Here is a 288,358-nt window from a genome sequence, read left to right as displayed (position 1 = left end):
TACTTGATATCTGGGGCCTTCAACAGAGGCATTTTACACAACCATAGTACAATCAGCGACATCTTTTTTAGGGACAGGCCATTCACGACAGAAAAGTAGGTGGAAGAAACAGGGCCAGGTACAGTGGAAGTAACTACCAGGCCAACAGAGGTTAGTCACCAGGAGCATGTCCAGAGACCCAGACATGAGCACATGCAACAACATAGCCTCATTATGAACCTAACTGAGAAAGCTCTCACAGCTCCCCAAGTGAGTGTTCTGCAGAAAGGGTAAGGGTGTGTTCCCACACCTACCCTTGATAAATTTAAATTTCACTGTGAGCTAATGGAGTTCTTGCGGAATATTAAACTTAGGGCATTCTTTGAGGGCAAACCTCGAAGGGATGATGGGCAATGTGGCACTGGCTTGAATTTGAAGTCTACCTTCACCCTTCCCATCACGACAGTCCCAGTGGGGGTATTAACTTTTGAACAGACAATCATGAAGAGGTGGGGAACACTGACCCCCAACTCTTCAAAACCTTTCATAATGTCACTAAGGAAGACACCAAAGCCATAATGGAACTATGTTTGGATAGTGAGATCACTATAAAACTCAATGACAAGAGCGGTGGGATTATGTTTCAGACCACCAACAACTATCAGAAAGAGTGTCTCTGAATACTAGATGACCCCAGAAATTATGAACGGAACTCAGGGGACCCCAATGAGACACTCATGAGAGAGATTGAGATAATGACAGACGTGCCTTAGTTTACGATTGGATATCTAAGAAAGAAGCTGATTACCTTAGGAACAGCAAACCGGTATAATCTTAGTGCTACACCCTGCCTAAGGTGCCCAAAAACATTTCTAATCCACCATGTCGACTCATTGTTTCTGGAATTGGCTCTGTTCTCAAGCTCTATCCAAATTCTGTAACGCCTTTTTGAGACCAATAATACAAAAGACTAGCACCTACCCGAAGGACACTAAGGATGTCCTCTGCTTACTAGGTGACGTGGACTATGACTCCTCACAAAACCTACTGATGGATCTCAACATCGAAAGCCTCTACACTAGCCTCCCTCAGATGATAAGTTTGGATGTAACGGAGGAGGTTCCGCTCGAGACCGATTGGGAGTTCAAGACCCCTAAACATTTTGTACTTGAGTCTGCTTTGCGTTAGAGGAGTCTGTTCCTTCAAAAACATGGCACTAGGGTGAAAAGCACATTTGCTCCCAATATAGCAGGCCTGTATGTCCATCAACTAGAAACTCACAAAATCTTAGCACAGACCAATTCATTTATGTCTAATACCAAACTTTGGAAATGTTGCATTGAAGACGTTTTACCCTTCTTAAGCAACAGTCACAATCCTTGACAGGGTGAACCACAAAAGTTACTAAATTAACTTGTGCTTAACCATCTGAAGTTTGGCACAAAACCAGTCAGGCTTAACATAGAGGCAATGTGTAAAGTATTTAGGCAGCACTCAAACAGTAATAAAGTGCAAATGCAACACAAGAAAAATCCCAAACCAATTTAGAAAAATAGAGTACATTTTTATAAATAAAATGACACTGAAACAAATTAAATTCAATCAGTTGAACCAGAGTTATGAATTTGTAACATTTTAGGTGAAACTAGTAATGAGCAAACCACAAACCACAGGTATCTGGTAACACGAGAATGGGGCAAAGTAAAAAGTTAAGGCCAACCATGATGGAGCATAGTTCGATTACAAGAGGTGGACCGGGCCTGGTCTCAGCTTTCCTTCGAACTTAGGAGAATTTCTGTAGAAAAGATCATGAGAATGCAAAGTTCAGCGGGACATAAATATCGGTGGTATCCGACAAGAAGGCATTGTCATCAGGGAGTAGCTGCCAGAGTAACAGTGAATACATCTATCTTTGGATTTTGTCATTTTTTTAGACTTTGAAAACTTCTAGCATGACAAGGCTGCAGGATGTACCCAACAAGGACTCTAAGAGGCTTGATACCTTCAGTGAGAGGTTCTGCTTAACAGGATTTTCTGATGTGGAGAAGAACGTAGTGAAGCTATAGCGAAGTCAGGCAGACCAGCGATACATTAGGTGGATCGGATGGTAGTTAGGTCCCTGTCTTATCTTGGTTCTTCTGGAACTTTTTGCTGGATTTTCTACCATGTTTTATGGTTAGGCAGGAACAGCACCTCTAACACCATTTCCAAGGGTCCAGGACCTGGGAGCACCACTTGGGGGGTTGGATTCACCTCAGGCAGAGGCCAGGTGCAGGGTTCAAGTACTCTGAAGCTTGTTGTGTCTCTCTAGCTCAAATAGGTAGCCAGCCAACAAGCCCTTTGCGTCACTCTGGAGCTTCTAGGTTCAAGAAGCAGGTCCAGTCCACTTTCAGTCAGCAGTGCAGCAAGGTAGTTCTTAAAGCATCACGACAGTCCTTTTGGCAGCAGAACAACAGGCATACCTTCTGAATCTTACACAGGTCCAGGAATGTACTGAAGAGGTGGTTCAGGAGGGCCAATGTTTATACCTGGTGATAGCCTTTGAAGTGGGGGTGATATCCTGGCTACCCCATACATCTGGTTCATTAAAGTTCATCCCTTCCTCTGACAAGGCTCCAAGTAGTCTGAGGTGACAACATTCTGGTGTCAAGTTCCTTTCTGAGTGCGCTGGAGGCAACCCTTTGAAATGTTAGGGGCCAGGGAACAGCTCCACACCCCAGCCTGGCAGCATGGCCCATCCTACCAACATCTAGTCCCTTCTGTCTCACTGTCTGCGAGGAATACACAAAGACCAACTGCCAACCAATTCACAGACATGTGACCCAGAAAGCAGGCTACAGGCACCAAATGGTTGGGACAAGAACATTCCAACTTTCTAAAAGTGACACTTTTCAGAATTGTGACTTAATATCCGACTTTATCATTAAGGAGGGTTTTAGATGACAATTCATTTGAACCCAAACTTGACATTCCTCTCTGTTCCCAACCAAGAATCAGCACTTATTAAAATGTAACAAGGTAACCTAATGTTATCCAAAGGGAGAGATATGCCTTCAGAAGCAAAAAACAAATTTAGGAGTTTTTCACTACCAGGACATTTTAAATACAAAGCATCCTGTCCTGTGAATGGTTTGGACCTACTCTAGGGTTGACTAATATGTATTGGAAGCATTGACAGGTCTGAGACATGATTTAAAATGCTACTTTAGTCTGTGGCACAAGGAGTGCGGCAGGCCCTCTAGTAGCATTTAATTTGCAGGGCTTTGGTACATGTAGTACCATTTTATTAAGCACTTACAAGTACATTAAACGTGCCAAGCAGGTATAGACCAACTTTACCATTTTTAAGGGAGAGAGCACAAGCACTTAACACTGGTTAGAAGTGGTAAAGTCCAAATGCCAACAAAAATTAAATTAGATCAAAAAGAACTGTGAAGGCAAAAAGTTTAGGGTGACCCTGCAGGGAGGGCCAAGTCAAACAGCAATGTGTTCAGGGAGGGAGAGATCAGTGTCTATGGAGAATGCGAATGACTTGGAATTGGCTGATAGAGTTTGTTTCCTTCCAGATTCATGTCATTGAGCCAGGTTTGGACTGTTATTGCCTATTGTTCTTTGTGAATAGCAGGAACTTTGTTTTGGTTTCAACTTCAGGTTTTTGCTAGACATTCAGGTCTGGATGATGGGCAGAGAGTGTTTGACTGTTTGGCATCGGGTGTCTGGATCAGAGGGGAGTATCAAATACTGTGTTACTGGTGAATTTTGATTGTGTTGCACAAAGGCTCCATGTAGAGATTGAAGATGAGTGGGGCTCTTCTGAGACCCAGAGGTGCCCATGTAACTGAACTTATGTTGGTTGGATAGGTAGGTTGTGAATGATAGTTGAGGGGTAGACTGCGTCAAATGCACCTGAGAAGTCCAGTTATAGCAGGAGACAGGGTTCATCTTTATCTGTAGTTGGAAGAGTGTAAGGTAGGCCCGGCCATGAAATTCCACTTCGCTCACTGAGTTTGTGGAGTTTTCCCTACTCTGTGCTCGCGTAGTACCTGGAGTTACAAAAAACTCCACTCCACATAGCAGAGTAGAGTTTTTTCCTCACTCGCCAAAATTAATTTGGGGAGCGCGAGCAAGGAAAATCTTACTCCAGACCACCTCCCAGCGAGAATTCTCAATGCGGGCGGTCGGGGATGGTCACTACTGCTCGCGTTGAGAAACCTTCCGCTCGTATTGAGGACGCTGCTGCTCGAGTGGAACATCTACTCGAATGGCAGAGAGAAGCAGTGTCCTCTTGTGCTATGAGTGGTGCCATTTGCGCTAATTTTACAGCACATGACAAACACCTGGCGCTTACAATCAGCATGAACGCCATGAAGTAATGCACTGCGCTGCTTGCAGAACTCCACGTAGCACAGCAGAGTTTTTTGGTCACTTCATGGAGTTCTACCCCGGCCTAGTGTAAGGTAGCTGGCTCTCTGCTGCAGTGAGATTTTAAGTCATATTGAAAGTCATAGAGGAGATGGGTGGTACTGATGTGATCTTTAAGTTGTACATAGACTGTTTTTTTATGATCTTCAAGTTGAAAGGGAGATGAGTGATGGGTCGAGAGTTTGGGAGGTTGTCAGGGTCTAGTGCAGATGTAATCAAAAGTGGGAGGATCTGGCCTGTCTTGGGAGTTTCAAGGAAGGTGCTTTGACTGAGGGGACATTGATGATGCTGATTAGAAGTCAGACAGCCCCTCCAAAGAAGGCTTTAATATAGGATGAAGGCAAGACATATCTTCATGATCAGTGGCCTTGAGGGAGTTGAGGATGTCAACAAGGTCTTTCAGAGACAGAGGATTGAAGGATGGCTATTGTGGGCTGCAGTAGGGGAGGAGGTGTAGAGGAGAAGCATATTTGGTGTTGTTGGTGTGCTGTAGTATCTTCGGTTTCTTTCATTGCTGAAGCTGTGGATGGCAATGCACTTGAATGTGGTGGGTGTGATAAGAGGAGGAGGCATGGGGTTGATGCAGTGCTTGATGGTTTTGAAAAGATTTCTGCTTCTGTTGGCAGCTTAATTGATGCTGCTGCTATAGAACGTAGCTGTGGCTGATGTGATGAGTTCTCTGCATGTTGCGTGGAGTGTCAACAGTAGTGTAAGGTTGTCAGGGGTACTGATTTTCTTCCAATTATGAGGTTATTAAAACATTATTGAAACTACATAGCATAAACACAAGAAAGGACCAGTAGCAAAATGAATACTGCATTTTAAATTGCACTTCAAGGGGCTTATTTACAAGTCCCTTGCGCTGCTGTTACGCCACTTTTTCCCACATTAAAAATGACACACCGGTGGCTCACGCCCACACATTTATAGAAAATTAAATATATTAGTAAATGTGCATAGTTATTAACTGCATCCACCTTTGTACTGAAGCTTTTTACATTTCACTTAAGTCAGTCACAAGGCATTGCAAAAGATGGCATACGGTGTGATATATGGATTGTGTTTGGCAAAACTGATGTATTGTTTGCCTTGATGATTGGTGCACCTTCTTTCTTTTCAGCAGCCTGTAGAAGCGGTTTTGGCCATCAGCACATTCTTCCAGTGACACGAGGATACTCAGTTGAGACCAGTGGGAGTCAGTCTTGGAGATAAGAGGTCAGTGACCTAGAGTTTGTTTCTCTCTGCATGGCAGACAAGGGGGAAGACTACAGAAAGTTCATTGATCTCCAAAATTATTTTCTTACGCGGGGGGAGAGAGAAAATTCACAGGCTTGAGTTTTTGTCTCAGGGCCTGAAGACCACCGCCGCACTACAGTACCACAAGAAGTATTGCGAGTGTGGCGGTCGAATCGCCATGAGACCACCAGTTCTGCCGGGATCAAGGATTCCGCTGGGCTGGCGGTTGGACAACGGCACAAATATGCTTGCGGTGCTGTGCCGGCACCGCCAAGCATATTCTGAGTTGTCTTTTCACTGCCCTTTTTAGGGTGGTGAGTTTGCCATGAAAAGGGTGGCGGAGAGGCTGGATCTGGGCCTGGGTTTGCACCCTCCCTATAATTGCACCCCAATTCCTGCATGGTGTGGCATACATGCCACACCATGCAGGAAAGTGCTGCAGGAGCTGTCCCGGTGGTGTGCTGCATATAAGGCTCTCCTATGAACCTAACAGCCAACTGCTGTCAAGCCGCCACAGCACTGCCCGCCTGACCCGGATTTACACATGTACTCCGGCAGACAGGCACACCACAGCTTCGGCAGTACTCCAGCATAGAGTGTGGATGCAGCACCCGGGAGCACCACCGAAGTCATATTAAGGCCCTCAGACATAGAGGGATTGAGTAGATGTTCTAAACCTCAGGTTCCATTCTCAGATATAGGAGACTCATAGGAGGTCACTGTTATGAGTTCTACATTGCAGGGATTTGAATAGATCACTTCCAGTTCAAAGTCAAAACAGTGACTGGGCAAATTCAGAGCAGTGGTGGTCATATTTGCCACAAACACACAGATAGAATGTCTTTTCCTTTTTGGTTACATCTCTGTCCCATTCACAGCAGTTGAGCGGCTCCATCGGCATAAGGTGAATAAAAACCAAACAAACAAGCCGGGGTGTTACAATAATTAGAATAGCGCGAAAAGAAAACAACTCTAGATCCAGAAGAAGGCCAAAATTAACCATTCAGTGGTAGACCACATGCACATACCATTCAGATAGTTTTAAACGGGGAACATCCTTTACAACGCAACTTTTACCACGCAGTGCCTTTACCACGCAACTATTACAACACATGTCATTACAACGCATTGAGCTGGGGGGCGCTCTAGGATAGGGAATGGATTTAATTTACTATCCAACACCTTCCCTACTATCCACGGGGACTGGGGTTGGAACAGTAAATAAAACTATTCACTATCCAGCACCCCTTAACGCTATGCGTTGTAACAGCATGCGTTGTAAAAACTGCGATGTAAAGGCATGCGTGGTAAAAGCATGCGTTGTAATGTCATACATCCTCCAAACAGTTGTTATTGTGTGAAGTTTAATAAGTATTTCATTGGCCTCATCAATTTTAAGAGCCATGCCTACCCTTCATTTCTCCTATTTTTCCTGGCAACATCAAGCAATCCGCATAGCAGCATAGATTATGGGGCTTACTCTATAACACAAGTAGCCAACAAGGTCCAAAGGAGGGTCAGCATATTCACAAGTCAAGGACACACTTAGCCACATCAATATTAAAATCCATGAAAAAAATACAAAACGAATTGCAAAAGCAACAAAGGGAAAGTCTCCAATATATTACCTTTCAAACTAGTTGCTGCTTGCCTCTCTTCCATAATGATGTTGTATTATGTAAGTCCAGATGTTCTTTTTTTTTTGGCAAAGAGCAATTCATCAAGGGAATGGATACAGTAGACTTAGTAAGACTAACGAGTCAGGAAGGATTTAAAAGCAACTGCTGCAGAGTTCCTTGTGCATCCAGCTTTCAGGCAGCAATAAAAATGTCAAGATAACGCTTGTGATTAATGTTCCTGGTACAGAGAGAGAGAGAGAGAGAGATAGAAGTTTTGTCTAGTGGCAATTTTTACTCACCATAAAGTAGAGCAGAGGGTTAATATACCTGCTGCAAAGAACTGATCTGTATATTATCTAGCTAGTTGAGTGGATTAGTAAAGCCAACCTTCACCAGCTCTTTAAAAAAAATTAAATGTATCTGAGAGAGAGGCTATGGAGAGATGAGGGGCACTTTTGCCGGGTGGTATTGACGGAATCTGAGGAGGAGCTGATGAGGGGGGGTAACAAAAAAGATTGTCGCACTGGGTACCACCAGCAGTAAAGTCAGCCCTGTTAAGGCCTGTCTGAGTTGCTGCAAGGCAGGAGCTGAGAAGAACAGTACTGCCCTATCTCTGCCCACTTTCTGCCGCAGTTTGGATGGAGCAGACATACTTCCCCAGACAGGCACAAGCATACCCTGCACCCCTACTTCCACACTCCAGCCCACACGCCACCCGCGCTCCAACTGACACTTTCCATTTGCTCACACCAGGTGGAAAGTGACAGTGTGGTATTTTTACTGAAATAAGGAAAAAGTGCTTGGTAAAGCATCCTGTAATGCTTGATCCGAGTAGTTATTTCTTATTGTGGAGAATCAACTCATAATGGCTGTAATGTAGTGTGAAATACTGGGTTGTATGTCAATAGAACGCGGTTGTTACACCGCACTACCATTACAACGCGGGCTTTACAACACAAGTCGTTACCACGACTTGCGCTGTAGGGTGCTGGACTTAGGAATAGTAAAATTTACTATTCCAACACCAGCCTACGTACAGTAGGGAAGGTGTTGGAATAGTAAATCTACTATTCCTTAGCCTAGAGCGCCCTCCAGCGCAAGTCGGGGTAACGACTTGCGTTGTATTGCCCGCGTTGTAATGGTAGCGCGGTGTAACAACCGCGTCGAAAATGGATGTTCCCCGAAATACTGGGCAGTAAAGTAGATTCCGCCCTCCAGTATATCCACAACAAGCCCATAATGAGGGCCTTAGAGTGCAATATAACACATCCCCCAAAAAATATCAATTTTCATGCCTTATAGGAACTTTCAGAAACTAAATCTACAGACCAGAGTCCCTATCATGGACCTCCCACTTCGTCTTGGACAATCTTTCGAAAATCAAACTTGAGGCAAAAGAGTTGAGGGGATTCCACCCAAACTTTTTTTTCTTCGTGTCTAAACAACATCTTATATGCGGAGGCGGTATGCAACGTTTACAACGCACTACCATTACAACGCAGGTATTACCACGCATACCATTACAATGCATTGCGCTGGGGGGCGCTCTAGGATAGGGAATACGTTTAATTTTCTATCAAACACCTTCCCTAGTGTCCACGGGGACTGGAGTTGGAATAGAAAATTATACTTACCACTATCCAGCACCTCTAAGCGCTATGCGTTGTAATGGTATGTGTGGTAAAAACCGCGTTGTAAAGGTATGCATGGTAAAAGTATGCGTTGTAACGTCATACATCCTGCGGAGGCTGGTTTTACATGATAGGAGGCGTAAAGGTGTGGAAGCTGCTAAACTGTGTACTTGCATTGACATTTGTTTTTTTTGTTTGAAACGCAATTATTTTCTTTTCTATTACTCTACCAACAATCTCATGAATATAATGTAAAAATGTAAAGCTTTGCAAAACTAGACTTGGATACAGAATTAAACGTTTAATGGGCTACCAATTAAAACAAGCATTGGCAAAGTTAACTGATCTGTGTTGGCTGCTTACTTTTGGCTTTGACGATGTTTGTGAATGTTTTTGTGAAAATGTACAAGGGAAACCCCAGTGTTTAGTTTGTAAAAAAAAATATATATAAGTGCCAGGGCCCTTTCAGGAGGCCACTGGCACTTATATACCACCCATGGCCACCTCCAGCGCTGCCATCGACGGTGCCTACACGACTATTAATTATCACACTCCTACAAGTCTAACAATTCAAACTATTTCAGGCCCCTAAAGCTATAAGAATGGATTGGGCAGCGGGTATTAGTTTGTTTTGAATGTATATTGAATTAATAAACAACTGTTGTTCTGCTCATCTCTAATTTACACAAACAGTGCCACCATGTGGCAGGCTGTCATAAATGCCAGTGTCAAGAATTAAGTGCTGGTGCTGAGCACCGAAAACCACCGGCTCAAATTAACCACTGGAACAACCTCATGTGTGTAACTGCACGTTATCCAAGCACAGAATGCTAGCACTCAAAGAGAGGTCAGCCAATGGTTGAAGTGATCTGGCCCTTTGCCTCCTGCTGCAGTGGACTGAAGAAAAATGTTAAGGCACAACAGACCCGTGGATGAAGAGGGCTAGTTGAAAGCTCTGATAAGTTAGTATACTATGTATAGAATTTTACTAAAATCAAAAGATCTGGGCTAGCAGCAGGCCCGCAAAAATGTGGACATTTTGAAAGCTAATGTGAAACAAAGAAAATAGACGTAATTTCCTTGTAAAAGTCAAGTTGTTTGAGAAAACCCTGATTCCTATCAGGAAAGAGATGCAGAGTGTAGGCTAGCTAGGCGACAGCGAGGTAATATTTGCTGCATACAAAGCTTACAAGCCTTTGCAGCTTGTCAGCACTCTGGTGGCAACACTCCAGCATCATTCAACACTCCAGTATTACCTTGTGTGCTCAATATGCATCTAGTGCAAATGAGTAGCTCTGTTAATCAGACAGGCTTTGGAAAGGTCCACCTTTCACAGTAGCCCTTGGAAATCGCTGGGATCATGGTGATGTGATTAAACCTGCTACACTCACCAGCACTGTGCAGGAACCAGGGGCAGTCGCACTCACCCACTGATTCAGTTAGTAATCCATCAGCTTCTTACTGGTTTACATCGGTCTAAAAACTTTCAGTTCAAGGTTCGGGCTGGTCTATTGGGCAATCAGGCAGTTCCCGGGGGCTAGTCTGGCAGGCCAGTGTGCGGGTCATTTATTTGGCTGCTTCTGGGCCTGTTCATTTGCTGGGCCGGTGTTTAATGTTGCTTTTCCTGATATTAAAACAAACATTGCCTGCAGCCAGCTCCAATCCATGCAGTCTTCCATTCCTTGCAAAACTCTTACATAGCATGTTATTACATATTCACACTTCCCCAATTTGCAAACATGGGCCACTTTTTTAGCTTTCTAATTCACTTAATACTTTGGTGCCAGAGCCTATCTGTTGTCCCTGTTTAGCTGAAATTTCCTACGGCCACGTGGTACAGAGTGTTTTAAGTGCCTACTTATGCAAATCATTAATAGTAAATATGTCTCAAGTGCTCTGAATAATCTGTATGTCAAAATCATGATCAATATGTATTATTCCTTTAGACCAGTGTATTAAAGCTGTTAGGCTAAATGGCACTTAATTTTTGTATTTAGAGTTTTATACCATCTGGTTTGGACTGCTCATGTGGCACGCTCAAACTGCCTGCGCGAAGGGTACGGTTTGTAATCTACTGATGATGGAAGCGCTCACCACTGCTACCTACCCATCATGGACGGCTCTAGGCTCATGGCGGCCCTGGGCAGGGAGCGTAGGTAGGGGCCCCCCAGAACAACGCAGGCGCAGAGGTCAGTGAAGAGGGGGTGTCTGGGTGTTTGGAAGTGGAACAGAGACGGAGGCCACCAAAACCCTGCCTCGGGCTGCCACGCAAATATGTATCCATCCTCAGAGAATTATTATATTAAGGATATATATTGGCGTGGAAGCCCCTGGGGATTGGCGGCCCTGTGCAGGTGCACAGCTTGCACATGCCTAAGGCCGCCCCTGTACCCAAGAGGTATTTATACCCAGGAGGGAAGGGCCACCGTAGCCAATTCAGGAGGGCACCTGAAACTCAAAACTATACTTCAGTCCAATTGCAAACATGTCAGAACAGACTGATGGAGTGAGCACCCAAGGGTGCACAAGAGTAGAGCAGGATATCTTTCAAGAAGGCACACAGCAGCAGACTCCCAACCTGAAGAAATAGTATCTGAATAGATTCTATATGCTGGAGGTTTGTGATGTGAAGATAAAACATTTAAAAAAAGGCCTGCAGTTGGCAAGTGACGTCAGGAAGGGATGGTGAGGAGACTGGAAAGACTGATAAGTGGGTTTGGCATGACTCAGCAGAACGGGGGCCCAGGGCGGGCCTGGCAGCAGTCCCTATAAATCTCTGAGGGTCTCCCAGCCACCCAGCAGACGCAGCTTCCGGAAGCCGAATCTGACTCAGCCAGCCTCGAACGCCCAGCACCGGAAGCAAAGATGGTTCACTGGACAGCCGAAGAGAAGGCCGCCATCGCTTGCGTTTGGAAGGAGGTGGACGTGGAGGCTGATGGCCAGGAAACCCTAGCCAGGTACTAGGAGCAACCACTTGTCTTCTCTTCTCCACAAAACCTTTTCTTGCTACAAACAACAGGTTACATTTTTGCGCCTTCCCTCGGCACGCATGACCCAACTATGCTTTGTCTCCTCTCTTTTCACATTCCTAACCTTTTCTTTTGCTTCCACTTACACATTGTAATATTTTTTGAAACGGGTTAATATCTCTGCTTTTCCTTCCTGGGCCGTCCTGCCCCAGGCCTTCAATTGGCCGCAGCATCCCTGTTCACTCACCCTCGCAGATCCCACCAAATTCAATAATACGGGTTTAGCTTCTGCAAGTCTCGCGATAAGACCTTATGATGTTTCATTCCAGACCGTACCACCAGGGAACCATGCGGGGGATTAGTCTTTGTTCATTAAGGGCCCTTGCTCTTGCCAGACCAGTGGTTAATTTGAGGCAATGGTTGCAGGTGGGGCCCACGGACACTCTTATCTGGAAACCGGACTTAAAATTTAAAAAAAACTTAGCTTTTTATTATTCTTCCATCGTTTTCCATCATTAGACTTTAACCCAGAAGAAACTAGAGAGGCTTAAAAGGGGTAAAGGAAGAGAGTGTCAGAAAATCTGTGATAAAGGGAGACAGCCGGGATGAAAAAGAACCTGTAAGAATGAGCTAGAGGGTCAGTAAGTCTTTGGATGAAAAGAGGCATGAGGTGAAATAAGACTAGACATGATTGGTATTTGGAAACTTCAGTATTCTGCAGCGTCGACTCCAGGCCTCTGGGAAAAACCTTCTCCCTTCACTGCAGCACCTTAGAACCTAAGAAAGGAGCTGTTTATACTCGCAGTGTATCTCTTTTCTTTTATTTCTATACTTTTCTCTCTGACGACATATTATTTTTCATTTATTTTCCTTTTAGTCACTAGTAATCACTACATATTAAATCTTCTCAGAGACTAACCCCATCGGTTGGCCCTATTTTTTCCCCTCTGGCAGGGTGCTGATCGTCTTCCCCTGGACCCAGAGGTACTTCTCGACCTTCGGGGACCTTTCCAGCGCAGCCGCCATCCTTGCCAATCCCAAGGTCAAGGCCCACGGCAAGAAGGTCCTGTCTGCCCTCGGAGAGGCCGTCAAGCACATTGATGACATCAAGAAGACACTGGCCCACCTGAGCGAGGTGCACGCAGACGTACTCCACGTGGACCCCCAGAACTTCACGGTAAGGAGAGAAGGGCTCCGTAATATCACAGCTGTGAGGGAATAGACTGCTCGAGGACCTTGCCCTGCGGGAGGGAGAAATGTCCAACCTCGGCCCCCACTGTAGTCACTCTAAACTGATCTTCCAGGAAGGAACAGAGGGATGGAGGGAGGACCCCAACAACTCCAACCAGATATTAACTTCAACGAGGGAAGGGAGCAACTTCATGAGGATACCCTACATCCACATGAAGTTAGAGGACAACCTGACCCCACCCACACCCGCTAAAGGAATAAGCCCGGGAAGGATTGAATCCCTCCTCAAAGTAGTCTAAGGGTGGACCAATGCTCCCATTTATGGAGTGGGACCTAAGGGAGGGAGGTCACCACCCCTTGAGGACTGACTTCAAGGATGGAGAAAGCACCCCGCTAGAGTTTCGACTCATAGATGGTGAAGATACCTCCTTCACTGAAGCAAGGGGACTTTTCCTTACGCCTAAGCCTGTGGACAGAGTGAGCACCCCTGTGTGAACTACATCCTTTAGAGATCACAGTTCTGCACCCTATTTTGGGCTGAACTTATAGAGTAAAAAAATAGCCCTATGGGGATCTTAGGAGAGAGAATGGACCCCTGAAAACCACCCACAGGGAAATCAAGATTCAGAGCACACCCAGAATAAGATCCCCCCAAGTAGTGGGCGTGTCCTGAGGACTGACACTCGGTCTGAGAGAGAGAACCCCCAAGGAGATTGTCCACAGGTAAGGCAAAGTGACAAACCACACAAGGACACTGTGTAGCCACTGAAAATGACACCATGGAGAGAATTGATGTCCCCCGAGGTTTGACTGACCAAGCAAGATAGCCCCCCCTCCCACTGAGAATGCATCTAGAGAGAGAGTAAGCACCCGTCATGGGCATGTCTGAGGCAGGTGGCTCCATTTCATGAACATCATTGAGAAAGGCATACTTGCCGAACCACATCTGCTGTTTAATAAAGTATTTCCAGAAAACCCAGAAAGTGCTCCAAAGCTTAAATAGAAATGTTTTCCATGAATCCACCCTCAAGGTGTGGAGACACCCATCCGTGTGTTCAGCAGGACCTGGGTGGAATCGGGTGTATTGAAGAGCGATAATCAACAAAGATAGGAGTTATCCTGTACCCAGGCATTTTGAGAAAAACCATCAAAGCAATCCAACCCTGATGCAGTACAGTTGTATAGCAGAGATACCCAGAAAAAGGAGGGAGGGAAATAGAGAAAAAGAACTGTGATAATTAGACACATATTTTATCCTTGAGTTCGATAGTAAAGAGCTTAACGGATTAAATATTGATGAAGATTTGTTTACATGCCTGTATTGATAACTGCTTTATAGTTTGCACATTCAAGAAGAACCATTTTTTTACTAAAAGTTATTGACATTTTAGGAGGGGGACAAATGACACAAGCACTTTAACACTAAGCACTTTATAGTATAACTGGAATTGGCAGAAGACTAAGCACTAGCACTTTAAATAAAATAAAATAAAAAAGTATATGAGTTGGAATATACGGAAGAAAGAGAAATGACGTTAGCATCAGCACTTTAAAATAAGAAGGAATAGTATATGAATTGTAATATACGGAAAAAGAGAAATAAAGTTATGCACTAGCACTTTAACAAGGAAGATAGACATTGTGAACTTAACAACTCTAAGTGGAACAGGGGCAGCTAAGGAGCGTTAAGCATTGATGCACTTTATGTAAGAAAAAGGAATTTTCCATTTTTTATTTGATCTTCTCTCTTTAATTCATTGAGTAAATCAGGAATTATTGTATTCAATTAGAATTGAAGGAAGGTATTATGCATTGGCATATAAAAGTGATAACATGCAATGTAATATAACATGTTCCAAAATGGCGCCCGAATTCTCACGATGTACTGCCTCGATGTGCAATGGGGTTTGTCCTTTGTCATTGTCAATGTATCATAAAATGTATACAATGATTTTTAAAATGGCGCGCTGAATCGTGAACAAGGCTGCGTGTAGCAGCTGAAACGCATAGGTGCCATGACCATGAAATTAAAACAAAACAAGTGAGAAACCCCCGGAGTGCTGGTTTATTGCTGCTGGAAAGAAGGACCTTGTATTTTATATATTTTAGACTCTTGTGATTTTTGGAGATTGGTGAATGATGTCTGTCTTTAAAGCCCCTAAACCTATTTATTCTTAGAATAATCTCTATTGAGAAGTTCTTCTTTTCAAGCAAATGTTGACTGTGGTGCTTTCTCAGGCATTGACATGTTCACTAACTCTTTTTATTTCCCACCCAGCTCCTGGCAAACTGTCTGGTGATAGTCTTGGCGCGCAAGCTGGGAGCCCGCTGCACTGTTCAGTACCATGCGGCCTGGGAGAAGTTCCTGGCAGTGACCTGCGCTGCATTGTCCAAGCACTACCACTAGAGGCGCTGTGTGCAGAGGGCAGTGAGGTCTGTGGACATTGGGTTTTCAATGTGTTCTAACATTAATAAAATATGTTACACCTTTAAAACAAGCCGTTCCTTGTGTGGTTTACTCAACTGTGAACAGAGGAGAGAATTCACAGATACTCTAACTCGGAAATGTTCCAGCCCCCACCCTTAAAAATGTCATCTACCCCACATTTTAGTGCAACGCAGCTTGTGTTGGGCAAGAGAGGGAAAGCAGTGTAGACCCATATTTAATAAAAGTGGCTTGGTCCTGCAGTCATCCCTTGGGCTGCCGTGTGTTTGATGTCTACCATAGGATCATCAGTGGTGTAACAAAATGTCGAGTATTTGTAAAGCGCGAACAATTACCCGAAGGTGTCAAGGCGCTGAGGGCCGTCGGAAAGATCAAGCGAGCTATTGCCCAGAGTCGCATGGTGCTGGGCAGACCCCTGCCACCGGAGCCGGGGATCGAACCGTGATCCCCAGCGTCCAGCGTCAATCGCTCTGGCCGCTGCGCCACACCTCTTCCACAAAGGCCCCTGCAGTACAGGGGGGAGAGCTCCAGGGTCCCCTCAGCACAGTATGCTGGCCTGAGAGCTCCTAACTGAATCCGCAGGGGTAGCCCTCATGCAGAGACGTTTTAAGGCCTGGGCAAAGTGGGCTCTGGCCCAGGGCCCGAGCCTTTCAGGGGGGCCCTAGATAGAGCCTGCTCTGCTTTGCAGGGAGTCTTGTCTTGATGACTTTGACTAATTCTTAAACAGATTTTTTTTTACATACCAATTTCCTTCAATTTATTTCAAGTGTGAGTGAGTCTATTACTGACATTTTGCAGAGAAAAGTTTGTTTTTAAAAACCATGCTACATCTATGAAGAGCTTGTTTTAGATCAAAACATGACCTCACATTTGAGAGAAATGGGAGGGGGGTCACAAGATTATTTGCTAAAAATATTAGTTAGCTGTTGCTGCTTAATAATCCCGAAAAACACGTCACTATCCATGAATATTAGATGTAAACAGATTTATAATATGGACCAGTGTGCTTGTGCAGTGGGCAAGGAGGGCACGAAAGATCTGAAACTGGATCATAAATTCAAAGCTGGTTCGAACAGCGGCCCCCAAAATATGTTTGGCCCGGGGGCCCCTGAAAACCTTAAGATGTCCCTGCCTCCATGTACTTTGCAAGTTTTTGACGCAAAACCGGGCCTGGCTATTTTTGAAGATAGGGGCTTTTAGTAAAAAAACTATGGATGCTTGTGCAGATCTGCCCAAGTGTCACCGGGTAACACTACACAAAGGGGTGCAAAGTACTATGTGTGCTGAGAAATAGACAACTTTTCGGTGCAAAATACATTTTGCACGGGAAAGTAAATACCACTGCAAGACTTTGCATCGCTTGGCATTACTTTGTATGAATGTCCAGCCAGTGCTGCATCTTTAAACAAGAATGAGCTTTAATTTACATGTAAACAAAAGGATCAGTTAAAATTATGATAAACATTGAAAACCAGAAGATGCTATCCCGTTCAGGACCCCAGATAGTACACCAAAAGTTTTTATAACCCTAGCTGAGGGATTTTTGATAACATTGGCCTTTTGACTGATGCTATCAGCAGAGGTTGCACTTGGGCTGACACAGAAGATTTTGGGATAACTTGGTTTTAGTAAATTTTTATGAACTAGATCTCAGTCTAGTTCTAGTTCAATCTTTATTATGCTTTGGAACTCCTTGGAGGTCCACATAAAGAAAAAGTACAATACAAAAATCTCAGTCAATGGGACAGAGGTGCCAATCAGAAAGAATACAATGCAGCGACATTGATGTGACTCGTCTGGTCCTCTGTTACAGTAGTGAATGGCGCTGGTTTCAAAACGCGAGAGCCAAGTGGGCTGAAATCTCCTGAGCTTAGTTTCTAGTCAAAATTAGTAAACGTTCCTGGTTCCAAAAACCCACCATCCAATCAGCAATGGTTTCACCCAAGTCATGTCAATGGTAGAGTTTGAGTAAAACAAGTTGAAGGCCTTTATTAAGAGTAGCCCCGTGTTTGAGGCAATATTTTTCAGACCAGACAAAATCTGACTCTACTGGGTTGGAATTTATTGGGTTCAATAAATAACTTCCAATTAAATGTGTGTCCCCATGAAAGGGGGCAATCATGCCCATTTTGGTGCTTAACACACCAACATCTCCCTGTCTCCATAGTTATTGGGCCTTGTTCCCTCAATACATTTTGAAGGGTTTGCCCTGCCAATTTTTATAGGGAGAAAAATGCAGGAGTGCGGTGTTAGCCGCCAAATTCCTAATTGAGATATGTGTAGTAGCAGGTGTTACAGCAGTTATCACAATTAACCGCGCCTCTCGTAAAGAGTGCCTTGGTATCCAGATGAATGGTGACCAAAGGCGGTGCTTAAGTTGTAAAAAACATAAGATAAGTGCCAGGTCCCTCGTCATGAGGCCACTGCAGCTTGCACCACTCGTTGGTCCTGCAAGCGCTGCCAATGACAGTACCATGACAACTACTAACCATCACACTCCTACGATTGTGACAACACAGACTATCCCAGCCACCTAAAGCCATAATAATGGTTTGGGTGGCAGGAATTAGTAATTTTTAATATGTATTGAATTAATAAACAATTGTTCTTGTGCTCATCTATAAATTAGACGAACAGCACCACCATGTGGCAGACTGTCATGAGCTAACATTCCGAGCACCGGAAACCACTGGCTCAAATTAAGCCCTGACCAAAAGCCCAGCAACGGGTATGCAAGTGTGACACAGTTTACGTTTTTACAGAGCAGTGATGGTGCCAACTGACCTCAGTGTTTTCATTGGGGCAGACGTAGTAGTGGAAAAGCACAGGGGATACAAAATCTTGGAACTCATATCACAATATTAGCTTGTTGCAGGCTGGTATACCCGGTGGCAGGGGGGTCCATTTAAATGGGAGCATCCACTGAACTTGACAACTTGTCCAGTTCCTGGTAGGAAATTGGCTTTACGGTTAGCACCAACCACAGCTCTTGAAAGTTATAACCCCAGTACAGTAAATGCAAGAGAGATGACTCAAGCAGTTGCACAATCATGAAAGTTTTCTCCAGCCACTATCAGTCTCCAACTCTCCGGGATTATAAAGAGCAGATTCGTACACTCTAGGAGAGCAGACAGGCCCATGGGAATTGTAGGTCACTAGTGGTGATGCCAGAAATCATATCTACAGCTTCACAACCCAGGCAAAGTTTGTTTAGGACATTGTCTTGAATTTAGGTCTGAATGGATGCTGGGATCTCATGGATCTTGGGTGATCTCAGTTCCCTGAGACATTCTTCATGCAGGATCTTCAGGCAGATGGACCTTGTGCAGCTCTTGAAGTGGTGAGGACAGCTCCCATCCTTGCAATTCAGAACAACTTCTTTTTGACACAGATCACAGCACCAAGGTCTCCAGGAATGCAGACATGCCTCCAACCTGGGTGGGAGGATAGAAACCTAGCCTAGGTTGTGCCTCTGACAAAATGCTTGTTTTGGGCTGCTGCTTGATGAAGTTCAGAGGGTTTACAAGTTAGTGGTGTGAGTGCCAGCATTAATACTAGTAACAAGGGAGGAAGCCTGAGCCAATCAAAGTTCTGCATTGCTTGAAATCCAAAGTTTTCTCCCAACCAGGGAGACATACATCTTCTCTCTTTGTGGCCAGTGTGAAGTAATCTTGTGATTTGTAGGTCTAGGGCAGACAAAGGTGAAAACCATGCTACCATTACCAGGCGGATGTATGACGGTCGACGCGTACCGTCACAACGCGTTCCTTTACAACACGTCCCTTACAACGCAAGTCGTTACAGCGACTTGCGTTGGGGGCGCGGATTTAGAATAGTATAATTTACTATTCTAACACCAGTCCCCGTGAACACCAGGGAAGGTGTTGGGATAGTAAATATGCTATTCTTAATCCTGTAGCGCCCTCCAGCGCAAGTCGTGGTTACGACTTGCGTTGTAACGGACGCGTTCTAAAAGCCACGTGGAGTAAAATCCGCGTGGTACAGGATGTTTCCCTTACCAGGCAGCAGGAAGCACCACACGCTGAGGGTGAATGTTAACTCAGGCAGGGGGATTCTATATTTAATCTAGGAAGGGGATTCAGGGCCACCCCTACCAGACAAAAAAGGGCAGGCTTTCTGTAAAGAATCCTTAGCCAAGGGTGTGTGGGCTGTCATGCCCACCATGGACAAAGAACAGACTTTAGGGAGACCACCATACTGTACACCAAAGGACAGTGGAATTTTGACGTTGTGATCCTTAACAGTGCTACTACACCGAATTTAGGGGCATATTACCAAGGGTGGCGATAGGCAATTATCGCCGGTTTAGCGGCCGCTAAGCTGCGATAATTCTATCGCTCTATTAGCAAGCTGTTGCTAACTGATGTTAGCGACAGCTTTTAGGCGATAGCGATCGGTTTGGGGCCCGCTTTGCATGTCAGCGATATTTATCGCTAATGACATGCAAAGTGGGCGTACCCAACCTGTTAGCGACTGAAAGCAGTCGCTAACGTCGCTATCGCCTATTAGCAAGGCAGGCGTAGCGATGGAAATATTCCCGCTATCGCCAAAAACCAACGCCTGCTCAGACCAGTTCTTAGCCATGTTATCCAATGGGAGGTGGATAACATGGCCTAAGCATTTAGTCGCTAATGCGTGAATATCACTGTATTCTCAGTGATATTCACGCATTTCGCCTGATTTTTATCACTTTTGAGATAAACCTTGCTAATAGCAAGTTATCTCAGCGATGAAAAACGGTGATGGGCGGCGATAAAAATATTGCCGCTAACCCTACTTAGCGATAAATATCGCTATTTGTTGGTAATATGCCCCTAAGACATTGTCATGCAACATTTCCTTAGTGCCAAAAAGCTATGCATCTGTGTGTTTACAAATAAATTATTCTAGCTTAACGATATGCAGGGGCATAACACAAGTTCCTGCAGCGCCTGACGTGCGGGGGGGCACAGACCTTCAAGGCCCCCCCCAATCCGTTAAGTGGCCCCCATTCATCTTAAGGTAAATATATATTTGTGAGATATAGGAGACTTAAAGGGCCCTCATCACACTCTTCCAGGGGGGCCCATCATTTTCCGTTATGCCGTTGATTGTTTGTTAGCTGAACAGGACCTACTCTCTCATCCGTCTGTGTGCGTTAAGTGCATCATGACTCTGCCCTCAATCTGCCCAGCACTGTCCCCGCTATTACTTTGATATGGAACTACAAGAGACAGTCCCCTAATGTGTCCTTGTAGGATGTGTCATGTTTAGAGAATGTTTGAGTCAGACTCTAGTGCACAGGCCCAGGACTGTCAAATGCACTCCATGTGCAGTGGAAGGCGACTTTAACTGCGCTCAGTACCCCATAGTGGTATGCCAAGCCATGTTGTACCTGCTTGATCGCATGTGGTGCTGAGCACCAACATGGTGAGAGCCCTGCTGTCAGCCATCTTGGAAGACAACTCTTCTCTTTTGAAGAGCCAGCCTTCTTCTACATTGTCCAGGTTCCTTTCACTTTATGAGAAAGAATCTTGCCATTATTACCTGAGAGATTGGTTATCTTAAGGCTGAAGCTATACCAAGATGGCATCCTTTACAATCAAATCTAGAAAATTCTAAATTCAACCTTTGTCGGAAAAATGTATCTCCCCAAACCTGCTGCAACCACACACAACTAGGCCAATGAAAGCATTTCTCAATCATGGCATGCAATAACCTGTCAGGAGATCAGTCTTCAGGGGATTCAGTGTCAGTGCTGGAGCTCTTTTGCTTAAATTGTAAGAAAATAAAAGCGTAGTGGGCAAGAGTTTTTCTTAGAGGTGCGTTGCCAGCACCGCCGAGCATTGGAAATGTCAAATCCCTAGTGTGCCTAACCTTGATTCAACCTCATGCCTTTTTCACCACCCTACACTCAGGGTTGGACTGGGAGCCAAAAGCAGCCCCGGCAAATTTTGTTAGATCAACCTTTATACTGCACGTAGTGAGCGGGCGTAGTGAGCGAGATCAGCAAGTAAGCCTGACCACCACAAGGGGAGTATAGGGGTTCTCCCCCTCAAAGACATTTTCGGGGAAAAAAATGCAAATATTGTATGTTTTACAACACATTTTTCTTGATAGATCCTTGTCCAGTTATTGAATGGATGGATAGAGGATGGAGACATGGCCAATGAATGAACGAATGATTGGATGGATGAGGAATGGAGGGATGAATTAACAGGGGACTGCTCCTCCATAATGGCGAAGGAGCGTCACCCCACTGGTCAGTCAGCAAAAAATAAAATGATAGTAAAACAATATATTCATTTTATTTTCCACTGACTTATTCAGCCATGGAATCTAGGGTGGGGCAAGGTGGGCCGGGCAATGGTAGGGAGGAAAAGGGTTGTGCACTATAAGAGCACATGTCGTTTTGGACAACCGTCTTATGACGGCCAACCCGACATGCACACTTACATTTCTCCAACCCATCTGTGTTGTACAGCCGAGTGGAGAAATGACACAGGTGCCTGAGGTAGCATCATTCCAGCCTCCTCAGGCCAATCCCGGTACTGCTCTCATGCTTGCTATAGCATGAGAGCATTTTCTAGTTTAGGTTGGGAGTCTGTGCTTTGTGCCCCAGTGACTGTCGAGAGGAGAGGAGCACTGAGGCGGCCAGCAGCCTCAGCTTCGGCGGCAGGATAGGTACGTTTTTTCTCATTATTACTCCCCTAGCACACCCTCCTCCACCCGGTCCACCACTTTGGATTTGTGGCAGCCGCCACTGTGAATTAATTCAAGAATGGATGGCACTGAATATAGACTTTTTTGCTATGTGACACAAATGGTCTCAATGCCCCGACCAAAGGTGGGTTCTTTGGTTTTCATTATGGCTTCTGCAATAAAACATAACCCTCCCCAAGCCCTATCCCCACCAGTCCTTATAAAACATGCATAGCTCAGATGTATTTAACACAGTGCTCTGATTAGCACCTCAAAGAATTAAACGCAAAGACTTAACCTTTGATCTAAAACTGGAGAGAGAAAAAGCTAACCATGTAGTGGCTGAACAACACAGTGAGGAAACAGGAAACCTGTCTAAATCCCCCTTCCACTTAATCACATTGTGTTTTCTTAGGCAATTTTTTTTTCACACCGCTTCTTTTTCCTTCATCACCAAGGAGAGCACTTTGAAATCACTTCAGGGATATGCTGCACAAAAGCAAAATACTATTATGTTACTCCAGCCATAGAACTCCCTAGGCCACGTATGGGGGAAAAATACAACTGACTTTCCTCTTAATTTGCAAATAGAATTGTTGTTAGGGCATATGTATGTTTAAATTTATGATTAGAATTTTTAACTTCTAATAATTGTTACTCAATGCAGTGGTATAATTTAATATACTGAAATGTGTTGCAACGGTTGCATTATATATAAATACACTCTTTTGAATTGTGAATAGTCTTCATCATATATGTTCTGGCCGTTCTAAGTAAAGCAGACCACCCATCCCCTACCGCCTAAAGCTCTTATGTTTAGTTCCCCTTGTCACTGTTTTCTGACCCTTCTCTTCTTCTTTCACACTTTTCTGCCTTGCTCTCTCTTACCTTGAGTCACAATCTGACGATGAAAAATATGACCCAGTCCCTAAAATAGAATGGTGCTGCCCTCAGGGACAGCCTTAGGCATGTGCAAGCTGTGCACCTGCACAGGGCCGCCAAACCCCAGAGGCCACCACGCCAATATATATCCTTAATATAATAATCCTCTGAGGATGGATACATATTTGCGTGGCGGCCCCTGGCAGGGATTTGGCGGCCTCCGGCTCTGTTCCACTTCCAAACACCCCGACCCCCCCCTCTTCACTGGCCTCCACGCCTGCGTTCCTCCGGGGGCCCCCTACCTACGCTCCCTGCCCAGGGCTGCCATGAGCCTAGAGCCGCCCCTGCTGCCCTGCAGCTACAACCGTCACCCCACTGAGTCAGTCCGCGGAAAATGAAACGATATAAAAATATTATCTTTTTTTTTCCCGCTGACTGGCTGAGCCAGGGAGTCTTGGGTAGGGGCAGGGATTTGCCGGACATGGCAGGGAGGAGGGGGTAGTGTGCACTATAAAGTGCACATGTCGGTTTGGACAGCCGTGGTAGGCCGACCAAACAGACATACCCAGCTAGGTTTCTCCAACCCCGCTGGGTTGCACAGCCGGGTTGGAGAAATGCCACAGCCACTGTCTGAGCGGGAAACAAGGCTGCTCAGAGAAATCCTGGCACTGCTCTCTTGCTATGAGAGCAGCATCTGGATTGGTGGGAAGCCTGTGCTGGTGTCCCAGGGCAGCCACGCCCGTGGAGGGAGTTGCGGTGGGGCAGAGAGGCGGGGGAGGGCAGGGTGGGGGGTGCTGAAACCCGGCACATGGATAATTGGAGGTAAGTAAAAAATTTAATTAATAAAACGAATTTCGTAGAGTGCCCTGCATCGCAAAATGCGATCTAACAAAATTTGCCGGGGCTGCTTTTGGCTCCCAGTCCAACCCTGAGTGTAGGGTGGTGAAAAATCATCGCAAAATGTGATGCAGCGCGTGCTACGAAATTCGTTTCATTGATTAGTTTAATTACCTCCAATTATCCATATTCCGGTTTTTAGCACCCCCCACCCTGCCCCTCCCCCGCCTCTCTGCCGCACCGCAACTCCCTCCATGGGCCGCGGCTGTTCCTGGGACTCCTGGGACCCCATGGGAGTGATGAGGCTGAGGAGCACCAACGCGTCAGCGGCAGGACATCACATTTTGGGGGTGACGCAATAGCAAGGTTGTTTCAGAGCCTTACGTGGCTAGGCAAAACCTAGGGCAGCGATGGAATGGGTGGGACACAGGAATCTGTCTTTGTGACATGGATAATAGTGTTCGATGAGCCAGAGAGCTCTAAGGTGGTGGGATGCGCAGGAGGGGCCGATCCTATCGGAAATGGAAAACGTAAGTCTCATAAGCTTGTGGTGGAGTTGAGAGGCCTTCTGTGTTTGTGATGACACACTGCCCCCTAGCGGCATTAGTGTTGTATAAAAAGTGTTTTTCCAGCCCTCTCTCGAAGGGACAGGAACAGAAAATCCTGTCTCGGATTTCGCTTCCATCTTTCCGTCCAGAGGGCACCTCGCACCTATTGCTGAATACCTTATTGTTGATTCTGTTTTCTATGCGGTATACGGAAAAAGGGCCAAAGTAACAAAGAATTAAGTTGGCGGTCTGAAACGTATGAATTATAAACTTACTTGGACCACTTGCAAAGATTCCAAGACGTCAGGGGATTCACAGGAGCAAGCATTGAAATCTTTGAAAAACTGCTGAAATTTCCACTGGTGCAAAAGGTTGTATGACAGAGGCATGGCTGTCAAGGTTTCAGATTGATTGCTTGCTGCTATGTGTGACCTTTTCATAATTTCAGTGTAATAATGAGTGGAATTTCAGCAACTACTAGTGACACTTTCTCGCGAGCAAAATAAAGCAATGAAGACGAGGGAAACATGTAAATATCACAAATTGCACCCATTTAAGCAACGAGAAGCTCTATTTTATTTATTTTATTTATTTAAGCTTGTACCGCGCACAGCTACCCACAATGGGTTTCCCGGCGCCAGGGATAGACTGTAGAAGAAAAGAGAATGTCACCTTGACTTAAGGCCTCTGCCGACTATTGGTCACGCTTAGTAAAGAGCAGGGTCTTCAAAGCCTTACGGAAGCGGAGTAAGTTGGTCTCAGATTTTAATGCCAATGGGAGGGAGTTCCAGTATTTAGGACCAAGAGTGGAAAAGGAGCGGCCTCCCATTTTTGCCAGCTTCCATCTTGGTACTGTGAAATTGCCAATGTCCGATGACCTTAATGAGCGCAGGGGTCTATAGGGTTTTACCAGCCCCTGAACATATACTGGGGCGCTACCCTGCTTAGCCTTGAACATATAGCAGAGTGCCTTGAATTTAACGCGTTCTGGGATGCTCAACCAATGGAGGTCACGCAAAGCGGCAGTGGCTGAGGTGCGTCTGGGGACATTCTTTAGCAGGCGCGCGGCCGCATTTTGCACCACCTGCAGCACATGTATAGTGGCTTTATCTGCGCCCAAATAGAGAATGTTGCCATAGTCCAGGCGTGATGTTACAAGTGCCTGGACTACAGTTCTGCGAGAGGAGAGGGGGAGCATCCACAAAATCTTGTGAAGCCATCGCAAGGTTGAAAAGCAGATGGCTGAGACCTTAGTAGCCTGTTGTCTCATAGTTAGCCTGTCGTCAATAATGACGCCCAGGTTGCGAACTGCAGTAGATGGTGTAGGCGCATTTCCCAGTTCGATGGGCCAATGGCGAGGACCCCAAAGATGTTTGTTCTGTCCCAGAATGACCACCTCGGTCTTCTCCCCATTCAGCTTGAGACAATTTCTCCGCATCCAGTCGGCCACAAGAGTGAGGCCCGACTTGAGTGCGGAGATGTTGTTTACGTCTCTCCCTGACAAGGAGAAGACAATCTGGGTGTCATCTGCGTAGGAAAACAGGGTTAGCCCAGCTTGTTCGACTATGGTTGCCAAGGGTTTAACATAAATATTAAATAATAAAGGGCTAAGAATTGAGCCCTGGGGGACGCCGCGGGTGGAAGGACAAATGGCGGAGGCAGCTTTAGAAGAAAACACTTGGAAGCTTCGGTCACTAAGGAAAGACGCCAGCCAGGCCAAGGCCTGGCCTGCCACACCTAGAGATTTCAGAGAGTCAATGAGGATGGAATGTGACACGGTGTCGAAAGCTGCGCTCAAATCCAGCAGGATGAGCGCCATGGTGTTTCCCTGATCGACACCGTGCCTAAGACTCTCTGTCACCCCCAGGAGGGCTGTCTCGGTTGAGTGCCTAGGCCGAAAGCCCGACTGAGAAGGATGGAGAAATCCAGTGTTTTCAACCAGTTTGGAGAGCTGAGAATTTATATGTCTCTCCAATATCTTTGAGAAAATTGGCAACAAGGATATAGGGCGAAAGTTAGCAGGATTTGAAGGATCTGCACCCTGTTTTTTTAATAACGGTACAACCATGGCGTGTTTCCAAGGTTGTGGGACATGGGCCTCGCTCAGAGAAGCGTTGAGTAATTTAATGATGGGGGGATGAGTGAGGGGGTCTAATTGTTTTAATATTTTGGCCGAGAGAGCGTCCTGTGGGGAGCCCGATCTCACACTATTTAAACAGGAGAGGAAAGAAATGGCGTCTAAGGGCTGCCAAGTAGTGACTACTGCATCAGTGTCATTGTTTTCCAATTTTTGGACTATGTCAAGGGCAGTGTACATAGTACCTGGAGGTGTAGTGAAATTTTCATAGATAAGATCAACTTTATCTATGAAGTAATCCGCTAAGGACTGACACTGAGTGCCATCAAGTGCCGGGGGAGGAGGGATCGAGTTAGCACCAGTCAATTTTTTGACAACAGAGAATAGCACCTTTGGGCAGTTTTGTGCATCAGTCACAGTTTTCCTTGTGTAGTCTGCTTTAGCAGTTTTACAACTGTAGTGGTATTTTTTTAAGGCTTCTTTATATGTGGCTTTACGTGAAGGAGAATAGCCTTGTCTCCATTTACGCTCCAAGGTCTTACAATGTGAGCGGAGGCTTTTAAGTTGTTCCGAATACCATGGAGCAGGAGGGTGGTGTGAAAATGCGGGCTTTGATGTCATTGGAAGCGCTGTATTGACTGCAGTGGTTAGCCAGAGTTCAGTGGCGCAATTGAGAGCGGCAGTTGGTAGTTCAACACATGGAAGTGTTTTGATCAGTAGTTTATTGAGTTCTGGCAAGTTAATCTTCCCCCAATTCCGAACTGGCCGCGTAGTTTCCACCTCAGGTCTTACTACTGTATCAGCCATGTCATAAGAGAAGGGGACAGCTAAGTGGTCGGACCAGGTGATTTGTAGGGCTTCATGTGAACAATCTAGGGACAGGTTAGATAGGATCGGGTCCAGTAAGTGACCGGCACAATGAGTGGGACCTGTGTTTAGAAGTTGAAGGTTAAAAGCTTCCAGAATAGAGAGAAGCTGATTCCTATTAGGGCACTCATGGTCGTCTAAATGTATGTTTAGGTCCCCTAAGATTGTGAAATTAGGCGCTTTAAGCAGTACTGGGGCTAGGAAGTCCGGTAACGATGTTATCCAAGGGCTCGCTGTCCCAGGGGGACGGTATACCAGTAGCCCTGACAGCGTAAATTGGGGGGTAATGGATAATTTAAAAAGGGCTGATTCACAATCTTTTTGAGTGGTGTCTACCAATTTACAAGTGTATACATTTTTGTAAATAATTGCAATTCCTCCACCCCTACCGGAAACTCTATCCTGACGAAGAATGGCGTAGTTAGAGGGAATGGCGTCTGCCACATCCGGGCCCGAGCAGTCTCTGAGCCACGTCTCGGTCAGGAATATAGCATCAGGTTGATTTTGATCTAGAAAATCGTGGATATTGTATCTGTGTTGTGGTAAGGATCGGCAATTTATGCTCCAAAATCTTAAAAGGGGGCGAGTGGAAGTTGTCCTAGAGCATACCTGTCTCTTTCGTCTGCCTTGATGTTGGAGGGATCTGCATGTGGTAGGGGTTTTTAGTGAAAAGTTGCAGCGAGGACAGCTGAACTTGTGAGGCGGAAAAGGGTAGGTGGAGCAGTTATTATTGGGAGCACCACGTAGCGCAAATAACTCTTCGGAGGAGTATGTAAGAGTCATGATGGATATAGTGGCTTTACTCACCAATAAAGGGTATGCCAGAGCCCAGAGCCCAGCCTAGCGCGGACGAGCGCAGACGGGCAGGACTCTGGCTGGACTCCGGCGCGACTATGGCGCGCCCGCTGTGCGCGTTCGCTGTGCGAAGCAATGGGCGTCTAAGAAGTTAACTACTGCAAAGCACCAGAAATGGAAGGGCCCACTAGCCTAGTGCCTCTGTACCCTGATACTGTTAGGGGCAAGCCTCATGAGAGGCACACGTTAACCTAGGTCACTGCCTGGCTGTGGAGGGCCCCTCCGGCTGTACATAATTTCAAAAAGACACCAAGAGCTGCAGTATAAAAATCAATAGCTGAGCGGCTGATCGCCCCGGCACCCCCGCTATAACATGAGTCTCAGGGGCATATTATCAAGCCCCAGCGATAATTATCGCTAAGCGCACTTAGCGCTAGGATAATTATCGCCGGGTAGCAACGCTCATCTCAAAAGTGATAAAAATCCTCACGCTAACTGCCAAATGAGAGATTATCGCTGGAAAACCAACGATAATCACTCGAAGTTTGGCGTTAGCTTGATGATAGGGGCTCACAAACTTATCCATGATATCCACCTTCCATAGGATATCATGGCTAAGTCAGGAGAATACCAGGTGTAAAAAAAGCAGCGCTAACCGCGGTTAGCGCTGCTTTTTTTTATCACTAACAGGGATAGCGAAATCCTTGATAATAGGAGAAATGTCGCTTAACAACATTTCTCCTATTATTTTTCTCTGGAACGCCCCCTTTGCATCTCATTAGAGATGCAAGGGGAAGCGTAGAGAAAAAGGGTGCTAACGTGCGAATTTGCGTGTTAGGACCCTGTTGCTGATGGGAAGATAATTTTATCTCCGCTTTCTTGGCTTTTAAAGCCAAAAAACAAGAGATAAATCCCTTGATAATATGCCCCTCAGTTGGGCACCGGCGTCATGACGGCTCAGTCTAACACAAGCAATATTTGTTACAGTCAGAGACGTGTTTACTTTAATAATAATACAGACTCTCACTCTCAGACATTTACTGATGATTCATGATTAGGGCTCCCGGTTTTATGGTATTTCTTTTTTTGACATTTCCGTCTGTATTTATCCATATTTTTTTTTTGCTGATTTTATCTGTATTTATCCATATTTATTTAGGGTTTTATGGAAAAATGAAGCTGAAATTAGGATATTTCCACATTTATTTAACCGGTAAATTTGCACTCATGCTTGAATGCCTACTAGGTTTCAATGTTGTAAACCCCACAGAAGATAAATCAATGCACTTATAAGAAAACATGACTATCTACTGATGTTAAAGCCTCTTTACTAAAATTCCTTTCTTTTTTTAGCCCCCTTACCTCCCAATCCAAAAAGCTATTGGCCTGGCAGTCCTGGCAGACAGTATTTAGAATTACTCAAAAAACAACACAATATCCGTTTTTATTCACAATTAAAAATAAAAACAAACAAGAAAATAAATGTGTTCTGTCTTATTTATCTGTAAAAATCAGTAAAAATGGAAAACAGGGAGCCTTATTCATGATGCAGATGACTCATTGGTGGCCCGGCTGCTGGTGTCGCGGCCAGGTGGGCTGGGATCGGGACCTGCCGCTCACTTGATGTGATATCACTGGGCCACCACAGCCCATCATACGTCCAACGAGCAGCTTAGCGCTATATTTGCTGCACCCACTCTGTTCACAGCGCCTAGTGTGCCTCATTGACTCTGACTGAGTCAGCCGCTCTGGGTCGAGCCGCGTGAGTGGGAATCCCATCCAGATTGGATTCCTTTCTTTACGGATAGCAGCGGTGAGTACAGCTCTCAGCCTGGCTAGCCCTTCAACAGCACTGAGACGACAGCGCTGGCGGGAATCGATCCAACCACCTCATGATCGCTACGGTCCGCCCCGTGGTGCGAGCGACCAGGTTGGACTGGAGCTGCGGATTTGACTTGCCAAAAGAAGTGTAGCAGCCCAAATGAACTTAATGAAATGCCGGCAGCAGGACAGGACCGTGACTCACCCCGACGGCACTAGCCTATTAAACTGTCTCTAAATTGACTCACTCACTGTCTTCTCACTAGTCAAGCCATCGGGCTGCACTGAATGTGACATAGTTTAAGTTTTGCGGGTGTGTCAGTGACGTTGTGTGTCTCTGTTATAACTTAGATACTTTCTAGCACTACTCGCAGAGCTGCGAGCACTCAGCAGATCTTGAGCCAGCCCCTTTGCCTGCTAGGTGCAGCGCACACCACACTCAGTCACAGCAGCTCAGTCAATGTGCATTATAAGAGCGCTCCGCTTGATAGCTGAGGAGGCGTTATGTTATTTTCTATTTCAGTGCGATGATGCAGACAACCACACTGAAATGTGTTAGGCTAATGCCTGATGTGTGGTACTTGCAGGGCTGCAGAGGCACACATGGCTAAACCATGTGTGCATCTACAAGGCAGCCATAACACAAATGTGTCTGAACAATGCATTCCTTTACCACGCATACCTTTACCACACAGGCCTTTACCAAAAAAATTGAGTGGCAAAGGCATGACTGGTAAACTACCCCAACCCCCCTCGAGCCCTAAAAACGACCCCAAACCCCACTGAGCCCTAAAAACTACCAGACCCCCTCAAGCCCTGAATTCCATCTGACTCCCCCCTGAGCACTAAAAACGACCCCAAACCTGAGCTCTAAAAACTACCCCAACCCTTAAAAACTCCCCAAAACCCAGACCCACGTATCAGACCACATCTTCTCCCGATCCCTCATCTTTCTGTGCCCGCTCATCCCAAGCATCTAAACCGCACACTGCTTTAACCATGCATATGCGTGGTTAAGGCATATGAGCGGTTAAGGCAAGCGTGGTTTCGCTGCAGGGAAATGATACGCATGCCTCAGCCCGTGTTGTAAAGGCCGTTTCCATGCAAAATCTTCAATTTATGGTCCTGTTTAAAGTGCAACTTTAACTTGTTAGAATTTTTAACCTCTCAAATGTTTTCCATGTGAAGAAACACTTTCCAAGGCTTTCCCCCACATCGAAGCCTCTTTTTGCATGTGCCCCCCTTAAACTCCATACCATGACAATAAATTCCTTTACTGTACCAGATTAAAGCTTGGGGTTTTACTGTGTGTTCCTCCCATTCCTGTTCGTACTGTGAATTACCTTTGGTGACATACTAGTACATTACAGAGCAAAAAAATGAATATTGTGTGTTCGGTGGTCATTTATCCCTAGTCTATATATTTAAATGTGAGTTTGCTGGCATGAATATTAGACGAGGAGTGTGGCTCAATGGTTAGAGTGGCAGACCCTGTTGCAGAGTTCTGGCCAGGGACCAGGGTTTGATTCCCGCCTCGGCGGGGTCTCGTGCTGAATTTCCTCAGACCTGTTAATTCTTGCCTCGGTGCCTATTCTAATCACGGGCCCCACGCTGCAACTCTGGGCAATAGCTTGCTTAACCTCCACACCAGCCCCCACAGCACTAAGGATGCCTGGCTTCACCCTGGGGGTGCCCAGGAGTGGACACTTCACAGGGAAAGCCAGGAGGGGTTCCACAGCAGTATGAGTATCAGTGCCAGGAAGCCGAATAGGCGACACCGCAAGGTGACCGTCTGGTGACAGTGTGCTCTATAAATACCATGACATTTACATAAACGCTTGTTTTAGGTGTGTAAATTTGGTGTAGAAATGATTAGAATGTTAGTGATTATTCCCTGTTACTTCAGTAATCTTCGCTAGTCCTAATTTACGATCCTGTACTCCCTTACATGTTGTCACAGGGTCTGGGAGGAGCTGAGAATACTTGGAACAAAAGGAATCCATCATGGGGTTAAGCCTCTTCACTTCCGGTGCCTAGAGCATGGCGTCACAGAAAGTAACACTGATTGGTAGTTTCATTGGATTGTGTGTTTCTCATTCTCTATCGGGCACTCTTGGCAGGGCTCATATTATAACTAGGGCTCCCGGTTTTATGCTATTTATTTTTTGGGGCATTTCTATCCGTATTCATCCATATTCATTTTTTGCTAATTTTATCTGTATTTATCCATAAATATTTTGGTTTTTGTGAAAAAATGAATCTGAAATGAGTATATTTCCACATTTATTTGTCTGATAAATATGCAGTCATGCCTGAAGAACTGACCGTTTTCAGTGATATGAACACACTCAGATGATAAAATATGCACAACCTTGATGTTAAAATGTGCATGTTTTCTTATATGAGCTGTTTAAGGCTCTTTACTAAAATTCCTTTATTGTTTTAACCCTCTTACTTTTAGATCGACAGAGCTATTGGCCTGGTAGTCATGATTGACAGTATTTAGAATTGCTCACAAAATAAACCAATTTCTGTTTTTATCCACATTTTAAAATAAATACAGACAGGAAAATAAATGGTTTTCTGTCTGTATTTATCTGTAAAAAAACAGTAAAAAAGGGAAACAGGGATCCCTAATTATAACTTAAGGACTGCGACTAAAAAGATGGACAAAAAGGTAATGTCCACACATCATTATTGTGTGACTCAAGATCCTGGAAACGGCACTCGCTGATGCTTTAGGTATGTCTGTTCAAAGAAGATCATAAAAAAAGTTTGTGAATTGCACCCTGAGGGGCTTATTTACAAGCCCATTGCACCGCCAGTGCATCTTTTTATATAATGCTCTGGAGACGCAGAGTCCACTCCAGACCCATATTTACGAGGCCACGCAAAGCCACTTCATGGCCATTTAGATATGGTGTAAGGCAATGCAGTGGAAGTAGATGTGTTGCCCTACACTGGGACAGGTGGGCATTCCATGGGCATTGCGGTTGGTATTCCCATGCAACATGCATGGGTTTTGACACAATCTCTGATTTACATGGATCTGTAAACCTGGGAAATGTGTCAAAACTGTACACCTCCCCAGCACAGTTAGCACACATAGAAAGAGGAAAAAGCCTCCATGGATTGTTTTAATGCAAAAATAAACTATTCCACCAACAACGTACACACCTTTGCACCGTGGTGCAAGGGTGCCTGCGTTGACGCTAGGCAACAAATCATGTGAATGTAGTGTTTTCCTGCCTTTCGAATTGGAGTAGGGCAGCACAGCAAAAAGACTTGCCACACTGCCCTACGCCAATTCATTGTAAGTGAGGCTCTTAGTTGTAAGGAGCTGGTTGGGAGGAGACTGACGAAACCACAGAGTACCATACATAATTCCCCCTTCACAATGCTACTTTCTCACTGGCACCACAGGAGAGCACTGGAAGTGATTGAACTGGCCTGTGATTGAAAAATAATTGACTGGCTTGCAAGATTATTCTATAGTTCAGAAGCCTTCCTAGCCTAGTTAGTGCTTTGTTTCCTTGTAGTGTAGTTCCTATTATCCCAATAGGCTCTGCGCATTGGAATAATACCTTCAATAGTATAGGCCTAGACCAGACGTTAACTAGGTCTTCTATTGTCGATATTAGACTTAAAGTTTTGGGTTTGCCAGCTAGCTCAGAGTTCACTAGAAACTTTCTCGAATAGGCAAGGAGGAGTTGAACCTCCCTGGATAGACAAGAAGGGATTTAGTTTCTGACAACCATAGAACATGACAACTTTGCTCTCCCCTAATCAAGAGTGTATCTCTAGAGTCGTGTGAAAACAAAAGACAACTTATTTTACTCAGTCAGTACGTGCATTCTTAGTCTCACCAGATTGTAGAGAAAAGGAAGAGACGGGCGTGTTCAATAAAAGATGGTATTTATTGATCAGTCTCTTTTCTCATACAAGAGAAATGAATCGATATTATCGCATTACTTATGGTTAAGTAAAGTGCATACAATAAAAGCAGAAGTATAAAATAATACAGTAAAAACATTTATATGGTTTCTAAGCCATATGGTGGTTTAAAATGGATAAAATAGATACATACACATATACATTTGACTAATCGTACTCAACTGGTGTTTCTAACTACGCCTACCCCGGTGTACCTGACCTAAGCCTAATACGTGGGCGGGAATAGAAAGTAGCAGTTTAAGTTAAGTTTGTTTTGCCAAGTGACTGACTCAAGAATTCTCTGCAAGGGGTTATTCAGTTCTGTACCTGGAATCTAGGATGGTTGAGGGATGGTATCTCTCGTCTTTGGTCTCGATATTCCAGGCTGCCTGCAAGGGCTGCCCGGAAGCGCCGGAGCTGGATTTCTCGGCAGGAGAAAGCAGCGTCTCGTTCTCAGCGCGTCAGGAAGGCGGGGCTGCGCCAGCGGGGTCTGCTCTGCTCTGGGCTTCGGCAAGTCTGGCTGCTCCGATCTCGTCACCACCGCGTGTGTTTGCTTAAGGCAATATCGGTAATATTTATACCTGTAAGGTGCCGAGATTGACGTAAGGATGGACATAGATACGTCAATAAGGATGTCATATGAACTGGTCGTTAGCACATTCTTAAGCTGAAGTTCTCGGTGAAATAAAAACAATGGCCGCAGGGTTTTTCCCAGGTTGTCATAGGTTTGATTTGTTTTGAGAACTCTGTATGCCTTATCAGGGGCTGGAGGAATATTGCTTTGCCTAATTAGATGGCAAGCGTTATGACCTAATCAGATAACGCGCTCCTGTGCCGTGGTCTGGCGTAATCAGATAACGGTTTCTGCATCATGGGATGGCTGCTAGTTAACTTGTTAACCAGAATAGGGTCAGGAATAGGGGGATCGATACAGAACCTATAGGAATACATCACACCCACTCCACGCTAACTATGGCCATATTTACAAATCTAGGCATAGTAAAACATACTGTAGAGTATCGTGTATACCTTACCACCCCAAAATACATATAATGCATTTCGAAATTATGTAATATACGGAAAAAAAATAGTCACATGTACTATATGCACTCAAGCTGTAGAATAATGCTAAATTAATCACGCATATGTATACATTATTACTAATTTGAATATGAGAATTACACATGAAATGGCTCTTAATACAGAAGAAAAGTTCGAGACCATTTCATCACAGAATAAAATAATTATGAACATACCAGCGGGCAGCTAATGTCTATAAAGTTTCTAAAAGTAGAAATTTTAGTTCTCTAAGAACAGTTCTTACTTTAAGCAGAAGATAAGTGTCCCGAAAAATCGTAAAAATATTTTGGGGCTGCTGAAAAAATTGCTGTCCGTGAACTGGAGGGAAAATTGTTCATGTTACTTTATTATTAAAGTTGAAGGCCAAATTCAGGGTGTTGGGAACGCCGTGTGCTAGCTTGCTCAAAAGTCGTTATTTCTGCTCTGGTGAGAACATCATATCATTGAGACTGTCGAAAAAGCTGTCAACAGCTTCCTGTGAAAGTTCCACTAACTCGGAAAAAGATGTAACCATGCATTCGTGTGCATGATTGTCTCCATTGACGTTTTGATTAGTATTGCTGACAGAAGGTCGTACCTGATCGATGCTGCTTTCATCTTGAACTTCACTACCCCTCAATCGTAGTGGTGAAGTTTCCACTAATGCCGTCATCAGGATTGGCAGCCGTTGAGGGCAGCACAATGCATGGGCCGTTACCGGACCCAACAATGCTTCTGCATCCATTGGTGCATCCGATTGTAGCGTCAGACAGGTGTCCAACACGCATTCTTCTCCGCACAGCAAGCACCTTAATACAGGTAAAACACATCGATGCCACATTGGTCGAAATGAAAGAAACCAAGTCATGTTTAGGTCTCTAAGCCGGGATAGTCCCAGGATTTTTGATATCCGGTCCCAGTATCCAATGGCTCGGATTGTTTCTTCCCTTGTCGCAGGTGTTTTGTCTTTGACATGGTTTGCCATAACGAAATATAAGGACCAAGAATAGGATTCCTGCAATTAGTCCCAAAATGAGGGGAAGTCCGCCAAAAATCGAATGGACGAAGTCTGGAAAAATACCCAGTATGGCTTTGAATGGTGTTAATGCCATCGAAAATACTGTCTTAAATACATTTGAGACTCCACTGGTATCAGAAATATTTAAGATTTCATTCAGGATTCCTGCGAAATGTATGGGGGAATTAGTTGATAGCAATGAGTGAATCTCTGCAGTCGTCCTTGCGACTAGGAGATCATACGTTTCTTTTGATGACGTGAGCCTGGTCGGCGTCTGAAGAAGCACTGTTTTCATTCTGCTTAAAGTATCTATTCGAATAGAAGTAATTTTCAAATTAGGCCATGCCCTTGCCTTCCTGTCTGGAAAGGAGCTGGGGAACAATAAGCGTCCACAGCACATGACCTTCGCAGTCGTACTTATGAGATAAGGAACCCCGGGCAGTAAACTACAACATCTGCGATCCACAATTAGAATGTAACTCCCGTTCTAGAGTCTTTTAAAGAATGGTTCTATCTCTGTTGCAGGTGCGCCTAGCTGGTGACATGAAAGGTTATTTGAGTTCCCTTCACAGGCTCCATGCAAACTAATTCCATTACACAGAAGTGTACCGCTTAGTGACATCGCACAATTATTGCCACTAAGAAACACTTTCTGTCCTTTATTACTGACACATGCATGTGAATAGGGCAAGTTCCATGTTGTCTTAATGTACCCTTTTCCCAATTTTTCGTACATGCCAGCCTGTATATATTTTTGGCAGTATTGAAACCTGAAGGTTGATATTGGAATATTAATTATCCCATGTATTATCCATTCACTGACAGGTCGTTCTGACATTGTCACTGGTAATCTCTCGAGTTTCTCAATGCTCAGGATTGTATAATCAGCATCCTTTTGTGCCATACTGATTTGTTTATCAGTAAGGTTAAAGATATTGAATAGTGACGTTGTGTTGATTAAACGCCAAGGCACATAGCCTGAACGCAGGTTTTGTAACGTCCAGCCAAGCTGTACAATAGAACGCAATTGAGACTGACCGTGTTGTAATAACAGTAAGTCTTGCGATATTATGTCGATTGCTGAAGACACAATGCTGTCCAAAGAAAAAATTCTGGAGGACAGAGTCATTAACCCATTGTCCACTACAGAAAGCAATTTTTCCAAATTAATACGGTCAATTTCCCGTATACTTTCTGCTGTCTCAATTTGAGTTACCTTCCAGGCCTCGTTGTAAGCTGCATATACAGAGGCTGCTATGAAGCGTTTTTGACGCTGTTTGCGTGGTCCCATAATGAAATCACGCAAGTCAGCACCATCAGTAAGTAAAGTTAGGTGTTGCTTAATTTCTGTTAGTGTGGAAGTTTGTAGCCATTGAAGGCAGAGTTTGCCCACACTGTAGGTTGTTATTATCCCTGGGTGTTGTCATTTGGAATATCTAGGATCTGGCCTGGTGAATGTAAACCCATGTATTTTGTTCAGGAATCTGTCTTGACAGTTATTAGTATCTGTGGGCCAGATTAACCATTGTTTCCAATCAGGATGTGTTCTGTTTTGGTTTAATACATAGTTTACGTCTATCTCTTCATCTGTAGAGCTATTGCTGTTTATAGTTGGCTTTGGAATAGACGGTTTATTTAAGTCTTTGATTTTGGCTAGGCCAAGACAGGTAGTTTGTTGAACAGTGTCATTCAAAAATATAATTTGTTCTGGGATCATGCAGGCTCTAAACAATGATTCTATACCTTGTACTTGCCATTCTTTTGTACCCCAAACACTTTTTACTTCAACATTTTTGTCCCAATAATCAAAACCAAAAGTATTCATTTGTTCAAAAAACGAGTCTGAATATATCAATTTCGTATTTGTAAGCATGGTCTTTGTCCCTGTCTTATTTGACAATTTGAAATAAAATGTTTCAGCATTACTTGTGTTGAACCCTGAAAAGTATGAATATTTGTCATAAAAGGTTCTTGAGCTTCCTTTTGGAGGGGTTGCACAATGTTCCCATTGATTATAATTTAAAACATTTCTAGGTTGTGCAGATTTATGTAAAAAAATGGTTACCATAGTGGTTGTAACAGTACATACTATCATAATTAGATGAACCCTGCAAATAATCATGTTTGGTAAATTTAGCAGACATCACTAGGTCAGACATCATATTATTTATACTTTAAAAATCCCAATCATCAGCAAATGAGCTTGGTTTTACAAAGTCACTCAACGAGATCTTGATTTGGTGTGGATATTTGAGGATTTCAACCGGACCATAAATTTCATAGTCAGTGTTGTCCCATGCTACCCCACCCGGTATAGGATTGGCTGTGAAGTTGACTGAAGAAAGTTCTCTTTTCTCGACGTGTGAAGATGTGTGTGGTTTGAGGAGCAAGTTGATTTTCTGGCTTGCTGTGTCCATTTTAGCATATTTTCCCTCAATGAAGCGTCCCAAGCATAGTATCATGATGAGCCAAAGTATGAGGATAAATGCACCAAAGGCCACCCAAAATTCAATCCATGGAGAAATCAGATATGTTTCTTTCAGTTGTTTCAAAAGTGCCTTAGCTTTATCTTTAAAGGTTTTTGTTGATGGCTGTGTCTTTGATTCACTGAGGTCTTCAGAGGAATCATCGAAGTTTATGAAGTAGCCGGATGCCGTTCTGTCAATTGTTCCAATTGCTTCAGGATTACTGTTTCTTGCATATTCGTTTGTTACTTCATTGTAGGTTGGTGTGTCTCTACTAAATGTTTTTATTTGGGTTTTCAGAGGTGCGAGTTCCATTGCATTGTTGCATAGTCCTTGTTGTTGTTCTGTAGGTGTTTCGAATGTGATTAGCCTTTTAGTTGGCACCTCTGTATTGGTAGCAAATCTTGGTGTTCTGCTACTTATTGGGAGTCCACTTGGCCTACTATTTGTTATCGGCCACATGATTGTGGTTTTACCAGGTCGATGGATACAACTCGGTTCTCCTTTTTACCAGCAAGTGGCGGTAGTACAACTGATCTTGTCCCGTTGATAGACAAGACAGGAACTGCTTTTCTGTAAGAAGGCCCAAATTCCTTCTTTACCGCGATCTTTTCTCTGACTAGATCCCCGACTTTTGGAATCCAGACAGGTCTTGCTGGGACAGGTGGTGGTTCTTCAGTGGTTGTTGGCTGCTGTTTCAACTTTATGTTGCTCAGGTCTTTTCTTGTTTCATTTAAGTCCTGCAAAATAGCCAAACGATCTTTGATATCAAAGCTTTTTTCCTTCACCACTGAAGTCTGACTGTCAAGATCTAAGACCAACATCCTAGTTCCAAACAATAATTCGTAAGGACTGAATCCCCTCAGAGAATTTCTTGGCAGGTTGTTTAGACTACGTTGGACACTTATTAGATGTTTGACCCACCCAGCTCCCGAACCTAATACCTTTGCTGTTATAGATTGCTTTATGTCACGGTTTTTTCTTTCTACGATTCCGTTTCCCTCGGGATGAAATGGACAAGAGTACCGCAATGCAATGCCCATGCTGGTCATGGCTTCCTTATAAGCTCGAGAGCTAAAAGCAGGACCCTGGTCAGAATGCAGCATGCCAATTGCGTATGTGCCGATAAAGACTCGCAAATCTTTTATAACAGTTCTGGCGTCGGCCGATCGCTGGGGCCACATCCATATGAATCTCGTGCATGAATCCACTGCGACCAGGATATATTTATAGTTACCATCCCTTTGTAAGGGACCACAGTGGTCCAGATAAACACAGGCTAATGGTTTATCTGAGATTAGAAGGGGCGTCTGTGCTGGTCGTCTCACCGTTGATACTTTCATTCTTTGACATATTTCACATTCTAGAACATAGTTCCTTGTTTGTCTTCTCATTTGTGGCCACCAGTATCTCTGTTTTAATAACAATACTGTGGCTGAGACGCCAGCATGTACAGAAGCAAGCCCTTCGTGTGCCGCTATGATTAGTCCTAACCTATGGTCCATGTTTGGAATTGCCCTATCCCCCACTCCAGGGATTCGAGCAAACGGAACATTGTTTGCATCAGTTATGTATGAGTACTTCACTGGAAAGCCTTTCGGGAGTGTTTCTATCGAATCTTTTTCTGTAGCGCTGACAGCTTGTAATATATCGCTGTCTATTTTTGTTTTTGACCGTGTGATGGCAGCTACGGAAGCCGTTTGCACAGCTGCCTTCGCGGCCTCATCAGCCAATGAATTCCCTGCAACGTGAACGCCATCACGTTGATGACTCAGTGTATGTATCATGTGAGTCTTTGGTAGTTCTTTTTGTAAAAGAGCTACTTGTTCCCAAAGCATTTTATGCTTGATTGTGCCTCCTTTTGCATCCTTAAACCATTCTGAAGCCAGATCTGCAAGTATTCATTGTAAGACTGAACGCAATAATACGAATCGCACACTATAAGTGTGGGGAATTCTCGATCGGTATTTTCAAGCGCCATCTTGAATGCCAGTAGTTCAGCTCGCTGAGCTGTACAATCTCCTAGAGATTGTGTTTTAGTGACCAGTGGTCTAAATTTTCCTTCGTGCCAACGACCTTTAACAATCGCGCACGCAGCACTGTAAGCTTGTTTACCCCCTACTGCGGGTTGTGCTGATCCGTCTGTATATATTATACAGCCGTAATGTTCTAGAGGCAGAATTTCGGTCGGCGGAGGACATTCGAATTCATATTGGAGAAATTCTTGTGTTTTTAAGTTAGGATCAAATTCGTATGCCACGTCTGTTGCAGCAAGAGAATTAGCCCATTGTATCCATCTTGGATGGAGCGCTTTAGCATTCGGAATGCTTGCTTTTGTTACAGCCTCTAGGGCTGGTATCGGTGTCACGATTATTATTCGTTTACCTTGTGCCAGGGCTCGTTATTTTGCTATAGCTGTCTGTGTTGCAGTTAGAATTTTTTCCGTTGGGCTAAATTTCATTTCAGCTTTAGTGTACAAGTGTGATTTGAATGCAATTGGTACCTTTTCTCCCTCATTAGAGGTCAGGTATGTGAATCCGCATCTTCCTGGGATGACTCGAATCACAAGATTGCGTGTGTTATCACGTGTTTCTAATTTTGTTTTAATTAACATGTCTGTTTGTAAGGATCTCAGAATTTCTGTGTGTATTTGAGTCCAATTCGTTCTTTTAAAATCTGGTTTTATTAGATCATAAAGGGGTTTCACCCTTTCTGCGTAATTTGCAATGTATGTTCTTCCGAAATTTAGGAAGCCTAGAATTGACTGTACGTTTTTTAGTGTTCTAGGTGCTTGGAGTACGGCACATTTCTCTAGGAAATTGTCAGCCAGGCTTTTGCCTTCACTTGATAATTCATATCCTAAGAACAGGACTGTTAGATGGGCAATTCTAGATTTTTTAAAGTTGAATTTGTAACCCTCTGTTGCGAACCCAAGTATTATGGTGTTCACTCTCTTCAAGTGAGTATCCAAGTCATCATCTGTCAGGTATATGTCGTCGACATAAGATAATGCTTCGTCATCATATGTTTGTAGTAACTCTGTTACTCTCGATGCGAATAATCCTGGGCTGTTCTTGTACCCCTGGGGTAACCGACAGAATTGTTTTTGAGCGCCATTTATTGAGAACGCGGACAAATATCTGCTCTCTGGTGCTATATTTTGACAAAAGAATCCATTAGAGATGTCTAATGTTGTTTTGTATTTTTTGCGCACTATGTTATTCATTAGTGCAGCACTATGCGAGTTTTGCACTGCAAAAGTTTTGCAACATGAGTTAAGGTGTCTGTAATCCAAAACTAGACGATATGAATTGTCTGGTTTGGAGACAGGAAACAAAGGGTTGTTCATTTGTGAGGTGCAAGTTTCAATCACCCCCTGGTATTCTAGTTGATCTAGGATTTCTTTTACCTGTTTTTTAGCTTCTTGCTTAATTGGGTACTGTCTTTGTGCAGTAGGTTGTGATTTTAACTGGATTTTGTGAGGAGGAGAGTCCTCATCCCATCCTACATGATTTTTATATAAAGCAGGAGCTTGAGCTTCTGCCCACTTTCTAGCAAGTGTGTATTTTTTATGAATTGGGATATGATTTGAGAAGGCAGGCATAATTATTTCTTCGCCATGAGGGCAGTCCCTGACAAACTCTGGTGGCCAGTCTTTTTCAGCTAGAAGGATGTCATAGCCCTTGGAGAGATTATCCCAAAATAGTCCCCTTATTTTTCTAGTCTTATCCCCTTCTATACGTAAAGTTATTTCATATATTTTGTGAGGTTTGCTAACTCTGGTGTCTGCAGTTTCCACTTGAAGGTATTCATTCGTGTCCACTGTCTCCAGATGATTCATAAGGACTTTGCGAGCTATGCTCACTTCTGCTGCGCTGTCTAGCATTGTCTGAGCCCATTCTCCGTTTTTCAGTTGTGTCCTCAGTATTCTCGGCATTGTTAATTACTTTAATACTGGCTACCTTCTTTTTTGGAAATTGTAATTTCTTTTTTAGATGAGCAGGTTCCTTGTCTTTGGACTTGACGTGCTCTCCTCTTTGTTCTGATCGTCCTCTTCTTTCCGATTTCTGCGAGGAAGTCTGAAAAGATTGAGAGGGGCGTGTATCAATTTCTTGATATCTATCAGGCTTCTTTATATTCTCCCTATTTCTAAGGTTGTATCTTTTCCCAGAGGGCTCACTTTGGGGAGACCTGTGTCCTTGGTTTGGAGATCTTTCTCTCCGCCGAGGAGACCTTCCTCTGGACTGGAATTTCTTTTCTTTAGGATTGGATTGTTTGTTTCCATCCCAGCTCTTTTTTTGTGATGTTAAATTATTATTAAAAAAAACTTTTTCAGCACTTTCAATCAGTCAGGGTTTTACTGGTATTCCACCTAAACTATCTCTACCTAGTTCCTCATAGGATTTTTCTATAATTCTGGCAATTTCAGCTGGTTGGTCTGCTAAATCTGTCTCTTTTAACCTTTGGCGGATCGCCACGTTTGCTGCTTCTCAATTTATGTTGGCTAGTAGTATTGCCGAGACCTGCTTGAAGTCTTTTAGTAATTTCATACCAAGAGTTAAAGCGGGTTCTGTACCGTATTCATCTTGAATTTGTTTTAGCACATCTGGTATTACCGAGATGGATGGAACACCATGCGTTTTTGTGTAAATGGAAGTAAAGACTGTACCCCAAGTGTCACAGTCCTCCACGTGTGGTGCGATTCCCATTGGAAGACAGATAGTCAGAATCCTGTGTTTTTCTAACGGGGTGGTGTCTGGAAACACCGCCTCTATTTGGGTGATTTTTTTGTGCTAACCAGAATGGTCAGGTTTTAAGTCTTTATTTCGATTTTTAACAAATCATAAAAGACACATTAAAATACAAAAAAAAAGGAAAACTGTTCAGGAATATAAAAAATAAACAACCATCGAAAAGCAAGCACAAAAGGGCATTTTAAACAAATAGATAGGGAAAAAAATTAAATGTCAATTAATAAAAAACCTGAATAATTTTTGAAACAATAAAATATATTAAGAAGAGACATTACAATTCGTATTCATTATCAATGGGCCCTTTTTTGGCCGAATTACAAAGAATGCAGATGGAAAAGCTAATTATAATCACAGAGCGTTTTACTCATACATAATCAAACAGGTTATGACAGGTTACGAGCCATTTTAGTCGGCCTAGGAACGATGGCATATTTTTTTTGCCTTAGGAGCCAAGCCCAACCCAAATACTTTGCCAGACTCACGACAAAGAGTTCGGAGGTATTGGTCCTAAGCACCCAAATTGCTTCCATCGATGTTTTGAAAGGTAATTTTTGGAACAGGGGTTTTAACCATTTTTCCCGGGGTGCAGCATATCTAGGGCAAGCAAAAAGAAAATGTCCCACAGATTCAATATGACCTGGACAACATGTACAGTTAGACGATGACCCTGTAGACCATTTGTTTGAGAAAGGGTTCAGAGGCAAAGAACCCACTCTAAACTGATGGTACAGCTTTTTGTCTAGCGATCTAGTTATTATGTCCCAGTAGGGCTCACGCAATAGGTCAAGTTTGAATGTTAGGAACCTGCCAGTAAGGCTATTTTTATTAGAGAGTAAAACTCTTTGTAGGCGAATCGTGGCCCAGTACAGGGATTTGAACTCATCTTTAGAGGGGAAAACGTTGGATTGGGGGGATGACCAAAGGTGTTCTAAGCCCATATCAATAAGAATAGTTTTGACAGCAGAGAGCCATGGGATTTTCCCCGAACCAGTGATAGACCTAACTTCGGCAAGTTCTCTTGCAAATAGAGATAGATCTGGGGACGTCCATATTCGTCTCCACAGAGCCACCAGCCTAAATCTAGCCATCTCGTTGATCGGAAGGGAACCAAGATCCAAGCAGAGGGGGATCGAAGGGGTCGACTGTGGGAGGCCTACTAAGTTACGAAGGAATCTACATTGGGTTTTAAACAAGTTAAGTAAGTCCATATGGCCCCAAAGATCCGCGCCATATAAAATGGCGGTAGAGATTTTAACATCATAGATCTTGAGGGCCGGGAGGACCCGCTTTGTAGTTGATTCCTTTTGCTCTTTAATAAGGCAGCCAGTCAGCCTTGCAAGTTTGAGATGTTGAATGTTAATTTGGTCCTTCCATCTCAAACGGCTATCAAGGGTTACCCCTAAGTAGGTCATGGTATCGACCTGCTCAAGGTTTACTCCATTCAACCTCACGGAGCTCCGAACTGGATAATTTTTAGTAAAAACCATGAACTTCGTTTTCCCCACGTTTACCACCAAGTTGTTGATGGCACAGTACTCCTCAAAGCGTTCCAGAGCCCGCTGGAGTCCGCTACGTGTTTTTGAGAGAATTAAAGTGTCATCAGCGAAGATGAGAAGTGGAAATCTCATCCCAGCCAGCATTGGGGCATCAGTGGGGGTGTCCATGAAGAATTTGACAACTTGATCAATAAAGAGGAGGAAGAGTGTTGGGGCCAGGACACACCCCTGGCGGACACCTCGAGTTACGGGAAATGTCTCTGTCACTTGTCCCTGGCCACCCCACCTTACCCTAGCGTAGTTGTCCTCATGGAGTCTTACAATGAGGTCTAGCAGTTCTGATGGGCACCCCAAGTTTTTCAGCACACCCCACAGTTTATCCCTTGGCACCAGATCGAAGGCGGACTTCAGATCAATCAAAGCAGCAAAGATGGTACCGCCGCCGAGCCAAACCACCTTCCAATAGATCAGGCAGAGTCTAAACACCTGATCTATGGTGCTCATTCCTGATCTGAAGCCCGCCTGCATAGGAGAAAAGATGCCCTCTGCTTCAATCCATCCCTGGACCCGTCCCAAGACCATACGTGCTATTATCTTTTGAATCGAATCGATCAAACTGATAGGGCGGTAATTTCCTGGGATGGACTTATCGCCCTTTTTGTATATCGGGACTATTTCAGCTCCCTTCCACGATTTCGGGACTGTGGCTCCATAGGCTAGGGTGTTGGCTATCATAGATATATACGGGAGCCACAAGGCGGGGTTAGATTTAAATAAATCCACCGGGATCAGATCCATGCCAGGAGCTTTCCCTCGGAGAGTCAAGGCCAGGGCCAGCTCGGCCTCAGCAACTGTAAAGGTTAATTTTTCCCCATGGGGGGTCATTGAAAGTGTATTGCCCGAAGGATTCATAGCTTCGGGGTCATCGGCTCTGAATTGGGCAGAGTAAAATGATACCCAATCCTCAAGGGGCACATTATTTCCCGGGGTAGAAGAGTCCGAGTTTTTCCCCCATTTAACTAAGTCCCCAAACCTTTTTTGGTCGTTTGAGGAAGATGCCTCCAGGAGATCTGACCAGAACTTATCTTCCCACTCCCGCTTAGCTTCTCTAAGAGTTTTCCTGTAAATGAGCCTTGCAGCCTTCACTGCGACCATGTCCCGTAATTTGATGGCTGAAATGAGAGCTGTATGTGCCTCCCTACATTTCCTATTGTACCATTTCTGGGGCAAGGGATTTGTTTTAGTAGGAGCGTTTCGGCACGGGAGGGAGAGAAGGGATTTTAACTGATCAAAGCATTTAGTATGTAATCCCATCACATTATTAGCCAAACCAGAATCCGCCCCCAACAAGTCAATTTGCGACATTTCATTAAACGCACTTTTTGCCACAGTATTAATATTGTCCCATAGACATTTATCCTCCATGACTCGGGACCATTTCAATCTCCTCCTATCGTTAGTAAGTTGGGCGTCCCCTGTGTAAGTGGCGGTGGACTCCTCCTGTCTCTTTAGACCTGGTATCTTTAATGACAATGACAGCGGGTTGTGGTCACTTTCCGGGCGCTGTAGTACTGCCATGTCGATTAATAACTGCCAATGTTCCGTATTTAACAAGATGTAGTCTATGCGGCTCTGCCTCTGCCCGTTGTCAAAAGTACAATTTGCTTTAATGTCCGAAGTAGAGCGGCCGTTACATGCACGAAAGCCCTTTTGTAGGCAGAATGCCATCCAAGACACTGCCGCCTCTGTTGCTTTTGCCCTCTTTGCCACATTTAAGTCGGGAATGCCCCAAACAGAGTCCTCAGCCATGCTCCAAGTGTCTTCCATATCAAACAGTGGTTCTATGGTGCAATTTAAGTCACCAGCAAGGATAGTGACATTTCCGCTGTCCATTTCCGAAATTATATGGTCGATAATGTTCAACAAGGGCGGACTTCGACCACCCGGCAGACCTCTGGCATAGATATTAAGAATGTTCACATTATGCTGGTTCCCTTTGCTTAGTTTGATTAGGAGGAGATCCGGATGCTCAGCAGGGAGTTCAGTTGGATGAAAACCCAGAGACTGTTTCACCCAGATCGTCAGGCCACCTGAAGCCCGCCCTTTGCCCCCTTTAATTGCAGGTTTAAAAAAGTTAATGTAACCCAACTTGAAGACAGGCTCAGTTGCCCAGGTTTCCTGCAGCAGAATGATGTCATAGTTGTCCACAAAGTTCGACCAATCATTAGAGGCAAGGCGGGCCTTGATACCCGCTATGTTCCAGGACAAGATTTTCAAATTGTCGTTCAAGTGGACCATGGAGGGAGGTTGCAAGAGTAAGGGCTGTGTAACTCCCTGTGGACGCCCTTTATCATCTTTAACCTCTAAGTGCCTAACATGGTCTAATGGAACTATGGAGTTATCCTTAATCGGGGTCTCTTGAACAACTATATCGGGTGGTGGATTAAGTAGCAAAGAAACTGGACCCCCACCCTCATCTACTAACTTACAGAGTTGGTATGGACTCACCATGCTGTGCTCAATAGGCTCTAGAGCTGCTACTTTAACATGGAAAGGCTCACTAGGTGGATCATTGAGTCAATCAATAGCCTCAAGGCCAGAGAGGGGACCAAAGTGATTAAAGAGAAAGGGACGCTGACAGTCGAGTGGGGTTAATGCCAGAGGGTGTCTTACGGCTGGGGCCTGGCGAAATAAGGGGTAGGGTTGGGGTGGTATTTGCCTACGTGGGTAAAAATACGATAAGGATAAGGTTTGTACATCCCCCTGTCTTGCAAACCTCGGTTCTCGTCGAATGGCATCTACCACCCACATATCTTTGAACGGATTAAAATACAATCTCCCTCCAAGTCTTTGGTCCCATGTCCCACCCAATCTACTCTCCTCACGAATAATATCTCCGTAGGAGTGGAGGGAGGTAACGGGCGGTTTTTATTTAGCCAAAAAATGACTTTGTTACGACGGTCCCCATAATGTGGAAAAGTAAATTTTGCCATGTTGTATGTGCCTACGTGTTCCCCATATTTTGTTATATGTGCATGATCGATATGCATGTATTCCCCTCTGATCGATTAAAGACGCAATTATAGTTGTGTCCATTTCTAGTATGCCAGTTTCCAGTCTTCGTGAAAGCAACGAATATCAAGCCTATGTAAACCTACGTTGCCACGTTTCACAGTGTGCACGTTAATTCATTGAATTGTCCCCGTTTCTAGGCCTCAAAAGGGCCCGGACTCAGATTCAGCTCCTGTCTCCTGAACCCTCTCCGAGGAGCGATACAGCCCCCACCTGCATCCCTGACCCTTAGCTTACTTCTTGTCACGCAGTGCCCGGCCCGGCCTGGCTCTGCCTCCCAGTCTGCCAAGAGTATGTTATGTTTCTAGTTATCAGTCCAACCCTCCTTCTCTGCATTCCTAAGCTACTGAATCGCATCAATAGTTTCCGTCACGGTCTAGCCTTTATGTCTCCATGTAAGAGAAATACTGTATTAATATTCATAGAATATTCCTCGCACACGCACTACATGTAGAATAATGCATGCACCAGTCTTAGTGTCTGTTAGCCTTTACCCTGATAACTTTTGGATTCTATCAACATGTACTCTAAACAACAGATACTAGATATGCCTGGGTACATGTCGCTCTGACACTCCAGACTTTAGTCTCCTCTTCTAGCGCAGAAGTCATAGCCCCCAGTTTTCCCTGGTAACACGTCATTGCCCGTTTGCGCGCACCACTAGGTTAGAGGTCCCAGCTGCTCAGGTAGCCCCCTCCATGTTTCCGCCCCGTTTATGACACTTCTGTTACGTTTACATCACATGTCTATGTATACGCCCTGTACACGCCTTCTTGTTACATCATTTTGCCCTTATCTTTCGCGACTGCTATGAACCACGCCTACTGCTACGCCTACTGTATTGAATGTAATGTATTTGTTTAACTATATATATTGTGCACTGTTATTAAAAGTTAGAGCCTATCCTTTGTCCGTCCCCAGATCCGGCCCCCGGCAGCTGCCATCCTATTCCCGTACAGGCTGTCCTGTTCCTGTCCTTTATGCCTGATTAAAGCCTGTAAACTCCAGCTACCTCGAATCTTGACTCTTATTTATTGAGCTACCTGTTTATTGATTATTCTGAAAAATAGATCCGGTAATAAATTATTTATTTACCACATAATGGCGCCCGAATAGGGACTTGCCCTTTCCCCACGCGCCGGAGAAGCCACGCAGGCCCCCTGATCCTCTGCAGCCGTGACGGAACCATACCGTGCACGTGCAGATATTTCTGCTTCAAGTATCCCTCAGGCCCACGGAGGAGACGGAGGTTGCGGTCCAGCGTCCAGACGAGGCGGTGGAGGAACGCGGCGAGTCCCGACCAGAGCCCAAGCCGAGAGTCCAAGGTCCGAGGTATCCAGAGGCCCACCTGTAACTGAAGTCCGAAGTTCGTCTGTCCGTCGTCGTAGCAGTCCAGTCCAGTCCGAGGCCTTCCGTTCTTGCTGCCCGGTGAGTACCGTTGCTGGGGTAGTATCTAGACAGGGTCAATTAATTTGTCTCTGGTCCGTGGGTTTGGGTACACAGATCCAACACGAAGTGTTCACCTAGGTGGACGCGGGTCCTGACGTGTCTCTTAATGGGACCGGTAAGTTTCGTACTGTTTTAGCAGTGCATCTAGTCATTCTAGTAAGTTTCTGTTCCAGTAAGTTCTGTTCTCGAGAAAATTCATGTATTCTGTCCGAACTGTTATTATAAATGTTATTTCATGTGTTTTCAATGTCGTGGTATGAGTGATTCGTTTTTCAGTTATTATTGTGTTTATCGTGTATTGTATTGTGTCCAGACTCCAGCCTAAATTATGCCTTTGTTCTCGAAATTACGTCAGTTAAGAACTAGAAAAGGTCTGCTCGAGGAAGCAGTTCCTGTCCCGCCTAGGGACAGTCCAGGTCATTTTATGTATCATAAGCATGGCATAAGTGCCATATTATATCTAGATTTATGGGTGGAGTACACCAAGGAATTAGAAGAGAAATATAGATGGCCCGTATCAGGTACGTGGGATGCCGAGTGCATCATGCGAGTAGAAGAAGCATTATGGAAAAAGAAAGCCAGACAGTCCCAGAAAGATGCCATCGAGTTATGGCCCAAAGAATCTCATAAAAGAACCGAAAAAGAAATCAGAAAGACAGAATTAAGTAGGGAATCCTTAGAAAGAGCCCAAGAAAGGGAATTAATCGAAATAGGTGAACGAGTTAAAGCCGAACAGTCAGACAGACAGAGAAATGCCCTTATTAAGGGTATGTATCCTCTTCTTGCCGAGGGCTTGCCGAAAGCAACCCCGGAAGCACCATGTAATTTTCCGCCGCCATTAGTTCCGATTAAGCTGCGTTACAAACCGACCGCAGCTGATATTTTTCTCTCGTCCTATTTGGACGACACAGTCCCAGAATATGCAAATCCTGTTCCGCCAGCTCCCGTAAATAATGTAATTCCTGTTCCTCCAGCCACCGGGGCACCCGTTACAGCATCTGTTACGGTACGCCCGGTCCAGCCCGCAGTACAAGTACCCGCTACATCAGTCACTCTGCCAGCCCGTAATATACCCGTCGACGATTCTAGTTTAGGGGCCTCGGGGGGAAGTCCTCCTGGAACCCCGCCCCAACACAGACGTGTGACATTACTCGAGCTACATGCCCGAGCGTTACAGCGGTCGCCCAAAAATCAGTCAGTTGCCGATATCAAACGAGCTCTTACAGAATGCCGTTATGATCCAGTCCCAGGCGATGATGGTATGGTCCTGTATTCATTGCGTGTAAGACGGGTGACCGAATATTTGGACACCCTACCGAATATGAAAGAATATCTAGACAGAATATATCGTTTCATCCGTACAGGAGTAGATCCAGAAAGTATTGGCGAAGCCATGTCTCAAAGAAAAGTCGAGATCCAGCTCATGCTTTTAAAGTTTCTAATTAATTGTTTAATAAGGGAACAAGATTATCCAACTAAAGATCCGATCGAAATGAAAGTCCTGACAAGGTGGAGTGATCATATAGCCGAGGGAAGACACAAGACACAGAACTGTATAGACAGTATGTATAGGAAAATTCGTAAAGAAATAATAAGGTTACACGAGAAACGAAAAGCAGCACAAGTAAGCGAGAAAGAGGTAGACGACGAGAATCCCACTAGAATAGCGTATGTAGGTAGTACTAGACTTCCCGACCGACATTCACGCCTAGATCACAAGAAAGTTTTTCCTCTTCCAGCACCAGAACAAGGTTCTCTTGAGCAAGTATTTCAAGCTACCGATCACATTCTGAAATCACGAATCGGTTACAGTGAACTTAGTACCATGCATGAACAAGAACTAGCCCGATCAGCAGTCCGATGGATTACTGGTTCTACCACTTTTCCTGACGAAATAGTGGCACAAATGTTTCTGAAACTGCCCCCAGCCGAGCAGCGACTGGTGGGTATGTATATGATCCAGCACCTCATTACACTGTATGAGGGACAGCATTCTGATCCAGGTCCGTTACATGATGTTCTGAACGAGTTACTCCAGTATAGATGGAGAGGTCTAGGTACCGATTTAATTAGTGTCATTTTAGAACAGCGCCACAAATATAGAACGTTTCTGAATCCGCATTTTGTTCATGTCTCACCTCCAGAAAGTAAATCATTTTACATAGATAGACAGCATCCGTTACGAGAAGTACACCCAGTTAGGACAGCGGGTGGTGAAATGCAACGAGTTTTGTTTACACCCCTATCACTAAGATGGAACTCCTAGAGATGAAGAAATTAATTCCCTGTCACGACAAAGATCCAGCAGGGTTCCATCGAGAATTAAAAGACATGCTCCGTATGGGAGAATACACGTATCCTGATATCATTAAAATGTTAAAGGTCCTGTTGCCCGCAGGGGTATATGAAAAACTCAAGGAAAAAGAATGGGAGGTGGGAGAGAAAAAGATAGATTGGACAGCTCTAGAAGCTGAAGATAATATACGAGTACCAGGTACCGGTCTAGGGGACAAATGTAAAGAATTGCCCGAGTTATTGATACAGGTCTTGCCAAGGTTACTAGCCACGAAAAAGGAAGATTGGGATGCAATCTCAGCATGTAAACAGAAACAGGATGAAGACACTAGTGATTTCTATTCTAGATTTGAAAAATGTTTTATTATTAACAGTGGTTTGAAGACGAGTAGCGAGTCATACCCTCATCTTTTTGTTACTAAACTAGTTGAGAATTCAAGCCCACAAGTTAAAAATCGAGCATTGAAAGTCGAAAGTAGTTGGCAAGCTAATACCCCGTCACAAATGCTCCAGATGCTCCAGTATCACCAGAACAGAATCAGGGAAGAGCAAGAACACGAAAGGAGACGTATGAAAGACACGAAAATGAAAGTATTAGTTGCACAATCTGTTCCACAAGACAGTCAGAAGAGGGGTCCGAATCAAGCCAGTCATCCTGCAGCTCCCGTTAAAGGGACTTGCAATTATTGTAAACAGCCAGGTCATTTTATAAACGAGTGTGCAGTTCTGAAACACAACATAGCTACTGGTAAGACTAAAGAAAGACCACGTCCGCCTAGACAAGAACAAGTTTCACAGACTTCTCAGTCACCACAGAATGCACAACAGACAGTTCCAGCACCGCAGCCTATCGCTGCAACACAGCATGTTACACAGCAAATGTACCAGTATGCTCAGTCAGAGTATCCAGAGTATCAACAGTATTCATGAAACAGACTAGAGAGGGAGGTAGGCTTGCCTCTCATCGAGATACCTGTAGATCAAGAGGGTCCCTATGTACACAGTCAAGTATTAGGGAAAGACAGAAAGTTTCTGATTGATACAGGGGCAAGTAGGACTACTATCAGTCATGACGAGGTTCCAGGGGCTCCGCTCTCAGGCTCTAAAAATGTTTCCCTTGGATTTTCAGGAAAGCCTATTGTAAATGAAATTTCGAAACCAGTTTCCCTAGAAGTTGGTCCATTGTCCCGAACTACTGATTTGTTACTTACGAAGTCATGTCCAGAGAATTTGTTAGGTATTAAAACACTGAAAGAATTAGGTGCAGTAATTTGCTGCTCCCCAGAAGGAGTCCGATTGTTTTTACGCGACTTTAAAGGTCACTATGTATTACGTGATTTTGATCCAAGACTACTGAATGTCCCGCAGCATTTATGGGCGCAAGGTCCAACTGATGTAGGATGTATGTACATCACACCCCATCGTGTGACTCTCAAACAAGGTATAGTTTTGCCACGAATCAGACAGTACAGATTGCCATCTGAGGCTGTAGCAGCCTTATCCAAAATTATTGACGAGCTTATTGTTCAAGGAGTGGTTGTAGAAACTGACTCCAATGCATGTAATTCTCCTATCATTCCGGTCCTGAAACGCACTGATCCAAATGCACCTCCAGTATATCGATTAGTGATTGACCTTCGAGAGCTTAATAAATGTATTATACCCCAGTATCCAGTAGTCCCAGATATTTCATCCCTATTGACAGCCATTGATTCTGAAGCCACGTTTTTCACTGTTATCGACCTCAAGAATGCATTTTTCAGTGTCCCCATTCATCCAGACAGCCAGTACCTTTTTGGTTTTTGTTTAAATGGAAGGAGCTATAAATTCACACGAGCTCCTCAAGGTTTCACAGAAAGTCCTAGTATTTACAGTCAAGCACTTAAGAGACAGCTAGACAATATTCACATGCCAACTGACACTGCCCTGCTCCAGTATGTCGATGATCTACTGATCACAGCCCGTTCTGAACGTGACTGCGAGCGAGCGTCACTTACAGTTCTGTATTTCCTGGCCGAGCAGGGGCACAAGGTGTCCCCTTCCAAATTACAATTCTGTGTCCAGCAAGTGATCTACTTAGGCCACTTACTGTCCAAGTGGGGTAGGCAGTTGACACCAGACCGTATCCAGTTAATAGCGAGTCTTCCACAGCCCAAGACACAGAAGGAGGTACGAGCTTTTATCGGCCTCACTTCTTATTGCAGACAATGGATTCCTCAGTATGCATTTCTAGCCAAGCCACTGATACAGTTAACGACACAGGAGGCAGCCGTATCGACTGTCCTCCCTTGGACCCAGGAACATACATTTGTTTTCAATGAATTAAAGAAAGCCTTATGTCAAGCACCTGTTCTAGCTACACCGAACTACAGTAAGCCTTTTACACTTTTTGTCACAGAACGTGATGGTACTGCATTATCTGTTCTCACACAAGATCAAGCCGGACAGTACAAGCCCTGTGCTTATTTTTCAAGCACATTAGATCCAGTAGCCCAGGCGCTGCCTGCGTGCCTCAAGTCAGTTGCAGCCACAGCTCTAGCAATCAGACAAAGTGATTCCATAGTGTTAGGACACTCCCTGACAGTACAAGTTCCACATTCCGTGGAAGTTCTTTTAAACCGAACACAGACTCAGCACTTGACAAATGCACGTTTAACAGGTTATGAACTGACACTGTTCCAGCCACACATAGAAATCAGACGCTGCAACATTCTAAATCCTGCTACACTGTTACCGTCAGTTACTTCAAATCCTGCCACACATGACTGTGTGGAAGTTGTTAACACTATGACTAAGCCAAGACAAGACTTGACAGATATTGCATTACCAGATCCCGACCTGACACTTTATGTGGATGGTTCATGTATGAGAACAAGTACAGGAGAACTAGTAGCCGCGTATGCAGTAACTACTGAAACTGAAGTTATAGAAACACATCGTATTAACACCCTGTCTGCTCAAGCAGCAGAGCTAGTTGCTCTGACCCAAGCCTGCATATGTGCCAAGAACCTGAAAGTAAACATATATACAGATTCACGTTATGCATTCGGAGTCGTACATGACTTTGGAGTGCTCTGGCAGGAGAGAGGTTTCATGACTTCTCATGGAACCAAGATTCAGCATGGTCTCCTCATTCAAGCTCTGTTAGATGCAATACATTTACCGACAGCTATCGCTATCATGAAGTGCAAAGCACATACGAAAGTTACTGACATCATTTCCCAAGGTAACGATCTAGCAGATCGAACAGCCAAGCTTACAGCTCAGACTCCAGACATTCCAGTTAACACAACACAGACATTCAATCTAGATCCGACTACTTGTATGACAGTTAAGGACCCTACACAAGATGTCATAGACATACAGTTACATGCTACTCCCGAAGAAATCAAGAAATGGTCCGAACAAGGAGGGGTCCAGACAGATCAAGGATGGTTGACGAAGAGAAAAGCCACATGGTTTCTCCCCGACTCTATGGTTCAAGTCATTATTAATACCGCACATATTCCAGCACATTTAGGAGAAAAAGCTATGTTAGACAGTATTCAGAACCTTTGGTTCAACAAGCACTTACGAGCTGCAGCCAAGCAGAAAGTCCGTACCTGTATGATATGTTGCCAGTTCAATCCAGGTAAAAGTGTCCCGGTGGAACAAGGTGGATTCCAACCTCCTGACCACCCTTTTGAAGTCCTCCAGATGGATTATATTCAGATGGAGCGATGTCGAGGTTTCAAGTATGTCCTCGTAGTTGTATGCGCTTTGTCCAGGTGGACAGAAGCATATCCAGTTCCAGATTATACAGCCGCGACCACTGCCAGGCAGTTGGTTCGTGAATTCTTTCTCCGCTATGGACTCCCTAGGGTCGTGTATTCTGATAACGGCCAGCCATTCTCATCTGAACTCATGAAACAAGTTTCCCTTCTGTTAGGGTACCAGTGGAAGTTCCATTGTGTGCGCCATCCTGAAGCAGCCGGTCTCGTAGAGAGACATAATCAGACCCTGAAAATTCGCATTGCCAAAGTATGTAAAGAGAAAGGTGTGGACTGGCTAGTTGCCCTGCCAGTAGCCTTATTCTATATGCGGATGGTTGCACATTCCAGATCAGGTCTGTCCCCGTATGAGGTCGTATTCGGCCGCCCCCCAAACATGTGGGGTACACCTAGACCCCGCAGTATTACAGATGTTTCCAGTAATATGCTGACAGATTACCTAGCTTCCTTGATGTCTGCCCTACACTCTTGTCGTTCACAGTTTGCCGCCGCATTTCCAGACAACACCGAGGTGAAACCGCATGAAGTCATTCCAGGAAGCCTAGTGTTGGTGCGGAATTTTGATCGCTCAAGTCCGCTGGAGCCCCGCTGGAAGGAGCCTCGGATGGTCTTATTAACTACAAGGACCGCCGTGAAGTTAGAGGGCAGGAAAGGATGGGTCCACCTGTCCCACGTCAAAAAATTCCATGGACTTCGTGAAAAATCTTTTGCAAAGGACTGTTCCATTTCTAAGGACTGCCTAAAAACAGACTCTGAACTCAAGCCTCCCCTGTTAGAGGAAACTCCGCAACAGGAGTATAAAAAGAAATTAAGGTCTAGTAAATTAAGTCAGCCAGTTTAATTGTCTAAGTCCCTCTCGGGTGAAACGGTTAGACAGGTTTCTGACATGTATGAGATAGACCCCCATAGTGAGAGAGTTAGTCAAAACTCTATACGATGTATTATCATTCTAAGTTTTATGCTATTTATGAGTTTTATGGTTACCTGCACAAGTTATGCTTTACATTTATGTTTTCCAAGTTCACATGTAAACAAGTTTGCTAATGCTACAGTAGAGCACACATTTAGTGATCTGCCTCCTCACGAGCTATCCTATCGTCTTGCTATGCGAAATAATACATTCATTAGAATGTTACACTATTCACACCAGACCAGCAATGCTACTAATTGTTGGGTGTGTGGTCGACTCCCCCCTTTCCAGACACCGAAGGGAGTTCTGCCACTCTTTCCTTATCCGTTTTCACATAATGGTTCGTGTGGAGCATGGTCCACGTTAACGTCATCCTCCAATGATATGTCCCTTCTGAATAGAACATGTTTCCCAGACAAGCAAGGTTTCCCCCATAGAACAGGGTTAGATCTAGAAAATGAAGTATATGATTTAGGTAATTATTCTTCGAATTTTATGGTCCTGAATGTTCAGTCCGATACTACTCCAGATTTACCTACTATTTCAGTACTACCAGTCAAAGGCGAATTATGTGTCAGAAAGAATGGTTCCGCACATGTAGGACATAGTGATTGTACTACTATTGTCGAGTATAGTGACAGTGGGAAATCTATTTTCAAAGCCTCACGTCATTCTTATTTTGTTTGTGGTCAGACCGCATATGTTCGTCTGCCCCTCGATTGGGATGGAACATGTTACATTGCCTTCCTACTGCCACCAGTTTTTCTAGCCCCATCTGATTATCACAGAAACACACATCTAGTACACGTCAGACATAGGAGGGAGATCGAGTCCCCAATTGTCGATCAAACTGAAACTACTCTAGAACAGTATCAAGACTTTAATAAAGGTTTCTTCTTCTTTATAGGACCTGTCCAGAATAGTAAGTTAATACGTAGACTAACCAGAACCCTTGAAGCAGTAGTGAATGAGACTACTTCTGCTCTAGGTAACTTAACCGAAGAGCAATCTGCTATGAGATTTGTCGTGCTCCAAAATCGTCTCGTTCTTGACGTCATACTGGCCGATAGAGGAGGAGCATGTAGAGTCATCGGATCTAGTTGCTGCATTTTCATTCCTAATAACGCGCCGTCTGTTTATTCAGCTATAACCAGACTTCATAAAATTGCCCATCAGTTACACCAGAATCCAGGCACCTGGACATGGTCCGGTTGGCTCTGGAGTATTATATCTGCCTGGGGATGGAAAGTATTGTCATTCCTAGGTATTGCAGTAATGATCATATTCAGTTGCTGCCTCTGTATACAATGTGGCCCTGCGATTTGCGGTATGTGTGCTACCTCTTGTATTCCTAGTCCTAAATCCCGCTCTAAGACAATTCGAGACGAGCAAATGATGCTATATGAAATGATAGATGGTATCATGAATATAGATGTTTCCTGATGGAAACGTAGGGCACAAGGAGGGAATGTGGAAAAGTAAATTTTGCCATGTTGTATGTGCCTACGTGTTCCCCATATTTTGTTATATGTGCATGATCGATATGCATGTATTCCCCTCTGATCGATTAAAGACGCAATTATAGTTGTGTCCATTTCTAGTATGCCAGTTTCCAGTCTTCGTGAAAGCAACGAATATCAAGCCTATGTAAACCTACGTTGCCACGTTTCACAGTGTGCACGTTAATTCATTGAATTGTCCCCGTTTCTAGGCCTCAAAAGGGCCCGGACTCAGATTCAGCTCCTGTCTCCTGAACCCTCTCCGAGGAGCGATACAGCCCCCACCTGCATCCCTGACCCTTAGCTTACTTCTTGTCACGCAGTGCCCGGCCCGGCCTGGCTCTGCCTCCCAGTCTGCCAAGAGTATGTTATGTTTCTAGTTATCAGTCCAACCCTCCTTCTCTGCATTCCTAAGCTACTGAATCGCATCAATAGTTTCCGTCACGGTCTAGCCTTTATGTCTCCATGTAAGAGAAATACTGTATTAATATTCATAGAATATTCCTCGCACACGCACTACATGTAGAATAATGCATGCACCAGTCTTAGTGTCTGTTAGCCTTTACCCTGATAACTTTTGGATTCTATCAACATGTACTCTAAACAACAGATACTAGATATGCCTGGGTACATGTCGCTCTGACACTCCAGACTTTAGTCTCCTCTTCTAGCGCAGAAGTCATAGCCCCCAGTTTTCCCTGGTAACACGTCATTGCCCGTTTGCGCGCACCACTAGGTTAGAGGTCCCAGCTGCTCAGGTAGCCCCCTCCATGTTTCCGCCCCGTTTATGACACTTCTGTTACGTTTACATCACATGTCTATGTATACGCCCTGTACACGCCTTCTTGTTACATCATTTTGCCCTTATCTTTCGCGACTGCTATGAACCACGCCTACTGCTACGCCTACTGTATTGAATGTAATGTATTTGTTTAACTATATATATTGTGCACTGTTATTAAAAGTTAGAGCCTATCCTTTGGCCGTCCCCAGATCCGGCCCCCGGCAGCTGCCATCCTATTCCCGTACAGGCTGTCCTGTTCCTGTCCTTTATGCCTGATTAAAGCCTGTAAACTCCAGCTACCTCGAATCTTGACTCTTATTTATTGAGCTACCTGTTTATTGATTATTCTGAAAAATAGATCCGGTAATAAATTATTTATTTACCACAATAAGACTCCCTGGTACCTGGTTTTAGCGGTACTACACCTGTCAGGACAATCGTGTGTTGAGCAGCTTCAGGTCGTAAATCAACACAAGGAGTAGTTGGTCTTTTGCGTCCCCCCTCCCTGTAGTTGGTGAGGGCAGTACGTTGGTCTCTTTGCGTGCTAGGGGGGGCAGAGTTTAAGGTAGGTTGTGGGAGAGATCCCATAGTTTGACACCCACCAGTATTTTGTTTATCCACTATTTTTGAATGTGGCTTTGGTACCTGGACATGGGTGCTAGTGCCTGGTTTAGAAGGTGTAGTGTTAGATTTTTCACCCCCTTTAAACGAGGTAGTATTCGGCCCTGAGGTTTTATTAGGAAGTGGTTTACCACTTACCATATTGTTGATACCAGGGGCCTTAGTAGCTGTTAGTGTTTTGCTGGCACCCGTGTGATTTGTGCCAATTAATGTTTGTAGCATCGCATGGTTTGAATTAATCAAAGCCTCCATACTATCAATTTTTGAGGTCATGAGCCTTGTCCGCTCCAGGACAGGTAGAAGTAAAGTTTTAAACATGGCCTCCATTTTTGCTAACAAGACTTCGTCACTATTAAGGCACATGGGGCAGGTACTTGAGGAGCCCAAGGCCGAGAGGGAAGGGCATAGCATATTGGTAAATAGAGAGGGGATTAGAGGGTCTGGAGGAAGCTCAGACCCCTGTCTCTTATCGTCTTGGGCTTCATTTACTTTAGGAATTTTTAAATCTCTCTCCCCCGACAATCTAGAGTCCAACTTTCTCTTTTTAATGTTGGGACCAGGGTTTGGTACCAGGTGGTTGGAGGTTTCAGCAGGATTAGAGTTATTAGAATGGTTAAGGGGGAGGTATCCAGAAAGCTGACTAGGATCAGGCCCCCCACTAATCAATGAGTCATTATCATCATCCCCCTGGCTGCATTGGGAAGCTTCTATACTGTGCCTGTTTTCCTTCAGAATATCAGCTGATGGGCTCGCCCTTATGCTTTCTAGGTGGACGATTACGTCCGTAGAGGTAGTGTGGACGCAATTAAAGGCAGCATGTGGGGCAGAGGGCACAGGAGAGATGGAATTAGCTAAGGTCCCCAATGACGATCGCTTGCCACTGATGAGATCTATTGAGAGTCTTTTCTCTACCATGGCGATTTCCTTCTCCAGGATTCCAGTAGCCCGTGATATAAAAGCATCAATGGGGCCGGATACGACTCCCTTGGTAGTGTGGATTTGCACAGATCGTTCTTTGCCTGACCGTAACGGCATTGCAGTAGATACAGATGGCAGAGTTTTACAATAATGTCAGGCTGTATTAGCAACACCAAGGAACAGAAGATTTTAGTGCGGAATCCGCCGCCTACCTTATGGCCTTCCGATCGACCAGGGGGGGTGGGCCTAGGCCGGACTCTGCCGTACTCAAACGGCCTCAAACGGCCCGCTCTTTGCCCGGTCTTCGCCCCGGTCGCTCCCGCGCGCTCCCGCGCAGCGGCGGCCCCGCCCAGTTATGTAAGATGTTGGCAGGGCAGGGGGCGTGTCCGGCAGGGAGAGCGGCCACAGGTGATCCATGCAGGGACTCCTGGTCAACGGAGTCCCTGCTAGGCTGCTCGCAGCCCTGCCAGTGCGGGAGGGGTCAATTGGTCTTCTCCTCTACTCCCTCGGGTGCTCCTGGCGCAGCGGGACCCGCGGAGCGGGTCCGGCAAGTTACAGCGTCTTTCCCCTCAACTCGGGAACAGGCGGTGAGTTGGCTCCTCGGACAGCACACAAACAACAAGGTTTCCCGCAGACTTGGAGCACAGAACAGTTTTTAAGCTGTCAGGGGCGTGTCCGGCAGGGAGAGCGGCCACAGGTGATCCGCGCAGGGACTCCTGGTCAACGGAGTCCCTGCTAGGCTGCTCGCAGCCCTGCCGGTGCGGGAGGGGTCAATTGGTCTTCTCCTCTACTCCCTCGGGTGCTCCTGGCGCAGCGGGACCCGCGGAGCGGGTCCTGCAAGTTACAGCGTCTTTCCCCTCAACTCGGGAACAGGCGGTGAGTTGGCTCCTCGGACAGCACACAAACAACAAGGTTTCCCGCAGACTTGGAGCACAGAACAGTTTTTAAGCTGTCAGGGGCGTGTCCGGCAGGGAGAGCGGCCACAGGTGATCCGCGCAGGGACTCCTGGTCAACGGAGTCCCTGCTAGGCTGCTCGAAGCCCTGCCGGTGCGGGAGGGGTCAATTGGTCTTCTCCTCTACTCCCTCGGGTGCTCCTGGCGCAGCGGGACCCGCGGAGCGCGTCCGGCAAGTTACAGCGTCTTTCCCCTCAACTCGGGAACAGGCGGTGAGTTGGCTCCTCGGACAGCACACAAACAACAAGGTTTCCCGCAGACTTGGAGCACAGAACAGTTTTTAAGCTGTCAGGGGCGTGTCCGGCAGGGAGAGCGGCCACAGGTGATCCGCGCAGGGACTCCTGGTCAACGGAGTCCCTGCTAGGCTGCTCGCAGCGCTGCCGGTGCGGGAGGGGTCAATTGGTCTTCTCCTCTACTCCCTCGGGTGCTCCTGGCGCAGCGGGACCCGCGGAGCGGGTCCGGCAAGTTACAGCCTCTTTCCCCTCAACTCGGGAACAGGCGGTGAGTTGGCTCCTCGGACAGCACACAAACAACAAGGTTTCCCGCAGACTTGGAGCACAGAACAGTTTTTAAGCTGTCAGGGGCGTGTCCGGCAGGGAGAGCGGCCACAGGTGATCCGCGCAGGGACTCCTGGTCAACGGAGTCCCTGCTAGGCTGCTCGCAGCCCTGCCGGTGCGGGAGGGGTCAATTGGTCTTCTCCTCTACTCCCTCGGGTGCTCCTGGCGCAGCGGGACCCGCGGAGCGGGTCCGGCAAGTTACAGCGTCTTTCCCCTCAACTCGGGAACAGGCGGTGAGTTGGCTCCTCGGACAGCACACAAACAACAAGGTTTCCCGCAGACTTGGAGCACAGAACAGTTTTTAAGCTGTCAGGGGCGTGTCCGGCAGGGAGAGCGGCCACAGGTGATCAGCGCAGGGACTCCTGGTCAACGGAGTCCCTGCTAGGCTGCTCGCAGCGCTGCCGGTGCGGGAGGGGTCAATTGGTCTTCTCCTCTACTCCCTCGGGTGCTCCTGGCGCAGCGGGACCCGCGGAGCGGGTCCGGCAAGTTACAGCGTCTTTCCCCTCAACTCGGGAACAGGCGGTGAGTTGGCTCCTCGGACAGCACACAAACAACAAGGTTTCCCGCAGACTTGGAGCACAGAACAGTTTTTAAGCTGTCAGGGGCGTGTCCGGCAGGGAGAGCGGCCACAGGTGATCCGCGCAGGGACTCCTGGTCAACGGAGTCCCTGCTAGGCTGCTCGCAGCCCTGCCGGTGCGGGAGGGGTCAATTGGTCTTCTCCTCTACTCCCTCGGGTGCTCCTGGCGCAGCGGGACCCGCGGAGCGGGTCCGGCAAGTTACAGCGTCTTTCCCCTCAACTCGGGAACAGGCGGTGAGTTGGCTCCTCGGACAGCACACAAACAACAAGGTTTCCAACCAGAATGGTATTTGTTCCCGTTTAGCTGGTACTTTACCTAGGCAGGACTGTATGTTCTGTGGTGTAATTTTATTTGTGTTCCCCTGATGAGGGGTCAGCTGTGGAATTTTAATTGCTGGTTGAATTGTTGAAGTCCGCATTACATATTGGACTAATTGTCTATGTACTTTTATTAATTGTTTTAGTTGTATTAAAAGATCTGCTGCAGACATTCTTTCGATGTCTGGATGTGGTGTGTATCCGGCTAGGACCGGCCACGTTGCTCCTGGTCTACCTAATGGACCGAGCCTGGTGATGTGATTATTATGTTTTAGGGCGCCATTAAACAAGAGCAGGTGCTCTTGAAATTTAAGTGGTACTTCCACCTCCTCGAAAGGAGTGTATTCATTAGGAGGTTCCTCTGTTTTGTAATAGTGGAAGTGCTTTGTTACAGCGTTTGCTGCTGGAAAGTGTATCCATGAATAGAATACCTCTGTCTGCCGATATTCGTGTGCCTCTATTACGAATATGACTGTGCCACCTCTAGGTGTCAGTCCATTTTCTATAAGTTTTAAAGTTATAGATTTTCTTATGTTGACCGGGATGAGTATTATATCCGGGTCTGCTTCTTGCATAGTATTATCAGCTGCTACGAGTTCAGCTGCTAATCTAGCTGTCTCTCTTTCTTCATCACTGTCTACCATTTTACCGACAGGAAGGTTTTACCGTTTGTTTGCAGATCAGGTTTCTTATGGAAACAAAGATTAGATGCACAATATTTTGGAACAGTGTATCCTTCAACGTTGACTAAACCAAGAACCATACATAGGAGTTTCCTCCTGCGAGGTTTGGCGGATATGACCTTTCACCCACTCCAGACGTCTTTGGAGTATTATGGGAAAAAAGGGGTTCTGTGTGAAAAAGCACGACTGAGTTACTCTAATGTCTTGCGTTAGTTTTATCGCCTTTCCAAACGTTTGGGCGCCATGTAGTGTAGTTCCTATTATCCCAATAGGCTCTGCGCATTGGAATAATACCTTCAATAGTATAGGCCTAGACCAGACGTTAACTAGGTCTTCTATTGTCGATATTAGACTTAAAGTTTTGGGTTTGCCAGCTAGCTCAGAGTTCACTAGAAACTTTCTCGAATAGGCAAGGAGGAGTTGAACCTCCCTGGATAGACAAGAAGGGATTTAGTTTCTGACAACCATAGAACATGACAACTTTGCTCTCCCCTAATCAAGAGTGTATCTCTAGAGTCGTGTGAAAACAAAAGACAACTTATTTTACTCAGTCAGTACATGCATTCTTAGTCTCACCAGATTGTAGAGAAAGAGACGGGCGTGTTCAATAAAAGATGGTATTTATTGATCAGTCTCTTTTCTCATACAAGAGAAATGAATCGATATTATCGCAATACTTATGGTTAAGTAAAGTGCATACAATAAAAGCAGAAGTATAAAATAATACAGTAAAAACATTTATATGGTTTCTAAGCCATATGGTGGTTTAAAATGGATAAAATAGATACATACACATATACATTTGACTAATCGTACTCAACTGGTGTTTCTAACTACGCCTACCCCGGTGTACCTGACCTAAGCCTAATACGTGGGCGGGAATAGAAAGTAGCAGTTTAAGTTAAGTTTGTTTTGCCAAGTGACTGACTCAAGAATTCTCTGCAAGGGGTTATTCAGTTCTGTACCTGGAATCTAGGATGGTTGAGGGATGGTATCTCTCGTCTTTGGTCTCGATATTCCAGGCTGCCTGCAAGGGCTGCCCGGAAGCGCCGGAGCTGGATTTCTCGGCAGGAGAAAGCAGCGTCTCGTTCTCAGCGCGTCAGGAAGGCGGGGCTGCGCCAGCGGGGTCTGCTCTGCTCTGGGCTTCGGCAAGTCCGGCTGCTCCGATCTCGTCACCACCGTGTGTGTTTGCTTAAGGCAATATCGGTAATATTTATACCTCTAAGGTGCCGAGATTGACGTAAGGATGGACATAGATACGTCAATAAGGATGTCATACGAACTGGTCGTTAGCACATTCTTTTGCTGAAGTTCTCGGTGAAATCAAAACAATGGCCGCAGGGTTTTTCCCAGGTTGTCATAGGTTTGATTTGTTTCATTTCATTTCATTTCATTTCATTTCATTCATTTTGAGAACTCCGTATGCCTTATCAGGGGCTGGAGGAATATTGCTTTGCCTAATTAGATGGCAAGCGTTATGACCTAATCAGATAACGCGCTCCTGTGCCGTGGTCTGGCGTAATCAGATAACGGTTTCTGCATCATGGGATGGCTGCTAGTTAACTTGTTAACCAGAATAGGGTCAGGAATAGGGGGATCGATACAGAACCTATAGGAATACATCACATCCTGGTAGGACTCTGCGCAACCCTCACCTGCAGCCCTTCCTGTTCATTGCAGCATTGGCCCTCGCCCTCTGCGGAACTTTGAGAGGGAGCCAGATAGAGTGAGGGCTTGATTTGCAGCTGCTCGAAAAGTAGGGTGGTCAGCAATACAAACAAGATGGTGGATAGAATGTTGCACAATGGCAAAACATTCACCCCCAGTCACAGATCTGGGTTTAATCCATCGTTATTTTGCCCACCAAGCCACCCCAGTTCAGACATTGCCATATGCAAATCAGTCTTGACCCTGTGCCTCATGGGAACAGTGCAGACCAAACTGCCAAGCCATGTCTTCCCTGGACTGGAATCAAGCATCCTAGGTCCGGTTTCTGGCTATCAGCCGTCTTCAGCCAGGAAAGCTTGACTGCAGTAGCTTAGTGAGCAAGGGACCCATGTCTAGGCATACCCTTCCCACATAGAGTGAACAGAAAAACACACAAGATGATGGACGGAATGTTGCACAATGGAATGGCAAAACATTCCCCCCCAGTCACAGATCTGGGTTTAATCCATCGTTATTTTGCTCACCAAGCCACCCCTCTTCAGACATGGCAATATGCAAATCAGTCTTGACTCTGTGCCTCAAGGGAACAGTCCAGCCCGAACTGCCAAGCCATGTCTTCCCTGGACTGGAATCAAGCATCCTAGGACCGGTTTCTGGCATTACAGCCGTCTTCAGCCAGGATAGCTGCATGGCACAATGGTGGAGGCCTATTATTGATGAGTCGCAGCTCCACCTGGGTGCTGGCTCCTGACATGGACGTGCAACTTAGTGGCCACAGAAGCTTCAGCTGGAGAAGTGGCGAATGGTGGCCAGACCATCCTTACTTGGGCCTGTTTAGCCCACTGGGTCCGGACTGCACTTAGGCTGCATTGTTCTGGGTGGTTCGAAGTTGTCCCGCCTGGAGTTGGACTTTACAGTGAAAAAAATTCCACTAAGATGACAAACTATGAAACCTAATTAGCATTTTCCAAAGCAAACAATGCTAACTCCCACCAAGATAAATTGTACATCACCCTAAAAGCAATCACTGACACCCATGAGATAATAAGTAGAGCATTAGATAGACACAGTTGCAACTGATCTTAGCATTCTGTGGCTGATCAGCAAAATCTATCCACCAGTGTCAAAGACAATGAAACTACTATGATTGAAGTTCAGCCGGAGGTCAGAGACTTCCAAGCACAAATGATCAGCATGCTAGAGTGCATATGATTTTTAGAATAAAGGCCTGAGGAATAGGATGCAAAGGGCCCCTCCAGGAGGAACAATGTCCATATAGTACACAGTGGGGGCCAGCACAGACCTGGCCTGATGGGGTGGGGGGGAAGGGGTAAGGAGGTATAATTGTAAAAAAAAGAAAAATTCACTTACCTCCTCGCCGCTCTGTCCCACATTGTCTCACCTCAGAACAGGAAGCAGCCAGGCTCCCCTGAGCCAGTCACAATGCTGCAATGTAGTGTTGTGATTGGCTCAACTAAATCAAACACAACGCTGCAATGCAGCGCTGTGATTCGTCTGAACACCTTGGTTCAGCCCTCAGAAGCAGACTGGGGGCATAAGAACATGCTAACGTGCACATGTCTGTTTGGCTGGCCGGAGAAGGCTGGTCAAAGCATCATGCGCACTTTAGCGCGTCCACCACTCCTCCCCTGCTCTGTCAGCAGATCAGCCCCACACTCATGCTGCCGCAGCAGGGGAGAAAAACATGATAATAACATTGCGTTATTATCATTTTATTTTTCCTTTCTTTGCAGAGGAGCCGTCACTGATAGTACATCTTATGGATAAAAATAGGGCCCCAGCATGGAACTGTTCCTGGAGCACTGGCTCACTACAGCAGTAGTATCAATAGGTCTCTCAAAGTACGTCTCTGTAAAAAAGGGCCCATTGTGTCCCACCAACACCGCCTATACCGGTAAACCCTCCATGAACAGTGGTGGCCCTCTTCCTTAACTATAGAGACCATATATTGCAGACATCGGAGAATAAAGACCCATACAAGCTGGAGGGGCACAAGGTATTTTTGGTCCCAGGCTTTAGAGCTGCAGTCAATCAGCAAAGGAATACATTACTGGAGGCGAAACGTACACTCCAGGAGCTAGACCTAAAGTACGTGTTGAAGGTCTCCACCAAGCTGAAGATCATATAATGGTTCTAAAAGCCTCTTCTTCGAGGATCTTTTGGAGACTGAAGAGGAATGGGGAGGTGAATTATCATAATCAGGTCCCCTCCCTTGCAGACCCAGATGCGGGTGAACACTTATAAACAGACGGTCTGCTCTAAGGCCTAAACCATCAGCAGATCAAGGTGTGCAGGACTGCACAAGAGCTGTCGCTAAAGGGACTGTAATGCAAGATGCATCGAAAAAACCTAACACAGGAACTTCAAATTCAGAAGGATAACCTCAAGTTACAATGGAGGACATTGAATCCCATGAAGAAGATGATCCCCACTCCCAAGGGTTACACTGGAAGCCATGGGTGACTTACTGTAACTAGAGGATGGACTTTAATTCTCCAAGACTGAACCCCTGCTAGTTAGATACACATTTAACACACAAAGGCGGTAGAGGTTTGAAGTTCCAAGTAGAAGCTTGGAACGCGAGTGGGTGTTTCTACTAAACTTGAGGGATAGCTGCCAATCTGGCAATGTTGGGGTATGTAATTGTTGCATAAGTGAGTAGAATTGCTGACGGGAGGCATTGTTTTGTACCCAATGGTCAACCTCCACTTCACACCATATCGATTGCAGGATAGTTCATTGTGTTATGTTATGTTGGGTTGTGTCATGTTATGTTATGTTATGTCATGTGTTATGTTATGTGTTATATTGTTATGTGTTGTGTAATTATGTTATGTTTTATCTTATGTTATGTATTATAATATTTGTCATGTTATGTATTATACTATGCTTTGTGTTATGTTATATGTTAAGTGTTACGTTAAATTGTATGTTTTGTGTTATGTTACATGCTATGTATTATAATATTTGTTATGTTATGTGTTATACTATGCTTTGTGTTATGTTATATGATAAGTGTTACGTTAAATTGTATGTTTTGTGTTTTGTTACATGTTATGTATTATGTTAGGTGCTATTATATGTTATGTTATGGTATGTAATGTGTTATGTTAAATGCTATGGTATGTTTTATTTTATGTTATGTTACTTTATGTTATATGTTATGTTATGTCATATGTTAGGTTATATCTTGTGTTTTGTTATGGAGGGTCTCCTGGCACTGAGCAGGTGTGAGCCTAGCCAAATCTAGGGCGCAGTGGTACTACTTGAAAAGGCAGGCCTTCAACTACTTACTCAACTCAACAAGTAAGGAGAATGCTCTTCTGTGCAGTGGCAGGTGGTTACATGCTTTAGGGAGCGATGTAGGAGAAGGCTTTACTGCAGGATCATGTCTTCAGCATCCGCTGGATGTGTGCAAATAGGAGTCTGAAAGAGGAGATGTGCCTGGAAGGTTTGTGAAAGCAGATGCAGTTTATGAGGTATGCAGGGTCAAATGTAATGCTTTGGAAGTGTGGGTGGGGATTTTCAATGATGCTCATTTGTGTATGGGGAGTCAGTGGAGCTCCGTCAGGTGCGGTTGTGATGTGAATGAGGCATGGGATGCTGAGAGTGATTCTAACCACCGAATTCTGAATGATGTTCAGCCTTTTGGTGAGTTTTTTTGTTGTTCCCAGCATAGAAGGTATTCCCATAGTCCAGCTTGCTTATGACCAGTGTGTGCCTGCTGGTTTTCTGCAGTCTGATTGGGAGCCATTTGAAAATATTTCTAAGCATCTTCAGGGTATGGAAGCATGAAGACGTGACAGAGTTGACTTGGGTGGTCATGTAGTTTACTGTTGATGATGATCCCCAGGCTCTTGATGTGGGTCGTAGGGGTGGGGGGTGGCTGTTGTTCCTAGCTCTGGAGGCCACAAGGTGGAGTCCCACGGTGAAGTGCTCTTGACGACTATCACGCTTTTGGTCTTCTTGGTGTTAAGCTTTAGACAGTTGCTATTCGTCCAGCGGATGATTTCAGTCATGCAGGCATTGAACTTGATCTGAGGACTGGACATCTTGTCCGGGAGGGAGAGAATGAGTTGTGTGTCATCGACATAGGAGAGGACATTGATGTAGTGAAAGCTGATGATGCTGGCTAGAGAGATCATGTATACATTGACGAGGGTCAGGCTCAGGGAAGATCCTTGTGGAATACAACAGATGAGGTCGCGGGTGACAGAGGTGTACAGTGCCTGGCTGACTGACTGGGTCCTTTCAGTCAGGAAGGAAAAGATTCATTGCCTCCACCCTGTGTCCTTGGATTCCGATATCATGAGGACATTGGATGAGGATGTGGTGTGAAACCATGTCAACTGCTTCGCCGAGGTTCAGGAGGACGAGGGCTACAGTGTCTTCTCTGTCCAGAGTCATGCAGATGTCATCCAGGAGGGTGATGAGGGCAGTTTCCATACTGTGGTCTGAAACAAGACTGAGTGGTGTTGAGATGATGGTGGTCATTGAGGTATTCGTAGAGGTAAATGTTGATGATTTCCTCTAAGACCTAGGCTGAGAATAGTAGTAGAGAGATTGGTCTTTAGTTGCCAAGCATTAAAGGGTCCTCGGAGGGTTTCTTCAGCAATGGGAGAATAGTTGAATGTTTCCAAACGTCTGGGAAGGTCTCAGAAGAGGTGGAGGTATGGGGTAGACTTGGACAGTTCTGAACCAGGTCCAGGAAAAGGTTCACTTTTAGTTAAGTAGTTTCAAGTTGTGCACATTTCAACAAAATCTAAGCAAATGCAGACACAATACACCACATTGCAATCAACAAGTTTGTCCTCTAGGGATGACTGGTAAGTTACTAATTCGTTGTGATGCATAAATATTAGCTAACATGCATGACATTATTGAAATACATGCTATTTTACTTGGAACATTGGGGGAATTGTAAATGTCCTGAATAGACACAGAATCTATTAATATCTTCTCAGGTGTGACATTGATATTTTACGTTTGCAAGAAATCCACTCAACAAAAACAAAAAGTCTACAACTGCATAATCATTGGATGGAGAAAATATACTTTACAACATACTCAATGTATGCAACAGGGGCTCTGGTTTGGTTAAGATTAGGGGCCAGATGTTGGAGGCCAAATACTGGTCGGTAACGGCCGATTTCGGCCGTTACCGACCGCTATTTGGAGTTTCAGATGTAGGGGGCCTTAAATTAACTGATTCGGTATATTTACAGATTCGGTAAATATACCGATTCTGTAAATTACCGAATCAGTAAATTTACAGAATTGCAAATTTGTGATGTAGGTGGCACTGAAAACAGTGCCACCGGCCCTTAAGAATTCGTTATTTACCATGACATACTATGTCATGGTAAATAACGAATTCCTGTGTACATGCACTGCACTAAGGGCATGTATGTGTGCCACATGGCACACAAGCCAGAATCAGGGGTGCAACAGGGTGTCAAAGTGACACCCTGTCCCCCTTGCAAATTCGGTAATTTTACTGAGTCGGTATTTACCGATTCGGTAATTGACATTGATTCCTATGGGCCATAAGGCCCCCGTGAGAGTAGACATTTGACAGCAATAGAGAGAACACCCAGCACAATAATTAGCATCTCTGCTCCTATCAACACACAGACTACTCATACCCCTGACAGCACAACTGGTAGATATTCCCTATAGTTGGATGTATGACGTTACAATGCATACTTTTACATCGCATGCCTTTACAACGCGGTATTTACAACGAATACCATTACAACGCATAGTGCTTTTGGGCGCTGGATAGTGAATAGTTTAATTTACTATTCCAACTCCAGTCCCCGTGGACACTAGGGAAGGTGTTGGACAGTAAATTAAACCTATTCCCTATCCTAGAGCGCCCCCCAGCGCAATGCGTTGTAATGGTTTGCGTTGTAAAAGTTGCGTCGTAAAGGCACTGCGTGGTAAAAGTTGCGTTGTAAAGGATGTTTCCCCCTATAGTTGTAACCAGTACATAATTTGTAAAGAAATAAGTGCCAGGGCCCTTGTCAGCAGGCCAGGACAGCTTGCACCACCCATTGGGCTACTAATGACAAATCAGACGTTTTATACATAAAAAAATGACTAATACCTGCCACCATTAGTTATTTTTATAACGTTGGGTGGCGGGAATTAGTCATTTTTAATGTATATAGAATAATTAAACAACTGTTGTGTTCATCTAAAAATTGGACAAGCAGTGCCACCATGTGGTTGGCTGTGATAAGTCCTGGTGTTGACAATTAAGTGTCGGTGCCGAGCACCGTACACCACAGGCTCAAATTGAGCACTGGTTGCAATTTGAGGAGATTTCATTGTGTTCAAGACCCAATTAAAGATAGGCCACAAATCCTCCGATGGGCACCCAAGCTGCAATGAAAGCAGATGGGCTTTCAACATGGCTTTGGCACATGAATTTAGTGGACAGATGGCGGGAACTGCATCTGATAGACCTAGAATAGACTCACTATCCACATATACGTGACTTACACACACGAATAGACTTGATTCTGCATTCTGACTATTTATGTGCTGAGCACCGAGTATCTGGGGTGAAGAATAATGGCTCATAACCTGTGGCAATTCCATTTATAATGGGGCAGATAGCACACTAGCATCCCAGTTTGGAAATGACAGCCTGGGGCTCTAATGAATGCTACCTACAAAGAGACGAGTAGGACACATGTACAACAATTCTTTCATGATAATGCAGGGTCAGCCAGCAATGCTCTTACAGAATGGGATGTGATTAAAGTGTTACTGAGGGGGATTTGTATTTAAAAATGATATGGTTTCACAACTACACTTAGGAAAGCTGACAACAGACTGGAAGATTAAATTTGGCATTGAAAAATAACAGCTACACCCAACATACAAACAAGAGAATATCTCAAACGTACCACAGCTACACATATAGAAGCAGCTGATAGTTTTGGTAAACATGACTACAAAGAATACTTAGCTAGGAGACATGGAGAAGCCAACAAACAGGCAGGCTTTTAGCCTGGCTAGCAAGAAATAAAACCCCTCAACATCCCATCATGCTGTTCCCACCCAAACTGGTGAGACCATTAATACATACACGGCTCCACATACAGATATTAACCCAGATGACATACAACAGTATTTGGGCAGACTAAAATGATGGACTTTATCAGTGACTTGAACTTTTCAATAGTACGAACCCCTGGAGATCTGAATAAATTATAACTGCAATTAAAGACTGAGGGCCTCATTTACAATATTTTGACCCACAGCAGCGCAGCAAATCTTCCTGCTGCGCTGCTGTGCTTCAAAATAAAAGAGCAGGCATGTGCCATATCTACAAGATACAGTGCATTCCTGTGCTGGTGCACAAACAACAGCCGTGCACCATTGCAGACACCCGTGCGTCACTTTGTAAGGGTGCCTGCACTGAGGGGATTATTGCTTTTGTGCACAAAGGGACACCTTCATGCACAAAAAACAATAATTATAGGCATTTTCCTCTTTCCATCACGCATAGAAAGAGGAAAAAACAAGGAGAAATGAAAGTATTTCACCTCATTGGACCACTCCTATGCCAACACTTGGGAGGTGCCGGATTCTGACGCAAGCGTGGGAACACCCACAGCAACACCCATGGAATGCCCCATTCACGCACAGTTATGCATGAAAGGGAAACATTTTACAAGGCCATGAAAAGTCACGCAGGGTGACTTTACGCTGCCTTGTAAATATGGAGATGCCCTTTGCACCACCAGTGCATCAATAAAAGTGACACACCAGCTGTGCAACAGGCTTGTAAATAAGCCCCCCTATGTCAGGCAATCAGAGTATGGAGTTTTTTTTAGGGCATCGTTATTCACAAACATTTGCCCAGAGGCCACAAAGTATGGTCTGTGGTGTGACTGAGGGCCGCACGGATGCCAGCAGGGTGGTGGTATGGGGTCTGGGTGGGTCAGGGATTGTGTAAGGAGGTCCAAATAAATGTTAAATAAATGAGCAAGCATTTATTTACAGGTTAATAAATTCTTGCCCGTTTAGTTAAAAAAAAAATCTGAATATGAGTGCTCAGCAACTTGTCACCAGAGTTACTGAGGGCAGTCTTGATTTCCTCAGAAAGCGTGAGAGACCTTGGATTTTATAATACTTCATTTAATAAAATGTTGTGATTACTTAATTTAATAAGCAATCACAAAACTGGCCAAACCCTGCAGATGCTCATTATTTACGGAAATTGCACAATTCGGCATGTTAGCAGAGAATGCTAACCACACAGTTCACATTAAACCCGCGGGTGGGCGGTTGTGTCGTTTTTCTAGGAACAAGTACTGATGCTGTGTCTCAAAGTTGTGCCTTCGTATTGTTGAGTTTCTCTTGCTTCTGGTTTTCGTTTTGTGGTGTTGGTGAGTGTTGTGTATGAGATGTCATTATGGTTGCCTCAAGGTAGTCATGGGTTAGTGAATTTGTCCATGGTGTCTGTTTCAGTGTTGGGTAGTTCTCTGCTTCAGTGTGTTCCTGTTTGCTGGTGTGTGTGTGTGTGTTTATGTTCATGCATGACTGCATGTATGTGGGTGTGTGTCTGTGAAGGTGATCTCAGAAAATTGTTACTGTTATGTGTTTCACATTTGTATTTATGTCGTTGTTGGGTAGCTGAGTGTTGTTTCTCTGTTGTTTGTGCTTATGTTGTTTATGGTTCTGCGTGGAGTTCTTGTGTTTCAGGGCTTCTCTGGGTTATGTGGGCGTCTCAATGTTGCACTGATATGTCTTTCACTGGTGTGTAGCTACGCTGTGTTTTGCCTGTGGTGAGTTTTTCTCAACACTGAGTGCCTCAGTATTGTGTGGCTCAAGCATGTATGTCATGACAACGCAGGCTTTACCCCGCGCTGCCATTACGACGCATCCATTACAACGCAAGTCGTTACAACGACTTGTGCTGTAGGCGCTGGATTGTGGAATAGTTTAATTTGGATGTATGACGTTACAACGCATACTTTTACCACGCCTACCATTACCACGCATTTTTTACAACGCAGGATCCATTACAACGCATACCATTACCACGCATGTATTTACAACGCATATACCTTTACAACGCATACAATTACAACGTAAGTATTGGTAAGTATATAATATTTTTTAATATTTAATTTAATTAAAATTAATATAATGTACTTTAATTTAATTTAATTTAATTAATTTAATTTAATTTAATTTAATTTAATTTAATTATTTTAATTTAATTTAATCAATTTAATTTAATGTAATTTAAATTTAATTATATTTAATTTTTACCCTGTACCCTTTTACCCAAAAACCCAAAACTGACCCTGAACCCAAAAAATACCCCTTTACCCAAAAACCCAAAACTGACCCTGAACCCTAAAAATACCCCTTTACCCAAAAACTCAAAACTGACCCTAAACCCTAAAAATACCCCTTTACCCAAAAACCCAAAACTGACCCTGAACCCTAAAAATACCCCTTTACCCAAAAACCCAAAACTGACCCTGAACCCTAAAAATACCCCTTTACCCAAAAACTGAAAACTGACCCTGAACCCTAAAAATACCCCTTTACCCAAAAACTGAAAACTGACCCTGAACCCTAAAAATACCCCTTTACCCAAAAACTGAAAACTGACCCTGAACCCTAAAAATACCCCTTTACCCAAAAACTGAAAACTGACCCTGAACCCTAAAAATACCCCTTTACCCAAAAACTGAAAACTGACCCTGAACCCTAAAAATACCCTTTACCCAAAAACTGAAAACTGACCCTAAACCCTAAAAATACCCCTTTACCCAAAAACTGAAAACTGACCCTATACCCTAAAAATACCCCTTTACCCAAAAACTGAAAACTGACCCTGAACCCTAAAAATACCCCTTTACCCAAAAACTGAAAACTGACCCTGAACCCTAAAAATACCCCTTTACCCAAAAACTGAAAACTGACCCTGAACCCTAAAAATACCCCTTTACCCAAAAACCCAAAACTGAGCCTGAACCCTAAAAATACCCCTTTACCCAAAAACCCAAAACTGACCCTGAACCCTAAAAATACCCCTTTACCCCAAAAACCAAAACTGACCCTGAACCCTAAAAATACCCCTTTACCCAAAAACGCAAACTTATAATATTTTTAATAAAATAATATACTTACCAATACTTACTTTGTAATGGTATGCGTTGTAAAGGTACCTGCGTTGTAAATACATGCGTGGTAATGGTATGCATTGTAATGGATCCTGCGTTGTAAAAAATGCGTGGTAATGGTAGGTCGTTGTAAAAGTTGCGTTGTAAAGGTTGTATACCGTTTAATTTTCTATTCCAACTCCAGCCCACGTAACAGTAGGGAAGGTGTTGGAATAGAAAATAAAACTATTCCTTTACCAAGAGCGCCCTCCAGCGCAAGTCATTGCAACGACTTGCGTTGTGATGGCAGCGTCGTAATGGCAGCGCGGTGTAAAGCCCGCGTTGTCATGGCTGTCTCCCGTGGCTCAATGTCAGGGGGGAAGGGGTGTTTCTGTTTGAGGCCATTATTCCAAGTGAGCCAGTTAGGATGCGAAATATACCCCACCCTTTGAATACATGTATCATGGGAGTGGTATTTACCGGGTGCAGTAAATACCTCTTAAACCAACTTTCCTCTTTAAAGTTAGGAATTACATTCAGAATTGGTGTTTCTACACTGAATTCCATGTTTTCCATTTACCACATGTAGTCTCCTGGGGTAATTTTGGCAGATTTGACCTGTTGATATTTACTCTGGGGAAATTACAGAACTGTGGGGCATATTACCAACGTTAAGCGATATTTATCGCTAACGATGTTTAGCAACGAATTTTTTAACGCTAAGCATCGTCACAAATTATCGCAGATAAACCTTGCTATTATCAAGTTTTATCGCAAATGCGATAAAAAACGGCCGCAACGCATGAATATTGCTGAAAAGTCAGCGATATTCATGCATTACCGAGCTAATGCTCTTAGCCATGTTATCCACCTCCCATTGGATAACATGGCTAAGAACTGCTCAGGGCAGGTGTTAGTTTTTGGAGATATTCGCGCTTAGCGCGAATATCTCCAAAAGTTGGTAATAGGAGATAGCGATGTTAGCGACTGTTTCCAGTCGCTAACATCTTGGCACGCCCACTTTGCATGTCATTAGTGATAAATATCACTGACATGCAAAGTGGGGCCCAAGATGGTCGCTATCTCCTACTAGTTGTCGCTAACTGGTGTTAGGTAATAGGAAGATAATTTTATCTCCGCTTTCTTGGCTTTTAAAGCCAAAAAAGTGGAGATAAACCCCCTTGATAATATGCCCCTGTGTTGTTTCCTGCTAATCTCTGAATTATGATTTTCGCATGGATCGAAATGTTATCCCCCACCTAGAGTCAGAGCCCTAGGCCCAGATTGAGAGTTGTGCGGAATAGGGTGGGGTATTTACGTCGCCCTGTGAATGTTACCACAGGGCGCGGTATCTACCTGGTGTGGTAAACATCTCCTTTTCTGAGTTTTAAACATGGAAACGAGTCGTAAAATTAAAAATTGTGCATCAAATTCCTCAAACTTTTGCCCTGATCTGCAGAAATGTGCCAGATGAAAACAGCAGATGTTATCATTATCACACAACTCGAAATGCCAAACCCTGTGCTGAATTCTGTTTGCACAGGGCTCAGAATTTAGGGGCATATTACCAAGCAGGGCGATAGGCAATTATTTTTTTGGCCGCTAAGTAGCGATAATTCTATTGCTCTATTAGCAAGCTGTCGCTAACAGCAGTTAGCGACAGCTTTAGGCGATATCGAGCGGTTTGGGTCGCGCTTTGCATGTCAGTGATATTTATCGCTAATGACATGCAAAGTGGGCGTACCCAAGCTGTTAGCGACTGAAAGCAGTCGCTAACGTCGCTATCGCCTATTAACAAGGCAGGCGTAGCGATGGAAATATTCCCCCTATTGCCAAAAACTAACGCCTGCTCTGACCAGTTCTTAGCCATGTTATCCAATGGGAGGTGGATAGCATGGCTAAGAGCATTTTGTCGCTAATGCGTGAATATCGCTGTATTCTCAGCGATATTCACGCTATCGCTGGAAAATGTATCGCTTTGGAGATAAACGTTGCTAATAGCATGTTATCTCAGCGATAATTTCCGGCGATGCTTAGCGATAAAAAAATTCGTTGCTAAGCCTAGTTAGCGATAAATATCGCTAATCGTTGGTAATATGCCCCTTAGTCCTGAACTTGAAATCACGATGGCAGGGCCACTGATTCCCCATCCTGTTACGCACACCTTTGAATCAGGGTTGTAATATTGTGTGTGTGTGTTTTGAATGTCTCAGTCTTGCCTGTGTTGAACGCCATTGTTTATTTCACTGTTGTGCGTCTTTGTTATGTGTGACAGAATTGTGTCCCAGTGCTGCATACGCAGGTTTGTGTTGTTTCATCGTTCGATTGTTCCGTTTGTGTATCTCTGTGTCATGTGTATTTATTCCTGGGTAAAGGCTTTGCATCTGTACCCCATTGCTTTCCGTGTAAGGTGTGTGCGTTTTGTTTCTCAGTATTGCACGTGGTTTGTGACTCCAGGACATATGTGGCAGTATGCCACAATCGTGTGTATGTTTCTGTGTAGTGATTCTTTTGAGTTGCAAGAGTGCGGGAGTATGGCATTGTGCGCCCTGGCATTTCCTAGCACAGGGTATGAGCTGGACCCTTGTGTAGTGAGAAAGTAGGGTCTATTACAGACAGCAGTCTTCAGGGCGCTTTATTCTGTTAGTCCCTGCTGTTTGATCCTCACAAAATGCCTGTACTTGGATATCTAAACAGCATCCCTTGGACAGTACAGGTACATGCAACAAAATGATACACAATAGCATAACAATAGCAGTGACATAAAGTCTCCCTGAATGGAGACTGTGTGATTTAGGAATCCCACAACCACCAATGTCTTACCTCACCTGTAGCCATCTTGTTTCTCCATAAATCCAGGTAACCCCTGCCATAAACCACACGTGAACTCTGATGCCTTGCACTCCTCTCTGTCACATAAGCACCCTTCTTCCATCTTCCATTTACCTTTAGGACACCCCTATGTCCTGCACCCCTCTCTCCATCACCAGAACTCATGAGCCCTGGCTCATTCCCTCTTTAGTACAACACCCCACCCCAGTCCTAGCCTAAAGGCGGTGGAGCACTGTACAGTTGATGCATTGTGATGTAGTGTTCTTTAAAGAAGTGAGTCTTCAACTCGGTCCTAAATTGGAGCAGCGTTTTGGCACTCCTGATGGATACAGGGAAGTTGTTCCAGATCGTGGGTGCACACATGGAAATGATATGCTGTCTTGTTTTCTCTTTTTTACACTTTTTAGTTGGCAAACAGATGTTGTCCAGGCTAAGGAGGCACTGAGAACCAACAGAAATGACGAGTTTTTATTTTATTTTAATTTTTTTGATTTATGCAGCGCGAGCTCAACCCGAAGGTATCAGAGCGCTTTACATGAGCACCAGTTACATTACAGATGGACACATTCATTTTTGGTAGGTACGGGGAGATTACGTGATTCACCCAGAATTACAGGATGTTGAGCGACCCTGCCGAGACTCGAACCGGGTTCCCCAGCTTCAAGGTCACCCACTCGAGCCGTTAGGACCGATCCGTTAGGTCAATCTGTGAGATAAGCAGGGCTGGTGGCCATGATGGTTTTATAAATGATATAGCTGGTTTTGAAAATGGTGGTGGCTGGCAAGGGGAGCCAGTGGAGTTTCATCAGGATGAGGATGTTGTGATCATATCTTTTTTAGGCCCTGTATGAGAACTTCTTTGGCAAGTAGGGTGCCCTTAACGGGTGCCTAGTGGAGGGCTTTAACAGCAGTTTTGAAGTCGCTTTCTGGAAAATACTTTTGCACTTTCTTTAGAACTGAAAGCTGGTGCCAGGCCATCTTTGTTTTATGGTAATGTTTTCCTTGAGGGTGAGGTTCGTGTCCAGGGTGAATCCAAGTGAGTTGGTATTCGGTAAACGTTGGGGTTCAAAGTCATCAAGGTTTATGCCACTAAGCCAGGTTTGCACTGTTTCTTTGGTATTTTATCATATGTATCCTTTCCCATCACTACATGTACGGTTCCCTTTCATGTCCTATGTCCTTCCCTCCATCAGCACCCCAATTCCATGTATATATGTACAGGTATTTATGGACTTCGAGCCTAGCTGTAGGACAATAAACCACTAACCAATGGTGGGGGCCCGGAGTTACAAGTGAGCATGGTTTACAATGAAGCACAATGTTTGTGGGTAGCGAAACCAGTGCTTAATTTGAACCTATGGTTTACGGTGCTCGGCACTGGCACTTAATTGTCAGCACCGGAGCTTATGACAGCCTTCCACATGGTGGCGCTGCCTGCCTATTATAGTTATGAGCATAGCAACAGCTGTTTATTAATTCAATACACATTAACATTGACTAATAGCTGCCATTCAAGCCATTCTTATAGCTTTGGGGGCTTGGAATAGTATAAATTGTCAAACTTGTAAGAGTGTGATGGTTAACTCGTTGTGTTGATACTGTCATTGGCAGTGATGCAGGGCAAAGGATGGTGCAAGCTGCAATGGTCTCCTGGGAGGCCCCTGGCACTTATTTTTCCATAAATTAAGCACTGGGTGAAACCTCCTGTAAGGAGAGCTAGTTTTAACTGAAAAGGAGGTTCTTCAGCCTCTTTCTGAACTGCAGACAGGAAGGGGTAGCACTGATGTTGCACCGCAGGACGCACACAGCCTCCTAGAATCCCCTCACCAATCACAACGCTGCCTTAGCAGCGTTGTGATTGGTCTGAGCACCGTGGTTCGGCGCTCAGACAGGGGCTGGCAGGCTGTGCATGTTCTCCACGCTGACTGTAATCCAGCCTGCAAGGAGAGCATGCAAAGTGCGCCTGAGACGGCCGGCCAAAGCGCCATGCGCACTTTAAGTACTGCCACCACTCCTACCCCTGTGATGCGCGGGGAGCCAGCCCAGCCCCGCCCACCTTCAGCTGCAAGCTGAATTCAAACTGAATGCAAAAAACAGAATGATAATAATGAACGTTATTATCATTTTATTTTTTGCGTTCAGCTTGCAGCTGAAGCAGTGGGACGATGCTCCTCCGCCTTAGTGGAGGAGCCGCCACTGCCAAACCATGCACCCCTGCCAGGGGTACACTTATAGCTCCCTCTGGCGTCGCCGTCCTCTCGTCCATTTAAACCACCCTTCTTTTACCCTGATGTCATGTACCCTTCTTCCCCCCACAGTACAGACACTCTAGGCGTAGGCATGGTGCAGGGATAGGTTTATAGGGACCCATGTGTACACAACCACATTCTGGAGTATTATTTTATGGTAAAAGACACTGGTGCAACACATGTACACATGGCAATGTTTCATCGATTCTGTGCATGGAAGGCAGGGACACATTAACATAGTGCCCCAATGTACATAGACTTATTGACGCGCTTGGCCCATATGTCTGATTGCTTAAAGTGCATCCATATTTCTGAGTGCCTGACTGAGCACAGCTATATTTTGAAACTCTGCACAGACACAAACATATTTCTAAGGATCCGAGTTTATACAGCCATATTTCTCAGTTCCCGGATGTACTTGTACACACATTGCTCGTGGGAATAGCGCTATTATCAGAGTGCCTCGGTGTACACAAACTTGGAATTAATTGCCCCGGTGTACCCTGGCATATTTCAGAGTGCCCTGGTGTACACTGGCATATTTCAGAGTGCCCTGGTGTACACAGACATTTTTCTGAGTGAGATGATATACAAATATGGATGTATAACGTTACAACGCATGCTTTTACAACGCATGCCATTACGACGCAGGTTTTACAACACAAGTCGTTACAACGACTTGCGTTGGGGGGCGCTGGATAGTGAATAGTTTAATTTACTATTCCAACTCCAGTCCCTGTGGATAGTAGGGAAGGTGTTGGATAGTAATTAAACTATTCCCTATCCTAGAGCGCCCTCCAGCGTAATTCGTTGTAATGACTTGCGTTGTAAAAGTTGCGTCGTAATGGTAGTGCGTTGTAAAAGTTGCGTTGTAAAGGATGTTTCCCTACAAATATATATTTCTAAGTGGCTTAATGCACATCTTTTAAGCACATGAATTTTCAAAAATGTATATTTTCACGTTTCTGAGCACACAGGGAGATGTTTCTGTGTGTCCCCGAGTACACAGGCATATTTCTTAGTCCTTGAGCATAAGCAGACATGTTGTAAGTGCTTGAACGAAACTAAGACTTGAGCATGAAGAGGCACCTTTCAAAGTTCACACACAAGGGCATCCGAGTCCACAGCTGAGTAAGTAAATGTACAAACGCATACGTCTAATTGACCAAGTTTACATAAGCATATATTTCCAAGCACCTGAGTTTACACAGGCATATTTGTTCTCAGTACCTCACTGCAGGAAGACATATCTCAAAGTGCCATAGTGGGCGCATAGACACTTCTAGGTGCTTGATAATACAATTTTAATATTTCGAAGCTCTTGGGTAATAGAGACACATTTTTAAGTGCTTTGGCATACAAATATCTGTTTCTAAGTGTCTGGGCATAGACAAACATATTTCCTAGTGTCTGACCACAGAGGGTGCCTTTATATACAAAACCATACTTCTAAGCACCTGGGCATAGATAGATATATTTCTACATGCTTCTAAGCACATACTTCTGAGCACCTCTTCCGGTTCTGGGCCTGAAGCTTTAAAATACCTGAGTTCCAAAAACATTAATACTGTCTGGCAATGCCAGGGTGAGGCTCGAGGGGATACTCCATAAATGAGGAGGGGGGAGAGACAGAGGGAAAAGGAAGGAGGAAAGAAAAGACAGAGAGAGAGAAGGTGGGAGAGACAAAAGTTTCAGAGAGAGTGATATTGCTGCCAGGTTCCAACTGGTGCAGTTTTGGACTCGCAGTCGTCGCATGCCCACAAGACAGGGGAGTCGGTGGCAATGATCAGTTCCAGCTTGGCCAGCTCACTGCTCGGGCGCCTGGTCTTTTGCGGTTAAATTGATGTCAGGGTCAGAATCAGGGTGAGCTCCCATCGCCCCACTACAAGACTTGGAGCTGGCACCGTGGGCACAAAACCAGTAAAATATACCCAGGCAACTGCGCTAGTGCCCCGTCATCGAACCAGCTCCTTTTTTGTAAATGAGCGCCAGTTAGGGAGCGCGTGCCCTTCCAGGGTGCTTGAGCGTTCTACAAGCCCACACAAGTGGCCACCACTTAGTGCCACCCTCAGTCCATAGGACTTAGCCGCTTAGCATTGGCAGTAGAATATGGGGGCATTGGTTCACATTCGGTGGATCTTCAAAGGCAGCAAATCCCACATATAAGTAAGCGCCCTACACCAGGTCTGTCAATCCTGGCGGGGAATGCCCTGAACTTTAGAACAAACACAATGCGGGAATGGTAGATTACGAAATTCACCGCTTTTAGAAAATGGCATCGGATACCCAATACCTATACCACTATTGTCCTCTTCTGGTACATAAATAGTATAATTGGACACTGTGCGGATTACTCGCCCATGCCACCTTCTAGCCATCAGTCACTCATTGGCTTGCTCAACGTAGAGTCTTGATTTGGACGCTGGAAAGCCCCGCTGACAGGTACTTGTCTCCCCAAACAGGAAGGCGGCATTGAGTGTGCCGGAACTAAAACAGGAGACTTCTTGGGTCTTCTGAGGGACTCAATAGTTTTATTTCCATGACAGAAGACTGTTGACAGAGAGCTCACGCCTTTGGGATGGTTCCTGCCAGAGCCCGAGCACCTCTTACCTCTATCTGGATCACACAGCCACCACCACTGGATGGACAGACACCCCATTTGAAAGATGTATCTGAGGTTGGGCCTCAGATCAATGATGGTCTGGGTCAAGGGGAGGAACCTGTGGCTTTGGCTTTGGCCAAACAGGCCTCCCTAAGACCCTGCAGGTGACTGCGGTAACCATTTCTGAGTCAACGGCCATGATCTTAGTCAGCTCCATGGGAGGATTTTGCCCTCCGTTAACTTTTACCCCAAAACACAATCTCTCACCGAATGACCCATCCCTGCTTTTGCATTCTACCAGCACACAAGATGTCGCCAAGCCTTGACAAATCTCCCTCAACAAATCAATTCCTGCACTCGAGATTGATCCCCCTTTAACAAGCCTCTTAGAGAATTTCGCATTTCCTATAGCTCTTCCTTCGCACACAGCCTCTCACTGCTGAAGGCCTCTATCCTCCTCCTAAGGCTAACTCATCTCCTCTTATTGACCCCTGACGTCACTTCCGTCCATACCCAGATGAGCTGTTGTCCCCCTTAAACACCTTTTCCAAGTCCCGAGGTCTTCATCAGCCCATCCTCATAGGAATACTCATGCCGTCTATCAAATCTAGAAAATGGGGGCCCCTCCTCGAGTCATTTTTTACCCATAATTTGTAAACTGAGAATGCACTGAACCTGAGAACAACTTACAGGTGTAAAGCTGAAGAAAACGTCAATCCTGAGCACACCACACAGGTCTTAGCACGCTCACTGAGAAGGAAAATGTTAAAGAATGAAATAAGGCAGAGTATGTGTCCTGTACAGGGTGACATGGTCACAAGTCAGTCAGAATATGACTGAAGTCGAAAGAAAATGCCTAGGAAATATTACATTGCAGTCTTCTGGAAGCAACACTAGATGGCGGAAGAGTGGGGCGCATGTCCATTCATAGCAGACCCCCTAGCACGTTACCTCAGCACTGCACCATACAAGGTAACATCATATGAAGACCACACACTGCCAAAAGCATCAGAGCAGTCCAGGCTCGACACTGCTGAGCATAGCACATTAACCAGAACACCAGTCAAGAGAGGGACCCATGCCGAGTGACGTCACACTGCCCACAACAGATGAACACTGGCCACAGGCCAACCTTAAGGCTTCCTGCTCAGCAATGCTGAAAGGAACACGTCTTCTCAGGCCAAAGCTGGGAAAGAAGAACAGACAATTAAGGTCCTTGATGATGGCACGCGGGTGCAGTGACATAGTTTATCAGGTAAAGGTTGCAGTAGCACTCTCCACACCACAGTTTGATTTAGACACATAGAATGGCATTCCTTTTGGCGACGATGTCAATCATCCGGTTGTAGAAGCATGTGGCGATGACGTGGATGACGTAGATGCCGCTTAAGTAGGTGAAAATGTTAATGGTTTGACACAGAAATATTTGATGTCATCATTCAGGGTATAGGCGCTTCGACGCGGCTGGAATTCCTCCACGGTGCGGTAGAATTCCACGCGTGCGTGGAACGGGCGGCCCCCGGTTGTCCCCCGCACACGCCCACCGTAACGTCGGACAGCCGGGGTCCATCCGGCGCATCGAAGAGGTTAAATTACACTTTGGTGAAGATATTGATGACTGTTCTTTGGCACTATAGAGACTATGATGATTGATCGTCGAGTCGTACGTGTATTTGGCCATCCTTTAGGTGTTTTACATGCAGCTTTATTGAACAATTATATTTATGATTTCACTGTGAGACTTCGTGGAAAGTGGTTATGATTTAGATTAGAGGCACTTTGGTGAAGATATTAACGGCTGCCTGCTAGACCTTTTGATGACGCGGTTGATGGTTTGTTTATTGGACTCCCTATTACTGTTTATGGGTTTACCGAAGGACACAACTGTCGATAGTGATTGCTTCGTGGTCGGACATATCAAATTGTGGCAGTGATGTTATTGATGTAATTCTCTTTGGTGGCTTTTACAGAGACATTTTATGGCATGCTCAAAGTGGGTTCTGGCCCAGGACCCCCACCTTTTAAGTGCCCCCCTTATTAACCTTTCTGGACAATTCCACATTGCTTTAAAATAACCTACTTGTTTACTCAATTTTTTTAGAGCCAGCCCAGGCTGCCTGGCAGTCCAGATCCCGCCTGAGAGATTATGGGCCTCATTTACAAGACCATTGCGCCGCTGGTGCATCACTTTTTTTGATGCTGCGCAACAGGTTAGCCTGTATTTACAAGGCCACCTAAAGTCACCCTGCGTTACTTCTCATGGCCTTGTAAATATGGGTCCCTTTCACACATTGCTCGGTGTGAAAAGGGTATTCCATTGGTTTTGCTGTGCGTTTTCTCAAGCAACATCCATGGAACCTGACACATTCCCAGATTTACAACGTGTACGGCTCATTCCTGCCCTTTTATTTTCACGCACGGCAGCACAGCAGGAAGTATTGTAAATGAGGCCCTTAGAGAGGTGCAGAATACACCTATTTGATTCTGATTTGACTCAGCGAGCACTCTAACCTTTCTAGGTGTGTAGCCCCAGCCCTGCTGCACAAGCCTTTACCTATATTTAGAATGTGCCCCTATGCAGTAAAGATTGGCTTGGTGTGTCCCACTGCAAATGCACCATTTTTGTGGAGCTGCGACCAGGCAATGTGATTATAGCTTGCTGGCTCCTGATTGCGACTACCTGTTGTTCGCAGCACAGGCAGTGCAGTAAACAAAGGCACCCATCAGCACTATGTGCCCAAATGGGTTGGACAGACTTGCTACAGTGTAGATTGTGGGTAGAAGGCTTGGTCGGACCGCTAGTCTCTGCTTTTCGGGCAGGTAAGCCATGTGCTAATGTGCAGAGCAGAGCGGCATTATATTCTCTCTCCATGGTTGCACCATCCACATGGAGCTGCTACTCCGCCTGACTCAGAGTGCCTTTTCTTCACAGAGCAGGGACTGGAGTGCAGTAAACAAAAAAGTGGAGTACAGTAAACAGAAAAAAACACCCTGCGTACGCACAGGCCCAAAAAGTAAGACACTAGCTCACTGCAACACAAGCAGCTGGCTTGTATAGGCTGCTAATGTTTGTGTTTCTCTGGTGTTTGCCAGCCAGAGAGAGACTGTTTGCTCCAGGATTAGGCCCAGGTGTAAGCTGGCCAATGGAGGGGAAACAGTCTTTACCAAGAAATGTGTTGGTATGTCATACACCTGCCAAGAAAGAGAGTTGTCAGTCATACGACTAAAGTCACCAAGGGCGTAAATAAGCTGAAACCTATAAAAAAAAGTTCATAGGTGTTAACTTCTGAGCAGGGGGCCACAAATTATTTTTGACTTGGGTGTCCCCAAATTCCTGAAGATGTCCCTGGACGTTTACTGATATTTTATCTGTAGGGCTGTTGGATGACAATTGTGACATTCTGACGTAGGATTGATGGAGCATTTTGTGAGGAAGACTACAATTTAGATGTAGGATTCTCTGATAGCAATGTCAATATCTTTTATATACTTCTCTTTGGCTCAAATGGGATAGAACTCTTTGGTGACAATGCTGATGGTGCTGCTTTATGAATATTTAGGAATCTGTTTAGGGCCATGCAGTTGCAGTCTTTTGTGAGAATGCTAATGCCTTAATGTTAGAATTATTTGGTGATGGTGAACAATGCCGCTTCTAAAGGCTCTTTGAGACAATGTGAACACATTTGCTGTAGGCCCATGTGATGTTGGTTTTGTTGTAGAATATTTGGGAAGGATATGATGATGTATATCACAATGAGCCTTTGGAAACAGCTACAACCAATTTGCAGTTAGACTTTTTATGATTTTGATTGCACTGCAGGAGAATTTGGTGAAAATGTTGATTTAACTATAGGTAGAAAATATTAATGTTTTAACTAAAGGATTTCATTTGGTTGGGGATGTCAGTTAGATTTAGAATGAACCTAGAGAGGCCCCAGGACACCCATGTGAAGGTGATCTCCCCAGGGAATGCAATAAAGCAAGCACAATGTTTGACTTATTGCTCAGTGAGATTGTGATACAGCCAAAGGGTCAACATCACAGAGCTGCGAGTAGATCTCACAGTTCCTTGCGACTGTGGATTAAGAAGCTGGCTGGAGGTTGGGCACTTTTGAGCTAGTGATGAAGGTTCCTCCCATGAGTTCACAAAACCTGACAGCATCATCATTTGGGGTTGGTTAAGATGACCCCTTTAAGACTTCTTTTCAAGGCTTAGTCCATGAGTTTAAGCAGACAGGTAGGCAGAATAACTCTTTAAGGCTGGTGGCAATGATTCAGCTCAGTTGTTGAAGAAGCCACTCTGGCAGAAAGGACACTTTAAAGCTGCTGATAATGGTCTAGCCCATGGGTTTTCAAAAGCGTGGTGGATGAAGGACACTTTAAGGCGGGTGCTAATCAATTAGCTAATGTCTTCCAGGAACTGTGGCAGTTAGTAGGCATCAGGGGCACAAGGAAAAGCTGATAGGTTTGAGGGCACAGACCTGGTGGCAGTTGTTGATGGAGCTGGTGTTTATAATTTTGCCGATACGTGTAAGGAAGCAAGGGTGTCAGCAGGTCTCTGGTGGCTGTGATTTACTTGAATACGCTAATAAAACACATGTGGGAAGCTCTTTGGAGCCGGCGACTGTGGGTTAGCCGAAAAGCTTAATGAAGCAGGGGTGGCAGTACGGCTTCTCGGTCTGCTCTTTGAATGTCCCTTTGTTGAGCTGCTTCAGGCAGAAGGCACACACAAAGTGCTCAGGGTGGAATTTCTTGCCCATGGCGGTGATGCAGCGGCCAGTGATCGGCTTCTCGCAGCCAGAACAGAGGGATCCCCGGTTCTTGTGGTAATGAATCTCGCAGTACGGTTGACCCTCGTGCTCAAAGAAGCTTCCGTTGACAAAAGGTGTGTAACATTCCTGGAAAAGAGAGACATAGGTCAGTGGTTGTTGTTGTGGCTGTCTAATGTTGAGAAGTTTAACACTCAGGCAGCAATACAATGAGTGGAACTGATTAGGGAGAAGTAGATGAACAGAATGAAGTGGGTCAGTCTGAAACCCCAGAACCATTAATGCCAATGGCTATAAGTCTACCCCAGTGGAAAATCCAAACAATTCATAATTCATAGATGACTAAAGTGCACTGGCATCACCACAGTGATGGAGTTCAGCATCTCAGTGTGATAGTAACTCTCACCTAGAGAAAGAGCATCTAGATAGTCTGATATGTTGGTCATGCAGTGTAGCAGCTCAGGGAGTGATAGTGTGTTACACTCTCGTGCAGTGAAGACGCTCGGGAATAGCTCAATGTGTTACACTCTCACGCAGTGATAGAAGTCAGAGCTACCTCTTAGTGTTTCACTTTCACCAGTGAAGGATCTAACAGACAGCTTGGCAAAATATATTCTCAACCAGCAAAGGTGTTTAGGAACTACTCAGTGTGTTACAATCTCACTTTTCAATGGAGTTGAACGACAACTCCCTAGTTCACAGAGTTGCCAGTGAAAGAGTGGTGGGATATCTGAGTTTGTTACAATCTATCCACCTGAAGGCAATTGTAGGATGGCTAAGCTTGTTAAGCTCTCACCGGATAGGGAGCAGGGCGGTCACTCAAAATGTTACTTTTTCATTGGTAAAGGTGCTCAGGGATAGTTGATGATTCAGCACTCTCACTCAGGGAATCAACTTAGGTACACCTACATTAGTTACAGCCTCACCCAGTGAAAGAAGTCAGTGTTATACTTTCACTCACAAAAATCACAATATATACCTCAGTGAGTTTCATTCTTACCTTGTACAAGATCTCAGATACACCTGTGTTTTGGCACTCTTGTTAGTTAAAAACCACCCTCATAGTGGTTAACTCTTGATAGTGAAAAACTCAGGAATAGCTAATTCTGCTACACTTTCACCAGTGAAGGAACTCGGATAGCTCAGTGTATCGCATTCTCACCCAAAGAAGGAGCTCAAAGATAGCTATTTTATACCATTGGTAGTAAAAGCATGATGGATAGCTCAGTGTGTTACACTATCACTCACTGAAAGTAGTCGGGGATAGCACAGTGTGTTACACTCTCACCCTGTGAAAGAGCACAGATATAAATTGGCCTTGTACTCTTTTTGGTAATAGAACTCATGTATAGCTCAGTTTGTTAAACTCTTGCTGGTGAAAAAACTCATAAATTGTGGACACTCTAACCATTGAAGGAACTGCAAAATAGTGTATATTGGTACACTCTCACCCAAGGAAGGAGCCCACGGGTCACTGGGTACGAGCGGGCTAGCACAGTGAAGGAACTCATGGACACCTCTTCATGTTACACTCTCACCCAAGGAAGGAGCCCATGCGTCACTGAGTGCAGGTATGGCAGCACACTGTAGGAACTCATGGATACCTCCTCGTGTTACACTCTCATCCAAGGAAGGAGCTCACAGGTCACTGGGTACGAGAGGGGTAGCGCAGTGAAGGAGCACATGGATTCCTCCTCGTGTTACACTCTCAGCCAAGGAAGGAGCCCATGCGTCACTGAGTGCAGGTATGGCAGCACAGTGTAGGAACTCACAATACCTCCTTGTAATACACTCTCACCCAAGGAAGGAGCCCATGGGTCACTGAGTGCAGGTATTGTAGCACAGTGTAGGAACTCACAATATCTCCTCGTGTTAAACTCTCACCCAAGGAAGGAGCTCACAGGTCACTGGGTACGAGCGGGCTATCACAGTGAAGGAGCTCATGGACACCTCCTCATGTTACACTCTCAGCCAAGGAAGGAGCCCATGGGTCACTGAGTGCAGGTATTGTAGCACAGTGTAGGAACTCACGATATCTCCTCGTGTTAAACTCTCACCCAAGGAAGGAGCTCACAGGTCAATGGGTACGAGCGGGCTATCACAGTGAAGGAGCTCATGGACACCTCCTCATGTTACACTCTCAGCCAAGGAAGGAGCCCATGCGTCACTGAGTGCAGGTATGGCAGCACAGTGTAGGAACTCATGGATACCTCCTCGTGTTACACTCTCACCCAAGGAAGGAGCCCATGGGTCACTGAGTGCAGGTACGGCAGCACAGTGAAGGAACTCATGGATACCTTCTCGTGTTACACTCTCATCCAAGGAAGAAGCTCAAAGGTCACTGGGTACGAACAGGGTAGCACAGTGAAGGAGCTCATGGACACCTCTTCATGTTACACTCTCACCCAAGGAAGGACCCCATGGGTCACTGAGTGCAGGTATGGCAGCACAGTGTAGGAACTTGTGGAAAAGTAAATTTTGCCATGTTCTGTGTCCCTACGCCTCATCCATCATATGTTATGTGTGCATGACCAATATGCATATGTTATTCCCCATGTCTGATTAATGACGCAATTATAGTTGTGTCCACCTCTAGTATGCCAGTTTCCAGTCCTCGTGAATACTACGAATATTAGGCCTATGTAAAGCTACGTTGCCACGTTTCCCAGTGTGCACGTTATTTCATTATAAAGTTCCCGTTTCTAGGCCTCAAAAGGGCCTGGACATCAGATTCAGCTCCTGTCTCCTGAAGTCCTCGCTGAGGAGCGATACAGCCCCCACCTGTATCCTCGACCTTTCACTTACTTCCTGCCTCGCAGTGCCCGGTGCAGCCTGGCTCTGCCTCTGAGTCTGCCAAAAGTATGTTATAGTTCCAGTTATCAGTTCAGTCCTCCTTCTCTGCATTCCTAAGCTACTGAACTGCATCAATAGTTTCCGTCATTGTCTAGCCTTCAGGGCTCCATGTTAGAGAATACTGCATTTAATGGTCATTTAATATTCTTCATCACGCACTACATGTAGAATAATGCATGGTCCAGTCTTAGAATCAAGTTAGCCTTTCCCCTCTTGACTTCTAGTTTATATCAACATGTTCCCTAAACATCAGATACTAGATAGGGTTTAGGTACATGTCGCTCCGACCCTCCAGACTTTAGTCTCTGCTCCTAGCACAGAGTTCATAGCCCCCAGCTTCCCCTCGTAACACGTCATTGCCAGTTTGCGCGCACCATCAGGTTAGAGGTCCCGGCTCCTTAGGTAGCCCCCTCCTACGTTTCCGCCCCATTTATGACATATTCTGTTACGTCTGCACCACATGTCTATGTATACGCCCAGTTACACCTACTTTTACTCTTATCTTTCGCGACTGCTACGCGTCACGCCTTCTGCTCCACCCACTGCTACGCCTACTGCAATGTAATGCTATGTGTTTGCGTTATGTATATAAGTTCATGCATTGTTATTAGAAGTTAGCGCGCTCATCCCAGACCCAGCCCCGGCAGCTGCCGGGCCTCTCTAGCCCTGCCATTCTGTTCCTATGCAGGTTATCCTGATCCTGTCCTTATGCTGTAATAAACCTGCAGAAACTCCTACTACCTCGAATCTTGACTCTTATTTATTGAGCTATCTGTTATGATATATGCCTAGTCAAAAATAGGGTATTATTTATTTATTTACCACATAATGGCGCCCGAATAGGGACCTGCCCTTTCCCCACGCGTCGGTGAAGCCACGCCGACCCCCTGACCCTCTGCAGCCGTGACGGAACCATACCGGCCACGTGCAGATATTTCTGCTTCAAGTATCCCTCAGGCCCACGGAGGAGACGGAGGAGGCGGTCCAGCATCCAAACGAGACGGTGGAGGAACGCGGCGAGTCCCGACCAGAGCCCAAGCCGAGAGTCCAAGGTCCGAGGTATCCGGAGGCCCACCCGTAACTGAAGCCCGAAGTCCGTCCGTCGTCGTAGCAGTCCAGTCCGATCCGAGGCCTTCCGTTCCGTGCTGCCCGGTGAGTACCATTGCTGGGGTAGTATCTAGACAGGACCAATCTAAATTGACTCCTGGTCCGTGGGTTGGTGGTACCCAGACTCACAAACGAAGTGTTCACCTAGGTGGATACGGGTCTTGATGCGTCCCTTTATGGGACCGGTATGTTCCGTACTGTTACAGCAGTGCATCCAGTAACTCTGGTCTGTTCCGTTCTCGAGAAAATTCTTGTATTTCTGCTCTCAGTATTCCAGGTAATATTCTGTCCGAACTGTTATTTATAATGTTCTTCATGTATTTTAATGTTGTGGTATGAGTGTGACGTGATTTCGTGTTTATTGTGTATTGTATTTTGTCCAGATTACAGTTCAGTCATGCCTATATTTTCCAAGTTACGTCAGTTAAAAACTAGAAAGGGTTTATTAGAAGAAGCAGTTCCTGTTCCGCCGAGGGACAGTCCAGGTCATTTTATGTATCAGAAACATGGCATAAGTGCCATATTATATCTAGATTTATGGGTAGAGTATACCAAACAGTTAGAAGAAAAGTATAGATGGCCCGTATCGGGTACATGGGATGCCGAATGTATCATGCGAGTAGAAGAAGCATTATGGAAAAAGAAAGCCAGACAGTCACAGAAAGATGCCATCGAGTTATGGCGTAAAGAAGCGCATAGAAGAACCGAAAAGGAAGTCAGAAAGTCAGAGTTAAGTAGAGAATCCCAAGAACGAGCCCAAGAAAGAGAATTAATCGAGATAGGTGAACAAGTCAAAGCCGAACAGTTAGACAGACAGAGGCATGCCCTCATTAAGGGTATGTATCCTCTTCTTGCCGAGGGCTTGCCAAAAGCGACCCCAGAGGCATCCAGTAATTTCCCGCCACCATTAGTTCCGACCAAGCTACGTCACAAACCGACCGCAGCTGATATTTTTATTTCGTCCTATCTGGACGACACAGTCCCCGAATATGCAAATCCTGTTCACGCTCCGCCAGTTCCTGTAAATCAGGTAATTCCTGCTCTTCCAGACACCGGAGTACCTGCTACGGTACCCCCGGTCCAGCCAGCATTTCAACTTCCCGTTCCGCCACGAAGAATGTCCGTCGATGATTCTAGTTTAGGGGCCGCAGGAGGAGGTCCTCCTCAAACCCCGCCGCCACACAAGCGTTTAACGTTAGCCGAATTACATGCACAAGCGTCACAGCGTACGCCTAGACATCAGACTGTAGCAGAAATAAGAAAATCCCTTGCCGAATGTGTCTATGATCCAGTCCCAGGCGAGGATAATATGGTTTTATATTCGTTCCGTGTAAGAAAGGTGGCCGAGTATCTAGTCACCTTACCGAATATGAAAGAAGATCTAGACAGAATATATCGTTTCATCCGTACAGGGGATGATCCAGAAAGTATTCACGAAGCCATGTCTCAAAGGAAAGCCGAGATCCAGCTCATGATATTAAAGTTTCTGATTAATTGTCTAATAAGAGAACAAGATTACCCGTCTAAAGATTCTGCCGAAATGAGAATCCTGACAAGGTGGAGTGATAATATCGCCGAGGGTAAGCACAAGACCGTCGGTGCCATGGAAAGTATGTACAAGAAAATCCGTAAAGAAATAATAAAGATACACGAACAGCGTAAAGCAGCACAAGTAAGCGAGAAAGAAAGTATCTCCGATCCTGAAGAGGAAGACGACGAGAATCCCGCCAGAATAGCGTATGTAGGAAAACCTAGATTTCCAGATCGCCATTTACGCCTAGAACCCAAGTCTATTTTCCATCATTCAGCACCAGAACAAGGTTCTCTAGAACAAGTATTTCAAGCTACCGATCACATTCTGAAATCACGAATCGGTTATAGTGAGTTAAGTACCATGCATGAACAAGAACTAGCCCGATCAGCCGTCCGATGGATTACTGATTCTACCACTTTTCCAGACGAAATAGTGGCACAAATGTTTCTGAAACTGCCCCCAGCCGAGCAGCGACTGGTGGGAATGTATATGATTCAGCACCTCATTACTCTGTATGAGGGTCAACACTCTGATCCAGGTCCGTTACATGATATCCTGAACGAGTTACTCCAGTACAGATGGAAAGGTCTAGGTACCGATTTAATTAGTGTCATTCTAGAACAGCGTCACAAATATAGAACGTTCTTGAACCCGCATTTTGTTCATGTCTCACCCCCAGAAAGTAAACCATTTTACATAGACAGACAGAATCCGTTACGAGAAGTCCACCCAGTTAAAGGAACGGGTGGCGAAATGCAACGAGTGTTTGTATACACTCCAATCACAAAGATGGAACTCCTTGAAATGAAGAAATTAATTCCCTGTCATGACAAAGATCCAGCAGGGTTCCATCGAGAATTAAAAGACATGCTCCGTATGGGAGAATACACATACCCAGATATCATTAAAATGTTAAAGGTTCTGCTACCCGCAGGGGTGTATGAAAAGCTAAAGGAAAAAGAATGGGAGGTGGGAGAGAAAAAGATCGATTGGACAGTTCTAGAAGCTGAAGACAAGGCACGAGTACCAGGTACCGGTCTTGGAGATAAATGTAAAGAGTTACCAGAATTATTAATACAAGTTTTACCCAGATTATTGACAACGAGAAAAGAAGACTGGGATGCAATCTCAGCCTGTAAACAGAAACAAGACGAAGATATTAGTGATTTTTATTCTAGATTTGAAAAATGTTTCAGTATCAACAGTGGTCTCAAGACAAGTAGTGAGTCATACCCTCACCTTTTTGTTACTAAATTAGTCGAGAATTCAAGCCCACAAATTAAAAATCGAGTTTTGAAAGTCGAAAGCACCTGGCAAGCTAATACTCCGTCCCAGATGCTCCAGATGCTCCAGTACCACCAGAATAGAATCAGAGAAGAGCAAGAACACGAGAGAAAACGTATGAAAGACACGAAAATGAAAGTGCTAGTTGCACAATCTGTTCCTCAAGACAGTCAGAAGAGGGGTCCGAATCAAGCCAGTCATCCTGCAGCTCCCGTTAAAGGGAACTGCAATTATTGTAAACAGCCAGGTCATTTTATAAATGAGTGTGCAGTTCTGAAACACAACATAGCTACTGGTAAGACTAAAGAAAGACCGCGTCCGTCTAGACAAGAACAAGTTTCACAGATTCCTCAGCCACAGAATGCACAACAGACAGTTACAGTACCGCAGCCTATTGCTGCAACACAGCATGTTACATCGCAGATGTACCAGTATGCACAGTCTGAGTATCCAGAGTACCAGCCATATTCATGAAACAGCCTAGAGAGGGAGGTAGGCTTGCCTCTCATCGAGATACCTGTAGATCAAGAAGGTCCCTATGTTCACAGTCAAGTATTAGGGAAAGACAGAAAGTTTCTGATTGATACAGGGGCAAGTAGGACCACAATTAGTCATGCCGAAGTTCCAGGGGCTCCGCTCTCAGGCTCAAGAAATGTTTCCCTTGGATTTTCAGGAAAACCCATTGTAAATGAAATATCAAAGCCAGTTACTTTAGAAGTAGGTCCATTGTCCCGCACTACTGATCTGTTACTTACTAAGTCATGTCCAGAAAATCTATTAGGCATTAAAACACTGAAAGAGTTAGGTGCAGTCATATGCTGTTCCCCAGAGGGAATACGTCTGTTCCTACGTGACTTTAAGGGTCACTATGTATTACGAGATTTTGATTCAAGACTGTCTAAAGTTCCGCAGCATTTATGGGCGCAAGGTCCAACTGATGTAGGTTACATGCAAATCACACCCCATCGTGTGACTCTCAAACCAGGTGTAGTGTTACCGCGAATCAGACAGTACAGATTGCCACCTGAGGCTGTAGCAGCCTTATCCAAAATTATAGACGAGCTCATGGCACAAGGAGTAGTTGTAGAAACTGACTCCAATGTATGTAATTCTCCGATCATTCCAGTCATGAAACGTACTGATCCGAATGCACCCCCAGTATATCGATTAGTGATTGATTTACGAGAGCTTAACAAATGTATTATTCCGCAGTATCCAGTTGTCCCAGATATTTCCTCCCTGTTAACTGCTATTGATTCCGAAGCCACGTTCTTCACTGTCATAGACCTCAAGAATGCATTTTTTAGTGTTCCCATTCATCCAGACAGCCAGTTTCTTTTTGGATTCTGTTTAAATGGAAGGAGCTATATGTTCACACGCGCTCCTCAAGGTTTCACAGAAAGCCCTAGTATTTACAGTCAGGCACTTAAGAGACAACTAGATAACATTCACATGCCAACTGACACTGCCCTGCTCCAGTATGTCGATGATCTACTGATCACAGCCCGTTCTGAACGTACATGCGAGCGAGCATCCCTTACAGTTCTGTATTTCCTAGCCGAGATGGGGCACAAGGTGTCACCTTCGAAGCTTCAATTCTGTGTCCAGCAAGTGGTATACTTAGGACACTTGCTGTCCAAGAGGGGTAGGCAGTTGACACCAGACCGTATCCAGTTAATAGCGAGTCTTCCCCAGCCCAGAACCCAGAAGGAGGTACGTGCCTTTATCGGCCTTACTTCTTATTGTAGACAATGGATTCCCCAGTATGCATTTCTAGCCAAGCCACTGATACAGTTAACGACACAGGAGGCAGCCGTATCGACTGTTCTCCCTTGGACATCTGAACATACACTTAGTTTCAACGAGTTAAAGAAAGCTTTATGCCAAGCTCCAGTTCTAGCTACACCAAACTACAGTAAGCCTTTTACACTTTTCGTTACTGAACGTGAAGGTACAGCATTATCTGTTCTCACACAAGATCAAGCAGGTCAATACAAGCCCTGTGCTTATTTTTCGAGCACATTAGATCCAGTCGCCCAGGCATTGCCTGCGTGCCTCAAGTCAGTTGCCGCCACAGCACTAGCTATCAGACAAAGTGATTCCATAGTTTTAGGACACTCCCTGACAGTACAAGTCCCACATTCAGTAGAAGTTCTTTTAAACCGAACACAAACTCAGCACTTGACAATTGCACGTTTAACAGGTTATGAATTGACACTGTTCCAGCCACACATAGATATTAGACGCTGCAACGTCCTGAATCCTGCTACACTGTTACCATCAGTTAGTTCAAATTCTGCCACACACGACTGTGTGGAAGTAGTCAACATTACGACAAAGCCAAGACAAGATCTGACAGACATTCCGTTACCAGATCCTGACCTGACACTTTATGTGGATGGTTCATGTATGAGAACTAGTACAGGAGAACTAGTCGCCGCGTATGCAGTGACTACTGACACCGAAGTTATTGAAACACACCGTATTGATACCCTGTCCGCTCAAGCAGCAGAGCTAGTTGCTCTGACACAAGCCTGTATACACGCCAAGAACTTGAAAGTTAATGTTTACACAGATTCACGTTACGCATTTGGAGTTGTACACGACTTCGGAGTGCTCTGGCAAGAGAGAGGTTTCATGACTTCTCATGGAACCAAGATTCAGCATGGTCTCCTTATTCAAGCTCTGTTAGATGCCATACATTTACCGACATCTATTGCTATCATGAAATGTAAAGCACATACGAAAGTTACTGACATTATTTCTCAAGGTAATGATCTAGCAGACCGTACAGCCAAGCTTACAGCACAGACTCCAGACATTCAAGCTAATCCGACACAGACACATACTCCAGACCCGGCTACATGTATGACAGTTAAGGACCCTACACAGGATGTCATAGACATCCAGTTACATGCTACTCCCGATGAAATCAAGAAATGGTCTGAACAAGGAGGGGTCCAGACAGATCAAGGATGGTTAACGAAGGGTAGAGCCACATGGTTTCTCCCCGACTCTATGGTTCAAGTCATCATTAATACCGCACATAGTCCAGCACATTTAGGAGAAAAAGCTATGTTAGACAGTATCCAGAACATTTGGTTCAACAAGCATTTACGAGCTGCAGCCAAGCAGAAAGTCCGTACCTGTATGATATGTTGTCAGTTTAATCCAGGTAAAAGTGTCCCGGTGGAACAAGGTGGTTTCCAGCCTCCTGACCACCCTTTTGAAGTCCTCCAGATGGATTATATTCAGATGGAGCGATGTCGAGGTTTCAAGTATGTCCTTGTAGTTGTATGCGCTTTGTCCAGATGGACAGAAGCATATCCAGTCCCAGATTACACAGCCGCGACCACTGCCAAGCAGTTGGTTCGTGAGTTTTTCCCTAGATATGGACTCCCTAGAGTCGTATATTCTGATAACGGTCAGCCATTCTCATCTGAACTCATGAAGCACGTTTCCCTGTTGTTAGGGTACCAGTGGAAGTTCCATTGTGTACGCCATCCTGAAGCAGCCGGTCTAGTAGAGAGACATAATCAGACCCTGAAAATCCGCATTGCAAAAGTCTGTAAAGAAAAAGGTGTGGACTGGCTAGTAGCCCTGCCAGTCGCTTTATTTTATATGCGCATGGTCGCACATTCCAGATCAGGTCTGTCCCCGTATGAGGTCGTATTCGGCCGCCCCCCTAACATGTGGGGTACTCCTAGACCCCGAAGTATTACTGATGTTTCATGTAATATGCTGACAGATTACCTAGCTTCCTTGATGTCTGCCCTCAACTCATGTCGTTCACAGGTTGCCGCCGCATTTCCAGACAATACCGAGGTGGCACCGCATGAAATCGTTCCAGGTTCCCTGGTGATGGTCCGAAATTTTGACAGATCAAGTCCGCTGGAGCCACGTTGGAAGGAGCCTCGTCAGGTCCTCCTCACCACCCGTACAGCCGTGAAGTTGGAAGGCCGAAAAGGATGGTTACACCTTTCTCACGTTAAACTTTTCAATGGACTGAAACCCGTTTCTAAACACATTTCCAAGGATTCCCAGGATTTTAAAGACTGCCAAACTATTGCTCTTAAGGACTGTCCCGCAAAAGACATTGTTACAACCCCTTCCCTGTTAGAGAAAACTCCGCAGCAGGAGTATAAGTTAAAGCTCCGGTCTAGTAAAATAAGTCAGTCAGTTTGATTGTCTAAGTCCTCCCCTAGGTGAAACGGTTAGACTGTTTCTGACATGTATAAAATAGACCCCCATAGTGAGAGAGTCAGTCAAAGCTCAATTCAATGTATCGTTTTTCTAAGTTTCATATTATTCATCAGCATTTTGATTTCCTGCACCAGTTATGCATTTTTCCTGTATTTTTCAGTTCCTCATGTAAATAAGTCTGCTAATGTTACAGTAGAGCACACGTTTAGTGATCTGCCTCCTCACGAATATTCATACCGCCTCGCTATGCGTAACAATTCATTTATCCGCATGTTACATTACTCACACCAGACCAGCAATGCCACTAATTGTTGGGTGTGTGGTCGACTCCCCCCTTTCCAGACCCCGAAGGGAGTTCTGCCACTCTTTCCTTATCCATTCTCACATAATGGTTCATGTGGAGCATGGTCCACGTTAACGTCATCCTCAACAGATATGTCTTTTCTTAACAGTACATGTTTTCCAGACAAGCAAGGTCTCCCCCACAGAACAGGTTTAGATCTAGAAAATGAAGTGTATAATTTAGGTAATTATTCGTCGAATTTTATGGTCCTGAATGTTCAGTCTGATACTACTCCAGACTCACCTGCTATTTCAGTACTACCAGTCAAAGGCGAATTATGTGTCCGAAATAAGGGTTCTGTACATGTAGGACATAGTGATTGTACTACTATTATCAAGTATAGTGACAGTGGGAAATCTATTTTTAAAGCTTCACGTCATTCTTATTTTGTTTGTGGTCAAACTGCATATGTTCATCTGCCCCCCGATTGGGAGGGAACCTGTTACATTGCCTTCCTACTGCCACCTGTTTTTCTAGCCCCACCTGATTACCATAGGAATTCCTTCCTAGTACACACTAGACACAAGAGATATCCCCCGATTGTCGATTATACTGAAACTGCCGCAGAGCAATTCATTGATATTGATAAAGGTGTTTTCCCTTATTTAGGCACAGTTATAAACAGTAAGCTAATCCGTAGGTTAACAAGAACCCTTGAAGCTGTAGTAGATGAGACTGCCTCCGCTCTAGGTAACTTAACCGAAGAGCAATCCTTTATGAGAATTGTCGTTTTACAGAATCGTCTCGTCCTTGACGTCATACTGGCCGATAGGGGCGGGGCCTGTAGACTCATCGGATCCAGTTGTTGCATTTTCATTCCAAATAACGCGCCGTCTGTTTATTCAGCTATAACCAGACTTCATAAAATTGCCCATCTGCTACACCAAGATCCAGGCACCTGGACATGGTCCGGTTGGTTCTGGAATATAATTTCCGCCTGGGGATGGAAAGTCCTGTCTTTTCTAGGCATTGCAGTAGCGATCATATTCAGCTGCTGTCTCTGTATACAATGTGGCCCTGCGATTTGCGGCATTTGTGCTACCTCTTGTATTCCTAGTCCCAAGCCCCGTTCTAAATCTCGTTCCAAGACAATTCGAGACGAGCAAATGGTACTATATGAAATGATAGATGGTATCATGAATATTGATGTTTCCTGATGGAAACGTAGTGACAAGGAGGGAATGTGGAAAAGTAAATTTTGCCATGTTCTGTGTCCCTACGCCTCATCCATCATATGTTATGTGTGCATGACCAATATGCATATGTTATTCCCCATGTCTGATTAATGACGCAATTATAGTTGTGTCCACCTCTAGTATGCCAGTTTCCAGTCCTCGTGAATACTACGAATATTAGGCCTATGTAAAGCTACGTTGCCACGTTTCCCAGTGTGCACGTTATTTCATTATAAAGTTCCCGTTTCTAGGCCTCAAAAGGGCCTGGACATCAGATTCAGCTCCTGTCTCCTGAAGTCCTCGCTGAGGAGCGATACAGCCCCCACCTGTATCCTCGACCTTTCACTTACTTCCTGCCTCGCAGTGCCCGGTGCAGCCTGGCTCTGCCTCTGAGTCTGCCAAAAGTATGTTATAGTTCCAGTTATCAGTTCAGTCCTCCTTCTCTGCATTCCTAAGCTACTGAACTGCATCAATAGTTTCCGTCATTGTCTAGCCTTCAGGGCTCCATGTTAGAGAATACTGCATTTAATGGTCATTTAATATTCTTCATCACGCACTACATGTAGAATAATGCATGGTCCAGTCTTAGAATCAAGTTAGCCTTTCCCCTCTTGACTTCTAGTTTATATCAACATGTTCCCTAAACATCAGATACTAGATAGGGTTTAGGTACATGTCGCTCCGACCCTCCAGACTTTAGTCTCTGCTCCTAGCACAGAGTTCATAGCCCCCAGCTTCCCCTCGTAACACGTCATTGCCAGTTTGCGCGCACCATCAGGTTAGAGGTCCCGGCTCCTTAGGTAGCCCCCTCCTACGTTTCCGCCCCATTTATGACATATTCTGTTACGTCTGCACCACATGTCTATGTATACGCCCAGTTACACCTACTTTTACTCTTATCTTTCGCGACTGCTACGCGTCACGCCTTCTGCTCCACCCACTGCTACGCCTACTGCAATGTAATGCTATGTGTTTGCGTTATGTATATAAGTTCATGCATTGTTATTAGAAGTTAGCGCGCTCATCCCAGACCCAGCCCCGGCAGCTGCCGGGCCTCTCTAGCCCTGCCATTCTGTTCCTATGCAGGTTATCCTGATCCTGTCCTTATGCTGTAATAAACCTGCAGAAACTCCTACTACCTCGAATCTTGACTCTTATTTATTGAGCTATCTGTTATGATATATGCCTAGTCAAAAATAGGGTATTATTTATTTATTTACCACACTCACGATACCTCCTCGTGTTAAACTCTCATTCAGGGAAGGAGCACCTGCGTCACTGAGTACAGGCGTTACAGCACTGTGTAGGAACTCATAGCTAGCTCCTCGTGTTACACTCTCCCCTATTCAAGGAGCTCAGAGATATAGGTCTGTCACATTCTCAATAGTGGAAGGACTCCGGGAAAGAGGAGTGTGTTACACTCCCACATTCTAATGCACACACACAGTTACAAAGTAAAGTGTCTCTTTTCCACTTTAAATCTGACGGAGAATTACAATGGGGAGAAAGATGCCGGCAGACACATATAAAATTTCAGCTGTTAATGTTGGAAAAAAGTGACAGAAATGGTATTGAAAAAAATGTTGAGTTGTGGGCCATTCAAAAATCGGGGAAATGTATTGAGGGTAACTTCCCTCTGAAGTCTGTGCATGCCATCTTTCCCATCCTGCAGCACAATTGCACAACATTCTATATATGTGAGGGTTTCTATGTGCTTGGGGTGCTCGGCATGGCACATTAGCCCATATTTATGGAGGACTCCACAGGATCTGATCGCCAGGCCCCCTATATATCAGGTGCCACTTACTCTACAGACGAAGCACTCAGGATGCCAGAGGGCGTTGAGGGCAGAGATGTAGTTTTCTAAGATGGCCTTGGCACAGCCATGGCAGCGAGTGGCGAACAGCTCGTGGAAGTCCTGACGGCAGTACTGCTTCCCATCCTTCTCATGAAACCCTGTATGGTGGCAAGAAACATAGGGTACATCAGCAACCAGCAGGAGGCAGCCCACCTTTCTCAAGCTCTACCTATCCCACTGTGAAGAGGTAAGTTGGATCTTTCATTTTCCACATCCTGACAGGCAAAGTCTGTCCTTTTACATAACACAACTCTTCCACACAGGGGAAGCCATGCGCTCTCACTTTTCCCTTCACCCTCACGGGCATCACATCTTCCATCTTGATTGAAACAGAGGGCCATCTCACCTATTACCTCTCACTCATTTGAACGTGGTAAGGAGCAATTTGACTTTTTACCTTTTCCCTTCACCCCCCAATAATTCTTCTTCATTGACCATTGACCTCAGGAGCAGAAAATCTTGTGTTGCAAAGTTACCCCTTTTTTAAAACCTGATTGACATATTTAACTTTCCTATAAGGCTATAGCATATGGTGGAGATGGACACTCATGGCATTAAAAGTTATATGCCACTTGGGGACTGCAGCACCTATTGTGACATCCACTACAGTGACAGTGAAAACAAAGTTTCAAGCCTACCCTGTGTAGCCTGACTGCAGCAGCTTGAACTCTGCTACAAAGACATGTCAAAGCACCATTTTGACAGGTAAGCAAAGCTGATTTAAATATTACATAAGTCACACCTAAGCATATCTTGCTGCTCACATGGTCGGGTGGGTAATATTTAAGAGTGGAAAGTATGTGACATTAGAATTGACAAGTCCCCTCAGTGACTTGGCCTAAGAGAGCATTGTCACTGGTCAGACTATAATTGGCACATAGAAAAGGTCAAAGGATAGATTATATACTTTAATCTATAATGTTAGACCTGTGCCAATTACAGACTCCATTCAAAGATGTATTTTTTCATTAAAAACCCAATCTGATGGTGACATAAGATTTGTATTAAATATCTGAGAAATGTAACTTTTAGGAAGTTACATTTACTCTGCCTGAAGCTGCTGGAAGCTAATTTGCATTAGCTCAAATGCAAATGTTCACACTAAGGGCTTGATTTATTATTTGGTGGCTGGCCCATCGTTCCGCCAAGGGGACGGAGCAAATTGCTCCATCCCTATGGCAGAGGGACCATCCACCAAATGTATAAATGAGCAGGCGGTCATTTATGATGCATTGTCAGACTCAGAAACCACTGTCACAGTGGTTCCTTCCTATGCATTTCGCTGTTTGGTGCAGGTCTGTATCAACATGATACAGCTGCGCACCAATTTTTAAAACATTTTTTTTATTCTCAAAAAGAAAATTGTTATACAGGATTGAATTTTTTTAAATACAAAATGTAATGCTACCCTCGCCATGGGAGTCATCTCCCAAGGAGGGGGAAGCCTTATGAGCATTTTACTGTACTTCATCGCCAGGGTGTGCCTGATGGTGATGGACAGTAAAAATGTTGCTATATGTCCACCCATCCTGATTGGGTGAGTAGAGATATAGTCATTTCTCCAACAGCCCTTACTCTGTCGGCCGACGGATAGGTCTGGCTATGGCGGTGATACAGTAAGTCACTGCCGTAGTCAAATCTATGGTCCACCTGCATTTAAATCGAGCGGGCCATTATGTTGCCAATAAGGATACTCTGTTGCTATTTTAGCTTACATATAAATCAGGCCCTAATACTTGGTCGAAATGAGGTGGGAAAGAGGTGCGAAATCCCTCCTAGGAGCTACACAATATGTTGACTTCAAAGGGCAGAGATTATTCCTGAGCTCAGCAGAATATGCACGGTGGGGTTGTTGGCATCCTTTTGACACTACAGTGTAAAATCCTGCCTGGCAGGTCTGCTTAAGTCACATGGAGCACTTTGGCACACTTGAAAAGAAGAGAATAGGATGCCAGGACAATTCTTGTGTATCCATTGTCTGGGTGCTGTAGGGCGCTGCCTTTGTCCTACCAGACTTCTGTTTCCTTGTTTGTTTTGCATGCAGAGCCTGCTTCAAATTGGATTTTAGTTTTAGATGCGGGAGGACACTGGGGATTCCCATAGTGCTCTTCTTTACACACCTACCACACTCAAAGCCCAAGTTCAGTGTGGCCAAATACTTTCGCCATCTTGAAAATGCCATGTCACATTAAATTTGTTTGCTTGTTGGCAGCAAGGCAAACAGGAACTACTGAAAAAGTGGGAAGTGTTGACCTTGGAAACTTTAACTCCATTGGTTAGGGCATGCCCAGGAGTCACCTCCACTTACTAGCTTGTGCCAGGCATAAATGTAGCATCTCCAGGAACCCTCTTCATAACACTTTCTGGACCTATAGAAGAACAGAAGAGAACTGGACCTGGTCTCGGTGACCTGTGAGGAGTTCTGAAGGGCTGAACTTGTTCCCCCATGGACCCAGTACAAGGAAGTGGGCTCGAAGGGTCAGTTGGCTGACCTCCTGATTGGCTACAGGGGCACAAAATTCAGCGATTCCCAGCTGACTAGTGGCAACTGTAACTTGGACTGAACTTTGTTGGTGGCCATTGTCTAACACTCTGAAAGTCTTTAGATACCATCCCTAATGGGACTTATACATTTACTCCTGTGGTTGAATGGGCACCGGAAAAAGTTTAGAAACGTTTGAAAACTTTGATTACAAAGCTCCATAGCCAAAAGGGCCTTCCGCAAACCCAATCTGCAGTTCCACTACTACATCAGATTGAATTTCAGGTTCATCACCCTCCAACATCTGTCAAAAAATGACAAAGATCCTTTCTGTTTTGGGAATAGGAATTTTTTCTAGCAAAAGTCTCAAAAGCTTCAGAGCCTTTGCGGGATCAACCTGCTGCAGGTATCCAACCAACAGTTCCATTGATACGGCTACAATCTCAGATTTGTTCCATGGGGAGACAACTTTTCCTTTAGAAAAATGACCAAGTCTCTTTTTGGATTAGGACTTTGAAACATTTTCAAACTTTTTGACTGCCAGACTTTCACCGGGTCCAATCCACTTGTATTCGAACAGGGCTCCACTGGGGTCAGCCTCAAATTGCGCCAAGGTCCCGGTCTATCACTTCCATGGTCTATTTTTGTCGCTTTGTGCTTTTTGGCTCTATATCTACTTAAATCTTTAAGAATTCATGTCTCCAGTTCCACTAATTGAATTTTTGTCATTTGGTCTTATTGTACACATAATATGTTTCTCTTTATTTTAAAATTGTTGGTGGAATTTTATTGTGTTTCGTGTGACTTTTTCTATTGTATATACACTGCTTAAATTACCCATTGCATTTAAACCCAACTGCTTTGTGCCACGTTACCAGGGATGGAGCACAGGTTTATTTTATTTAACTTGTGTGACATCTAGTAGTTGATGTGTTATACTTTGAGGTGGACAAGTAAAGTAATGATCCACTTTCCTAAACTTGCTAATTCTGCAACCCCATCACATTAACCCATGCCTCTTTACTATAGCCACACCGCGTCATGAGCACAGCTTCATTCACTCCTTAAAAAATGTACACTCAAGCACTCATTTATTCATTTCCTAGTGAAAGACAGAGAAAGATAAGAGTCTGTTCCCAGATCCTACCGTCTTCCCCAAAGGGTCTTCCACATTTAACGCAGCAGAAGTGCTCTGGATGCCAGTTCTTGTCCAGAGCGGTCACCATTTTCTAAAAGAAACATAAAAAGAATTAATCAGAAAGCATATCAAATGAAAAAACGTTTGAAGTGGAGACATCAGTTATGTAAGACATCTTCCCATGATCAATGCATAAAGGCCTCTTTCACAAGGCAGTGCTGAGAACATGGAAAGGGGCATGATACAAAACTGAGGACAAGGTGTCACTATTCGGCAAGCCACCACAAGCTGCCATGTAAACTTTTTGGAGACCACCCCCAGGCAACACTGAACGTTTACAAAGAGTTTCCATGATGACAAAGAGCATCACACTTTACAGAGAAAATTGAAACTCAATGAAGAGCACCAAACTATCATACAAGATTCTAAACAAGCAGAGTGTCAAACTTTTACAGAGAGGATCAAACTGTCCAAATAACATCAAACTTCAACAAAAGAACTGAAACATTACAAAAAGAATTCACGCTTACAAACAGCTTACAAACAGCATCAGGCTTACAGACATCATTTGAAACTGCAAAAGAACACCAAATTATTACACCAAGTTTTGAAACTTACTATGGGTGTCAAACTTTACAAAGAGCATCAAACATTACAAAGAACATCGGACTTTACAAATATCAGACTGCACAAATAGCACCGAAGCTTTACAAAGAGTATCCACACATACAAAAAGCATAATACTTGACAGAGAGCATGGAAACTCTGCAAAGAGCACCCATTTATTACACTGAGTTTAGAATCATAACAAGGATCAAGCTCTACAAAGTGTATCAGACATTACAAAGGGCATCAAAACGTTACGGAGAGTGCTGAAATGTTACAGCTAGCATAGAAACATTAAAAGTTTACAAGATGTATTGAAATATAAAAAGAGCACACAAACATTACAAGAAGCACTGTACCTTGCTTAAACCATGGAAACGTGACGTAACTTTGAAATTGTGATAACAGACTTACAAAGCACATTAAAACTTTGCAAAGAGCATACAACTAAGGGGCTGATTTGGAGTATAGTGGGTGAAGGCTACTCTATTAAAATGGCAGAGGACATTGCCCCCACCATCCAGAGAGACCGCCTCCCAACGTATTTAGAGTTGTCCACCAGCCTCGCGGGCAACTCCAAACATTGGGAACAACCACTGTCACAGCGGTTCCTGTCAATGTTGTAAGACCTTAATTCCCATCAAACATGGTAGCTGCCCCTCAAACATTTACAGTCTTTAATTTTTCAAAACCAAATTCGCAAAGGTAGAGTTTGATTTTGAAAAATGAAAAATTAATGTCCCCTACACCATTGGATTTTTCTTCCATGCTGTGGGGGACATTTTTCTTTTTTTACTGTCCCTCATTTCAATGTTTTCCAGGCCGTGAAGAGAGCAAAACAAAGACATCCAATTGCCCACTCTAAATTAAGTGGGCAGTTGGATGGCTGACTTGCGATGACACTTATTCTGTCGGGCCATCAGAGGAGTATGTTGGCGATGGAGCCAAAGTAGGCTCAGACATCAGTACTCCATGGGTACTCAGTCACCGTTGCAATGAAGTAGCCTCTCTGCCAAACTCTAAATCATGCATATGGTTCATAGAAACATAACAAACAGCATTGTAATGTTTTAAAATATTTTTTGAAATTTACAAACAGTACACATAAAATATACAAATGTACATTAAACTCTGCAAAAAGAACAGAAATTATACATAATTCATGGGAACACTGGAAAGCACTTTGAGGTGTACAAGGAGCCTCATAACTTTACAAAACCTACTGAACTAACACGCAGCCTCGGCCGCTGCAGGAAAGAACAGTGGGTGGTGGGGCCGGCTGGGGGAGGATTTCCAGTGACGACCACAAGGGAATATTAAATAAAAAATTAAGTTCCACTTGTGGTCGTCTCTCGAAATCCCCCCAAGTCGGCCCCACCGCCCCATCGCTCTTACCTGCAGTGGCTGCTAACAAAGAGCACTGACACTCTACACAAAGTATTTGGAGTTGTGAAATTACAAAAATCCCAAAAAGTTTACAAATTGCAGTGTAACTAGAACAAGCATTTAAGTTACATGAACAGCATTTAAATATTGGAAAGAATGGATAAAAACGTATCCAATCAACAAAACATGTTGGAAATGTAAGGCCTTTCAAACTTTAGAAAAGCCAGTGGTCCTTTCTAAATGCATTGAAAAGTAGAAAAATATTCAAACTTTATCTAGGTTGCCTTTATGAGTACAATGCAATTTCCTATTCTGCTAAAAATTATGTTGGCAGTCGGGTGAGTGTCTGACCGCAATCGCCTAGGAGTAGGGGACCGCCCGACAAGACTTCTGAAGTCTTACTGCCCAATTACAATCTGTCCCTAGGCTGGCGGGCGGAAAAGTGCTCAATACCACTGCAGCTTGTGCTGTGGTCCTGGAAAAGGGCTGCAGCACAAGCCGCAGTGTTATTGAGCACTTTGTGCCTGGCAAACGGTGCATGAATGAGTGTGGAGGCACTACATGTGCCCCTGGGCCACATTACAGTGGTCTACGGGGGACGGGGACCCTGTTTTGGGCCCCACAGCCCCTTTCTGGCTGCTTGTTCATGGCAGTGGGACTGCCATGAACAGGCAGTCGGAACGGGATAGCCTTATCCCTACGGCGGTGCCTGCGCAGGCACTGCCCCATTGTAGGGATTAAAAATCCGCCCGTCCTCCCGACGGGATCTCTAACCCTGCTGGTAGCTGCTGTTCTACCCTGACCTCTGCAGTGCGACAGGCTGCATTGGAATGCAACAGTCGGACCGATGGCCTAGATGGTGGGGTGCCTGTCTGTGGCGGTCGGCCTGCCACCGTAATAAAGGCCTTTGTTTCTGGATGAACTGGGACTTACAAGCAAAGCAAGGATACTACATGTCTGGTAATTCCTATCTCCATGGATACTTCACCACCCGAAAGCTAGTGAAATGACCAGCTGCAAAAACAATGCAGAAAAAATGGGGAATTTGCACAGGAATTCAGTGAGGTATTCCTAATTATCATGGCAATTTCCCATTTGTCTGGGAAAGTGGGGCAAAGCTTGGAATCCTGCAGCATTCTTGTGTTCCAAAATTTCTAGTGAGAGAATACAAATGTGGTACTCCCGAGGGTCCTTTGATGAGAACCTTTGATGAGGCTCCACCATGAATATATACCCTTACAACGCATGGGAATACATCGTATGCCATTACAACACAGTTGTTACAACGACTGCGTTGTTAGAACGCATACCATTATGTTGCAAGTCATTACTACGACTTGCTGTAAGGGGCACGCTGGACTTAGGAATAGTATTATTTACTATTCCAGTATGTGCAACAGCAGGGGAAGGTGTTGGATTCTAAATCCAACACCAGTGTGCCCCCTACAGCAAGTCGCAGTAATGACTTGCAATGTAATGGTATGCGTAGTAACAACTTGGTCATTGTAACAACCTCATTGTAAGGGTACCACGCTGTGGAGACAGCGTTGTAAACACTGTTTCCTCTCCAGCATACTTACAAAGAGCATCAAAACCTTCCAAAACGCAAAGAAGTACTTAAAGTCTACAACAGTACTGTAATGGTACAAAGTTCACTGCAAGAGTACAAAGTAAACTTACACTCTACAGCAAGCAGCAGGAGTGCAGAGGGGGCGGGATAGCAACAGCGCTTGATGGAGAGGAGGAAAAAAATTACAAGCATTTGCACAGCAATAGGTCTTGCGTTTGGCACCTATTGGCTTTACCACCGGTCTTTAGCCATGCTGGGCAACATTCCTGATGCAGTGCAGCATGGCTAAAGTATAAAGAAATTTAAACTTTTGACATCATTTTGAAGGCACGTGCACCATTCATGCGCATGCTTATAAAATGACGCAACCACTTCTTTTTTTCTTCTTAGGTACTGCTCCGTGTTGGTTCTGTATTTAAAAAAGCAAACCAATGTGAAAAAGGGACTTTTTTAAGTGGGAGGGGAAAGGAAAGGGGGGTGTAAAAGCATTAGGGAAGAAGAAACAACATGGGATTCGCTAGTGTGGGGATGAAGCAACATGAGGATGGGGCAGGGCGTGGTGCAGGATGGAAGAACAAGCATTTGCAATGCAAAAGGTCTCGCATTAGGAAAGTTTGAGCTATTGGTATTGTAAATTACACATTTTTTATTTATGTGTTGGTTTTGAAAATAGTGAAATTAATAGCTTTGTCATTTACAATGCCAATAGTTTTAACTTTTGCAAATGTGACACCTATAGCATTTGTAATGCAATATGTGTTGTATTTACGTGACTTAGATGTATTGATATTACAAATAACAATGGCTTTTAATTTTTTTTATAATTAATGCTTAAATAAAAGTGATTGTAATTTATAATGGCAATAGCTTAAACGTTTGTAAATAACTTTTGTGAAGATTACGTTCAGTGTATTTTATTAGGATGAAAATCCAAGAACAGAAGTGAAATATTAACTTTTTTTGTGACATTTGTAATAAAGCTTGAAACATTGAGAGAACATATTCGAACCAGTTGTTGTTGAATGGTTGCACAGATTGATGCTGTGGTGGCGCCGAGTGATGTTGTAGTGGCGAAGAGTGATGCTGTGGCAGCCCATAATGATGCTGTGGTGCCCCTGAGTGATGCTGTGGTGCCCCTAAGTGATGCTGTGGTGATGCGATAGATAGGGTGAGGGTAATAGATAGATAGAGGGAGGGCGATAGATAGATAGACAGATAGAGTGAGGGCGATAGGTAGATAGACAGCTAGAGTGAGGGCGATAGATAGATAGAGTGAGGGCGATAGATAGATAGAGTGAGGGTGATAGATAGATAGATAGATAGAGTGAGGGCGATAGATAGAGTGAGGGCGACAGATAGAGTGAGGGCGATAGATAGAGTGAGGGCGACAGATAGAGTGAGGGCGATAGATAGAGTGAGGGCGATAGATAGAGTGGGGGCGATAGATAGATAGATAGATAGATAGATAGATAGATAGATAGATAGATAGATAGATAGATAGATAGATAGATAGATAGATAGATAGATAGATAGATAGATAGATAGATAGATAGATAGATAGATAGATAGATAGATAGATAGATAAAGTGACGAGAGATCAGATAGTAAAAAAGCAAGACTTCTGGTGACCAAACAGGAGCTTGAATGTCATATTTCTGGCTGTAGCACTTAAATTAAAATGCAGTTCATTCAACTAAGATTACTCCTTACTAGAAGGTGAGTGACCTGATGTGGCGTTTTAATGGGTTCCAAATATAATGTAAGCATGTAAAAACATTGAATAGGCCTTCAGCTTGGCAAATACTAATTGCAAAGCATGTGATACTCCTTCAAAAACCATATGATTAATGTGGTTTTAGGTGGCCAAACTTCATCTTGTACATTACTCTTCTTTTAGAATAGAGCAGTCTCTTTGGCACCAGAAGCCTTGCAGACACCCCTTTGGGGAACTGAACTATAAGGTAAGAGAAGCGTAAACTATTTTATGCATCACTGAGTGTGATCTCCTGTGTCCCTTCCACAACGTCTTGGGGTGTACTGGAAGCGAACTCTGTGAATCCAACATGACATTCAACGGCCGCAATGGCTTTACAATAACCACTTATTGTGAATTACGCTGTGGTTACTAAAGAGGTTTGGTAACTCCCTGCACCGTGTGTGTCCACCTCATAACAAGCATTGGCATAGGCAATAGGTTTTGATTTTGTGACCTTATAAATACTTTTTTATGCAGCATAATTTCCTTTGTTCAACAACATCAACTGTTGTGTGTATAAACACTTTTACGGTCCCAAATGCGAAACCTATTATCTATGCCAATGCTTGGTGTGGTTGTGTGTGTTGTTGTGTGTGTGGTTATGTGGGTGGTTGTGTGTGGTTTTGTGTGAGTGGTTGTGTGTGTGTTGTGTGTGTGTTGTGTGTGTTTGTGTGTGTGGTTGTTGTTGTGTGTGTGTGTGTTTGCGCGAACTGTACCCGAAGGGATTGAAGCTCTTTAAAGTCCTACTAGTTTAGAATGCAGCTGGACGTAGTAATGTACTTTCTGCAGAGATGGGCAGAAGGCAGTAGGTTTTTTGTGCTGTAGGGTATGCCATGTGTATTTTTTTAATTAAAAAATAACGAGCGCATTGCTATAGTGCAAACTGGTCCCGATGGCATTGAAGTGCTTTACGCACGCACTAGTTTCTAATGCAGCTTGTTTTGTTAATTTACGTGCTGCAAAGATGCCTACGTGTATTGTAAGAAATGTGCGATCTGTCTAGATTGCCCTGTGGGCATTTGTTCCGTGTTGAATAAAGTTTTTAACATTTGTATAGTATTGGAGGCGGAGGGACCGACCCGAGGAGACGCATTTTAACCTTTGTGCTGGAGGTTGTGAAGCATATGTGTATGAAGCTAGTTAACATGATTTAAAGTAAGTGAATGGTGTTATTGGCAAAGGTGCATGTACATTATTATTGTAACTATGCACCTAAATGTGGTCTTATGGTACTTGAGAAGGTTTGTTTTAAACGTTTGAGTTTATTACCAAAATGAATGAAGGTAGTAATAGGGGTATACCGTAAGAGATGTTTTTTGCCGGATTTGTGCTTGTGGTACGGGAATGCTTTTTGTGCATGAAAAAGGTCACCCTGATTACAGGTACGTTTAGGAGTAGTGTTATAAAAGGCTTTGCGGCGTAGTTGTATTTATTTAAAGTGCCTTACTTTGTGTAATAGGTATTGCAGGCTGGGGAAGTAAGAATGAAACAGAGAGAGCCAGACCCAGGTGGCAGTGTGAGGCATGGGAAAGCACTGCTTGGATGAATAGGTGACTGTTAAACTCAAGCATCAATGTGAGATATAGCAAAGCAGTTACAGGATAAATAAGTGACTGTGTGTGTTTAATGTAGTATTTGTGGTGACTAATGGTGCAGAATTATTCGAGGGTGGTGCTAACTGGAACGATGTTGTTGCGATGTATGCAGCTGTAGTGGGGATGATTGATGAAGAATGAATGAGTGACTGCTAGACCCAGGCAGCAATGTGAGGCATGGTAAAGAACGGTCAGGGTGAATAAATAACAGCCAGACCTAGGCGTTAGTGTGAAGGATATCAAACCACAGCCCTACACATAGGAATAGACTATGACCAGGCAGTCCCCAACTATAAGCCTACAGTAAGACATGCATTTCTTACTTATTAATGTGTAATCCCCCTTATGTAACGTACTAAGTTCTATTGTAAAGCTCTCTGACACCATTGGGCAAAATGTGTTTTATAGACAACATCATTAAGTAAAGTAAACAAGCTTGAGCTATTGATATTGCAAATAACGATGCCTTTATTTTGTTTTCGTTTCTAAAACAAAGAAAAGGCATTGTCATTTATAATGCCAACTCGCATAAATGCAAGACCTATTGCATTGCAAATGCGTCTTTAAATACAGCTCTTACTTTTGGCGGCTTGCCACTGTTTAAAACACTTCCGAATTTGGTAGAGAAAGCAATTTGATTAAAAGGAGATTAAATCATTTTACGAGGAACATAACATTTGGTTAGATTGAGAAATGATCAACTGCAGATAGGCTATCCTGGTTCATAATTGAAAACCTGTGTACTAGACTTTATTTCTACCTTATTTCAGCATTAAATGAACATCACTACCCAACTCTGACAGCAAAAAAATTCAAGTATTTTTTAAGGAGCAAGAGGATTGTTAAAATGAAAAACACTGAATAAAAAATAATATCCACGGGAAAAAAATAAAAGGAGCTGAGATTTCACAGCTCTCTCCTCTTATTAAAAATATTGGGTTTTTTCCTTCCTTGGGCCAGGAAAATCAGTTCAACTCAATGCATCTTCTTCTGCTGTGGTTCCAAGACTTGCCTTAGTTATAAATATTCCATTCTCAGACGGCAGCAGGCTCCGTAGATCACCCTGAAGCAGAGCAACTTCTTTTCTTCTTTCAAAGGTCCAGGGCTGCTAACTTCGGCATATTGTGGCAACAAAATGTTGGGGTGCGCGCGGCATTCAGTGGGGCAGGACTGGTTCTCAGGGTGCCCTTTTTGGGGGGGGTTTCTCGCGGATGATGTTGTGGAGAGTTTGAGTTGTAAAACCTGAAGTTTGGGAGTGGGAGGCGGATTCACCGTGTGAGGTTGTGAGGCAACCCAGGAGACTCCCAGTTCACAGCATGCTGGCTTTGGTTACATAGAGGCGCGGCAAACCCGGGCTGGAGTCTTAAGGGAGAACGGAGCCGCCTCAAGAGACTCGAGCAGCCTGTTTGCGTGCTGCAGAGCAGAGAGGCGCACGGACACACATATATAAAATCATGAACACATGCATGAATACACACACGCATACAGAGACACCGACAACATACAAGAAGACATTGGACGTCACTTAGAGACTCGCTCACATCCATTTTCACCCCCACTGCACACACTCAGATGCAAACACGAACGATTCGCAAACTCTCACATAGCAAAATGCAAAGTACACAACGCCCGCACCAGTGCTTTAAAAAGGCCGGATCTGTCTGGTGTCTGCACAGAATTTTGGATCCACTAAACACACACGCATACTCCCCAAAAACTACAGCTCTAAACTCCGAAAAAAGCCAAATGAAAACACCCAGGCCGAGCAAAACACTCAGACACCTACAGCTAGAGAACTAGTGCTTATATAAAGCGCTGCGTTTTGTCGGCACGCGCGATAATAAAGTTGCGCGGCCGCCGTATGCGCTTTATAAAACAAGCTGTCACCATTGCAAAGCAGAATAAAAACTAGCGGAAGTCAGGCAGCCTTTGTTGGGACGTGGGCGGGGCCTGGAAAGAAACAGGAAGGAACTGCCGGGAGAACGTCCTGGAACCCTGCACGCTGAATGCTGGCTGCCGAGGGACACGCGTAAAGAGCCCGGTGAGTGGAGGGGGAGGGGGAGGGGGGATTCGCGCGTGTGTCTGTGTGTGTTCGAGTGTGTCTGTGCGTGTGTCTGTCTGTGTGCGCGTGGGTCTGTTTAAGGGGGGTGCGTGTGTGTATGCAGTGTGTGTGTGTGCCTGTGTATGCGTGTGGCTGTGGATGTGTGCATGCGTGAGAGTGGCTGTGTGTGTGTGTTTGCGCACGGGAATATGAGGCACGAGATGGGCACGGCGCAGTGCGCGCCCACGAGGTGAAATCTGCGCTCGTGCCCCTCTCGTGTCTACATTCCCAGAAACGGATAACAATAGTCGTCGAGCAGACGCAACGTCTGCTCGACCTAAAAAGGAGGGATGTGTGGGATGTGGGGAGTGGCACCACCGAGGGTGCAGGTGGGAGAATCAACACGGATGGTGCAGGTGGGAAGAGTAAACAGGTGAAAAAGATACATGGAGCTTGCGGGCAGAAGCACATAGGCAAGAAAGCAATGCAGTGTGGTGTGAGGGAGAAGCACATGGGTGAGAGCGGAACACAGACTATGACGGGGAGAGAAGTACACAAGGGTGACAACTAGAAAACGCATGTACTTTCATGGAGTGCTTAAACAAAAAGAAAAAAGGAGCGCTTGAAAAGTGAGCAGTGAACAGATCCAAGTACATGTCCATGCTACCGGGGACATAGAGGAAGGAAAGTCCACACAATCTAGGGCCAGATGTAGGTGGTTAAATACCGGTCGGTAACGCCGAAATTCGGAGCATTTCAGCGTTACCGACCGGTATTTGGCTGGGTGCAATGTAGGTGAGTTCATACCTACATGCAAAATAAGGAATCGCAAAATAGCGATTCCTGATTTTGCTCTTGCTTTTAAGGAATCGGAAATACCTTTACCTTAAATGCAATGTACGTAGCACTAAAAATAGTGCACTTGAGCCTTAAGGAATCGCTAATTACCACCAACTTCAAGTTGGTGGTAAGTACCGATTTCCTTTAAAAAAAACGCTTTTTTGCTTTTTTAAATGTCCCATGTGGCACACATCCATGCCCTTAGGGTATGGATGTGTGCCACATGTGCACACATGCACATTTCAGGGGTGCAACAGGATGTCCTTTGGACATCCTTTTTGAGAGAAAACAATGGTTTCTGGTGGCCTAAAAAGGTCCTTGTGTAGTAAGGTATAGTTTATGTTATTTGAATCAATCCTGGGAGAGAGGCTTTTCTGTAGAGTAACATATAAAGAGATACTTTATTTTATTTGAAAACATATGTTTCAGGTGCTCACACTGGTGACAAAGTGCATAGGGTGACTGAGTGAAAAATTACAATAAAACTATATACAAATGTCACACAAACAAGGACGTATTCCACAAAAATATATACAATAAGGCGGGGGAATTTCCTTGGTTGGGTCGACGGCGTTTCTTTCTAGATAATTTTAGATCATCATCAGGACATGGTGAGCTTGTCTGAAACAGTATTAGAAAATGGAGTAATTTTAGTACTAGGTCCTACATAAATAAATTCTTAGCATAGTGATTTAGTGCTCCAAGTGGCATATAAACTTTGAGACATGCACATTGTTCATAGTTTGATAGAGTTGGTTACCCGTGTAGTCTCGCGCTTTTGTGCCTATTCAATGAAATTAGATAGGGTGCCTGCGTGGACGCGCGCTTTATTTGAAATGAACGGGGCTTACTTAGAGAGATGGCAGAATGAATTTCCATCCAGTTAAACAAATTAAACAAATTGGTAATTTGATTGCTCAGTCGGTTGATCTGAAAACGTGAGAAACAAATGGAAGAGTTGTTAGGGGGATTATTTACAATCTCGTGGGGGTACGAGTTGGTTGTTCTATACACTCAGGGTAGGCACTTACTGGTATCTAGTATCATCAGAAAATTGTAAATTATTTTCTTTAGTCTAGCGGTTAAGGTTGGCGTCCATAATCTGTGTGTGGAACAGAAAATTTGTTATTTTTAAAAATATTTTATTTTGGTCATTTGGAGACAAGAGATAATTAATGCAACTGATTTACCATTAGTATTATGGTGTTGTATCATGCAAGGCAGAAGGTGCAGATTTCAGTTCGTTTAGTCTAGATCTAAATTGGAGAGAGAAGTTAGAGCCTTGGCGTTTTCTACATAGCAGGGTTTGGAAATTAAATAAACGGGGGTTAATTAAAAAGGCTGATATATTTACCACTTACTTATACATCGTCCCGGCGGGAGCTGGGGACAAAAACAATAATACTAATGGTAGGCCATTAGGGTTGTAAGGTCCATTAACATGCCTTCTAGCAGGGTGGGGTAGGACAAAGACAGAGGGTGTGGTCCAGTCCTGCCTTTGCACCTATCCCCGGTGCAGCAGTATCTGCCCAGACTATCTGTCAGCACCTGTGGGGTGTCCAGTGGGAAGGATTTATGGAGAAGTATGGCTTGAGTCCGAGGTGTATCCTACATGGAACACGCTTTGTAACCATGCCTGCCCAGGGAGTTGCAGTTCAGGCCAAGTAGGTGTGGTTCTTGAAGCGTTTAATCAAATAAGAGAGAGAGGAAGAGTGAGGTGATGTGTGGGTTAGTTCACTTCCCCTGAAAAATATAATGAACATCAATGAGAACTAGCTCACACTCTACAAGCTAGACGTTCATGTGTAGGAAAACCATTTGTTTTTATGAAAACCCTCACCCACCAACCTAGTTATATCCTTAGAATATCAGATCAGGTCTACATGTTTCAGCCAGGCAGCTATGTTTGCTGGCTTTCTTCAGGACCTATGTGTAAGTGTTTTTAAGTGTAAGAACATGAAGGCCAGGTGTGATTTACGTGACTACTAGTGAGGCCGCACACCCTAAGTAGCGGTGATGAGGGAGGATGTTTCCTCCTAAAGTTGCTTAAAGCCTGTGGAGAGAAAGGAACAGACCATGAACATATAATACTTTTTGCTTCTAGTATTCGCATATCTATGTTGTGACATGCTTAGAGCCGTGTTCGGTCATTATGCGAAGTAATGCAGGAGTGAAGCGGCAGGTGACGCTTGTGCATTGCTGCTTTTTAAATACCATTTTTATGCACTACTGTGAGAATATCCGCAGCTAAAGCGGTCATATTAAATTATGAGGCGAAATGCTTATGATGAAATTGTCATCACGAGCAACATGAATCCCGTGAGGGGGCAGGACCTGTAGTCACACATTCTTCAAGGTTGTCTGCCCGCTTCCCATACCTGCTTCGGGCTGCTGCTCGGGAGTCCATCGGTGTGGATGAGGTTGGGAGAGCCTGTTTGTATGTCCGTATTATCCCGCCAAGTTGCAGCTGCAATTGGCAATCTGCGCGTCATGGCGCAGGGCGGTGTTTCGTCATCTGGGGGTGTGGTATAGACCGAGAAGGCAGACTACGCGGTTCCTGTATTGTGATGATACTGGAGACCCCTGAGTGTACATGACTAGTAGGTTGTGCACCCGTTCTCGAAAAGGAAAAGAGTGGAGAACACATTTGTGCCTATGTGTGGGGAAATATGTGGGAAACATATGTGTTAATTCAGAAATGTTTGAAAGTCGTAGCCTGTTGTGATGATGGGGCCTCGCTATCAACCATTCTCGCAGAGGAGGGCCGGGAATTCGTATTTCCTGGGAGCCCTATGCTGAAAGGCAAACTCGTGGTCAATGTTTGTTGGTGGGGCTCTTATGTGAGCAAGATAGGCATACGGAAACGGACTGGCCGGTTGTTTTTCCCAGGCTAATTTGTTCACATGCCATATGGCTATATACTGAGTGTGCAGGTGTATTTATGTAAGGGATAGCCATATGAGTGATGTAGGCTCAGTAAGTGAATGAAGAGGTTTATCATGGAATGGAATGGCAGGGGTATAACGTGTGGCCCTTTGTTAGTAGGGGTAATGGGTGTTTGTAAACCCCACCTCATATACAGAATTAGCGGTTGTTCAGGGTAGTCCCAGGAATGTTGTAATTTAACCAGTTTTTGTGGGTTGATAAGCGATAAATCCAACGCTGCTCTTTTTGCAATAGGAGATTCTCATCTGTCGTGATGGATGTTTCGATTTGCTCTATCCCGACACATCTCAGGTCGTTGGGCGTGTGTCCATTAAGGATATAGTGCTACGTCATCCTTGTGGTGTTCCTTTTGCAACGTATGTTGCTCCGTTGCTCTCCGATCCTGGTCTTAATCTTCCTGCTGGTCATACTGATGTAGCGGAGGCCACACAGGCACTCAATCAGGTAAACAACATGTGTGGAGTCACAGTTAGTGGGTTTTCTGAGGTGCCAGGTTTTGCCTTCTTCTAACTCAAGAGATTTTTTGGTTAGAGTGAGGTGGCAGACGCAGCAGTTCCCACATGGGTAATGGCCTACTATGTTGGGAAGACCCCATGCATTGAGGACAGTGCTGTCCCTCAGAGTGTGTAGCTTGTTTGGACGTGTAGAGACCAATCAGTCCTTCAGACTGCCTGCTCTTTTATAGGAGAAAAGGGGTTACTCCCATTTCAGTCTCCGTGTGTTGAGGAACCGCCAGTTTTCGGATGATTTTTGTTACTCTATTGGAGACTGAATCATATGTGGTGACACACATGAGGGGGATAGTGTTATTCACTTTATGGGTGTCTTCTAGCAGAGCCTCGCTTTTCTGGTTCTGCGCTCTCTTCTTGGTGGAGCGTATGATTCTGTCCAGGTAACCTCTTTGTTTGAGTTTTACAGCTAGATCAGTTGATTGTTTTTGAAAGACTTCAATCCTGCTGCAATTCCTCCTGATGCGGAGGAATGGATGTAGGGTAAATTTTCTCTGAGCGGGTGGGGGTGGAAGCTATTGAACTTGAGTAGTGAGTTTCTGGCCATTGGCTTGTAGAAGGTGGTGGTCTGCAGAGATCTCTCCTTGGCTTCGATTGTTAGATCCAGAAATGCCAGTTTCATGTCATATGGTGTGCTGGTGAACCTCAAGGAAGGGTCACGGTTATTCAACCATGCCATGAAGATCGCTAGGGAATCCTCCTTCCCTATCCAGATCATAAGGATATCATCAATATAACGACGCCAACATTTTATGTTGGCAATTAATGGATTTTCAGGGGGCAGTATGTGTGTGGTCTCAAAATGGTACACGTACATGCCTGCCACACTCGGGACGAAAGTGCTGCCCATTGAGTGCCATTCGTTTGAAGAAAGAAATCCCCCTCAAATTCAAAATAATTCTCCTTGAGGGCAAGGGTGGCGCATTGCAGGTTCTATGACCCGCAAGGACTCATCCTGGGGGAAGCTGATATAGATGCTCTCCATGTCAAGGTCCAAGAAAAGCTGTGTGTGTGGGTCGTATTGTATGCTCTTGATGAGACTGAGGAGGTGTTTGGTGTCTTTAAGGTAATTATTGATTTCTGTACTAGTGGATTGAGGTAAAAGTCACAAAATCATGATAGGGGCTCTAGTAGGGAGTTGATACCCGACACTATGGGACGTCCAGGAGGAGGTATGGTTTCCTTGTGAATTTTGGGGTGTAGTGTAGTTCCTATATCCCTAATAGGCTCTGCACATTGGAATAACATACACTATAGATTTGACATAGGACTGAGGTCAGTATGTCTCTATCGAGTACATTAAACTTAATTACTTGTATGTGCCAGCTAACTCAGAGGTCACTAGAAACTTTCTTGAATGAACAAGAAGGGATTAGTCTCTGACAACCGCATAACATGACAACTTTGTTTCCCTTAGAGTCGAAACAATATCTTCAGAGTCGTGGAAACAATAGATAACCGTTTCACTCAGTCAATCGTGCATGCTTCGTTTCTACATAGTTTGCACAGAAATAGAGAGACGGGCGTTTCAATAAAAAGGGTTTATTGAACAGTCTTCTTTCTCATGCAAGAGATATGAACTGCTACAATCGTAAGACAGAATGCGAAGTATAATGCGTACAGCGTTAGCCATAATATAAATAATACTGTGATAGCATGGTCTGTAGCTATGACATATATAAAAATACATACAAAAATAAAACAGGCTAAAATACTCAACTGGTGCTTCTAAAATAATCCTACCCCAGTGTACCTAACCTTAAGTCTAGTACGAGGGAAGAAGTAGGTGCTGTTTAGCATAATTTTAGTTTTACCAAGGATTGCCAAAAGTTTCTCTAGGTTCTAATCAGCTCCATACCTTAGAATGAGAGAGGTTGGTATCTCTTTCCCAGGACTCGATTTTCTAACATCCCGCAAGGGGAATCAGAAACAATGGAGCTGGATTCTCGGTGAGGAGGAAGACAGAGTCTGGTCAGTGCGTCAGTTGGGGAGATGACTTCCTTCGGGACTTGCTGTGGCGAGCCGCGTCGTGCAAGTAGGTAGTCGAACCGCACCATGCCTTGCCATAGCAAGTGAAGGTATATTTATATCTTGAAGGTGTTTATGAATGTCAGTATTGACGTAAAAGTCGGGCATATGAACGTCACGAATGAACCCCTAAGCAATAGATGTTCATGCATAATAAATGAGTTCTTGGAGAATTCAATATCCAGGCAAGGGGAAGTCCCTAAAGCTTAAGAGTCTGGTTTTCCAAGCATTCGTTGTGACGTAGATGAAAGGATGTAAGTAGCCATGACTGTATTTGGGTAGCATGGACCATGCCTAAATAAGGACTGGGTTTCTATGCCTCTCTCATTCTATGCCTATATAAGGGCATGAATTGGGAAATTCATACGGAATCTAAATCGATACACAACAGGGGACTGTGTAAAAGTATGGAATTCTGGTTTTCTTGGTGCACCGGTAATCTGCCTCTTGTCTGGAGATATGGTTCCTTGCTTCTGCTGTTTCCACTACTGTGATTATGGTGTTCCTTAGTGTTTCTGTAGGGTCCTCTCTGAGTTGCTTGTAGTTCCGGTTGTCACTTAGGAGGTGGTTTGATGATGATGGTAATGTTCTTTTGGGGGCTGCGTAGGGCTTCCTATTCTTTTGTGGTCAAGTTGTTGAAGGTTTAATTCTCAGTGGTCTCCTCTACCTCCTTGTAGACTACCTGTTCAAAGGTGGCGATCTCCACTTGTAGAGTGGATGAGGGCGGGCAGAAGGTTGATTTTAGTTCAAAACATTTCCATTGGGGTTGAGGACCTGCTCTCTTCGCATTTGATTTTCAAAGCAAGCCTCAAGTTTCAGTTTGCGGAAAAATTCCGCCAGCTCACAGTGAAGTTGGAATTTGTCAAGGCGAGCAGTGGGGACGAAAGTGAGTCCTTTGTTCAGGACTCGTTCCTCCGTGGCCGTCAGTGTAGTGGAAGACAGGTTGAATACTAGGTTTGATTCCCGTTGTGCGTTCCCTATTATTTAGGTCCGCTTGGTCCTGGTTGGGGTTCCTTGGATTTGCTTCTGGTGTGTGCACCCACTGGACCCGTTTCACCTGCCCAGTGTACCCGTTGTTGGTCTCTTCTCCTTCCTCTGGCCTCTTCCTAATAAAGGGGGTCTTTGGTTAGGTGTGAAGAAGTTTTGGGGTCCTGGATGGTAAGGGGGAAGGGGGGTGTCCATCCGAAGAAGGGGTTTTGCAATGGGTGATTGTACATAGTTGGAAAGTAGTTTTGACCCTGTTGGGGATATGTATCCCATGGTTGTTACCATCTGCGGGGTTTTCATCTCCCTCTACTTCTTTTGTTGCTCCTTGAGCTGGATCCACTGGATAGAGATGTGTTGTCTCCCAAGATATCTGATGACATATCCTGTTTATTTGGGGTGACGTAGTTGTGGTCAACATATGGGTACACCTTAGTGTAGGCGAACCACTTGAGGTATTTTTGGAACTTGGTAATCTTTGACTGTGTCAGGTATTCCTTATATTCGTTCATCTCCTTGTTGGTCTCATCCAGTTTCTTTCTTAAAGGAGGTTATGGTAGTTTTGAAGTGTTTTTTCTTTGCTTGGATTTCGATGAGCATTGCCTCAGATAGTCTTTTAGCTATTTTTATAATCAAGACTATCCAATCCCTTGTGCAATGCCAGGCTATTTGCACGCAGTCCTTCCTGAAGGATGGAACATCCAGGAAGATCCTGGGCGCGTTGGTCACCAGTAAACCTTTGGGTGCCGCATTGCTGCGCAAGCATTCGGTCAGGATCACCCCATGAAATATGGTGCAAATCCTGTTCCTTTTTTGTTTAGTAAGTCTGTCCCAGTCTGTGGTCTGCGAGATGGAAGCAGCAAGACCTGTGGCATATGGCATTTTACATAGTGTATGATCCTCCCCACTTGATATAGTTATTTAAGCTGTTCACGTTTCATGAGAGGCATTTATCCCCCTGATGCCTACCCCACCTCGGTCTTCAGCCATGCCGTGTTGGGAAAGAGCACCAATCAATGGGTGCATGTGTGTGTGCAACTTGATATGCGTAAAATCTCTGAACAACTTGCTTCACTACCTCCATTCCCCCATACACTCCCCTCTTAGAAATATCCGTCGACCCAACAACGACTAAAACAAATCACCCATCTTCCCCCCTCCAAATATTATCCAAAACAATAAAGGAAACAATAGTAAACAGTGGGACAAAGTCATAGAATGCATGATGATCCCCATGTACACTCATCAATCTAAATGTGTGCACAGGGTCGCCCTTTTCCTGAGTGCATGGAAACAAGCGGGGGGAGGGCGGATGTCATTTTTGAACAGGTTCCTCGCTGTACAGGTTGCACTCCGATGTCGGTCTCGGAGTTTCTGTCCTACCACCTCTGCTCCCTCCAACCAGTGGCACCATCTGTTCCTGTCCTCTGGCTTCCTCACAGGTGACCCCGGGAGCTGGATGCTGTTCCGCCAAAGGATTGGTCATTCCTTCAACCAGACCCATGCACTTTCAACCTTGTACATTACATTGAGGCACACTGGAAATAGCAGCATTTATTGTATCTGCATTGCTCGAAGTGTCCGCTTCTCTTCTAGAAAGGAGCACCTTTGATGCTGTATCTTAAGGGTATAGTTTGGGAAAATCATGACTGGGGTTGCATCACACATCAACGATCCCTTCTTGTGAACCACTCGTAGAACTGCATCTCTATCTGTGTAGTTGAAGATCTGGGCAATGATCGGTCTTGGTGGCGCCCCTGGCGAAGGATGCGGGCTTGGTATCTATGGGACGTTCCACTATGAAGCACTGAAATGCACCCTCCATGGGGACCAGTCAGGTCATAATGAACTTGGTGAGAGTCAGTCCTTCCTATCCCTCAGAGATCCCCACGTTTCTAATGCTGTTCCTCCTGGAGCACCTCTCCGTATCCTCCGTCCATACCTCTAACTGAAGGACGACCCTCTGGAGGTTTACAATCTTGGGTAGGAACATGCGGAGAGTGTCCTCTGCCTTGGAGGTGCGGGTTTTGGTTTTTGTTACTCTCCTGGCACTGTTGTATAAGTCCTGCCACAGCAGGGAGAGATCCTGACTTAAGTCCCAATCTCCCCCCTCCAAATATTATCCAAAACAATAAAGGAAACAATAGTAAACAGTGAGACAAAGTCATAGAATGCATGATGATCCCCATGTACACTCATCAATCTAAATGTGTGCACAGGGTCGCCCTTTTCCTGACTGCATGGAAACAAGCGGGGGAGGGCGGATGTCATTTTTTAACAGGTTCCTCGCTGTACAGGTTGTCCCAATCTTCCCTCCAACAACAGTCCCAATCTTCCCTCCAACAATAGTCATGACTCCTGTATGGCAAGCAATAAGGAAGCTGCAGCATCTGAGGGATCCTGCTAACTGGGCTGCCCCTGTCTGACAAAGTAGGGGCCTGGCCTTGTGTACTTGTCAATCTTCTCATGCAAGGGTATCAGGCCTGCTTGTCCTTGCCCAAGATCGCCACCAGTGCAGGGGCCTGATAACCACACATGCACCCAGGAACTGCCAGTACTACACTCAGGCCTGCAATGGCGATCAAAGTTGTTCCAGGCCAGGGAGTCCCGGGCACCAGGTCTCTTCTAGGCTTCTCACTTAATCATGGGCCATGCCTAGACCCCAGCCATGTGGAGTCTACTCACTATGCAGCAGGCAGCACTGTGGCCCAGGAAAGGATTAAGGCAATAGAGCCCGACTGTTTTCAGGAGGCCCCTTTCCTCAATCCAGCAACTGTCCTATATCCCTGCAGCACAGGGCCCGCTCCATGCACTGTCACAGCTGGGGGTGTAGGGTGCCTGCACACATCCCCCCATCGTGTAGTCTGGACCAGTGGCCTATCCAACAGATGCCGCTCCCTCAGGGGCGCCTCGGGTTCGCCTCACCTGCCGCTCCCTGGGGACCCCCTATCTCCTCACCTGGTCACACAGGGCTCCCGCAGGCATCACCTTGGGCCTCGGGTAGGAAGACCATTGGCCTTCCCAGGAGTGAATGCTGCCACAAACCTCCACTGTTCGGTACCCCAGCCCGTCTCTTTTGCGAGGGCAGCCCATGGACACCATTTGCCACTGTCAGGCGAGGTCCTGTGCCCCTCCTCGCCACTGCTGCGTCTCGGCGGGTCCTCCTGCTGCAGAGCACTAACGTCACTATGGGCCTGGTTTGTCAGTCAGTCTTCCGCTGACATCCCCCACACACATAACTCAGGAGGCCTCGGAGTGATAGCGGGCCACCACGTTGGTTATGACGCCCCCTGCATCCTGGATTATGCCGGATTGTCAGGGAGCACACAGGAGAGAAAATAGCAGTTTATAAAATATCAAGCCCGGGCAAGGTAGGATTGCTAAGATATTTAGTGGGCCAATTTACAAAGGGACTCCGCACTTGTGGCGGAGGCCCGCAGTCATGGCAAGGCCCACATTCATGGCAAGACCTCCATTCTGCAGCTACCTATTGCGGAGGTCCTGCCACAAGTGTGGAGCCCCTGCAACACCTGCAGGGCTCCCGCCATGAGGGCAGAGGCCCTATGTGAATTGGCCCCTTAGTGTGAAGCAAGTGGAAGAAATTATAAGCCTTAAGTTGGAACATAGCTTTTGGATAGTTCAATGCCTAAGGTTATTCTAACATGTTTAAAGCAGTAACCAGTGGGAAGACAGAAGCCTCTGTTGCGTTGAGAGGAGCGAAAAGGTAACCTTTATCACAGATAATTAATGTCAAAATATAAATCACTATGGAGCACTATAGCAGAGATGTACTTACGTCTATGATAGGTTCATTGCACAGCCCGCATCGTGGGGAGAAGAGGGTGAAGTAGTCTCGCTCACAGTACGGCAGCCCATCCTTCTCGAAGAAGTTGCTGCCACCCATCTCTTTCTGGCAGTGGCTGCAGACAAAATGTTCTGGGTGCCAGGTTTGACCTAGAGCCGTTACCACCTAATGGAAAAAAGAATACAGTCAGATTGAGGCTAAGAGGGTGCAGATCACAGCAGAAACAACAGTAAGTGCACTGCATCTGCCATCATAACAACAGTAAGTACACTGTCTCTGTCACTAAAGCAACAACAATTACACTACCTCTGTCGCCAAAGCAACAGTGAACACGCAGCCTCTGTCACCAAGGCAACAGTAAGTAAATTACATCCAGCAGCAGGGCAACAGCAAAGACAATGTCAGCACTATTGTTAATATTAATGTTGATGTATGCAATGAAACGTGTATGTACAAAAACTAAATTGAGCCACTGTTGTCGAAATCCCCCGATATGACCTCACCATCAACCCCAAGTCAGAAATACGTGGTCAAGTAGGCCCTGCTCTGACCTCCCCGCTGTCCCCCCCGCCTTGACTTAGCCTACTGATTGTGACTTTGTATTCCTGCTTAGTGAGGTTTCCCCCCCCCCTCCAGGGCTGACTCTCTGTGTATTACTCCTTCGCCTTGTTTTTGTTGTTTGTTGTTTCTGGTGTGCTTTAAAATAAGAAAAATGTCTTATCCTGTTCCATATTGTGGGCGACATTTTGTATCCGGATTTTGCCTGACCGCCAGAGTGGCGACCACTGTTTTATACCGTGTTATGCTCCGATCTTAGCGGCCAGCCCGTGCGGTTGTAGGCCCATCTCTGTACACATGACTTTGTTGCTCAATAAAAGTTTTTAACCAAAAAAAAAAAAAAAGTAGGCCCTGCTCCCTATGACTGAGGCTACTGATTGACCGATCACAGGTGGGGTGGCACGTAACCATTAGGGCAAACTCCCAAACACGAAAAACCCAGATTAGTCCCACAGATAGGCAGTGACACCACAATGGCCCTGGGAGATTGGTCCCAATAAAACACACATGGCAGGAGGGGCTGGCGTTCCCAAAACACCATAAAGCTAGATACCACATAAGGGTAGGAGCACTCAGCCAATCATGACAGAGCACACACTACACATGCAGTGATAATGCGTTCCCCATACCGGACATCTGGACACATTACCCACTGGCCCCCATTTTGTCCACGCAAGGTCAGGACCCAGCTGCAATTCTCATCAGTTGGGAGTTATTTATGGCCTCATAACAAGCCCCACATTCCACTCCCAAAACAGGATCTATGAATTGTTTTATGATGCTTCAATAAATGTATAAAAAGACATTCAAAACCATTGTACTTTGAGTCAGTCCTCAGACCCGTTTCTCTATGCTGCACTCCTGGCCATAGAGTTTGATTAAACCAACTGTTCCTGTTTTGCCATACGCCTCTTATCTCTGTTTTTTCAAAGTAAATTCATATCCGAGCAACACTACCAAAGCAACAGCAAGCGGCATACTGCCTCTGTCAACAAAGCAACAGCAAGTACACTGCCTTTGCCACCAAATCAACAGTAAGTGCTGTCCCCAAAGCAACAGTAAGTACACTACCTCCATTAGGAGGGCAACAGAAAGGACATTGTACTCTTGTGCAAGGCAACAGTGGGTACACTAAGTCCATGGGCTGGGCAATGGGAAGTACAATGTGCCCATGGGGACGGCAACAGCAAGTACACTGCCTTAGTTACTAAAGCAACAGCAAGTACACTGCCTCCATCAGTAGAGCAACACTGTGAACAATGCCTACAAAGCCAGATGGACAACAACCGATCTAGAGCAAAGCAGACTGACACACAAAACAGATCCCATACCTTGGGGTTCCTTCCCACCCACTGTTGCCCTCGACACCTACTTCTTCTGGATATGCCCCGCTGTCACCTGATGAGGGAATACCTCACTTTGCAATAGGCATGGCTTGTCCTCCTCTATGGTGCAAAGTGTGTGTGTGTGTGGCGTAAGGCAGACTCATAAGTAAAAGTCGTGGGCTACTGTACTTATTTTTTTATTTTACCCTACATATCAAGCATTATCCTCACTTGTCCAGCGATGGGCTTCTGACAGGAAGCGCATAAGCCCTTGGCCACTGTGGAGATGCCTTGCCGGCTGAGGTCTGACTGCAGCATCACCATCATGCTGTCCAAGTTCTCACTCTGCGGCGGAGCACTGCTGTGAACAACCGGCTGCGGCGAGGTCACTTTCCCCTGGGTCTGAAGAGGGGCAGCCTTCACCTGAGGCTGAGGCTGAGTCTGTGTCTGCGAAGGAGCCGCAGTCACTGGGGCTTGGGGAGGGACTACTTTGACCTGAGTCTGAGGAGAATTGCTTGGAGGAATCTGCAAGGAGAGAAATAAAGAATCACGTATTAGTTACATTGGCACTTGATACATTTGCTAATCACTGTGCATTAGGGGGAAGCAAATCTCATTTGCTGGGTGCTCAATGTCGTGGTTGGTGAATGTCTGGATTTGGGCACAATGATTGATTGGTCGTTGGACAAGTTGCTGCTTGGCAGGACACTGTATAAGCTGCTGAATGCCTGGACACGCGGTTACTTTACGATGATCTCCCCACTGAGTCAGCTGCTTTAGGTCACAATGCGTTATTGTTGGATCAGATACTGAACGCTTGGGCAATGGGCTGGTATCCAAATGTCTAGAAATGGTATCAGTTGGTAAATATGTGGGGCATAGGTCAAATTGTGAATGACTCATGTTGAATCACTAAGCGAATGCCTTGAAACTGAGACAAAGAGCGCATAGTGCATGGCTGAATGTTGAATCACAAGGCAATGCATGTGTGGAGGTGAGTTGGTGAATGACTGGATGTTAGGTTGGTTGGTTTACGTAGGGCAGAAGACAGCTATTTCAGGAAGAAGATTTCTCCCCGTCAGCGCATGGTTGAGGAAGCTGTGTCGTCGTTTTGAATTGTGCTTGCCACAGGTGGGTGTGTGGGGGCAGGGGAATTAGTTAATGGTTGGAAGATCCCATCACTCATGAGAGAGGTGCAGTTATCAGCTAGTCAGTATGTGATGTCAGCCCCTAAAGTTTCACTCTTTTTTGGTTACTGTATCCATTTGTGACCATTTCTCAGTTAAAGGCCTAATTGAAACGTTCAGTTACAATGTAAATATCTGCGTGTCAAATCAGTTGGTAGGTATCTCTAGGTTGGGTTAAATGGGAAATGCCAGAGCATTGGATTACTTGGAAAATGCCTCCATGCTGCTTCAGACAGTGATAGCTGGACATTGTGTTGGCTTGATGACTGCCCGTACAGAGGGTCATTCGGAGTAGGGCTGCTCGTAGCGTCCACCAGTGTATATTGTAACATCAGTGTATATTGTAATGCTGGTTGGATGTTGGGTGACGTTGTGAAATCATAAATCTGGTGCAGGCATGCCTGTTAGTCAGTTGGAGAATACCTGGACATTTGAACTGTTGGTGAATGTCTGGATATGCTGCTAGTTAGCAGAAGCCTGAATATTGGCGCCAGCTCCTGCATTCCAATGTACTGTGTCAGTTAGTGAATGCATGGGCTCTGTATCTGATGAATTCATATAGGATGGTGAGCTGGTGAAAGTCTGGACCTCTGGTGGCTTAGTAAAGGCCTGCACATTGGGTAAGATGGTGAATGACTGGATTATTTCAGCTAATGAATGATGGAAAGTTGGGTCTATTAGCAAGTCTTGGGTCATCCTGGGAATGTCTGGACATAAGGATAGTTGGTGAATATCTTTACAGTCAGTGTATTTTATGACAAATAGAGATGTGGCAGAAGGAGCAAAGCATTTCTTAACAATCTGTGTGACTGTCCATTACCTCTGTGGGTGCACCACCCTTTTCAACACCCTCAGTCAACTTACGTTACTCTGCACCCTGAAACCGGAGAGCGATGCCATGAGTCTGTCCAGCTCCAGTGTGGCCGAAGTTGCTGACGGAGTCATTGTAGACCTGAAGCCACAGATGAAATAATGAGAACTATCTTCAAATTAATGAGTGAACCACTCCAATGCATTGTAAATATTAAACAGCTTTAATTATTGATCTGCCATTACAACAAATACTGTGCTAATGACTATTTTTGTGTTGTGGCTAACATTCCCTTATGATCCAAAGAAAAGTAGTGACATGGATAGTATGCACCGGCTCTCTCCTCACTTTGCCAAAGTAGGGTAGACACAAAAATATTGCATCAACAACATGCTGATCATATCCAAGCAATAGCAAGCACAACAAGACGATGGCTGGAGTGCTGAAACGTTTGAACCACTCACCCCCAGTCAATAAATCTGGGCTTAATCCATCATTCTTTTGCTCACAATGCCACCCCAGTTTGCACCCAGCCATATGCAAATCAGTCTTGACCCTGCTCCTCATGGAAACAGTCCATCCCGAACTGCCAGGCCAGGTCCTCCTAGACCGGAAACAAGCATACTAGGACCGGTTTCAGGGTATCACCCCTCTTCAGCCAGGCTGGCATGAATCCAGTCGCACAGCGAGCAAGCGACCCATGTCTGGGCACCCATTTCACTAATATCTAAGCAATCACATAGTAGAAACAAGTTACTCACCTGTAACAATGGTTTTGCTGCCTGAAGACCTTCTAGATTCACATGCTGTGCATTTTCCGCTATTTTGGTGTTAGAGCCAGAAAGCCCTACTAGGTTTAACCTTTTTTGTTCTTCTTGGAGATGGGTGCTTCTGGTGAAATTAGACCCCTTGAGCGTAGGCTATTAAACCCCTCTTTGTATGGCCATGACTTCAGATTTATTTTTTCAGCCATACAGCTCAGAGGTGTCTGATATGCTGTAGAAGGAGACAGAGAAGACAACCCCAGGGTCTAACAACAATAACATGGGTGGTAGGAATAAATGTTGCTTGAGGGAAACCTCATGATTTTGCGTGTTTGAGATGTCGAGTCCAGGCATGTGATAGTGTTATCAAGAGCCATCTCCCAAATCTTAACATCTAACATAGACCTGTGTCTAGTTGGATTTGCCAGAGCTGTCTTTGAGTTGGTTGTTTTTTTTAGGGCTCGGGCTCGTACACTGCGCAGCAGAGACGCGCAGCGAGTCCTATTCCAGGCATTTTGAAATTGGACCTTGCATTCCACAACGCTCGTGCGTGTGGATTTGCAAGGTCCAATTTCATAGGCTTTCGCGTGTGTGCTGTTTTTAAACAGAACACGCAATAGGCCATAGGCGGCAGCGTAGTTCCACCTATGGCCTATTGGTGTCTGTTACCCGCACCAGAGGCCATATGTTTTGAATTATCACGGCTTGACAGCCGAGATAATTCAAAACATATGCTCACAGTGGCGCGTGCGCGCGCACCACTGCGGGCTTTTTTTTTTTTTTACAATTGGATCGCTTTCGCGATCCGTTGAAGTGACGCTTGTTTATTTTCTGTCTGGAGCAGGTGCACGATAACAAGGTTGTCTTTTGTAAATCAGATTCTTGATTCTGATTTGGATTCGTGTGCAATTTATGGCCTGGAAGGGCCATAAATTTGACACGACTGGACTCAGCCTACCCTTGAATTCTGACATTCTTGACTGCAGATTACACTCACTCGTGGACACACCCATCAGGGCGGCAGCCAATGCTCCCGCCTGCAGGGCTCTCCCCCGGCACCCCAGCCAGGGAGGAGAGTCGGCGTCTATACATGCAGGGCCACGTTGCACCCCCCGGGCCCGGTGCCACGCAGCATCACCGGTGACTGACAGCTGGCAAAGACACGCGCTGGAAGGCACCTAAGCAAAACTCTTTCTCCCCGTCACCTTCTCCCTCCCCCTCTCCTAATTACAACCCCCTATCACCCGCCACCCGTTTTGTATCTCTTTAAATCTTTCGCTCGTTCTGTCTCTGGTGTGCTATTAAAAACACTGTGCCCGCCTGGGCTTGTCTATCTGTCAGCGGGACAATGCCAGGCGGGCTGGCCACGACAGACAAGCGGAGGCGGCTTTTGGAGCCAGCGTGTGCTGGCCTCTTAATGGCTAACGCATTACTCTCTTCAGAGCTGCAGTGGGTGAGCAGGGCAGTTGGTACGATTGGCTTCTTAAGGTTGCCCTCAGAGGCCTGCAATCAACACTGTCACCAAAAGACTCAAATAGGAATTTGCGAATGTATGGAGCTTTTATTTTTTCCTACCCGGACAGTTTTTTTGGTCCGGGCTAGATCTTACCACAGTATCAGAGTAAATACATCAGAGCTCACGGATTGTTCGACTTCAGCCCTATAGGGGGGCACACCAAGCTAGGCCGAAGGTGTATAATTGGCTTTGGTTGTGCCTTTGTCTCACAGAGACTGTCGAGACAAAATAGAGCCGACCTAAACATTTCATGCAATTACTTTTCTCTCCCTCGCCCTATTGCAGTTATAAAAGACAAAAAAACATCAGACACATCTAATCTGAACAGACAAAATCTTTAAAGGGTGCTTTCTGCTTTGTGTCTGTAGTTGAGCTGCAATTGATATATGTCTAACTGAAGACCTGTGGTAACCCAGTCAGTGCTCCGTTTGTATATAACATGGGGGTGCTGACACACGCTTTACTGTTTAAGTCAGTGGGCAGCAGTGATTCTTGCCGAGAATCAGTTGCCTGTGTTCCCTTAAACTTAAAGTTCTACAAGAAACCCGTTCTAACGTTTTATGCGCTGTGTCCACCTCAACGTGTATCCAGTGACTGAACAGAACAATATTTAATCAGGGAAACTGCACCCAAATCATAGCTTCCCTGCTTGACAAAATGTGTGATCGTTGTCAAATGACTTTACTTCACTGTGCCTCGGTTTACTCGAGAGTCGAATCCGAGACAGTAGAGTGAGAGTGACAGCAGAGTGAGAGTGACTGCAGAGTGAGAGTGACAGCATGAGTGAGAGTGACAGCATGAGTGGGAGTGACAGCATGAGTGAGTGACTGCAGAGTGAGAGTGACATCATGAGTGACAGCAGAGTGAGAGTGACAGCATGAGTGACTGCAGAGTGAGAGTGACAGCAGAGTGAGAGTGACTGCAGAGTGAGAGCGACAGCAGAGTGAGAGTGACAGCATGAGTGGCAGCAGAGTGAGAGTGACAGCATGAGTGACAGCAGAGAGAGTGACAGCATGAGTGACAGCAGAGTGAGAGTGACAGCATGAGTGACAGCAGAGTGAGAGTGACAGCAGAGTGAGAGTGACAGCATGAGTGACAGCAGAGTGAGAGTGACAGCATGAGTGACAGCATGAGTGAGAGTGACAGCATGAGTGAGAGTGACTGCAGAGTGAGAGTGACTGCAGAGTGAGAGCGACAGCAGAGTGAGAGTGACAGCAGAGTGAGAGTGACAGCAGAGTGAGAGTGACAGCATGAGTGACAGCAGAGAGAGTGACAGCATGAGTGACAGCAGAGTGAGAGTGACAGCATGAGTGACAGCAGAGTGAGAGTGACAGCATGAGTGACAGCATGAGTGAGAGTAACAGCATGAGTGACAGCATGAGTGAGAGTGACTGCAGAGTGAGAGTGACAGCAGAGTGAGAGACAGCAGAGTGAGAGTGACAGCAGAGTGAGAGACAGCAAAGTGAGAGTGAATGCAGAGTGAGAGTGACTGCAGAGTGAGAGTGACTGCATGAGTGAGAGTGACAGCATGAGTGAGTGACTGCAGAGTTAGTGACTGCAGAGTGAGAGTGTCAGCATGAGTGAGAGTGACAGCATGCATGACAGCGGAGTGAGAGTGACAGCATGAGTGAGTGACTGCAGAGTGAGAGTGGCAGCATGAGTGACAGCAGAGTGAGAGTGACAGCATAGTGAGAGTGACAGCAGAGTGAGAGTGACTGCAGAGTGAGAGTGACAGCATGAGTGACAGTAGAGTGAGAGTGACAGCATGAGTGAGAGTGACAGCATGAGTGACAGCAGAGTGAGAGTGACAGCAGAGTGACAGCAGAGTGAGAGTGACAGCATGATTGACAGCAGTGAGAGTGACAGCATGAGTGACAGCAGAGTGAGAGTGACAGCATGAGTGAGAGTGACAGCATGAGTGAGAGTGACAGCAGAGTGAGAGTGACAGCAGAGTGAGAGTGACAGCATGAGTGACAGCAGAGTGAGAGTGACTGCAGAGTGAGAGTGACTGCAGAGTGAGAGTGACAGCATGAGTGAGAGTGACAGCAGAGTGAGAGTGACAGCATGAGTGACTGCAGAGTGAGAGTAACAGCATGAGTGACTGCAGAGTGAGAGTGACTGCAGAGTGAGAGTGACAGCATGAGTGACAGCAGAGTGAGAGTGACAGCTTGAGCGACAGCATGAGTGACAGCAGAGTGAGAGTGACAGCATGAGTGACAGCAGAGTGAGAGTGACTGCAGAGTGAGAATGACTGCAGAGTGAGAGTGACTGCATGAGTGAGAGTGACTGCATGAGTGAGAGTGACTGCAGAGTGAGAGTGACAGCATGAGTGACAGCAGAGTGAGAGTGACAGCAGAGTGTGTGTAACAGCAGAGTGAGAGTGACTGCAGAGTGAGAGTGACTGCAGAGCGAGAGTGACAGCAGAGTGAGAATGACAGCATGAGTGACAGCAGAATGAGAGTGACAGCATGAGTGACAGCAGAGTGAGAGTGACAGCATGAGTGACAGCAGAGTGAAAGTGAAAGCATGAGTGACAGCAGAGTGAGAGTGACAGCAGAGTGAGAGTGACAGCATGAGTGACAGCAGAGTGAGAGTGAAAGCATGAATGACAGCAGAGTGAGAGTGACAGCATGAGTGACAGCAGAGTGAGTGACAGCATGGGTGAGAGTGACAGCATGAGTGACAGCATGAGTGAGAGTGACAGCAGAGTGAGAGTGACTGCAGAGTGAGAGTGACTGCAGAGTGGTGACACACAGGAGCTAAAACAAAGAACAGCTGAACACGGTGAGGGGAGCAGCAAGGAGGGGACGCCCCAACCAATCAAGCGCAACTACTCACAACCTACTGTACGATTACAACACAGGCCAAAGGGCAGAGCTAGGTCTTTTCGCATTACATAGGGTGAGCAGTGTGTGAGTGTGTAGGGTGAGCAGTGTGTGAGCGTGCAGGGTGAGCAGTGTGTGAGCATGCAGGGTGAGCAGTGTGTGAGTATGCAGGGTTAACAGTGTGTGAGCGTGCAGGGTGAACATTGTGTGAGTGTGAAGGGTGAGCAGTGTGTGAGTGTGCAGGGTGAACATTGTGTGAGTGTGTAGGGTGAACAGTGTGTGAGTGTGTAGGGTGAGCAGTGTGAGAGTGTGTAGGATGAGCAGTGTGTGTGTGTATGTAAGGTGAGCAGTGTGTGAGTGTGCAGGGTGAACATTGTGTGAGTGTGCAGGGTGAACAGTGTGTGAGTGTGCAGGGTGAGCAGTGTGTGAGTGTGCAGGGTGAGCAGTGTGTGAGTGTGTAGGGTGAGCAGTGTGTGAGTGTGTAGGGGCAGTGTGTGAGTGTGCAGGGTATGAAAACCTGAACTAAGTCCACCACACACACACACATAAGACCACACACATAAGACCACACACAACCACCACACACACACTCTCACACCACACTCTCACCACCACACACTCACCACACACTCACCACCACACACTCACCACCACACACTCACCACCACACACTCACCACCACACACACAACCACACACACACACCACCAGCAGTCAGTGCATGCTTTCACCAGGCACAAACACCACCAGCCATCAGTGCAGACTTCCACCAGGCACACACCACCAGACGTCAGTGCACACTTTCACCAAACACACACATACCACCAGCCATCAATGCACACTTTCACCACGCACACACAACACCAGCCGTCAGTGTACGCTTTCACCAGGCACACACCACCAGCCGTCAGTGCACGCTTTTACCAGGCACACACACCACCAGCCGTCAGTGCACACTTCCACCAGGCACACACACCTCCAGCCGGCAGTGCACGCTTCCACGAGGCACACACACCACCAGCCGTCAGTGCACAATTTCTACAGGCACACACACCACCAGCCAACAGTGCACACATCAATTGTTAACACATCCACAATTAACTATTGTAACAATCGCAGTATGGTGCACTTTACTTTTAAACATATTCATCTAAAGCGCAGCATGCCACCATTGCTACAATTCCAATCCAACCCACACAATTCCACTACACACCTCATGCATACACTCCATAACACATGGCTAAAAGACATTGCCATTTACAATGCCATTAGCTCTAACTCAAATAAATCCAAGACCTATTGCATTTCCAATGCTTGTTTTTTAAGGAATCGTGAAATGCACCATCAGGTGATCTGACTGTATTACTGGCAAGCGAGTCTCCACCTTCATGTTAGGCATATTTGAATAGATAGGATCCAATATATGACCTTTAACATGGGTGGGGGAAAGGACCAGTTGGGTGAGCTGTAATGATAGGTCTAAAGTTAAATGCCTGTGTACATGAGGTGTCATCTACATGAATGAATGTTCAAGTCCCCCAGCAGTGTTACATTTGCTGACTGAAAGCTGTATGTCTCTATCATCTCTGGTTTGACGTTAACAAAATCTGCAGCTGACCCCAGTGGTCAATATAAGAGCAGACCAGTAAAAGTAAATGAGTGTGACAGTTTAATTGAGAAAAGTAGATTTTTGAATCCTACAATCTCCAGTGGGGATACTATGCACACAATCTTTTCCTTAATAGCGATGGCTACTCCTCTACCTTTTTAGGTCTCGCGAACTATCGATGCGTGCATGCGCATCGAGCGGAGCGAGAATTCAAGCGGCGAAAACATCATGAAACCACCAGCTTTTTGCTGGCGTTTTCATGAAGTTCATGTGAACCACGTGTTCAAACATGAACGCGCATCAGCCTCCCTCCATTTGCCGCACAGCACATCAAAGGGCTTCACCCAGCGTGCGCTCTGCAGCTTCTCCTCCCCTAATTACGCCGCACACAGCCTTCCTTTCATTTCTCCTCCCCCTCCCCAGCCAGCTTCCCCCAGGCCGTGTTCCCTCAGATATGCTATTGCATATCGTTTGCTACCTCTTGTATTTTGTTGCTCTTGATACTTGCACAACTGTCACTATTGCCTCATGTAATGTAACGTTTGCTTTTGTAACATGCTCACTTGTAATTTTTGCTTCATGTATCACTACTGTTGTCCGCACTATATAAAAACGCCTCCCTCGCTCTTCTGCTGCCGCCATTGCCTTGGGCTCTTGCGCTCCTTTCTCCCTCTCTCCCGCTGCCTAGTCCTCCCACCCCCTCCCTCTCCAGTGCGCGCTCCACTCGCATCTGCCTGCTGCTCCGACCCAGCAATGCCGAGAAGCTTGTTTCCTCTAGTAACATATCGTTTGCTACCTCTTGTTTGTAATTTGCAGGAATTATAACATCTGAAATGAAATGAAATGAAATGATAAAGAAACTTATAAAGCGCTCTGTGGCCAAGCGGCTTCCTGGCGCTGAGGAACACATCAGTAACTGCCTAACAGGTGCGGGAGAGTTTTAGCCGGGGAAAGCCTGAAGAAAGAAAAAAGTTTTGAGGGCTTTCCGAAAGTGAGAGAAGATGGGAATGGAGCGGATAGGGAGGGGAAGAGAGTTCCAGATCTGCGGAGCACGCACAGAGAAGCGGGTGCCCCCTGTGCGGGACTTACGGAAGCGGGGAACGTGAAGGAGAGAAAGGGAGGAAGATCGGAGGGAGCGGGGAGGGGAGGGGCGTGGGAAGAGATCAGAGAGTTGATAAAGAGAGGGGCGGACCGGGCCTGTGCCCGAAAGGCCAGGCAGGCAAGTTTGAACTGGGACCTGAACTGAACGGGAAGCCAGTGAAGGGTTTTTAGGGCGGGAGTGATGTGGGAGAACTTCGGGAGACGAAGGACAAGACGGGCCGCCTGGTTCTGGATGGCCTGGAGACGACGAGTCTCGTAGGCCGGAATGCCTACATACAGGCCATTACCATAATCCAGGCGGGATGTAATAAGGGCAGAGATGATAACTTTGAGGGCATCAACAGAAAAAAAACGGGAAATCTTACGGATGAGGCGGAGGGAAAGAAAGCAAGAGGATACAACAGAACTAATGTGCACGTGCATCGAGAGATCATTGCTGACCTTGATGCCCAAGGTCCGAACAGAGGGAACCGGGGAAGGTGGAGGACCAAAAGAAAGGGGCCAGTGGACAGAGGACCAAGGATTGGACGGGCCACCAGTGAGGACAAGCTCTGTCTTATCAGGGTTGAGCTTCAAATGATTGAAGCTCATCCACTGAGAAATAAAGACAAGAGTCGACCTGAGCTTGGGAAGAGAGTGAGTGGGGGAAGATAGATCGAAGACGAGCTGGAGGTCGTCAGCGTAATTATACACTGAGACCCCCAGCTCAAGAAGCGAGGAAATGAGGGGGCGGATATAGAGGTTAAAGAGAAGGGGGGAAAGAGAGGAGCCTTGGGGTACCCCACATCTAAGTGAATTATATGGACTTCAACCCATGGGATGTATAAGCATTAGTACAGTTACTGAGTTACAGTATAATACACTGTTCGTGGGACAGCGCTCAATACACATGTAAATAATACTCTCTCGGGGTTCTGAAGTTATATGCAATATATTCGGTTTTGCCTAGAATTATTATTATGCCATTAAAAAAACTATATAATATGCATACCTTTTTGGGGGTTTCTTATTACCAGTTCTTGAGTTGATGTGTGCTTTTTGGCTGAAGAGACCGGATGCGTTCAGCAATACATGCTTATTTTCTGAACTCTTTCTCCCCGCCCCTCCCCCCCCCCTCCTCCATCGTAGCTCTGTCTGCTCCCCCCAACCATCCACCCCTTCCAGCAGAAGCTTGGTGTTAACATCCACTTCCTGGTGTTTTCTACACAAGGTGATTTGTGGAATTGAGACGACATTGATCTCGACACACACACACCAGCCGTCCGAGATTGGCGGCACGCTTGCTTTCCTTGCAATAACTGCTTACGTGACAACGCGCCTGCATCAATGTCAGATTACCCCAACTACTTCTGTTAATTACAGCCATACACCCATCCACTCTGACACAACCGCACTGAGCAACATCGCTTTTTTGTTGGCAAAACTGACTACGAAAAGTTGGAAGGAAAGAAGGGTCTTTTAATCTTTGATCGGCCTAAGGTCGACACCTGGTGGTTTTATGTGGCAATTGCATCGTCTTGACATATTTTCCGTATATTGTAACGCCACAAATAACAAGCATTGGCATTGCCAATAGGTCTCGCTTGTGGGACCTTATAAGGGTTTAGTTTTGCAGCACAATATCCGATTATGCAACAAGGATATTGTGCTGCAAAACTAAATACTTCTAAGGTCCCACAAGCGAGACCTATTGGCTATGCCAATGCTTGTTTCCCAACCCGTCATTTCTCACAATTGCATACCACACCGCACACCACAGTCATCATGAACTACATCCACTCAGGAGCACCCACTGCCTTTTCAACCTAGGAAGCAACGAGATAAACCACCAACTCACAACCATCATCAAAGCATCCATCAACACAGCCACCTTACCAGTGGCGTGCAAACATGCAAAGGTCAGACCTCTTGTCAAGAAACCGTCCACGAACCCAGCGAACTCCAGAACTACTGCCCCATCTTGCTGCTCTCATTTCTCTCCAAGGTCCTTGAGAAGGCCATCAACCATCAGCTCACTGAACACCTGGAGAGAATCAACCTGCTAGACATCTCCTAATTTGGTTTCTGAGCCAACCACAGCACTGAGACTGCCCTGATCGCCGTGACAGACTACGTCAGCACCCTACTTGACAGAGAAGAATCTGCAACCCTGATCCTCCTCTGACTATCTACAGCCTTCGACACCATTTCCCACCACACACTCATGCAGAGACTGCAATATATAAGAATCAAGGGAGACGCACTCAGATGGCTCACATCTTTCCTTACAGGGTGCATGCAGAGAATTTGCCTCCCCCTTTACCTCAGAACCCATGAGCATCCTCTGCAGTGTACCTCAAGGCTCATTCTTCAGCCACACACTCTTCAACGCCTACATGATGCCTGTGGCCGACATCATCAGAACCCACGATATAAACATCATATCCTACCCCAACGACACACAGCTCACCCTCTCGCTCTCAGTAGACCCATCAACACCAAAACCAACTTCCGCAACTGCCTGAAGAACACAGCCTGGATGAAGGATAACGGTCTGAAGCTCAACATGGACAAGACCAAACTGCTGAGCTTTGGCAACCATGTCTTCCTCTTGAACGACACCTGGTGGCCTGAGAAACTCTAAACCACCCCCACACCCAAGATTCATGCCCGCAATCTCGGCATCATTCTGGACAGCAAACTCACCATGAAACAACAGATCGACACAGTCACCTTTGCCAGCTTTCGTACTCTGCGTATGCTCCGAAAAATATTCAAATGGCCCCCCACAAGCACAGAAAAAATCGTCACGCAAGCCCTAATCACTAGCCATCTGGACTACAAGAATACATTGTACGCAGGAACCACAACCAAACTCATGAACAAACTCCAGATGATTCAGATTTCAGCTGCCAGACTTAACCTCAACCTACCCAAATGGACCCACATCAACCAACACCTGAGGAACCTCCACTGGCTCCCCCGACCAGAAAAGATGCCAATTTAAAATACTGACACACGCCTACAAAGCCATCAACACCAAGGACCAGCATGCACGAACTACCGCCTGAACTTCCACCAACCAACCAGAAACCTTTGCCCCTCCTTCCTCGCCCTTGCACAGAAACCACACATCCTTCGGAGCAACAGCAGAAGCCTCTCCTTCTCCCACCTCGCCGCCAAGTCTTGGAACGCCCTCCCTCTCCACCTCTGAACCTCACCATCGTTGGAAGAGACTCAAGACCTGGCTTTTTGACTAAGCTCAGCAACCCAGCGCCTGGGTCCCCTCACTGGTGATAAACTGAGCTTTATAAGTACTGTTTGATTGATTTAATAAAAAATATATGTATACTATACTTATAAGAGCTTCAGCCAGCATCTTCATCCATTAGTCTATTATTGTGTCAGTCACAATTTCCTTCTGCCCACTATAACATACAGCAAGATGCTTTGTGTTAGCCCACTTCAGCAATGGAACTTCACTGGGAGTGTTGGCATCACTCTGCCCTTTCAAAAGGAGTATTTAAACATACGAATTAGTTCCCATAAGTAACAGGGATTACTATAGTAAAGTGCACTTTAGAAAAAAAAAACATTTTGCTTATAGACATTTTTTTATATTGCTGGGGGCCCAGCAGCTTCCCCAATATTAAAGTTTTACAAAAACTATGACAAAACAAATAAGCACTGGCAGAGGCAAAAGGCTGGTAGTCAATGCCAGATCTATTGGCTATTGCCAATACTTGTTTAACAGTTCAATAGCAATTGTCATAAGAAGGATGATGGATACTTGTAACCAATATCTGAAACATGCTAAAACCTACCTTAAAAGGTTTGACTTTTATAGCTAATTTCCATGCATGGCTGTGCCAAAGGCTATGAGCAGTTGGCCTGCTGTACTTGAAGTATTTTCTGTACTATTAATAAAGTTGTACAAATTCCTTTCATTGTGAAGTGTATGCAGAGAATGCTCTGCTAGTTGTGTTTGGCTGCAAACAGCTTTATTTGTCTTGAAGATTTCATATCATCAATTATTTATAAAAGTACAATAGGAAACATGGCTGCGAGAGAGTGGGCTTTTGGACACACATTTAGTCACATACTTTAGTGGTTTGACCTAGTGTGGATGGGCTGTCCATTGTGTCAAATCCATGTCATAGATGGTTCATTTCTCCCATGTGTGCACCCATTCGTTTTTGGTGCTAGGGCATCACAAAGTAGTCCTCTTTTTAGACTACAGATGCAACATGACATGTAAAATGTAAATGAGACCCAGCGTTCTATAGTGCAGTGGTTCCCAAACGTTTTAGAACAACAACGTTTTGCAACCCACCTACATTTAATGGACATGAGAAGGGGTGATTTTTAATGTAACTAAAGCATTGTGTGGTAGCGCATTGTCATTTACAGACAGCACATTTTCCACTGAAATGGCCTCTATATGTGCACAGACATACAGTTTTACTGATAAAACATACGGAGCACACAAATGATAATGTGTGAAAATCGGGTTTCGGTGAATATTTATCATTTGCGCATCACCAAGTAAGTGTCTTGATTTGTTTTGATCCTGTTAAAATCTGTGTTTCCAGCACACTTCAGAGTTACAAAAAGACTGCCTCATTTTTGCTTTCCGAACTGCTGGATACACACAGTCCATTTACAGTTATTTACAATGTGTTGTAATAAACAACATCCTGCATTGTTCATAATTCACTTTAAAAAAACCTTCTCACTTTGCAGTCAGAGAAAGATAAGTAAACACCAATCCTCTATGTTAAAAGAATAAAGCACCCTGATATTTGACCTCTGTCTTTGAATCATCAGCAAACGTGACAAGATAATCACAGAATTTAAGGGCCCGTTTATTTATTGCTCTGACTTTCCTCCACCCACCAAAATATAGTGTATTTAGTTTACTCATACAAATATATTTTAACTGCTCATTTACTGCTTTTATGTTTAAGTAATGTATTGTTTGGATGAAGCGCTATAAGGCTAGAGTGATAGTCACCAATTGCCATTGAGTGTTCATTTGTTTTGCCTTGCCATCACATTCACATGGTGGATTTAGGGTCTTTGTTTTGTTCACAAAGTATAGAGGGGCACCCACATAGGCTGTCTTAAAGCAGCAACAAAAATACTGGTATATGTCATAACTATCTACTGTGCATGATTATCAACATGTAAATGTCATCTTTTGACTCCTTTTCATAACACTCTTCTCTGACGGTACAGCTTATCTCTGCTAATACAGTCTGATCAGCAACAGGTCCAACTGACAGCTTCCACGTTTGTGTAGTCCCAGATTTTGCTTCAGAATGGGATTTATCTTTCTAGGATAGCTGGGGGCAACACACTCAACATTACCCAACTGTTAATATGCACTTCTAACAAAAAGTCAGATCTAATGGTAGGGCGAGGTATGGCGCAGCGGCCAGAGCAGCTGGCTCCAGAGTGCGTGGCTCGCGGATAGATCGCCAGCAGAAGCTCAGCTCAGCCTCATGTGACTCTGGGCAATAGCTCACTTAATCTCCCCAAAGCCCCCCAGTACCCGGATACACTTAGGGGTGATAAGTCATGCTTTACAAATCTGGAGTTATAATTAATGTTTTTGCCAGTGCCTTTTTTACGAGGACGGGCCAAACAAAAATCATATTAAACTAATTCATTAAAATTTGAAAATGATCAAAAGTGATATAGACCAGAATCATGGTCCACACATAGGGGTGCTTCAGGATAAACGCTTTATGCGGTTTTATGCTTCTGATGATTTCCTGCTTAGCGCTCACTACACAATCTCAAGGCGCTTTTCTGGGAAAACACCCGAGCACATCACACAAACAATGGGACTCCTTATAGTTAGAAAGACAGGAAATAATGTTGTTTTTTGGGTCTGGTGATTAAGGTGTTGCCTTTGAAGCATTGAAAAAATATAACCCGTCTTATTTGTTGGTGCCTTGGGCCCAATGCAGGGGAACCGCTTCCTGTCACAGGTTCGAAGGCATTTGACGCACCTGTGATGACAGCATCAAGTTATAAAAGAAATGACAAAAGAGAAACATCCAGTGCTTAAGTTGTAGAAAAACAAGTACTGGGGCTTAAGGCATTTCCCATGAGGCCACTGCCACTTGCACCACCCACTGCCCCTGCCAGTGCCACTGAATAACATCTTTCTCCTTCATGTACGGCCATTTGGACTATTCCAGGTCACTCAAAGTTGTAAGAATGACTTGGATGCACTGGCATTATGTATTGTATTTTTTTACAGTACATTGAATTGATTAACACTCAGCCAATGTGATTGTGCTAATAAATAGTCAGACAGTGCCACCTTGTGGGGGACTGTCGCTAAAAAGTGCCGGTGTTGGAATTAAGTGTTAGTGCTGAACACAGGAAATCACCGGCACAAATTAAGCACAGATTAACACCCTGAGCTATCTTACTTTATTTTGTGACTTTTTGCCACCTGCATTACACTAGTAAAGGTTTTAGAAACGGCTAAAACGTATTTGCATGTATTTTTAAGGTGCTTGAGTAACACCAAATTCAAGGCCAGAGGAATGCTCAAGGATAGTGTGTGGCCTTGTCCGCGATTGCAGAGCCCTGTTGTGTTATGGCTTTGTTAATATGCACATTTAATATGTATCTTCCAAGTTAAGTAGTTACGGGAACTCTGCATTTCCTTCAGTTTTTCAAGCCTGGTGCAGCGGGTGGGTGGGCGTGTACTAATAAACTGGTGATCAGAAGTTGGATGCTCTTAGACGTTGAACCAAGGGATGGAAAGGGGTCACCCATCCCCGCCCATGTCCTGTTTTGGGCACGAATCCCCCAGGTAAAGACTAGTCTGCAACATGCCTCTCCCCAGGGGCCATCATTACGAAGAGTGAGAAAACATCAAGAAAAAAGAAATATTTTGATCAAACTAGATGCTGAACTTTGTAGCTGTGACTGGGGAACAGGATGAGGGCCAAGGTCTGAAGATCTCCATTAAGTACACCAGACTGAGTGCCGACAGTAATACTTTGGGGGTTTTTTGTCGCTATTTAGTATGAGGCAGCTGTCATTTATCCATTTTGCTACCTCTGACATATATGCCCTGAAGGTCTCCTGTGTGGCCAGGAGCAGCTCGCACAGGTAAGAGCGGTGGGCGGTGCAGGGTGGGGGATGGTGGATGTCGACATATGACGAGATAAGTAATATTAAATAAATAAATAAAACCACTTACTTTGCGCTCGCCACATAGCCGCAAAGTAAGTGGTTTTATTTAATATTACTTATCCTGTCATTTGTAGACTTCCAATGCCCCCACTCCACTGCTCTTACCTTTGCGAGCAGCCACTGGTGGGGTGGGGTGGAGTGGAGTGGAGTGGAGTGGAAGGGAGGAGAAGAGAAGAGAAGAGAAGAGAAGAGAAGAGAAGAGCAGAGAAGAGAAGAGAAGAGAAGAGAAGAGAAGAGAAGAGAAGAGAAGAGAAGAGAAGAGAAGAGAAGAGAAGAGAAGAGAAGTAGGGTAGGATAGAATAGAACAGAACAGAATAGAGTAGAGTAGAGTAGAATTGAATAGAATAGAATAGAATAGAATAGAACAGAACAGAACAGAGTAGAGTAGAGTACAGTAGAATTGAATATATTAGAATAGAATCCAATACAATAGAACAGAGTAGAGTAGACTAGAGTAGAGTAGAACAGAAGGGAATAGAATAGAATAGAATAGAATAGAATAGAATAAAATCGATTTTGAGATGACATCATAGAGCTCATGGAGGCTGTATAAGAACGAAACATCTATCAGAAGTAATGTGATGACACAGTAGAGGAGGGATGCCTTGGGGTGACATCACACAGAGCAGGCAAGACATGTTGATGGCATAATAGGTCACACATCGTTTGTGAGATGACATCACACCACATGAACAACGCAGAGATTGAAACAGCGAAAGGTGATGGGTGGAACGGTTGCAAAAGTTTCAGCCAATAGCAATCACTTGTGCAACATTCTAGATCCCGTTTCTGTCCACTCTGACACTGCAGATGGGGTGCAACCATATGCAAATGAATCTTGGTCCTTCTCCAATAGAAACAGCCCAGTCCGAACTGCCATGCTATGTCACTTCAGTGCAAGAACACAAGCCGCCCCAGGCTCGTTTCAGTCTTTTTGAGTATCATCAGTAGAGTGAAGCTTGGATCCTATTGCGACAGCAAGCAGTGGCTATGTTCTGATGTCACATTACACAAACATTAATGGCATAATGGAGCATAAGGATGATGATGTGCATAGACCCAATTAGAAATTATTTCACAGCGTCAGCTTCTCTTGCATAACTTTCTCATCCGCACTCCACTATTCTTCTCCCATGTTCTGTTTAAAAGTCAGGTTCCTAAAATGATCTACAACTCTGCTCCCCGAGGAGGATGTCTGTCTGTATTTCCTGTTCATACTCCCAAACAGTTAAATTAAGCTCATCAAGGACCCTTGCCCTGGTTTTGTGTTAAACATCCACTTGCCTATTATTCCATGGATATTACTGTCTTACTGTCAAACATTAGTCATCGAAATGGAGGCGACACTCACGTTGCCTGACTTCCGTCCTCTGCGCCCTTGCCTTTCCCCGTCTCCGTCGCGCCAGCTGGGGCTGATCCGTCCCTCTTCTTCTCTGCATTGCTGCTTTTACTGCTCGGGAACTGCGACATGATCTCATCTGCAGGCAGAAGCGGAAGTGGATGAGCGGCCAACAGATGTGGTGTCAGATTTCAAATAAATACTTAAATTGGCCATGATGGTTCACCCTGTACACAAGCTAAAACCGGGGGCTTTTGTACCTGCAATACGGAGGAATCTGTGATTCCCTGCACATTTTATATACTGCATAGCTGCTATGTAAAACAGAGAATATATTATCTCTCTCTCTCTCTCTCTCTCTCTCTCTCTCTCTCTCTCTATATATATATATATATATATATATATATATATATATATATATATATATATATATATATATATATATAATTATATATATATATGTGTGTGTGTGTGTATACATGTATATATATATATATATATATATATATATATATATATATATATATATATATATATATATATATATATATATATATATATATATATAGTCATTTTATTATGGTTGCAAATTAAAACTGAAAGACACTGAAATGTGCAAGTTATGGTTAGCTCCGCATTCTATTCGTCACAAAACAGCCAAACAGACTGTACCCAAATGGAATGCTCATGACCTCACCCTTATATGACAGAAGCCATTACAGATGTCATTAATTCTCTTTCCGGACAGATTACATACATTACCATTAACTGTATTAACATATGCATTCTGGTTTCAGAATGTCTTGGTATTGTTGTTAATGGGGTTCCGCTTTTAGGTATTATTACTTATTGGTATAAATATTGTGAAGTCATTCGCATTGCCCTTTGTATGTGTGTGAGTTATGCTTTCACCCTCCTCCCTCAACAATATTAACGAATGACATATTACACTTTGCGCAGCTGCATATATGGCTCATGCATGATGTTTTCCATACGTATTTGTTTAAAAATAAGGCATTTAAAAAAGTGGACTACGAGGGGTGAAATTCGTGCAATGATTTAAAATCCCATTGAAGAGGTCTCCTGACTATCAGGACAGATGTTTCCCTTGGCAATGTCAATGTTGCCGCACTACAGTATTAAATGCTCGCTTGTTAATGCACTTGCTCGAACTTGTATTGGGCCGTATTTATTTTCAATAACTTTGCAACGTCACCCATCACAACTCTGAGCCTGTGATGTTTTCTGTAGTTTTTTTTATACTGGTGATATTGTTACATTATTAAGAGGTGCGAGTATTACTCTTGCACATATATCCAGTTATTAAGCTTTAAGTTATAATCTGACATTCTGTCCTTTGGTATCCTATAGGGTGACAGTGCCTGTGATGTGCCCTGCGCCCATGTGTACTTGTAATCAGTGCTTAATTTGAGCCAGAGCTTCCCGGTGCTGAGCACCCTCACTTAATTGATTTCCGGTGCTCGGCACCGGCACCTAATTGTCAACAGCACACTTCGGGCAGTCGGCCACAAGGTGGCGCTGCTCATTTAATTTAGAGATGAGCAGTATAACAGTTGTTCAGGAAAACAATATACATTAAAAAAATTACCAATACCTACCTCCTCAACCATTTCTTTTTGAAGACTTGGAATAATCTGAACTGTCGCATTTACATGCGAGAGAGATGGCTAGTAGTTGTTTTGGCAGCAATGACAAGGGCGATGGGTGGTGCAAGCTGCAGTGGCCTTCCTGGTCAGAGCACTGGCACTTAATATTTTACATCTTAAGCATTGCTTGTAATGTGGCCTGTAGCTCCCTATAACTGTGTTATTGTTAAGGAAACCGTGCATCCCCCAGGATGTACGATATAACCTGTGCACGTGGCGTTGAGCTCTGCGGCCCACCTACCTGTGATGTTGAACTGCGTGGCATTCAGTTCCTGTAAGAGCCGGTCCAGTTCGCACAGCCCCCCTCCGAGCACGGACGAAGAGAACGGGGGCGGCTCCTTGGCTTTGGGGGACTTGGGTTTACACACAGTGCTGCAGGAGAGAGAACAACAGAGCAAGAGTGAGTGTGTGTGGGACGGAACAGCCATCAAAAGTCACCAGCACCAGACCAAGGAGGATCTGTGAGACAAAATGGAGGCTGAAGAGGAGTGTCCGCTGCTAGGAGGAGTCTGCGATAGGTTTAACTGGAGTAGCTGAATTATCAACGCCTGAAGGAGTCTGTGAAAGAGACAACCATGTTAGCTAGGTCCCTGATGGAAAGCAGGGCGTGTGAAAAAACAGGCAGAGTGGCTTGAGAATAAGGGATAGTCTGTGAGGGAGAAAATAACATGGTCAGGTAAACAACAGGTTCTGCAATAGTCTGTGCCAGCATGAAAAGAGAGCGCCTGAGATGAAGCTCCAGAGACAGTGCTTAATTTTACCAGAGCTCTGCACCAGCAGTTACATCTAAGCAGCTCTAAACCTGATGAGTTATCACCGCAAGTGAATCTCTGTGAGAAGAAAAACAACTGTAAAAATTAAGCACCAGGGGGAATCAATGAAACAAGTAAGATGACAGTGAGACAACAGAAACAGGGAGATTCTATGTCCGAAAAGAAAGGAATGCCCGTGAGACACGACCCGCAGAGACAATCTGTGAGAATGGGAGAGTTAGAGAGATCAGGAGTCAGTGAAGCCAGGGAGAGTCTGTGAGCGAAAATGAGAGTGACTGAAAATAATCAGCACAGGGAAGAGTCTTTGAGATAAAAAAAAAAGTACATCTATGGTATACACAAGGGAGAGTGTTCGAGAACCTAAGTGGCAGAGAAAAGGAGACAACTATGAGTCCAAGCACCCAGGAGAGTCTGTGTGAGACAAAGTAGAGCCCTTGAGATAAACTTGCATCAAGAGACAGGAAAGGAGAGTAGCTCTGAATGAAGAGTATGGGAGGAGTCTGTGCAGGAAAAAAGAAAGTGGTTCCTGTGTCATCAGCTAAAGGGAGAGTCTGAGAGAGAAAAGTTGAATCACTGTGAGTACTGGCCATCAGGGAAAGGCTGCAAAAAAGCGATAAGATGGATACAGTGGAAGAGAAAATAATGAGAGAAAAGCAAAGGGGTCCTTGGTCAACAACACAAGTGAGAGTCTGTACAGGAGAAAAGCAGAGAAAACAGGAGAGTCTGTGAGAGAGAAATGAACACAGATTGTGAATCAATAATTTGGAAAAGCACGGGGCCCCTGAAAATATAGGATAACCCTATCAGGGAATATAACTAATGGGAAAAAAAGGGGGAGGGTTTGAGTGGCATCACCAAGCTCAGTGTAAGGCTCTAACCAATTTTGTTCATGACAAAAGCTAAAGACTCTAGACTCTATAACACACTTAGGAGATACAACGATATAAGAATTTTGTCTTTTATTGTTCTCTTTATCAGTATTTTTTTATACAAAGACATTTTTTTTCTCTTTTAAATATATTTATAAAAAACGATATATCACATATATTTATATAATCAATTATCTCCTCATGATGGATACATTTGTATTGGATGTTATACATATATTTAATCAAAAACCACTACTATATTTTCCAAAAACTACCCTGACTGATGCTAATACATCTAGTGCAGATCCTGTACATAGGTTACAGTAACTTTTTATATCGGAATTACAATACAAGACACGAATTCATAGCTGTTATCACTGGTAATGATGTTTCTTGACTATCACCAACGCGTTTCGGCAAGTTGCCTTCCTCAGGATTTCCTTTACCAGTGGTTTTAAATTGAGTTCTATTTGATCTTGACTAGAAATATGAACTGGCTGCACCTCGGTATGGGTGGATAGCTGCTTAACCAGAAGGTTGTGTTTGTCTGGATCTTTTATATATTTACTGATCAGATTTTAAATGCCTTGACACAAATGTTTCAACATATTAGAGAAAATTCACTTGGTTTAAAAATCCCGCAGAACTTTGTTGCAGTCTTGCCATGATGCCTATTAATTGCATGAACACTCTGGCTGGGAGAAAGTGTTGGTTTTGAAACCTTGTAACTAAGGCTTGAATGCTCTGTATCCTGGCAGGACTGGGATAAGATAGAGCTGTATTGGTGTTTATACCAGTATTAACAGTGTCAAAATAACGAAAAAATATTCTGGCCCATGAAAGAAAAGTAAAGAAAAAGAAGTGCGTGTAATTATAGAAAAATACAAAATTTATTGAAATTTAAAAGATCATATAAAGCTCAGATTTGTGGTCGGTATAACAGAAACATTAAGAAACATATAAAAAAACAGACAAGTGGCAAACATAGAGTTGTGGCCACAAATTAAGGAGGACACATTGTTCTGTGTATAGGAGTTCTTATATGGTTTTTAGAACTCTTTTGTTTATGTAACTTCTATGTGTTTGCCACTTGTCTGGTTTTATATATGTTTCTTAATGTTTCTGTTATACCGACCACAAATCTGAGCTTTATATGATCTTTTAAATTTCAATACATTTTGTATTTTTCTATAATTACACGCACTTCTTTTTCTTTACTTTTCTTTCATGGGCCAGAATATTTTTTTGTTATTTTGTCACTGTTAATACTGTTATGAATTGTTAATGTTTGCTGTACATATCTGAACCTTTGTTTGCAGACATTAATACAGCCCCTGGTTCAGGTGGTTAGGGCTGCCCCTTTGGTGGTAAGTATTGGTGTTTATGGTAGCCCCTAGGTATTGATGTACATGAGAGGGCTGGAGATGTGACTTGGTGTAGTTGATTGTAAACCCCAAGTCGTGCAGTGTTTAAATAGTTTGAGATGTTTGTTGGACACACTGATTGAATGACTTGGCTTTTATGAGCCAATCGTCTAAGTATGGGAAGATGTGGATATGTTGTCTTCTGAGATGTGCTGCTGCTACTACTGCTAGGCACTTTGTAAACACTTGTGGTGCAGTTGTGACTCCGAATGGAAGGACTTTGAACTGATAGTGTTGTCCTTCTAGTACAAATCTGAGATACTTCCTGTGAGAAGGATGTATGGGAATGTGGACGTAGGCGTCCTTAAGGTCTAGTGTGGTTAGGAAATCACCTTGTTGCAACAATGGGAGCACTTGTTGTAAAGTGATCATGCGAAAATGATCTGAGTCTATATACAGATTGAGAGGCCTTAGGTCTAGAATTGGTCTTAGTGTTCCGTCCTTTTTGGGTATTAGGAAATAGAGTGAGTAAACCCCTGTTCCGTGATGTTTTAACAGAACTAGTTCTATTGCATCTTTTTGCAGCAATAAGAAAACCTCTTGTTGGAGCAGTGTTAGATGTTCTGTGGACATTGGACGCTGTCTGGGTGGTATATGTGGAGGTGTAGCTGTAAGCTCTAGGCAGTAACCATACTGGATAATTTGTCTTACCTACTTGTCTGTTGTGATGGAATTCCAGACAGGTAGGAACTGTGTTAGTCTGCCCCCTACAGGAGTGGAATGCTGTTGGGGAGCAGAAGGAAGTCACTGTTTTGTGTTGGGAGAGGTTTGATTATTGTTATTTCCTCTACCTCTTCCCTTGTTGTTGTTGCCTCTGTAGCCCCCTCTAAAGTATCCTTTATTAGAGGATGTTTGTGTATTTGTTTTAAAAGAAGTTGAATTGTCTGCTCCAGCTTGTTTGGAGCCTCCTCTGTAGAAGGAGCGACGAAAGGAGCCTCTTGCTTGGGTGGACTGCAGAGCTCCCATAGACTTGGCTGTGTCAGTGTCTTTCTTCATTTTTTCAAGTGCTGTGTCTACCTCTGGACCAAACAATTGTTGTTGGTTGAATGGTTGATTTAAGATAGTAGTTTGCACCTCTTGCTTAAATCCTGAAATGCGTAGCCACGCGTGAAGTCTAAGGAGGACACTGGTGTTTATTGCTCTGGATTCAGTGTCTGCTACATCTAGTGCGCATTTAATGGAGGCATTTGATATAAGCTTACCCTCTTGTATGAGGTCATCTACTTGTGCCTTATATTGGTCAGGTAGATGTTGTAAGAGCTTCTCTAGCTGATCATAGTGAGCCCTGTCGTATCTTGCGAGGAGGGCCTGTGTGTTAGCGATGCGCCATGTATTGCTAGCTTGGTCAGCTATTCTTTTTCCTGAAGCATCTATGATCTTTGATTCTTTATCAGGAGGTGATGCTTCACCTGATGTTTGGGAATTTGTTCTTTTCCTAGAGTTTGAAACTACTAGGGAGTCTAAGGGTAGCTGTCCTTTAATGTAGGCAGGATCCCCAGGAGCTGCTCTGAACTTTTTCTCTATCCTTGGGTTTATGCTTCTAGCTCTTACAGGATCTTTAAACACTTCTGGTGCATGTTTAATGACTCCTTTAATCATTGGCAGTATTTGCATAGATTTTTTAGAGTGTTCAAAATTGTCTAGTAAAAAATCTTCCTCTGCCTCATCTGAATGCATGGTGACATTGTCCTAGATGGCAGCCCTATTAATTAAGTGACCAAACCCAATATTGTCTTCTGGAGGAGAAGGTTTAGATGGATATATATGTTGGTCAGAAATTTCTGGTATATCCTGTGGGTTTGGATACTCCCAGTCTGGTGAACCTGTTGGGTAGGGAAAAGGGTCATCTGGGTCTCTCCGTTCCCACATGCTATACTCATCACAATCAACATCCTGAGGAGGTGTATGTTGTGCAGAATGAGTAGGAGAATTTTGAAGTGAAATGTTTAAAGGAAGAGCAGGTGAAGGAGATACAGGAGAAGAAGGGTGCATAGGAGAAGTGGCAGAGTCCTTCTTCTTGACAGGCACTGGAAGTGTAGGTGCTGTATATGACTTCCTCTTCCTGTGTGGTGTGGTGGAAACATGTCCTGTTTCTGGATCAATGTAGAGGATCTGGTTGGAAGAGCTCCTCTTCTTGAGGCACAGCCTTCGGCGCCGATCTTTTCGGTTCCGAACCTGTTTGTTGCTTGTCTTTAGCCTTAGGAGCGATGTTGAGTCCTTTGGCGTAGATTTTGGCACCGAAGGTATTGTCTTTGGAGCCGAAGCCTGTTTCGTGGACTTGGAAGGATCGGAAGCAGGCTTTGTTTGTTTCGGCATAGAGGGTATCGGCTTCGGAGTGGAAGCTGTTTTCGGGGCATCGGAAACAGGCTTCGTTGTTTTCGGAGCCGCTTTGTCTCTCGGAGTCGACGGTTTCGGAGTGTGTTTCGGAACTGGCACTTCTTTTTGTGTCGGTGCCGAGGGAGCAGGTGGTATCGGCACATGCGGTTTGCTCGTTATGGAGCTACCGGAAGGCTTAATTATTTTCTTCGGAGCCGGGCTCGATGGCGGGGCTTTCGAAGTGTTTTTTTGGCCTCGACTGGGCCCCGCAGGCTGAGTGTTGACCTTTGCCTTCGATTTTGGTGTTTGGACTGGGTCAGGGGCAGTGGTACTCACACGTTGACCCGAAGGTATGGAGTCATCGGAGTCATCTGCCTTGGATACGATCTGGAGATCATCGGAATCTTCCTCCAAGACACATGGACCTTCGTCGAAGATATCCACTGGTTCCGGCGCTGATCTCTACATGTCGCGTCGACAGGCCCTCCGATCCTGAAAGGTCATTTTCGATCGAAAGGATGCACAGGCTGTGCAGCTGGATTCGTCGTGGTCTGGCGATAAGCACAGGTTACAGACCTCGTGATGGTCACTGTGTGGAAATTTTGCTTCACACTTGGGGGATCTTTTGAATGGCGTCCTTTCCATGAGGTGTAGGCCTCACGGCGTGGGTAGGTCCAACAGCTCGCGTCGACGACCAGAATCGAGCTGACGAAGTCTAGTCGATGTTTATTGGTATCGACAATTGTTTGGTGAAGTTTGAAGAAATTTTTACCCATCGAAGTACTTGAAAAGTAGATTTTGAACAGAAGCGGAAAAGTTTCATCCGAACCCAGTGGCGGAAAAAAACAATCTAAGGATGGAGCCGATGCCCATGCGCACTATCGTCCAAGGGAGGAGTCAACTATCTCGTGACTACAAAGACTTCTTCGAAGACGACAACAATATGCAATCATCCGAGCCCAACACCAGATGGCAATCTAATGCAAAGTGTAGAATCTGCAGCTCATATGCCTCGAACATATATTTATTCCTGCTTGTTATGTCCTCTTACCATGTGTGCGGCATCCTGCAGCATACAGAGAAAGAGGAATGGGTCTCTAAGAATTGTTTGTATGCAGGAAGGTATCCTGCACAAAAGCAATCCTGCTGGAACTCTGGCCCCCTTGTGCCATGGCGCACAGATGCCTGCACTGGCATTAGGCAGGCACAAGTGCGCCACTGCTGGGAGAGAGCTGAACTGCACCATGTCTTTGTAAATATGGTGCAGTTCAGCTCTCTCCCTTTCATGCAACGCAGTGCAGCAACTTATGCAAAGCAGTGCAGCAAGTTACTTTTCAGTGCTGCGTTGCATGAAATGTTTGTAAATATACCCTTAAATGTGAAACACCAGCTTTGTGAAGAGTTTGTGAGAGAATAGGAAAGAAACTGTTAGTCACCAGTACCAAAGAGAGAAGTCAACAGAACCAGCAAGAGTGCAAGAGAAACAAAGGTTGACTAAACTGTGCAGGAGGGAGAGTCTGGGCGGGAGAAACCAGAGCAATTGTGAGAGAACAACAGAAGGGAGAATTTGTGAGAGAGAAAGCCACAGATATCATCAAGACATCTGTGAAAAAACAACAATAGTGACTAATGTGTGCAAGAGAAATTATATGAGAGTAAGACAGGGTGAATGTGCAGCATCAGATCAAGGGAGAGTCTTAGAAAGAGAGGGAGAGAGAGAAAGAGTGAGATTTCTTGTGCCACTGACTCTAGGGTGAGATTGAAAGAGAAATGCAGGGGCTGTTAGTCATGAGTACCAACAAGAAAGAGTTTGAGTGGAGGAGCAAAGCAAAGGCGTTGTGATTCAACAGCATAACAGAAAGTCTAAGAGGTAAAAATAAATCACTCTGGATCCGGAGTACTTCTGTAAGAGAGAAAATAGAGCAAGTGAGTCACCCTCCCAGAGGAAACAGGAAGATAGAGAGAGTGAGTGATTCAACGACACAAGGGGGGGGGCTCTTAAGGGAAACACTGAGCAGCTGTTCAACATAAACACAGGGTGAAGTCCATCAGAGAATAAACAATATATGAATCTACAGCACAAGAGAGAGTCTGTGGGTATCAAAAATGAAAGTGACCACAAGCCAACCTGGAGAGAAAAGCTGAGAAGGTATCAGTCCACGCCAAGGGGCGAGTCACTGAGAGGCAGGCAGCGCAGAGCCTGTCCGCAGAGAAACTGTGTAGGACCTGCACGAGGGGCATTCGGTTAGGACGTAAAACCGAGCCTTGGTAAGAATCACAAGACTAGGGCGTGTCAGTGAGAGTGAAAGCAAAACGAATTTGAGCTTCCTGGGTCATGGCGAGTCCGCCTGAGGAGAAAAGTGAAGCAGCTGACCGCGAGTCAGCAGAAATAGTCCTTAAGAGGAAAGCAAAGGGGCTGTGGAGCTTGAACAAATGATTGCGAGTCCTCCACACGTAGGAGAGTCTGTGACAGTCGCAAACAGAGCGCAGGTGGAAACAAATACAGTAAGTGAGAAAGAAAGTGGTGAGTCATTAATTCGCGGGGCCTGTCAGCAAGTCGCCGGAGTGTGGCTTGTCAGTTGCACCATAAGCGGTGCTGGAACATGTATATATATGTGTGTGTGTGTATATATATATATATATATATTTTTTTGGTTGTATGTTGAAGGAAATTCTAATGAAATTCCGCTAGATTTGTGTATGCCTACAATGGGGGAAAAAGGCCCACAAAGCAAGAACTGACCAGTTCGATCAAGGTCCGGCTGAGACCCACACAAACCAAAATAAATGCTCCCTTAGTGGGCAAGTCAATGGTGCGATCTATGCATAAATCGTAAGGACACAGAGACTGTTAGCTGGTTGGTAGAACTTGCCCAAGCACGTGCGCACGGCCCCTTTTATTCTCAGGGTCACATGTCCTGTGACGCCTGTGTTGGATGGGTGTGGGGTAAGCCAGCTCTAAGGGAGTGGCTGGTATATAGGAACACTAGACCAGTGACCAGCAGGTCACTACAGGCATTTTTGGTAGAAAGAACAGCAACAACTACCTTGAAGTTCAAAATTTGACCATTTCTCACGTTCTCCTGCGAAGCAAATTTGAACAGTTTTCATAAACAAATGCAGGGTGTGAGTTTACAAAATTTAAAAAAATAGGCGGATTTGGCGTTCCATGAATTAGTTTGGACGCCCCCATTATCTGTATTTGCGTCATGCAGAACCAATGTGCTTCAGTCCAATATCCCCAGGTATGATATCTCTAGTTACACTCTATAGAAACTCTTCAGCCCTTTCATATCCTGCCTCTGGCAGTAGTTACCTGTACAGGTGGTCTTTGTCTCCCCCTGGTGGTGTTGGACAGGATGTCGGCTCAGCTGACATGCTCACGGTGACAGCCTGAGGAGAGAAAGGCAGCAGGTTATCCAAACCGTCGCCCGAGGGGGAAAAAAAGACTGGATAGTGAGGCTTGTACTCTAAAATGAGCTGTGCTATAGATACACCTCAAAGAAACGTGTAATATACTCTGATCTTTAGCATTCATTGCTTTCTATCTAGCCTGGGTAAGGGAGGCCATTTTGGCCAGTGAATCAAGCCCCCTGTTTGCAATGGGCACCAGGAACCGACGCAGAATTCTATAGTGTGGCACGATTTTCTATATTATTGGCCAGTGGACCTTGCTATTCCTTGGTTCTGTGATCGTCTCGTCTCAGGGATTTGGGGAAATACTCAGGGATAGATTTACAAGCACCTTGCGGCACTTTTACGCTGCCGTTGCGTCACTTTTGTGACGCAGCGGCAGCGTAAACAATGTGCCACAATGCGACATATTTACAATGGTACACATCTAGTGAGATGCGTCACATTGTATAGCCCTGCGCTACATTATACCTGCGTCAGGTATAATGTATGCAGGGTGGGCGTTCCGTCGCAAGGAGGCCCCGTAAAAGTGACACAGTGAAACCTACAAGATTTCACGGAGTCACTTTTACGTCCCGCTGCGTCAAAACCTTACGCCTGCTTGTAGCAGGCGTAAGGAGTGATGCAGCACAGCAAGTATAGGGCGCCCCTGAGCAGTGCTGGAGTTGCCTCACACTTGCGACACAACTCCAGCACGGCGTCACTTTTACGGCATTCGATGCGTCACGCATCTGTCTATTCTTGCGCCATGGTGCGCAGCATTGTAAATGCGACGCATCCATGGTGGCGCAAGGGGTTTTTGCCGTGCCGCAAAATAACTGGTGTATCCCTGCTGATACGCAGGATGCGCCAGTTATTGTAAATCTGCCCCTCAGAGATTTGCAAGCGCTTTTCTCCTGAAAGACATGTTGGGTTTATGCTCGAGGTGGGCGAGCCAACAATTAACCATGGAGAACCGAGGCAGAGCCGATCAGTTGTCAAGCTCGGCTCCGAGAGCCTGTGCACGAGCCGAGCCCTGGAAACGTTTGCCATGTAAATCACGCGACAAACATTGCATGAAATATTTCAAAATATCTTTAAAATTCAAAAAGGCGTATTTCTTTAGCAGGCGCAAACTTTGACAATAATAAATCAGAATTGTAGCACTGTTCTGAGAGGTACTTATTAAAAGTGTGTTTTTTAAACCTTTAATTAGAACCATGCCTACCAGATTTCCCCAACCCCCAAGTCCTGGCAACATTGCCATTAGAGAACGGAGAGGCAGAGAGAGGTAAGTCGGTTGTTCAGTGGATCTTGTATGTGGCCACAGTCTTGTAGATCGAGCAACATTATTTTTATAAATGAAACAGAATACGTTTGTACAGCTCGTAGTCTGAAAGCACGTATCTGAAGGTGCTTTCATATGCGATATTGAAGAAAGAGGGAAATTGGTGAAAAAAAAATAATTGCCTAAAATCACTCAGTTTGTTTAAACGGGAAGCCGGGACTAATCTCAGGTTTCCTGATTTTTACATTGTACAAATCAAATGTCCCATGTGCAGGCAGGTGAGCCGCCATTCTCTCCGCCAGTCACAGCAGCAGGGGTTCAGGGGGATCCCCAGACCAAGACTCATTGTGGAGGGAACAGAGCAGCTCAGCAGAGGTCCCACTTCTGATCAGATGTGATCTTCCGCCAATGATGTGCAGTGACCAGGCGATCTACCCGGCACCAGGGGCGTGGGGGCGGCACTTACCCTCGTTTAGTGGCCTCGTGGGAATCTCGAGCCAACCAGAGGGTTTGAGTTAACTCTTTAAGCCCTGCTCCAATCCTGTAGAAATGTACCTTCCATCTATCCATCTTTCGGGGGCTCTGCATCGAAGACACATAGGTCAGACTCATTTGGACTCGCCTCGAGGATTTTCTGGCCGGCGCTCAGACAAAGGCCGGCGTCTGTCCCTGTTTCCTGGGGAACCAACGACAGCGCAGGAAACTGGATGGACCTGTTTTATTGAAGCAGAAGCAGTGCTTGAAATGGAAAAATAGGATTGCTTGTTTCTGAGAAGCGCCGGAACTCTCCAATTAAAAGTATTACGTCACTCTTGAGAAGTGCAGGTACTCTCTCCATCTCAAAATAAAAAAGTGCCGGTACTCAGTACCGGGTAGCACCGGCCCATTTAAAGCAAGGAGCAGAAGTTAAGCTACTCCGGACCCATCAGCTACGCAGGGTAGCCATCAGGAAAGGGAATCTGCGAAGGAGTACATTCGGGTCAGCATGTCCGGCCTGGACGTCGCCAGCTTTCCCATAGGAAAAGCGCCATCTTGTGCAGCATGAGGTGGAGTCCAACACATGTCATGCGTATCCCACATATCATGAAGGAAAAGCACCCCTGTTATGAGGACTGAATGGACCCTAACCAGGAACAGCACATCAACACTGGGGTGTTGGACTACAAAGCTGCTGCTACTGCCGCCAGTCGCTGCAAGGGTAGGTCGGTTGAGATGGCAGGAGCCGCCTCAGCTACGAATGGGGTACACAGTATACTCTATGTCTACGAATACAGATTTAATGTCCACAACACCAAACACGTGCAACAAAAAATATTCCTGTCAGAGGCTATTTTGGTTATGTTCTGGTATCATACCAATTTGGTTTTGAACCTTATCTTGATAACACCTCACCTTAGATCAGGCCCACCTGGTGAATAAGGTGTAGGGTTGGGATCTACCCTAAAGTAGTATCCTAAAGAGAATAACGGAGCTCAATCATGATTGTAAAATAAGGGAGATTGAAACTATTACACATATTATGCTTTTCTGCATAGAAAATGTTGGGCTTGCGAAGGGAAAGCCTTTTGCCCTTGTTTAAGTCACATGGTATCATGACTTATAAAGAAGTCTTGGCATTAAGATAAAGCACTCATTTACTTTTGATGGAGCAAGGTTTCATACGTAAAGAAACTTGCTCGGATTCAATCCTCTCGAAATAACATGTAATTTATTAACCAACATGTTTTGTGAATACTAAAATCGCACTACACAACATTTCTATTATCTAGGGGAAGCTTTCCTATGTGCTTTTACTAACAGTAATCCGAGTGTCCTAATATGGCCGCCGAAAACGCGGGGAACTCTTCTGCGCATGCGTCTACCACATCTACGTGGTGTGACTTATCTATGCTTTTGGTGAGAATTCTTGCAGCTGCGCACTCGTATTAAAGATGGCCGCTTCATGTCTCACATACTAATGCACATGCTTCTGCTCGTACTAGACTTTGTTTGTCCTGATTAACTATTAATGCTATAGTTAAAATAAAGTAATGGGGTTAGAGTAAAAATAAGTGGTATACAGTGCATTCATTTATTTTCGCATTCTAATGTGTCTCTCTTTGACTTTATTATTAGCTCGTATTTGGGCCTGAAGGGTGACTTGAATCGCCATATTGAATTCCCTCTGCTCATGTGCTAGAAGCACTGAGAGATCTCGAGCGGTGGCATTGAAACCATGCCAAAAACCGCCTTACCCGTGATGTTCCTGGGAAAATGACCTTCTGACCACACAAGAGGAAGAAATATGAACTAATCAAATACTTTGTATATAAATTTGAAACAAATATTGCTGGGTGGAATAAAATCATGGGAAAGTAAATTATGGCCGGGAACATTGATCAACTTTATTGAATGCAAATTATCTCATACTGGTATGGTGTGATGACCTCTCCTCGCCTTTCTGACGAATCAAATGAAGGGAATACGCAAATTTGCAACACTGGAGGGTGGTACATGCCCTGGGAAATGGTATAAATAAGGTAGGCTTAGTCAGTTAGATTGTCCGACTTGTCACAGACCTATCACTGACCCAACATATGCTGAAGGAGAATCGAGAGCAGAGGGCTGGTCGAGCACTCTGACAGAAGAATCGGGGTTTCACTGAGCGAGGAGAATTGATTACCCAGACGGGATCCGATGTAACCGCAGAGAGGGGTGTGACGCTGGCGTAGCACTTAGCTGAGGATACCTGCCCTGATCTGCACCTGTCTTATCCTGTTGGCACCTGATAGTCGGGAGCCTTTTCTTGCTCCAGCCCTTGGCCAGGGTTGGTCTTCGCACCATTCTAGGTAAATATAAATCTGTGTGGTAGATCCTTGTACTGTTTTCCCTTTCTCACCCTTCCCAGGTACCAAAGGCTAAAGGTGTTCTTTTAGAGTCTTGCAGAATTTATGCTTTAAAATTATTTTCTTACTTGAAAAGTCCTTAATATCACTACTGTGGCACCTGACTCATAAAATATTGCATAGATAAAGCTTTTAAAACTTGCCCAAGTCTGTGGTTATTTATGAAGGTAAATGTTATTCTCTACCTATTATGCTAACTCCCTTGATCCTTAGGACTTAGAGCACAGGTGGCAAGGATTGGTAAGTCATGATGTACAGGTATAAGTCCTAAAAGTGAATAAAATTCTGATAGGCAGGAAATTAAGCTGGATTACCGGTTCAAGATGTGATTATTTATGGGCCCAGGTGAGTATGGTAAACCGAGCTGGTAATCACGCGCCATCACTTTCAGTGACATCCTATGTTGGTCTTCATTGGTGATCTCAAGGAATGGCTCACAAAGAACTGCTTTTTGTTGATGCATTTTTAGATTCATATTAAACTTCAGAATTTAAATTTGAAGAAGCAAAGTAATGTTAGTAGATATTGTTTATATTTTTTAAATATGTATGTGTTTGCCATATTGTTTGGCTTTTTAGCTGAGAACATAAAACATATGGAATGCACATACTGCAGTTTATTGCAATATCTATTGCAGGTCTGATGAGTAAAAGCCATAACATTCAGGCCCCTGTTCCTGAAGAATCTAATCTTGGACTACGGTTAGGCAGACCAGGTGCTAGAAGACGGCCTGGTAGGACCAAGCATTTCTAAGGAAGAGGTGTGGCACCGCGGCCAGGGCAACTGACTCCGGAATGCGGGGATCACGGTTCGATCCCTGGTGCCGGCGGCAGATTAGCCCAGCACCATGTGACTCTGGGCAATAGCTAGCTTAATCTTCCCGAAGGCCTCCCGCGCCTAGAGACCCTTACGGGTGATTGTTTGCGCCTTACAAATGTGGATTATTAAGGGAGGTCCCTCTAATCAACCCAATGCCACTTCCCATCAAAGTAAGCCCTCATTTCAATTTAAAGCCTTTTCCACCCATCTCTGAAGACTCTGGAGGCAAGACCAGCTCTGTGCTCACTGATAAAGGCCTCTGAAGCTGTTTTACTGAGGGAGGCGGGAGTGAGCAGCCAACAGTGATAACTGCTCTGTTATCCTCGGAGTAGATTATTATGGACAGAAGGCAAAACCACAGAAACTGCCAACTCCCATTAGGAGGCAATTAGAACAATTACAGCATTCATACAGAGATACTAAACACATGTTTTCCCGAGATAAAGCGTTACATATGCCAGGAAATGTTGATGAGACATGCACAAATGTAAAACGCATTTGTCTTAACCACTTGCATGCTCGTGACAGCTGGGAGCCGTCACGCATCACGGTGGGCGTGTGCGCAGGTCGGCCCCCGGCCATCCGAATCCCGCCCACTTAGTAAAACGCCAACACAGCGCGAAAATTCGCACCGCACACAAGGGGTTAACAGCGTTGTTATAGTGTTTTGAGTCATTCTCGTCATGTTGTGCTATATCCACCACTCAAATTACTTTCATATTTCACTATACTAAACCTTTATGGGTTCCGCTACATGCCGAAAAAGCGCGTTTACGGGTCGTCAGGGGTGGTAAGCGCTATATAAATGCAATTACAATACAATACAATACAATAAAAGCATGATTAAATGCAAGCCACACAAAATAGCTGCAAGATGTAGCGCCCGTCTATAGGGAGTATGATCCATGATGTTTACAGACTGTAGTTACAGCTGCCAGGCGGCCTCATGTCACAGTCTTGGCTTGTTAGACAACAACCCTGCATTCTAGAGCATAGAGTTCACTTTTACTAATGTAAGTGTGAGTTGAAAAAACCTCAGCACAACGTCTTCTGATGGCTAAAAACCAACACAGGTTAAATGCGCCAAACACGGCATAACCATAGCCACAGAGCTCAAGACATTAAGAGAAGCCTTAAAAAATAAAAGGATCAGAAGAAGGATTTATTTTAAGATGCTGAAAGTGTTCACCTATGAAGATATGGCTAGAGAGATTAGTATTGCACCTGTGTCTTCCAAGGTGGAGAAAATACCACGTCAGGCTTCCAGCACATCTCCAGGCGGCATCCTCTGGCGGGGAGCAGTCTCTGCCTGGTGCTGTGATCCCTGCAGTCCCGCTGTGTAGAAGCAGGGCGACTGGTGTGGCCGCACTGGGCGCTGCTCGTGGAGGGGGCGCTGAACTCAGGGGGAGCACTGTGTTTAGTAATAACTTATTATTGGAAAGGTGAGTGGCACTTTAGCCGGGTGGTAGTGAGAGAATCTGAGGAGACAGTCATTGGGTATGGGTGCACCAAAAACGATTGTCACACCAGGCGCCACCAGTGCTAAAGTGGCTCACTGGTTAGAAGCGGCAGACCCTGAAGCAGAGATCGGCCCGGGACCAGGGTTCAATTCCCGATGCGGCAGGGTTTGGGTCAATGTCCGCGGACTCGATAATTCTCGCCGAGGTGCCTACGCTAACCATGGGTCCCACTCTGCAACTCTGGGCAATAGCTTGCTTAATCTCCACAACGGCCCCATCAGCGCCGGGGATGCCTGGCTTCACCTTGGAGGTGCCCAGGAGGGACCATCTCACAGGGAAAGCCAGGACGGGTTCCTCAGCGGTATACAGCACCAGGACACTCCGAGATGGAGTAACAGTGCGCTTTACAAGTATACTTACTACAAGGGGGGGGACACACAGGTAAGCCAGGGAGGCGAGTGCAGTTTGGAGTCAGCAAGAGTCTGGCTCATCCTTGTTGCGGCATGGATCCAGTTTGTGGGTGGGGCCAATGGTCTCCACAAGGGTTCCCCAGACTGTGGGAGGTGTGAGAGACCGCAGGGGTTAGAGTGGCTGTCATCTGCCAGTCTCATGACCCTTGGTTCATGTTACTTCACCTCCTGCCCAGCACCCAGGGATCAGCAGGAGGCCTAGGAGTGGAGGGGTGGCTTGGTTCCTGAGAACTTCAGGCCCCTACAGCCAGCTTGCAAGCACCATTCTGCCTTTGATAGGGCCTGGGAATTATGTCCCACCTGTCTGAGATGCCACTGTGCTGCTGAATGGGCCAGGCATTCACTCCTGCTCAGGTCAGGCAAGTGTGCTCTGGGTCTGTGGGTATCAGTCCGCGACCCAGAGTGAACCGACGAGGAAGCATCCTCCTGTACTTCGGTGCCATTCCAGGCACTTTGGAGCGGAGGAGTCAGAACTCCCCGCCCTGGTTCCCTGCCAGCCACCACTGCGAGTAGGGCATAGAATGTCCACCCTTAGAGGCACACCAAGAACACAGAAACAGAACAGAACTTGATGTGCAAAAACATTATGACATACAGATTAACTATTATGTGCGTGTTTATATATTTCTTTCACTGAAAAAACAAAGGTTATAGTGCTGGTTTGGTTAGCTTTGTCTATAAGAACCTAAAACTATCTAAAATACACTCTGATATACACTGAAAAAAACATAGCTAAAGTTTGGAAAAACACTGACATTTGCCAGTTATGGTTAGGTTAGCAAACATTAACTAATGCCCCTATCATGCACCGTTTATAACCTCACATAAGACATCGCTCATTACATTTTGAATGGCATCATTGATTACAACATTGATGACCTTTGAAATGCCATCATAAATGATACCACTGATGTCATCACTGACAATATCACTGATGACATCAACCAGTGTTGCAGACACTCTATCATCTGTTATGCACAGCTGAGATATGTTGCATGGTCAGGTTCTGTGCCCAACCCATTGAGAGCAACCAACCCACACTGTGAACCAGGTGGGCAACTAGAGCCAAATTTCCGGGGGGGGGGGGGGGGGGGGGGGGACTGAAAAATATTTCTGGAGGGCTAATTCTTACAACCATAGAGTGGCCGCAAGAAGGGGTGAAAACACAACAAAACCTTAAAGCCTAAGTAAATGGTCTTTTAAAGACCTGTTAAGTACTCAGTGCAGCTTCAATTAGATGCTCGCCAGCCAGCGAAGCCGTCTCTGCCCGGGCGGACACACACGATGGGAGGGGAGGACGGGGGGGGGGGGCTGAAGCCCCGTGAGCCCAATGGGTGTTGCGCGCCTGCTATGCACAGCCGTTGGCTCTGTAAAGCAGGGGTCGTGCAGGTTCTGGCCTTTGAACAGAGCACATGGAAAACCCTCTGCTGACAGCCAATCATCAGCTGAGATCAATGGAGGCTGGCTGTAGGACCTGCCATACAGCCGGGCCATGAGCCCGACCCCCCACAAGAAGCCAACCTCATCTGTGCAGCCTTTGACATTGCAGAGTGAATACTGCCCGCAAGGCTTGGCCAAAAACCAGATTGGACTCCCAACAGTCCACAGGTGATAAATCCCCAATGTGCAAGATTTCATCTGTGTGCAGTGGGTGTTGGCTGCAGGGCCTGGTCTTCAGCCTCGTCCAATGCACAACCTACCATGGGTGGCCATTTCCCATTGTGCACAACCGGTTGTACACTGTAGTTGATGACTTCAAGGGACGGCTCGAGGTCAGCAACGGTCTGCATTGAAACATTTGGGAGCAGACAGTTCCTGCTGCTATACAGTTACTTATACTTTCTTACCTATAAGCTTATATTTAGATCACAATATCTTTTGATATTCTGGTTGTATACTCTTCTGGACACTCCTGCCGCCATCGTTTTTTTGTGCCCTTTGCATCCTTTCATGTTTCATAGATACCTAACAGTTACCATCCTGCCCAGTCCGCTGCCACTCACCCCCCAGAGCCACCAGCTCACTGACTGCCATGTCTTGTTTCTTCAACCACAACCTCATCCAACCATCGGCCTCATCTGTTAAGTTCAGGGGACCTCAAAACGCTAAGCTCCTCTTCTCACCACGTCTGTCTCCCAGAACACCATCTCCCCCAAGGGCTCCAAATTGTGTGCCAACTAACTGAACAACTTGGGTGGGAGTGCGCTTCAGGTCTGGGTACGATCTACACAGGCCCCATCGTTTAGTTACTATTTGCCATCTAACCTATTATTCTGAGGTACAGGTAAAAAACAATGTTTCTATGTGTTTGTTTCATCTGTTTTATTTGCTGTTAAAAAGAAGTACTCTTTATGGTATTGTACCATACAATTGGGGCCCCGTTCTCCATTTTCTGGTGGTGCTGTGCCAGTCCAATTCAGAATAATCTCTTGATTTAATGGTCTTGAATCCCCAGGTAAAGCGCACTCTCCCAATACCCCTTAAACACTGGTGTAAGTTACTCTGTACAAAATATCTTAGGAGAATTTGGACAATCCAATAGCTTCCAAGGTCTCAGGTCTTCTACCAGTCACTGAGCCAGTCACCGCTGGCATGAACACTGAGCAGAAAATTTTTATTTGCTTAAAACCTACCCATGCAGGACCCGAGAACTACTATATCATTGTTTTTAAATTAAAGATAGGACTTGACAGGTTTTCCCAATTGTAACAAAACAAAGCTTTAAGATTCAACATCTGGTACAATTGGCAAATGTATCATATGTTTTTGTAGTCATGATCTATTACAAGTTTGGAGTAATTCCTAATCGAATCAGAATTTACAAAAGATCTGAGAATGCGACACTGACAATTTGCCCAACTAACTCTCCTCCCTGGACATTTACCAGCCAAAAAACGAGTAAAACCTCAGAGTGGTAAATAGCAGATACTTGGAAAATTACTGCAGCAATCAGGGCAGTAATAGGGGTTCCCACATTACCCCCCCTACTTCCTAAGGGCACCCTTAGGGTCAGTCAGAATACTGCAGTATTCCAGCATCCTGGAATTGTTCATGCTACCCTCCTTTAAAGCATATTCTCAGAAGCTCACAAGACGGACCAGATCCTCCTATTCCTAAAGAAAAGTACACTAGACTTTGATTTTTTTTAAAACAGATTTTACTTTATTTTCAGCTCTTACATACATCTTTATAGACACCAGTTCTCACATCTTGTATTATGTCTCTTCCACATGTTAGAATACGTTAATATTGAAATCTTCAGCATCTTAGACACTAGACCTTGATGACCTTGTCAACTACCAGCCCATCACTCCGTTGCACACAACCCGGGTAGACGTCAGGACGTTCGTTACTGGTTATCCTACCACTGGTGCTTATAATTACAAGTTACCAAAAGTGTCCAGGACTTACCTGTGAATAGATTAACTTCTTTGAAAATACTCATCTTGAATTGATATAAGAGCCTTGAAGAAGTCCCCATAGGGATGAAACGCGTCGGCTAATTGTTCTGTGTGGATCTTATCGATTGGCTGAATTCAGCCTGTTTAATAAAGAACATTTTCTAAAGAAACAACATGGACTCAAACTAATTCTTGACTGGATCATCGATGGAAATTGTAGAATGAACTGATTGTAATAATATTATTATTATATGTGTGCGGAAATTCCACTTTCTATTTTTGGACAACAGTCCTTGATGACCTTGTCAACTACCAGCCCATCACTCACCTACCATTCATTGGCAAGATAATTGAAAATGCGGTGTATGTTCAAGATCACATCAATGGTAACAATTTCCTGCATGATTACCAGTCTGGCTTCAGATTATGTTGCACCAACAGATCACTACCTTACACATCGTTGAGGATGCTATCCCTACCAGAGATGAAGATGGCCCCTGCCTCCTGATATTACCGGACTTCTCAGCAGCCTTCGACACAGTCGACTATCCCACCCTCTTATGCACCCTGGAGTCTCGATTGGGATTCACCGGCAATGTCCTTCACAGGTTCTCCTACCTTTCCAACCAACACCAGTTTATTCACATGTACAGCTCAAGGACCCAAAAGATCCTAATCACCTGTGGATTGCCCCAGGGATCATGCTGCCCTCGCTCATCTTCAGCCTCCACATGGAGCCACTTGGTGCTCTACTCACAAATAACACCGCCAGGATTCACCAATATGTCACTGATACGCAACTCTACTTGAAAGTCTACTCTTCATAAGGCATCTAACACCTCAAACACTACCTGCACATCATCCAGACTTGGATGCTCAGCTTTCACCTGTAGCTCAAGCCAATCAAGACAGAATTCTTGGTATTTGCCAAGGAGAATAAACACGAAAAGTACAAACCTGGCTCAGTGACATGAAAATCTATGGCTTCGAACCCAAACTTTCACCAAACGCCAAATAACTTGAATTCACCCTGGAAACCAACCTCGCCTTCAAGGAATACATTGCTAAGTAAAGCAAAGTTGGTCTGTTACCAGCTTTCTCTTCTAAAGAAAGTGAAACTGTTTCTTCCAGAAAGTGACTTCAGAACTGTTGTTCAAGCCCTGGAACTCTTGCATGTGGATGATGGTAACGCCTTGCTCCATGACATCCCAGACCTCACAATGGCACCCCTCAAGGGCATCCAACATGCTGTAGCACGTTTTCTCCAGGGCCTGAAGATATATGATCACTTCACCCCCTGCATGATGGAACCCCGCTTATCTTTCAGACACCCTCTCTGTTGATCCTGGAAGAACATCCCTGCATCCTTCAGAACCACCTAGGCACTGCTCCAGTTTAAAGACCTCTACATAACAATGCATTAACATGCCACAACACAGATGCTTCTTCTAACACTTGTTGACTTTATGGTTGTCCTTGGCTTAGTACAGTGCTCCGTCGACTTTTGGCTATGTTCACCCAATAGAAATATCATATACATACAAACATACATCCATTCTGGAATTTCAGATACCAACGGCATTGATATCTCCAGCCCAATCGGAATGAGGGCCTTGATCACCTTTTAAAATCCATTAGTGCCCATACAGAACAGTAAATATATATGTTCTGTCTCTTTTTTGAGTCACTCTTTCCTCCTTTTTAAGGTTATGTGAGTTTTAATATGTTCACATAGTGGTTGGGGATTACAAATTTCCCACTTCAGAACACTATAGCAAACATGCACAAGACCCTTTTGTTCGGCATCCATCATTCATTGATCATCTTGATTCTCCCTCTGCTCTGACTGCCTCATTCTCAGGGCACTCTGACTCATATTCACGCCCTTAAATAAGCTGGTTATCGCGGTTTCTCACACTCATGTTTTCTTGTTTATCAGCCTCAAAAAGACTGCTTAAAATAGTTCACATCTTCTCTTGTTGTCATCCCACATTTTTCTCAGTACAGTGCCGGATACTGTGAGTCATCGTCACTGCCATGTTTGCAACATAATGGGTATTCGCTCACAGGGGCATAGATCCAGGGGGGTATTTGGGGTGTTACAGCCCCTTAAAAATGTATTCTGTAGTAATTAGTTGGGTACTAGGGCTTTCAGTCGGGTAATGTGAAGTGTTTGTCGGATTTCACTTGGGATTTTTACATGCCAACACTGACAAAAGCACACACACTCTCTCGTCTCTGTTTTGAAAGCCTTCAAAATGCGGATTCTTCTCGTCTATGTTTTGAAAGCCTTCAAAATGCTGATTAGTTTAACAAATATTGCGTTTTAAGTACCCCTAACAATCTGCACTCCTCTTTCTTTCTACTGTCCCTTGAGCCCCCCTCATGTCCTGCTTCTCATATAATGTGATTTAACCAGCAGTCGAGTGCATTAAAAATGCAAGTTAAATGAATCAGTGAGTAATGCACTATCATACTTTATGAAACCTCTATTAGTTAATGCACTGCAGTGGTCTGTGTCTATAACCAGAGAGCCATGGAATTGAATCCTGATTGGAACAGTCCAGAATAGTTAGGAGCGTAACACAGGCCCCTGCAGCACAAGCGCTGTGTTACCGCCTTTTAAAAAGCACACACTTGACTTTTCTGCTGGTTAATCATTTATAATACAGCTCAAAAAGAATAAATCTGTGTCATCAGGAAGCGTAAGTTGATTCCATTAATTAAAGCCAATAAGGGCTTCAGAGCTTCCTTTAAATTTGCAGATTAACCAGTTGTGCACATTTACATGCCTTTCAGGTAAGCAGGTACCCTGGCAAGAAGGCTTGTTTAGCTGTTTGCCCCTCGCTCGGTTTCACAGCAAAGGAGACTCCTTGCCTTACACTGCAGCTGGAGCATTTCAGCTCTGGGAATTAACGGTTATCTTTTCACAGAAAGTAAGGGAACTGTTTTCCTTAAATTAAAAACAGTATGAACACATCCTGCCCCTCTGATCCCGCCCACTTCTACCGCTGGTTTTAACAAGATAGGCCAGCGTGATTGCTGGAAAATTTAAAGCTCACACCCCCCAATCACACTGACCAAGCTATGCCCCTGTTTCCTCACCTCCTCCTATCAATGGCTCTTGTCCTTGAGGGCATGTAGGGCAGATCCCCACCTAGCACCCACCAGCCAGCCACCACTGCCGCAGCTGGGATGCACATGCTGCTTAGTTATTGACGGTATGTCCACTAAGCATTTAGAGCAGGGGTCTTCCATCTGTGGGGCGCGACCCCCAGGGGGGTCGTGGAGTCCTGAGAAGTGGGTCGCAGATTCTGTCAGAGTGCAGTTCCTGGCGTCGGGCTGATTGAGGGTGCTCACGGCAAACATCAAAGCCTCATTAACAAGTAAAGGTCATTTGAAGACCTGTGAAGTACTCTGGTGTGCCTTTGTGTGTGTCCCTGAAGCTGTTTCAGCCGGGCTCACATACACGAGCTGGGGGGGCGGGGGGGCTGGGGAGGAGGCTGTAGCCCTTTGAGTTCAATGGATTTAGCTGTGGGGTTTATTTATATTTTTAACGTTTTAACGTTTTGTATAGCGCTAGTTTAACCCGTAGGTATCAGAGCGCTTTACAAACACACAGTAAACAGCAGGACATTACAATCATTGGTTCAAGTCCCACGAGCCCTCATACCTGGCGCCTGTGCAGGAGAAATGTGGCTGAGAGTCTGTTCTTCACGGTAAGATGTTTATAAAGCCTGTCTGCCCCCCCCCCCCCCCAAGCAGGGAGGCACAGAGATGCCCTCCCATGAGAGACGAAGAAGAAGGAAGAAGACGCAGAGAGATACTGACCCCCCCTCCATGAGAGAGGCACAGAAAAGGTGGGTGGATGAATGATGGGTGGATGGATGGATGAAAGGGTGGATGGATGAAGGATGTATGTATGGATGGAAGGATGAATGGGTGGGTGGATGGATGGGTGGATGGATGGATGGAAGGAAGGAAGGATGATGGATGGATGTAAGAATGAAAGGATGGATGTATGTGTGAAAAGGTGGGTGGATGAATGATGAGTAGATGGATGTGAAGATGAAAGGGTGGATGGATGGATGAAGGATGGATGGATGTGTGAAAAGGTGGGTGGATGGAGGATGGGTGGCTGGATGGATGGATGAAAGGGTGGATGGATGAAGGATGGATGTATGGATGGATAAAAGGTTGCATGGATGAATGATGGATATGTGAAAAGGTGAGTGGATGAATGATGGGTGAATGGATGGATGAAAGGGTGGCTGGATGAAGGATGGATGTATGGATGGAAGGATGAAAGGGTAGATGGATGAATGATGGATGTATGGATGGATAAAAGGTTGCATGGATGAATGATGGATGGATTTGTGAAAAGGTGGGTGGATGAATGATGGGTGAATGGATGGATGAAAGGGTGAATGGATGAAGGATGGATGTAAGGATGGAAGGATGAAAGTGTGGATGGATGTATGGATGGATACAAGGTTGCATGGATGAATGATGGATGCATGGATGGATGTGTGAAAAGGTGGGGGATGAATGATGGGTGGATGGATGGATGAAAGGGTGGGTGGATGAAGGATGGATGTATGGATGAAAGGGTGGATGGATATATGGATGGAATAATGAAAGGGTGGATGGATGAAGGATGGATGTATGGACGGAAGGATGAAAGGGGGGATGGATGGATGAAGGATGGATGTATGGATGGATGGATAAAAGGTTGCATGGATGAATGATGGATGGATGTGTGAAAAGGTGGGTGGATGAATGATGGGTGGATGGATGGACGGGTGGATAGGTAAAGGATGGATGTATGGATGGGAGGATGAAAGGGTGGATGGATGAAGGATGGATGTATGGATGGATAAAAGGTTCATGGATGGATGTGTGAAAAGGTGGGTGGATGAATGATGGGTGGATGGATGGACGGGTGGATAGGTAAAGGATGGATGAATGGATGGAAGGATGAAAGGATGGATGGATGAAGGATGGATGAAGTGTGGCTCGCTGGTTAGAGGAGGCAGACCCTGAAGCAGAGGTCAGACCGGGACCAGGGTTCAATTCCAGACGCGGCAGGGTCTTGAGCTCAAAATGTCCACGGACTCGATAATTCTCGCTTCGGTGCCTACTCAAATCAGGGGTTCACACTCTGCAACTCTGGGCAATAGCTTGCTCAATCTCCACTACAGCCCCCCGCAGCGGGATGCCTGGCTTTCACCTTGGGGGTGCCCAGTTGGGGCTATCTCACAGGGAAAAACCAGGACGGGTTCCCAAAGCAAGCGCCTTGAGACCCTTTGGGGTGATTAGTGCGCTATATAAGAAGCCACATTACATTATTATATTATTTATTACATTACATTATGTATGGATGGAAGGAGGAAAGGGTGGATGGATGAAGGATGGATGGATGTGTGGAATTGTGGGTGGATGAATGATGGATGGATGGATGGATGTGATGAGGTCTAACAGGCGCATTTATGTTTGTCGATAGTTGTTGTTGATGAGTACCAGTTTCTAGAATCTTTGGTCGGAAGGGGGTCCTTACGCCTAAAAAGATTTTACAAGGGGGTCTCGGCATCAAAAAGTTTGAAGACCTCTGATTTAGAGACTATGGCAATGTTCTGCTGCTGCCTGTCCACGTGCAGTTTTCATCTAAGTCAGAGGTCTTCAAACTGTGGGGCGTGCCCCCCTGGGGGTCCGTAAATGGTTTCCAAGGGGGGCATGCAAATGAAGATGGCCTGGAACTGCGGCCTTGTTCATTTGCCACATTATCAGGCTGTCTTTATTTACACACAGCCCTTTAAATTGGGACTATAAAAAGATTCGGAGTGCCCTGAAGGGAGGTCACCATGTGTTAAGAAGTTGGCTAAAAAGAAAATAAGTAAATAGTCTAACAGGTAGATTCATGAAAGAAAAATCGGCTCGCAAAGGACCAGATTCTGCGAATCTGGCCCTTTGCGAGCGCAATTTTTACATTAAAATCGCTAATTGCGAAATCGCATATTTGCGAGGAATTGCATTTAAGGAATCTCTATTTGATATTCCTTAAATGCAATTCATGAAACATTTAAAAATTGCGAATTCGCAAATTTGGGCCGCTATTTACCGCGAAGTCAAACCTCGTGGTAAATAGCGGAAACTTAGAAAAATGCACTTAAGTGCATTTTTCTAAGTTGTATGTTACACACACACATGTCCCAAAGACATGTGTGTGCGTAACACCAGCCTCCAATGTCATTTCAGGGGTGCAACAGGGTGTCCATTGGACAGCCCTGCACCCTTGAAATCGCAAAATCAAAATGCGAATCGCTAATAGCGATTCGCACATTGATATGCCTTCCCATTCATTCCTATGGGCCTTTAGGCCCATAGGAATGAATGGGGAGTTATTCCTTATTTGCGATTAGCAATTAGCTAATCGCAAATAAGGAAGCTGTAGGAATCGCAATAAATATTGCGATTCCTACATGAATCCCGTTTTGCGAGTCTGTAATAGCGGTGTTCGTGGCCCGGTCTGGGACCTCTGGCGGGGTCGACGTCTTCGCCTGTTACCTCCGGATTGTCGTCGGGGCGCATGACCCTCAGTCATTTTGGGGTCCGTGTCCACTCCGCTGTCCAGCCAAGATTCCACTGCCATGGGGTCTGTGAAGAAATGCGTCCGTTCTCCGGCCACAACCCTCAGCTTCGCAGGAAACAGCAGAGAGTACTGTAGGCCCAGTGCCTCAGTCGTTTTGTCACCGCCAGAAAGTCATGTCTTTGCCGCTGGACCTGTACAGTGTAGTCCGGAAAGAACATTATTGTCGCATTTTTTATTCGGATCTCCTGAAGTTTGCGAGTTTCGCGCAATATGAGGTCTCGGTCTCGGTAGTTCATAATGCGGAGCAGCATGGGCCTCGGGTTGGAGCCGGTTGTTAGAGGTTTGGTGAGCGCGCTCAATTACGAAGTGCGGGGAGAGCGATCCCTCCGGTAGTATGCCCTTCAGCCACTGTTCCATGTGTTCCTCTGGGGTCCTCCCTTCCCATTTCTCTGGGACCCCAACCAAGCGCACGTTGTTTCTGGGGGTCCTGCCTTCTGCGTCCTCGGCTCTGTCCTCCAAGAACTCCAACCTGTTCAATAAATCCTGTATTTGCTTGTGTGACTGGTCGGCTTGAGGCTGTAGCGTCTGTATGGTACCCTCCAGGGCCGTAGTGCGTTCCGCCAATTTTTTATGGTCCGCCCGTAGGTGCGTTAGGTCGATGACTACGCTGTCAATTTTGGTGGCCAGGGAGGTGCGGGTGAGGTGTATTGACTCTTCGAGCCTCTCCATCGCTGCCAGCATGGTGTCCAGCTTCGTCGCCGTTTGGTCCGGGTCATTGCCCTTCCCGGATTTGTCCATCTTGCCCTTCGAGTTCGCGTTGCCGGTCACGGTTCGTGTCCTCGGTCCGTTAGACATCTGCGCCACAGCGTCGATTCCTTTCCAGCAGCGCGCCGCACCCCCAAAGGACCAGCCTGTGTGTGTGGCTGTCAGGTGGCTGGGCACCTGACTATCCCTCAACGTTCGCGGCCTGCAGGCGGGTATGCACCTTTTCCGTTGTCCACGTGTCGGCAGAGTGCAGTGTTCGTCGTCCGCTAGGACGGTGTGTCCGTGGTTGGAGGTAGCACAGAGCCAGCGCGTGACCCTCTGCAGCTGGTCAGGCACGGTGGCGGGCCACGCGGACCACCGCGTCCCGCACGTGGCGTTGTGGGCGCTGTATGTCCCCAGCCAGAGTGGTCCCGCCGCTTCCCGCCAGTAAGTGGGTGCGAGGCAGTAGGTGCTTTTACAGTCCGGCCGAGTCCTCCGGTCGGTCGTGTGCCGGACTCCAGCACTGTCAACCACACGGTGGGGGGTCAAGGCGTCTGGCACACCTGGCGGGCAGGAGTAGGCCCCCGCTGTCGGCGGGTCAGTTCCGCTTCCCCTACCTCCAGGTCATGTAGGTCCAATTCGCCCCATCCGGTCGTGCGCAGCTGTGCCGCTGGTCAGGCGCTTGGGCTCGCAGCACACAGCCAGCAGGACCTTCGATTGGGCCAGGCCGGGCGCCGCGGCCCGCCTCCGCTCCGCAGCTCCGTGTGGTCTCCGCGCACGTAGGCCGCAGTTTCAGGCCCTCTGCGCCCGCCGGAGCCTCGGTCTTTCCTGGGCGTCTCCCAAGGTTCGAAGCGACGCGCGCGGTCCCAGCGCCGCTGAATCTCCGGTGCGCTTGAAGTGTGCCGATCTCGCCCAAAGTCGGCTGGGTGCTCAGGGGCAGGGTCCTGCAGCAGCGCCGGCGGTTTTCTGCCGGCTGCAGGCTGTGGTTCTCCGGAGAAATGCGCCGGGAAGGGGAGCTCAGAGCGGAGCTCTACCCCAAGGCGTCCATTCCCGATGCGTGCTTAGCCACGCCCCCATGAACTTTTCATTCCATGCCGTGCAGGAACGGTTTTTGGCGTTCCTATTGAGCTGCCCATTATCAGGTCACAGCCGTGGGAACATCAATGCTCATCAGGTACGAGTTACACTTGTAATCTGCCGGGCGGCCTGACCACGGCTTTGGTGGTGCGGCGGCGGGACAAACCTGGTGCTGCAGCGCCAAAAGTCGCAATCAGGCTCTTAGTGTGGTTTATGAGAAATAGTAAAAGTACTCCTGAAATGATCTCATAAGCCATGCACCCTGCACTCAGCCTTTTCCCTCCCGCTCACCCAATCCTTGCCGTAAAGTTTTGGAGGGGGGCCTGACTTAAAAAAAAATTCTTAGGGGGGCCCGGAGCAAGAACGTTTGAAGACGTCTGATCTAAGTGGACAAGGGAAGGGACCGGCAGATTGTTTAGCCAGCACTTCATGTGATAAATGTCTTTGACCCAACACTGGTAAATCACCTGGACCCCCCTACCCCTCATTGGTTGAACCTGAGATCCTGGAAGGCTCAGTCAATGAGGGCAGAAGGGGAGGCCCATAACAACATAAAGCATACACTTCCATTCAACAAACACCCTGCCTCTGTTCTCGCCTACCACCTGCTGCCTCTGCAGTCCTCACAGCTGAATCTGGACCGGATGTTGACGCTGCCCCAGCCCTGGGCTTAGCAAGCCTTGTCTTTGTAAGTCTACAATGAGGAGGCTACTGGCCTCTTTTTTTTTTTTTATTCAAAGGTTGTTTCTTGTATAAAAAACAAAGTGAGGCCCCGCATAAAGACTTTGACCTGAGCCACACCAAAAAATCTGACAGGCCCACTTGAGCCTAGAGCAGAATCCATTTAGTAAATCAGTGGTGAGCAGAGGTAGGCTTGACAACCTCTGGCAAGCCCTTTGTATACCTCTGCCTTCCCCTTTGTATACCTATCACTGCCTTTGCCTCCCCTGGTCTCCAGAGCCAAGAGGCATTAGCAGGAAGGCGCCATCGAGGTTCTATCTTAAAGCCCTGAATTCTTTCTGTAATTTGCAATCCTATCTATTCTCTTAAACTCTCAGCAGAACATAGGGGACTGTTGGCATGCTAGGGTGGGAAGTTATCAGGGTTTCAAGGCAAGTGAAGTCACTTCCGCTAGTCCTGGTGATTTGCTGAGTTGACGTCCATGTCACGAGCAGCACCGTGACATGTGTCGCTGAGAACTAGAACTACTGGTTCCCGTCTCCTTTCCCCCAGACTGGCAGCAGGTCACTAGTGAGAGCCAGGAGCTCTGAAGTAGACATGGCCACCACTACGGGCCGGGTGAGTGAGGGTGATGGGCAGCACAGACTGGTGTGCGTGTGCGTGTATGCGAGCATGTGTCTGGTGTGAGGCTGTAGACAGGGTGTGAATCTGAACCTGGTCATTGGAAATAGTCCCTGAAGTATGATAATGATGCAGGAAAGATTTACCGGGGCATATGATGCTACACGGGCTGCAAGGATGAGCATGAACCTGAGCAGAAGACGCTGTTCCCAGCATTTGAAGGTGGTACTAAGGTGTTGAGACAGATCACCAAGCTTTAAGGCAGGACACCATAAGGAGTTCAAAGCACAAGTCGACAATGGTTGGCATGAATAAGCGTGTACATGAGCCCACGAGCCTGAACCAGAATCCCTTCCAAACTGACGTTTAAAACTCTGGCCTTTGAATGAATGAATGAATGAAAGTTTATAAAGCGCTCTATTGCCGAGGCATCTTGGCGCTAGAATAGCAGAGATATGAAAGGCAGGGGAGGAAATGGTTACGCAGCAGGAAAAAGCCAGGTTTTCAATGGTAGCGTATTCCATAGTTTAGGAGCTAGATAGGAGAGGCTTCTGCCATCCCACTTTATTTTCTTGATTCTTGGAGTCCTAACGAGTGCTTGCTTTGTTGAGTGCAGGAAGCAACCAGGAATATACCTTTGAAATAATTTACAATATTCTATGGGTCCACCTCCATGTAAGGTTTTATGTACCAAGCATAACGCTTTAAATTCAACTCGCTCCTTAACTGGGAGCCAATGACGTTTTCTAATAGCCCCAGATATATGGATATATTTAGGGAGATTCAATAGGGTCCGTGCTGCCGCATTCTGTAGGGATTGCAACTTGTTCAATTGTCTATTTTTCAAACCAAGATAGAGAGCATTGCAATAATCAATCCGAGACAGAATGAATGCCATGACAACTGTTTTCCGTAGGTCTACAGGGAGATAAGGTAAAATCTTCCGCAGAATTCTCAGAGTGAACTAACAGGCCGAAGTGACCTGGTTTATCTGCCCCATAAAACTGAGCTGGGTGTCAAACATCACACCCAGGTTTCTCATTTTAGACACAGGCAGTTGGCAGGCTCCTGCTTCTCCCGGCCACCAATCAGAATTCCAGATGTGAGGGCCAGAGCCAAATTCCATGACCTCTGTCTTTTGAGTGATCAATTTTAAGTAGTTAAGGTGCATCCATTGAATAATGTGTACCATACAACTATGAAACCTGGCCAAGGGCAAATTATCTGGGGAAGATATAGAGATTACAATTTGTGTGTCATCAGCAGATGACACGAGCAGAAAGCCATGGTGCTTGACTAGTAGAGCCAGTGGAGTGACATAGATTTTAAATAATGTGGATGACAGTGCCGAGCCCTGAGAGACTTCGCAAGGAAGATGAAATTTGTCTGACTTAAGGTTATCCCAGCAGACCCTGTGTTCTCTCCCTGTCAGGAAAGAGGTGAGGAGGGCCAGCGCAGAGTCTTGGATCCCAATTGCCCTTAAGCCCTTAAACGCCCTTAGGGCATGTATGTGTGCCACATGTGCACACATGCACAATTCAGGGGTGCAACAGGGTGTCCTTTTGACACCCTGACACCCTTGAAATTGCATTCTCAATTTGCGATTCTCTAATTGAGAATCGCAAATTGAGAATGTCTTTCCATTCATTCCTATGGGCCTCTAGGCCCACAGGACTGAACGGGGAGGTATTCCCTAATTGTGAATCGCAATATGCAATTCGCAATTAAGGAATATGTAGACTTCGCAAAACTATTTGCAAATCTTATATACAAAACGTTTGGCGATTCTCAAATAGCGATTCGCAAAAAATCGCAATTTGAGAATCGCAAAATCAGAGTTTGATACATATGGCCCTATAAGGCTAGTAGAACATTCCACCCACTCAGTATAGAATTTTCTAGAACGAACAAGGAGAAACAGAAAGGCACACATTGGAATGCTGGAACAGAAGGCCTTAACCAGCCATTACCAGCCCTAATCCACTACATTGTCTTCAATGGAGCTCTCTGCATTTCATTCTATTACAGCCTTAGAGCCTGATGTAGGAGCAAGCTTCAACGGAAGTCTTATAGATAGGCCACGATGAAGCTACCTGTGGTGCCACCTGATGGCACAACTAACATGTAGCTTTACAGTGTTTTGCAGCAGGTCTGATGTGGCTCACATAAAAAAGCAGAGCAAAATATCATGCACCAAACCTAGGGCACCAAAATTCCCCCAGAAGGCCATGTTTGTTTTATCGAGTTATGTGAACAGTTGTCTTACCTGTGGGGCACTGTAGGGCGGAGGGAGCGGCCTCTGCTCCATGTTGTCCTTCCTCACGCCATTTGTGTGGGAAACTTGGTTGATGTGACTGATGTCCACGTGGGAGCCATTGGGTGAGTCAGTGAGGAGCACAGGCCGCTTGGACACATGCGAAGTGGTGTTCTCGAGATCCGCCAGCAGTGCATCTGGGGAGAAAGGAATAGAGGAATGACAAGGACTGTCGGACAATCCTGCCCCGACGCACCACTGCGGCCCACTCAGCGAACCGTCAGTCACTGAGGATCTGACCCATCAGTAAGTGCCGGCTACACCTGAGACTTTGCACACAGAAGCATGGCAGACTCTCCGACAGTGTGTAACTGAGCCACAATTGCCCGTATCTTCAGCGGGTTTACTTCACCCAACATAACAAGTGGTCATCAGAGCATGCAGTGCCCACCAAGAAGTAATGGCAACTGTATTGGGACTCAGGGTTCCAAAATTATTATTTTAGAGTGCTGTAGGCTTATACACTTGTGAAATGTAAGCAATGTTATGAATGGTAATATTGGACAATTCTGTTTATTTCATTGCCAGAGCTCTGCTCCTGTCCACCCTGCACACACAGTTGCCACTCTGCGCTTACACTGCCCAGTGTGGTACCTGCCAATTCAGCTCACCAATGGTGACTGCTGATCTTTGAAATTGGTGAGGTGTAATATTTGCCCCAAATTCCGATGAGCGAGTGAAGCGAGGAAGCCAGACATTTCACCCCCAAGAAATTTCTGGAACAAATAGGATCAAATAGTCCATGTTTTAGCTCAAACTTTCCAATAACTATGCTAAAAAGGACCTGATCCTATTTTTTTTCAAAATTTGCTATGGGTTCATCCCATATGTCAGGAATTATCTCCAATATGCCAGTGCCAGTATGTTTTAATGGTTAGCTCCTTTATGCCATGGGTGCCCTCCTTATGCCAATAATTACAAACAATATGCCAGTCGAAGAATTTTGCAATGGCTACCTCAACCATATTTTGTGGTCACCCCCAAAAATTACTATCTATATTCAAGGGCCAGCATTGTGACATGGGTACTCCCAGGCCTTTAAGTGGGATGAAAAAACGAGGGGGTCTCTCAAAGGGGCGTGGCCAATGTAATTAAAGTAGTGGCTTAAAAACACATAAGCTAAAAATCTGTGCTTAGCATAGTGTGCCGCCTGACTTGTATTTTGCAATTTCTGTCATTGAATCCAGATATATGATACAACAAGTAGCATCATACCTACAACAAGCCAGGACTATTGGCTTTGGTTGTTAGTTGCATAAGATAAATAAGCAGCAACTATGGCTTGTAGATAATATTGAAAAAGCTTCCACTTAAAGCCCTGGTGAGGCCACGACAATGTTGCTGCTCCTGAGTTTCAATAATGGAAGGGAAATCCAGAGAGAAAATGACTCTCTTTAAAGGATTTCCCTTCCCCTACAACGCTCACCTGGCATGACGTCATGACTTATCTTCTCCACTAGTGAGAAGTGAGCAGTGTGAGCACGCACACATCGATGTGCCTGCTGTCACTGCAGTATGGGAAAACACGGTCCGCCTGTGCCTAGGCACAGAACAGAGCCCGATAGAGACCTGTTTCGAGGTCCCCTTTAAAAAACTGCCGGTGCTCAGCACCGGTGAGACCCGGCCCACTTACAGCCCTGGGTACTCCAATACCATGGCTACCATTTACCAGATCAAAAATTACCTCTAATACGCAGGGTTGGATGGGGATCAAAAATCGGCCCGGGCACACCAGTAAAAGTGGGCCACATTTGCATATTACCTTCTCGCAAAACACTGCTTCAGCGAAGTTTTATGAAAAGAAAGGGGGTGGAGGGCATGTTTTATTAACTTCACTTAGATAAAAAGAAATGCACAGATTAGTTCACACTGCTGAGCCACACATGAATGCAAGTGAGACCACTTCTGCTCAGGCCCCCTACCCCTTGCTCAATCAGCATACATTAATGGGTCGGCCCAGCGAGAGAAAGGGAGTGATACCTCCGCCCATCTGCCTCTAGAAAGGCCACTCAGGCACCCACTGGGCCGCTGGCTGCATCCTAACAGCACAGACAGCCACCAGGCTGCCCAAAAAAGCAGCCTACAGCTAGAACTCGGCTACCGGCCCTTCGGTCATTTCCCGAGTGCCCGCGTTACCAATCCGACCCTGCTAATACGTCAGCACCATCATTTCCCCATTGGTACCCCCGTATGCCAACAAACACCTGCAATATGCCAGCATCTGGCCTTCGCCGTGGATAATACCCCTCACTATATGTCATGAGTGCCCCCTCCCCCCCCGACAAGTCAAGTATTTCCTTTAGTACACCAAGCCAGCAGCACACTTGCAAGCATTACACAGGCACAAGCCCTCATAACCTCACACATACTCTCACATACACTCACTGTCTCTCACTCTCTCACACTTGCGCTCTTTCGCACATACCTTCTCTCACACACTCTCTTACTTTCTCGCACACTTTTGTAAACTCTCACCCACTCACACTCCCAATATTACAACGTGCTTGTGTTGTGTTGTGTTTAAAAGCTTGCACTGCGGCTACCCCTGACCTACCTGTCTTAGCAGTTAGTGAACTTTAGCAAAAAATTGTTTTAATTACAGAAAAAATCTGAACTAAATATATTTGTTTTGTAAAAAACACTATTCAAAAAATCATAACATATGGCATTGTCCGTGCTAGTTTTCAAACATGATGTGAATAAAAAAATTCACTTGCTTATAATAGTTGAACACAGATTAAAAATTCGGAAAAAAACGAAAAGTCCCAGAATGCACCATTGTGTTGACTGAAAAGCCAGGACGGACTAATGGTGTGTCACAGGACAATGGGCAACGTGCCAACAATATACAACGTATAAATACAAGTTTCAGTTTGTGATTTTTAGCCTTTACTCTTAAAAGCAATCAAAGGTTAGTCAGTAAAGTGGCAAAAGTACAGAGTCTGCATTTCGTGTGCATATGTTGTACCTCAAGTGACAATGAGGAAACATTCCCACTCCTCTTAAACAACCGACCTTACTAAAAAGATGACTGCCCACCACAATGAGAACCCCCACGGGGAGTAGGCCCAATGGTTAAGCAACACCTCCAACCCCCACCCTTCCTGTGTCACACTGCCTAGCAACAGCAACTAAATGTGTTCCAAGTGAGATGAACAGAAAGCCTGGCAAGGCTCTAGCATGCTTTCACAAGCCCCAGCCCCTCGGCCGCCATATTGCTGGGGCGCGGTTATCCGGGCCCCACAGATGTTACGTCCCTGGCATCAATGGTTGACTATAGCTCCCAATGCTATTGTGGCAGAAAGAAATGTAACTGTGAGAAATTCACACTCACTAAAACTTGCATGAAGATGTATCACACATCAATCAATCAATCAGGGATTTGTGAAGCGCGCTACTCACCCGCGAGGGTCTCAAGGCGCTGGGGGTGGGGGGAGGAGGGTTTCACGCAGCTTCGTCTCATCCAAAGAGTCAGGTCTTGAGGCTCTTCCTGAAAGCTTGCAGAGTGGGGGTTTGCACATGGCGACCAAACAACACGAGAGGCAGGACAATGTTTTTTGATGGGTGGAAATTAAATCAAAGCTTTATCAAACACAGTAATGGGTTAACTTACGGGTGATTCAAAAGCAGTCAGTGATGACTTAACCTACACTGGCTGCCAGCCTGATGGGCCAACAGGCTTCAGGGCACCTTCCTTCAACCGATGCAATACTAAAATGGCCTTTAATGGGGTAACTCCACCTCTGGAGACCACAGTCCAGGTGAGGGTAGCTCCGACCTTAGGTGGGGGTACACAGGCCAGCACCCCAGCCGCTCAGGCCTGCAACTGTCCTAGGGAATCCAGGAGCGAAGGTATTTTCATGAAACCCCATTCTTCTAGCCACCTTTTGAATGATAGCAGAGAGAAACCCCCCTCTTTTGGGCAGGTTTTCTTCATTGAGTTTGAATTAAAAAGACGTTGGATTGCCCTGTACCTCCCTCAAGCCTCTCGGAGGCGTTGCCGTCGGCACTGAGGCATCCCTATTACCCAGGGTGACCAGATTTTTAAAACCAAACGCCCAGACATTTAGCAAAAAAAAGAAGTACTCCAATTTTACATAAAATTACAGAAGAAGCACTAAGAAAATAAATAAAATGTGATTTTTAAAGCCAGTATCATGCCTGTAAATTAAATTGCTTTCTTATAACAGCTGCTAACTATCCCTGCTATAGAAAACAGAAAATCACACCTCTCACTCTTTTCAGTCGACCCTCTCTTAAAACCGGGACATGAGCTAAATTTCCCAAAATCTGCCAGGAAAGCTCGTGAAAAACTGGGACTGTCCCAGCAAATCCGGGATGCATGGTCACCCTACTCTTACCTGTTACAAACGACCGCCCACTAGTAAATGGCAACCACCCGACTCCAAAGCCTCCTGCGAATCCTCACAGAATCAGTTGAAATGTCACACCAGGCAGACTCCATCATCAACAAAACCTTCCTTCACTTGCACTATGCCCTTCTTCTATGTTGATTAGGATACATTGTGATTTACTGCATAGAGAGAATGGATGCAAAAAAGTGTTTGGTGGCGCATAGTCACCTGCATGCGATAGCAGCACGGATGCACTCCACCGAATTAGAGTTATCGCCTATATTGGAAGTGCCCGACATAAGCCTGGAGTGGCTAGTTGAATTAAACAATTACTGCAGCTGAACTGCTCTGCCTGTGTGTTTAGTCATCAATGGAGCGCACACCGCTGTGCCTGTGTGCCTTGGATCCGACATAAGATTGAAGAGGATCAGTAGCGTAGCTAGACCTTTTGCCGCCCGTGGCGATCCCTGCGTTTGCCACTGAAGAGAATGTTTGTTTTCAAGATTTACAGGCGCTTAGGTGTTTTGAACTAGTAAAGAAATAAGGAAGTAAAGGTCACTGAAAGTATAATTTAACCACAGAATGTTTCTATGTCGAAATCATCTGTCCTTACGAATTGTTTGATATTGGTCAGAAGATCGGCTCATCAATCAATCAATCAATCAATCAGGGTTCTTATAAAGCATGGCTGATCACCCGTTAGGGTCTCAAGGGGCTGGGGGCGGGTTCTGCAGTTCAGTCGAAGAGCCTGGCATTGAGGTCCTTCATTCGAACTTTACGCATAATGTTATGCTACAGCCAACAGGCTTAATCTCCAAAGTTCCATAGCTGTTGGTAAATCAATAGACTTTGATTTCCGTAACCACGTAAAAAAAAGTATTATTTTTTTGTTTAACCCCTTGGGCGCGGCCGCGATTCTGCGCCTGTGCGGCCGTTTTAATGAGTGGGCGGGATCATGGCGGCCCCCAGCCGTCATCAGCACACGTCCACTGTGATGCATGACGGACGGGGACCGTCATCAGCATGAAGGGGTTAATGGTCCGTCTTAGTACAGATTGGAAAATACTGTTCCAGCCATCCATGAGATTACATTTTGGAATACAATATAGTGAACAGTGTACTGCGTAAATAGTAGTGAATGCGTGGGTAGGTTTTGCCTCTTCCGTTTACCAAGAAATTCCCAAGGTCAAAGGTCAGGGTTAGATCTGATAACCCTGTACAGCATGAGCAAATTAAATAGAGACATATAGGCGGGAGAAAATAGGGCTAAAGCTATAAAGGGCAAAGCAAGCGCTCAAGAAGAACTGGGAGTAACATTGGGTAACAGATAAATACTCCACTGGGCTGAACCAAAATGTGGGTGATAAATCTCAAGTCAATGAGTGGTAGAGGCTGGTAAAAGAGAAACACTTGTTGAAAGGGGCGTAAAGTGGGTGCCGGCATGGGAATCAAGTGCCAAGCTGCAGTCCATCAACTATGTCTCCCAGCGAGAGACATGGGCAGCCACATATCAGCCAGAGCTCTTAGGCCTGAGGTTCTTTTTCCATGGAGTGGTCTGTGATGGTGAAATTCAAAGGAAGATGGCACCAGTGCATCCCTTGGGTTGTGTCCCGCAGAGTTGGAATGGTAAGGTGGGCAATGGGTGATGTGATGGGTTGGTATCTGCTGAGTTGCAGCAATGGACTGCTTTTTTGCCCAGCGTGGAGGCCAATTTGGGCTGTGTCTGTGCTGTTCAGATGCCGCCAGCGGCACAGTGGAGGCTTGTGGAACCTTTCCAGAGGCAGATGGGCCTTTGCGGGGTGGAGGTGTCATTCCCTGTCTGTCGCAGGGCCAGCCCATTAATAAATGCAGATTAAGCAGGGGCAACAGGGCCTAAGCAAAAGTGGCCTCACTTATTTATATTCAGGTGTGGGTCACCATTGTGAAGGAATCCTTGCACAATTTGACATGGTAACACTTCCATATTTTGCCAGAGTGAAGTTAAGAAAACATGCCTCTTTTATAGAAACCCTCTCCTTCTTTTCATTATACTTAAAACACTGACGCAGTGGTTTGCGAAAAGGCGCAATCTGTGAAGGTGGGCCACTTTGTTTTAGGATGCCAGAACCTATTTTTGATCCCAATCCAACCTTGGTGCCCCGCTGCAAAACTGTAACTGATGCCACCCATCCCTGCCTAATGGCAATGCCTCCTGCAGGAATGAGTGAACTCACCTGAAGACGTAGAAAGTTGGCCAAAGACCACCAGGAAATACAAAAATGACGCTGAGGAAAGATTCATGTTTGTAAAGAATCATAACTTTAAAAAACTTTAAAAACGGAACACACAAGCAGAGGAAAGGATGGGAAAGCAAGGAAACATGGTGGCGGGGTTCATGAAGGCTCCATTATAAGAGGATGTGATGTGCTTGTGTACAAGAAGGGCCTCTAACAAAATACCCAGGTGAGGAAGAATTAGCCAAGATCAAGAATTCATTCAAACAAGCAGCCCCCTTTTCTGAATCATTCAAACAAGCAGCATGAGGGTTGTAATGTTACCCAAGAAGTGGCAACTGGCCCACAACAGTGTTGTGTCACAACTGGTGCAATTGCCCCAGTTAGGGTTGCGGACAGGGCCGAACTGGCCGTAGCGGGCACCGGGCGTTTCCCCGGTGGGCCGCCAATGGGGGTTGGTTTTGGGCCCCTGGGGGCCGTTTTTGTTACTGGGGGTTGGCAATATCGCCCCCCCTGTAACGAAATCGGTCGAAACCGGCCCTCGCAAACTGCTCGGTTGCACCCCCCTCCCTCCAGGTGGGGCCATCAGTTTGCCAGGACCGTTTTCGGCTCCCAGTCCGGCCCTGGTTGCAGGAGCGTCCTGTGCAGGTAAGAGCAGTGTGTCGGTGGGGCAGGGTGGGGGAGCGAGTCAATGGACAACGACAAGGTAAAATTACATTTTAAAAAAAGAAAACCACTTACCTTGTGCTCTTCGCATCTCTAAGTTGGTGATGCAGCAAGCGCAAGGTAAGTGGTTTTCTTTTTTAAATCTAATTTTAACTCATTGTCGTCTGTCGACTCCACCCCCCACTCTGCCCCTCTGCTCTTACCTGCACGGGCCGCCCTTGTACGCTTGCCACCTGACTGGTTTTGTACCCGCACCACCGGTATTTTAATGTTCTGGCCGGGTCAAAAATAAGGAAAATCGCCTAACGCTGGTATTTTCAGCCCTTATCCCTACATACTTCAAACCACAAATATAAATAGAAAACACTTTTAAATGTGTTCTAGAGCTGCATTAATGGACCTTAACCAACAATTAAAGTAAACAAAGACGTTACAAATGAATACAGAATATGTTGTTTAAAGTCCTATTTAGTGTCATGTTCTGGTCTTTGCAGATTCTTAAAAAAACAACAAATGGCCGGTATCAAAATAAATATAAATATAAATATATATATATATATCTATACTACTATAATAAAGGAAGAATTTTCAGCCTTTGAGGCGGGTAAACTCGGGAACCACAGCGCCAATCCACACACCCGATACACCGTTGGAATCGTCAGGGTGTGTAGATGGTTATAGGCTATATACATTTGAAAAAAAACGTTATTTAAAAAATGTAAAGTTAAAAAAAAAGTAGTCCCTCAGAAGTAGCGCCGGCCGCGACGTGCGTGCTCACGTCAGGAGCGCGGGGAGGAGCGGCGTTCAGGAGCGCGACGAGGAGCGGCGGACATGGCGCGGGGGAGGAGCGGTGACGTGAGGAGCAGCGGACAGGCCAGCAGGGGTGCGAGCAGCGGACAGGCGGGAGGAGCGGCGGCTCAGGTAAGGGGACCCATGTCGGCGCAGGCGGGGGTCGGGGCAGGCGGGGGTCGGGGCAGGCGGGGGACAGGCCGGGCGGGGGCCCGGGCTGCTGCACAATGTCAGGGCGGGCGGGGGTCGGGAAAGCCTGTTGCACCCGGACAAGGTCGGGACGGGCTGCTAGTATATATATATATATATATATATATATATATATATATATATATATATATATATATATATCCCGTCTCCACCACCCCGCCCCACTCCGGGGATGCAACAGCCTGTCATCGAGGTATGCGTGTGCGCATGACAGCTGATCGCACGGATCCTTGTGGAATTGCCAGCTGAGCGGCTGTCCCAGGAGTGTCTGTGAATGACGACGGGATTAGTTTATCTGCAGAGCCAGTCCCTAGTCGAGCTTTGATTTTAGAAGCGCTACTTTAGACGCAGCCCCCTCTTCCACTTCACCCCTCCCCCCTTCGACAACTTCCTGCTTCTCACTCCCCCCTCCTGGCGTCACAAGGTAATCCATTAGGGACCCGTCACAGTGGCAGTGAAAGATTTATCAGTTCACGCTGCTGTTCGTAAATTACAGCACTTGTTTATGCAAATGCACTGCCTAAAACGGTGAGGATATTTTCCGTCTGAACAGCGTTGGCTAAGTGTCAGTTAGGGAGACTTCCACTGTCTGGCTCCTGGAAATCCGAAAGTGCCATCGGCGGTGGAAAAAGCACACCCTGGGGCAGTCAGTCGCACTGACAGGCCCCACTAATGTGTGCACAGGGCTGGAGGCCTCCTGTACGTCTGGGATACTGCTGAGAGAAGGCCTCTACTACTGAGTGCTGGAGCACCAACAAACAAGCATTTACAATGCAACGGTTTCGCCTTTGGAAAAGTTTGAGCTATCGGCATTGTGAATTACTTTATTTCACAGAAAAAAAACAATATTTTTAACATCGATATTTTTATCTCGATATTTTTGTACTTAAAATGTTGTAGATAGGGTGTTGATATACTTGCCTTCGATATTCCAGAGTCGATACTTCTGTAGGTCGATATTGTGTCCGTCGATATTCTTTCAGTGATCCGACGACCTACATTTTGTCATGATCGGCGCCTCCCCCAACTTTGTGCAATCGTTGTCCAAGAACTACCTTCAATGTAACAATACCAGCATTTTGTGATGTACATCCAACGAGGGGCATAGCAGGCCACGCTGAGCACGGGCCTCAGTCTTAGGGGAAGCTGCCCCAGTTTACATCTTGTTGTATGCTGAAGCTTGCTGTGTTTGGTGTACACAAAGGAAGAATGCAGCTGTTCTGCAAAAAGAACCGGAACAAACAACGTTTTTTCTCCATTTTGTGAAACTCTGCCAGGGTCGAGTAGAGGTCGAGGCCTGCTCATTTCAGGAGTGGGTATAGACCCATTGAGAGGGGTTAACTTAGTAGATCAATGGAGGTAAGCCCACACTGTCTGTTCTGGAGCAGTGAGTGAGTTTGGCCCCTAAGTCATGTTAGCCTGCACTGCAAAGATGGTCAAAATCAAGTAAGTCTTCTTTGGATTTCAAGTCCTTTCCCGGTTTTGAACAGAAGCGTGCCACGTCCCTCTTCTAGTTGATAATGACATGATGTATGATCACTGAAAGAGGTAGGACTAGGAGGAAGATCTGAGCAGATAAGGAACAGGTGAGCACATTGCAAACCATTTTTTCTGACTATCACTTTTTGTATCTTCTGCTGCAAAATAAAGGGAGACTGACTAGCACTGGCATCAAGGAGAATATTGTATGCTCCGAAGAGAAAGGGTCAGGGTCGTAGCCACTAGCCAGCGTGTCATGGACCCTAGTGTAAGTGAAGGAAATGGCCACCCGGCAACTGTTTGAACCATGAAATACAGCAATAATCAGGGTTCAGCGAGCCCTGCAGGTCAATGGGTCCTGGTGCCACTGCACCTGCTGCGCCAATAGATGTTATGCCCCTGGAGGTGGTCAGAGAGCAGGAATATTTTTCTACAAATTAAAAAAATTGTTTTCTTTATGCCAGAGTCATGTTAGGCATTGGGCTTCTCAGCACAACTTTATTTTGGAGCCGACTCAACATACATTCTGACAGATTACAACTGGGGGGGGCTGGGGGGATAGGTGCTGCAATTGGGCACTAAAGCAAAATTTAGTTTGTGGGATCGCTCCGTTATACATACGTCGCCGTTGAGTTCGTACAAAGCACAGACTTGATAGATATAACTGTTGGTTGCAATACAGAGTCTAGATTGAACATTTTGCCTCTAATGCTGCCTTCGGTCACAAAAGATTTCATCCACAGATATACTTACTCACTCAGATCATAGTGAAAACTTCTGAGCATCCATCATTTTCCCCTGAAGAAGGAACATCAAGTCTCTAAATGCATTGGGCCTATTTTTTTAATGTGGTTTTACAATAATTGTTGGATTGTTCTAATTTTGGTTTATGTAGATCATGCAGCCCTATAATTGTCTGAATATTTTTTTTCTGATGATGAGCATTAACATATAAAAATATGTGAATCCATGGTCACAGTGTATGTGATTCATAAGTTGTACTTTGAAACACGACATCTAGTTAAATTGGATTTCTGGTCTGCCTTTATTTTAGTGTTTCAAGAGTCCCTTCTTAGCCAAAGTTTCTTGTCACACATTCTTAGTCAAAAAGGAATTTCGGATTTATATATTTGCATTTTTAGCAATGCTTTTTTCCTTCCACTTTTACCAACAATATGTTGGATTTGGTGAGGTCATCTGATTGGTTTTATTCAAACTTTGCTTAATCTTGTTAAACAGTAAAGACGATTGTCAGACACTCTGTTTGAGACTTTTGAAAAAGGAATCTAGAATTTCTCTAGGGTCACTCTCTTTGGAACACATGGTACCACATTCAGCAGCCCTGGGAATACAGAGACCAGCCCAACCGCTGCTGGAGACTTCAGTAGTCTGAGAGTTTTCATGGGAAGGCCCTGCTTAGCTGCCATGACCCTGCTATAGACCACCAGTTTTGCCATTTTGCAAAGTTTTTGGGGGAGAAGAAAGGAGTGTAGTCTGCTTGAGAACTAGAGAGGCTGTGCGTCTGACCTCAGAATCTGTTGGAAACCTGAGTACCTCCATCACCTCTGAATATCAAGCACCTCAAGTTCAATTTAGGAATGACCAACAGCCTCTCAGAAAAGCAAAGTGCTACCGGAAGTCCTGTCACCCCCTTCATAATTCAGTCCGTGAGTACTTCCGTGTTAATGATGCACATTAGTAAACCCCCAACGGGGAATGTTTAAAAGGTGTGATTTTTCCACAGGTGTCAAAAAACACGGTGGCGCGAAAGCGCAAACAATGCTGCACACTTTCTTGCGCTGTTTATTTCAGAAATTCAGACGAGTCCAAACGGGACCTTTAGGCGCTTGTCTTCGACCAGCAACATCCCTGTGTGTAAAGCAGTGTGTCTCGAAGAGACACCGGGTTCTTTTGCATGCTCCCTCGGCTGCTCTAAGGGAGTAGCGCGTCTCCTCTGTTCGCCGGCGGCCGGGGCTCTCCCTCTTGAGAGTCTTGCTGGCCGATGCAGCCGGTTCCTTCCTTGTGTCCGCGGGCACTTCCGGGTCGCGCTTGGGGAAGCCCTCGAGGTTGGGCCAATCCCTGCGCGGCCTCAAGATGACGCGTTGTGAGTCCCTGCAGCCGGGGACCAATCACCAAGCGGCAATCACTTCTCCGGGCCGCCAATGGCAGCGCGGCCCTGGGGGGATGGAGGCGGGATAGCGCCTCAGAGCAGATCCACGGGCCGGCGGCGGTGAACACTTGGGCATAACTGAGGGGTGGCACCCTCGAAGTGAAAACTAAACGTAGAGGTGAGGTGGGCACTCGCTAGGGCAGCCATAAGCAGGGTGGCACCTGCAAAGCAAAATAAAGGAAAGAAAGGACTTTCAAGCGCTTGGGAGTGGGGGCGTGTTTACAGGGGCGGGAACGGCGCACAGACAACGGGAGGGGGCGGGAAAGGGTAATCAAAAGGCAGAGCACTCACCTGGGAACGCCCAGGGAAAAAATCTCGGGAACGCCCCCGAATCTGGTCCGGCCTTGACGGACAGATCTCTGTTCCAATGGCTAGCCTCCATTTATGGAGCTAGCCAATGGGACAGGGGGGCGTATTCCAGAGTCCTTACTGAAATCAAGAGATTTCTCTGGAGGCGGAGCCCGCCCTCCAGCGAAACCTAAAAACTACCGAGAGAAAGCGCAAAATGCAGCAGTTTGTAAGCACTAATGAGCTGCTCGGGGGAAAAACAAGCATTGGCAAAGCCACTACGTCTGACCTATGCAAGAGCTATTGGCTTTACCAATGTGTTTCAGCCGTGTGGTACAACAGCGTGGCTGCTGTTCAGCATGGCTAAAAGTTTGCGGCAAAGAGGAGAGCGGAGAGGTGAGGAGTTGCTTAGAGGGGAGCAAAGTGTCATAGAGTGGAGTAGAGTAGAGCGGAGTGGAGCGGTGTGGAGTGGTGCAGAGTGGAGGAGCGTAGGATGTGGGCATAGATCAGAGGGGTAGAGAGTGGAATGGGGGCATAAAATGGAGTGGCTAGAGTGGAGAGTGGCATAGAAAGGAGTGTCGTAGAGTGGAGTGACCTAGAGTGGCGGATCGTAGAGTAAAGTCTTATAGAGTGGATTAAAGTGTCATGGAGTAGAGTATAGTGCCATAGAGTTGAGTAGAGTGCCGTACAGTGGAGTGGCGTATCTTAGTACATATTGTGCAGTTTTCTCTTTCCCTTTGACGCAAAGCAGCGCAGCATCTGTTATACAGCATTGCCTGGCGTCAGAGAATAATAAATCTGAGCCTCAGTCTCACACAATCTCACTCCCTCCTTACCACTGACTCTCACTCACTTTTACTCACACAAACATGCTTACTCAGACGTGCTCACCCATACACACTCACATTTACACACTGTCACCCACAAGCTCACACAACATATATTTAAAAACATTTGTATTATTACAGCTACCATCAAAGGTCCCATCCCACCTAAGTGCGCTCATGTTGTATTACACTAATAGTGTATTATAGAATATTATTCAAGATTAGAATAAAGAAATATGAGCTAAAAATAAGGAATGTGGAGCTGCTGCTGTGTTCCTGGACGGAGCGTTTGAGCAAATCAAACACTCACCCCCAGTCAACTGATCTGGGTTTAATCCATCATTCTTCTTTAGCTCACTCCACCACCCCAGTTCAGACATGGCCATATGCAAATCAGTCTGACCCTGTGCCTCATGGGAACAGTCCAGCCCGAAATGCCAAGCCATGTCTTCCCTGGACTGGAAACAAGCATCCTGGGACAGGTTTCGGGTTCATAACACTCATCAGCCAGGCTATCTTGAAACCAGTGGCAAAGTGAGCAAGGGACCCACGTCTGGGCATACCCTGCCAACTCAGGGCGAAGAAAGCAATACCAAAGGGGATGATGGACAGAGCGTTTGAGCAAATCAAACACTCACCCCCAGTCAACTGATCTGGGTTTAATCCTTCATCATTCTTTAACTCACTCCACCAAACCAGTTCAGACATGGCCATATGCAAATTATTCTGACCCTGTGCCTCATGGGAACAGTCCAGCCCAATCAGCCAAGCCATGTCTTCCCTGGACCGGAAACAAACATCCTGGGACTGGTTTTGGGTTCATAACCCTCATGAGCCAGGCTATCTTGAATCCAGTGGCAGAGTGAACAAGGGACCCATGTCTGGGCATACCCTGCTGCCTTCCTGGCACTGATTTTTACACTTCTGAGGCGAGGGGTCGCAAAGGCAGTGGCAGGGGTCATAAGGGTGAAGGCCACGCGTCGCAGCTGTGACTTCTAAATTATGGCCATGATCCAACAACATAAATGTAAGATACAATGTCTCGTCTTGACAGTCAGTAACTTCATTGAGAAGAAGCACAGCGAAGCCGAACTCAGCTAGACAATCCTACATGCGGTTAAGCCCGACCCAAGAGGAGCAAACACAGACTCACTCCTTCTGCAAAGGAAGCACTGAATATGCACTGCGTTTCGAACAGTGACACACATTGGCATGAAAAAGCTCCATGATTACATTTGGTGGTCAGACAATATCTGGACACCCACTTACAATGGGTGCCGAGTAACTGACTCCCCAGGTATGTGGATTGGTACTGCAAAACCCTTGTACATATTCACAAAAGCCATTTAGCTCTTTCGAATCGCTAAATGGTTTAAGAACAACAAATCATGATCATTCCCATCATCACATATTCACTTAAAAACACTAATCGACCAACGCTATATTAAGCGGACTTCCACCAAGATACCACACATTTAATTAGACTATAATATAGCCTTATGGCCCTCCACACTGGGCATCACCAGCCAGTAAAGAACTACTGAAAAGTTATTGACCCGAGTTGAAGGTGAGAGCCGAAAACAAAGGAGTGGGCCTTTAATGCCGTTCGCCGTGTGAGGATTAAAGTTCCCAACCTGTGCCAACTTTCCTATCTATACAATGGTTCCTTTGCCCCAGAAGTTCACTTGTAGTTTATCTTTTTGTGTCTTTTGTAAGGGGACCATTATCCAAGGGGCGCCACAAACTCACACTTAAGTGCTTCTTGAGGACATCGTTGGTGTATTCTGGCACAGAGGAGACCCTTGATACCTTTCGTATCAAGGGGTACCCATTCGACCCCTTACTGGAAGTTCTAGCTGGTGTCTGCCTTCTACTGTTTAGCGGTGCAATAATGGTTCCCATGGTGTGGTCTACTACCCTCATGTAACTGAAGTTCAATGTACGAGTGGGGAGTGGGTACCTCTTTGGTACACACACTAGTAGGTTTGCCATCAGAGAATCCTGTACGTTTGAATGAAAACTGAATGTAATGATTGAAGGATGCTGTCCACAGAGATACAATCTGCTCAGCTCATACCCCAATTGATATTTTTCTCTTTAGCTCCTTTGGCCCCATTTCCTCCATGGAAGTAAATACACAGAGCTTCTAACCAGAGCTGACCCCTGTAGAGTGCATCAGTCATGCGTCACCTACGCTCCCGCCCATATACTAAAAAGATCCATCCAATCGGATTGGTAGAGGGCTGCAGCCCAGCCACCATGAACTGTGGCTAGAAGCTGGAGCCAGCTTCCAACACTTTGACAAGATGTATATCTGTTGGCCTACAGTGCTGCTGCCACTGCCCTTGCCTCTGAGGAAGTCCCTAGCTAGCCCAAGGAGTCAGGAGATAGTGACCCAGAGTGGAAATCAGCCCTCTCTACTCTTGACCAGAGGCAGGGGCACAGCTGCCCTAAAATCAACCTAATGCAGGGGAGCAGAGAGAAGTTTCTGCATAGAAAGCACACAACCTGCATAGGTCCACATTGTTTCACCTTTGAAGGACCACCACCTTGGCTTTCGTTGGCACCCACGAGCCTCCATCTGGAGTGGAGTTACGCCCAGGTCCATCACCAGCCTCGTTGGTCTGGCTGAAGGAACAAGCATCTGGGCACCTCACATAGAGGTTCCTGCCCCATAGTGGCTGCGTACAAGTTCAGCACCCAGCTATCTGACATGCTAGCTCAATGCAACGTTCAAATATAGGACTGTGCAGTCCTTGCATGTAAGCCTTGCTTTGGTAGGTTCAAAAAACCTTCTCCTTGAGGGTCAGAGCAGTGTCTGATCGCCTTCGACAACTATCCTTCCTGGACATGACCAGCAATCTCAGACAGTATAACATTCTAATAATCACAAACCAGTAATTATAATTGTATTTTTATCTAGAAATACTCAGCAACAAGGTGGCCTTAAACTCATGCAGTGACTGCTTCAAAATGGCGCTTTATAGACTATAATTAACACCTACCAGTGATGGTTGTCAGATATGGTCCTTGCAAACAAAAATAACAGCACTAGAATAATCTACTAACAGACCCTAATCCAACAATAGGACAATGACCACTACACTGTGATCATAGTTAATTCTTCAAACTACTGGCACTGACTAGCAAGGCATAATATCCAACATCTACTGAACACCTTGCCCTACAGACTCGAATGCTACAATAATCGCCAACCAATGATCGTCATCACCTCTTCGTTTTACAGGCACTGACCTAACTACTCTTTAGTAAGCACCAACATAGTGATTGTCATCATACTTTATCCTTTTAGCCACTGATGCAATTGTATAATAAACTCCAATCAGTAATCAGCAACATGCCATCAACTACAGATGCCAGGCCATCATCGATATGACTAGAAGCAACCAGTGACCATCATCTCACTATGTTATGTTAAGTTATTGTGATTTATACAGAGCGCAGCTACTTCAAGGAGTGTCCCGGCGATAGACAGACATAACGGCGCCTACAGAGATGACCTATGAAGCTTGTCGAAAGAACTCAGTATTTCATCTTTTTTTTTAAAAGCGGGGCCTCCACAATCCTGGTGGAGGACTCAAACTCATGGTGGAGTCCCCGCACTTGTGGCAGAGGCCACGCACTCGTGGCAAAGGCCCCACAGTCGTGGCGGAGGCCCCACACTTGTGGTGGAGGCCCGCACTCATGATGGAAGACTCACACTCGTGGTGGAGGTCCCGCACTTGTGGCGGAGGCCTCGCACTTGTGGCGGAGGCCCCAAACTCGTGGCAGAGGCCCCGCACTCGGGTGGAGGACTCGCACTTGTGGTGGAGGCCCCGCACTCGGGCGGAGGCACCGCAGTCGGGGCAGAGGCACCGCAGTCGTGGCAGGGGTCCCACACTTGTGGGAGACTCCCTGTAGTCTTGGTGGAGGCCCGCAGTCATGGCGGAGGGCCCGCACTTGTGTCAGAATACCCATAGTCATGGTGGTGGCCCCGCAGTCATGGCAGGGGGCCCGCATTTGTGGCAGAATACGCATAGTCGTGATGGAGACCCTGCAGTCGTGACGGGACCTCTGCAATGAGATGCAATGCGGAGGTCCCGCTAGGAGTGCAGGCCCGCCTGCCACGAGAGCGGAGGCCCTTTGTGAATCGAGAGCTGATTGTCTGTAACATTATCAGCACTAATCAATAATCATCACAACTTCAATTTCAGCTACATGCATTAACCTAAGGGTGCTGAAATAAATTACAGATAAACGTAACTGTAATAAGTAGACACTGAAAAACAACACTGAAAAACACCAACTAATAATCTCCATTACACCTTCAACTACACACTATCTAAAATGCTAAATAATGTTTACTCCATTTCTATTGCTTGGTGACCTACATTTGTTATGCTTCATTGGCAACACACCTGAAATCTTGTAGTGTCTGGAAAAAGACGAAGAATCCATGTACATGGTCAGGACCCTGGCTCAATGCAATCCCAGTCCCTGTACAAAATATGAGCACCTTAAGAGCGATCTGTGATTCTGACCTGTCGCTCACCTACAAATCACACTATTGTAAAAAGAACAAACTTCCAACAGTCACCACTCTGCCAGCCTTCATCAGCTCTGCAAAATACCTCTAAGTGGGACCATCAAGGTCATTAGTCATGGCCAGATGGGACTATTGCAATGTGGTCTACACAGATCTACTCACATCACGTGCCACTGTAAAGAAAATCAGTCCTGTGGGATGGCGCTCAGTGGGGTAAAAGAACCACACAAAACCTGTATGAATAGCATTCCGTTGACTGCCAACGGCAGCCTCGGTCAAAGTCAAAATTCTGCCAACGGCATCCTCGGTCAAAGTCAAAATTCTGTGCAACATGTGCACAAGACATTCTGTAAAAAAAACTGTGTGATGCAGAAGTAGGATGCACACTACATTCCAACCAAAAACCTCCAGTGAGTCAATGCAATCACCACCCACATCCAAACTTCAAACACACAGGGGTGGATACCGGGGAATTCAAAGTTGTGTCCAGTCATGAGGCACAACTGAACTGCCTCATCTTCAGGAAGGCCCTGGAAACTCAGCTGTTTGGATAATCAAGTGTGTGAGAACCACAGACCCTCTAAAGAGCAACGAATAAAGAAGAGTGGCCTGAATCCTACCACAGGCAATCACATCAAACTGTTTCTACCCATTGCCTGGGGATTCCCTCCATACCCCTACTGCTAAAAGTCGTACCCTCAATATTGATTCAACTACCTACTAATGCTACACCTAGCGTTTAAACCACCTGTCCTAATGCAGGGTGCTGCGAAGCGAACGAAAGATGACCTTTTGGTGCAATATAAAATATTTAAAAATAAATAAACAAACAAATGAATAAATAACCAACCACACGGCTCCAATAGGTATAAAATGGCGATCTTCATTAAAGGTTCGATAGAAGACACAGCAATGCTGCAACATGCACCAAGCAAGGATTTTTACGGTAGTTTCAACTACTGACAAGCAACAACACAATAACCGCAACCAGTGATCATCGTCACGCTTCAGTTATAGACACTGATGAACAAGGCTTTGCGAAGCACTGAACAACGACCATCGTCACATCTTCATCAACAAACAAACATGTATGCAAGTATAATAATAATGTCTGAGAGGCAAGCAAAATTGTCCTTGTTTGCATTATGGCCCGTGGTAACCTTGCTATGCCACCACTCCTTCCCCAACAGACAGCTATAAGGTCTAGCCGGTGATTCTCGACATCCGTTCTCCTACAGGCACCAAGCAACAGGGCTACATGAGCACCAGTTTAAGGAAATGGGGTCGAAAGTCCCAGTGGAGGGGATCACGTGACAACCTGCTCCACTTTCTAATTGTTGTGCCAGAACCTGTATGTTTTCTGTGAAAAAGACCCATATCTCGCGTCACAAGACCAGTGCTATATGTGATAAAGTCATGTTGCTCTAGGTTATGTCAGTTTCTTTTTTTGGGCTCATCTAAATTTGTACTCGTTTCAGCAACTACTGCCCCCATGCTCCAGCTATGACACTACTAATGGTTGCTGGCAGCTGATTCTACAGCACTGCCAAGTACCACTCATCAGGCGTTAGACTAACGCATTTCATTGTCACTCATAACAGAGCCTCCTCAACACTGAGTAAATAATGCACCAGTACTGAAAAACTAAAACTGGTCTCCGAGTCTCGTCTGGAGAGGCAGCTCGCCGGGTGCGCTGCTTCCTGCAGGCTTGGGGGCGAGTCTGCAGCTATAAGCTGCTACAATCTAACAGAACTCACCGACACGGGCCGCAGCATGATTAATGACTATACATTATGACACTGCAGGGCAAGTGGGGGGCAGGCAGCTGTAGTTGGAATAAACAAGTGGCAGACTGCAGGCAGTGGCAAAGGCAGCACCGCTCACACCATCACCAAGTTGCGCCGCAGTTATTTAATGAAACACGCGATTGGCCCGTCCGGTGGCTCAGCTGACCCCCGCAGACTCAGCAGCCCAGCACACCAGCCTCTCCTTTGTAACTGCTGCTGAGCCACACTATCATGCCAGGGCCGGTGTTTGTTGCGGCACGAGTCCTTGCGGCGAGGTGAGGCCCGAATGAAGAGTCCCGTCGTAAAGGTAGGTAGTAGTGCCTCGTGAGGTGTCTCTGCTTCAAAATCATGTGCTTTCAAATTTTATTAATAGCGCTAGGACGCAGCAGTGGTGTCGGTCCAACTACCTGCATTTTACAAGGATTCAGCAGCTTGGTTAACTGCAATAATTGAGCATGTCTAGGAAAAACTAGGTCGATGTAGGTGAGTGATGATCAGTTGGCGTGATGGGTATATGCAAGAGTGACAGTTCACCCAGGATCAGGGCTCGAGTCAGGGTACCACGCGGGTGGACGCCGTCCCCCCACTTATTTTACCGGGGGACACCGTCCCCCCTGCCAAACAGCTGGACTTCACTATTTGGGCTCTCTGGGACGAGGAGCTTGGCATCTTTCATGACGTCACTTCCTGTCGTGACGTCACTTCCGGTGACAGCGTCCCCCCACTTCTTTTTTTACGACTTGTGCCCTGCCCAGGATCATGTGAACCCATGTGAATCCGTCCCTGCCTTTGACACGAACCATCTGAACGACTGTACCAAGTCCAGGAACAGTGCGAAAAACAACAGGCAGGCAACGAGGAACTTCCCGTAAAAAACCCTATTCTGTAAAAGTGACTTTTTATTGTATGAAAAAATGTGCCAGGTCTATCGCCAGAAGGCCACAGCAGTTTGCACTACACAGTGCCCTTGCTATGCTGCCAATGATAGCAGCAACTCAACTACTGACCATCACACTCCTACAAGTGTGACAATTCTGGGACTGAATTATTTGTGTGTCCAAGAGTTTTCATGCAACAATAAAAATGTCAAGATAACTCTGGTGAATAATGGAGCGTTGGAGCGAGATCAGCATTTTGTTTAGTGACAGTTTTCACAAAACAACATGAACCATGCATATTTGCAAAACTGTATTTTATGAGTATTAGCTGTGAGTTACTGCTTATTACTAGGTTAGTGCCCATCCATTTCTGGTTCTTCGAAGCAGTTTTAAGATCGTGTTAGAGTTTCTCGTTGTTCAAATGGGTGTAATTTCTGATATTTATATGTTTACCTGGACTTCGTTTCTTGATATTGCTCGCAAGAAAATGTCACTCATAGTCGTTGAATTTCAGTCATAATTACACTGAAATTATGAAAATGTCCCACATAAGCAATCTAAAATATTGATAGCTATGATTCTATTAGGTGCTTCAAGCTGCAGAAGAAGATGCCATCTCCCTTGCATGATCTTTGAAGCCAATAAAGCTCTCCTCTGCAGCTGCCTCTGTGACCATGATGCTCCTGCCACTGGCCGACAAACACCACCCGGCCTGCTTCCTCTGACGAAAGACTGTGGGACATATTACCAACAACTAGCAAAATTGATCGCTAAATAGGCTTAGCGACAATTTTTCTATCACCAAGCATCGTGGGATTTTATCGCTGAGATAACGTGCTATTAGCAACGTTTATCTCAAAAGTGATAAAATACCTGGCGATAGCAGTGAAATCCGTAAATATCGCTGAGAATACAGCGATATTCACTCATTATCACTAACAGGGTCTTAGCCATTATATCCACCTCCCATTGGATATAATGGCTGAGAACTGGTCTGAACAGGTGTTCGTTTTTGGAGATATTCGCGCTTAGCGCGAATATTTCCAACACTACGCCTGTGTTGGTAATAGGCGATAGAGAGGTTAGCGACTGCTTTCAGTCGCTAACAGGTTGGGAACGCCCACTTTGCATGTCATTAGTGATAAATATCGCAGACATGCAAAGCGGGCCCCAAACTGCTCGCTATCGCCTACAAGCTGTCGCTAACTACTGTTAGCGACAGCTTGCTGATAGGGCGATAGAATTTTTGCCGCTTAGCGGCCGTTAGCGGCAAAAATTGCCTATCGCCCCCCTTGATAATATGCCCCTGTGTGCTTCCGCCTGCCATTCTCCCTACCTTCCAGACCTAGCGCATGTGGCTTCAAACACGCTAGAGATATTGACCGCCCCTGCGTGCCACATCCCTGGTAAGAGGCTGCGGACTGTAAGACACGTTCACACCAGTAAAATGTTAGAAAGCAGGCTGCGCCCTCAGCCCAACGGCCAGAGCTGCCGACTTTAGAGTTGGTGAAACCAAGTTCTAGTCTCAGCGACAGCTCAACATCCTGTGATTCTAGGCAAATCATGTAATCTCCCTATGCCTTCCAAAAATAATGTGTCCTTGTGTAATGGAATGAGTACATGCACCTAGAAGTGCCACTGCACCAACATAGCACTTCAAGAACCATTTTGAGGATAAGCACCAATAACCTCTTTAGAAGATATTCTACCCAGTCTGAACCTTGGGTATGCCAACTTCCCGCTTTGTGCTGCTGATCCTTGCGGTTTATTGTATTGTAATTGCATTTTTTATTGCGCTTACTACCCCTGACGAGGCATAGAAGCACTTTTTCGGCGAGAAGCATGCTACTCCCGAACCCATAAATGATTAGTGGTGAATTAGTATAGTAAAATATGACAGAAATTTGAGTGGTGGATACGTTAGTCAGTAATTAAGAAGAATAGTGGCGGGATAGAAGAGGGAAAAGGTTTGCATTTATTTTGTGCTTGCTACCCCTAATGAGGTGTTTAAGCACTTTTTCGGCGAGTAGCACGCTACTTCGGAACCCATAATGGATTAGCACCCAAGTCATTAAAACAGTTGCACTGAGAGGCGAGTTGTACCCAACAATGTCTGAGAGGCAAGCCATTTTCCTTGTTTGCATTATGGCCCGTGGTACCCTTGCTATGCCACAGCCAGTGATGCAGTATTTGTGCCTGCTGAGGGAGGGTCTGGAGGAGAGTACGAAAGGGATGAGGAAGGGCTTGTGAGCAGGCGCACTGCTGTAACCAAAGTTTCAATATATTTTACCATGCAGAATTGCTACATGGCAATTTCGGGTCTGATTCTCCCACACCTGTGCTAAAGAAGGTCTTACAACCTCACCTACTTTTAGGGGGGGTTGGAAGGTAAAGTCTGTGTCTGGTGGGAGTAAGGGAGGGTAGAGGAAGTGTTTTTGGGCAGGAGAGCTGCTTCAGCCAAAGTCTTGTGATATTGTGATATTTTCCCATTGTAGAATTACGGCATGGTAATTACAGGTCTGATTCTCCCACACCTGTGCTAAAGAACGTCTTACATGCCCACCTACTCTTATGGTTTTGTCAACTTGAGACAGGGCCATGCCTTGAGGAGATGACAGACAGAATATCGGAAACAAAAATATTGTGTGGACAGATTATCCTGTCAAAAATATTAAGGATAAAAATATCGAGAAGTTAAGTGCAAATAGGCAAGTATAGATTTACGATTCGAAACTTCACAGCTACGCACCTTGAAGATATATATATTGTCAAGGTACATATATGTGGAGTTATATATAGTAAAACTTTGCTTACCTACAGAAACTCACTTTCACTATATTTTGTCCCACAACATTTCTGTTCATGATAGTCTGTCTAAACACGGTTTGTGGATATCCATACAAGCTCCTGCAGAGAAAGCATGCGACTGCTTTGCTGAAACATTCTACATGGTATCCTGCATGCATGTATGCCATCGAGTACACCTGCAAAGGACAGCGTTGAAAGGCAGAGAGGAAGCAGGACACAGCAGAAGGAAGGAAGCGGCAGAGAGTCGGAAGCATGGAGCAGTGACCTGAAGCTGGGCCAAGTGCGGCAAGAGTACCTTCTCAAGTCCAGTCTTTTCATTCAGGCGTTTTATGTTATTAATATAGAACCACAAGTAACAGAATGCAAAGGAAAAACAGGAATGTATGAGGTAAACAGAGCTGGCTGAGACAACCTTAAATCTCTAGAGAAAGCAGAGAGGGAGAAGGGATGAGCGAGAATGAGAGTAGAGTAGGACATAGGTAGGGAGAAAAGGTCTCGGGTAGAGGACCTGTAATGTAGTTAGCAGTCTAGTAGTCAGGGTGGGCGGAGCTAGCTAGGGTGAAGGGAAGAGGAGGAGTGTAGACAGGATGGAGTTAGTTAGAGTAGGGACAGGGACAACGAAGGATGTATAGAATAAAGCTCCTTTATAAATACTAGATAATTGTCTGTCGTTATTGTGAAGACATGACAACTGGCGACGAGGGCGGGATCGGCATGCCCAGTGCCCACAGAACCTCTTGAGAGCACCCTGTCCCATGCAGTGTCCAGAAGAGAAGAACACTGCTGTGTGGAGCCGAACTGCCACCTAAAAGAAAGAGAGGCCAGCAGCAAGTAACCCTCTCCCCACAGACAGGAGATCGAGGGAGCCCAGAAGAACCGGGGGAACGAGCGCCCGAGCGTCCGAAGAAAGAAACGCTCGATCGCGCCAAAACGCGACTCACGCCGTATGCGTGCAAGTTGGTGTGCCCCAAAGAAACAGAAGTCGGGAGCCCACCCCGACTCTGCCTTGCACCCCAAAGCGGTGAAGAGTGCCCCAGGTGAAGGAGACTGCCCCCAGAGGGCCTACTGGCAGGAGCCAGCGAGCGCGACGAAAGCTGAGCTCGAGACGGAGCTCGAGGGATCCCGGCATCGGAAATCTCACTCCCGATGCGTGAGCGTTGGCACGCGGTCGCCGAGTGAGCGTGGGACCTGGTAAGGCGCAGTGGGAGCCCGCCCCAAACCTCACCTGACTGTGGCAGCTGTGGAGGAGCCCGGAATCTGGAGCGTGCTGCCCCGGGATCGGCTGCCGGTGAGTCCAGAAGATTGAATGGCTGGCGGTGAAGCCTCGTGTGAAGTGAGAATTCGGTGACGGCGGCCATCTTAAAGTCAGGCAACTTTTGAGACATCCTCCCTGTGCAGATTATGGGCGGCCATTTTAAAGTCAGGCACGGCAAATAATCAGTGAGAAACGACGTGTTCAGATTACGAAGAGGCATAGCAAGCCTGGACTAACAAAGCCAAACAAGCACGAGCAAACCCAACAAACATTTACTGAAGACGACTGAAAGTACTCACCCAAAGCTTACGCGAACAAACAGCGACTGGTCAGGTGCAGTCTAGAAAAAGTGAGAAGCAAGTGACAACACAATGGTGACCCCAGACACCTCCTCACAGCGAAACGAAGCCAAGCCCACCATCGCGTGAGGGTCACACCTCCGAACCCCGGAACCTTTAACCCTGACCACTTGAGCGAGCATGGGCCCCAAGTGGCAAGAGTGGCTAGAAGACTTTGAAGATTACATTGAGGGATCCAAAGTAACCGTAGACAAAGAAAAATTGATTGCCCTCCGCAACCTAGCAGGTCGAAAATAAGCAAAATAATCAAAGACCTCCCCCTGCAGATGCTGGAACCTATGACAAAGTACGTGTGGCCTTGAACAAGAAATTTCTCCATAAAAGGAACGTAGACTACGAACGTCATGCATTTCACCAAGCGCGCCAAGGAAAAGACGAGGCGATGAGCGCATTCATCACCCGACTACGGCGGCTGTCGAGACACTGTGAATTTGAAACTTTCTCACCGGATGCCGCCATCAAGTCGCAAATCATAACCGGCTGTCACTCAGAAACCCTCCGGAGGCGGCTATTGAGAAAACCCCATGGACTGGACGAGATCGAAGAAATGACTCGCATCTATGATCAAGCGGAGGAGCACGCCACCACCATTGAAACAGGACACAATGTAAGTCATGAGCAGGCGCACCGCGTCCAAGCCAAAGGCAGCAGCCGAAGGTACTCGCAGGAGAAACATTGGAGACCAAGACCGTCATCTCGCCAACGGCGCCCGGACTACAGGAAGCGAGAACCTGGGCGAAGAGATCGGAAACCGGAAAGGACGAAAAGATGTTACCGGTGTGGATATGACTATCCTCATGTAGACACATGTCCTGCCATGGGTCAGCGATGCAGGAAATGTGGGCGGTCAAACCATTTTTGAAGCAATGTGCGGAGACTATCACAAGGAGAGGCAAAGTGAAACAGCGAGGTCGTCTCGTTCCGACACCAGAAAACACCACATACGAGCAGTTCAAGGAAAGTCCATGCTATCTTCCGGCTCGTTACACTCCAGCCGAGAATCACGCAGATCTCGATGGGAGCGCAGATCTCCATCCCGGGACTCTAGATCCTCATCCAGGGATTCGGAATACACCGTAGAATAAGTGAACATGATCGCAGATCCCGATCAACTCAAAAAATATCCACGCTTGGACATTAAAGTAGGGAATCACGACACTAAATTTGTAATGGACAGCGGGGCTTCGCTGAATTACATCCCAGTTACGGAATATGAGAAAATGACTCCTAAGCCCCCACTAACTTTTGCACCAGTCCGTGTTTTCACTTGGATGTCCAAGAAGCCACTCCCTTGTTTGGGGAAATTCCCTACAACACTCACTCACGACAACACCACTATACCAGCGGTCATACACGTCATCAAAGGCCCAGAGGCCGACTGCTTACTTAGCCTCCCCACTGCGGAGCGTCTTCGTCTGGTTGAAATTCTATTCAAAGTCAGCGATAACCAGGACTGCGTCAGCAAGTTTCCCAAGTTGTTTCAAGGCCTGTGAAAACTGAAGGGGTGTCAAATACATCTGCACATCAATGAACAGATTAAACCTGTGGCACAGCACCCTCGACGTGTTCCATTCCATCTTCAAAGTGCTGTCGAGGATGAACTTCAAGAACTCCTGTCGGCAGACATCATAGAGCGCATGGATGGTCCAACCCCATGGGTATCACCAGTGGTCATTGTACCTAAGAAAGGGACTCCCAACAAGGTGAGACTGTGTGTTGACATGCGTCTACCCAACACTGCGATTGAAAGGGAGCACCACCCTGGACCGCATCTGAGCGACATGATCGCTGCGTTGAACGGGGCAAAGGTGTTCTCGAAGCTGGATTTAAAAAAAGGCTACCACCAGCTGGAGCTGGACGTCAAATCCCGCTACATTACAACATTTGCAACTCACCTAGGACTTTTTAGGTACAAAAGACTGAGTTTTGGTGTCTCATCTGCTGCGGAAATCTTTCAGGAGGCGATCCGACAAATCATTCAACACATCCCCAACACTCTGAATTACAGCGACGACATCCTCGTGTATGGGTCCGATGTTTGTGAGCACGACATCGCGCTTGATCGCGTTTGTCATGCCCTGTTGGATGCAAACTTGACGTTGAACAGAGATAAGTGTGAGTTCCACCAGTCCACTTTGAAATTCGTTGGCCACATTTTCTCAGACGCAGGTATGAAGCCTGATCCGGATAAGATTGCGGCCCTGAACAACACCAAGAGCCCGCAAGATGTCAGTGACTTGAGATCATTCTTGGGGATGGCCAGTTACTGTGCCCGCTATATCAGAGACTATGCGACCATCAGCCATCCCCTTCGGATGCTCACTAAACTTGGCCAACCGTTTGACTGGACCCCCCAGTGTGAACAGGCGTTCAGGGATATCAAGCGGGCAGTGGAATCGGCTGACAGCCTCTCATACTTCAACCGTCAACGGAAGACTGAGATCACTGTGGACGCCAGCACCGTTGGGTTGGGGGCCATTTTGGCACAATATGAAAATGACTCTGACCAGAGACGTATCGTTGCCTATGCCAGTCGCAGTCTGTCTGATCCTGAAAAAGCATATTCGCAACCTGAGAAGGAAAGTCTTGCGGTGGTCTGGGCATGTGAACATTTTCATGTCTTTGTGTATGGCAAGCACTTTACCTTGATCACCGATCATCAGGCGCTGGTCACCATCTATGGCAACCCTAGATCTAAAATGCCTCCAAGGATTGAGAGGTGGGGTCTCAGACTTCAGGAATACACATTTACCATTGTTCACAAACCGGGGAAGGCAGAGAAACCGGCTGACTATATGTCCCGCCACCCTCATCCATCGTCAGAATCCAAACCATCGATTGCTGAGGAATACATCCACTTCGTGGCTGACCAGGCACTGCCACCCGCTATTCCCATGAAAGACATCTGTGAGGTCACCGCCCAAGATGCCATCTTACAGATGGTACTCCGTCGGATTCAGACTAATCGATGGAGATATGACCCTCAAGAAGATGACATGGACCCGACTGTCAAACGAGAGATGCAAGCATTCCGGCACGTCTGTGATGAACTGTCAGCTACCACAGATGGAGTAATACTACGAGGTCAACGGATCGTGATTCCAAATCAACTACGGCAGGAAGTTGTCAACCTGGCTCATGAAGGCCACAGGGGAGTAGTGTCAACGAAGCGAGCTCTCCGGGAACGCGTCTGGTTTCCCTTCCTTGACCAGATGGTAGAGTCTACCCTGAAGGATTGCCATCTGTGCCAGTTGACCAACAAAGGTGATCCACCGGCCCCACTACAAATTACCACTCTGACCAGCGGAGTGTGGCAAGAAGTTGCCATGGACTTCTACGGACCGCTACAGTCTGGAAAGTATGTGGTAGCCATAATTGACGAATATTCACGATTTCCCATCGCACAATTCGTGTCATCCACAAGTGCCTCCTGCACTCTCAAAGTACTAGATGAAGTGTTTGCAACATGGGGTGTCCCCAAAGAGGTGAAAACGGACAATGGACCCCCATTCAATGGACACGAATTCAGTGCATTTGCAAAACACATGGACTTCAAGCACAGGAAAACTACACCTCTCTGGCCACAAGCTAATGGCACCATCGAAAGGTTTATGGCTACGATCAAAAAGACATTTCAGCAAGCCACGGCTGAGAAAAAGGACTTGCAAGTTGCCCTTAATGAGGTCCTCAGAGCCTATAGAACAACTCCACATTCGACCACCGGAAAGTGCCCAGCAACCCTCATGCTAGGGCGTCCGATGAGAAATCGTATCCCAACGTGGGAAGGGGCCTTGCAGGCTGTGTCACCAATCCGCAGTCATCAAGAGATGGCAGTGACTGACAAATGTAACAAAGACAAAATGAAATCATATGCTGATGCCAAGAGGAGAGCGAGATCTCCAGCGCTGCATGAAGGAGACTATGTCTTTGTCAAACAGGATCAACATAGAAAGACTGACTGTCGATTCCGAGATGAACCTTTGCTGGTTACACAACAGAAGGGCACCATGCTAACTGCGGAATCTGATCAACGACGGATCACCAGGAACATATCTCATTTTAAGAAGTGTCCTCGAGGCATGAAAGGACCTCTGGTGAACATGACTGACATGCTCACAACTGAAGAACCTGACCATAGTGACCAAGAGAACAGAAGTCAACCAAGTGAACCCTTGCCTGGTGAAATTACCGGGACCATGTCCTTGCGGCCCCGTCGTGACATCCAGCCACCAAAGAGACTCATTGAAGAGATGGATTAAAACACTGTTTGTGTTGTTTTGTTAAGAAAGGGGGAGATGTAATGTAGTTAGCAGTCTAGTAGTCAGGGTGGGCGGAGCTAGCTAGGGTGAAGGGAAGAGGAGGAGTGTAGACAGGATGGAGTTAGTTAGAGTAAGGACAGGGACAACGAAGGATGTATAGAAAAAAGCTCCTTTATAAATACTAGATAATTGTCTGTCGTTATTGTGAAGACATGACAGGACCTATGAAGAGATAAGGGAAGTAGATGAAAACTGGGGAATGGCAGAGAGTAGAGGATAGTGAGGGAGAGGAAAAGCAAAGGATATGTCTATAGTTGAGAGGGGAGAGGATTAAGTAAAAGAGAGTAGGGTGCTCATGACAGTAACCCTTTACGCCCCTCCTATACCTGTCCCCAGTTCTCCATTACCAGTATTCCAGCACTTGCCTCATTTCCAGTGCTTGGCCTTAATTTTGACCTGGGATGGTGATCAGTCAGTTGCATCCTGCATGATTAGCGGCTGGCGCAGCGGGTTGGGAGGCGTGGGGGGGTGGCGTGGTGCACAATGTAAATCTTTTTTTTTAAAACATACACTTACCTAGCCGCTGGGTCCCGCATCTCTGTTCCTGCTCTAAGCATTGTGATTGGTAAGCACCCAGGCTCCCCTGACCAATCACAATGCTGAAATGCAGCATTTTGATTGATCTGAGCACCATGGTCTGGCGCTCAGCCAGTGACTGGGGGCCTGGGCATGTTCTCGGAGAACAGGGAAAGTGTGCACAACTGTTTTCGGCTGCCCGAGAGGGCTGGCCAAACAGTCATTGTGCAATTAGGAGGGTTCTACCACTCCTCCCCTGCAGCCCTGGCCCTCTTCGCCCTGTCACGCAAAGCTGCCGCAGCAGGAGGACAAAATAAAATGATAATAACATTACGTTATTATAATTTTATTTTTTTCCTTTATTTACTTCTTCAAGGCAGTAGGGCGACGCTTCGCCACCTTAGCGGAGACGCCGCCACTGCTACCAGCAGAGTCTACAGGAAATGGGGCTACATGCCTGAACCTTGGCAGGGATGTAACTACTCAACTACTGTGTTTTATAGGGCTTCATGTTTTGTAATGTTTTTTTTTTTGCAGGGTTCGTAATGATAGAGTGTTACCTTCATTGATCCTAAAACCATCGCTGGATCTAGTGGTTGCACTTCTCACAAAAAAGTGGAAGTCTTCCTAATACCTTGAGGTAATAACTGCAGGAGGATGCCATGGCTTCAAAGCGCTTGTCGATTGCCAGAGAAAACATCAATCCCAAGTTTCTTGTCATTGTAAGGAAGCTGCGTTTTCAAACTACCAACTGGAGTGCTTTGGTATTAGAGTTGGTTCTTTTTTCCCTCATTTATTAGGTCTCGACCTAAAGCATTGCTTTAGCAATGCTTGTTTGTCGAGATTCTAGTTTGTTTTGGTCCGCATTCTGAGGGGCATGGAACAATCACATGAATTTATACCACTATCATGGAGTAAATCCACCCCAGTACCCTTCAATTACAAGTTAATCTCACTGAGTGAATGGGATGTCTTTAAAACAGTCACACGTGGACCATGCATCCAGGCTACTTACAGCAACAGGAAGACCCTGGTGGCTGGGCTCAGTTCCACTGAGAGTCAGTTGCAGCCCTTAGACCATTCGGTCAATTAATCAAAGGGTGACACTGAGCGCCAAAAACAGTTGACATTGCAGCACAGTAAAATCACTCATCAACCACAATGCCGTGATTGCAAAACCTATTCGGTCACACGCCATGCAGAAGGAGACAAGAATGGAAGATTCCTTGCTTGGCTCATTCGCTGTTACCAGGGAGGAGCCCCGATGGACGCTCCATCTTCACCCAGCTCGGGATAAATGAAGCCTTCCATGGCTATTATGAAATCCTATATGCTTCCCCCATGCACCCATCTCCTGAAGATGTCTAGGAATATCTCAGCGCAACAAGGCTCGCAAGCCTGACCGCTGAGCTGCCCAATTACTCTGCAAGATGTCCAGGCAGCAATAACATCCTTATCCACGAGCAAGACCCCGCGATCAGGCGGGCAACCTGCTGAGCTCTATAGGGTAAACTCTGCGAGGCTGGCCCCTAGGCCACTGGACCTATATCCTGAGGCGTTGAAGTCAGGTCAGCTACCGACCTCACTAAGAGAGGCACTATTAGTTCCACTCCCCAAACCCAACCAAGGCACAGGCGAGGCAGGAGACTATCGACCCTTATCGATATTAAATGTCAATTACAAAATTATAAGCAAAGCTTTTGCCAACCGAATTCTAGAGGTTCTTCCAGACGTAGTCCACCCAGACTGAAGTAGCTTTGCGCCCGGCAAGAGCACATCACCGCCATCTTTATCATTCTGCACTCCAACCTGAAGGAGAATGTCAAGCGGTAGACATCCACAAGACTTTTACCACTCTTAACTGGGGTTACCCAGAGATGTTTTAAGGCATGGGCAAAGGGGCTCCAGCCCAGGGCCCCTGCCTTTCAAGGGCCCCCCTGATAGAGCCAGCTCTGTTCTGTAGATGGTCTTGTCCTGATGGCCTTGAATAATTCTTAAACAGATTGTTTTAAATACCACTTTCCTTCAATTTATTTTTAGTGTGAGTGGTGAATGGGGGTCTATTACTGACATTTTGCAGAGAGATGTTTGTTTTTCAAAACCATGCAACGTCTATAAAAAAAAAGCTTGTTTTAGATCAAAACATGACCTCACATTTGAGAAATGGAACGGGGTCACAAAGATTATTTGCAATAATATTAGTGAGCTGTTGTTGCATTATAATACCGAAAAAAACACGTCTCTATCCATGAATATTAGATGTAAACAGATTTATATTTTGGGCCAGTGTGCCTGTGAACTGTCAGTGACCTGGACAAAAAGGGAATGAAAGAGCTGAAACTGGATCATAAATTCAAAGCTGGTTCGAACAGGGGCCCCCAAAATATGTTTGGTCCAGGGCCTCCGAAAACCTCAAGATGTCCCTGGGCTTACCTCTTTGCAGTGATTAAAAAACATGAGACCCCCTGATTCTGTAATCAGATGGATGCAAATCCCATACACTAATCCAGTGGCCAGAGTCAAGACCGGGTTGGCTTTCTGGGAGCAGGTCCACATCCAGAGGGTGGCCAGCCAGGGATGCCCCCTATTTCCCCTTTTATTTGTTTTAGTAATGGAACTATTGGCATCTAGTTTCCAATCGAAGGGCAACACCTTGGTCATAGTGGTGGGGGGCACTCACCGCACAATCTTGCTGCACACGGGTGATGTCCTAGTTTAGGGGGGAAGCTTGACCGATAGTTTACCTCATCTGAGAGAGCTCCTTGAAGAGTTTGGGCGCATGTCTTGGCTCCAGGTCAACTGGACGAAGTCCTGTATATTTCTCATCAGTCCAGGAGACACGATTTCCGCCAGATCTCCGGGACAGATAACTCAGTTGGAAACAGTCTTTGTGACTGAGCGGGCGAGCTCTGGAGCGGGCCCCTGGCAAACCACTCTGGAACGCTTGGCTATCGAGCGTCTACCGCCGAGACGATAATCCAACATCCGGACCCCTTGACCCGAATCCTCTCGGCGCTGCGCCAGCCCCTACCACGCGCCGTTCATCAAAATCCCTGACACCAAGGCTGTGCTCTGGCCCCCACTTAATCTGTGAATTTGCCACTGATAGTGGAGACCTAGCACTTTGGCGGAGGGAGCTACCTCAATTGATGCAGAGGAGATGGGCTATGGACCTCCCCCTCAACAGTCACCTACCCCCCTGGACTTTGGACAGTCAATTTCCTTCAGCCTCCAGCCGTATCTCACTCCTCGTTCCCCTTTAACCCTTACTGTCCTTACCCTCCCGCGCGCCATTAATCTTGTCTTATATGCTAGTTAAATGTGTCGAACAACCAATGTAACCCGTACCTGATTTAACCTAGAGACCTAGCCATCTGACTGATGCCTGGTGGAGCTACCCTGTGAGCTAAAGGGGAGACTGGCTGTGATTCCCTCCTCGACCGTCACCTACCCAGTTGACCATTGATTAGATTTTCCCTTCATCTATTCATACAGTCTACCCCCTCTTCCTCTCCCTTCTCAATCCCCCTTTGCCCCTATCCGCTCCATTTCTCTCCCCTTCTCGTTCTTCAATGTGTTGCATATATTTTTCTATACCCTCTTACCCTTCTTAGATCCTTTTACTTCATCTTCTATTCTCTTTAAATGTTCTCCTAGTATTTGATGGAGTTGTGTAACTGATGTAATTTTGTTATTTATGTTGAACCTTATGTATAGCACTCCTCCCCCTCCCCTGTCCGCTGTACAGGCCCCCACCGCCCAACTGTCCCTTATCGGCCTTCAAGATTGTGCCCCTTGCCAAAGCACTCCCTCTCCCCTTGTTGGGGAGGGTTCCAGCATTATTGCCTCGGAGTCTCTCTGAGAGAGTCCACTGTGTTAGGGATCTCACACATAACGGAAATAGGCCTTAATTGGCCCCCTTGAATGTGCCCCTTGCAAAAGCACTTCCTCTCCCCTTGCTGGGGAAGGATCCTAGCATTCCTGTACTGGAATCTCAGTTACCCCGCTGAGAGAGTCCACAGTGTTATGGGATTCTTCACTTAGCGGAGGTCTGGGATAGTACCCTTTATCTCTGTATGGCACCCCTTACCAAAGCACTCCCTCTCCCCTTTTTGGGGAAGGATCCAATATTTAGGCCTCGGAGTCTCAGAGTCTCAGAGACCCCTCTGAGAGTCCACTGCATAAAGGGAACCTCTCGCAACAGAGATGGGGAAATGATACCACTTCCCCTGGGATCACAACTTACTGGACTTTGGACGCAGCTTTGACTCGTCTTCCGATTTGTGTCCCCGTTACCCTTCCCCTCTGTCCATGCTGTGTCTCTTACCCTCCCCTCCTCTTTCCCTTCTTCACTCTCCGTCTACTTCCCCTGCTCCTACCCCCCTCCCCTGAATCTCTCCTCTTGCCTGCTTCTTCCCTTAGGTATATGTCCTTATTGTCTATCTCGACCTTACATGTAACTATGTTGCCATGCTCTAACAACTGTGTAACCTTTATAACAATGTAACCTGCAACTATTGGCTGATACTCATGTAAAGCGCTCTGATACCTCCGGGTCTACCCACGCTATATAAAAACTTTAAAATAAAAGTAAATGTAAAATAAATATTGGGAAAGCAATGAAGTCACTTAAGAGCAGTATGGAGTTTTGGAAGAAATTAAAACAAGGCATAATGGGCAGGATAGCCTTCACAAAGATGGCGGTGCTCCACAGACTGCTTCATCAATATGGAAACCTACCGTACAAATGACCCCCCCAAACACTTATGGTAACTTCATTCCCTAGTGGTCTCACTGATATGGAACAATGGGAAAAGGGGAGTCACACTATCTATGCTGCAGCTACTCACGTCTGAGGCGGAACTAGGGGGTTCCTAATTTTCCTTACTACCACTCAGCAGCTCAATTTCAGATGAGTGCCCAATGGCTGGCATCTTTGCCCACGGAAGAAACAAAGTGGGCTTGGACAAATAGATGCCTAGATGACCTGCTAAAACCTTTACTACCTCTGGTGCAAAACAAAAAAAAAGGACTTACATGTCCAAGTAGCAGCTTGAAGACAGAGTCTCTGGGGCCCACATGCCTATCAGGGAAACTCACTGAGAATCCTACTAAGGGTCTTGCTGGGAAGTCCATCCTCCAAGGAACATCTGGCAACAATATGGACTATGACAGAAGGGGACCTCTATGAAAACGGTCCACTGAAATCGTATGGGAACGTCAGGGAATCATATGGGGCTCCCACACTTTTTTTTGGAATATAGGAGGCTGGTGAGAACAAACCATAGTATATGGGGCCCAACAGCAACCGATGAACCTACGAATAGCTGCACACTGACCACTCTATTAACAAACGGATAACGGGTGTGGAAAGCACCTATCTTACTTTATCAGGCCCTCCACGACGATCTTGATGGGGATCTTCACGCCCTTAGAAACTAATGGACCCGAGACCTAGAGCCAGGGACGGCTCCTCCATTATGGCGAAGCAGCGTCACCCCACTGAAAAATAAAATTATAATAAAACCAGTTTATTTTCATTTTATTTATCTTACTGAGCCAATTACCAGCCTTAGGATGGGGGCTCGGCCATCCTGACCGAGTGTCACTCAGCTGCAGGGTGGAGGATAGTTGTGTACGGTAAGTATGCATGTCAGTTTGGCCGGCCATCTTAGGAAGGCTAATCCGACATGTGCATATTTCTCCAACCCAGATCTCCGGGAAGGTGATCTGGGTTGCACAGCCGGGTGGACACAGCCGGGTGGAGAAAAGACATGGACTCCCAGTGCCTGAGCGGACATTAGTTCAGCCCGCACCGGGCCAATCACGGTGCTCCTCTCCTGCTGGTCGTACCAGCAGGAGAGCAGCGCCGTGATTGGCCCCTGGAAGCCTGTGCAGTGTGCCCAGCGTCAGGAGAGGAGCACCGAGGCGGCGGCCGCTGCGGCAGGTAAGTGCTTTTAATTTATTATTTCCCCCTTACTGCCTCCCCCCTGGCGTTCACGTTGTCACACCACTTTAAGGTTAGAGAAGCCGCCACTGCCTAGAGCTAGACATCACTGATAAGGAATGGGCCTGAGCATTCGAATACCCTAGAGTCTACAGAAATGCCAGATTCTAACTCCAGCAATTCCATTTCCTACATAGAGACTACCTCACACCCGGGAGGCTAGGTTTAACCCACCGCCATGCAAACACCACATGCACCAGATGCAGTGCAGAAGAAGCAGGCTTCAATCACATGGTCTGGTCTTGCCACAAGGCATTGTTCTTCTGAGAAGAAGTAAAATACCATCTTGAGAAAACCACAGACGGTGCGGAAACCTATTAGATCCCAAGAGATCCCTATTTGGGCAGTTTTTCCACCCAAAAAAGGGCAAAATAGGAAACAGATTTATCAACAAACCCTCACACTAGCGAAGAGGAGCATAGCCACATACTGGAAGTACCCTGGAGCCCCCCCCCTGCATGCAACAATAGATAGGATTAGTGAAATAGTGGCCAACGATTGAATTAGATTCACTTTGTAGGTATAACCACAAGGGATAAGGGTAACAGGAACACAACCAGAGATGGGAAGACTACCTGACATTTTTTCAGGTATCCTCAATCGCCGGTGCAAGCGCCAGCACCAGCCAACCATGGCAGCAGCAACAAAGAACCCCGATCTGGGGAGGCCCTAGATAGACTCAACCCTGCTGAATCTCCCATTGGTATTCAACTCATGAAATCTTATTGGGGCATACAATGCACAAGGGACACACTTGTACAGTCACAATACTCACTCCCGCGTGAGGGAAGTACCAGCAGCGACCCAATCTCCCTCCCCCTCATTTTTGTCACTAGTTTCTTATTTTTTCTTTACGTGGATATGATGATGATGGTGTTTGGGGTTTTAAGCCTGAAGCCCCCATGCACCCCCATGACCTGAACGCAGTTCCCCCAACCCCACCCCCGCTGAGTGCCAGACAGAAACGGAAAAAATAAAACGATAGTAAAACCATTTTATTAGCATTTTATTTTTCTTTCTGCTGCAAGTAGCTAAGTCTGGGCGGGGCCATGGGGAGGGCAAGGGGAGGAGTAGTGCACACTGTAAAGTGCGCTTAACGGTTTGGCCGGCTATCCAATGCCGTCCAAACCGTCATGCGTACTTTGATCTCTCTCCACCCGCGCTGTATTGTACAGCGGGGTGGAGTAGAGGCACAGGCTCCTGGGACCTGAGAGAGCATTAAACAATTCCGCTCAGGCCAATCACGGCGCTGCGCTCATGAGAGAAGCATCTTGATTGTCGTCTAGGAGCCTGCACAGTGTGCAGGGACCCTGAGCAGAAGAATCTCTGTGGTAGCGTTCTAGTGTTCCGTCACCGGAACAGGATGTGGGCGAGCAGGAAACGGAAGGCGGCCATATTGTGTACTTGGCGCCGACCGTCAGAGGCGACAGCATTCTCCCGGCGCTCCGGAATAAAGCAGTCTTGAATTTCACCACAACTGTGTGTGCGTTCTCACATTATTACAATGGCGACGAGTTGGGGGATTTAATCCCGAGAACACACGCGACGGCTTCACGAGCGCACGCATTTTGCGTGAGAACACCACTGAGACCCGGAGCGCGGCAGAGGAGCCGCCGAGAGGCAGGAAATTGGCGCGCAAAGCAGCCAGCACCCCTGAGGCCACCACAGCGCCCTTGCCCACACCCAGGACAGAGGAGAAGGTCACCACTTCAACCAGCACCTCCCAAGGTGGACGGAGAGCACTGCACAGCAGCTGAGGGCACCCAGCCTAGGTGCATTAAGGTACCCATACCATTAGACCATAGTGGTCCCCAGAGAGCGACCAGGCACCCTGGCAGATCAGCAGACACTGGCGGAAGCATCAGGCTCATCGCACCCAGGTACAAGAGGCAGCCCACAGGCCAGATCAAACCCCACGAAGAGTGAACAAGGGGAGGGCAGTGACGAGGAGTACAGGGAAGAAGAAGGAGGGGGGCAAGACGCTCCTGGGAGTCCAACCAGGCGGACGGTCACTACAGCAGGGAACAGAAGGAACGCTCTAGTGATGGCAACCCAGGGCACGTCCCTCACCCAACTGGTACCATTCCTGACGAGAAGTGGCGAACCAGAAAGGAAGTGGGAAGACTGGAAGAGGTACTTCCTTAACTATCTGGAGGCGCTAGAAGAGGAAGGTGACACCCAGTTTTCCAGCAAAAGAAAAAAAAAATATTGCTACATAATTTAGGCCCAGAAGGGCTCAGGGTATATGACACCATTGTCAAAGGTGAGAGAGACGCCGGAGACGCAGAGGTATTTGATCACGCCATCGCCGACCTAGATGCGCACTACAGACCGGTGGTGTGCGTCGCCATCGACAGATTTAACTTCTTTCAAAGGAAGCAAAAAAGCGGCGAGACTGTGGACGAATACGTTGTGGCGTTGCGGAAGTTGGCCCTCACGTGCAAATTTGGGGGACTGCATGATGAGCTCATCAGGGACCAGATTATCATGCACACTTCAAGCTCTCACATACAAGAAAAGTTGTGGGTGAATGGCGACGCTCCACTCAAAGAAATCTGGGCGATGGTCAAGAAGGCAGAGTTATCAAGAAGGTGCGCTCAGGCAGCGAAGAAGGAAGTCCAGGAGTCGCAAACCGTGTGCAAGGTAATGGCGCCAAATAGGAACGACCGTTCGAGGCAGAACGAAATGCGGAGAAACCAAGGAGGTGGAAGATCTGACAACGCCACCAGACGCCAGACGGACAGCAGGTCCAACAAAGGAGGACAACCCCAATGTTACAGGTGTGGTAGCAATGCCCATCTGGGTAACGACAAGGCGTGCCCCGCTTTTAGGGCCAAATGCTCTTATTGCAACATATTCGGACACTACGAAAAGGTGTGTCGCAGGAAGCCCAAGAACGCCATGATACGCTTGGTAGACCAAGAACAGCGGGAAGAGGCCAGCGACCAAGTAGATACGGCAGAAGAAGAGGAATTCCTGTACATTGACGTCCAAATACTGGAAATGGATGGTTCAAACTCAGATAGACCCCGGCTCAACATGCACATTGGAGGAATACCATTAGAGATGATTGCAGACAGTGGGGCGCCCATTTCTATCGTCCAAAGACAAGTTTGGGAAGACAACTTTGCGTCACGCATCAAAGAGACTCTTCTACCTATGGATGTGAGGCCAGTCACTTACACAGGGCAAAAGATTCCCATGTTGGGGTACTGTCCCCTCATGTTTGAATTCAGAGGCCGTCACGCACATTGCAAGCTGTATGTTGCGGAGAAAGGCCCATCCGTGCTGAGTTGGAAGGACCAAGGAGCATTGGGAATCCAGCTCAACCCGGGGGGTATCGAAAAGATCTTGCTCATGGATATGGAGATCAAGGAAGATGTGGCATTATGGCGAGTGGCGTATCCCAAGGTATTCAACGGCCAGATTGGTGAACTGGGCAAATACACACACCTCATAAAGCTGAAGGAAGGAGCGGTGCCGGTGGTGCACAAAGTGAGAAATATCCCGTTCCGCAGTAGAGAAGCAGTGCAAACTGAACTAGACAGACTGGAAAGGGAAGGCGTCATCAAAGCGATTGAGAGTGCAGAGTGGCTCTCGCCCCTGGTCGTAGCACAAAAACCCAACGGCAAGGTACGCCTCTGTGTAGACCTCAGAGAATTAAACAAAAACATCATTATAGACAAATTCCCCCTGCCGCGCATCAATGAAATGTTGGCGAAGACTAAAGATGTCAAATGGTTCTCCACTGTCGACTTGTCGTCGGCCTACCATCAAGTGAAGCTTCATCCGTCATGCAGTCACCTCACGTCATTTATCACGCCATTTGGGTGCTACGAGTTCGTGAGGATGCCCTTCGGCCTAGCTTCAGCCGCAGCGGTTTTTCAAAAGATTATGCACAAACTCTTGAAAGACTTGAAAGATGTCCTTTTCTTCCAGGACGACATTCTTATAATGGGGAAGTCGAAGCAAGACCACAACGCGAAGCTCCACAAAGTGTTACAGAGGCTGCAGGACAACGGGCTGACCGCTGAGTGGTCCAAATGCAATTTGGGAGTCCAATCAGTCACGTACCTTGGCCATGAGGTGAGTGGACAAGGAATTACTCCCAAGAAGACAAACATGAAAGCCATCTTGGAGGCACCCACCCCGGGTAAGAAGGAAGATGTTCGGTCATTCCTAGGAATGGCCGAGTATTACAGCAAGTTCATTCCTCATTTTGCCATGAAAACGCACTTTATTCGGCAGCTTCTCAAGGAAAGGAACAGATTCCAGTGGGGAAAAGAAGAGCAAATGGAATTCGAAGCGCTCAAGCAGGAGATGAGCAGGGCAATTCCCCTCAAGGGATTCGACCCAAATGCAGAGTCCATCCTCACCACTGATGCCAGTGACCGCGGCCTAGGGGCAGTACTGATGCAGAAAGCTGAATCGGGAGAGTTGTCGACTATCAGTTTCGCTTCCCGCTCGTTGGCCCCCAATGAAGAGAAGTTCAGCGTGGTAGAGAAAGAAATGCTGGCCGTGGTCTGGGCGATGGAGAAATTTAGACAATACTTGTGGGGAGCCAAGTTCTTAGTTAAGACAGACCACAAACCTCTAGTCCGGGTCCTGACTTCAAGCGGTCATGATCACGCAACACCCAGAATCGCCAAGATGACCCTCAGACTATTGGACTTCGTCTATGAAGTTGAACACATTCCAGGACCGCAGAACAAAGTGGCGGACTTCCTAAGTAGGGCGGCGGCCATGGACGAAGCAGAGAGTGAAAGGAGGCAGGACTGGGAGGGCTACGTTGTGGCCACCATTCAGGACACAGAAGAAGTGATAAGCGCCCAGGACTGGGAAAAGGCATACAAGGAAGACATGGATCTGGAGGCGGTGAAAGGGTATGTCGTTCATGGGTGGCCAGAAAAAAAACACCTGAAGGAAGAATTAAAGAGGTACTGGGAGGTCAGAGATGAACTGTCATTGGCGGAGAACCCTGTGTTCCTACTCCGAGGTGACAAAGTGGTCCCGCCACAGAGCATTCTGGAACATCTGATGTCCTTACTCCATGAAGGACATCAAGGGATAACGAGAACGAAAGCCCTGGCCAGACAAGCGTACTGGTGGCCGGCCATAGATGCACAGGTAGAACGGCATGTGCGCATGTGCGAGTCATGTGCAAAAGCAGACAAGTCCCAGAGCATGTTGAGACCGCCATTGGGGAAATTCCACATCCCAGATGGCCCTTGGGAGATGATATCTGTGGACATAATGGGTCCAGTCCTGGATAAAGAGGGAACTCAGAAATACGCAGTAGTAATCATTGACAAGTATTCTAAATGGCCAGAACTAGAAATCCTAGAACATGCAGACACTGAAGCAGTGATACGTTTTTTGCGGGCCACGTTTGTCCGGGAAGGCATCCCGAAAATCATCACATGCGACAATGGCCCCCAATTTACTTCTGCGAAGTGGATTGCCTTTACCAACAGAAACGGCATCGAAGTGAAGCACACGCCAATCTATCACCCAGCGGGAAATGGCCAAGTGGAGCGTTTTAATCGTGTGATAATGGGCACCATACAAGCAGCCATTGAGGATGGTCTGGACTGGGAGAAAGAGTTGGAGAAGATGATTTGGGCCTACCGTATCACACCTGGGAGCACAGGCTACAGACCCTTCAAGATTTTAAGAGGTAGAGAAGCCTTCACGAAAGACAACACGGCATGGAGAAAGTTGGTGGTACAGAGCAAGTGGTCACCAGCTGTGGTCAGAAAGAATCTGGAGAGAGCACAAGAAGTCTACACTGCCCATTATAACAAGAGACGAAACACCAGAGATGCAGAGCTAGACAAGGGTGATTGGGTTAGGGTGAAGCTGGCCATCATGAAGAGAAAGGGAGAAAGCAAGTTTTCACCACCCCTCAAGGTAGTAGAACCCTATGCCCGGTCAGCCCTTCTTAGCGACAGAAAGGTATGGTCTATGGACAGAATGGCGAAGTGCAGCAAGATACTGAAGTGGGAAGAGGAAAGAGAAGAAGGAGCAGAGTATGTATTCGAGGAAGGGGAAAGTGAAAGTGGAGAAAAGCAAGGAGAGAACGTCGATGGAGCAGGGAAACAAACAGCAAGTGGAGAAAGTGAGGAGAGAGAGACAATGGAGGAAAGATGTAGAAGCAAAGAAAGAAGTGAAATGGTAGCGGGAGACAGAGAAGAAGAAGGAGCGAGAGAGCAGATGGAGAGCAAGTCGACAGGAGGAGAGAGAATTGGTGAGAGAGTAGAAACCCGAGCAGGACGAAGAGTAAAGGTACCTGAGAGATTCAAGGACTATGATATGGACTGGAAGTAAGACTTTTGTACATGGTTTGATTATTGCATAAAGGGGGGAGATATGTGGTAGCGTTCTAGTGTTCCGTCACCGGAACAGGATGTGGGCGAGCAGGAAACGGAAGGCGGCCATATTGTGTACTTGGCGCCGACCGTCAGAGGCGACAGCATTCTCCCGGCGCTCCGGAATAAAGCAGTCTTGAATTTCACCACAACTGTGTGTGCGTTCTCACATTATTACAATCTCGAGATGGCAGCTGGCAACACAGCAGCAATTAAGTGTTTTGTTTTTTTTAAAATTATATTTCACCTCTCACCCTGATCCCCCAAACCCCCCCTCCCCCGCCACTTGTTAAGAAAGGGAGCCGCTACTGACTAAATGCAAGAAACAAGACTTAGCTGTCTTACTTTACAGGGGGTCATCACGAAAAGATAATTTTTCTTTATTAATAATTGTTTATATCTAAATCTCATACATCTGTGGGCTTTATGAGTTACCTTTGTCATTTTGTGTCGCTTCAGTATATTCATTTTGAAGCGCCACATACATTGGGTTGACCCATTTGGGTTTATGTTTTCTCAATCATAGAACAACATGCCAATATCGCGCTTATGTTGTTGGACTCTTATCTAGAGTCTGCATGTCCTTTGTTTGTTTCCATGTCCATTGAGTATATGATTGGTTTGAAGTGACGCTTTCTGTAAACATAGAAAAAGGTTACGACCGAAACGCGTCTGTTTTGCAGAGGTTGCTGGGTTTGATTCAATAAACGATTCAAACGGCCCCCGTGAGTGCTTTATTCTTGTGGAGGAGATTCCACTTTGGGAGCAGAGAGCGGCAATAGACTTGCGAGAGCACCCTCGCGTGTCAGCACCCGCCTGAGAGTGCCGCGCATACCGGTGTGTGAGGAGCAGCAATTGACTTTGGCGGGGTACCGCCGTGACGCGCTGCTGTCAGATCGAGGGACTACAGGTGTCGGAAGGCGCCGAGAACCAGAAGCATACAACACTACGGCGAGTCCCGGTAAGACGCCGGCTGGCGTGTTTACTTATCATTCGAACTGACTGACGCGTCAAGACAAGGCGAGGGGGCCTGGACATTATTTATTGTCTACTTACAGCACACAACCCTGGAAACATAGTATGTTTTGCGAAACAGAGCGTCACGAAGCGGCAAACAATATTTTTAAAGGGAAAGACAAAAGAGAGACAACACGCCAACAACCACCGGGAGGCGCTACAAACAACAGTGTAACCACCAAATGCAACGCACTCGAACGGCTGTACGAGCGCGAAATTAGAAAGTGGTGGGAAGGTACCTCACTTCAAAACTATATAGAGGTAAATAGAGTCCCGAGGGGACTACGAATCTACACTGTACCAGCATATGAGTCACCAGATCCCCTGTTATTGGATGCTTGGGCAGAACACACAGCTTCTGCATGCCAAGGAAGTCTGCGCCTCCTTACCAAATTCGCGTGGAGTGATCGCGATAAGGCTCTAGAAGACATAAAGGCATTGGAAAACGAGCTATCCAAGGAAGAGGATCAGACTAAGATCACAGAGTACAAAGATCTTATGAAAAAACGTCTCAAATCATATGAAGAGAAAATAAAGGCTCGCAAACAAAGCAAATTCGACCGAGACGAAGAGGACTATGCCCAAGGTAGAATTATGACCTTCGCTAAAAAATACGATGCACCCCGTAAAGAACTTCTAAAAAAGAAAACGACGGGTGGACAAGCAGAAGTGGCGGAGACACCAGTGACCTCAGAGTCAGAGGTCACTGAGAACGAACTATCGGAAGACGAGAGCAGAAGTCGGCTCAGATCAGGTCGAGTGCTTACTCCTTTTCGCGAGGAGTTCAAACTGATCCGCCAGTCTCGACAGAGTGGTGGGGCGGGCAAACCACCAGAGAAAGCCACACGAGGAAGACAAGGAGGGGACAGAGGAGCCGCGGGGGCCAACACTTCGCCACCTATCACAAGAAGCAAGAAGAAAAATTACAACAGGAAACGACAGTAATGGAGGATAATCTTACCATCATCAACTTAACAGAGAAGAAGTTGACTGAAACGGAAGAATCCATTTTGAAATTGGGACTCAACTTTTGTCCGGACCGTGATCTGGAATATACACAGACCCGGATCGATTTATATAAATTCATCCGGAAGGTGAAACTTCACAAATTCTTCAAAACGAGAGTGCAGACAGGTGCACAAAGAAAAAAGACTTCAAGAAGTGTGGAAACCGATCCTTTAGCTGGGACAGACCTTAGTGCCATCATGGTATTGGAAGATTTGGGAAGAGATGACCAAGGCATCCCTTTGACCTCTGTCAGTAGATCCCAGCAAGTAGCCATCACGGGCATTGAACAAATCGGAGGACAGACGTCCTTTAAACCTGTCTCACAATTTAATCCACAGCTAGCAAATGACGCTATTGACGTCTTTTCAGATGCGGTTTTGAAGGATCTTAAACATTTCCGGAGAAAGCAAAAATGTACCAAAGCTAAGACTAACAACTTTTCGAAAGAACAACATTTAGCCCTGAGAACATTGAGCCAAGAAAAAGACATTATCTACAAGCCTGCGGACAAGGGCGGTAACATCGTCTTACAGAGCAAGTCTAATTACAATCAGGAAGCTCTTCGTCAATTAACGAATAGACATACTTATCTGCCCATCTCCAACAAGGAATACTCGTTGAGTATTGAAGAGTATCACCAGTTGATAACAAAATGGCACACCAAAGGCTTGTTAGAAATGGATGAGTTTCTCTTTTTGAGGCGTTTGAACCCAACTATTCCAACTTTTTATCACCTCCCCAAGGTGCACAAAAATATGGAGATGCCACCAGGGAGACCCATTGTGGCATCACAGGGTTGCCTCACAGAACATTTATCCATTTATGTTGATTCCTTTCTTTTACCTTTTGTGAAAACATTGAAATCGTATATACGAGACACTACAGACTTTTTGGACAAAATATCCTCTGTGGATTGGCAACCAGGGTATACCATGTTGGTACTAGACATTACGAGCCTATATACCTCGATAGATCATGAGGACGGTCTGAGAGCTATGAAATATTTCCTTGACCGGCGACCTTTGAAGTTTATGTCCCACAACACTCTTATACTTGAATTTGCCAAATTTTGTTTAACTAATAACATTTTTTTGTTCCAGACTCAATTGTACAGGCAAATGTCGGGCACAGCGATGGGCACCTGCTTCGCCCCCAGCTACGCGAACCTCTTCGTTGGCTGGTGGGAGGAGCAGGTGGCCTGGGGGACAATCAATGCCCAGTGGTCCGAGAAAGTGATAGGTTGGCATCGATTTATCGATGACCTATTTATCATCTGGAATGGAACCACTGAGTCTGCAAGAGCATATATTGATGTACTCAATCAAAATGATGTTAATTTGGAATTCACAGGAGAAGTGAGTGAGACATCTGTTAACTATCTTGATGTCAATATTTATGTTGAGTCAAGCAAACTCAAAAGTAGGCTATTCCGCAAGGCCACTGCGGGTAATTCTGTTTTGGTAGCATCCAGCTGTCACCCCTCTAACCTGGTACGGAGCATCCCCTATGGGGAGCTCCTGAGAATCAAGCGTAATTGTACGGATGAGAGGGAATTTCAAATGGCTGCTAAACAAAGCGTTGAACGCTTTAAGGTCAGGGGATATAGTGATGACATTCTCGCTAATGCTTTGAAGAGAGTGAATGCTACAAAGCGCGAGAATTTGTTCAAAAAGAAAGAAGAAAAACAAAAATCTGACAGAAATTCCAAAAACAAGTTCCGGTTTATAACTACATATTCCCGGAATGCCTCTTTTCTGAAGAAAACCTTGAGGAAAAGTTGGCATATTCTTCAGACCGATGAAAGTTTGGCTGCTGACCTCCCCACCAACCCTCTAATAACATTCAGGAAAGCAAGGTCCATAAAAAATGAATTGGTTCAAAGTCACCTAGTGGACATTCCCAAATCACCCTTTGGGTCAATGAAAGGTTTTTTCCCCTGTGGGAAATGTAAGGCCTGTAAAGTAAGCAAAAGGGTCTTGACCTATGATATCCCAGGGGTGGGCCTACAAAAAAGAATTTACAAATTTCTGACATGCACCACGCCCTTCAGTGTCTATTGTCTCTACTGTCCCTGTGGACTTAGATACATAGGGAGTACTGTCCATCCCATGAAAATCAGGATACTAGAGCACATGCGTGCCATTGCCAATTTTGACGAGGGTTACCCTGTAGCACGTCATTTTGACCAAGTACACCACCGCAACAGGGACCTTCTTGGGTATTTTGGTTTGGACTGCATCCCTAACAATCCTAGAGGAGGGGACAGACTCATGAGATTGAGACGTCTAGAGTCAAGATACATCATTGACTTACAGACCAAGACACCAGGAGGCCTGAATATGCATGAAGAACTTGCAGTCCATCTAGGGGAATGAGTATTTCCTGTTAGATATCTCAGGTTGTGGGGGGACCTCCTTTTGAATGTTATTGGGATCAATGCATTCTGTGATTTTCCTAATGTGATTTGTGATGTGTGTCCTGTACTAACTTATGTTCTTTCCCTTTTGATTGTTGATATCCCTGATACATTTGTGTATTTTGTGTATATATCAACATTTTCACCGCAGTTTATTGTACTTGGAAACGGACCTGTAAGGTCATGCCCATCTGTGGGCTTTATGAGTTACCTTTGTCATTTTGTGTCGCTTCAGTATATTCATTTTGAAGCGCCACATACATTGGGTTGACCCATTTGGGTTTATGTTTTCTCAATCATAGAACAACATGCCAATATGGCGCTTATGTTGTTGGACTCTTATCTAGAGTCTGCATGTCCTTTGTTTGTTTCCATGTCCATTGAGTATATGATTGGTTTGAAGTGACGCTTTCTGTAAACATAGAAAAAGGTTACGACCGAAACGCGTCTGTTTTGCAGAGGTTGCTGGGTTTGATTCAATAAACGATTCAAACGGCCCCCGTGAGTGCTTTATTCTTGTGGAGGAGATTCCACTTTGGGAGCAGAGAGCGGCAATAGACTTGCGAGAGCACCCTCGCGTGTCAGCACCCGCCTGAGAGTGCCGCGCATACCGGTGTGTGAGGAGCAGCAAAAAAAAAAAATATATATATATATATATATATATATATATATATTTTAAGTTACCTCATGGAATGGAGAATTACCGTGTGGGGCCTATGTTGTGTAGGGGCCAATTTCGTGCAGATAGTAAATTAATGTGGGGGCCACTGGGTGGGGTGGAGGGTGAGGGAGTGTGTCCTGGAGGGTTATGGAGTGTCGGGGGAAGTAAGGGAAGGAAACGGAAATGTTTTCTGAAGGGGGAGCTGCTGCAGCCAAAGTCTGTTGAGATTTTACCATGCAAAATGAGTGCATGGTATTTTCGGGTCCGGTTCTCCAACACTTGGAAAACCTGAATGTGGAAATACTGTTGTAGTGTTGCGCTCTAGTGTTTCCGAGCCCTTCGACGGAAGACACTAGGAGAGCGGGGGACAGGACTTCCGGAATGGTAACCAGCCGAGTGTTAGAGCTGGATTCTCCCCGGCGCTCTACCTGAAATAAAATATATTCTAATCTACGCAAGCGTGTCTGCCTCGTTTATACCCCGATGCCTCTCTACAAATTGGCGACGAGGCTGGGGGGGCAGACACGTTGCAGCCAAGACACATCGTGGCAGCCTACTAACGAGGCGGCGAGACATCGAGGGAGAGCGCAGCAGGGGGGCCGCGGGAGCCTGCACTCGGATGCGGGAAGCTGCGCTGCATGGGAGAGGAGGTGCACCACACCGACAGCAGGCACAGCGGGTGCCCATTCTCACACCATCAAGTGGTAGTGGCAGAACCATGAGTAAGCGGTGCCCCTCCCCCGCAGCAGACGCACTTTGGAGCTACAAAAGGGAGGTGCTTGCATCAGTGCCAACACCAAGGGCACAGTGGAGACCAGGTGCAAGGCACAGTGACCCCTCCCCCGGCAGCAGACCGAGTGCCACACCTAGAGCCAGAGTACAGGGTCTCACACCAGCCACACAGCAGACCCCGGTCCCGGGCAGCAGCAGCTAGTGGAGGGCGCGACCGCTTATAGGGAGGCACACCCAGTTTCTGACTTCAGGGGTGCGGACTGCACCCAAAGCCACCGCCCAGCCAATCTCGTGCACCGGGAACCCCCCAAAGACGAGGGTATTGGCATCAAGGGGGAAGAGAGAGCAACTCAGCACCAGTGGACACCACAGAGCATGACTAGGCCGGAGCTGACCAGCCTGCCAAGAGGGAGCAAGCAGCCGGGAGGCACCATCCTACACCCCACACAGCAGCCAGGACGGAGGCAGACCCACATTGGAGGCGAAGTAGTCCAGAAGCACCTACTTAGCACCCAAAGACCGGTGAGGGAAGGCACGCTGAGCTACAAGAGACCAACCGATCCTGGTGCACCAGGCTCAAGGCACCGTGGCTGAAGACCTCGGGCCCCAGGCAGAAGCGGCAGATTCGCATGACCAAAGCGCGCCAGGGAGCCCTCCGCACAGAGCAGTCAACGCCACACCCAGACGGCATGCCGCCATGTGTGCCCAAACCTTCTCCCTCACAAACCTCGTCCTCGTCCTACCAAAACCGGGGGAACCGGCCATGGAATGGGAGGATTGGAAGGAATACTTCCTGAACTATTTGTCAGCTCTGGAGGACAAAGGTGGTGAGGTGTTTCCGAGCAAGCGGAAAAAGAAGATCCTTTTAAACAATTTGGGTCCGGAAGGCATCAGGGTGTACATGAACCTGGTAAAGAAGACCAGGGATCAGGAAGAAGATGATGTGTTTCAACACGCCATTGAGGACTTGGACAGCCATTATCAGCCAGTGGTGTGCATTGGAAATAGAACATGGGGGAGTCAGTGGATGACTACGTAGCAGCGTTGAAGAGACTAGCGATCACCTGCAAATTTGGAGTCCTCCACGATGACTTCATCAGAGATCAGATCATCATGAACACGGTGAATACATCCATACAGGAGAAGCTGTGGGTCAGAGGAGAAGCCCCCCTCAAGGAGATAGTGGCCATGGTTAAGAAAGCGGAACTCTCAATACGATGTGCGGAAGCCGCCAAAAAAAAAAGTACCAGCAAAGCCAAAGTGGGCAAAGTATTGGACGCCACCCCTCAAGAGCGCAAGCAGCCATTCGCGGGAAGCTCAAGACAGTCCAAAGGGTACGCTCCCAAGACATCGACAAATCAGAGGCCCCAAGGGGAAGGCAAGAACTCTTGCTACAGGTGCGGCAGCCAAGCACACTCAGCCAACGACAAACGTCCTGCCTTCAGAGCCAAATGCAGGGCCGAACTGGCCATTGCGGGCACCGGCCAATCCCCCGGTGCGCCGCACGGGTGGGGCCGGTGTTGGGCCCCTGGGGGCGTTTTTGTTAGAGGGCCGTTTTTCCTGTAACAAAATCAGCAGAAAACTGGCCCTTGCAAAGAGCTCGGCGGCACCCCATACCTCCCCCCCCGTGGGGGGGGGAGGTGGGGGGGCAGCCAAGCACTTTGCCTGAGCCGGTTTTGGTTACCAGTCCGGCCCTGGCAAGTGCCTGTACTGCGGTATCATGGGATACTTCGAGGAGGTCTGCAGATGCAAACCCAAGACACCGACAGTCAAATACGTGGCCCAGGACTCAGAGACTGCAGAAGGTGGGGGCGAAGACGACAAAGAAAGTGTCCTGCGCATAGACGACCAGGTCCTAGGCATAGACAGTTCAGGCACACGGAAGCCATTGTGCGAACTTCTAACAGGGGGAGTCCAAGTGGCAATGGTGGCCGGCTCGGGTTCCCCATACACCATCATACAACGCAGCATCTGGGACAGAGAATTTGCGCAAACCATGGGCACACACATCCTGGCCCCGGACATCCGCCCAGTCACATTCACATGGGACACCATCCCCATGGTAGGGTACCGTCCCCTCCAATTTGAATTCAAAGGCCGCACGGCGGAAGGAAAACTCTATGTAGCAGAGAAAGGACCCTCTGTCTTAGGATGGGTGGACCAGGGAGAACTTGGTATCCAACTAAACCCGGGAGGCACAACGCAAGTCCTGATGACGTCCCCAGTGCAAGCATATGAGGCGGAAAAATGGAAGGCGGAGTTCCCGACGGTATTCCAAGGCACCATCGGCAAGTTAACGAAGTTCACTCATAAGATCTGCCTCAAGGAAGGAGCAAAACCAGTGAGCCACAAAGTGCCGAATATTCCATTCCAGAGCAGCAAGAGCTACAATGCTTAGAAGATAATGGAATTATTGAACTGATCAAGAGCGCAGAATGGCTGGCGCCCCTGGTCGTAGCCAGGAAACCCAACGGCAAGGTACGCCTCTGCATCGACTTGCGGGAAGAGCTGTCAATAGGAGACAACGAGACGTTCGTGCTCAGAGGAGACAAAGTGGTGCCCCCAGGATGACTTGTAACCCGGTTGCTTGCTATTCTGCATGAAGGACACTTGGGAATAGTAAAAACAAAACAAAGAGTCAAACAAGCATACTGGTGGCTGGCACTGGATAGCCGGGTGGAGAGGCACGTCAGAGAATGTAAACAGTGCAGCAATGCAGACAAAACACAGTCCACGATGAGACCTCCGTTAGGCAAGTTCTACAACCCTGCCAATCCATGGGAAGAATTGTCAGTGGACATTTTAGGCCCCATCTTGGACGCAAACAGTGTACCCAAGTATGCCATTGTGCTTGTGGACCGATACTTTAAGTCGCCGGAAGTTGAGATATGCGAGACTGTGGACACTGATGCAGTACTGGAAATCCTCACATCCACATTCCTGAGAGAAGAGATTCCACGAGTCATAACTTGCAACAATGGACCCCAATTCAAGTCGGAGAAATGGAACGCATTCATGGAAAGGAACGGAATACAGATAAAACACACCCCGACATAACATCCAGAAGGGAACGGCCTGGCCGAAAGATTTAACAGAGTCATCATGGGATCCATCCAAGAAGCCATCAACATTGGGAAGAACTTGGAGAAGGAACTCAGGTGCACTGTTTGGGCTTAAAGGATCACTCCCACTAAAACAGGGTACAGCCCATTCAAAATATTAAGAGGACGGGATCCATTCACCAAAGACAATATTGCGTGGAAACAACGCACAGTACAAAGCAAGTGGTCTCCGGAGGTTGTGCGCAGCAATGTGGAGAAGGCGCAAAAGATCTACACGGATCACTACAACAAGAAGCACAATGTCAAAGACGCAATGCTGGAAAAGGGGGAATGGGTCAGAGTGAAGCTAGCCCAATTGAGGAGGAAAGGCGACAGAAAGTTCAGCACCCCTCTGCAGGTCAAAGAATTGTACACCAGGCCAGCCTTATTGAGTGATGGGAAGATATGGTCCCTAGACAGAATGTCCAGATGCAACAAGGTACTGAAGTGGGCCAAGACAGAAGAGACTCCACCGGAAGAAAGTAACTACGGGGGCCTGGAGGAAGAGGAAAACAATGGAGACATAGAAACACATAGCGTGGTCATAGAAGGCACCAATACGGGAGAGGCGAGCACCACCAGGACATAGGTGAACCCAGGAGTTGCTGAGAGGCAGGCAAGACAAGGAGAGCAAATTGCAAGTGGCGCTGTCACCAGGGACCCATCTCAGGAAACTATCAACGATGCCCCACACCGTGGCAGCAGAGCAATAGGGGATGGCACCCCGCTGAGACAGACCCGCACAGGTAGGACCGTGGTACTGCCCAAAAAGAATTGCGAGTTCGACATGAAGACCTAATCACATCTGGGACTGAATTCTCCTAGCCGTAACCCAGGAGTTTTGTATTCTTTCGTAGTGTTGTTAAAGGGGGGAGATATGTAGTGTTGCGCTCTAGTGTTTCCGTGCCCTTCGACGGAAGACACTAGGAGCGCAGGGCAGGAGTTCCGGATTGGTAACCTGCCAAGTGTTAGAGCTGGATACTCCCCGGCGCTCTCCCTGAAATAAAATATATTCTAATCTACGCCAACGTGTCTGCCTCATTTATACCCCGACGCCTCACTACAACTGTCCCTCTTGGAATCAGAGATCAGCAATAAACATAGAGACAACAAGGCATAGTAACTGTCCAAGGACAGTTACAGTACAGCCTGTTGCGAGAAAGACTTCCCTATTGTCTTTGATTGCTGTCTTGTCTCAAAGGTTCTGTTTTGCCACATTTCCTGAACCATAATTAGCATCCTTCTACGCTAATTTCCGGGTCTGGTCAGTTCCACTTTCTGAAATTCCGGGTCTGGTGAGATCAAGAGTTTGCATTTCCTAGTCTGGTCAGTTCCACAGTTTGCATTTCCGGGTCTGGTGAGATCAAGAGTTTGCATTTCCAGGTCTGATCAGTTCCAGAGTTTGCATTTCCGGGTCTGGTCAGTCCCAGAGTTTGAGGCTCACTATGCCGGATGATCGGCTATTGTGCCTTAGCTTTTGAACAGTGGTGTAGCCAGTGTGTCATAGTCCCTCGTGCAAAGAAGAAAACAGCCCCCTGGCTACTGTTGGCATTGCAAAATACATCAATCATTAAGGTTTTGTGGGACCCTTGTTCCTCTGGGCCCCGGTGCCACGGCAACTACTGCACCAATGGAAGCTACGCACCTGTGTTTGAAGAATCATTGTTGATGTCAGTGAGTGGTGCCAGACTGAAAAGTCCTCATAGGGTAATCAGGTGCCAGGTTATGTAGGGGCACAGGGCCTTTCTTCACGTAGGCCTTGTGAATAATGCAGAGGGGTGTAAACTTCATCTTGACTCCACCACGAGTCAATGGTAGATTTTCACACTTAGTTGCATGTACTCATGCTTCCACATGTTACCGTTTAGCAACAACACCAGAAATTCTTATTTAGACTTATTGAGACAGAGGGAGGAGTAATTCATCAAAACGTGAATGTGAGTGAAAGGGAACAATTGTCATGTTCTAGGGGGTGGCAAAGTCTGTCTACCTGGAGGAACATTAAAGGTGGAAGTAAGGGTATGAAATCGACAAAAAGGGGAAATAAGATCCCAGGGTGACGTCACAGAAGGTTCTAGTTGCAGAGAAGTATAACCCAGTCATCCCACAAATTTAATTTTATTAGAATAAGCACTGGCAAAGCTAATAGATATCGCGTTGAACTTCAGCCTTTTGATTTTGTCAGTGTTTGTTTTGTTATGTCATGGTTTTTGCTAAACCTTATTCTTGGGGAAGCTTCCGAGCCCTAGTTAATCTATAAAAATTGGGAAAAAGTACAAATATTTGTTTTCTTCTTAAAATGCACATATTGTCATAATAGGCCCTTGCACTCAAGGGAATCACTTTGTGTGTGGGTGTGATCCTTGTGAAACCGATCCGAATTCTGTCACTCAGGGCCATATTTATGTACCGGTTGGTCCTTTTTGCACTATTAAACGGAGGGTATGCTCGACACAACCCACCTTGCGTGACCCTGAGTGGATTGATACATCTAGAGTAACGATACGCAGCGCAAATCACTGTGTTGCGTTACTGTGCCCCAGGGAGACATTTCTTGGGTGGTGCGTGGGTGTTCCCATGCAACATCCATGGATTTTAATGCAATACCCGATTTACCATTACTGGTAGACCTGAGAATGTGCTAAAATGCTACGCCCTCCCTGGGGAGGCGTAACAAGGGGAAATATCTTCAGTTCTCCTAGGTTTTCCCTCTTTCTATGTGTGCTGCATTATGCAGGAATGTGCCTGTTCCTGTACAAAAGCAATCCTGCTTACATCGCAGGCCCCTTGCACCATGTTGCAAGAGTGCCTGCATTGGCGCTAGGCAGCACATTGTGCGCCAGCACTGGATAAAAGGCAGGAATGTGCCGCCTTGTGTCAAATACGGTGCATTCCTGCCCTTCGCGTGTCACGCAGCACAGCAAGGAGACTTACTGCACTGCGATTAGTCACTTCTACATAAATATGGCCCATAATGTGCAGTTAGCCAGTGCTAAAGTGGACTGATTCAGTGCCCCTTGCTGTAGTTTGTGGAGTTCAAATGTGAACAGCACAGTAACAGACTTATGGATGAAGGTGGCTGCTGAAAATCCCTATAAGTGAGAATACTATGCATTTTTTTCTAAAATCAAAAGGTCTTGGTTAATGCCAGACCTAAAAAGAAGAGAACCGTATGCTGGTCAGTTTCAGCTATCCTACAACTTCCTGAATACTGGAAAATAAAGCCCTCTGTATGAATGCCCCATAGGGATTACAAGATCCACTGTAACACATCAGGGTGGAGTTTTTCCACACTAAACACTTCACCTGCTTGAAAGACAGATTCCTGCATGTTTTTATCCAAAAACTTGTACAAGGGAGTAATTCAACACCCCCAGAGTTATAGATGTACACATTATTTTTAATTCTGAGGGGGGGTGACCAAGCCCTTTTCCACCCACTCACTCATAATGGAACCCTAAGATGGATTTGCTGTGGCTGTTGGATGTGTCAGAACAGGGCCAGCAGAAAGGCTCATTGAGCTAAGTGTTCCACGCAATGATCTGCAGGTCATGAGGTAAAATTTCAGCAAGGCCAACTCAGTCTTCCATCTCTACAGAGTTTGTGAGTTGAACACCATTACATTGGGTGATATTAACAGACTGCTTACTGCACTTCTGAATGGCAGGGTTGTGAGGTGGAGCACTTTATGGTAAAAAATCATTGTTTAAGGCGCTTCTCCCTTGTCGATAATTTAAAAGATGCAAGATTGGGCTCAAAATACCATAAGCTGGATGGTGGCTGCATTCTCCAGAAGTTTCAATGGAAAAGAATGATTTAAAAAAAAAAAAAAACACTATGTCTTGCAGGCTTTTAGATAGTCCGAAATTGGATGTATATGAAAGAAAGTGGTTAAAACATAATCAACCACTGGTACAAGATTGTCGGCACAAGTTTTAGGGCTTAAACCTCCTTGGATATCAATTTGGAGACACAAAGGGTAGACAGCACCAATAAGAAAAGTCACAAAATCCAAACTGCTACCAGTTCATGGGTATGCATTGCAAGCATTCCCAGTTAAGATGGAGACGCTAATGGAAAAAGTGCAGTGTCAGTGTTATAAAATACTTTTTGGATTCCCCAAATTCACACGTAATGGCCTGGTTCGGCTTGAGTTCGGCCTGGTGCAACACAACTATGAATGCATGAGCACTCAGGTGAAATACTGGGTTAAGATACTGAATGCCCAGAAAGGATCACTAAAAGAGATACTCAAAATAATATTTGAAGGAGGACCCAACTGTAGGCAAAAGTACTTTCTTGATGCTATAGCAAAACTCCATCTATCTACAGCAAGTCGGTCCCAAGAGGAAGTAAACTACGCTACGTAGCAAGTTAAACAACAAATCTACCAGTTATCAAGCGAAGAAGAAATGATTAGATACAAGGCCATTGAAGAGCAGTCAGGCCTAATGAAGTCATATGAGGCAAACAACATTCAACCGCATTAGAAAAACGTCTTCGGAAAGAAATGCCTGCCAGAAATCCAATGGCCGGGGAAACGCCTGGTGCCTGCTATGGCCAGTCCGGCCCTGGCTCGGATAGTGTTAATGCCTATCAAGGAATTAAATTTGGGCTAGAAATCCTTGCTGAAGATTGGTAAATGCAGGATGTGTAACTATAGAGTGGAGTCCATGGAACATCTCATATGCCGCAGTCCCGCTTTACTCCAACATCGTCAGAAGCTGCTAAAACCGATGTCCATCAGGCATGGCATTAGGACATGCGCAGAGGCAGTCTCCTGGCTCTTATCTTGCACAGGGCCCTCGGAGCAGGCCAAATTTGGTAAATTCATGAGTGCTACTCGAAGGAAGTTAAACGAAACATTGCCGGAGCGGGTCAACCCTAGAGCCCGACAAGCGGGATGGAAGATAGAACATTGGAAAAAGCTGGGATAGTGGTTTGATCTGAGTTCTTAGGCTGCAGGGCACATCTGCATACCCTAGGTAACTCCATGGTGCACTACAGCTAAATGGACATGTTGAACAGCTGCAACCAGCACGCTGGCACTTAGGAACAGTTTTATGGTTCCCCTGAACGGGGCTAACTATTTCGCTGCACAGAGTTATTGTTTACCAATGTGGGGATTAATTGTTCACAATCTTGCTGACTGATTTACAGTAGCACTGTTCAGGGCATGATACAGAGTCAATGCTAACAATTTGGGGATGAATTAATAAAAATGTTGCTGATTGGTACTGCACTAGCACTTTCCAGCTATCAATCAATCAATCATTTGTAAAGCGCACTACATACCCGCGAGGGTCTCAAGGCGCTGGGGAGGAGGGGGGGGGGGGCGCTACTGATCGTCAGCAGGTCTTGGGTCTGTCGTAGGCTCAGTGGGAGGGTGTTTCCGTAGTCGAATCTACTGCTGACGAGGGCCTGGGTGACTGTCTTTCTTGTATCTGTCGGGATCCATCTGTAGATCTTGCGGAGCATGTGTAGGGTGTTGAAGCAGGAGGAGGAGACGGCGTTGACTTGCTTGGTCATTGAGAGCATTGAGTCCAGGGTGATTCCCAGGTTGCGTGCGTGGTCTGTGGGTGGCGGGGCTACCCCCAGTGCCGTCGGCCACCAGGAGTCGTCCCAGGCTGAAGGGTTTGTGCCGAGGATGAGGACCTCCGTCTTGTCCGAGTTCAGCTTCAGACGGCTTATCTTCATCCATTCGGCGACGGCCTTCATTCCTTCGTGGAGGTTGGCTTTGGCGGTGATGGGGTCCTTGGTGAGGGAGAGGATCAGTTGAGTGTGCTATGTTAATCCTCTAGCAAGGGAGTTTAGCTTTTAATGGGTCTTTAGCTTTTCTCATATTAGAATCCTTTTTAAGGACCATTGCCTTTTATAAGTGTGCATCTGGGCTGGATTTCCCCTGCCTGATCAATGCAGGTTTAACAGTAGAATTTCTTTCCAAAAGCTGAAATATGGTGGGCCTGGCCATTTGGATGTCCTGAACTGGGGCATGCAGCATGTTGTATCTTAGCACAGAGTCATGGTCCACAGCTGTGAGGGGTGCTGTTTACAGTCCAGTCGACTGATTCTACATAGGCACTTTTCATGCTAAATCTGTAAGGGGAGAGACTGGATTCTAACGGTCTTTTTGGTCTGGTAGTTTATGCGCGGTCATAAGTGGGTATCTGGGCCGGCTTGTTTCCATCTGTCTGTCTTGGTTTTAATAGCAGAATCTTGTTTTAACTGTTACCAATCCCATAGGTGTGTAATGGCAATGATTGTAAGTTGTGCAATAAAAGTATTTCATTCATTCAGGTTAGACCTTTATTACCCTTGACCCTGCCCTTTGTTACCCCTGACACTGCCTTTGCTTCCTCTGATCTCAAGGGTAATAGAGGAAGTAAGGAAGGTTTTTACAACCCTGTTTATTTTCTGCATTTTGCACTCATGCACTTCCTCTATATTCCTAGCAGCAAACAGGAGGCTACAAGTCAACTCTGTTATCATCAGGGTCAAAGGGTATGTGATCTCACTTTCACTTCCTGTGGCAATTTGTTGAATTGTGTTTAGGTGGGCCTCCCTCCCAATTTGAGCTTTAATAATCAGTCTCATGTCAGCAGATGTAATTGAATGCTCACAACGGGTGATTAGTAACCATAGGACATGACTCCTTTTGATCGAGGCAGTTTGGTACAACACCACTGCTCCCTTCTTACTCAGGGTGGAGGTACACATAAAGTCCATCAAAGACTTGCGACAATACCATTGACACAATGTTAGAGGCCAAAATATCAAGAGGTGAGTATATGTATATAAGTATAGGTTTACTATACTTGACTCCACATATATGTACCTTGACTATATATATATATATATATATATATATATATATATATATATATATATATATTCTTTTTTTTAAGGCACATAGACATGAAGCTAAGAACTGCAAATGTATAGTTACCTATATGCTCTTACCTCATGAGTATTTTGTTCCTTGATATTTTGGATACAATATTCTGGCAAATCGATATTCCCTACTTAATATTTCAAACCACAACCCATACTCAGAGATGTTGCGTACAATGTGAAATTGTGTCGGAGGGAAGCTCTGCAGAGTGTCCAAGCAGTTGGCTTCTTTACAGATGTAGGTTCACCTAACAAATTCTCCAGAGTTTTTAGAATTTAACCAGTTATTTCGCGAAATGTTGTGCCTTCGATATTTTATGCCTTTAGGCAGTTTTCTTGATTGCAATAATGGGGCTTTTTAATAGCCTCTTCACCCGTGCTTAACTTGAGCCAGTTGTTTCTGGTGCTCGACACTAACAACAGTCCACCACAGAGTGACGGTGTCTGTCTGAATTTAAGATGAGCAGAACAGTGTTTTATAATTCAATATACATTAAACAAGCATTTGCAATGCAATAGGTCTTGCATTTGCGAGAGTTTAAGCTATTGGCATTGTTAGTGACAATGCCTTTTATTTATCTGTTTTGCTAATTAACACATAAATAAAAGGCACTGTCATTTACGATGCTAATAGCTTAAACTCTTGTAAATGCCAGACCTATTTTATTTCAAAGAAGCGGACGCCATTGTCCCAGGCTGCTTGGAAAGTGAAAGCATGTATGGCGCGCTGAATGTTGCAGGAAAGCATGTCATACATCCAGTAGAAGTACCTCATTAAAGAAAATAGAGCTTGCAGACTAAATAAGACATACCGTGTAACAACACAAGTAAAAGAGCCAGTCCACATGGAAGGTTACAAATGAAGGCAAGGAGGGACTAACATGCCTATTAACAAATCAGAAGGAAGCATTTACGAAGGGCAATGGCACAAGCCAATGACAAATATGGGCAGAGAGTGGGCGGGGCTTCTATTTCATACTCCAATATAGCATGTCGGCTCGCCCTACAAATTAAGAGTTTGTGCCACTCACGTCTTCCTTATATCTTTGAGTGGCCTCGAATAGCCTGAATTGTCACACTTGTAGGAGTGTCATGGGTAGTAGTTGTGTTGGTGTTGTCATTGGTAGCACTGGCAGGGGCAGTGGGTGGAGTCCCCCAGGGCTCATCCCTCAGCCCGACGCTGTTCAACGTCTACATTGCCCCCCTCGCACAAGTGGCCCGCCAAAATGACCTCAATATCATCTCCTATGCTGACTACACCCAGCTCATCCTCTCCCTCACCAAGGACCCGCACACCGCCAAAGCCAACCTCCACGAGGGAATGAAGGCTGTCGCCGACTGGATGAGGAACAGCCGTCTAAAGCTGAACTCGGACAAGGCGGAGCTACTCATCCTCGGACCCACCCCCTCAGCCTGGGACGACTCCTGGTGGCCGACCACATTGGGAACAGCACCAACACCCACCGACCATGCACGCAAAAAAGGATTCATCCTCGACTCCTCCCTCTCCATGTCTAAACAGGTCAACGCTGTCTCCTCCTCCTGCTACAACACCCTCCGCATGCTCCGCAGGATCTACAAGTGGATCCCGACCGAAACAAGAAGAATGGTGACACAGGCCCTCGTCAGCAGCAGACTGGACTAAGGCAACGCACTCTACGCAGGAATCCCAGCCAAACACCTACGACGACTACAACGCATCCAAAACGCCTCCGCCCGACTGGTCGTCAATGTCCCCCGTCGCAGCCACATCACCCCCACCTCAGAGACCTACACTGGCTCCCCGTCGACAAGAGGATCACCTTCAAGCTCCTCACCCACGCACACAAAGCACTCCACAACGCCGAACCAGCCTACCTGAACAGCAGAATCAGCTTCTACACCCCCACCCACCAGCTCCACTCCGCCAGCCTCGCCCTCGCCACTGTTCCCTGCATCCAACAAACAACCTCCGGTGGTAGATCCTTCTCCTACCTTGCCACCAAGACCTGGAACACCCTCCCTACCCACCTACAGCAGACCCAAGACCTACTCGCCTTCAGAAGATTCCTCAAGACCTGGCTCTTCGAGCAGTAGCGGCACCCCCTCCCCTCAGCGCCTTGAGACCCTCACAGGTAAGTAGCGTGCTTTACAAGTACTCTGATTGATTGATTAATTGATTTAAAACGCTAGGTTGTTGCAACAAGGGGACTCCAGACCCCAGAAACAGCCACACCCATGAGCGCCAACAAGGGGAGGAGGAGATTGTTTTCTCAGTACTATAAAGCACTTACACACCTCCTGCTACACAGGACTATATTGTTGCCACAAGGGTACTCCAGGCCCCTAAATCAGCCCCACCTATGACCGCCACTGAAGAGAGGAGAAGCCTACCTTCCCAGCACTATAAAGCGCTTACACACCTCCAGTTGCACAGGACTACATTGGTGCAACAAGGGGACTCCAGGCCCCAGAAACAGCTGCGCCCATGAGCGCCAATGAAGGGACTAAGGAGCCTGCTTTCCCAGCGCTATAAAGTGCTTACACACCTCCCGCTGCACGTGCCGCGCCTGGCAAAGCCCGGGCCAAGGGCATGCTCGTCTGCGCCCATCAAAGCTGGGTTAAGGCTGGGCAGGGCCGCCCCCCTCCCCTGGTTTTGCATCGAGAGGTTAGAGGCAGCTGTTTTTCTGTAAAAGCAAAGGTATGGTGACTCTTTTACTTTTTTGGTTGTTTGGATGCTTGTTATTTGAAGACTCAGGGCAGTGAAATTGTTGCTGACTATATCTCTCTGTCAGCTCATCATTTCCCCTGCTTGTTCGATTGCCATTAATGTTTATCTCCATGGGGAAAAGAAAGGCATCTAGCAGCTCCACAGGTGCTTCCTCTCAGATTAAAGAGCCTAAACATGCGGCTGAGAACTGCGTGGCCAGGGACATAGACATTCTAATTGAGATAGTGGAGAGTATGTTAACAAGCATTTGCAACGCAATAGGTCTCGCATTTGCAAGACTTAGAACAATTGGTTTTGTAAATATAAAAGGGGACCCCAAGCTCAAACATAAAGCGTGCCACTTGTGCACATAAAAGTTATGCATACTGCGGCCCGTAAAGCACCATCCATGGTAATAAAAAAAACATGAAAGCTCTTGCTGTGCTCAAACATAAAGCGTGTCACCCGTGTTGTAAATATGAAAGCAGTTGTCACGCTGAAACATGAAGCGCGGTGCCTGGGCACATAAAAGTGATTTTTTTAAAACGGAAGTGGGCGCCCTGCTAGGCGCCATGGAGATACAATATAATTAGCACTAAATTAAAGAAATAGGGGCAGATGTATCAAGATACCATTTTGCACTTCTCAAATAGCGATTTTTAAGGAATCGCTATTTGAGAAGTGCAAAATGGTATGTATGTAGAAATTCGCTATTTTTTAGCGATTTCTTAAAATTCCTTATTTGCGATTAGCAAATTGCTAATCGCAATTAAGGAATAATTTCCCATTCATTTCTATGGGCCAGGAGGCCCATAGGAATGAATGTGAAATTATTCTCAATTTGCGATTAGCAATTTGCTAATGGCAAATTGAGAATAATTTCAAGGGTGCAAGGGTGTCTTAAGGACACCCTGCTGCACCCCTGAATTTGACATGTGTGCGGATACGGCGCACATACATGGCATGTATGAGCGTCATATGGCACCTTTAGAATTTAAAAAAAGTGCATTTTGAAAAGAATTTGCCAATTACCACCAACTACAAGTTGGTGGTAATTTGCGAATTCTTAGTCAAAAATCGCACCACTGAAATGCTTAATACATTTCAATTAAGAAATCGCAATTTGCCATTTCTTAAAAGCCTTGCAATATTAAGGAATCGCGATTCCTTAATATTGCGAGGCTTTTTGAATGATACATTCCAAATCCCGTTTTTTTTGTCGCAAACGCTGCTATTTTGCGATTCGCAGCATTTGCGACAAAAAAAACGGATGATACATCTGCCCCATAGTCCCTAAACGAAACACAAAGTCCTACAGTGTAAGTAAACTGTAGTTGTCCAGTGCTTCTTGCCAGAAAACTGAAGTGATGTATCGGGAGCAACAACCAATAAGGAGCCAGGAAAGAAGAGCAGCACAGGAGTGAACTAATGGCAAGAAGCAGGTGGGATTGTACTCCATATACTGATTACAGCAGGTCTTCCAGACAGTGCATGCGCGCTGCCTAGGTTCGATCTAAAAGTGAATGCTTCTTGCAAACCGGGCCTAACTAAAGGGGAAAGGTGGCTGAAATATTCAACAAAAGACCCAAGAAAATAACCCCTCAGCCGCACAAGAACCTATTGGAAAATTGATTTCTTCTACTTCTAGTGATTGTTCAATCACAGCCAGTGGGGGGCAATTGGAAATAATTCCTAATGTAGAGTGTTAAAACAGATATGTAATTTTGCTGCCTAAACAGGCTACAACAAACCAACCTTTTAAACATCTGATGAGCCCTTTTAAGGAACCTAGTGCTGATGATCTAATTAGTTGAGCTGATCTCCCAACCCTTGCCGAGGCAGTTGCCCTCATTAATACCCTGAGAGGGGAGATAAGCGATTTAAAGCAAGTCATTTTAGGGGTGGTGGACACTTTACCCAAACTATCTCTGTGGGCCCTAAAAAATTACAATTGTTTGGAAAGTACAAATCCCAAGCTTACTACCTCTATACCACCCGCAGGCGCCAATAAATCTGAAGCTAACTTAAAAAAACTCCCCTGGGCATCAGACATGGGTACTGCCAGAGGGGGCAGGAACTTTGACTATGCAGGTTGCGTCTACACAGGAAGGAAGAATATCTAAATTAACCCCTTCCACACTCATGACGAGCTCAGCTCATCATGAGTTACGCCTGTCGTACGCTCATGACGAGTTGAGCTCGTCATGAACCGCGGCTTTTTTAAAAAGTCAGCGCACAGCAGGAAAACCCGCAGCGCGCATGTGGTTAACAACAATGGCTAGCTCCTGCTTTGCTTCCATGTCCTTTTAAGGATCCGTGTTAGGCTAATAATTAGGACACAGATTAATCTTTGGCATTACACACTTTTAAGGCAGCTTATTCATTATCCTCGAGTTCCTCTTACAATTACCTTACACCTTCCAAAGTAGCTCTGAATACTATACTTTCTCTTCTCCGTTCGCGAACCCAATTAAGTCAAACTGTGTATATGACGAAAGTTCCTAAACTATCGATTGGTTCTATCAAAAGCAATGACTCACTAACAAAAACAAAGTGTCACATTGGATTTGAAATGTTATTTTATTGTTTACTCAGATATTGTTTATGAAAAACATAATGCTGTTCATGGGGGCCAATGGGATTCAATTGAGGTGAAGCTGATAGATGTAGAGTTAGCTGAGGGCTTGATTATGCTAGATCAGCGTACTTCCCCCCCCCCCCAGAGGGGTCTGAAATTCGATTTAAGTCGGAACTCCAGGCGATGCCCAAGAGCGATCGGGCGCAATATAGTTAGAAGCAGTGAAGTATTGCAGGCAGCATCTCCTTCAATGGGAGGAGGCACAACTGCTCTAGATTGACAGCCTTCTCTTCCATTTTCCTTAATGGAAGACAAAGTCCCTTCAGATAATATTCAAGGCCTTTATCAGCCTAGCCGGGGAAGTGAAGAGATCATCCATCCCAACATTAACCCCTTCCATGCTGATGATGGCCCCCGGCTGTCATGCATCACGGTGGGTGTGTACTGGTGACGGCTGGGGGCCGTCATGAACCCGCCCACTCAATTAAACTGCTGCACAGGCGCAGAATTGCGGCCGCATCCAAGGGGTTAAAGGGCATTTATATGATCTGAAAGAGCATAAAGAAAATAACTTGGCCCCCAAAGTTGTCCAGTGCATGATGCTTGTTCCAAAGAGTAAAAATGCAAAGAAACTGCAGTGAGCATCCCATTTAAGGCTAGTGAAGTGGAACTTAGCTGGGATTAGACCAAAACTAGCTGATGAGGAATTGTGAAGATTTATTGATGAATACCATATATGTCTCTTCGAAGAAACCTAGGCCGTCAATCAAGTTTGCAGAATAGTTTACATCACATATAGCATTGAGGCACAAGCAGTTAAGGCAAGTAGACTATCTGGGGTGCTAATCATGTGGATAAAAACTGCACTTGATTGTAGAGTCATGAAAATCGATATTGCCTCTCCAGATGTACTAGTTCTTAGATTGACACCAAAGCAAAGGACTCCTTATGTGTTGGTAAATATTTATAATTGGACTACCCCTCAAAACAAGGAATCTCAGACTCTAAACATCTTGAATAAAATTCTAGATGATCACCGGGAAAGACACATAGTGGTAAAATCACAGGAGATTTTAATACCTGTTTTAAGCCTTATAAAGTCTATGTCAACGATCAACGATGAGGACGAGAGCTGGTGAATTCATCTTTACTTCACTCGAGGAGAAATATGAGGATGAGTGTAGCTTCTTTACACATAGTAGACATACTTGTGTCCCATGGCTTAACGGCATGCGCTCTAGCGGTTTTCCCGCTGTACGCGGCGGTTTTTAAAAACCCGCGTTACATGACGAGCTGAGCTCGTCATGAGTGTACGAGAGGTGTAACTCATGACGAGCTCAGCTCGTCATGAGCGTCGAAGGGGTTAAGAGCTTCTAATGGCCCCTCTATATCGGATCCATATGCTAAATCTGCCTTTGAGGGCAGTGAATTCAAAAGTAATATTGATTAAATATTGATTGATGTTAGAATCTGTCACGAAATGGTCGATAGGAAGGCCCTTGAACGATTTGAAACCCTCTTATTTTAGAAGAGAAGGGGTCTCAAATCAGAGCTGTATCATGCCCAGAAAGATTCCCATCTGAAACAATAGTATTATCCACAATGGGCGCAATGTGAGATGGGCGGACATATACAATACTGCGAACTCCATGCAAGAGGTTTATAAAATACTAAGCGTAGCATTATTCTCACTTGAGAATCAGCCATGCACAATCTTCCAGACCATGGTTGTCCATGAAAAATTATTTTTCTAGACTGAAAGAATTCTTTCAGAAAAACATCAAAACCCGTAAATATCTAACCAAAATACATGAATGGTTTGAACATGATTGTAGAGAGGCTAAAACGAATGTATGACATTACAACGCATGCTTTTACCACACATGCTTTTAAGACGCAACTTTTACAACGCATTCCATTACAACGCATAGCGCTTTGGGGTGCTGGATAGTGAATAGTTTAATTTACTATTCCAACTCTAGTCCCCGTGGATAGTAGGGAAGGTGTTGGATAGTAAATTAAATCTATTCCTTATCCTAGAGCGCCCCCCAGCGCAATGCGTTGTAATGGTTTGCGTTGTAAAAGTTGCGATGTAAAAGCACTGCGTGGTAAAAGTTGCGTTGTAAAGGATGTTTCCCGGCTAAAACAGCACTTGTCAATGCCATAAAAAGTAAAGTTAGGACTGACAAAACAGCATACAGACAACGGTATGCAAACATCATTAAAACCAGCAAGACCCAGTGGGAAACTCAGATATGAGAGGATCTGATAGAAGCAGCTAGGACAAAAGATGGCAGAGGGTTTTGGCATCTAGTAACACATGGAGGGTGCAGGGATTACACCTGCCCAGAAAGCCACATATCTACTGGTGAGTGGGTTGAGCATTTTTCAGCTCTTTACTCGGAATTATCATAGGTGGAAGAGAATATGAATCCTTTGCCCTCTATTGTAATCAAAGACGACAAGAAAGAGCTACTGTATGTAATTCACGTTAAAAAGAAACCCTCAATGCAATTCATGGCCAAAAAGTTGGGAAGGCGCCTGGTCTTGAAAAGATCCTCTCTCACTTGTATAGTTCTGAACCCTTAATAATGGAGACCATACGTAAACAACCTGTCAAATGCTATAGCTGCAGGAGCTCCAATTCACAACTCTTCGAGGGAGCTGACATCATACTGATTTTTTAAATAGGTGCTAGGAATATCCCTGCTAACTATTGACCGATAAATCTTATTGATAATGTTCAGAAGGTCTATAGTAAGCAAATCCTCCCAGAACCTTGGGGGTGGATATCTACCAATGAGGTGCTGATGCGTTTACAAGCTGGGTTTAACCCCTTGCATGCGGGCTGATTCCCCCGCTGTGCTGGGGGGCGCGCACAGCGCCCCCGTGCTCATGACGAGCTCAGCTCGTCATGAGCCACGGTGGTCATGTGCTCATGACGAGCTCCGCTCGTCATGACCACACCCGTTCCTGTAGAACGCTTGTACAGCAGGGGAATTAGCCCAGCGTGCGAGCGTTCCAACGGTCATGATGAGCTCAGCTCATCATGAGCACAGGAGCACCGTGGCTCATGACGAGCTGGGCTCGTCACGAGCTCGTCATGAGCGTCGAAGGTGTTAAAGCCAAGATCAGTTCAATTCACCAGGTCCTACAGTTTCTGACTATAAAATGGAAATCAGTAGACATTGACCAGGGCTCCCAGTAGGTATCATTTGTGATCTTGCAGGCCGCCTTCGATCTAGTGCCAAGGGTGAAACTATGTGAGGTATTTGGCAAAATGGGGTTTCCTCTTTGGTTACTAATCCAACAGCTATATACAGATAACTTTGCTAAAGTCAGGTTGGGCCCGGATGAGAACCACAGAGGACATCCCTTTCAGCAGAGGTGTTTGCAAGTGTTGTGTGCTGGCACCTATCCTCTTCTTATTGTTTATTAATGGTTGTGTTACGTACCTGGTGGATTGTGAAAGTGATTCACCAAAAATGGCTGGTTCCAAGGTACCATAGTTACTATTTGCTGGTCGTACACTTCTTCTTTTAAAAACACCTATGGGTTTGTGCATTCTTCTGGAAAGATTTAGGGCCCAATTTAGATCCCGGCAGACGCGAAACTCCGTCACAACTGTGGCGGATATCCTGTCTGCCAAAATATAAATCTCAATATATCCTATGGGATTTATATTTCACCTTTGTGATGGAGTAAACCGTCTGCCAAGATATAAATTAGGCCCTTACTCTTTTCTGTAAAAACCAGGGCTTGGAAATAAATGGTATCAAAACTAAATACGTGGTGTTCAACTTGTGGAAAAAAAGCTAAAGGAAGAGTTGTCCTGGAAAGGAAGATATTGGAAACGGTTTCCGAATTTGATTACTTAGGGGTGAGACTTACATATTCCCATAATTGGAAGTCCCAGATTGAGAAAAGTTCACTAACCCTGAGGCATCAAAGCTTGGGCAATCAATAGGTTCGCTAATTGAGCCTTATCCCATCCTATCTCCCCGGCAATAGAGATCTACAAGGCACAAGCCTGTGGAGAAGCTCTTTATGGAGCAGAATTGTGGGGTTGCTGTAAACTAGACATGCTTGAGAAAAATGTGAAATCCATTCTCAAACACTGTTGAAAATCCCAACTAGTGCACCATTACTGCCATTAAGACTTAAATTAAATCTAAATTCAATTAATTACATAGCCAACTTAAACCAATTTTATACTGGATCCGTGCATGGACAAAAGAGGAATTGGCATCCTATAGACAATGTGTTTAGGACATAATAGGTAACCGCCTGACACACTCCATCCCTTGGCTAGGCAATATACAACATGGCTGAGTAGGCTAGGCTTGAGTGAATACTGGTTGCACCCCACTTTAATACCAACAAGTGCTTGTGAATCTGTGAACTCAAGCTATTGGAATACTGTATTGAGCTCAAGGCTTTCCTCTGTTCCATAAGGGAGATAGCCAGAAACCGGTCCTTGGATGCTTGATTCCGGTCTGGGAAAGACATGGCTTGGTAGTTCGGACTGGACTGTTCCCATGAGGCACAGGGTCAGAGCTGATTTCAGTTCAGTTCAATAAACTTTATTCGGTTAAAAAACAATTAACCATAAAAGTAACAAACATAAAACAAAGTACAATAATTACAATAGTTACAATAAATACTTCTCATGATTGATAATACAGTGAGGTAGATCAATAGGGAATCTATGATATTTCAATTTGAATTTGTTTTCTAAATTTAAAAACACTTTTTAAATAATTTAAAATCACAGTAACAGTTAAAATCGTGTCCATTTTCTGTACTTCTAAAAAAGCTGGGCGACATCTGGTTAAATTCATATTTTTTAAAAAAGGGACAATAATTTTCCTACGTATAGCAGTATAAAATTTGCAGAAAAAAAGGATATGAATATCAGATTGTTGTGATGTACCATCACACAAGCAAGTGGGCAAAATATGAGTCCATGAGTTCATGCATGGAAAAGACACTAATCTAAAAAATATACAAAATCTAAAACGAGTTAAAAGAAAGCGATCATAGTTAGTCATGGGCAGGGATAAATATGGCTGTACAGTATTAGTCTCACAGAGGGTAGGAAGGTGAGAGTGTACTGTAGATTTCAAAATTTCCACTCTCTTCCTCTTACTCATCAAGTGGTCCAGGCAGATAGTTTTTAATAACTTCCTAGGAATAGTGTCCATTGAGATTGGATCCAAGAAATATGAGTGTAGTCCAATCTCGGTCAAGAAGTGATTTACGTAACTCAACCATTCCATTCTGTCCGCATGGTCCAAACTGAGGGTGTCACGTAGCAGAGCCCGATTCATAACGCATTCGTTAGTAGTCCATACCCTATGCCACAATAGGATAGGTTGAATTCTGATAATGTCCGTTATGTAGGGTTGGCCAAGTTCAGCGTGACAATTAAATGTGGCTGCACACTGTGGGACTGCTAGAACTCCCCTCAGAAATTTGTTCTCTACCAGCTGGATTTGATCAACATTTGCATATCCCCACAGACCTGAGCCATACATAGCCACAGACAAGCATGTAGCTTTATAGATGGTTAACATTTCTTTTATCGGCTTCCTGCCCAGTTTCCTAACAAAATTCTGTAAGGCCATGATCGTTTTCATAAATAAAAGAGTTCTAGCCTTAATAGCGCTTGTCCAGGAGCCTGACTCATGGAATAAAATGCCCAAATAAGAAAAGGTTGGGGTGTTATCCAGCGGGACATTATTTAAAACAATACGCTTCATTGATTTACCTGGTTTTAGGCCGCAATTCATTGAGAAAGTCTTACTACAGTTAACTAGTAGATCCAGGTTCAACATAAATTTCTCAAAGCTAACTACTAGTTTTTGTAGAGCACGAGGGGTGCGTGCCATGAGTACTGCGTCATCCGCATACATGAGCGCAGGGATTTCCCTCCTCCCCACCCTGGGCATATCCCTACACTCCTGCAGCAGGTGACGCTCGAGCCCATTGATATAAAGAAGAAATAAAAAAGGTGCCAATACGCAACCTTGCCGCACTCCGCGACCTATGCTAAATTGTCTGGAGCATTCTCCCCCCCTGCCGTAACGAACAGAGGCTGTAGCTCCACTGTAGAGTTCCCTCAAAAAACAGATAATGTTATTATCCACTCCCAAACCTTTCATTATATTCCACAATTTAGAGTGTGATACACAATCGAACGCTGAAGAGAGATCGACAAAAGTAAAATACAAGCGTTCGGATTTTATCCTTATATATTTATGCTGCAAGAGCATTAGGTTTAACCCTTGCTCAATTGTACCAATCCCTTTTTGGAAACCAAATTGCAAATCACTAATAATATCATTTTCCTCTGCCCAGCTTTAGAGTCTTGCCAACACAACACGTCCTAAAATTTTTACTGAGGAATCAAGAAGGGAGATTGGTCTGTAACAGGCACAGCTGTTCCTATCCCCCTTCTTGTAGATCGGGACAATGACTGAGGTGAACCAGGATTCTTTCAGGCCCAATGAGAGAGCTGCATTAAAAAGTTGTACTAACATTGGCCCCCAAATTTCAATATTAGCTTTAAATAGATCTGCCGGAATCCCATCAGGTCCGGCAGCCTTACCGCATTTAGTTGATCCCAGGGCTAAGAGCACTTCATCAATTGTCGTAACCAGGTTGTAACTCTGTTGTACATCCGGGCTAGAGTTAATACCCCCAACATGGATGTCTTCCTGTGCCTTATAAAGATTTGAAAAATGGTCTACCCATTTATCCTCATCTATTGCAATCTCGATTCGCGCCGTGTGGGTTTCATAGGGGAAAGGAGTATTAACTGCTTTCCAAAATGCAGCGGAATCTTTAGATTGCGAGGCCTCACAAAGGGAATCTAATGCCTCCTTATTTAATGCGGTTTTCCTTGCTTTCAGGGCCTGAGTATATGTATTCCTACACTCTCTTATTTCATTTTTATCCTTAGGGCATCTGTGTACTGCCTGTTTTAAATTTTTCAAAGCCCTTGTACATACAGTATTAAACCAGCTCTTAGGCCCCTTGCCTCTGCGTTTTGCCTCCACCCTTAGGCTACTTTTTATATTTGCAGCTATTGTTCCAAAGTGCTCAATAATTTGATCTTTAGTGGAATTATCACTTAGGCAAATCCTAAAACCATTTGAGCACACCTCCCAGAGTTTCTCAAAAAAGGTTGTGGGGATTACTTTACTCCATTTAAGTGTGTACCCATTTTGTCTCCCAAGGACAACATCAACCGCTGTCTCTGCTAGAGGCGCGGCCGTCGATGGGTCTGGGAACAAATCTACTACCTTAAGAGATTGTGGAAGGTGGTCACTTATGGGTAATTGGATATTCGTAACCCCCAGGAGTCTATGATTGAGGTTACTGGAAGTGATAATAAAATCAATAGTTGTCGATGAGCCTCTACCAACAAAAGTCGGAACAAAGGGTGTAGGTTCTGGGGCAGATTCATTGGCAAACCCCAAGTCAAACATGAATAATAATTCATTTAGTAAGTCCCCCATCAGGGTATGATCAAAGTGTGTCAAGTACATGTCTCTCTCAGTCATTAGGCCACATAGGCCCTGATTCCTTTTAGTACATAATGAACAATTAAAATCCCCCCCCATATGATTATCAGGTCCCTTTCATTTCTGTCTACCTCTAACTGAATTTCATCTTTAAGCTGCTTCATTACAACCAGAATATCATCTCTCGGGACATTGTTATAAAAATTAATAATTAGCACCACAGCTCCTTTATAATTCCGTAAGGTTATAATTTGGAAATAGCAAGAACTTAAATGGCAGTGAGCTTGTTTAATTTTAAGTTGATTTGAAACAAGCGTTGTCAACCCACCCTTAGCTCTTCCAAAATGACCTCCAACAGCTGGTGTAAAGAAGGTTCTATAGCCACTTACATGGATTGATTCCTGTATCCAGGTTTCTTGCAAAGCCACTATATTCTGACCATTTATTACTGACTCCCATGCCGGATTTGTGATTTTTTGCCTAAACCCTGCTATATTCCAAAACAACAGTGTGCATAGATCATTCTCTTTCTGGGTCAGGCCTTCACCTGCCTGTTCCCCACCCCTAATAATGATATCAACTGTGGGGGATTGCATCTGTTATTGGATATTACTGTTACATGGTAATAAGCTGTTAGTATTAGGGGTCTTTTGTAAAGTTGGCAAATCTTGGGGAATCCCGCTCAAAGTCTCAGTACTTTTAAGGGGAACTATATCCTTAATAAAGGGGTAAAAAACTAAAGGATAAAACTTATTCCCAGCCAAATTTTTTTGAGATGTCTGAGCTTGTTGTCAATCCACCCCGTCCAGCCCATTAAAAATCTGGAAACGATTTTGGATAGGTAAATTGTACATGGACAGGTGGAACTCTTTATTATACCATGGCCTCCCCTGCAGGAGGTTGGGCTCAGGATGTAGTGGATATTGGCTATTTATAGGGGGGTATTGATAATCTAATACCTGGTATCTGGGATAAAACTCCTCCGAGCTTTGCATATGAATATGGGGGTCCTGAGCATTTACATAAAGAGGATAACCCCTCAACGGTGGTGGCCCCATTAAACCGGGCATATCCCATGGTCCCACTTTTCTAAAACCCCGCTGTCGGTGTGATGTTTTCTTAAATAGCTGCCTATTCCAACCCTGTTTATTATTGTCTTTTGATGGTGCGTAGGGATAGAAATAGGATAAAAGATGTGTGGAGATGGCATCGCTGCTACTGGCATCGAACCAATCTCCAATGTGCCTCACGGCCCTATAATCCTTGAAATTGATGACTATTACATCACCCATTCTGTCCTTAGGTCTGACTCCCACCCAATGGGCACGCCTTACACTTACGATTTCTCCATTGATGGATGCAGGCAACGGTCTGTTGTCTCGGAGCCAGAATGTAACCTTGTTCCGTAAGGCAACGTGATCTTCCCATTTACCTGTAGGTAGCTCTGGAACCCCTGCCATTACAATGACAAAAGGGGCACAATCTGGGGGTAAGTCTATTGTATGGCTCGTTTTTTCTAAGGCAATAGTTGGTGGATTCTTATTTCTCGGGTTAGTTGTTAAAGGGTCTTTTCTGCCTCCCTGATTTTGGGATCCCCCAGGTTTTTGAGTTTGTTCTTTAGTTAGTGGGGCCGCCAGCTGAATAGCAGGCGGTTGCAATGTGGGAGTTGATGGCACAGTCGTTGGGCTACCCACTCTACCCTTTTCTTGGACTAATTTCCTTTTTTTAAACACGGGTGCTGATATCTTAATTACTGGAGTAATAGGAGCAGATGTTATAGGGGGCATTACAGCGTTAGATTTTGCAGGAGGGTTAGTCTTAACTGTGGGATTCGTCTTAGATTTTCCGGGCCTTTTATTAGTTCATGTAAAAGGAGGGAATTCTGTTCAACCTTTTTCTCTATGATGTCCAAATGTGTGGACATCAAGTCGGTCTTATCCAAAATCGGTTGCAACACACCCCTAATTAATTCTAAGATTTTGGCCAACATGGCCTCTTCACCTAATGGGATTTGACCAGTATGTGACTGTGGGGACTGAACTACCCCTTTCCTTATCTTCTGAGGTCGGTTACACAGTGGTTCACCCCCCCTTTTTTTACTTGTTCTTATAGTGGGCGGTGAAATGGAAGACCTAAAAGATGCCTCAGTGGGCATTTTTGGAGATCCTGATAACCTTCCATTATCATTCCCTGTAAATGAATCTGGTAGAGATAAGCTAGTTGGCGTACTGGACAAAAGAAGCTTACTCATTGTAGTAGGATCAAGGGGAAAATTATCAGTATTGTCTATAATCCCTGATTGTAAACAGTCAATAAGCATCACAGAATCTGTGGGTCGACTCTGTGAAATAGCATCCCCCACTCCTCCCAGGTTTGAGGATCTCAACTCAAGAAGTAGAGGTGCAGTTTCAGGCACACTCCCCCCTCCTTGTGTTATTTTATAACTTGCCTTACTTTGCTTCCCCCTCCGTCTCACTCGGGCTTTCTTAAATTTTCTAGGGGATTTTTTAGTTGCACGATCATTTATTCCTGTAGCTGATGATATAGCCAATACTGTGGGAACTGGAGCACAAAAATTTTCATCAGACTGGCCTGCATGGACCATAGCTGTTACAATGGTTACTTTGCCTGCAGGGACTGAGTGTTCCATAGCCACAGGGTTATCAGAAACAGTTACTAGGAGTTCTGGTACAGTAGTAATAATAGGTGAGTGTTCCAAACCCAGTGAAGCCCTCCTGTTACTGTTAATTTGCGCTACCTTCTTTATAAGGAAATTGTCCATAGTAACCACTTTAGTAGTCATAGTGGCTGATGGTTGAATGCTGGCTTAATACGAGAAGTATAAAAGACAAATAACAAGTTCTCACTCACATATTAAGAAGCTGCTCGAATGATGGATAGAGGGACGTAAAGGGTATGGCCCCGGCCCGGCTCCTCGGTCAACGGAGGGCCACAGAGGGCCCGCCCTTTGCCCGGGCTTAGCTCCGGGCGCGCCCGCGCGCGACTCGCGGGGGCGAGGGGGGTGTCAGCCTTTTACCAGCGCCTCCGGGCGCTTCCTGCACGTCACGGGCGCGCTGGTGCCCCAGGGGCTGCTGGGGATTGTGGTCCCGTCCGTCCGGTGCCTCCCGGGATAATTTCCGCCGTTTCCCTCACGGCTCTGCTCTGCCCGATGGCCAGATAGTCAAGGTAAGGTCTGTTCTGGTGTCCCCCCTGGTCTCGTGGGGGTCAGCCTTTTACCAGCGCCTCCGGGCGCTTCCTGCACGTCACGGGCGCGCTGGTGCCCCAGGGGCTGCTGGGGATTGTGGTCCCGTCCGTCCGGTGCCTCCCGGGATAATTTCCGCCGTTTCCCTCACGGCTCTGCTCTGCCCGATGGCCAGATAGTCAAGGTAAGGTCTGTTCTGCTGTCCCCCCTGGTCTCGTGGGGGTCAGCCTTTTACCAGCGCCTCCGGGCGCTTCCTGCACGTCACGGGCGCGCTGGTGCCCCAGGGGCTGCTGGGGATTGTGGTCCCGTCCGTCCGGTGCCTCCCGGGATAATTTCCGCCGTTTCCCTCACGGCTCTGCTCTGCCCGATGGCCAGATAGTCAAGGTAAGGTCTGTTCTGGTGTCCTGGCTACATGCTGATTTGCATATAGCCAGTGTCTAACCCAGGGTGGTGTGGAGTGCAAAAAAACGATGGATTTAGGCCCAGATCCTTGTACTGGGGTGAATGTATGACATTGTTCTACATTCTGTCCATCAACTGTGTTTTTTGCCATAAGGGAGGTAGACTTTCCAATTTTTTTTGGCTTTTAAGTGCGAATTCCACTGTGAAAACTTCATGGATTACGCTAATCCCCCGCCTTGTTTATTAAATTCAGGCTAGGGATATAGTTTCGCTTGCCTCTTTGACACGTTCATGGACTAAAAATTATAATGTAACAAATGTCTGCCCTATGGGTTGCCAGGCAGAAGAGAATGAAGAGCATTTGCTAATTTTTGTAGTGCTTATGTGAAACAGAGTGGTCAGTGGTTTGCCCCATTTGTCGCTCCCTTAGGATTAAGGATCGACATAATGCACGGAGAATATGCAAGTCAGACAACAAGAGCTGCATTATCATTTCGATCTCAAAATACCAGCAGTCAGTTTGGCACATACGATCAGGGAGAGGTGTTACATATTGATTTTGAGGTCTTTTTTTAAAGCACAGAGCACTTTAAACATCTGTAGTCGCATGAAGTTACCACAATGAAACAGCTGATTGTCAATTGATTTGAGCTATAACGTAGCACTTTACTTTAAGCTTATAGTGTAGTTCTGCTTTTTCGCTAGCTCAGAAAGCTTTTTTTACTGGATAGCATAGCGAACCATTTCTAGAGGTCTTTTTTCCATGGACCCTTTTTGAGGACTTTGCTGATCAGTCAAACTTGTTTTAGCCCAGTGTTTAACGCTTTTTTTCTTTTTATGTCTTATTCTAATTAACACTGCTGGATTGTCATGCTTCACTGACTCAGCAGTTATACCATTGGACTTTGTACTTTTATGAGCTGCAAATATTGTGATGTATCTATATGTTTTGATGTGTACTTTTATGGTTATCTGAACAGCAGTAAAGTTCTTGACGATGACCCAAAACTCACCTTCATGCATTGCCACCTCTCTCACAGCCAGTCCCTAAATCTCCGGGCTCTAGGCCTCCTATCTACTGCATTAAGCATCACCCATAATCCCGCTGGTATGTGAGCAGAAGCTTCCTCACAGTGACCAATATAATACAATGCCACTTCCTGCAATGTCACTTCCTGCGGATCGGGGAACGTCACTTGCAATGAAAGCCCCGCCTTAAAGTTGAGCCCACAGAGTGGAAACCCTATCTTCAATCCAGCACAACCACATGTGGACGCATTCCGCCCATGCACACCACCTTCCTTCGGGAAACATCCTTTACAACGCAACTTTTACCACGCAGTGCCTTTACGACGCAACTTTTACAACGCAAATCATTACAACGCATTGCGCTGGGGGGCGCTCTAGGATAGGGAATAGGTTTAATTTACTATCCAACACCTTCCCTACTATCCACGGGGACTGGAGTTGGAATAGTAAATTAAACTATTCACTATCCAGCGCCCCAAAGCACTATGCGTTGTAAAGGCATGCATTGTAAAAACCGCGTTGTAAAGGCATGCGTGGTAAAAGTATGCGTTGTAATGTCATACATCCCCTTCCTTCTGATCCCACATACTCTTTGCTATGTTGTAGGCGGTGAAACATTTTTATCGGACCAGGAAAGGCAAAAAGAAGGACCGTTCACTCCACTAGCTTCAGACACCAGGAAGTCCCTTTTCAGGGGTGAAGGTGAGTGGGGAGTGCTCTCCTCTGAAGTCCTTCCCTCCCACGCGTGCTTCCTCTCACACCTCAGCCTGGATGGTGGCTTGCCTCTGGAGGAATGGGCATTTCCCAGTCCTTACAACTGCTTTTCCCAGGCCCTCACTGAGGTCAAAGTGAGAGGAAGGAAGGAAGTGCCTGTTGTTCCAGAAACAGCACACATGGAGCCAGGGCCTGTGACACTACTGCTGGCAGGGAGCGGTCTCTGACTGACTCTCAAGAGGTGAGTGTCTCTCAGGAAGAGGGAACCCTCCAGCATTTGATCTATTTAGAGTTCTTGTAAAGTGCTACAAACCTTTTGTGGAGTAGCAACAGGGTGCTTGTGATCAGACATCCAATGGTTGGTGGTATGTCGAAGGCAAACAAGTAACAACAAAAAACAGAAATCATGTAAACCGATGACGTATGGTAAATAGGGCCGGAGAGGGCTTTTATTCCGCCGGGCATTTCCCCGGAGGGCTGGGGCCTTTTGAGGCTGGTTTTAAAGGCCTAACACCACCTGATGCCTGAGAGATACGATGAGAGATAGGATACAAGAGGGAAAGACAAAATCGGGGAACGAATGGATGGAAGAGGGATGGTTTCAAAATGTTTGTCTGTGCTACTTATGGTTCCAAATCCGGCTCAGAGCAGGAGATCAGAAGGAGGTCTCCCTTTCACGGTAGGGGGGGCTGCCTCTCAAGCCGTGGTCTTCAAGCTGTTTAATCCCCCCTCTAGTAAAGGAATAAAATTAACCTGGCCCATCTTAGATTTTTCACAATTATTCTATGAACGGGCAATGTTTAAATATGTCTCGACATATTTAAACATGAGACATATTTAAATATTGCAGTTAACTTCTGTTACCATTGTGACACAATCATAGGTACTTACTTATCTGAAACAGTGTCATATGTTGAAAACTATTTTTTGTTTCTTTTTAACGTCTTTCTCTTATTTTTTCAAGACATTTGGGCCAGATGTAGGAAGCCTAATACCGGTGGGTAAAGGCCGAAGTTACCGAATTTCGGCCGTTACCGACCGGTATTAGGCATTTGAGATGTAGGGGCCTAATTTAAGGATTCGGTAATTTACCAAATCGGTAATTTAAGGAATCGGTAAATTACCGAATTCTTAAATACCGATTCGGTAAAATTCGGTATTTTAGAATCGGTAAATGATATTTACCTACATCTGGCCCTTGGTGCCTAATGTACTTCTTTTGATGGCCTGACTCCTGCTTTGGCCCTCGGGGTAATGCAGACTCATGTGTCGGCTCTCCCCAAGCCTGTCCGGGTCCTCCACTAAAACTGGGTATGTCTATCGCCCTCGCGGACTGGGAACCACAACCGGCCCTGGCAAAGTGCTCCGCCGCCCCAACCCCCTCCCCACTCGGGGGGTTGGGGGTGCCGCCGAGCTCTGTGCGGGGCCGGTTTTTGGCCGATTTTGGTACGGCCCTGTAACAAAAACGGCCCCCAGGGGCCCAAAACCGGCCCCACCCGTGCGGCGCACCGGGGGATTGCCCGGTGCCTGCTATGGTCAGTCCGCTGTCTCTCTTCTGGTGGCGGTCTCTTTCGGGGTAGAAACGGTCTCTCTCTGGAGGTTATTACCTCTCAGGAGGGGCCCCGCCGCCGCTCCACTGAAGGGGCTGTCTTTGTCTTTCAGAAGGGGCGTCTCATCCTGCCTCCCGCCCTCGGTTCCTGGAATGTTTTATTGGAAACACATGGAAACGAGAAGCAGAAAATGTGCAGATTAGGCCAAAAACCACCAAACTACAGGAAACAGGCGGCGGGCAAGACAAGGCGTGGGGCCGAGCCAAGAACCCGAGCGGGAGAACAGGACAGGAAGGGAGAGAGTGACAGGGCAGAGAGAGGGAGCACGGGGGCCGGAAATAAACATGTGACGGGTGGAAAGGGGCGAACGCGTGGAGCTCTGGAGGGAAGGGGCATAACGGGAGGTAAGACTGTAGGTAGGGAGGGGGCTTGGTTCTAGAAACCCAGGAAGGGGGCCAGTGATGTGAGAGCCGCCGGGAAACGCGCTCACTGCATTAAATACATTAGTGGTCCACGTGTCACGTGCATGATCTATGGGCACGTGTATTGTCTGACAGGCGTAAGTGCGCCACATGCGACGGGTCTGTGTGTGACAGACGTGACCGAGCAGCCTCGGTGCTCACTGCCGATGCTCTGGTTGGGTCCCATGTCTTCTAATCTCTTTGGCAGAGAGAAGGGGGGGGCAGCCTGCGGGTGCGCCTCCTCCTGACCCCGCCCCCTTCCCCTCCAGCCCTGACTCATTTCCTCCTGGTGGATAATGAAAACTCCAAGGGAAGGCAGTTGTACAGCACTCAGCCACCCCCCTCCTCCACCCCCCAAACACTAAAGCGAGCTCAGTCATCACATGAAACCCCACGAACAGCCCCCACCCACCCAACATGCATGCAATCCCCACCCCTCTATGACACCCCATAAAGATACCCAACCCAAATCACACCAAAGCCCATCTCAGCAGTATCCACACTCGGGCACAAGCCGCCATCGTATTCGGCCCCCCTAGACAGACCAACCATGCGGACACGCCAAGCCACATCAACCCACCACAGCCAATGTCCTTTCCCCAACCATATCAAACCCAGATAACCCTATGAATGAACCAGAAGTGAATCAAGCATATATCCATACCAATGTCTATTGGTATACTCGACCACATTACCGCTGTCATGGGCATCAGCAAGCAGGCCATCATCAGCACACCCAAAATCTTATCCAGCCATCATTCCAGCATTGAACCCCACAACAATAGCCATCCTCAGTAGCTGCTTCCAAGCCTTATAACTTTAGAATCTGGAACAATGGATGCAACCTCCACTTCCTTAGACAACACTCGTCCGCGTGGCCTACGTGGCCTATGGCGTAACCATCTCCAGCTGCGATAAGTCAGCCAAACTCTCAAAAGTCTATGAGATGCCCATATTCTACCGCATGCAATCTACAACCTCAAAAACCATACCCAAGCCTAATATCCATAACCAGCGGTGAACAGCGTTTACAACGAAACTTTTACAACGCAAACTATTACAACGCATAGCGCTTGGGGCGCTCTAGGATAGGGAATAGGTTAATTTACTATCCAATAACCTTCCCTAGTGTCCACGGGGACTGGAGTTGGAATAGTATATTAAACTATTCACTATCCAGCGCCCAAAAGCATTATGCGTTGTAATGGTATGCGTTGTAAAAAATGCGATGTAAAGGTAGGCGTTGTAAAAGTATGCGTTGTAACGTCATACATCCATAACCAGCCCCCAACCATATCAACCCCCACCAATATTATGTCCATAACTTAAGGAGAGTACTCAGCCCTCACAACATTATCTAAACCCCAAAACTGCATCCAGCTCCCCATAGCCGTATACTCACTCTAATTATATGCAACCCTACCCCGTTCCACAACCAACCTTTATCACAATGTGAAACCACAAACCCATACCTATAGCCAGCTTCCCAAAATCGTATCCTCCACCACCATTGTGCCACATCCAGCCCTTCGTGTCATATTGAACCCTACAACATACCCCAGTGCCTTATAACCATCTCCGACTGACTTACAACCGTATTCAACTGCCTCATGACGTATCCAATAGCACAACAATATCCTCGGCTTGCATAACCATATCGGGCCCCAAACCATATCTAAAGCACATAGCCCAGACTATATTCAAGCCCCAAATTAGAAATAATCCTGTAGCCCACCCATATCCATACCCATTGCCCAATAGCATAGCTCACCGAAACAGCCTCGGCCACCCCATAGCCAGCCCCACAACCCTACCAGATACAATAACTATAGCTAATCCCTATTTACAAGTGAACACACCACAGGTAACAAAAGTGCACCCCTCCTCCGAGTCCTAACCACCCCCACCCACCCCATGGGGATACTCAATCCGCACCAGCATTTCCATTCCCCGTCACCAGTCCAACGCCATAAATGGGAAGGGAAACCCCATAATCATAGCCATCTCCGCGCCTTAGCAAACCCCACAGACCTTCCCGCCCCTAAACAGCGTCAGCCTTGCACAGCGACGCCCGCTCCTGGATTACACCCCAGCCCTCTGTGCCCGTTATCCACAGCTCTGCCCCTCACTACTCTCCATACCCCGCCCTCCATCTGCGCTCCCTCACCGCCACCTCCGTCCACCGGGTCCCTAAACCCGGAGTCCGCTCTCCCTCTGCCGCCAACCGGCACATGTCCCCTTTTCCTCAGCCTCCCCCTCTCTCGTGTCCCTCTCCCTACGTTTTGCTGTGTGCCACGGCCATTCTTCGCCGCTCCTGAACTCTGTCCTGGCACCCTCTGTCCTGGGACCCTCTCTCCTGTCCGCACTCCATACACTCTCTCCCTGCCCGTCTAGCTTGTGCTGCCCCTGCTCTCTGCTCCCCTCTGCTGGCGTCTCTCCCTCTGACTCCACACTCTCTTCCACACTCTCTTCTCTCCTCTGACTCCACACTCTCTTCTCTCCTCTGACTCCACACTCTCTTCTCTCCTCTGACTCCACACTCTCTTCTCTCCTCTGACTCCACACTCTCTTCTCTCCTCTGACTCCACACTCTCTTCTCTCCTCTGACTCCACACTCTCTTCTCTCCTCTGACTCCACACTCTCTTCTCTCCTCTGACTCCACACTCTCTTCTCTCCTCTGACTCCACACTCTCTTCTCTCCTCTGACTCCACACTCTCTTCTCCCCTCTGACTCCACACTCTCTTCTCCCCTCTGACTCCACACTCTCTTCTCTCCTCTGACTCCACACTCTCTTCTCTTCTCCTCTCTGACTCCACACTCTCTTCTCTCCTCTGACTCCACACTCTCTTCTCTCCTCTGACTCCACACTCTCTTCTCCCCTCTGACTCCACACTCTCTTCTCTCCTCTGACTCCACACTCTCTTCTCTCCTCTGACTCCACACTCTCTTCTCTCCTCTGACTCCACACTCTCTTCTCTCCTCTGACTCCACACTCTCTTCTCTCCTCTGACTCCACACTCTCTTCTCTCCTCTGACTCCACACTCTCTTCTCCCCTCTGACTCCACACTCTCTTCTCTCCTCTGACTCCACACTCTCTTCTCTTCTCCTCTCTGACTCCACACTCTCTTCTCTCCTCTGACTCCACACTCTCTTCTCTCCTCTGACTCCACACTCTCTTCTCCCCTCTGACTCCACACTCTCTTCTCTCCTCTGACTCCACACTCTCTTCTCTCCTCTGACTCCACACTCTCTTCTCTCCTCTGACTCCACACTCTCTTCTCTCCTCTGACTCCACACTCTCTTCTCTCCTCTGACTCCACACTCTCTTCTCTTCTCCTCTCTGACTCCACACTCTCTTCTCTCCTCTGACTCCACACTCTCTTCTCTCCTCTGACTCCACACTCTCTTCTCTCCTCTGACTCCACACTCTCTTCTCTCCTCTGACTCCACACTCTCTTCTCCCCTCTGACTCCACACTCTCTTCTCTCCTCTGACTCCACACTCTCTTCTCTCCTCTGACTCCACGCTCTCTTCTCTCCTCTGACTCCACACTCTCTTCTCTCCTCTGACTCCACACTCTCTTCTCTCCTCTGACTCCACACTCTCTTCTCTCCTCTGACTCCACACTCTCTTCTCCCCTCTGACTCCACACTCTCTTCTCTCCTCTGACTCCACACTCTCTTCTCTCCTCTGACTCCACGCTCTCTTCTCTCGCCTGTGCTGCCCCTGCTCTCTGCTCCCCTCTGCTGGCGTCTCTCTCTCCCTGGCTCTCCTCCGCGGTCTCACCTCCCTCCTCCCCAGGCGCGCTCAGTCTCGACTCGCCCTCCCGCTCCCTCTCTTACCCAGATCCTCCATCCTGCTCCAGATGTGCCTCTCCCGCAGCTGGCGTCTCTTCTCCCAAGTCCTCTCCCTCGGCCCTGGGTGTGTCCTCCACCCCGGGGGTCTGTGTCTCCGGCGCTGTCGGTCCCTCCCCCGGTTGCTGGGGTGTCTGTCCGCTGACCCTGGATGGATGCCGAGGTCCCCCCGCCCGGGGCTCCCGTCGGGCGTCTCTGCAGCTGGCGGGGTGCGCTCCCCGGCCCCTGGCAGTCTGTCCCTCCGAGTGGGTGTGCCTCGGCCCCTGCGCCCCTCTCTGCTCCAGCCCTGCTCTCTGACGTCTCACATTCTTCAGCCTCGGTCACCATTTAAGGGAAGAGCCCTCGACGCGCGGAGCGTGAGGGATGGGGCGAAGGGGCCCGGCGCCCACCCCGAGCATAAACAGAGGGCCGGCACCGAGCCCCACCCAGAGGAAACACGGACGCCCGTGCGCACGGGAGCGCAGACATCCCGCCAGAGGGACCACCGGGGGGAAGCACAGACATCCCACCGGAGGGACCAGGGACATCCCACCGGGGGGAAGCACAGACATCCCACCGGAGGGACCAGGGACATCCCATCAGAGGGAACACAGACATCCCGCCAGAGGGACCACCGGGGGAAGCACAGACATCCCACCGGAGGGACCAGGGACATCCCACCGGGGGAAGCACAGACATCCCACCGGAGGGACCAGGGACATCCCATCAGAGGGAACACAGACATCCCGCCATAGGGACCACCGGGGAAAGCACAGACATCCCACTGGAGGGACCAGGGACATCCCATCAGAGGGAACACAGACATCCCGCCAGAGGGACCACCGGGGGAAGCACAGACATCCCAATGGAGGGACCACAGACATCCTATCAGAGGGAACACAGACATCCCGCCAGAGGGACCACCGGGGGAAGCACAGACATCCCACTGGAGGGACCAGGGACATCCCATCAGAGGAAACACAGACATCCCGCCAGAGGGACCACCGGGGGAAGCACAGACATCCCACCGGAGGGACCAGGGACATCCCATCAGAGGGAACACAGACATCCCGCCATAGGGACCACCGGGGAAAGCACAGACATCCCACTGGAGGGACCAGGGACATCCTATCAGAGGGAACCCAGACATCCCGCCAGAGGGACCACCGGGGGAAGCACATACATCTCACCGGAGGGACCAGGGACATCCCATCAGAGGGAACACAGACATCCCGCCAGAGGGACCACCGGGGGAAGCACAGACATCCCACCGGGGGACCAGGGACATCCCATCAGAGGGAACACAGACATCCCGCCAGAGGGACCACCCGGGGAAGCACAGACATCCCACTGGAGGGACCAGGGACATCCCATCAGAGGGAACATAGACACCCGCGAGAGGGACCACCGGGGGAAGCGCAGACATCTCACTGGAGGGACCAGGGACATCCCATCAGAGGGAACATAGACACCCGCGAGAGGGACCACCGGGGGAAGCACAGACATCTCACTGGAGGGACCAGGGACATCCCATCAGAGGAAACATAGACACCCGCGAGAGGGACCACCGGGGGAAGCACAGACATCTCACTGGAGGGACCAGGGACATCCCATCAGAGGGAACATAGACACCCGCGAGAGGGACCACCGGGAGAAGCACATCTCACTGGAGGGACCAGGGACATCCCATCAGAGGAAACATAGACACCCGCGAGAGGGACCAGGGATATCCCACGAGAGCGATCACAGACATCATGTCAGAGGTATGACAGCCATCTCACCGGAGGGACCAGGGACATCCCATCAGAGGGACCACAGACATCCCATCAGAGGGAACACATACACCCGCGAGAGGGACCAGGGACATCCCATCAGAGGGAACAGACATCCCAACCCAGGAAGCACAGACATCCCACCGGAGGGACCGGGGACATCCTGCGAGAACCCGAGTGATCTTAGACAGCCCGTGAGAGGGACCACAGACATTCTGTCTGAGGTAAAACAGACATCCGTCCCAGGAAACATGGACATCCCAGGAGAGGAACATCAAGGGAAGCACAGGCATCTCACTGGAGGGACCACAGACATCCCGTCCAAGTTAAAACAGACATCCCACCGGTGGGACCATTGTCGTCCCATCAGAGGAAGCACAGACATCTCACCGGAGCGACCACGGGCATCCCGTGAGAAGGACCACTGACATCCCGTCAGAGGAAATAAAGACACCCCCTGAGAGGAAACGCAGACACCCAGGCACAAGGAACAAAAGGCATCCCGAGAGAGGTACCACAGACATCCAATGAAGGAAACACAGACATCTCACTGGTGTGACCACAGACATCCCACGTGAGGGACCATATACATCCCATCGGAGCAAAAACAGACACCCCGTCGGAGGCACCAGAGACGTGTCATCAAAGGGACTACAGACACCCATCAGAGGAACCACGGACGCCTCAGTGAAGAAATTCAGTCAACACTCTTGCGGAAGCACAGACCGCCCATTTACAGAGGAACCACAGACATACCATCAGAGAAATTACAGACATCCCGCCAGAGGATCCACATACAAGTCCGATACGGAGGACATATAGTCACACGGCCCTTCACGAGGAATCGCAAATATCCCGTCAGACGGACTACAGACATCGCATCTGAGGAACCACGGACACTTTCACCCCAAGGACATACAGACATCCCTGCATGAGGATTTGCAGGTCTCCCTGTAGAGGGTCCACAGAAGACCCCCCCCCCCCCACTCCCGTTAGAGAAAAAATGCATCCACCCCTGCATGTGGAACTACGGACATCCCCCCAGAGGAACCACAGTCCACCCGATACAGAGGAAATACCGTCAGACATCTCTTCATGCGGAACCGCAGCCATCCCATCAGAGAACCACAGAGGCCCCTGCTACAGACATCTATCAGTAAGAAAAACAGGCATCACTGTATGAGAAACAAACACATCCCAACTCAAGGAGCCACAGACACCCCACGCTCAGGATATACAGGCAATTCCGCTTGAGGATCCACAGACATCCTCCGGCAAACTTCTTCGCCCAGCAGAAACAAGACATCACAGCATGAGGAGCTACAGACTTCCCAACCGATTTACATACCACCCATCCGCACCCCCAAGGAAATACCGAAACTTCAGACACGAGGAAACGATCTCTTTCATGAACAGCTACGGGCATACCACCCGAGTACCCGCAGACACCTACACGTGACAGACATCTGCATCACGAGGAAATACAGACATCTCTGCATGAGGAACCATAGGCATCCCCGACCTCCTCATCTGTGACAATGCAGGCTGCCCAGCCTCAGGAACCTATTACTCCATCTAAAGAACTACAGACAGCCCCGTCACGAGTGACCACAGACATCCAGCAGCGACGGGCATCCCACCCAAGGGAAGAGCAGACACACCTGTTACAGACATCCCCACCCTGACAAAATGCATGCACCCCAGCAGGAGCAACGGCAGACACCCCGCCGGAGGAGCCACTCACCCATTCCAAATAAATGCAGACTCCCCGCGCCACGAGGTAAATACACGCATCCCTTTATGAGAAGCTACGGTAATCCCACTCGAGGAAATACCACCCGGCACGAGGTACGACAGACATCAGACCCACGGAGCCACAGACAATCCAACCAGCGGAAGTAGACACCTTCATAAGCCACCGCGGGCATTCCATGAGGAAATACAGACATCCCCCCGCGAGAAACCACAGACCTCCCCGCTACAGACATGCGCATCACGAGAAAAAATGACACCCCTGCCCGAGGAACTACGGACCTCTCACTTTAAAAACGCCAGACACCACACCCAGTAAACCACAGGCGCCTCCGTTACTGACTGTCCATCCAGAGGGAATACAGACCTCCCTGCACGAGGAATCACAGACACCCCGGCCAAGGAGACAATCCCTCCATTCAAAGGAAGGAGGACGCCCCCGTCACGGGGCAATGCAGACACCCACCCACGAGAAGCTACAGGTATCACAACAGGGGAATACAGGCGACCCTGCACAAGGAGGCACAGACTTCCAGTCAGAGGAACCACATGCCACCTCCACAGACCTCCTCATTGTGAGGTAATAAAGTCCCCCCCACGAGGGACCTGGTGAGAACCCAATCACGTCATCCAAAGAACTACAGACACCCACGTCACTCCGAAGCACGCGCATCCATTCTTGAGTAGCTGCAGACACCCCACCCCACACCCCGCTACAGACATCCCCATTCACATGCAATAAAGGCTCCTGCTGATGAACCAAGCACTCTAAAGAACTGAAGACACTCCCGTCCCAAGTAAACACAGGCATCCTTGCGTGAGCAGCTACAGACATCCTGCCCTAGGAACCACAGACACCCCCGCTGCAGACACATCTGTCTCGAGGAAATCAACATCAGGCACGCCCATTCCGAAGAAACGCAGGCATGTCTAACGAGGAACCACAAGCAGCACGATACAGACCACCCCCAAGGAAATACAGACACACCCATCACAAGGAAAGACATTATAGGCCGCTCTGCATGCGGATGCTGCCGAGGGACCAATCACGCTCACGAACTTCAGACAGCCCCGTCGCAAGTAAACACACGCACCCCGCCACGGGGAAACACAGACCTTCCTTCACCATCCCACCAGAGGAAATACAGACACGTCCTGACGAAACAAACAAAGAAGGCAAGGCATCCCTGGATGAGGAACTCCAGACACCCAAACTGAGGAACCAGCCACTCCCTGCCACATGTACACACAGCCCGACCCCGAGTGAACGCAGGTGTCCCTAATGATGGAAACACAGATGAACAGGGCAGTCACGGCCCCGCCACAGACGCTGACATCAGGGGGAGAACGGGGCTCCCACAGGAGCAGCCACAGACCTCTTGCCCTGAGGAGTCATCAACATTCCGCCCGAGGGACTGCAGACACACAGGCCCACATGCATCATTGTTACATTTTGCACTTCCTAATTTGCGAAAAATAAGGAATCGCAAATTAAGAAGTGCAAAATGCTATGCATCATTATGGGCCAGATGTAGGTGGCCAATTACCGGTCGGTAACGGCCGAATTCGGCCGTTACCGACCGGTAATTGGATTTTGAGATGTAGGGCCATTCATTTTACAGAATCATTAAATTTACCGATCGGTAAATTTACCGATTCTGTAAAATACCGATTCGGTATTTTTACCGATTCGGTAAATTTGAGATGTAGGTGGGACTCTTCCGAGTCCCACAAGCCTTACCGAATCGGTATTTTACCATCAAATCCAATTTGATGGTAAAATACCGATTCCGGTGTGCATGCACATGTGTGCATGCACACCTATGCCATATGACAGGCAGACCTGCCCTTAGGGCATGTATGCCTGCCACATGGCACCCGAGCCTGTTTTGGGGGGGCCAGAGGGTGTCAAAGTGACACCCCCTGCACTCTTGTGAAATTCGGTATTTACCGATTCGGTAAATACCGAATCGGTAATGCCCATTCATTCCTATGGGCTTCAAAGCCCATAGGAATGAATGGGCATTACCAGTCGGTATTTACCGAATCGGTAAATACCGAATTTTACCGATACGGTAAAAAAACATCTGGATTGTCCTACATGTCCCCCCTTCATATTTACCGACTCTTAAATACCGAATCGGTAAAATTCGGTATTTAAGAGTCGGTAAATATGATTTACCTACATCTAGCCCTATTTTCGGTATTCATTTGGGATTCGGTAAAAATCGCAATTTTTACCGAATCCCAAATGAATACCGATTTCTTAAGTAAATTTTCGCAATTCCCATTGATTCCTATGGGCCAAAAGGCCCATAGGAGTCAATGCAAATTGCGAGTGGCACTTAGAAAATTTCATGGGTGCAGGGGGGGGGTCCAAAGGACCCCCCCCATGCACCCCTGAAATGTATTTTTCGCATCATGTTTCACACACACATGTCCTAAAGACATGTGTGTGTTAAACATGAATGTTGAAAAAAATACTTTTTCACCATTTTAAACACTTTTTCCAAATTTACCGAGTGGTTCAACCACTCGGTAAATTTGGCACCCTAATTGCGAATTTCCACTTGTCAAAGTAATGATGCATTGCTTTTAAGAAGTCGCACATCTGCAACTTCTTAAAAGCACCCGCAATTTTAGAACTCGCAAAAATATTACGAATTCTAAAATTGCTTCATGCATCCCAAAAAGCACTTTTGCATTCGCAAACGGCCGATTTTAAGGAATCGCACCGTTTGCGACTACAAAAATGCTTGATGCATGTGGGCCACAGACTCCTGCGGACCACAGACATCCCTGCTGGGGGACGACTAACACAGGGTACAGGGCGTAACCCGTCAGCGGGGCGACCCTTTCCCCCCGCAGCTACGTCATCAAGGAGGTACCCTCAGGACTGGAAATGTGACCCCAGGCCAGACTTTCCCTGGAGTATGATCGACCCGCCTAGGAACCCCCGTACTCAGTGTTAAAGGGCTCGTGGACCTCCCTATAGAGCGCTCCGAGCGGCCGAGGCGCGGCATGCGGCGCTAGACAAACACCACGGTAATACATCGAACGATCGAAGCCTCCGAAGACATCCAGCTGCCAGGAATCTCTGGAATAGAAAGCACAGACACCCCTCCATGAGAAGCAGCTGTCACACTCCTCAGAGAACCAAAGAGCCCCTCAGTGAGGAAGCGCATACCTCCCTCCGCAAGGACCCTAAAACAGAGCGGGACCGCACATATCCCGCAGAGAGGAACCACAGACATCCCGCAGAGAGGAACCACAGACATCCCGCAGAGAGGAAACGAAGACATCCCACAGAGAGGAACCACAGACATCCCGCAGAGAGGAAACACATCCCACAGAGAGGAACCACAGACATCCCGCAGAGAGGAACCACAGACATCCCGCAGAGAGGAAACGAAGACATCCCACAGAGAGGAACCACAGACATCCCGCAGAGAGGAACCACAGACATCCCGCAGAGAGGAAACGAAGACATCCCACAGAGAGGAACCACAGACATCCCGCAGAGAGGAAACGAAGACATCCCACAGAGAGGAACCACAGATATCTGGCAGAGAGGGACCACAGACATCCCTCCGCAAGGACCCTAAAACAGAGCGGAAACGCAGACATCCCGCAGAGCGGAAATACAGACATCCCGCAGAGTTAAACCACAGACATCCCGCAGAGAGGAACCACAGACATCCCACAGAGGGGAACGCAAACATCTCACAGAGAGGAACGACAGACATCCCACAGAGGGGAACGCAAACATCTCACAGAGAGGAACGACAGACATCCCACAGAGGGGAACGACAGACATCCCACAGAGGGGAACCACAGACATCCCGCAGAGAGGAAACGAAGACATCCCACAGAGAGGAACCACAGACATCCCGCAGAGAGGAAACGAAGACATCCCACAGAGAGGAACCACAGACATCCCGCAGAGAGGAACCACAGACATCCCGCAGAGAGGAAACGAAGACATCCCACAGAGAGGAACCACAGACATCCCGCAGAGAGGAAACGAAGACATCCCACAGAGAGGAACCACAGACATCCCGCAGAGAGGAAACGAAGACATCCCACAGAGAGGAACCACAGATATCTGGCAGAGAGGGACCACAGACATCCCTCCGCAAGGACCCTAAAACAGAGCGGAAACGCAGACCTCCCGCAGAGCGGAAATACAGACATCCCGCAGAGTTAAACCACAGACATCCCGCAGAGAGGAACCACAGACATCCCACAGAGGGGAGCGCAAACATCCCACAGAGGGGAACGCAAACATCTCACAGAGAGGAACGACAGACATCCCACAGAGGGGAACGCAAACATCTCACAGAGAGGAACGACAGACATCCCACAGAGGGGAACGACAGACATCCCACAGAGGGGAACGACAGACATCCCGCAGAGAGAACCACAGACATCCGGCAGAGAGGGACCACAGACATCCCACAGAGAGGAACCACAGACATCCCGCAGAGAGGAACCACAGACATCCCACAGAGAGGGACCACAGACATCCCGCAGAGAGGAACCGCAGACATCCCACAGAGAGGAACCACAGACATCCCGCAGAGAGGAACCACAGACATCCCGCAGAGAGGAACCACAGACATCCCACAGAGAGGAACCACAGACATCCAGCAGAGAGGAACCACAGACATCCCGAAGAGAGGGACCACAGACATCCCGCAGAGAGAAACCACAGACATCTGTCAGAGAGGGACCACAGACATCCCGCAGAGAGGAACCATAGACATCCCGCAGAGAGAAACCACAGACATCTGGCAGAGAGGGACCACAGACATCCAGCAGAGAGGAAACACAGACATCCCGCAGAGAGGAACCACAGACATCCCACAGAGAAGGACCACAGACATCCCGCAGAGAGAAACCACAGACATCCGGCAGAGAGGGACCACAGACATCCCACAGAGAGGAAACGCTGACATCCCGCAGAGAGGAAGCACAGACATCCCGCAGAGAGGAAGCACAGACATCTGGCAGAGAGGGAACACAGACATCCCACAGAGAGGAACCACAGATATCCCACACAGAGGAACCAAGACATCCCACAGAGAGCAAACGCAGACAACCCGCAGAGAGAAACCACAGACATCCCACAGAGAGGGACCACAGACATCCAGCAGAGAGGAAACACAGACATCCTGCAGAGAGGAAACACACACATTTCACCCCAAGGACACTCAGAAAGAGCGGAACCACAGAAATCCAGCTGAGAAGAACCACAGACGTCTAACAGAGAGGAAACTCAGACATCCCACAGAGAGAAACCACTGACATCCCGCAGAGAGGAACCACAGATATCCCGCAGAGAGGAACCACAGACTTCCCGCAGAGAGGAACCACAGACATCCCACATAGATGAAAAACAGACATCCCGCAGAGAGGAACCACACACATCCCGCAGAGAGGAAACGCAGACATCCCACAGAGAGAAACCACAGACATCACACAGAGAGGAACCACAGACATCCCGCAGAGAGGAACCACAGACATCACACAGAGAGAAAACGCAGACATCCCACAGAGAGGAACCACAGACTTCCCGCAGAGAGGAACCACAGACATCACACAGAGAGAAAACGCAGACATCCCACAGAGAGGAACCACAGACTTCCCGCAGAGAGGAACCGCAGACATCACACAGAGAGGAACCACAGACATCCCGCAGAGAGGAACCACAGACATCCCGCAGAGAGGAAACGCAGACATCCCGCAGAGAGGAACCACAGACATCCCGCAGAGAGGAACCACAGACTTCCCGCAGAGTGGAACCACAGACATCCTGCAGAGAGGAAGTTTGAGAAGTTGGTCTGGCATATGATGTCCACTATTCTAGTGTGCACCCTGCACCAGTCCAAACGACCCTTATTGATGGTAGATTTAAAGTCAACCTTATAGAAAGCTATCCTAGTGTTAGCTGTAGAGAGCAGCTTTCAGGCTAAGACTTAGAGGCGAGTTAAGCAAGTTGTTTTACCAATTATAATCTCTTGAATGATCAAATGAAAGTACACCACACAAGGCAAATATCAAATATATATATGTATTTATTCTAAACACAACCCCTCTGGTCTCTTTATGAGGTCAGAGGTAAAAGTACAATACAAGGAACTTAATTAGCATATGATAAGTTGCACAGTATACGTTATGCCCTAGGGGCCTCACAAACCATATACTAAAATAGTGGTATAAGAACCACGTGAGGGATAGAAAGCAGACCTAGGGCCTGTAGAACCACTGGGGCAACCAGGAACCACCCAAGTTAGGGATGCAGGAGACCCACGGGGACGCGTGCAGTGTCTAAACACAGCCGCGAATCACCATTGACTTTCTATGGAGAACGAACAAGTTACAATTTTAAAGAATAAGGGCACTTAGAGGTGAACTACGATGGAACCCTTTTAGACTAGGACACTTCGAGAGTCAAGACCCACAGGAGCACCGGATTACTCGTGTTACCTCACCAAGGGAAGCTGGGTGCAAAGGTATCTTTTGGTGTCGGGTTTCGTCGTCGATTTCAATGGAGAGCTGCGAAGAAATGCTGCATGCGACCAGAGGAAAAGTGTCCAGGTGGATTCAAGGGTGGATCGGAGATGTGAAGAACCTGAAAGCAGAAGGGACAGAGTCTGGGTCACTTGCCAGTGACCAGGATGGCGACAGGAAGATGCCAGCCAATGTCGGGTGTTTTTAGGTGAAAGAGGTGAAGCTTGACTCTTCAGCCACGAGGTCCAGGAGGCGTCGACGACGACCAGGAGCTGGATGCGAGCTGTCCCACGAAAGATGTCGAGTGCTGCAGCGTCAGAATCCGGATTGGACCCAACAAGCTATGGCAACAGCAACCCACGCAAGATGACAAGATTGGCTTCGGTTCAGACCAGCAAGGTCTGAGGGACTCCTCCTTTGGAGGGGAGTCAGAGCATGTCTGGAGCAACGGGGAAAGCTAAAGAAACAAAGGATTGGCCTTCGTGGGGGCTCACTAGCCAACGGACCAGGAACAGCGAAGGAGCCTCAAGCTGCGGTGAAGAAAGGGGACTCACGGGTCACTCGTGGAGTGCTGGCCTCTGTACTTCGGTTCAAAAGGTGCTTGGGGCAGGGACTTCAAATACCCCAATGCACAACTTCGGGATACCTCGGGAAATAGGTGCAGTTGCAAAAATGCAGGATGTCCAGGAGTTCCGGTCCCACGTCTCCCGTGTCAGCTACAGGTCTCAGCTCTGCTGGGAACTCGTGTCAGCTTCAGAGATGTCTGGAAGTCCATGTCCTGTGTCGCAGATTCTTCGGGATCCGACGGGAGCCTTGAAAATGCAGATCGGCAAAGATGCTTCTTTGGTGCCTGTTTGAACAGGGAGGTCACTCCTTGACCACAAGGGAGATTCTTCAGTCTTTCAGTCGAAATGAAATGTCGAAGGTCCAGGATTTCTTCTTCAGAGTTTCGTCCAGGGTAATTTAAAGTCCTAGGGACTGGGTTCCTATACTTATACTAAGTTTAGGGGTTGGACTAACGCTAGGGTCCCACCTATGGGAGGACCTGGGGAGGGGGTGGTTACACCACTTCCCCTTTGTCCAGTTTCGTGCCAGAGCTGGGGCTGAGTGCCCCATAAACCAGTTTGAACTGGGAAATGCATGAAGCAACTTGTGTGCCCCAGGCAGTGTCTGAAAAGCATTCACTGAATGCAACCCACCCTGCCCCAATACACTAAAGCCTGTCTGGGGAGGTGCCAGCACCTCCCTGGACAGGAAACCTATTGTCCAGGCCTCCCCTGCCGGAGTTTCGTCCAGCAGCAGTAGGGCAGGCTCGTGTCTGTGGCAGCAGCATCCATTTTATGATGCTGGGGCTCTGTTTAACTTCAACCGGGTATACCAGTGTGTACATGTCTTCTCCCTCTAGAAGAGTGGAATGCTACCCCTGCCACCAGAACTGGCGGAGGGGTAGTATTCCAAAGTGTTTGACACCAAACAGGACATGTTTTGATAAAGCCAAACCAAAGTTAGTGGTAACCGTGAGGATTATAATGCACTTAAGAGTATATGGTATGGCTATATCATAGAACAGCTATAAGGAGACATATCTTTCTGAAAGCTGCAGAGGGGCTCAGCTCATGCTAGAGCACCCACCCTTTCACACAAAACCAATCACTCTGGCTCCAGGATTGTCAAGGCCTGCCATAGGAGTGACTTATAGGTTAATATGTGTCTATATGTAAAGGTAGATATAGGTATAAAATATAGAAGTAAGGGGTGCTTACACCAGCATACTCAGGCTGCAAGTGCAGACCTGTGGTGCCATTTTGGAAGGCTAACTAGGGGTGGCATAATACATGCTTCAGCCCCTGGTAGTCCTCTGGGGTACCTATGCCCTGGGTACCTGAGGTACCATATATAGGGACTCATAAGGGGGACCCAGTAACCAATCTGGTATGTACCTAAAGTACATGGTATCAATTTAGAGAGAAACTTCCATCCCCAAGAACCCAAACACGGAAATACATCCGCGAGGAACCACAGACAGTCTTCTCCAAGAACCCTAAGACAGAGCGGAACCACAGACATCTCGCAGAGAGGAGCCACAGACATCCCGCAGAGAGGAACCACAGACATCCCGCAGAGAGAAAATACAGACATCCCGCAGAGAGGAACCACAGACTTCCTGCAGAGAGGAAATACAGACATCCAGCAGAGAGGAACCACAGACATCCCGCAGAGAGGAAACACAGACATCCCGCAGAGAGGAACTACAGACTTCCCGCAGAGAGGAACTACAGACATCCGGCAGAGAGGAACCACAGGCATCCCGCAGAGAGGAAATACAGACATCTGGCAGAGAGGAACCACAGACTTCCCGCAGAGAGGAAATACAGACATCCGGCAGAGAGGAACCACAGACATCCCGCAGAGAGGAAACGCAGACATCCCGCAGAAAGGAACCACAGACTTCCCGCAGAGAGGAAACACAGACATCCCGCAGAAAGGAACCACAGACTTCCGGCAGAGAGGAAATACAGACATCCTGCAAAGAGGAACCACAGACTTCCCGGAGAGAAAATACAGACATCCCGCAGAGAGGAAACACAGACATCCCCCAGAGAGGAAACACAGACTTCCCGCAGAGAGGAAACACAGATATCCCGGAGAGAAAATACAGACATCCCGCAGTGAGGAAACAGACATCCCGCAGAGAGTAACCACAGACATCCCTCCACGAAGGCCCAAAGACAGAGCGGAACCATAGCATCCCTCAGAGAGGAAGGACAGACACGCCTCCGTGGGGAGCAGCTGTCATCCACCCGTAAAGAAACACAGCCACAGGGCGGGGCCACTTCCCCAGAGTCCAGTCATGTAATTAGGGAGAGTGCTTTTGCTCTGCTGCTTTTGAACAGACACCGCCCAGGCAATAAACTCCCTTTGCAGTCTGCCCCCGTCGTGCCATTGTCATCCCCTGGAGCCCGGCTACTATCGGGAGCTGCAGGGAAAATGCAATGAAAATGCACGTGTTTTTTTCTCGTATGAAATTTCAAACCGATTGTGGGAAGAAAACCCACAGATGGCCTGCGATCGCCAGTAGCTGACACTTTTTGTAAACATACCACCCACTAACTTTTGTTATTTTACTGCATGTACCACCCCGACCCAACAAAGTATTTAAGTTTGCCGATGTGTAAAAAAGAAATGCACCGAAAAAATATTGCCACGCTGAAAAGAATCTAAGAATGTTACGTCGTTAGCAGAATCTGTCACAAACCGACTGCGGCGCGGACGCAGCTTCATTAACCTACCCTGAAATTCCAAAGAACATTTTGGGCTCTGTTTCATCACGTGATCTTTAAATAATAACATTGTTTTGGGGGGTTGCATGCCAGTATTGCAAACCTTCGATCAGGAATGGCACCCAATATAAAAATTGGTCAGCATGTACACATCATAATATTCTTACTTTGAGAAAACTGAGAGAGGCTTATTACCAAGGGTGGCGATAGGCAATTATCGCCGGTTTAGCGGCCGCTAAGCGGCGATAATTCTATCGCTCTATTAGCAAGCTGTCGCTAACTGATGTTAGCGACAGCTTTTAGGCGATAGCGATCGGTTTGGGGCCGCTTTGCATGTCAGCGATATTTATCGCTAATGACATGCAAAGTGGGCGTACCCAACCTGTTAGCGACTGAACGCAGTCGCTAACGTCGCTATCGCCTATTAGCAAGGCTGGCGTAGCGATGGAAATATTCCCGCTATCGCCAAAAACTAACGCCTGCTCAGACCAGTTCTTAGCCATGTTATCCAATGGGAGGTGGATAACATGGCTAAGAGCATTTCGTCGCTAATGCGTGAATATCGCTGTATTCTCAGCGATATTCACGCATTTCACCTGATTTTTATCGCTTTTGAGATAAACCTTGCTAATAGCAAGTTATCTCCGCGATAAAAACTGGTGATGCGCGGCGATAAAAATATTGGCGCTAACCCTACTTAGCGATAAATATTGCTATTTGTTGGTAATATGCCCCCGAGAGTTTATATATTTGTAAAATATATATGCTCATTTAATGAAATTGCACTTAGTCCCGGCTGCAGGAGGGATTCATCTGAGCACACAAGGGAACTGGCCTGAAGTAAAATAAAGTGTTTGTCCTAGATCACACATGGTGGTCAAATTGAGAAGCTGAGTCTCAACCTGGAGACTATTTATTTCTCTGTTGGCAACTCAGCTACTCGCCCACGTATACAGTAGAATTAGACCTGACTTGCTGTAAAATCATGTAGTCTCAGAGGCAATCTTTAGACCAAAGACATCATCACCGCCATATTGCACTTCCCACTTGCATCTCCTGAAGAACTTCGGCCACATGGTATTCTCTTCTGAACATATTCCCACCACTACTTAACTTGGCAGGTCTCCACCGTGCCATCAACTAGCTTTTCCAAGCAGCACACTGCACTCCCATAGAAAGCCACTTATTTCTCATCCCACTGCTGCCCATTGTTGAGTGGCATAGCTGGTTGCCCATACATTGTTTACTAGGCAGGGTGGCGAAAACTTAGAGGCACCATCAATAGGCATTGCCAATTTAATATTCTCCTGGCCCAACATCACTCACCTTGAATACACCGTTTAACATTTTATGCTCCTCTCCAGTTTCTACCTTACCAGCTCCTCCTTCCAGTGGCGGCTGATGACTTTTGAAAGTGGTGAGGCGTAAAAGTTCTTTCCAACTTTCACTGCACGGGCAAGGCACGGTCCCAAGGTCTGAACTGCATAATGTAAAACCAGAAATCCTCTAACCGCTTCCGGCTTCCCCACTTGCCCAAACTGTGTGATCCTAGGCAAATATTTTATTTTACCAAGCCCCACTTTTCTTCATTATCGTATATGAGTGCACCTTCAAATGTGCAAGTTCAAGATGGGCTCTGTACAAACACATCTTACATCTGATTTCAAAGCAAGTCCAGTGATAGTCGCATACCATTCTATGCTTGACATCACATCAAATCTGCCCCAGTCCTACTGGCCATTCAGAGACAGAGACTGTCAGAAAATCAACCATTTTCTTAAGAGTGGCATTAATAAGTGGTCATGTGCTGATCCATGTCACCTATGATCTCCCCTCATTGACACTTAGACTAAATAATCCTGACAAGAAACTCCAGCAATGATGTACTGTCACGGATGCTTATTACAAAGGACGATGTTTGTACTTTTCCTAATGCGCAAAACCCTTGACGTGTTTGCGGCTCCAGCCACAACTCACAAGACCTGGCTCCAAACACAGTTTGCTGGTTTATAAATGAATAGGACATTCATGAAAGACTAGCTGAGGTAGCCTGGCCCTTCTGCAGCCACTTTAAGCATACAACTAAAGATGCCAACTTAAGTTTACAGTGCCAGCATACGTTTCTGGCAGTTTGTGGTGTGGTGCCCCTGGAAATGTATAACTTATCAAAAAGAATATAAAGAACTTTAGGACAAAATGTATGACAAACGCAGCTCATGATAATACTGAAGAAACTTTGTGTATTGGTTCAGTTGAGTCAATTGCACTCATATGTTTTTTTGCAGATTTATATAGGGCGAACTCGACCCAAAGGTATTGAAGCGTACATGAGCACCAGTTACGCTACACAAGGACACATTCATTTTTAGGTCTCGCTGAGCCAGCGCATGCGCTGCTCTGAGACATTTAGTAGGTGAGTTTTCAAAGTGCTACCCCACACTTTGGCTGGCCTAGCGCTTGCGTTCACTTGCGTGCACCGCTCGGCCGCACGTCTTGTGGCTCCTGCCATGTCAGCTTTTGACCCAGGAGTTTTAACAGGTTTTTAAAATACATCAACAAAAGCAACCTTTCTTGCCCCCTGTGCTTGGAGCGACCAAAATACAGCGTGCTAAACTTAACTCTTTGAAAAAGAAAATATTAAAACAGTGCAGTGAACTTTCATTTTTGCATTCACGATGATCGGTGTAAATAATCTTTTTACCGTGAAGACGATTTAACTCATGCCTTCTTTGTTTCATGACTTTACATTTTTGGGTTTAGAAATTGCAGCAATACCTTTCTCCATTTCTTTAAATTGTAAGTTTACATTTTGCATGTCTTACATGGGGACCACGGTTCGATCCCCGGCTCCGGCGGCAGGTTAGCCCAGCACCATGTGACTCTGGGCAATAGCTCGCTTAATCTTCCCGACGGCCCCCCAGCGCCTAGAGACCCTTACGGGTGATTGTGCGCTTTACAAATGTGGACTTTTACATAAAGGCCGAAAACACGTATTACAATAAAAGCAATGGAATGCGAAACGCTTAAATACATGCCCGCATTGACTAGACTAACCTTCCACATTTAACCTTTATTTAAGAAGAGTACTTTCCACTGTTCTACTGAAAGGTAGTGCATAGGATTGCAAGACCGCTTTCAGATTTCTGACATTTATACATTTCTAATTTTAAAGCCAATCCATTAAAATGAGGCTTCCACAAATTAAGCATTATGCTTCTCACTACAACATATACAGAAACAAACTTTAATCACCTTAAAATGACTCTTCTGATATTCAATGCCGTTCAGTATGAGAAACATCCTTAAATAAGCATTGGCATGGCTAATAGATGTCGCCTTTGGGACCTTATAAGTGTTTAGCCATATACAACAGTTGATGTTGTTGCACCAAGGATATTGTGCTGCATAACTAAATACTTATACGGTCCCAAAAGCGAGACCTATTGGCTATGCCAATGCTTGTTTTGGTAGGCACAGGGAGATAAAATGATTTGCCCAGAATCACAGGATGTGGAGTCGACCCAGAGGCTCGAACCTTGATTTCCCAGCTCAAGGTTGGTAGTCTGAACACATCCTCTAGCCGAATTCAAATATATGGGCATGAAAACATATATTAGGAGAGGGAATGACATGGCACAACCAGAGCTCTAGGTTTGGTAACTGTGACTCTTGGGCTCCAGCAGTGCCATGCGAGGTGCAGTAATAGCCCAACCAGGAGCTAGCTGCATATGGCAAGCGTTAAGTGACTTGTGGCACATTCGCAGACTTCAAATGAACAGGAAGGCTACTTTATTTTTTGCTAATTTTACCTGTATTTATCCATGTTTATTTTACGTTTTGAAAAACATGAAGCTGAAATGTGTATATTTCTACATTTATTTAACAGTTAATGTGCCTGTGACAGGTTTCAATGATATATACACACTCAGATGGTAAAATATGCACTTGTAAGAAAATCTGTAAAGTTTAGTATCAGGTTGTGCAAATCTACTGCTGTTTAAGGCTCTTTATTAAAATCCCTATATTTTTTTACCTCCCTAGCTGTCAATTCACACAGCTATTGTCCTGGCAGTCATGATTGACACCATATAGAAGCACTCAAAAACAACCCAATTTCCGTTTTTATCAAATTTAAAAATAATACAGACAGGAAAGTAAATGGTTTTCTGTCTGTATTTGTCTGTAAAAATCAGTAAAAAACGAAAACAGGGAGCCTTAATAGTAATTTGCCATGGTGCTAAAATGCAGAATGTGGGCCCACTGGTGGTGATGACAGTAGTCAGGGGTGGGAGGCTAGCCATTTGCACAGGAATTGCTGTCATTTCTATTAGCAAAATAAAAATAAATGCCTTGACTAGCTGCTATTTGTATACCGCCATCAGTGAGGTCTGCACAAGATTGTTAAAATCGAGTCTCTAAAAAGGTAGGTCGGTGTCCCAGCTGTGGTCAGCCTTCTACAGCCATGAAGCATTGCGCCTTCCATGCGTGGGGCCAGGGAACTTCATAGCTTCGAAAGTACAAGCTGTACTTCATACCACCAGGTCCCTGCCACGTATGGGGCTGTGAATCAAATAGGAGTTGACTGGCTGATTCTATATTTCTCATTTAGGGCCAGAGGCAGAGGCTCTAATGCCAACATGTTGGCAGTCACGCTCTTTAAGTTACCTTTAACCAACCTTAATGTCAGGGGAAGCTAGTAACTTTTAAATCGGAGAGGCGACCCAAAAGACTCATCGACATGCTGCTGGCCAGTGTCTCTACCAGACAACGAGCCAGAAAGGGATGGAAGTTGGTTATTGGTTAACTTCCTGAAGCTAATCCAACCAATGCTCCAGGATTGGTTGGAGTAGGCTAACCCAGCGCTCATTTTGAGGGCAAGGGCCTGTGCCTGCAACCCCTAGGCTCTTTTACAGCATTGGTTTTGCTGGCTCTGAAGTGTGCATGTCGGTCAGGACGGCTGTAGACAGCCGGCCAATCAAACATGCGCACTGAGCACCTGCAGCAGTCATCCTGCAATCCGCAGGAATCAGCCCCGCCACCACCACACTCGCGCTACAACACGGGCCAACGGCACACAGCATAATAAAATGGTAGTCACCATTTTATTATTCTGTGTTTACGTGCTGTGCTCGGAGTAGGCGGGGCGACGTTCCTCCGCCCATTTGGAGGAACCACTGCTGCCTCCTTTTCAACTAAAAGGTAACAACTGAATGCCAGCCTCTTTTTCCCTCAAGGGAAACAGAGTGTGAGCAGTGACCAAATTCCAGGTAGTGTGATGTACTCAAATAATCTCTTATACTGCAGTATTCACCTTTCTCTCAACATAGCCAGCAGAATTCACCATCCCATTCATCCTTTCCATTTGTTCATTGGTCTGCAGATGATGAAGGGAAGTTTTCACATATCTGGTGTTATTCTCTGTTAGGCTGGTCTTCCCTAAACGTTTTGTCTGCTTACCACCACTATTTGCTCTATTCTTTTTGTTTGCCTTCGGACTCTGAGCACTTTACCACTGTTAACCAGTGCTAAAGCGCATGTGTTTCTCCCCTAAACATTTTTTTCATTGACTTATCTACAATGGTATATTTAATTTTTCTGTAAGTCCCTAGTATTGTGCACTGCCTGTAAATTAAATGTTACTAGTATGCCTTCTGCAACAACAACAATTGATGGACAGAATGCAGAACAATGTCATACATTTACCCCAATACAGAGATCTGGGCCTAAATCCATTGTTATTTTGCTCCCCATGCCATTCTAGTTTGAAACCAGCCATATGCAAATCAGTCTTGACCCTGTGCTCAATGGGAACAGTCCAGCCCAAACTGCCAGGCCATGTCCTCCATGGACTGGAAACAAGCATTCTAGGACTGGTTTCGGGGTTTCACCCTTCATCAGCCAGGATAGCTTGACTCCAGTGGCATGGAGAGCACGTGACCCACGTCTGGGCATAACCGTCCCACTCGGGGTGACAAATGCAAAAAGAATAATTGATGGACAGAATACAGAACAATGTCATACATTGTGCCACTGGATTCAAGCTAGCCTGGCTGATGATGAGTGATGCCCCGAAACCGGTCCCAGGATGCTTGTGTCTGGTCCAGGGAGGACTTGGCTTTGCAGTTCGGTCTGGGCTGTTCCATTGAGGCACAGTGTGAAGACTGATTTGCATATGGCTGGGTCTAAACTGGGGTGGCATGGTGAGCAAAAGAACAATGGATTTAACCCAGATCTATTCACTGGGGGTGAATGTTTGATTTACTCTGCATTCCGTCCATCATCTGTGTGTCTTTTGCTTTCTCGCCCTTGGTGGTGTTCTATCGGCAGATTGTCGACGGAGTGATTCTGCTGCTGGATGCGTTCAGCAATGGGCTACACCTGTGGCTTTTGGACAGATGCTAGCATTAGACACCTTATGTGTTTTGCCTAATTATCGACACCTGCATACCACAATATAAGACACACTCCATTACATTGTATACGTGCCATTATCATGAATTCAGATTTCATCAAATAAAAAAAAGCTATTATACAGGTGTGTTTCTTTAAATGTTGTAAACTACCACATTACACACATATACATTTAAAATTCTTGTAATATTGCTTGCAAGAGTGATTTGAAAATGCATGAGTCCAGATCTCATATCGACAGGTAATTCAAAAGGTAACAAGTAAAAAAGAAGCCTACCTTTGATTCCGGCGGCGACAGGATTGATTTGCTTTATGATCAAGAAGCAGCAGCAATGGCAGGATTTGGACGATCAGGTCTATGATGGAAAATAAAGTGTAAAACAGGAAGAAGGTAAGTTTCAGTCTTATATCCCTTCCAATTCACCAACTCAGGTGTGGAGGTTTCCTCACCATAGTTGCGTTGACAGAAAGGCGCATCATGATTGGGCCGGCGAAAAAATGGTTGTATTCCCCCTGAAGGCCGCTTTTGCCTATTGCGCTGTCGATGCAAGTAGAACATTCTGGTGGAGTCGGCAGCACTCTGACGTTCTTTTGTCCATCGACCCGCCAGCAACTAAATAGAGCGGACATAACCAACTAGTAGACAGACAGAGAAACCAATGGGAAAACTACAGTGGGACCAAATCCACGAAGATCTAAATCAAGTCCTTAATCTTTAAAATGTAATATTTCGACTTTTACTTATTGGATTTTGGCCATTTTGGTCTTGTTTTATTTAGAAATCCTAAGCACGTTTTTTTTAAGTGGTGTGGAGTTTTTTTGTGGTGTTTTCACTGTGCTACTATTTGAAGTTTTGCACAAGTACTTTACACATTGCCTCTTAAGTTAAGCCTTCCTGATCTGTGCCAAGCTACCAGAGGGTGAGCACAGGTTAAATTATAGTGTGTATCTGACTTATCCTGACTAGAATTGTGTTTCCTGCTGGGACAGCGTGCATACCTCTGCCAAACAGAACCCCAATTTCTCCTTCAAGAAAGTCTGTATTGTAAACAAAGTCAGCTGACCCCTTAAACAGTAAGCAGAATTTTGGGAAACATTCTCTCAAACAAATCTTACTGAGCACCACTGTAGCACTTCTGATATTTATCACAGTTAGTTTTCAACCTCTTCCAATATATAGAAAAATAAACAACTTCTACATCAGCAGACACATCTCTCTCCTTCCCAGAAAGTCCATAGAATCAATTCCCTTCTTCTACCAACCAACCTCTTCTCACTCTCTTTAAAATCTCCACTCATCTCTGTCATAGGCATTATCTCCTTGTCCATTGATAGCCATCTCACAGCCTATGCTTCATTACTAGGGCCGGACTGGGAACCATCTGCAGCCGTGCAGGTAAGAGGAGTGGGGCTGGGTGAGGGGGAATTTTACCGACAACGATGAGGGTAATTATTTATTTATTTTCCCCTCGTGGTCGTCTGTCAAACACCCCTCCAACCCGGCCTCACCACCCCACCGCTCTTACCTGCATGGGCCGCAGTTGCTGGGAACGTAAACCGGCACTGGCAATTGAGTCGGACTGGCCGTGTGCAAGGGGGGGTGAGCGTGGAAAACACTGCAGCTGTTTTTTTACAGGGGGCCGATAAAACCGCCCCCAGTAACAAAACAGAACCCCAGGGGTCCAAAACCAGCCCCCATCCTGGCGGCTCACCCGGGAAATGGCCAATCCGGCCCTGTTCATTAACAACCGATCTAAATGCCCCTCACAAGCCAACATGTTCGAAATCTTTAGTTCTGAGTTTTGACAGTGTCACTGTAAGCAAGATCTGTTGCTATCAATGGAGAAAAGCGTTCCTCACCCTACTCACCGTCTCCACCACCAGGAAAACCGCTCATGGCCTAACTCTCTCCATCACACCATCCCAACTCCTTCCTGGCAGAACCACCATTACTATCTACAATAACGGGATTGTCCTAATTCAATCCACAGACAAGAACCTGGAACTATTAGACAACCTGTTCCCCAAGTTCAAAGAGCACCTCTCCAAGCCTCGGACCTCCACCCATAACTCCTCCCGCACTATCACTCATGACTTCACAGCCCCCTCCCACAACCCCTCTAACCTGGCACAGCATCAGAACGACACGCACCTCACCCACCTGCTGTTACCACCCCACATTCCTCAATCACAGCCACAAATCTCTCCCCCTCATACACTAGCCGCCCCTCTAACACCAACCCTTGGACCCCCACACATACCACTCCCATTCCCCCCTCCCCGGACATCACAACTTCCACCTACAACCCCTCCAACCTAGTTCAGCACCAGAACGACACGCATAACGACAAATCCCACCCTTTGTCCCCCCCCTCTCTCAGTCCCCACTACCATCCGCTAACTAACCACGCAGAGCACACCACCAGGACCATCCCCAACCCCATTTCACCCCCCACTCTCAGCCCTCACTACCCTTCAGGCTCCCCCATCACCACCATCATACACTCCACTTCCACCCCGCTCTCTCCGCCTGCCACAAATTCCCTCCTCTACGCCACCAACCTCCTCCGTACTTCATCCACTCCCATCGCCCCCATACCCTCTCTCCTCCCTAACACCAACCCGTACGCCTACACCACGGAGCCCTGCATGAACACCAACCCACCCCCCCCCACCCGCACGATAACTTCCAGGTCAGCCACTCACCCATGACTTCCACCCCCAGCACTAACACTTATCCCACGCTGGACAAGATTATGTCCTCCCTCCTCCAACTCAAAGAAGACATTCACACCATCAAAGAAGACATTCACACCATCAAAGACCTACACATCACACCACCTAGACTCACCTCACTCACCACCACGATCCCTCTCAACTTGCTCTCCACCCGGCCTGATGACGCGCCCAAGCTACATCCCTCACACAGGACAGCGATCCATGCCCACAATCTCAACAACCGCACCCACCGCCCACTCTGGACCGCGATCCCTGCCCACAATCGCAACAACCGCCCCCGTCGCACATGCAACCCTCTTTCGGATCTCAACACTCTCACCCTCCTCCGCTCCTACGACCCCACTCCCCTAAACAACACAACCGCCTCGCACCTCCCCATTCCCACGATACACTCAAATCCCCGTAGACCCTCCACACTAAACAACAGAATCTCCGTCCCGAGTAACCTTAGAAAAGTCCCCCTCTCTCTAGTACCCTCTACCTCCCCTGACACACCCCGTCTCAAATGCACTCTCCTAAACTGCAGATCGGCTTCTAGACACTCCGCCGCCATCGCTGATCTCATCCTAACATTGGACCTTGACATAATCATCTTGACTGAAACCTGGCTAACCGAATCTTCCACACCTATAATGGACATTCTGGTTCCCCCCAACTACCACATCATTAGGCTTGACAGGTCTGGCAAGATAGGTGGTGGAATCGCATGCATATACAGGAACAGCCTTTCTGTTATGAAAGTCTCCGTACCTTCCCTACCCTCCCCAAATTCCTACGAATACATCTGCCTCGATATTATCAGTGATGGCAAACCGATATGCTCTCTCCACGGCATTTACCACCCACCCAGAGACAACCTCACATTCGCCCAACAAATCATGGACATGATTTCAACCAACGCCGGACGACAGCTCACCCAAATATACCTTGGTGACTTCAACCTCCACTGGAACGATCACAATGATGCGGTGGTAAATAGCCTTAAAAGCTTCCTCAACGCCCTGGACCTCACACAATTATGCAACAGCCCGACCCACGAGAAAGGTTCTATCCTCGACCTTATCATCGCCAAAGAGGACGCTATTCAACTTGAGTCTATCCAACCCTGTGACTGGTCAGACCATCATATTGTCACATTTCACATCAATGAAAAAGTCAAACTCAACACGGTTCAATCCTCCAGACCTAAAGTCTGGAAAAGAGACCTGAAAAAACTAAACCCATACTCCCTACCCCCGAACAGCCGCGACCTCCTGCTCCCTCCTACGGACGCTACAGACGTCCAATCCTTAACTGACCACTATCTCAACGCCATGACCTCAATAATTAATGAGGCTGCTCCCATGCAACTAAAAAGAGTCTCCGCTAAAATCTCCAATCCATGGTACGACGGGATTCTCAATGAAGATAGACGAGCCATGCGAATGGCAGAGCGCACATGGAGAACAGCTCCCTCTGCACTGCACCTGAAAACCCTGAAGAAAAAGAGAAACGCCTACTTCAGGAAAATAAAGTGCTCAAAAGCAAATTTCTTCAGCCTCCAGCTCGACCAAGCAAAAAACCGTCCAAGAAAACTGTTTGAGCTAATCAGAACTCAAGCCAAGGAACAACCCCAACCTCTCAGTACCTTGTGCGAAGCACCCTCCTGTGAAGACTTCGCCGCTTTCTTTACCCAAAAAACTGACAACATAAAGAGTGATCTCCGCACTGACGCAAGCCTCTACACCACACCCAACTGCATAACACCCACCGAACCTAAAAACAATGCAACATGGTCATCCTTTGAAACCTACTCCGAAGAAGAAATAGGCAAACTGCTCAGCACCTTGAAACCTTCCAATCACCTCACGGATCCCCTCCCTGCTAACGCTGTCAAAGATTTCGCCCCATTGCTCCTTCTACTCTGGACTAAAATTATCAACAGCTCGCTCCAAGAAGGAACAATCCCTGACTCCCTCAAAGTTGGGCAAGTCACACCTTTGCTAAAGAAACCTACTGCCGACCCATCCGACCTAAACAACTACCGCCCCATTACCAATATTCCCACTCTCGCCAAACTATTGGAAAAATGCGCACAACTACAACTGACTAAACACATTGATCAGTTTGATCTCCTCAACCCTCATCAATCAGGCTTCCGAGCTGGACACAGTACTGAAACTGCGATGACCCACATAATTGACGACGCCCTTCAAATCCTAGATCAAAACGATACCTGCCTCCTCATCCTTCTTGATCTCTCTTCAGCATTCGACACTGTCAAACATGAGAATCTACTCGATCTTTTGAACACAAGAATGGGTCTATCTGGGACTGTGCTCAAGTGGTTCACCTCCTTTTTACATAACAGGTCGCAGAAATTCAAGAGTAACAACCTGATGTCCTCGCCAATACCTGTTTCGTTAGGCGTCCCCCAAGGATCCTCCCTATCACCAACCTTGTTCAACCTAGTTATGGAACCTCTCACCACCTTGCTACAAGCATCCAATGTACTTTTTCACATGTACGCAGATGACACCCAACTATATCTCAAATTACAATCCCCTAATGACATTGTACTCCTGAACTCAACGATCAGAAGCACCCAATCCTGGCTTGCTGATAATCACCTCAAACTCAATGCTCTGAAAACAGAATTCCTTCTGATCTCACCTCCCGCGAAGATCTCTACCACTCAAACCTGGCTTAAACAACTAACTGCACTCAATGTCCAACCCACCATAGTGGATTCAGCAAAATCCCTAGGCATAACTCTCGACCCCAATCTCAACATGCAGCATCATATCAACAAGGCTACTAAGGAAGCGAACTTCCAAATCAATACCCTGAGGAAACTCAAACCCTTCCTACCAGCCAAAGACTTTCAAACTGCAGTACAAGCACTAGTAATCCCGCGAATTGAATACGGCAGCATCGCCCTCTGCGGTCTCCCGTTAACCACTACTGCACCCCTAAGAGCTTCTCTAAACGCTGCAGCGAGACTCATCACTGGGTCAAAAAAAACTTGCATATCTCCCCTGACTTGAAATCCTTGAACTGGCTGCCTTTTGAAGCCAGAATACACCTGAAAATTGCCTGCATGACACACAAGGCTGTACACCTGAGCTCTCCCGGATACCTCACTCAGAAGCTGTCAATCTCTGGCGGCTCTAGAAACACTAGAGGCACAAACAATCTTCTGCTAAAACCCCGAAGATTCCGGAAGGAAAAAACTTATAAACGCTCTTTCTCAGGAATGGCACCCAGGATCTGGAACTCACTTCCTCCTGAAACCAGGCTCATCTCCTCCATCACACTTTTTAAGAAAGAAGTAAAAGCTATTCTTATGGCCAAATACACCTAACCTATTAACGTGGATCTGTAAAGACTCTACACCGATCTGTATTATTTGGCTCAAACTCTACGACTATGTGTCTCACTTGTATTATTGACTTACCTGATTATCTATGCACACATTTATCGGTAATACTTGCATTATTGATGTACCTGTTCTACTTTGCTGTAAAGACTTTACACCGATCTGTATTATTTTGCTCGAACGCTACAACTATGTGTCTCACCTGTATTATTTACTTCCCTGACTATCTATGCACACATTTATCTGTAATACTTGCATTACTGATGTACCTGTTCTACTTTGCTCCCCCACGTACCTACCCATTTCACTTATTACGTTTAATTTCGCTATACCTAATGACCTGCTTCTCACTCTCTTGTTATATTCCCTGCTTTGTAAAGCGCTCTGATATCTGCAAAGATCTTGTTCGCGCTATATAAAACTTTCAAAATAAAAATAAATAAAAATATCAATATACAGTGAATTTTGCGTCCCCTTTTAAACCATTCACTTTCTTCGATGAGCCTCTTTCAGCCATTGGCTTGAGGTTTTGCCAATGACCTATTGGCTCAACCCAAGGAGCCTCCATCTATCACCTTCTGCCACCGGTTGTGTAATAGTAGTCTTCTGCCGCCATACGACTGCTTGAATTGAACTGCACTAAGGACATTGAAACCCAAATCGAATGCTTGTTTCAACGTTGCAGAAGAGTTGTCAGTCGAGAAAGGTGTATTAGTTTCTTGAGTGAGTTTGGTCCTTGTGTTGCTAATCCAATGTGCTATGCTTGTATGGATGCATATTTCGTCCTCGTTTCCAATCTATAATAGGCTTCTCAGGAAAAGCACAGAGCCAGCAAACACAAATGTAATGTATTAAGAGGCAGCTACTTCACAACCAGTTGCATGTTACAGTCACCAGTGAACTGAGTCGACCTACAACATTCATATTAAAACACAGAAGCACATGCCATTGCACACATCCATCCTAAGACACTAGATATTGCCCATTCTGTTATTAACATAGCTCTGATTAGGGGTGGGTGGAGCTTGCAAAGTATTACTCTACGGAATTCCGCAGAGTTACCTAAAAATTTGGTAAGATTCCGTGGAGTTCCACGAGTGGCAGAATTCTTGTCTGTCTTGCTGCTTGTGCTGATTTCTGGCATTTCAGCCATCTTCAGCCCAGCTTGCTTGAATCCAGTGGCAAAGTGAGCAAGGGACTCACGTCTGAGCATACCCTGCCAACTTATGGCGAACAAAGTGGTACAAAAGGGGGTGGTGATGGACGGAGCATCTGAACCAATCAAACACTAACACCCAGTCAACAGATCTGGGTTTAATCCATCACCGTTCTTTAGCCCACTCTGCCACCCCAGTTCAGACATGGCCATATGCAAATCAGTCTGACCCTGTGCCTCATGGGAACAGTCCAGCCCGAACTGCCAAGCCATGCCTTCCCTGGACCGGAAACAAGCTTCCGAGGACCGGTTTCTGGCATTTCAGCCGTCTTCAGCCCGGCTTGCTTGAATCCAGTGGCAAAGTGAGCAAGGGACTCACGTCTGAGCATACCCTGCCAACTTATGGCGAACAAAGTGGTACAAAAGGGGGTGGTGATGGACGGAGCATCTGAACCAATCAAACACTAACACCCAGTCAACAGATCTGGGTTTAATCCATCACCGTTCTTTAGCCCACTCTGCCACCCCAGTTCAGACATGGTCATATGCAAATCAGTCTGACCCTGTGCCTCATGGGAACAGTCCAGCCCGAACTGCCAGTTCAAAATGGCGTCATCCAGGAGTCCCTAGTCACATCTCCTCTGGGGGACTCAGCTCCGCCCTGCTCTAACATCACTGCCAGGGCCTTCCTCACTGGATTTTCAAAGGGGAGGCCCCTTCCGTGTTGACTCCATAGGTCTGGATTCCCCCCTTTGTTCAGTGGGCTTGGGCAGGCCCGTCCCTGGCAGCAGATTGATTGATACAGAAAATTCCGCCTCCCCACTTTTCTCCTAGGAGGCTGAGTGAAGCACTATTAATTGTTACATTTGTGTGGGGAGGCCTTTTTTCCTGCCACTGAAGAGAAATGTAATTAACCTGGCACAGCAGGTTGGCAAAAGGCCTGGACACTGATTCTGAGCTGAGCCAGGGAAATATGACAATTCTGGATAACCCATAAATTGGACGGATATTATTGTGGAACTTGCAGATTTGATTTCCTCACACAGGTTATACCCCATGATTACACCCCATTTCAATAAGTCACTGGTCTCTAATAAAGTGTCACTACTGATAAAACAGTAAATTGCACTTACTTTCCCTATTACTGTACTCTAACATTATAAGCCTATCCAAGGTCAATATATAATTCTGTAGAGTCCCCACTGTGCCAGCCTACCTGTGC

The 288,358-nt window shown here is 46.2% G+C and overlaps 2 protein-coding genes across 2 annotated transcripts; one reads left to right on the top strand and one right to left on the bottom strand.

Moving 5' to 3' along the window:
* Window positions 1-11,678: 11,678 nt before the first annotated feature.
* Window positions 11,679-15,509, top strand: LOC144768769 (hemoglobin subunit gamma-like). Its single transcript, XM_078652691.1, has 3 exons — window positions 11,679-11,844; window positions 12,811-13,033; window positions 15,326-15,509. The coding sequence occupies exons 1-3, from the start codon at window positions 11,753-11,755 to the stop codon at window positions 15,452-15,454; spliced, it is 444 nt and encodes a 147-aa protein (XP_078508817.1). The 5' UTR covers window positions 11,679-11,752; the 3' UTR covers window positions 15,455-15,509.
* Window positions 15,510-81,215: 65,706 nt separating this feature from the next.
* Window positions 81,216-260,456, bottom strand: TGFB1I1 (transforming growth factor beta 1 induced transcript 1). Its single transcript, XM_078652690.1, has 11 exons — window positions 260,164-260,456; window positions 178,451-178,635; window positions 156,073-156,149; window positions 147,616-147,746; window positions 145,720-145,846; window positions 129,408-129,495; window positions 127,588-127,881; window positions 125,465-125,638; window positions 105,417-105,498; window positions 101,737-101,885; window positions 81,216-87,559 (listed from the first exon to the last, which is right to left on the bottom strand). Exons 1-11 carry the CDS (start codon window positions 260,174-260,176, stop codon window positions 87,293-87,295), a joined length of 1,587 nt encoding a protein of 528 aa, XP_078508816.1. The 5' UTR covers window positions 260,177-260,456; the 3' UTR covers window positions 81,216-87,292.
* Window positions 260,457-288,358: the final 27,902 nt, after the last annotated feature.

The sequence above is a fragment of the Lissotriton helveticus genome, chromosome 7 (assembly GCF_964261635.1).
Source record: "Lissotriton helveticus chromosome 7, aLisHel1.1, whole genome shotgun sequence".
Classification (NCBI taxonomy): Eukaryota; Metazoa; Chordata; class Amphibia; order Caudata; family Salamandridae; genus Lissotriton; species Lissotriton helveticus.
This window is presented reverse-complemented; position numbering and strand designations above follow the sequence as displayed.

Coding starts and splice junctions, on each gene's coding strand:
- LOC144768769 (XM_078652691.1), top strand. CDS start 11,753: ATGGTTCACTGGACAGCCGAAGAGAAGGCCGCCATCGCTTGCGTTTGG. Junction 11,845..12,810: donor GGCCAGGAAACCCTAGCCAG/GTACTAGGAGCA, acceptor CCCCTCTGGCAG/GGTGCTGATCGTCTTCCCCT. Junction 13,034..15,325: donor TGGACCCCCAGAACTTCACG/GTAAGGAGAGAA, acceptor TTTCCCACCCAG/CTCCTGGCAAACTGTCTGGT.
- TGFB1I1 (XM_078652690.1), bottom strand. Junction 127,882..129,407: donor GTTTCAGGGTGCAGAGTAAC/GTAAGTTGACTG, acceptor CTCTCCTTGCAG/ATTCCTCCAAGCAATTCTCC. Junction 101,886..105,416: donor AAGACCCTTTGGGGAAGACG/GTAGGATCTGGG, acceptor GCCACCATACAG/GGTTTCATGAGAAGGATGGG.